This window comes from Corella eumyota, chromosome 5, assembly GCF_963082875.1.
Source record: "Corella eumyota chromosome 5, kaCorEumy4.1, whole genome shotgun sequence".
NCBI classification, from domain to species: domain Eukaryota; kingdom Metazoa; phylum Chordata; class Ascidiacea; order Phlebobranchia; family Corellidae; genus Corella; species Corella eumyota.
The window spans coordinates 5,946,267-6,225,241 of NC_137494.1; the positions used below are offsets into that span (position 1 = coordinate 5,946,267).

The following is a 278,975-nucleotide window of genomic DNA, read 5'->3' on the forward strand; positions in this document are numbered from 1 at the left end:
GGTAAATGGACCTGTGCGGTTCTAACACAACAATTATTTTTCGATTTAAAATTTTTTATTTTTTTTCAAAAAGTTTGTATGCAATATCATTGGCCAAAAATATCACGTGACCTAATGAAAACCAAAATAAAAATTACCTCAAACTTTTGTTTTACTAAAAATTTTCGTGAAATGTTTTATCTTGAATGTTAGTTAGGCCAATGCGCGCCTAATAAAATACAAAATTATAGGTTTTGAGATTTCATAAATTTTTAATAAAAGTTTCATAACTTTTAAGAATATTAATATTTTTGAAAAATATTTTGTAAACACGGTAATTGGACCTGTGCGGTTCTAACACAACAATTATTTTTCGACTTAAAATTTTTTATTTTTTTTTTTTAAATTTGTATGCAATAAATATCATTGGCCAAAAATATCACGTGACCTAATTAAACCCAAAATAAAAATTATCTCAAACTTTTGTTTTACTGAAAATTTTCGCAAAATGTTTTATCTTAAATGTTAGTTAGGCCAATGCGCGTCTAATAAAATACAAAATTTTAGGTTTTGAGATTTTATAAATTTTTAATAAAAGTTTCATAACTTTTATGAATATTAATATTTTCGAAAAATATTTAGTAAACACGGTAATTGGACCTGTGCAGTTCTAACACAACAATTATTTTTTGATTTAAAATTTTTTTTTTTTTTAAAAAATTTGTATGCAATTTCATTGGCCAAAAATATTACGTGACCTAATTAAACCCAAAATAAAAATTATCTCAAACTTTTGTTCTACTCAAAATTTTTGCAAAATGTTTTATCTTGAATGTTAGTTAGGTCAATGCGCGCCTAATTAAATACAAAATTTTAGATTTTGAGATTTCATAAATTTTTAATAAAAATTTCATAACTTTTATGAATATTAATATTTTTGAAAAATATTGTGTAAACACGGTAATTGGACCTGTGCGGTTCTAACACAACAATTATTTTTCGATTTAAAATTTTTTATTTTTTTTTAAAAAATTTGTATGCAATATCATCGGCCAAAAATATCACGTGACCTAACTAAACCCCAAATAAAAATTACCTCAAACTTTTGTTTTACTGAAAATTTTTGCGAAAAGTTTTACCTTGAATGTTAGTTAGGCCAATGTGCGTCTAATAAAATACAAAATTTTAGGTTTTGAGATTTCATAAATTTTTAATAAAAATTTATAACTTTTATAAATATTAATATTTTCAAAAAATATTCTGTAAACACGGTAATTGGACCTGTGCGATTCTAACACAACAATTATTTATTGATTTAAAATTTTTAATTTTTTTTCAAAAAATTTGTATGCAATATCATTGGCCAAAAATATCACGTGACCTAATTAAACCCACAATAAAAATTACCTCAAACTTTTGTTTTACTGAAAATTTTCGCGAAATGTTTTATCTTGAATGTTAGTTAGGCCAATGCGCGTGTAATAAAATACAAAATTTTAGGTTTTGAGATTTCATAAATTTTTAATAAAAGTTTCATAACTTTTATGAATATTAATATTTTCGAATATCACGTGACCTAATTAAACCCAAAATAAAAATTACCTCAAACTTTTGTTTTACTAAAAATTTTCGCGAAATGTTTTATCTTGAATGTTAGTTAGGCCAATGTGCATCTAATAAAATACAAAATTTTAGGTTTTGAGATTTCATAAATTTTTAATAAAAGTTTCATAACTTTTATGAATATTAATATTTTTGAAAAATATTTTGTAAACACGGTAAATAAACCTGTGCAGTTTTAACAGAACAATTATTTTTCGATTTAAAATTTTTTATTTTTTTTAAAAAAATTTGTATGCAATATCATCGGCCAAAAATATCACGTGACCTAATTAAACCCCAAATAAAAATTACCTCAAACTTTTGTTTTACTAAAAATTTTTGCAAAATGTTTTATCTTGAATGTTAGTTAGGCCAATGTGCGTCTAATAAAATACAAAATTTTAGGTTTTGAGATTTCATAAATTTTTAATAAAAGTTTCATAACTTTTATGAATATTAATATTTTCGAAAAATATTTAGTAAACACGGTAATTGGACCTGTGCCGTTTAAACACAACAATTATTTTTCGATTTAAAATTTTTAATATTTTTTCAAAAAATTTGTATGCAATATCATTGGCCAAAAATATCACGTGACCTAATGAAAACCAAAATAAAAATTACCTCAAACTTTTGTTTTACTGAAAATTTTTGCGAAATGTTTTATCTTGAATGTTAGTTAGGCCAATGCGCGTGTAATAAAATACAAAATTTTAGGTTTTGAGATTTCATAAATTTTTAATAAAAGTTTCATAACTTTTATGAATATTAATATTTTTGAAAAATATTTTGTAAACACGGTAATTGGACCTGTGCAGTTCTAACACAACAATAATTTTTCGATTTAAAATTTTTTATTTTTTTAAAAAAAATTGTATGCAATATCATTGGCCAAAAATATCACGTGACCTAATAAAAACCAAAATAAAAATTATCTCAAACTTTTGTTTTACTGAAAATTTTCGCGAAATGATTTATCTTGAATGTTAGTAAGGCCAATGCGCGTCTAATAAAATACAAAATTTTAGGTTTTGAGATTTCATAAATTTTTAATAAAAGTTTCATAACTTTTATGAATATTAATATTTTTGAAAAATATTTTGTAAACACGGTAATTGGACCTGTGCAGTTCTAACACAACAATTATTTTTCGATTTAAAATTTTTGATTTTTTTTCAAAAAATCTGTATGCAATATCATTGGCCAAAAATATCACGTGACCTAATTAAACCCAAAATAAAAATTATCTCAAACTTTTGTTTTACTCAAAATTTTTGTAAAATGTTTTATCTTGAATGTTAGTTAGGCCAATGCGCGCCTAATTAAAAATAAAATTTCAGATTTTGAGATTTCAAAAATTTTTAATAAAAGTTTCATAACTTTTATGAATATTAATATTTTCGAAAAATATTTTGTAAACACAGTAAATGGACCTGTGCGGTTCTAACACAACAATTATTTTTCGATTTAAAATTTTTTATTTTTTTTCAAAAAATTTGTATGCAATATTATTGGACAAAAAAAAATATCACGTGACCAAATTGAACCCAAAATAAAAATTATCTCAAACTTTTTTTTTACTAAAAATTTTTGCAAAATGTTTTATCTTGAATGTTAGTTAGGCCAATGCGCGCCTAATTAAATATAAAATTTTAGGTTTTGAGATTTCATAAATTTTTAATAAAAGTTTCATAACTTTTATGAATATTAATATTTTTGAAAAATATTTTGTAAACACGGTAATTGGACCTGTGCGGTTCTAACACAACAATTATTTTTCGATTTAAAATTTTTTATTTTTTTTTAAAAAATTTGTATGCAATATCATTGGCCAAAAATATCACGTGACCTAATGAAAACCAAAATAAAAATTACCTCAAACTTTTGTTTTACTGAAAATTTTCGCGAAATGTTTTATCTTGAATGTTAGTTAGGCCAATGCGCGTCTAATATAATACAAAATTTTAGGTTTTGAGATTTCATAAATTTTTAATAAAAGTTTAATAACTTTTATGAATATTAATATTTTTGAAAAATATTTTGTAAACACGGTAATTGGACCTGTGCGGTTCTAACACAACAATTATATTTTTATGTAAAATTTTTTATTTTTTTTAAAAAAATCTGTATGCAATATTATTGGCCAAAAATATCACGTGACCTAATTAAACCCAAAATAAAAATTACCTCAAACTTTTGTTTTACTGAAAATTTTCGCGAAATGTTTTATCTCGAATGTTAGATAGGCCAATGCGCGTCTAATAAAATACAAAATTTTAGGTTTTGAGATTTCATAAATTTTTAATAAAAGTTTCATAACTTTTATGAATATTAATATTTTTGAAAAATATTAGGTAAACACGGTAATTGGACCTGTGCAGTTCTAACACAACAATTGTTTTTCGATTTAAAATTATTATTTTTTTTTTTAAATTTGTATGCAATATCATTGGCCAAAAATATCACGTGACCTAATTAAACCCAAAATAAAAATTATCTCAAACTTTTGTTCTACTGAAAATTTTTGCAAAATGTTTTATCTTAAATGTTAGTTAGGCCAATGCGCGCCTAATTAAATATAAAATTTTAGATTTTGAGATTTCATAAATTTTTAATAAAAGTTTCATAACTTTTATGAATATTAATATTTTCGAATAATATTTTGTAAACACGGTAATTGGACCTGTGCGGTTCCAACACAACAATTATTTTTAGATTTAAAATTTTTAATTTTTTTTTAAAAAATTTGTATGCAATATTATTGGCCAAAAATATCACGTGACCTAATTAAACCAAAAATAAAAATTATCTCAAATTTTTGTTCTACTCAAAATTTTTGCAAAATGTTTTATCTTGAATGTTAGTTAGGCCAATGCGCGCCTAATTAAATACAAAATTTCATATTTTGAGATTTCATAAATTTTTAATAAAAGTTTCATAACTTTTATGAATATTAATATTTTCGGAAAATATTTTGTAAACACTGTAATTGGACATGTTGGGTTTAAACACAACAATTATTTTTCGATTTAAAATTTTTTATTTTTTTTTTAAAAAATTTGTATGCAATATCATTGGCCAAAAATATCACGTGACCTAATGAAAACCAAAATAAAAATTACCTTAAACTTTTGTTTTACTGAAAATTTTCGCGAAATGTTTTATCTTGAATGTTAGTTAGGCCAATGCGCGTCTAATAAAATACAAAATTTTAGGTTTTGAGATTTCATAAATTTTTAATAAAAGTTTCATAACTTTTATGAAAATTAATATTTTCGAAAAATATTTTGTAAACACGGTAATTGGACATGTGCAGTTCTAACACAGCAATTACTTTTTGATGTAAAATTTTTTATTTTTTTTCAAAAAATTTGTATGCAATATTATTGGACAAAAAAAAATATCACGTGACCAAATTGAACCCAAAATAAAAATTATCTCAAACTTTTTTTTTACTGAAAATTTTTGCAAAATGTTTTATCTTGAATGTTAGTTAGGCCAATGCGCGTCTAATAAAATACAAAATTTTAGGTTTTGAGATTTTATAAATTTTTAATAAAAGTTTCATAACTTTTATGAATATTAATATTTTTGAAAAATATTATGTAAACACGGTAATTAAACCTGTGCGGTTCTAACACAACAATTATTTTTCGATTTAAAATTTTTAATTTTTTTTCAAAAAATTTGTATGCAATGTCATTGGCAAAAAATATCACGCGACCTAATTAAACCCAAAATAAAAATTACCTCAAACTTTTGTTTTACTAAAAATTTTTGCGAAATGTTTTATCTTGAATGTTAGTTAGGCCAATGCGCGTCTAATAAAATACAAAATTTTAGGTTTTGAGATTTCATAAATTTTTAATAAAAGTTTCATAACTTTTATAAATATTAATATTTTTAAAAAGTATTTTGTAAACACGGTAATTGGACCTGTGCGGTTCTAACACAACATTTATTTTTCGATTTAAAATTTTTTATTTTTTTTCAAAAAATCTGTATGCAATATTATTGGCCAAAAATATCACGTGACCTAATTAAACTCAAAATAAAAATTACCTCAAACTTTTGTTTTACTAAAAATTTTTCCGAAATGTTTTATCTTGAATGTTAGTTAGGCCAATGCGCGCCTAATTAAATATAAAATTTTAGGTTTTGAGATTTCATAAATTTTTAATAAAAGTTTCATAACTTTTATGAATATTAATATTTTTGAAAAATATTTTGTAAACACGGTAATTGGACCTGTGCGGTTCTAACACAACAATTATTTTTCGATTTAAAATTTTTTATTTTTTTTTAAAAAATTTGTATGCAATATCATTGGCCAAAAATATCACGTGACCTAATGAAAACCAAAATAAAAATTACCTCAGACTTTTGTTTTACTGAAAATTTTCGCGAAATGTTTTATCTTGAATGTTAGTTAGGCCAATGCGCGTCTAATAAAATACAAAATTTTAGGTTTTGAGATTTCATAAATTTTTAATAAAAGTTTCATAACTTTTATGAATATTAATATTTTTGAAAAATATTATGTAAACACGGTAATTAAACCTGTGCGGTTCTAACACAACAATTATTTTTCGATTTAAAATTTTTAATTTTTTTTCAAAATATTTGTATGCAATGTCATTGGCAAAAAATATCACGCGACCTAATTAAACCCAAAATAAAAATTACCTCAAACTTTTGTTTTACTAAAAATTTTTGCGAAATGTTTTATCTTGAATGTTAGTTAGGCCAATGCGCGTCTAATAAAATACAAAATTTTAGGTTTTGAGATTTCATAAATTTTTAATAAAAGTTTTATAACTTTTGTGAATATTAATATTTTTGAAAAATATTATGTAAACACGGTAATTGGACCTGTGCGGTTCTAACACAACAATTATTTTTCGATTTAAATTTTTTTATTTTTTTTCAAAAAATTTGTATGCAATATCATCGGCCAAAAATATCACGTGACCTAATTAAACCCAAAATAAAAATTACCTCAAACTTTTGTTTTACTAAAAATTTTTGCGAAATGTTTTATCTTGAATGTTAGTTAGGCCAATGCGCGTCTAATAAAATACAAAATTTTAGGTTTTGAGATTTCATAAATTTTTAATAAAAGTTTCATAACTTTTATAAATATTAATATTTTTAAAAAGTATTTTGTAAACACGGTAATTGGACCTGTGCGGTTCTAACACAACATTTATTTTTCGATTTAAAATTTTTTATTTTTTTTCAAAAAATCTGTATGCAATATTATTGGCCAAAAATATCACGTGACCTAATTAAACTCAAAATAAAAATTACCTCAAACTTTTGTTTTACTAAAAATTTTTCCGAAATGTTTTATCTTGAATGTTAGTTAGGCCAATGCGCGTCTAATAAAATACAAAATTTTAGGTTTTGAGATTTCATAAATTTTTAATAAAAGTTTCATAACTTTTATGAATATTAATATTTTTGAAAAATATTATGTAAACACGGTAATTGGACCTGTGCGGTTCTAACACAACAATTATTTTTCGATTTAAAATTTTTAATTTTTTTTCAAAAAATTTGTATGCAATATCATTGGCCAAAAATATCACGTGACCTAATTAAACTCAAAATAAAAATTACCTCAAACTTTTGTTTTACTAAAAATTTTTCCGAAATGTTTTATCTTAAATGTTAGTTAGGCCAATGCGCGTGTAATAAAATACAAAATTTTAGGTTTTGAGATTTCATAAATTTTTAATAAAAGTTTCATAACTTTTATGAATATTAATATTTTTGAAAAATATTATGTAAACACGGTAATTGGACCTGTGCGGTTCTAACACAACATTTATTTTTCGATTTAAAATTTTTTATTTTTTTTCAAAAAATCTGTATGCAATATTATTGGCCAAAAATATCACGTGACCTAATTAAACTCAAAATAAAAATTACCTCAAACTTTTGTTTTACTAAAAATTTTTCCGAAATGTTTTATCTTGAATGTTAGTTAGGCCAATGCGCGTCTAATAAAATACAAAATTTTAGGTTTTGAGATTTCATAAATTTTTAATAAAAGTTTCATAACTTTTATGAATATTAATATTTTTGAAAAATATTATGTAAACACGGTAATTGGACCTGTGCGGTTCTAACACAACAATTATTTTTCGATTTAAAATTTTTAATTTTTTTTCAAAAAATTTGTATGCAATATCATTGGCCAAAAATATCACGTGACCTAATTAAACTCAAAATAAAAATTACCTCAAACTTTTGTTTTACTAAAAATTTTCGCGAAATGTTTTATCTTGAATGTTAGTTAGGCCAATGCGCGTCTAATAAAATACAACATTTTAGGTTTTGAGATTTCTTATATTCATTGGCCAAAAATATCACGTGACCTAATTAAGTCATAAGACATCAGCTTACGTTGATCAGTGGGGAGGTGACCTCACAGATAATTGCACATTTGCTTTTATATCTTATAAATAAATATATTACTATTTGTGGTGCGTAATAATTTTAAAGAAAATAATTTTAAAAATTTAAATTTTACGGAAATTAAAAATTATTATCGAACATGTTAACTTTTGTTAAATTATTCTTCCGTTGATATAAGTTTGTTATCTAAATTTTTTTAAATCCAAGTTTGAAAATGTTAGACATTACTGAATTTTTACCATTTCACAATACCAAATGTAATGTAACACGTCCCTTATAAGCTAAAGTCATAAGACATCAGCTTAAATTGTTGAGTGATGGGTACCCCACATACAATTGCACATTTGCCCTTACATCTTATTAATAAATATATTACTATTTGTGGTGCTTAATAATTTTAAAGAAAATAATTTTAAAAATTTAAATTTTATGGAATTTAAAAATTATTATCAAACATGTTAACTTTTGTTAATTTATTTTTCCGTTGATATAAGTTCGTTATCTAAATTTTTTCAAATCTAAGTTTGAAAATGTTAGGAATTACCGCATTTTTACCATTTCTCAATAGCAAATGTAATATTAAACATGTATTTTAAGTACTAATATCATAAAATACATTATATTAAATTTTAAATGCTTAATATCAAACTTTAATTTTTAATAAACAAACAAGAATTTAAATATAATAAACAAACAAAAATTAAACTTTTAATCCATTTTCGAGTTATTAATATTATGATATATAACTGGCCAAAATTTGAAAACTTAATAACGATCTCTAAATTTTAATAAACAAACACCTATTAATTACTAATTAATAATATTTAAATTATCAAAATAGGAGGATTAAAACACAATATGATAATAAACAACATACTAAAATTTAAAAAATTTATGTACACAAAATCAAAAGTTATTCGATTTCAAAATTCGGATTAATAAGAATAAAAATAAAAATAAAAATAAAAATAAATATACGGACAATAACAATATGTTTCGAAATCTAATATTTCGAACCATAACTAGATTTATTTGATAAATAAAAAATAGTTCGAAATTATTTGAATATTTTTAAAATTCTTTAAATTTTATCTTTAAATTTTAATAAATAAACAAGCAATTAGTATTTAGTAATAATTAAATTTTGAGAATAGAAGGATTGGAACACAATATTAATATAAACAACATACTAAAATTTCAGAACTTTATATAAACAAGATCAAAAGTTATTTTGAACCAAAGTTTGGATGAGTAAGAAAAATAAAGATATTAATAAAACTGACAATAACAATATGTTTCGAAATCTAAAATTTCGAACCATAATTAATCATTCAAATTGATGCGCACTAGTCTTACTTATTTATTAGATGAAAAAATTAGCAAAATATAACTGAAAACGAAAAAGTGAGGAAGTATTTTTGTTTTAACTTATTCGACACACTATTGTTATTGCGTTACAGGTTTGCCAGAATTTGCTATTTCAATAAAAATCAAACTTACAGCAAAAACTCAAAGAATAAACCTTACAAGACTTTGACAATTTTTTTTATAGTTTTATATTTATTTTGAACTAATATTTTTTTGGTCTTGTCGTATTTGCCTATTATTATGTAAATATAAATAAACGTTGTTTTTTGAACTTCTTAGTTGGCGCAACGTTAAGGTGCTTGCTATACTATCGAACCGTTGGCACCAGTTCGAATCCGGTAAAGAACAAAAGCAAAAAAATAATCTAATATATTATTGGCGTTTCATGTTATTAGTATGTACACGCAAAGCAGCAATCCATAGGCATTATCGGTAGTTCGCGGGTTTTTATGTCAAATTGTGTCAAAACTTTTGTATAACGCAAATTGACACATTTTATGTGACATTTTCCGTGACACAGCTTTGAGTATTAATATATTTAAAATAGGTTTATAACGTTAGTGCAGTGGTTATGGTAAATCGAATTTAAGATAAAAAAAAAAAAAATTTTAAAAATTTTGTACAAACTTATAATTGTAAATGCATATAATGTCACAGGGTCACTTAAAGCCCAACTGGCCGAAAAAAAATATGCTGTAACTTTTTTATTTTAAATTTTTTATCTTGGATTTCAGTTAGACAAATGCGCAACTAATAAAGCAATGAATTTTGGATTTTAAGATTTGGCAATTTTTAGGTAATAGGCTTATAACTTTTATGAGTATTAATATATTTAAAATAGGTGCATACCGTAACTGCGGTTGTTATAATAAATGGAATTTAAGGTCTAAAAAAAAAAAAATTTTCAAAAATTTTGTACAAACTTATAATTACATATGCCTATGACGACATAGGGTCACTTAAAGGCCAACTAGCCCAAAAAAATGCCCTAGCTTTGTCATTTTATATTTTTTTGCAGTTTAAAATATCTTGGAATCAAGTTGCACATCTAATTAAGCAATTAATTTTGCATTTCAAAATTTGGCAATTTTTATGTAATATGCCTATAACTTTTGTAAGTATTAATATTTTTGAATAATATTAATAAAATAGGTTCATACCGTTACTGCGGTTGTTATGGTAAATGGAATTTTAAATTTAAATTTTTTTTTTTTTAAATTTTTGTACAAACTTATAATTATATATGCATATGACGTTACAGGGTCACTTAATGGCTCACTGGCTAAACAAAAAATTGCCCTAACATTTTTATTTAAAATTTTTTTTGCGAATTTTTTTATCTTGGAATAAAGTTAGACAAATGCACATATCTGCCAGTTACTTTATGTCGCAACTCTTAGTAACTTTTACCTATTTAACGTCATATAAAATGTTTTATTTCTTAATTAGACTGTACAAACCTGACCCATTTCACGCTAGAACCACGCGTTACATTTGATGACGTATTCGCTGTTTTCAGATTTAGTGTTTGCATGAAGCGAAGTACAACCAGGTAAAAAATGCACATCAAGGCGAACTGATTATTTTTAAAGAAAAATTTAACAAGTGGTTTTAAAAAACTAAACGTTATAGTTAAATGGTTTTTAAATGCGTGTTAATATTGACACGTTATTAAAATAATATTTTATCATTTAAAATGTGATTTAAAAAAAAATTATTTAAATATAATTCTTTGTTTATGTTTTAAAGTATGTTGATGATACGATTTTATTTAACCAATATGCAAAAACTCACAATTGCTTTGTTTATTAATTTTCAGGCCTTTATTTTTCTTTTAGGTTACAAATTTTTAATTCGTAAAAGCACAACTTTAATACTGTAAATGCATACATACAAAATATTATTTTTTATTTTTTCTATTTTTTAAGCAAATATTAGTTGGAATTAACAACTATAGTTTAATAAGAAGTGATAACAATAAAAATGTTTTTAAAGGAACTTTTTCTAAATAAAACAAAACTAAAGAAGCGTAAAAAAACAAAAACAACTGTTAAGTTTGCAGAAAAAAAGTGCTTCACATGTTTGCATTAACCGTAACCCTCAACTCGATTAACTTTAAAAATATTTTTTAAGCACGAAATACCGAAAAGTTGTTTTGCGGAAAACCTTAGCTACGGGTCAAACACAAAGTTTGCCACAAACTATTTTAACGAAAAATTTTACTTTTTTAGTGTTAGAAATAGACTTTTTTCGAGTAACGAGATACTATATACATACATCGCAAACGTTCACGGGACCATTTGCAAAAAATGCATTTGTCTGGCAGTTGACTGTTAAATTAAATGTTATATAAGAAAGGTGGTAGAAGTAAAACTTATATATTCTTTGTAGTGTGTAAGCTACTTGTTTTTATTTAATTATTGTTTATAGTTATAAAAGGTTTTCTTTAGGTTCTATTACACTGAAAAAAACGATGTTTTTATTGTATTTGATGATATTAGCTTGCTTGTTTGCTTATGATCAAGGCAAACGGGAAATGGTTATGACTTGTGGGGTTGATAATATGAAAATACGGCGCGGAGGAATGGGATATCCAGGAAAACGTGGCCCAATTGGTCCCATTGGTGCCAAAGGAGTTCGTGGTGCAAAAGGTGAACGTGGAAGTAGCGATTCCTGGCAAATTTCTTTTCTTTTAATGCAGAAAAGAATAAATGAACTCGAAAGTAGTGTTAATACAACTAAAGTCGCAAAGCAAGCTCTCTTTTTTCAGATGCAGAATAGAATTAATGAACTTGAGAGGAGTGTTAATAAAACTGAAGTCGCCTGCCAAGCTTCTTTTCTTCGTATGCAAAATAGGATTAATGATCTTGAAAATCGAGGTAACAAAAATTTTGATTTACATTGTAAGTTTACTTCAGTAATTTTTTCTTAATAATTTTAGCGTTGCCGTTTCTAAACTGTATAAATCTTTATGAAGCCGGTTTTACAGAAAGTGGTGTATCCGACATGTTTTTACGAACAGCTAAAGCAGTATATTGTGATCAAGAAACAGACGGTGGAGGATGGTTGGTTCGTCACTAGACTTATAAGATATAAAAAGCAAGTAAAACCACACTAGCACTTTTGTATTTTTGTTTAAGGTGTTTCAAAAACGTATTAACGGATCGCAAGACTTTTACTTGAATTGGAACAACTACGTAGACGGTTTTGGAAATGCCGAAGGCGAATATTGGTTGGGTTAGAGTTTAATTTATAGTAACCTGTATATGTATATGTTATTATGTATATAAAGCAAGCGTGCCAGTTACAAATATAAAATACGGCCTTCAAGAGAATAAAATACGGTCCTTTAATCACAGACTGACCTTACTTATTATATATGTAATGACGATAATGAATGATATTACAATTACAACTATCCAACTTGAATAATACAGAAACAAAATATTAGGTACACTGAAAAAATACTTAAAGACCGAAAAAAAATTCAAGGTACGATATAAACATAATTCCAAAAAAAGCTAAACATAAACCAGAAATAAAAAACACACATTAACGATTCATGGTGTCCTGCCAAAAAAAAACATACTAATTAAATTAACAATATATAAAATATCGGTGTATATGACAAACTAAAAGAAGTACAAAAAACTTAGCAAAAAAATATTGTTTTATTTTAAGCTTAAACTAAAGAACATTTACAGGTAATGTAACATAATCTTTTAACAGGTCTCAAATTTCTTCATTATTTAACAAAGTTTAGAACATTTGAACTCCGTATTGAAATCACCGATTGGGAAAATGAAACACGATATGCCAAGTACAGCTATACTAAAGTAAATTATCGGAATAATTTAATTTAATAATATTTTTTTTGGTCACGTAAACGAATCTACAATCTGGCTTCTTTTACATCTGGGAATATGCCTAAGATTATATCAAAACCTTCTTAGATTGCGTATATTGCTTTTAAAAAACCCCATTTACATTTTAATTTAATGAGAAAAATTTGTTAACAAAATTATGTTTACAGGACGTTTACAAGTTTTTTAAAATAAGCTTCGAATACTATTTAAACCTTTTTTAGCAACTTTAAAATCGGAGATGCCGCATCGTTTTATCGATTAACTGTAGAAGGATACAATGAAAATGCCGGTAAATTAAACTTAGCTTGTAAGAACTAAAACCAACATTAAGCTATAGAAAAATTTAACATATAGCCGTTGCCTAATGTCGGAATTACAACTATTTTGTTATATTTTAATATAAGATGATAGGTTTGTAAATTTTTGAGGTATTTAAAATAAATAATTTTTGCCATGTTTGTGTGAACTTATAATGTACAATTTTAATGGTTTATAATTTGAAGGTGATTCGATGGCGTACAGTAATGGGCAGAATTTTTCAACATTTGATCAGGATCATGATAATAGTAGTGGCGATTGTGCTAAATCACTACATGGCGCTTGGTGGTATCAATCTTGTTACCGCGCAAATTTAAATGGAAAATATCTTAAAGGCCAAACAGAAACAGGAAAAGCGACAGCGTGGATAGATTGGAAAAGAAAAAATTACTTTTTAAAGAAAACAAAAATGATGATAAGGCCAGTACAAAATTCCGACTAATTTACAACAACCCCCAAAAAAATATTTTTTAAAACTTAGCATCGTTGAAAATATCTTGTAAATAATAATAGCATTGCTTTTAAATTGTAACCGACTTTTATGTATACTAAGTTCAAATCTGTACAGTTTTTCAAGGTTTGTTTAAAGAAAACAAATAAATTTTGCGTCGCATACTGAAAAAACAATAAATCAAAAATTTAGTTTAGTTCATAAAAAACACCACCAGGCCTCTTTTAACATTATAAAAAATTCAAACAAATATTCAACATTTTTAAATTCATTTTATTTGGTTTAATATTATCTGAAACAATAGTCACCAAGAGGAGATACATTTGCTAGAAAATGGCACGCAAAAAATCAGAACTTAAAATTTTTGGAACGTCAAAAAAACAAAATAAACAAACTTTTATATTGGTAGAAAATTTAAGATAGTAACCATGTTTTGCTAAACGTTGAACTTTTTAAAAGAGTTGAAAAAAATACAGATTTCGGACAAAAATATTGTAAAATTAAATAGAATTTGGATCTTTGCTATTTTGAAGCTCATTCGCCCTTGAAAGTTTTGACAAAAGCGCCGACAACTTCACGGAGTTTACTTTCAGTCGTTTCAGACAACTTTCCTTCGGTTCTTAAAAAAAATTGCAAAAAAAAATTAAAACAACTGTACAAAATTGAATGTTATACAAAATAAATATTCAACCAAATCATAAAGTTATTATTAAAAAAAACATAAAAACTAAATCTGCTAAAATTTAAGTTAAATTCATACCTAATTGTATCTACAAGCTGTGCATGATTTGCTTTCATGTGAGCCAAGAAGTCAGTTTCAAAAGTTGTGACTTTGGTCGGCTCAATTTTGTCCAAAAATCCTCTCACGCCGCAGAAGATTACAACAATTTGTTCGGCAATGTCCATTGGAGCTAACAAACATTACCGAGTAAAAGGTGATTTAAGGTAACTTATTTATTAAAAAGGGGGCATAAAACCGAAAACAACTAAAATGTAAGATTTTATACAATTAAAAACAGATTTCAAAAAATGCCATAAAAATAATTTTTTTAACTTTTTGTCGGAAAAACTTAACTGAAAAAAAACTAAAGCTTTATATGGTAAAAAAATTTATGTTTAAAAAGCAGTATATTTTGGTATTGTTCACTTACAATATTGGACTTGTTTAAGAAGTTCAGTCAGCCTGACACCACGATTAAGGAGTTGTTGAGTTGCAGCGTCCATGTCGCTTCCGAATTGAGCAAAAGCGGCGACTTCACGATATTGTGCCAAGTCCAACTTCATCGTTCCAGAAACCTGGGATGCAGAAAAAGTTTAAAAAAATCTTCAAAATTATTTTTTAAATCAGTCACTGTAATTCTATATTTTTATGTTTAAAAAAAATAATTTGGTGCCTTTTTATTTAAAATGGCACTCATAGAAAGTTTTAGATTTTTAGAATTCATTATTTTTAACTTAAAAACAATTGCTAAATTTAAATCAAAGTTTAATGTAGAGACAGCGAACAAAAAAGCTCCGGAAATTAATTTTCTGGACTTTAGGTAACTGCTCTGTAGTTTAATCTAGCACCAATGCAAGATCTTAATAACACAATAACAGTTGTAAGAATCCAAGGAGGTGCAAAATCACAAACAAAAGTAAAATGTCCACTCTCTATATTACTAAAAATACTGCCATTTGTGGTGCTCAACGAAACTACACTTCACAAAAACAAAATTCTACTTCAGTATATCTAATAAACCCTATATTTAAGTACAGTCTAACAAATAACAAATTTTTAGCTTACCTGCTTCATTCCTTTAATTTGAGCAGCTGATCCGACACGACTTACAGACAAACCGACGTTAATGGCAGGTCTGATACCTTTGTGGAACAATTCAGTTTCCAAGAAAATCTGGTAATCAAAATTTATATGACAATAAAAAAATACAAATTTGTAATGCACACATAAATGGCTTAATGTCTATTTTAAGAACAGAATATATGACAATAAAAAAAATACAAATTTGTAATGCACACATAAATGGCTTTATGTCTATTTTAAAAACAGAAAAAAAACTGACTGTTTACAAAATGCAATAAAAATATAAATTAAAATAAAAAAAATGAAAAAAACAAATGGCATAACCCCGAAACGAAAAAGGAAAACAATTATTTAATTACCTGTCCATCAGTAATGGAAATCACATTAGTTGGAATGTAAGCAGACACATCACCAGCTTGGGTCTCGATAACTGGAAGAGCAGTCAAAGATCCTCCTCCAAAAGCATCGCTCATTTTGGCAGCTCTTTCCAGAAGACGAGAGTGAAGGTAGAAGACATCTCCGGGGAAAGCCTCACGACCGGGAGGTCGACGAAGAAGCAAGGACATCTGACGGTACGCCACAGCCTAGAAAAAATTAATTTTTAAAACAGCTTTCATTTTAATGTTATGACTACAACTAGAAGCTAACTACCACACAGATAACACCTTAAAAAAAACATAATTTGGTGTAATTTTTGAAATATAATACAAACAACAAAAAAATTTTTAAAGTTTTTATTGAAGTACCTGCTTGGATAAATCGTCATAGATGATTAAAGCGTGTTTTCCATTATCTCTGAAGTATTCTCCCATCGAAGTAGCAGAATAGGGAGCCAAGTACTGGAGAGGGGCTGCATAGGCAGCAGAAGCGACAACCACGATAGAGTACTTCATTGAATCTAGCCCAAACAAATAAAATTTTTAAAATCCCACCACAATTAACTAATAATTCTTTTTTATTTAAAAAGCTACATAGTAGGCTTGAAAAATCGTATCTCACCAGTGCTTTCGAGTCTGGAAATAAGCTGAGTGATAGTGGATTGTTTTTGGCCCACAGCAACGTAGATGCAATACAACTTCTTTTTCTCGTCATTGGCTTCATTGAATCGGCGTTGGTTGATGATAGTATCAATGGCTACAGCAGTTTTACTGTTTAAATTAAATTAAAAAGTGAGGATTTTAAAATCAATATATAACCTTACATTTAAAAATGTTTAGAAACAAAAAATCTTTGAAATTGTTATATATATATACATGGATATTTTTAAATCTTTTATATATATACAAACTAAAAAAAAAACCTTTTAAACCAAATACCGAAGAAACAAACTTTAAGTAATCTTACACTTTAAAACAGTTTTCTCAAATCTAATTTAAAATCAACAAAAAGATTAATATTCTGCTTACCCAGTTTGTCTGTCACCAATGATCAATTCTCTTTGACCACGACCGATTGGCACAAGTGAATCAATAGCTTTCAATCCAGTCTGCATAGGCTCACTTACACTGACTCGAGCAATAATACCCGGGGCTTTAATGTCCACCCTTCTTCTGGTAGTGGTTGGGATTGGACCCTAAAAAAGGGTTCATGACATGGTTTTAAAAACAGAAGGATAAAAATAATAATAATAAAGAATAGACAGAAAAGTGTCATAAAGCATATTTATCTAACTGACACCTTATAGCATAAACCCCACACACATACAAATTTTATTAAAAATAATTTAATTTACTATTAAAAAAATATTACCTTTCCATCCAGAGGATTACCGAGAGCATCTACAACTCTTCCGAGCAACTCTATTCCAACTGGAACATCCACGATTGCTCCTGTTCTCTTTACGATGTCTCCTTCCTGGATGTTACGATCGTTTCCGAAAACCACAATACCAACGTTGTCTTTTTCCAAGTTCAGTGCCATACCCTAGTTGAAAGTTTGTTTAAATTATAAAAAGATATTATTAAAAATACAAAAAAATTTTGATTACAAATATAAGCATTAAAATAAACTAAGTAAATTAAAAAAAACGTTCTAAATATTTGTAAAAATTTATTAACAATGTAAAAAAATTGCTATCAAACTAAACAACATTAAATAATGAACCAAATGTATTAAAAAAAAGTTACATATAAATAGTAAAATAAAAATCTTTAATTACTTTTACACCGCTGCTGAATTCCACCATCTCCTCTGCTTGGATGTTACGAAGACCATGTACACGAGCAATTCCATCTCCGATGGTTAACACTCGACCAGTTTCGGTTAAATCTTCAGCTGGGGAAGTTGCTAGGATCCGTTTTTCAAGAATATGAGCAAGTTCGGCAGCCCCTAAAAGTTGTAAATGGACAGTTATTTTTTAAGTTGATAACATTTTAAATAAGTTACAGAATACATAAACTGTTGTGAACAAAATATATATATCAACATATATATATAAAACAAAATATATATAATTTATCTTATGTAAGAACGCGCAGGCTAAATTTATGTAAAATTTATACATTATTTAACAGCAAAATACATAAACTAAATCAGTAATAAACGCGTTAATAATTTTTTTAAATGACCTTGCTTTTCTGCATAAACCTGTTGTGAAGTTGACAAATTTCGGGCAGCAATTGCACTTGCAGCTTTTAAGGTGTTTGAAGCCTTTATTAAAAATATATTTACACTAAATCCACAGGTAGTAACGGGTTTTTATTATAAATTCATGTAATGATAATATCTTTTTAAATTAACGGTCAAAACGCAAAGTTAAACTTACATTTTTGCTAGCCCGTGGTAAACTTCTGGCAAGAGATGCCAAAATCTTAGAGGAAATCATTATGTTACCGTTTATTTCAAATAAAAAATTACTTTTAAAACTATTTACACTGCTCAGGCCACCTGTTTACCAGTTTATTCAGGGTCTCAATGATTTGAGAATCTGAATTTTGTTTAGCAAAGCTCGGGATCGATTTCATTCAATCACGTTACCGGTAGGACGTTCGCCCCCGATGTTAGCATGGTAAATCCCACGTTGCAAATTTATTCATCCGTAGCAATACAAAATTTCGATTAATGACGGTGACGCGCTTAAAGGTTTGATAATAAACTTAGAAAGTAACTATTTCATAAAAAAGGGTAATTTAAAAATTAAACAATATTGATTTTAGGAGATTTAGCAGTATTATTTTTATTAGCGTGCATTTTGTGTACGTTACACTATAAACTAATATTAAGTGTAGGTCGAAACCTTTAAAAATATTACAACTAAACTAAAACATGTTATAATAGCTATAATCTACACAACGCCCTTCAATATAAAAATTATATGAGCCCTTTTTTAAGGACAAATTAAAGTAAAACAGTAGGTTTTTAAAAAATATTAAATCAGTTCAAATTGTAACTTAAAGAAAAAATTCATAGAGTAAGATTTAATAAAAGGTTAGAATTTCAGGTTGCATTATTTTTTTGTTAATTGGCAGTTGACAACAGCGTAAAAACACTACAATATCTGTTATAAAGCATATATATGGTCGAAATGACATAATCAAAAACTGGGTTTAGTAGCTTAGTTAGAATTTTTAATGTTAAACAAACTATACACCTAGTTGAAGCTCACTACTTAGTGCGCGACAAGTTACATAATAAATAAAGCATCCTGTTGCATAATACAGAAGACGAATAAGAAGATCATATTTGTTAGTAGGAGCAGCCGGATTTATTCTTTCCCCGTGGTCTTCTGCATGCCTTTTAAAGACACGACCCTGTCGCATGCGCCCTGAAATAAAAACAGCGTGTACTCAACATAACCACTAATAAAAATATAAAATACATACAAGTAGCTTACCTTGACTAAATCGTATGTGCATTCTATTAACCATGTTGTACAAAAACCACAATAGTAACAAAAAAAGGGCCGCGACTACAGCCAAAATTAACATCGTATTTACTTTGGCTTTTAAAGTTGGTGTTTTTTTTAAAGTATGAGCTAAAAAAACATGAATGTTTTTAATTAATAGCAACAATTATAAAATGGTTGTATTCTTTATATGAAACAGGTTTTGTTATTACTCATCGTTTTAGTGCAGAAGATATAAGGAAGTAAGCAACGTTCTTCAACTACTTGCGTCTTTTCATATGTATAGTCATATTCGTTTTCATTGAACTCACTAACAGCATCATGTGCATACCTCATCAAAGAACCCATATTAACGATTATTTAATTTTTTTAAATAAAAATTAGAAATTACTCTGTAATATAAAATTATTTTAAGGTCAATTTAATTTGTTCATTGCTAAAAAAGCTACCTAAAACTGCGTTAGTAAGTAAAACTATAACTTTAATTTTTCTGCCAGGAGTTTAAATTGAATATTTTTTTCCTTAAGGCCCTAAACTGTTTTGTCAACATGAAGAGTTGGTTAGCTAACTTTTTTTTTTTGAACCTAGTAGACCGAATCAGTTAACATAGGCTACCTTAAATTTTCAATCGTAAGCGTAACCATTAAAATAAATACTAAAGTTACAAAAACTTACACGTTATATGCTTAAAAAAAACATTATATGCTTTGTAAATGTCTTTTAAGTATGCTTTTAAAAAATTGCACTTTTTTACGCTTTTCTCTGTTGGGTAATGTAATATATATTATAACGGTTAATTAATTTAAAACAAGTTGTAATAATGTAGCGTATTATATATTTAATAAACACACTTTTTTCAGTTTATACAATTTAATAAACGACTCAATAACCTTTTGAATCTAAGTAAATGAAATATTTTTGCTCAGGTTCAAATTATAAGTGTTTTTTTTATTTGCTACGTAGCAACTAAAAACGTGGCCAACAACACTGTAATGCATGTTTTTAAGTACTTTTATAGTAGAAATATAATCAAAAATAATAGTCCAGTAGCTTATAGAAAACGTTAACGGTAAAATAAACTTGGTAATTACTTATACCTAATTAAAGCCCATTAACAGTGCGCACAAACGTTTGTATAATAAAGCAAGCCGTTGTACAATAAATAAGGCGAATGAGAAAATCATATATATTTGTGGGAGCCGCAGGATTCACTATTTCACCTTGGACTACCTCACGCCTTTCCAAGTGATTAAAATGTCGCATAGGGTCTGAAAAAAAATAATGGTAATTTCAACTACATACTTATATATATAGATAGACTTACCTTGAAAAAGATGTCTGTAAATGTTATTAACTATGCTGCACAAAGCCCAGAGCATTACTAAGAAAAGCAGAAAAAAAACGCCAGCCATCGTCAAAATTAACATTGCATCATATTTAGTTTTGAATGTGGGCGTTTTTTTAAAACTATTTGCTGAAACAAACAAAATGCTTTGGTTTCTTATGGCTTCAATAAATAGGTAAAGCAACTTTTTTAAAGATGTTTTATGCAGAAAAGCAGACCACATCATTAGCCATAAATTTATTTTTTTGGCTATATTAATAATTATAAACAAGCTTTGTTTATACTTATCGTTTTAGTGCAACCAATTAAAGGAAAAATACAATGCTTTTCTTCTACTTGTGTTGCTTCATATGTATAATCATTTTGATTTTTATTAAACTCTTCGGAAGCATCATTCACAAGTTTCATTAAATCACCCATTTTAACAGTTCAGCAATATTTTAAATAAAATAGTTACCTTGTAATTTAAGATAAATGTAAATTAAACATTGTCGAAATTAAACTGCGTTACTACACAAATAATTACTCTCATGTTTCTGCATGCAGTTTTATTTATCATTTTTTTCAGGTCAAAAACCACCTTTCTACAAGAATAGTGTGTACAGAACCTGAGCTTGCTTAAATGCATAGCGAACATTTTTTTTCTCTTCATGATAAACTTGTTTTGTTATTTCAAGCTACTTGGCATTATACCTTGCAAACCATAATAAAATAATAACAGGTATAAGTTAACACTTGTCATACGTAGTTTTGTGTGGACAAATTAATCATCAATTAATATAGTTTTATATACGTCGCTTATGTTAAAATAATACAAGTGACGTACGCAAGACTATTTTTTGTATAGGTACGTTGAATGCCAAAAAATATAACAAAACTGCACGTTTAAACCACTCAATAAACTGTTTTTGTACGACTTTTATTAGGTTCTAATTTTTACAATATTACGAAATGCTAATAAGATTTTAATCAAGTTTACCTTTAGTTGTATAGGTATTGAGGTTAGAAAAAATAACTACGTCAAAGATAAATAACTTTTCAAAATACGTTAAAACTAAATTGCTTAAATTAAAAATAATTGCATAATTGTAGTTATAGGTAGCTTGCTAACAATAGTTTACCACTCGCATTTGGTTGTTTTAAAAAAAAATTAAAAATTACAATTTTAAATTTGAAAAAAAAAAAAATTTACAAAAACAATACAAAGTTTATAATTAACACTAAATTGTCTCAAGCCAAAAAGATATAAAAAAAACAATTTTAAGCAAAACAGATATGTTTAAGTTTGTAGTAGATTTGTTGTAGCAGACAACATAAATTTAAAAAAAATTTTAGAATAATTATTTTGAATTGCATTAAAGGCTTTTTTAATATCACGTATAAAAACTTTTTTTTGGTTTAGGATCCCCCCTAAAATTTATTTTTGAAGACGCTCCTGCGGAGCCGAAATGTTGACTATTTTAACTCGATCTCTAGTCCTTGTAGTGTTACTTTCTGTAATGTTAAATATACCCAAAATTATATTAAATTTATAAAAAAAAAACAATAAAATTTAGCAGCTTGGTGTAGTGGTAAGAACACTTGCTACACCACCATGAGGTCCTGGGTTCAATCCCCAATGCTCTCATGCTGTAGCGCCCTTGAGTAAGGCGCTATAAACGGTAAGAACTCCTAATGAGCCAGCACTTAATTAGCCGCATAAATATCGGGCAATTATATTTTATATAATATTCTAAAATGCTAAAAGCAACTCGAGAATGGGTCGGAGTAACTGATGTTACTCTTTGTTTGGTCGCACGTTCGACACCCCTACATCGAGGATAAAAATATATACAAAAAAAATAAAATATGCTGATTTACCTTGGCTATTTGGCCGACATACAAAGTATACGAACAAACCAAACACAACCACAGCAATTAGCATAATAAGCATACCCAAAATTACATAAGACCAGGTATTTACAACTGGAATTTTGTTGTTTTTCATAGCTAAACACATAAGAAACTGTCTTAAAAACTACGTTACTTAAAGTCAAATTAGGTAGGCCTTTTTGGAGTATTGTTTATATAAATTAGTATGCTAAATGCTAAAAAATAAAACTAAACAAATAAAGTTATATACTTAAAATAAATAGTACATCTATTATTTTATGTAAAAATTAAAAAGTAAAAACACAAATCGGTTATACTGGCCTAATAGGTTGATTATTTTAATTTTAAAAGCTAGCATTTTTTTGCAATACTTGTCGTTGTTGTGCAACTAATAAAAGGAAGATAGCAATGTTGTTCCACAGTATGTGATTGTTCGTGAGTATAATCATATATGTAGTTGTATTGATATTCAGCTGCATATTTATTTTCATCTTCGTAAACCTTTAAATCACTCATAGCCTACTAATGATAATTATTCCGTATAAATAAAGACCTAAACGAAAGCATATGACTATATCAAACAGGTAATTAGTAGGCCTGTACCATAACATAACTAAAATAGTAATTCAGGCAAATCCTAACATATTTTATTCAGTTTTTTCTATTTGACAATAATTGATGTTGATGTTTAAAGCAAACAAATGTAGATTAAACGTATAGCAGCACGTAGGCTACGCCTTATATTTAACTAAAAGGTAAATACTCACAACTAGACAAAGCAAATATTTTTTTATCGATAGAATATATAAAGGATAAAAATGTGCACATAAAAAGAAATTACCATTTGTTATTTTTAATATATTTATTATTCCATTAAAGTCCAGTAGTATTAATACAATTAACTTAATTAACTGTTAAGATAACAATTTATCGCCCTTCCCAAATTCGACGCCACTGCGGCGAAACTATTTTTCCGATCTAGGGAAAGATGTGAACAATTTGCAAAACTGTATAATTTGACAAGTGAGAACTTTAAAAATGTAGGCACGTACAAGTATTTTTAGTTGTAAAACCAACTTCATAAAGTCCTTGGTTAAATTCCCACCGTTTCCAAGTCGTAGTGTAGCTTATTTTGGATAAATCCACATAAGCTAACTTTTAATTTTATAAACAAACAGTTTTTGATGTTGATTTAAAATGGAATTGTTATTTATTTGCTGACAAGCTTTAACGTATTTTTTCTCCCTATTTAAATAATAAGTTTCAATGCTTTTAACTATAACTTGTTTATCGAATTTGCGGGTTATTTAACAACTCTTATCACATGGGAACTCTAACCTCGTTTTTCTGGTATTGAATCATTTTTTCAACGATTCATTTCTTTTTTTTATTAAGTGCAAATGTTCGTTTTAAAAACAGTTAGGCAATTTCGTTCTGCTGAACGGACGCCACTTAATAAACATGGATTTAGACATTACTTAAATTCAGAGTTTATTTCCGTAAGATTTAGCCAGAATTTTATATTCTTGTATCAACCAACAATTAGGACAGTTCCTAAAAATTAAAATTAATAATTCGCTACAGTAGCACCATTTACCAAGATGTTATTTTATAAACGACCGTCAAGTTATCCGGCATTATAATCATTAATATTAAAAATTGCCAGAATAAGCTCAAGGCTTGGACCAAATGCAACGCTATGTTTAGACATAATGTCGGAGTCCGTTCAAGAAAAGAACATGTGAAAACAAAGATAGCTTAAAGTAAACCCAGTTTTACATTTTCTTATTGTAGCCACATATGCACACAATTAAAGCGTAAAAACAACAGTCTGGCCTGTATCACTTTTAATAAAAGAACAGCCCGTAATATACATTTTTTTACTTTTTTTATTTTGATCAAAATTGTGAATTCGGATTAATTACAGTTCTGTTGATATGATTCCAGCAAAGTTTTGTTTAATTCCAAGCCAACGTTATTTAAACCAGACTCAACATTTTCCAATCCATTATAGCTAAAAATATGTTGCCTTACTACTTCATCATTAATTTGTTTCACAAGTTTAAAAACATTTTTTCTGGAAGTTTCGTTGGCAACAAAAGGCTAAAAAAAACAAAAAATGAATAAAAAAATGCATTGTTTTAGGTTTAATATTAAACAAAAACAAAATATTTTTTTGTTAATCAATTTCTGTTAAAATTTACTTTAAATAAATACAAAGCGATGTGATGTATTGCCAATTTGTACAAAAATGGGGAATTGTTTAATGTACAATAACCTCGTGCCAATGCCCGTATATAAGCCATTATGACGTCATTGTCACATTCTTGAGGATCATGATAAAATTTTGAGGGCAGTAAAATCTAGAATAAAATTTTTTTGAAAAAAAAACAACTTGATAATAAGCCAATAACTAATCAAACCATATGCTAATATTTTTTTTAATTTAAAAAAAGTCTTGTTCAAAAAACTGATTTGTAATAGCAAATAAAAGTAATTTATACCCGATTTGATTTTAAGCGAATTATTTTCAAAGTTTCAGCTCTTTGCAACCACAACAATAACTTGAGCTTAGAAGACCCTCTCTGTGTTAAAGGAATTAAAATAACTGCAGCAAACAAGTCATTGCCATAAGAATCCCCTTCAAAATGTTCAAGCAATGACGAATAACTAAATAAGGTTGCAATAGTTAAGGTTAAACTGTATACCCTATTGTACGTTACTTAAGGCCAAAAGGTCTATAGTTTAATTCTCACTAACAGTGGTTACAATATTTTTTTCCTTTATTTAAATGACCAAAAGTTAAGGTTACCAAATTTAAAATAATATGTTTTAAGTAATATTATAAATAAAATGTTTTAAGCATTACTTTCAATAAAAATTTTGTATTTGCTGCCTTTTTCTAATTATTTAAAACTAAAAAGTAATTTAAAAAAAATAAGTGAATTATATTTACAAATCAGTGAAAGACAGTATTCCAGGAATAGGTGAATTAAAATCCAGATCATCCATGTTTAAATTTGAACAAATATATCCAAATATTTCAGTTAATAAACTATGTATGGAAGATTCTAGAAACACATCGCTTCCTAAAATAAAAAAAATTATCTAAATTTAAAAATGTCACATATATATACTTAAATTATTGCCATTAAAATTAAATAATAATAACTACTAAAAAAATGCATATATAAAAGACAAATTTTTATTATTTTTTTTCACAATAAAAAATATTAAGAATCTAAAAAATAAAATATATTTTTAAGTTGACCTGTCATGAACACACACAACAGTCTGACTAATATCGCGGTAATATTTATTTTTTTTAAACTTTCAGATCGATATTCCAGAAGAAATTTTAAGAATGATAAGCATGACGTGACGGTTTGTATGGAAATGGAAATTGAGTCAGCTTTTTCTATTCCACCCCTTGAACAAAAAAATAAAAATTTAATTTTTTTTTTAATTAGAATTATTTGTTATATAATATTTAAAAAAATTTTACTTACTGGTTAACGGCAATGTCATACACTTGCATTATGGGTATAAAGAACCAATCAAGTGGAACTAAATTTCCTTCAAAAGATGGTGGAATAAAAAATGTTGTAATTTCTGAAGAATTTTGTATGCTCCTAAAAATAAAGCAATTTTAAAGAACACAACAATAAATAAACCAATAATAAATTTTAACAAACCATTGTTTAGATTGCAAAATAAGTTTTTGTGGAATAGTCAGGGAAGTCATGTATGTTGCACGAATTTTTTGAAGATCAAGACATGAACTACTTTCACCTTGTTGATTTGATTCAGAATCGCTACAATTAAAGCAAAAATCACATTTTTAGTTTGTAATATAAATAAGCATTGTTACATTTTTAAGTCCTTCTAATATCGAAAGCACAAAAAACACTAATTAAGACACCTGGTATTATTGCATTAGGTTCGATTCCCACTGCTTCCATGTTATAGTATCTGTAAGTAATCCTAATGGCAATATCTTATAGCCAAACAACCGTTGATTAAGTAAAACACTAAATAATACATACCAAAAACTGCCACACTCAGTTAAAGACTAAGTAAAAAATGAACTTGGCTTTTTTAAACTTATCAAGATTTCTGAAATCAATTTTTGACAATAATTTTTTTATAAAAAATTGGTAAAATATCTTTAAAATATGAATATTACCTTGTTAAGTTAGGATGAAATAAAACTGCAGATAATAAATCATGAGCATAATGTTCATCACCAGATCGTAAATTAGAAAAGGCAGACAGGGAAATATTGTGAAAATGACTTGACACTATTCTCAATTTTGTCGAATCATTAAGATTAAGACTAGTGGATGCCATTTGGACAGCCTGCAAAAAAATAACTTTTGTAAAAAAGACAACGGAATTTTTGTAAGCATTGAATTTTGACATAAAAACCAATATTTAAAAAAGGAAACAATATCAACCTGACATTGGTTAGAAACTTTGAAAGCCAAGTATTTAAAGCAATACACCATGTCACTAGGTTTAATCATATAAAGATAGAATATTACAAAAAAAGACATTAGAAATAGCTTAAACATCAACTATTTAAAAAAATAAAATTTTACTAAAATCTTATGATGTACTTACAACTAAAATAAATAGTTTGGATGCCCAGTAGTCAGTGTGCACAAATGTATGAGTGGTAAAATTGTTTAAAATTGGAAAAAAATCATGATGGGAACTCTCACCCCATGAGATTAAAAACTGCACAAAATTGGAACACAATGTTTTGTCAGCTCTGAAACAATTAAAGAGCAGTTTTTAATGTTTCAAAAATACGTTTTAAAGCTGTTAATGCTTTACCTGCAGAGTAAATAAGCACATCGCAAATAAGAATTTATAAATTGACCATTTTTCATTGAAGCAAAAAATTGTGATTTGTCCTCAATTTTGTGAAAGCACAGTTCCAAAGATGGCAAATTTAAAATTTCAGAAGTTTTACTGATATTCAAAGACTTTTGTCTGTTTAAAAGTATATGTTAATTTATTTAAACAATTTAATAAGCATACCAATATTGACTTGTTTAGGGTTGTAGTATTTGAAAAATTTACTCATTTTTATGAAGTTTCAATACTATAGTTGTTAATGGCTTTAACAATGAAAAAGTAGAATCTTTGACAAGAGCGCAAGTTAGTTCGTTAGCATTTAGATTTATCAATTTTTGTGAACATATAAACAAAATATCCAACCCAGCAGATAAAATCCCAACATATTTATTGCCCTAAATTAAAAAAAAGATTTAAATTCAAAATAGAAAAAAAAAGTTAAAAAAAATAGAAAAACACCTATGTAAAATTAAATAAAATATATTTATTTTTATATTTGTAATTTAAAATAGCAAATATATTAAATATTATATTACACTTACCTTAAAATTATTATGTTTAGTAGTTAAAATAGTTACAACATCTTGTAGTAGTACACTAATCATTCCAACATAACCCTCTATCTCGAAGTAAGGAAATTTTATGTCAGCTTCGTCATTTAAAGAAGAAATATTGGTAAACGCTGTTGAAAAGCACTTTAATACATGCTGTACCCATAAAAATTTGGCATGATTAAATGGTTGATGAATTATCATAGTACATTTTTGTAATTGTTGGACAAGATTTGATGAACAATTCCTAAAACAAGTTTTAATAAACATTTTCAGTTTACTATATTTTAAATATTAATAAAAAAAAATAGTATATATGAATTTTAAACACATAAATTAGCCAATCCTGATTAAGGAATTTATTAATTTAAAATTAACCATAAAAAAATAGCTAGTTAAATATACAACTTATTTAGAAAGGACGATTAATATTGTATAGTGTTTAATTAAAATTGCATAAATTTTTAAAATTACTCATTTAACTTACCTAAATATGTCAGCTGTAATTCCATAAGACAAACAAACAATCCATAACTTCCAAGCCTCCAATTCAGCTTTAATTACCAATGGATTTGCATTGCCATTAAGATCTAATTTTAAATTAAACATTAGGTCAACAAAGATAGACATTAATTAACTAAACAAGTAAGTTAGGTATTCTGACTATGACACCACACTGCCGGTTATTAGTATGATATATATTATATATATGCCAAAAATAAAGAAAAAAATAGCCATTCTAATAAGCAATTCTATAGTGTAAAATTGTAAAAAAAAAAAAAAGATTTTTTTGTAAATGATGCCTCATTTAATATCAAAATTTTAAATAATTAAAAATGTCTAAACTAACAAAAATTTATAAAAAAAATACCTTCATCAAATCCATGTTCTTGTTGAAAAGAAATACCACCAACAACATGAACAAACCTCATTATATTTGTCAAAATATTTTTATGTTTTTCAAGTAATTTTTTTGCGATATTTTTTCCAGATTGGCAAATAATACGAATCATCCTTAAAACTTGAGGAAAGGGTAACTTATTTGAATCTAAAAATATAAGACAAAACTTTATTACAAAATAATGCACATAATATAAAAAAACGGGTTTGTTATAGATTTGATTTTGAGTTAGAAATGGTATTCTAAAAACTTAGGAAATCCTTAATGTACAAGTGTCTACTGTTTAATCTTCAGTTTATACATAACATTTTTGAAGCATACTTTGACCCAAGCTCAAAAGACAATTAGAAGCTTTAAAAATTAAAATTCAAATTAAGAAAAATACCAAATTGGCAAACACTAAGTAAAAAAAATTTCCAAAAAGATGTGAAGTTAGCCTTTTTACATTAAAGTTAATTATAAACGTAACCACAAAAAAATTGCTAACCTTGTTCTGCGAGAGTCCAAGTTATTGGTAAATATTGTTCAACAATAAATTCCATCAACCTCGGGCATTCAACAATTTTCATACAAGCATGCAGAGAATGAGAACAAATCCGTTCCAGAATTTCTAAACATTTTAGTTTGAGGTTCAATTCTGGTTTACAGACTTCCAAAATGTACCTGAAAAGAAAACATTGTTAAAAAAGGGTAGATCATTTGTACTTTACAGTTTCCAGAAAAAGGGACAAAAATAAGAGAGAAAATTATCGAGGACTATAAAATAAAGTTCAAGATTAGCAAATATCACAAAGTGTGAGAGAGAATTAGCCAAGACTGTTAAGTTACAAAGTATTTTTAAAAACCAAAAAGTATAGATGAACTAAAACTTTTCAAAAAGTTTTAAATTAATTTAGTTAATTTTTTTTATTATTTTATAATTGTTTACCTTATTCTTGGTAGCAGGTCCATTTTAAGAAACCCAAGAATAAGATCTTGTGAAGTTAATTCAAAATCAGTTTCAATCTTGCCAGCTTGTCCTGATTTTGAACACAAAGTTTGTAAACTTGGAAATTCACAACCACGATAACACAAAAAGTTTACATCAAGAAATTCTTTCTGGAAAATTTATAAAAACATAAAATAAAAGATTTATGTAGTAGCATAGTATTACTGTTAGTTTCTATATAAGTTATTTTTATACATATATTTATCTCTAACAAAAAAGGTCAACTTTGCACTTAAGGTTACTTTTGCTACCGTGCCATAGTTTTTAGTACAAGTATAAGGTAAGTCACATAAAAAATACAAAATCAAACTAATGTTTAAATATTTACCTTTTAACCAATATTAAATTACAAAAATTTTAAGATACATAGTTTAACATATTGGTTTTTTGATATACATAAACATAAGTTAAGTATTATATTCTATAATAAACGCAAGGATAACAAAAACAAATACCAAAACTAAATTTGATGAGTATATATTAAGCATAAGCATACAAAATTTTCTATTTATTTAAAATCTAAATTTTTTACCTCCTGATTTCTTAAACTCACAACTGCCCATAAAAGTTGAACAGAAGCTTGCAAACAAGCTTGGGATTTTTCATCTAACGACCATCTAATAATAAAGGGCAACCCTGCGTCTAGTAAAACACTCAACAAACAATTTGATAACCTGGACTTATATTGACCTTGTTTGTCCTAAATTAAAAAAATTTAAAAGATAGATTCGAATACAAATATTTTTTTAAGGAAAAATTTTATTGATTAAGATGATTAATCAACTTAATTAGCTAGAAAAATTACAATAAGACTAAAATGTAATAAAACAGAATTATTTTAAGATATTAAAAAATAATATTCATACAAAATTATTAAGAATTTTCAAAACCTCACTTTTAGAACAATTTTAGTCAAAATTTTTAACGACAGAACTCGTTGTTGCATAAATTCACTTCTCGACAAATCAACAAGTTCCTGCAACGTATAACCAGGTAAATCTGGTTCAGTTCCATGGTGATGTAAACCAACATGCGATGGAATTTTGTGACTTTTTTCAGAAGATATTAAGTTACCCTCAAAATCAAACCTAAAAATTGTAAGTTTTCAATTTTAATATTTTATGTGAAGCTATGTTAGTTAAATATTAAGAAACGTACAACTACCATTCAAAATAGAATAGAGTTTAATAAATGATTTACAATTTACACTCTAAGTTTATAAATTGCTATGTAAAGGCTTATATTTTTTAATTTTTAAATTAAAATCTATTTGTTAAAAGAGTTTCATAATTTTGTAATTATTATCTATATAATAAACGAATTTAAATAAAAGCAATTTTAACCTTTGAGCTATTTCAATCTTTTTATTTTTTGTTTCCTTAATTGTTTGTTTTTTATCTGAAGTAGACGATTCTTGCATCCATTTTAATTTATCTTCCTCTACAACATCCATGTGCATCCACTTGTTCTTTAGCTCTTCCACCTCTTTCGGAGGAGCCTTGCTTATCTCTGAAAATATTTTTAAAAAAATTTTATTTTAAAACCACTAAGGTTGGGTAATTATTTTTACAAAAATATTTTTAACCTTGTTCTTTAATTAAATCAAGTTCTATGGCTTTTTCTTCTTCCAAGTTAGTTTTTAAATCGGATAAAAATCTTTCCTCTGAAGATTTCTTTTTATCTAAATAAAAAAGTCAAAAACTTTTAAAATAATTTTTTCTATAAGATTATCCACAACCAAATTATTATAAAAAAAATAATGTTTATAAATACAATACTTACTTGAATTCTTTTTCATTAAAAATTGCAATAATTTAGGATCGAGGGAAGATTTGAGTTTATCTTGCTGCTGTAAAATTTCTTGCTCAGTCATTTGACTTAACTTAGCAATATTGTCCTCATTTATTTGAGAAACATCTTTAGAATAAGAAGATGCCGCAGTAGTAGATAAACCAGTGCCAGTTACAATACTAAATAAAAAAAATTACATTTTATTTACATATCAAATAATACAATTTCGTTAAAGGATAAATTTTAAAGGGTCGTGATTTTAATCCCCACTGCTCTCATGATATAGCGCCCCTTAATTAAAGAGCTATAAGCGGTATAAAGACCTGCTGAGCCAGCACTTAATCAGCAGCTGATTAATTGGACAATTATAATCTATATAATATCCCAAACTGCTACAGGCAACTCGAGACTGAGTCAGAGTAACTGATGTTACTTTATGTTTAGGTCGAGCAATTAACCTTTTCCCATCGAGGATAAAGATATAAACAAAAAAAATATATTTAGGTACCTAAAACGCTTTATACAAAATATTATAAAATGTAATCCAATAATAAAAATTAGAAAAAATCTTTTAAAGTTAGTTACCGGGATTCAGGATATAAATCTTTCAATCTTAGTTTTGAAATTCCTTCCTCCAGTGTTTTTAAACTACAGGTTTTTACTTCTTTAGTGTCATCTGAATTCTCTTTTGAGGTTGTTGGTATAAACTGTTGTGCAAACAAGCTTTCTTTTTTTCTAGAATGGAAGAAAATCATAAAATAAAACTCTTTTCTTATTAGGTTTTTTAAATGTAGTATTTAATAACCAGGCCTTGAAAATATTTAACCATGGGGTATCTACATACAGCTTTTTTAATTAAAAAAAGTTTTAATTTAAATAAAATACATAACATTCAAATATTAAAACATTTATACCAAAAATCAAACAAAAGTAAACAAACTTTTTATCAAACTTCTTTAAATCTTTGCTTTTTGGTGCTAATGGAAAAGAGGTAGAGCGTGAAGCAGGAAAACTTATTGTTTTGTTGCTAACATCCCTCTCTTTAATGATATTTGACAACACTGTTGTAATATGAGTGTCAAGATGATCCATTTCTTCCATCACATCACCTAAAATATTATGTCAATAGATTACAATAACTGTTTTAATTATAACTTAAGTTTTTAGTTTTGTATGAGTGACTATTTAATTATAAAATGTGGTTTATTCACAATTAAACAATTTGTCCATTATTTTGGTTTTTAAGTAGATTTAACAGGTGTAGAAGTTTTTTTATGAAGCGATTTAACATACAAGCAGTAAGAATTTACCCAAATACCGTGAGTTAAGCGGATAGAAATACCACAAACGTCTGAATGTTGTAATTGTATAATATATAACTGTATAATATTAATATTTACCAGATTGAGAATGTGGTCCAATCTTATCTCTTTCTCTCCGAAACTTGGATTTTTTACTTTTTGGAGGAGAAATATCTTGCGTTTGATCAGTTTCAATTTTTACAACATCTTTTTCCGTCAAATCGTTTCCTTTTTTTGCGCATTTAACCAACGTTGCCGACGGTTTTTGGCCGCTTGATAAAAACTGAGATTGAAAATCTAGCAAGTCCTCTTCATCTTGCCCAGGAGCAGGGCGTTTAATAAACCTCTCCATTTAAAACAAAGACTTATTTGCAAGTTTTTATTCCTAAAAACGCACGTGCGATAAGTTTCTTAAACTTTCACAAAAAAACGTACAGAAGGTAGTTTCCCTAAACTAAAAACATAACTAATTTATCCTCAGTATATTTCATTTTTTACACTATATAAAAAATCTATTTAACACACTGAATATAATAAGCATTTTTATTAGTTGGAATAACGACACTGCAATAATTTTGACATAGCGTTGTACAGAAAAACAAAAAATAATGGTTAAGTTCACTAACAGGTTGCTATATACTTAGTATGATAAATTTTCCACTATAGAGGGATAATAGGGAATTCGATAAACTTGAATAAGCTAAATATATTTACAAACGTACAAAACAAAAAAGTTCATTGTGTACATTACGTGGTTTAAAACAATATTTCAATCACTTGTAGTTAACAGTCCTTCAAAAACCTTGAAACTGTAAAAAAGAATGCCACTGAAAGACACTTATTAATCACATTGGCCTATACAATTTTTACAAACAAATAATCCATATTAAAAATTATGGAACATTGATACCTATCATTGGATATATAAATATTAGGTTAAAAGGGTATAGATAGGGTTAGGTTTAACTATTTATGTTTCAAAAAAAGTCCAAATAATGAGGAGTTTGATTAAGACAATAAACTACAAGTGATGCCAATATTTTGATACAATTTCTTTGAACTTATGGCAGTTGAATTTAATACAATGAAGTTAAACTGTTTGCATATTTAGCAAAGAAACTATCTAGTTGTCTACAGAACTGTACATAAAATGTCTAAAAATGAAATGATTCAAAAATATAAGCATACTTGTTACCCCTTACAAAGACAAAAAAAAAAACAGTTTAGATTTTTTTTCTACTCAACAACATCTCGGTTTATATTTTTCATGGTGTCCAACTTTGGCATGAAATATTCAAGCTGATTTTTGAAAAACTTCTCGTCAAATTTTTCTTTATCCGACCACTTTATCTCTTTATTGATCTAAATAAATACAAAATTCCACATAAAATCTTAATCTATACTTCTACAAACTTTGACTGTTAAATAAACAAATACATGTTAAGATAAGTTATTTAAATAAAAAAAGGCTTTGTTATAGTTTAAAAACAGGTTTAATTGAAAGTGAAATTTTGCCCACTTTAATAGCCTTGTGCAGAAGTTTACAGGTTTCGTCCTCTTCCTTGTGTTGTTTGATGTATTCCTTTATACCCGGCATCATAATAAAAGCTATCTTAAGTTTGGCCTCTATCATTTGAAACAATGCCTGTTAACAAAAAAGATTTAACCAAGGCTAAATTAGGTTAACCAAATAATTAAAGTTAAATTAAAATCAAATTCAAAAAAAATGTAGGACAATAAGTTAAAGACAAATTACCTAAAGTATGTTCCTAAGCTAATAATAAGAGTAATGGAAGGCTCTAACCTTAAGTCAGTTGAACATTTTTATAAAAAATAGGTGCACTGATTAAAAATGAGTCAATGAAAATTAGTACTAATACTACTAAAACTATAAAATGCAAAATTCTGCAAAATTAAATGGGTTACATTATTACCCACGCCCCTAATATTTGTGTTTAAAGAAAAAAAACGTCCTTAAAAATATCAAACCTTGCGTAGGGTAAACATGCTCCAGTGATCCTTAATATAGTTGCTGGTCATAACAATAATTACTCGGTGGCTTCTGTGCATGAGGCCAATAATTCCTTCTGCCTTGTCTGAAATTTAAAGGTAGTTAGATAAGCACTTGATGAGGTTTTGATAATTAAAAAATATAAATTTTTGCAGTTTAGCGGGATAAGTAAACAAACAATAAAAACAATTGTGAAAAGATTTTTTTTGCAATTTCGTTTTTTTAATAACATTAACTCATTATCTCATAGCCTAATCAGTAAATTTTTAGATACAATTTGGTGTACAAAAATGATGTTGTGACCAACAATATACCAAAATATTTTTTTATAATTGCAACAATACATAGAAATATAACTATTATTTGAATAATGAATTTTAATAACCACCACTTTACTTACAAGCCAATGCTCTATCGTCTCTATTTTCATCAAAAGTTTTGTAACCCAGATCTTCCAACGTCTTATTTATACCAAGCACCGCTTTCTTAGTTTGATCCTGAGCAAACTTGTCAACTTCTCCTTTCGAGAAATGGTACGAAAGCACAGCTCCGAATTCTTTGTCATCTTAATTAAAAATAAGATAGTTGTTTTAATTTGTTTTAATTTTTTTTTTCAATTCTGTCGATTGCCTCTGAACTGGCTAGGGTTTGCAATATTTAGAGCATGTCACACAAGGATACAACAACATGTAAACAGTGAAGATCAACCCAAGGCCTAATGTAGTAAAGCCAGGTGCTCTAACCCTGACCAGTGATGCAATTATTGTAGAACCGTGAATCATGGTCTGATTTTAAAAATCAAAAAAACAATTAGAAATATTAACATGAAAACTACATTTTTAAATCTAACACTTACCTGGTTTAAAGGCAGCAAAATGGCGTTTGAAATACAGTTTTATATAAAATATTTTCCACCAAATTAAGGCAACTAGAATTAAAAACACAACAACGGCTGCAACGCATAGCCCAACAATGAGAGCTAAATTCTCCAGTTCCGGAATAATATTTTCTTCAAGAGTTATTTCTTCCCTTACTGGATCTAAAAATGTGAACCTTCGTTCCATGGTGAGTTGGTATCGCCCAAAATCATCTTCATTAACATTGCTGTAAATAAGAAATATTGTTTATTTTCAAATTTCCCTTAACAATATGCAACCATTTAAATTGTACAAAAAAGCACAAACTGATAATTTAAAACATTAAATATACTTTTTGGCAGATAAATATAAACTAGATTAGTACAAGAAATTTTAATAATTTAATTTTCAGAACATGTTTCATTGTATACCATGTAGCATAGCACTGACATAATGTGTGGTTTACCTTATTTCGAATTTAAGGCTTGCTGAAGTTGAAAAGTTTGCCACTAAATCTTCTGTAATTGGAAAATCGTAACAGTCCAATGATTGTCCTGTAACTATTTCCCTGAAAAACAAAACAAGTTTCTATCCAAATCATATACAAAAAAAATATTATTGTACAGAATAATATTGTCTAGTTTTAGAAAAATTCAACAAAGCTTTTATACCATTTACATGATCAAAAAAATTAATAAAAAAGGAAATAAATCTTCTTACACATTACAAGAAGTCCTGTTGTTGTTTGAATTCTCTTCAAATCCAGTGGTGCAGTTCAAAAAATTACTTTCTTCTCGGCTTCCAGTTGAGCTTATCTAATAAATACGTTTTCCAAATTTAAAAAATTAAGTGAACATAATGTTTAAATCAGTTTACATAGGAATATGTTACTCCAAAAAATAAAAAATGACAAACGTTTTCCTAAAAAAACAAAGATAGGTCTACTTATTGGGTAAACAATATCAGTAAAAATAAAGTTAAACAAAAAAAAATATATTTTAAAAATCAATCCTTAAATTTTCCATGCCTGTTCCCAAGTTATTTTAAAGTTGCTTATTTGAAAGTTTGCTATTCCAATGTTAGCAAAACATTCCAAAATAACTGATTTTCCCAAGTTAGCCTGTTTAATTGGAGTACAGCGCACAACTGGTAAGGACAATATTGTAGTTGCTTAAACAAAAAATAATATTATAAAAGCAATATTTAATGATATAAAAAACATCATTTATATAATAATATGAAAACAAAAACAATGATTATTAAAAATTTGATGTCAAAAAAAGGGCATGGCACATTGGTAAGTGGCACCAGTTAGGTTTGTTTGTTACCATGGCTGTCAGTTTAATTCCATTATCAGAAAATTAAATGAAATCAATAAAAACCAAAACTGCAACCCGTGACCAAAATAAGGCAAAAACTGTTACATAATTGGTATTAAAATATTTTTTACTAAATTCTAAATAAAAGACCAAAAGGAAAATAAGATACAACAAACTGTTACTTACGATAAGCACATAAGTTTGTACTAAAATATCGAGTCATTCCATTATAAGTGAAAGCGCATGTGTAATTGCCAGGGTCTTGAAAGGTAAATGGTGTAAACCGGATCTGCATTTAATTTAAAATTACATTAAAAATAAACTTTGATATTTACCTCTTTAAAAATTATTATTTTTAAAACCTAGTTTAAAAATTAAAAAGCCAAAAATATTGAGTCTAGTTTATCTAACTCACAGAGGGCCCCTGAAGTTCTGGATTTGATATTTTATTGCAATTTTGAAACCAACTAACTGAATAATCAGTTCTGTCGTCTTGAAAATATAAGCGAGGACGAGGATCAGCATCATAAACTAAAAAATATATTTTTAAAGAACTGTAGTTTTAAAAATTTAAAAATATTAAAAATAATCTAAAAAAAATTCAGTTGAAAAAATGTGGGGTTAATATTTTTTATATAATAATATAGAAATTGTTTTTTTCTTATTTTTAAAAAATATAAAAAAATAAAAAATTTTTAGAATAAATTAATTTTTAATGTTAAATTATAAAAAAACCTTACTTTGACAATCAATAATAAAATTTCTTTCAGCGGTAGGATTACGAACATCATATTCCTCGACGAAAAAGTTTTCAACTGATTGTTCACAAGAACTTTCAGGTAATTGTATAGGATTGATCGTTAACGTTGCATTTCTACATTCATCAACACCAGCCTTGAATGAAAAAAAACAATAAAATAGCTACAATAAAGTACTATTGTATTACCAAATAACAGTAGCCTATTAAACGAAATTAATTTAAACAAAAAAAATTAGTTAAAAAAGTTTACCAAATACAAGTTATAATATTTTTTTTACCAAAAAAAGTATTTTCTTATTGATTGTTTTTTTTAATGATTAAATTATTCTATTTTGCAAATTTTAATGCAGACTCTGTTAGTATATTTGGGGGTGACTTGAAAGATCAATAGATTTTTGGCACAGTTAAATAAGTAAGTACAAAGTATTTTCTAAATTTTAAAATATCATTATTGAAAATTTAATATCATAATTTTACTTACCAGAAAATTAAATTCATAAACCAAAGTCCCATTTAAAGAAATGTCAGGAGTATAATAAACTCTATTAAACCCAATTTCATAATCTTCAGTATAAGCTTCAACAAAAACATCCACGACTATTTCCCCAGTCCTCATATCTCTAATAGTACACTAACAAAAAGTTCATATTTAAAATTTTTTTAAAACAATTTTTTTCCTATTAAAAATAACTACATATAGTTTGTACTAAATATTTACATATAGTTTGTACTAAATATTTGAATGAAAAAAATCACAAACTATTATTTAGTAAACGAATTAAAAAAACGACGTAATTTAAAAAAGGTTTTAAATTAAATAATAAATGCTTACAGAAATATCGTAATCCTCATAATAGGTGTAAAATTCTTCTACAAAAGCATTTCCGCAACTTAAACGAAATGGCCATCCAATATACGCGTCCACCACTCTATTTCCACCATCGGAAGGAAGGCAGTCTTGGCCTTTTAAGTTTAGAATCAAAGTTGAATACAAAACAGTCGTAAAATTAGTTAAAAATGTAATTAGACGAAACGCTTTCGGGGGACTTTCCCTTACGTTTAAATCGTGATAAAACGCATTTGGATAACTTTAAGAAACGTTTTTGACGTAAAAAATAAATTAGGACAAACCTTCCGTGTTTTCGAAAGAAAGTACTAGAATACAGACGACCAAGATATTCCTTGCTGCCAATTTCATTGTGCTTTAGTAGATTTAGACCTAGAAAACTAACTATAAAGACCACGTAAAATTAAACGCAAGACAATGTCTGTAATCTAAAAAAAACAAAATAATTTTGACTTCAACTCTTAAAAACTCCTATGTGAGTTAATGTAGAATCTATCTCTTTACATCGACTAGTAGTCTAAGCATATAAGACAGCATTTACGACATGGCCTCGCTAATGTAGACCACGCTAACCTGTGTTGCCTTTTTCCCTTTGCAAATAGATATAACTCATTTCAGGCATATCCTACTCCAAATCCAAAATAGGCCACTTGTTATTTAAAATGGGGTATGACTCTTGATGATAACATCATATTCGTGATACAGTCAAGACAAGTGAACAATACGTAATATACAAGTTGGCTATTGTAGCATAAATTATTTTAAGCCTGTTAAAAGCAATTCTAAATAGTCCAAACTTATTGACCGTACTTCGCGTACAAAAATTTCTCTTGTTAGATTAGGCTTCACTTAATAAACAACGCATTTTTAACAAACAGCCTTGTAACTAAACAAAACGTTTTTACAGCCTTAATTCTGTTATAGGAAGTCGTTAATTAGAGTCACATTAGCAAATAAACCACAACCAACACACAAACAAAATGAAAAAAATCGACGCTAAAGTCATAAACTGTAACAAAAAAAATCGCAAAAAACTTACGGTCTTTATAGTCATAATTTATAATACATTTTACTCGAATAATATTATCTATTCTACTATAAAAATGTTATCGAAAAATGGCTAAATTTCCAGTGTTGTTTTTCAACAGCTTACAAAAATTGCCTCAATAAGCAAAAAGTGTGGAAATTTATAAAAACCTTTGTACCAGCAAAAACAATAAAACAAAACTTATTCAAATCATTTAATTTAATAAATAAGCTAATCTTAGCTGGGGTCTGGTGTTTATTAAAATACGGAAAAGGCGCGTAATCAGTTTGTTTGAAATAAAACAAAATTGTTAAACTAAAAAAGAAAATAAGCAAAATTATTAATGAATTTTACTTGTAAAAAGGCATTGTAATACAAAAACACCTTCTGCTAAATATAACTTAATGACATTGCTATGCCTTTGTAGTGGGTTTGTTTTTAAAACAATGGCGTAATGGCTGACCTGAGTACCCCGGTAGGAATTTATATTCGCAGATCGCTATATTACTTGGTTTATAAAAACATTTCAAAATAAAGTGTATATTAGCCATTCAATTTCTTATTGGCGATGTATATAAAACTTTTTAAGTCTTTTAAATTACTTAGACTACGTTAAAGACTAGTGTTCACTAAAAAAAAATACGTATGTAGCCTAAATCAAAGGCTATACATATAAAAAAAACTATGTGTTCCACTCTACTAACTCGACGAAAAACTTAGACAGACTTTAAGATTTGAAAAGCATACCCAACAATAACTCTTGTAATATAAATGAATAACATTTTAATGTTATATTTTCAATTGCATTACATTTCCCAAATGAAGACCCCCAAAAAACTGTATGCAAATTTTTCGACCTGCATTTTCTTCCATTTTAATTTTGTCATTTATATCTGTGTGACTATAGTGTAACAACTGGCCAGAGTTTATGTGCAAGTATGCAATTACAGCAGACAGCCATTGTTAACCTATTTTCTTTGCTTGCAAGTAAGGTAGAGGAATTTTTAGCCTAAAAACTGACGCATTTAAATGTGAAATTTAACACTACAGTATACTAAGGAAAATTTCACTAAAAATAATTTAAACCTGTTTCGCCTTCTTATACTGACTAGGGGGATTTTGCTATGTATGTTTTACACATATAGTTTAACTTTCTTAGGGATGTTAAATTAATAAAGCCTAAATACAAGCCATTCTTTTTAAATTATTTTTATTACGTGATTAACTTTCTTACACTATATCTAACAACTACAAATAAAAATTTAATAATATTTAAATTTGATATATATTACGCAATTTGTATAAATCGATACCAGTAAGCATAAACAAAATTTTTACAACATCGCCAAAAAATTTCGAAAATTTATGTGAGTAATTTTCGGTTGAATAATGTAGCGTAATTGCAACGTTTCTGACACATCTTGGGGCAGGCTTCTTTTTGACTCTGTCAGCTAAAAAACACAATTAAAAGTTAAAGCAAAGGAACGACAAGGAAATTACTCAAACCATATCAATGTATACTTTATGGAATTACAAAAATTGCAACTATCGAAAAGTTTTGTTGATGAAAATGTAGTAGACCTGTAAACTTCATTACCGAGTTAAAATATTGCTTATTTAGGAAAACCACTTAAGGTACTTCAATTCACATAGCATTTAAATGAATAAGATGTTACCCATTCGAAACAATGTACAGTGAACCATAAACATATTTAAAATTTGGTTCTTTAGTAGAGGCCTAAAGTTGTTTTACTACTATAAACAAATACCCTAACCTAACCGTTACGAGAATTAGGTAAAACAAATGTTTATCAACACATTTTTATAAATAGAATTACGTTTTACAAATGAAAAGTGTATATACCTGTTGATATTTTGGAAAGTTCATATGCGTGTATATAAAAAATTAGTGCCTTTTTCTTTTTTGTATTTTAAACATTTGTTTATTACAAAGTATACAGTAAAATTCTCCACTATTACGTACAGGTAGGTCTCATGTAAATTGTGGGCTTTACCTTGAGTCTGAGCTTAACCAATGGAAAACCCCCAAAAAATTATAAATGAGGCATAAAAGCGAAAAATATTATTTTTAGTTGGTTCAAACAATTTTGTGGCGGAAAGCATAACAAAAGTTTGTTTTAGCAGTCAAGTGTTAAAACAGCGTATTTACACAAAGCAAAAGTAAAATTAGCAAAACTGAATAGATAAAATTTGCAGAGTTGATATTTTTGTTTGTATATAACTATAGATATCATTACATTACAGTAATGAAGTGTTTACGGTATAACAGATATTTTGTTTACTCAACCATAGATCTCACATAACAGTTATGTAGCATCTCATGTTATTACCTTATTTATTACTTTATAGTTAATGTAGTATCATGTTATAACACGTAAAATACATTTTCAAATTTAAAAAAATTATATTTAATCAAACTTAGTCATGAAAACTTCCTTTCCTAAATTTAAAATAATTTAGTTACTTAAATACGGAATAATAAAAGTACAACCTTATTTTTTATTTAAACCCACATGACTTTTCTTTTTTAAATGACAAGGTTCTTACCACGACAATTTTAATTAAAGCAAAAGAACAAAAAAATATTTGGGGCTTCTTTTGTTTTATAATTTTTTATTCTAGTACGTAGCATTTAGTTCTAGACTTATAGCTTAACTCCAAAAGCTAAAAACTGTTAATTAATTAAATAGCATTTTTTTCATTTTTGTAATTAACAAATCACCTCAAATGCTGTCACGTGATCTTTGTTATGCCGAAAATGTGAAGTTTATTTGCATATTAGAAAATGGCGTGACGGTAAGTTGCTGAAATCTTTGGCAGGCATTTTTGTGGGTTTTTCCAAGCTTTATTGGTTTGTATGCAAATTAAAGAAATTCTTCATAAAAGTGGTTGGTTGTTTGAAATGTGTGCAGTACATTTTATGTGATTAATCATCATAAAAACACGTGAATCAAATATTACAAAAATGTGAGTGTTTTTTGGGCCTGTTATCCTAATAAACCCCTTAACAAATGGATTTAAATGCATAATAATGATACTAAAAAATGGGGGACGCGGAATTTGAGGGAATGGAAAATGAAGGAACGGAAATTGAAGGAACGGAAAATGAAGGAACCGGAAAATGAAGGAACGGAAAATGAAGGAACCGGAAAATGAAGGAACGGAAAATGAGGGAACCGGAAAATGAAGGAACGGAAAATGAAGGAACCGGAAAATGAAGGAACGGAAATTGAAAAAAGGAGAGGCGGAATCTTAAAAAAATAAAACGCGGAAATTCTGTTGACTGTTTATTTGTATTTAAGTCAATATTATTTTAGAAATAAACGGGCATTTTATAGAAGAAAGTTAGGGTATGCTGGGGTAATAAAAATTAACTCATTATTGCTTATCAGTTCTCGGATAAATGACAGTAATCCTAAATAAACAGTCAACGGTATTTCCGCGTTTTAGTATTTAAGATTCCGCTCTCTCCTTTTTTGCTTTCCTTCATTTTCCGGTTCCTTCATTTTCCGTTCTTTCATTTTCCGGTTCCTTCATTTTCCGTTCCTTCATTTTCCGGTTCCTTCATTTTCCGTTCCTTCATTTTCCGGTTCCTTCATTTTCCGTTCCTTCATTTTCCGTTCCTTCAATTTCCATTCCCTCATTTTCAGTCGACCCAAAAAATGCATAATAAAAAAAAACAATAGTTCATATTTATTCAAAAAAAAAAATATTAATATTATTAAGTAAAAAGAAATCCTTGTTTAACTACAAAAAATAACACCAAAACAGTAAACTAATAATTAAAAAAGAGAAAAAAATGATTCAGCCCCACAAAAAATTATTCAATATTTATTATTATTGTTTAGCATTAAATTATTTGCACATGAAAAAAAGACATTTTGTGTAAAAAACGAAGATAACTATACAAAACATTGTGAATTTGTGTTTTTCAAGCCCGGCCATACAATTTGGCTAATTCTAGTTCTTCCTTGTGGGCTTTACTTTTCATGTGCATGTTGTAAGGAACTGGTCCATTTAATGTCTTTTCACATATCTCACAATTCCAATTTTCTGGCTCGTTTTGTGATTTAAAGTTTTGAACATTACCTTTTTTGTTGTAAGCTGATTTATATTTTATTAAACCAGAAGCTTGTAATGAAGGCTGTGGTTCATTTTTTTTCTTCTCATTGCTGTCCAGCCAGGGCAAACTTGTAACTTTTGCTTCCAACTTCATCAAATAACTGCTCGGAGCATAACCCTTCTGGTTTTTTGAGTTTTCGACAAACCACCAATGAGGCTGTTGAATATTTTCACTTAAAAAAACAAGCTCTTCCCTTTGAGTTATTGAGAGTTCTGTAAAACCACCTGGAGAATTGGAATTTGCTTTATAATTGTACTTTGCTAAAACCTTGATTTGATTTACAGGGAGAGCACTTTTTAAAGATTGTATATCGATCTTCGTACTAAGTTTATTATCATTGCTATGAGAATCTTTCAGCGAAATTTGTGGTTTTGTATTATTCAGATTATTTGATGCTGTTAAGATATCACCAACTTTGTCCTCAAATTGTTCTGAACAAATTTTGTCCTTTTTTTGGTCGATTTTTGCAACTTTATTTAAAAACGTATCAGAAACGTTGTTAAGCTTTAATCCTCTTCCTATTCCCCTACCTCTTGCTCTACCTCGACCAATGCAATTATCCATATTCAGATATTATTAACGTACTATAGTAAACCTACTATAAACTTAACAGTTTAAAAAGAAAATTGGAAAATGTTAAATTTTAAATTACTAACGCTTAGGGTAATTTTTTGTTAATACTAAGCTTTGAAATTGTATTTTCTTACAATTTTTTAATGCAGCAAGCAAAAAATAAAATGTAAACAAAAAATGTCAGTCAAAAGCGGCGCGAAACAAACACACCACGTGGTCTCTTTTATTTTAAAATAAATGTTGGTCAAATTTAAATAGGAAACAACTCAATATTTTTTGTTAAAATCAGGATTTGTTTTTAGCTTTCTTTGAATAAAATTTATTTTTGCATCCCTATAAAAGCAAAACACTGAAATCATTAAATATATTTTTAACAACAGCTTGATTTAAAGAGAAACATCACTATCTTAGCGGGTTTACAAACATTCAATTTTCAACTTTGTTTACATGTTTTAGCACTTAAAATGGATAAAATTAATAAACTTGGGGTTAATATATCGAATCCAAACGATGCAACCAAACTTATTCAACTAATATCGCACCAGACTGAATATATTGACCAACTAGAACGAGAAAATTCTGTTATTGTGGTAATTTAAAAAAAAAAATTTTTGTTATAACAATTTTACCATTTTCATACTTATTATTTATATGAAAATCACTGACACTTTTTTGGATCTCTTATGGAAGCATTTGGCACAAAACCAAATGGGGGTTTTAACTAATAATGACAAATGTATAAAGAGATTCATTTTACAAAATTTGTGTTGTTAAACTTTACTAAAAGACTTTCAGAAAGACTATAAACTACAGCCATGATTTTTTTGTTCTAGCTCACAACAGCCCAGTCTGGAAAGTAGGGCAGCATGCACGCATGAGATTTTTTTCGGTAAAAAAATGCACACCTGAAATTAACATTTTGCACCCCTTGTTTTTGAAAAAATTTGCGCACGTGCAATACTGATGCCTTGTGGTAGCATATTTAAAAAATTTTGGCACCCATGCACCTGCGTTCAAAACTGCCCTTCTTCCAGACTGGACAACAGCCAGGATTTTTCTGTTCAAAATCCTATTTGTAACATTTGGTTACAACTTATTTCTTGTGTCGTGTTGTATTTTTCCACATGAGATCTCTTGTATTTTGTGATTAAACTTTAAATAATAAACCATTTTCTGCACTTCAGGCGGAACTTCAAACTTTTAAATCAAGACTTCACAATGTTGTTGATGAAAATCAAGCAATTCATGATGATTTACAAGGAGGAATTATATCCGAAACATTAAAAGAATCAAATGCAGTATTAGATCAAACAAACCTTAATTCTGAGTTAACACAATCAAATAATGTCACCCAACCTCAAATCAGTATTCCAAGGTATTGTTCCGTATTTAAATATATTATTAAATCTTTTATAGTTTGTTAGTTATGAATATAAACTTTTTTTAATTTTTTTTTTGGCCAATGATTTTATTATTAATTAATAAACTTGAACTTTAAAGCATGCCTCAAGCCAAATCAAATAAAGAAAATATGGAAAAGTGGAAAAATGAATTGGTAGGTAATTAAAAACTTATATCTGTGTATACCACATATTGCAGAGTAACTCTTATTACTGCCTTGTAATAAGTATAGTCCTTAAATACTGCAATGTTACTAGCCTAGTCAGCTTTGTTAATTTTTCAAGCGTTTTAAATATTTAAAGGATGCGGTATTTATTTTATTTTTTGTATATATCTTTATTCACGAAAGGCTGAATGCGCGACCTGAATATAGAATAGCATCAGGTACTCCGACCCAGTCTGGAATTGCCTTTAGCAGTTTGTAATATTATATAGATTATAATTGCCCGATAATTATGCTGCTGATTAAGTGCTGGCTCAGCAGGAGTTCATACCGTTTATAGTGCCTTACTTAAGAGCGATACAGCATGGCAGCAGTGAGGATTGAACCCATGACCTTATGTGGTGTAGCAAGTGTTCTAATCACTACATCACACTGCTGGTATTAGCTGACTTAGTTTACTTGTTATATACCTTTTAATAAAAAAATGTTATATTAACAGGCTCATGTGGAGGCAATGTATGCTGCTAAAATATCTGGGTTAGAAGTTCAAATTAAAACAATCGAACAAAATTTAAAACTTTCCTTGCAAGAAAATCAAGAACTAAAAGAAAAATTAAAAACCCAAGTAAGTAATTTTAAATAACATTTCATATTTTTTATACCAATTTATGGTAAACTATTGTTTTAAATATCATTAATTTAATATTCAATGTATATATAAATACTTTATTATTTTAGAATGACATTTTAAGTGGTGGCATCAACAATAAAAGTGAAAAAGAAAATTTAAAAGAAGTTCAAAATCAAGTTAAATATGGAGTAAATGCTCCTATTATAGAAAGACTAACTCGGTAAAAGAAAAACAATTGTTTTTTTGTTTCTTATTTATAAAATACACTAAAATATATCAAAGGCATTTTTTATTATTACTGATTTTTTACCAGAGAAAAAGATGACTTATTCAAATCAACCGTCTCCTTGAGATCCACCATCAAAGATCAGCAACTCCAGGAAGTAAGTTTAAGAAGAGAGGTCCAAAAATCTTTGGAAGTTTTGGAGGATGTACAATTCCAGAAAACCCAAGTTATGGTAATATAGTAAATGTCTTGCATTTTATTTAACTTTTATCGCAAAACTTCTTGCAAACAAAATATTTATTTATACAAAGCGGTTAATCAGTTAAAATATAATATTTGAATACCATGAATACAGTTCAACTTTTTTGTTATAAACGCTTTTGATCACAAGTATTTAAAAGTTAATTTGTGAAGCCTTTTTTTGGTAGTTAGAGAATGACCACTTAAGAAATGATTTGGAGTCTACACAGAAAAAACTTGAAATTGAAATTAGCGAGGGACAAAAGCGTACACTCGATGGGGTTTCTCAGCAAAGATCGTTTAATGCAAAAGAAATCGAAGATTTAAACAAAAAGGTTTTGGAAATAAAAAAAAATTATTTTACTTTATATTGCCAATCCTTCTCATTTAACTGTATTTACATGACACCAATTTGTTAACAACTTTTTATTCTTACTACCTTAACCTATTTTCCCTTTATTGATTAAACAAACTTGTTGATTTTATTAAAGGTTGGTGAGCTGATGGGAGCATGTGCACAATATGAATCCGCACTTGAGAGTGTCGGTAAAGAAAAGCAACTTCTACTTCAGAGATTAGATGAATCCAGAGCGCAACTTCTTCAAACCGAAAAAGATGTTGCAACTATGAGGGCTGAAGTAAAACAAGAAGTCCAATCAGCTTTAAAGGGTATTAAAAACCCAACTAAAAACATATTAAACTCACAGAAAATACTGTATTTACATTAAACTTTAACAAAGTTTTATATTTTTAAAACTGGCCAAATTGGAAAATAGTTGGGTACTAACATGATTTAAAACTAAGGCTTTCTGGGGTTTTACTAATTTTCCAAAAGAAGATCAGGCTTAAGTTATTTGGGAGGTTTTATGTGTTAATTTTCGTTCCTGATATGTTCTAGGTTATTCTGGCGCTGAACAAGAGTTAAGAGAGACCAGAAACAAATTGGAACAAGAACTTATTAAAACCAAACAAGTCAGTATTAACTTCATCCTTACAATTTGTTAACAATTATAAATTTTCATTGTTTTTTACATTTTTTTTCGTAGGAGCAAAGTCGATATGAACACGAAGTCATTGAACTGAGACAAAGGTTAACATCGGCAGAAACCCATTCCTTAACCATCCAGGAGTTAAATGTTACATTAACACAACAATTAAATGATTCCAATGTAAAGGTATATATATCTATTATGTTTGGTTCAAGACAAAATTCAATCAACTACAACATGGTGTTTAGGTGGAAAGTTTTAAAATGAGATTTTCCTTTATTTGTGATTTTAAATATAGGCTTCAGAAGAGAAAAGGTATTTTTAGGTTCTAGAGATTGATTTGTATTTACAGGTCAATGACCAAAGAATTACATTGGAAAAAATTGCTAAGACCAACAAAAGTGAGATGGAAAATTTAAAGCAAAGTGCTGATGAGAAAATTTCACAACTGGAATTCACTTTAGAATCCTCACAACAGGAATATGGTATTGTGAATAAAATATAGTTAAGATTACAAATATAATAATTACCATGAAATGGTTTATAGCTATTAACGTAACTCATAAAAATTTATTTATTTGCCTATATACTAAGTATAATATGTTACCACTTAATAAATATGATCAGAGAAAATGGTTGATTTAAATACAGAAAAAAGGTTGTCGGTGTTGGAGGGAATATGTTCAAGGCAATCGGAACTTACTCAAAAACTCCGCAAAGAATGTAAATCCCTTGAAGATGCAACCGATAAGCTGGCTACAAAATACAGAAGTGATGTTGGTAATCTGCAGCAGGAAAATGAACAAATGACTGTTCGACTACAAAGGTCAAATTTATTATCTTATAATTAAATACTCGATCTTGGTAACTGAAAACTACAATTAACTTTGAAGCTTCTTATTTATTAAGTCAGAAATTTGCAAAAAAAGGAAATAAAGAAAGCTCACATAATGTACATATTTTTAATGAAACCGTTAAGGGTCAAATAAAGAAAAATTCAACAATAACATTGATTAAAAAAAATTTCTTAGGCTTTCAACACACAACAAGGAGTTGTCACAGCAGTGTGTCAAGCATGGTGTTACCCATAAGGCCATGAAGGAATTAATAGCAAGACTGGATGCCAGAGCACAGCTTAGCGGAAGTCAGGTCATTGACTTGTTAGACCGACAAACACAACTTGCAAAGGACAAGGAGGTATTGAACGATGAGGTTCGATTTTTACAATCCCAGGTAAGATATGAATAAGTTTTTTTGATTATTTTTGTATTAAATCAAATCCCTTTTATTTTGCAACTTTTATGAAAATGTATTTGATACATTTTTTACTGCCGTATTTTTAATGTTCGTGCCACTTGATTTATTCTTTTTTATGGTATTGTTTAGGTTATCCCTAATGAAGATTTGTCAAGTTGATTTCATTGCAGTACTTTGGTTGTTATTTTTTAAAATTTAGATTTTTTAATGAGGGAGATTGTAAAGTTTTTGTTGTTGAATATATATGCAAAGAAAATAAAATTACACATACATATTGTTAACAGCAAAATGTTTTTGAAAAGAAAAAGAAATAAATAAACAAAAGATTTCAAGATCTCGAAAACGTTTTTGAAGCAGACCCAAAAAGCAATTTTTTTTGCCGAAAACTTGTATTTGTTTAGAAATATTTCAACTTGTAGAAAAAAAAAAATTACAAGCACATTGCCTACTAACAACAGTCAATAAAAAAGCTGTTGCTATCCTCAAAAAAAGACTTCTTCGACTCATAAAGGCTCTTTCTGCATTAAAATCCTCAAAAATAAGATTTTTAGCACCGTCACAATAATACTCAACAGAAAAGTATTATGTCATCAATTTTTTTAAATATTTTTTTTGTAATTTTTGGCCAAACTTAGTCGTCAATAATGATAGGTTCAGAGATGATATTTTTAATGGCAGGTTTTGGTATTGCAGCAAGCTTTACAAGACTTGTTGGCATTGAAATAACTGTCTTTGTTGGTCTGCGAGCTGCACTGCGTTGTGTGGAAGCCTTTAATTGCTTTCGTAATTCCCTAAAACAAGATTTTTAAATTAAAAACTTTTTTTAACAGTAAAATTTTGACACATTTAAAATTTGAAAAAGAAACTTTCAAAAAAATTAATAGTGCCAGTTTTTGCTGAAAATTTAAAAAAATAAAAAAATTTTTACCTGATTTTGTCTGTGCAAACAAATAAAATATCGTCCGAATTATCCATTGCATTTCCACATCTCTTTTTCTTTTGTGGCCCATTTACTATTCTCTGTTTTGGAACAAGAAAAATTTTATTAAAATAATAAAACTTTGTTTATAAAATATAAAATAAAATGTTTTACTTACAAATGATGATGTCTTGTTGCTATCTCCAGAACCAGCTAAAACAAAAGAAAAAATTAAAAATATTTATCAAAATTAAAAAAATATTTAAAGAAAATTTTTCTTACTGTCAAGTCCATTTTGATGTGGCCTTTTGAGTGAATTTGAAGTAAGCATATGATGGTGGTTGTTGTTTGTTGATATTTTTCCCCGCTGTTGGTTTTCTGATGGTTTTGCGTAGTTATTAACATGGGGTTCTGCATCGAAAATTTGGTATTGTAAATTTAAAACAAAAAATTTAATCATTAAAATTGGTATACCAACTAAAATTCAGTACACTTAAATTTTAACTACTTTAAAACATTTTTTTCTACAGAAAAAAATCAATCAGCAATAACAAAAATTGCATTACTTTGTTTAATTTAAAAAAATATTTTAAAATGAGATGCAGCTAAGACACAAATTAGAACCAAATTAAATAAAAAAATTCTAAATACAAAAACATAGCATTAGTCATTCACCTATATTTCTATATAAATAAAGGTAAACATAAACACACATAATCTAACTAACTTGTTATAGCAGTTTGTTGATTAACACTCTGTGGAGTCAATGACGAAATCCGGGTGACGACTTTTGACAAGGGAGGCCACTTTTTAGGGGTGAATTTCATTGCTACTTGGGGTGCGTTACCTAATCTCACTTGACCTTAAATTTAAAAAAATCAAATTAAAATTTAAAAACTAAATTTGGTTTTGCAAAAATAAATTTAAAAAATAAAAAAATTAATTCTTACATTCTGCCTTAATTGCGGCAATATTAATAACTTCAAAAGGTTTTCGACTGTAGTGCCGCACCAACAAAATATCGTGACACAAGCGCCGCGCCAACCGCGTTAGTTTGGTGGCATTAAGGAAGAAGGCTTGCTTGGTTTTGTGGGAAATTCTTTGAGTTCGCTGAATTCCTGAATTTGACTCTCCACTTAATGTAGGCCTATATCTTAGTTCCTTTAAAATTTAATTAAAATTTGTTATCATGGTAAATGGTGAAGTGTTTCAGTTTAAATATGATTAAATTATTTTTTTTAAATTATACAATAAATTCCATTAAATTTACTAGTCGATAGCTCACCTTTTGGTTTTAACTGCCATATGGTCATAAGTCAAAACAAATATTTGCCCCTGATTATTTACCCGCACACCACAAATGGCAGTTTTTTATTTTGTAGACTTATAAATTGGACATACATAATCATCACCTAAGTTTCATTATATATATATGTTTTATTGTCAGGTACATGAATGCAACGTTTTAGATTAAAAAAAGGGGAAATAAATAGAGCCATAAAAATGTTAATTAAATAAAACAATTTTAAAACTTACTTTATCGGTTCCCTTAATTTTATGATTCTGCATCCTCTCCAATCTGCTGGAAGGCGGCATTTTTAATCCTCCGTATTTTTTCCAGTAATTCCAACAAGATGAACAGAGTCTGCACCCCATGTTTGGAGGACCCCACGTGTACCAGTGAACAGAAGTTGAACCTGACAAAGTTAAAAAAAATAGTTGAACCTGACAAAGTTAAAAAAAATATAGATTTAGGGCAAATAAAGTGCAAAATTTTTTATTTGTTATAACATTTAAGACACACTGAACTTTTACATCTAAATGTGTTTGTAAAAAACAACACTTTTTAACTCTTGTTAGCATTCTCTAGTATGATCTTGTATTGGTTTGGTAATGTAACTTACAGAAGCACCCTTCACAAGCCTTTCCAACAACATCTCCATTTACTGCTTTTATTTGGTTTGGATTTGGTTTATTGCTAAAAAATAAAAATAAAAAATTAGTTTTTCACAAACAAAAAAAATTAAGATTTTTTTTAAACAATCCCCAAAAACTTATATTCAACTTACTAATTAGGAATGTAAACTTGTTTTAATTTGCTCTCTGCATCAGTGGCTTTCACTCTTTTTTGTTGGACATACCGGTCTGATGTTTTCCACATGTAATAATACTCCACTATGCTTGCCAGCGACTTCCATGGCAACTGTAATAAGAAAAAATTCAAATTAATACTTTTACCTTACAAAAAATAAATTAAAACATTTAGTTTTTGTAACAGATTATAATTATAAAATATGAGTGTTTAAGACAGTATTTAAACATAGTAAAATTTAAAATGTAGGCAGATTAAAAATATACAAAAATTGTAAAAACACTTAAAAAAAATAAAATTTGTATATTTTAATAACAAAAATTGTCTTAAAAAATTTTTTTTTAAATGTCATTTTCTATTTTTTTAAATATTTTATTCTTTATAATAAATTAAATTAAAACTTACAAAATCTTGTTTAATGTCGATAAAATCTTTTCCGTATTTTTCCAAAGCCTCCTCGAACAAATTTGCTTCCGATGCCGACCAGTCCTCCATCTCATCTTTGCACAGCATCGGACCTCCTTTAGGAACAAGGGATGCCACCGCATCCGAGATGTTGTAATTACTGAGATGGAGAGCATTCATCGCATGAAACTAAAAAAATTGAAAAAGAAAATTTTTTACTAAATTTATCAATTTAATCCAAAATTTAGGACTTTTTCGGGCAAAAAAAATTTATTTTATTAAAATTACTTTAATTTAAATATTTAAAAAATTAAATATTTGTAATTTTATTAAAAAATTTTTTTTTTTTGAAAGTTACTAAAGTAATATCTCTTGAAGCAGCAGCTGCACTCATATGTAAAGCAGGTTTTTGAACGGCAACATTACTGTCAAGTGCTCTTGCAAAAGTACCAACCGATCTGTAATTAAAAACAATTTTATTTTAAAGTTAAATGAATGAAATAACATCAGAACAAAAATGTTACCTTAAAAACAATAATATTTTGATTTTTGGAGGTTAAATTTGTTAAAACCAGATTTTTTAAATTTATTAAACAAAAAAATTGAGAAAAAATTACATTTTTTAAATTAAAATCCAAAAAATTTCATCTACTAAAACAGATTGATTCAAAAAAATTAAAAACAAAAAGCACCCCGGATGGGACTCGAACCCACAATCCCTGGCTTAGGAGGCCAATGCCTTATCCATTAGGCCACCGGGGCAGACGAAAAATCAGAGCGAAAAAGCGATGTTATTGGGCGCGACTCGAGTTCTACGGTTTATAAACAAAAGCGTTTGTTAAACAAACGCATAAAAGAAAATAGTTCCTTAAAATAAAAAAAAATTTAATTAAAAAAGCTAAGAACAATAGAATGCGCCCAGTCAAAATTTATTTTTTTTATTCTAGATGGTATAAAAGTTAAAGTAACGTCAAATAAATAGAATTATGTGTTTGTTTAAAAAATTCCTTGATTTTAGTTAATAATGATTTAAACATATGGACTTATTTTTTCGATGAACTGTAATAATAATAATAATTAATGATGCATCTTTGTGACGGATTCCATACCGTATTGTACACTCTATAATATTGTTTTTTTCGTTTGTTTTAAAATATGACGTCATCGACAGACCAGTCGCTTAACAAAAGAAAAAGGGCCATTAATATAATCAATTCATAGTAAATATTACAGTAAGTTAGTTAATGCAAAAAGTTAACGAACCAAACAAGTCATTTCCTCGTGGTTTATTCACCAGTACTTACGTCGCTTAATTAAAAATCGTATTTGCAAGCGCAAGAACAAAACATGCGGTTTCAATACGACTGAAAATTTTCGGCGTTCATGATTTTGCTCGCATCTTATCCCAACGAAATTCGACGACTTGTATTACACAACGAGTCACGTGATTTTGGCCACGTGACCATGACAACGACGTGTGTCGAAAAAAAATAACGAAGCCGGACCGCCGCACACAAAAGGTGTTCTTTGCGACTTTCGATTGAGAGCCTGGTCACGTGACCCAGCACGCACTGCGAGATTGCCAACAAATGGTTCACAGTGCGGGTGTGACGTCATCAGCGCGCGCGCACACCCGCAATCGACGCGTGCGCGTTCTCGCGCAGCACACGCACCCACATGAGTTGTTTCGAATCAAATTAGACTTGCTCACGGCGGAAGAACACCAAATTGGTGAGAATTACCACCACAAAGAAACCGACATCAGGCTAATTGGCCCAGAGTCGCGCGTTCAAAATTATTAAAATCAAAAAAAATAAATCAAAAATTTTATATAAAACTAACAAAAATTGGTCCCAAGATATTTTTCTTTAAAAAATTTAATTTGTTTACCAAAACAAGATACCGTTAACACTAACTAAACAAAGAATGTCACAAACAAAAGATGGAATACCATTAATAAATTTGACTAAACCTTTGTCTGTAGCCAAAGTTAACAAAAAAAAAAAAAAAAAATATGTGTGATTTTACACAAACATGTTGCAAGATATGGTGTAATTCAAACACAGGTAATTTAAGAAGGCAAACTTATATTTGTTATTTTAATGACTGAAAAAAACTTTTATATTTCATGGTGATTTTCGAGGGAACTAATAACAAAAAAGTTATGGCAACTTTTTTTTAAAAAACAGTAACCGAAATTAAGAACCGAAGGTATTTAAATTAAAAACTAACTTTTGGGTAAACAACATTTCTAATTCAAAATAATTTACTTTTAAGCTTATGTGTATGACTTTTCAGTAGGATATATGGTTTGTTCCTTAGTGAAATATCTTTAAAATTAACAACATTTTCATTTTTCTATACGAATAAACTTACGAGTATTAATATTTAATAACAATATAATTTGCATACAACACACAGTTACTAAATTTAATTTTACCTTACTTGAATGAAACAATAACCAATCGTTTAAAATGAAAAATTAGAAAATAAAAAAACTAGAAAACGAAAAATTCCACCGAAACAAAAAAATTCCAAATTAAAGATTCTAACTAATGAACAAGGAATATTTATTTTTAATGGCTTTATAACCATTTATCCATTTAATATTAATATATCAAATAAAAATTGGTATAAATAATATTTAAAATAAGTTACCTTGAAATAACTACAAATTGGTCGATTTGTTGACTTGACAGAGGATTGTCGGGAATCCATAATTGTTTTTCAAGTTTTTGGGAAAATTTCGTATCCACCTCACCTAAAGTTTTTATGAAGTGTTAAAAAGATCAAAGAAATAAAGTTATCACCATGTAGGGTTCTAAGTTTAATCCCTACTGATTCCATTCTATAACTGCCTTAACAAAACTCACAAAACAGCAAAACAAAAAAGTTAAAACAAAATGATGTCCAAGGTTTAATTCCATCTGCTCCTATGCCATAGCTGCTTAATAAAGTTAAAAAGGGTTGGAACAAAAATTTAACACCAAATAAGGTCCCCGATTCAATCCCCACTGATTTAATGTTTTACCCATCTTTTTAAGGTGCATAAAGCTAAAGGTGTCAAAAAACGTATTTGTCTTTAATTTACCTTCTTTTAATAGTGGTTGGATTTCTGCTTGGTACCTCGACCCTACTCTTATTTCACCCTTATCTGCTAGTAAGGTTTTCTGTGCAGGATCATACACCAAGGAATAAAAAAATGTGTCCTAAAAAATAAAAAATATTTAGAATTTGGTTTGATTATTTGTTAATCAAGAAGTAATTTTTCAATCAGTTATCTATGAAATATTTAGTTAATTTGCAGTCATTTATTTTGGCCCAAATTATAAAAATAACAACTATTTTGAAATTTAATTACAATTTATAACAAAGTTTCAATTTTCTACTTACTGATTTACTTAAATATGATTTTAAATCTTCTGTTTCGTTAAGAAGGGTTACACTGCACTTTCCTCTGTAAAATTATTGTACTTATTATTAACAACTTAATTGCAACTTTTATTAAATTAATCTGTAAAAAGTAACAAAGTTATACAAAAAAGTATATAAAACATTGCTAAAATAAGAAAATGAATTTAATTTTCTAGTAGCAACGACATTGCAAAAATATATTTTAAGGGCATATCTTTAACAAAATTGTATATATTTTTATAAAAAAGAAAAAAGTTTAGCTTGCCTAATGTGAGTGGCAGGTAGGGTGTCAAGTTGTCGAGATAAATAAAGTTCTTTGTGGTTGAGTTGATGTCTCTCCTCACCACTAAGATCTGTGGAGGACTCATCCATATCTTCTTCCATGTCCTCTGCAGAAGAAGCAAGGATAAATAGTTATTTTATTTACTAACTGCTATGAAAGCCTAATTAACATTGTTGTTTATAGTTAAAATTAAAAATGCTTATAATAATTAACCCGTGCACCGTGAACAGCATTTTTTTTTCTAAGGCCTTTAAAAATTTGACATATATATATATACAAGTTATGTCCAAATATCTTAATTATATTTATTGGATATATCATAATTATAACCATACCATTGACTAAATGTTTAAACGATTATCAAAACGCAGGTAAAAATTAATAGCAGAAGAATAACATTTAAAAATAAATAGCAGATAATGAATCAAAATGCTTTAAAGTTATTTTATGACTGTTAGATTTTTTATAGTTAAAATTAGAGAGATAACTTACTTGCATGTTTGTCAGCAAGTAAAAGCAAACTATTTGAAATATCTCTTCTTCTGTAGAAGCAGATTACCTTAGCTTCCACATTGCCGCTCGAAGTCTATAACATAAAGTTGTGGTATAACTTTTAAAACTTTTAAGAACTTTCACCGCAAAAATATGATAATAAGACAGCGCATAATGTATATGGGCAATTCTTCGGTAACGGAATTACAATTACTGTGGTTTATAAACTTATAATTTTTTTTTTTAAATAATTGAAATCATTTTTTAAGTTAAAACAACCCATATATTGCCATTCTAAATTTTTATAAGCATAAAAGTCCAGTTCGAACTTCTATGCTTCTTAAAAATTGCAAAATGTTTGGTAACGGAATTACGCCAATAAATTAGATATAAAAAGTTGGGTAATACTTAATCCCAATTTGTCTGAATTTTAAAAGAATTAACTTAAATTAAACATGTGTAAATAATTGTCCTTATTGAAAGCAACAAAAAGATACCAAATTTTTTTAGTTGGGGTTTAAAAAATATTTATTTATTGACAAATTAACTTAAAAAAACCTGGTAACGGAATTACACTTTAAGTAACAGAAAGGCACTGTCTAATTTTGGCATGTAACTTTAGTCTTAAATTTACTCAATTTCAGATAAAATTTAAAAAAATTGTTTTAGGTACTGTTAAAATAAGAAACAAACCTAACTAAAAATTTTTTAAAAAAATCTTGGTAACGGAATTACAAAACTAAAAACTACTAGATTTTTTTTTAAATAAACTCTTAAACAGAACAAAACAAACCAAATTTTGAAATTCCTAACTACCATTTTAACAAAAACTACAAACATAACTGCAAAAATAAAATTAACAAACAAACATAACATGTTTAAAATTCTAAATCGCTAAACTCTAAATTAGTAATAAAATTGATGTCGCAGAAACAATTTGTTACACCTAAATAAAATGGATAATTATGCAAAAACAATAAGTCTAGTGGGTAAAATAGCTTATTGTTTGAATATGCCAAATATCAGTTAAAAATCAACTTGTTAACTAAGAATATTTTTATTTAATTTTATTTAGTAATATATGTACCCATAAAACTAATTTATAAATTTGAAAACTACCTTCTCACAAAATTAAAAAAAATGGATATTATATTACAATGCCATTTCATTTTTTTACTTATAAAAATAATTATATTATTTTAAATCACTTAAACCAGGCAGAATAAGCATTTCTACAAAATCTCTGATGTTGTAATTCCGTTACCCGTAATTCCGTTACCATTATTGTAGATAAAATTGATAAGGAACGTTAAAGTTTAGTTTTTATTTATAGTACTTAACAACTAAAATCAGAGAATTAAAAATATTATAAGTTGTATTTGATTAAATTTCAAGTTATAAAACTTTTTATGTAAATTCGGTAACGGAATTACCTATATTCTTACAAGTTAAAAACTTAAAAATTGCTGATTTTTAAATTGTAATATAGAATTTGTTGTTTAACTTATGTTAAGCATATGCTTAAACCTCTTATACTAACACATTACAAATCTGTTGTAATCTGTTTTGTAACTTTTATATTAACTTAAAATTATTGCTTAAAATAGCCATAAAAGTGCAAAAAAATTTGTACATTTTAAATTAAAAAAAAAAATCACTTATAAAAAATTATTTGCCTAAATTTTTTTAAATTTAAACTTTAAATATCAAAACCAAAGAAACAGGTAAGTTAATTAAACAAATAATTTAAGTTAATTTTTTTTTAAAAAACACTTTCCCAATGAGAATTGCCCATATACATATTTTAAACAAGTGTTAAAACAATATATTAATTCGTAGTTATAGATGATGATTATAATAAGAAATATATAAATGGTATGAAGAAATAAAACCAAGTGTACAAAATTTGCATAAAACTAATGCCCAAGCTAAAGTAATAACTCTTTAACTAAAAAAAAACTCATTAAATAAAAAAAAAATATAAAAAAACTATTTGTTTTTTGATAAATATTTACCTTATTTAATTCTTCAATTCTTCGAATAAGGTATGGATTACTGGAGGAATTTTCGAAATAAACATAATCTGTTAAAACAACGGAAAAAAATGTTAAATAAATCTAACCATTACAAGTGTAAACACATATTATTAAGATGGCTAGTAGAACATTCTTTAAAATAAATAATATATTTTTTCAAGTTAAATAAAGCAGAAACTAAAAACCAACTTCGGAAAACAGTTATAAAAATTGGTTTAATTAGGTAATCGGAAAATAATATTAATTTGGCAATATAATATAAACCTTAAAGTTTATCAGAATTTCGACAAATTAGTTGCTTAAAAATTAATTAAATTTAATATATATATATAAGTTAAAAAATGTGTTAAAAGTTTTGCCTTAAGAAATTATAACTAAATTGCTATTAAAATATATAAAAGCTTTTGCATTTTTTGTTAAAGTACTGTCAATCATTATTTATGCGGGTAAAAAAAATTAACTAATTATATAACCTTGTTGTCAGATTGTATTAAAATTGTGACACTGGCAGACTGCTTGGTAAAAAGTGTTGACTTACAAGTAATTGCATTATGACATATGGGTTAAAGACAGTTTAACAATGAACTAAATAACTAACAAAAAAGGTTATTTGGCATATATAATATATGTGTAAAAATTCTTAAAAAATGAAGTTAAATTATGCAAATAACAAAAAAGTCATTAAAAAGTGGATACGTCAAAAATCTTTACAGCGCTTTACAATTGAACCGTTACGTCCCCTTTTGCAGGAAGTAGTTCCTTAAACACGTTTTAATATCAAGCGAATTTAGTTAAAAAAATTAAAAATAATGTCTTCGATTTTTATTAAAACAATTATATAGATGATTTTGCCGTATATTCTATAATGATACATATGTTATACATTTTAAAATATTACAAATGTTTATTAATTTTTTTACTATCGTTGTAGATATTCATCCGCGCCGCTTTTACATCAACATGAACTAGCGGCAAAATTATCCATTTATAATTTGTAATGTTTACTTTTTATCTTAACGTAATACAATTTTCCACCATTAATTTATCAAAATAAACTTTAAATTCTAACAATATTATGAATTAGGTATTGAGCAACACTTACCTTCTTTTTGCAAACTAAATAAGTTACTGTACTTTCAATACACGATAGAAAAACAGGTAAACAGCGCAATCAATCGATTAATAAATTACACAACAATGGTTGACATACAGCCAAATCAAGGCTCATTTATATCCACTAGTAATAAGTTTCTTACCTCCTATTCGATACATATTACTGGACGTCATCTCTTATAATTTTCTTATCTGATCAACGGTTAATGACGTATAAATAGTACTTCTCTATTTCATTTGCCAACATCTACAACTGAGAGAGGGAGCCAGCTTCGAACCCCGACCAAATAACCTGTCTGTCTCACGGCGTCAGCTTCCTTTTAGAAAAAGGTTGATGACGTCACACAATCGTGCATAGGTTTTATTATTGTAGTGCTTGAGTATTGACCTCAACAATAAGAAAAGCTACAGCAAAAACTATCTTTTACTCTAGTACATTTGGAATTTGACATCAAAATTAAAACTGCTTGAATATAAACAAAAATACTACACGACTTCACCTACTATTTAACCTTAGGTTTTTTTTTTTTTAAAGCTGTAGTTTGATTTTAAATTGATAAGTGACTAGCAATCGGCCAACAAAAACTTTAGCATCTTTATAATATGATTGCGACTTTGGCAAAAAAATAAAGTTTATTGATTTAACGACAGTGCGTTGTTTGGTTTAAAGCTGTTTGTGATGTGGCTTTATTCAACTATTTCCCTGAAAATAATTATCGGGTTCAAAAAGCCACTGGTTTTTTCAACACTAATTTAAGTTATATTTTTATATCACATCCTATTTTGTGATCAAAAACTTAATTTAAGAACGTTTTATAAATAGTTACAACCGCAATCGAAATTTTACGCAAAAAAGGAAAATGGCTTTAGTGAACCGGCCCTGAAAGTGAACGCTCCCTGATCGGAAACACGTGACAACCACTCATTCACGACGTGAAACAAAGGTCATTCGGCTCTCATAAACTTAAATATCAGTTTTTTGTATACAAATTAATTTTTTACCCAAAATACATTACGTAACGCTATAATGTATAAAACTACTACAAATAAACAATATAGGCTACAGTTTTCTTGGTCTTGACTGGTTTTCTTCCAGCAAAAAGTTTTAGATTTCATTTACATACGTGACAATATTGGACGCTTCGTTAAACAAATACAAACGTAATTTTAGAACTTATAAACCCACAATATTCTAACGATAAGCGGGCTTAAAAGTAAAGTGAAATATATATAGCTAAGCAGTAGATATGAGTCGAAAACAAACCCTGAGTTCCTAAGAGCAACTTAGAATCATCTTTTTCCAAACAAAACTAATTAATATTAGCCACAACATAACATTTATAATTAAGGCCTTATGCAGCACTAGGTAGTCTACTATTTTTTGACAAGCATGCTTCTTCCTAATATTTCAATATGCAAATGACATTGGTAATTTTAGCTTGTGTTGGAGACCCTGTTTTCGCCTAAGATTTACTTAAATCCGACTGACTTTTGAAAATTCCATTTGAAGTGTTTTAACCGACTAAATATTAATGAGAAAAAATGCATTACGCAACATGAAAATGAGAATTGCAAGTTGTATTTTTAAAATCTATTTCCTTAAACCTTTGTTTACAAATGCATATCAACCATGCTATAAAAGTATTAGTAGAGTCATACATTTGGAGTGTTTTTGTATATGTAAAGAATAAACCCAAATCATTTTCTAAAGTTAACCTTTGCTTGAGTTTAAATTTGCATAACACACAAACTTTACAACACCAACTATGTGGCAACATTTGATAATTAATTACAATTTCCTTAATTATTGTTTGTTAATATTTAAAAAAATTATCTTAATTTTGCAACTGGATATTTAAGTTAGGTATCGGCGAACGAATAACTGTTTTGTGAAGTCGTTGGCAAGTAGCGGAGTGATACATCGAATAATCCAATCAAAATAACCAAATAGTCATTCACGAGATATATTTTTTGTTGTATTATTCCGCCCCATACACACGAACATTTGAGATGTTAAAGAGAATGCCGCATGGCTTGCCTTTCTCGGATGCCTCTCTCTCTTTTTAGCCCCTCCCCGAATGACGTGTGTTTTCAGATCAAACTAGCCAAAGCTATTGTTTATTGATTACAACAAAACATTTTTCATTTAATAAAAAAACTAAAACTGCAGTCCCGAAATCTTGATTCAAAACTAGAATTTTTTTTTAACTCGACTAAGTAACTATTTAAGATCAATTAAACAAATAATTATAATTGCCTTAGGCCTGACTTAAACTTTCTATTAATTTTCGTGTTATTTGATAAAGTTCTAAAAGTAATTCCTGCCAAATTATTTTAAAATAAATTTAATGTTTCTAAGATGATCTTTTTTCCCAACCCTAAAAGTAAAAAAATACAATAGCAACTAAAGTAGTTTTATTTAAGGACGGGATCTCTAAAATGCGTTTTATAGTGTAGCAATAAAAACCACTCTGTAATTTTCTTGTGTATTAATATTCGGCAATTATTAACCCTATTTGTTTATTATAAAAATAGTTCACGTATGTAATTAAATATCATTTCTATGTTACTTATTTTGCTTTTTTTAATGATTATATAATAAATTGTACAACATACATCTAAGTAAATTTAGATCTTACTAAAACTAAAATATTTAAATTTATGAACTATTGTTTTCAAAAAAGAAATTTCTAATGATTTTAACTTATAGTAATTTTAGGCATCGGAGTTTTTATTAAAAAGAAATGTCAAATTTTCTCAATAAACTTTAAAGTTATTTTCAAATAAGGTTTCATTTAAGAACAGTCTTGTTTTGTTCTTTTACTGTAAAATATATAATTTACACAAATAATTTAACAATTTGTCAAAAGTATAAAAAAAAAAATTTTATCCCTAGAAACCCTTAAATTTTATATAAAACATAATTTTAGATAAACATTTTAATTAGTACCTGAACGAATGTCATTATTAACTTTATATTTTACTTTTATTTTTTATTAAAAATGTGTAAATGTATTATTTTGGGATTACCGATAAAACAATTTAAAAAAATTGATTTCGCGATTTAAATTAAACCGCTAGTTGTCCATAGAGATCCAACATAAGTACACCAATCAAAAAATATACTACGACAAATATTTTTTTAGGGCTAATCTGCCAAAGGGTTAAAATTGCATTTTAAAATATAAATAATATTTTGCTTTTAAAATTTTATTTAACGATAAATAATAAAACAAAATAGCAATATAACTTATATTTAAAAACAACATAAAAGCCACTGGTTGTGATGCGCAGTATTTTTTGTGTTACGACCAAAATTTAAAAAACGAGAATAAATTTGCGGTATTATAAAAAAAAACATAGAAATAGATTAATGTATTAAGGCTTAAATTATAATTTAAAAATGGTAGAAACCATTTAATTTACTTACGCAAAATTAAAAATAGTCATAAAATATAATTTATTTTTGTTACACCGCAAGGTGGCACAAGAGAACGTGTCCAATCATAGCCGCAAGGCATACGACAAACAAACGCAAATCAAAACAGAGCCAACAGCGAGAAAATCGTATTAGAATCAACTTAAAAATACTTTTAAAACGTGCCGAGTAGTTTTAGTTATTTCTAGAAAACCTGCCAAGCCCGTTAACTTTAAAAAAAAAAACAAGTTAAAATGAGTTCACAATGACTTGATAATGATGTTGTTTATAAATTAAGAAAAAATAAATAAAGAAAAATACAAAAACATTTTTTTATTATTTTTTTTAAATTTAAAGTTATAAAATTAATTTATAAACACTACTTTTTATTCATTTTCTCCTTTTTAGGTAATCAATGACTTTTCAATATCACATGAAGAAAATTTCTAACATTTTTAACATTACACGAAAAAATCTTAAATAAAAAACCTTTTATAGTAAGTCTAAATAGCAGCACAATATTAATCCAGATATTTGTACGATAACTCATATTTGTTTGGACAAAATATAAACCTCTAAAAACGCTCGTAATGCAATAACTAGTTTAGTGCCATATAAGGAAACTGAGCGAAGATTTTATCCGTACGCGGTGTTTAGCCTTGAAATAACTATGCGCTCACTAACACAGGTCAAAATTGCCTTATTCGACTTCCTATTCGGTCGTACTGTCAAAACATGTTTTCAAAACTGTTTATATCCTGAATTCTGTGACGACATAAATAATGGGATTTAAGGTAATGACGTAATGAAAATGAAAACAAGTTGTTTTGTCCAAGTTTCGGGCAACTACCGGCTCCTATCGAAAATTACTACGACCTATTATCGTCCAGAACTATAACAATTTGAATGTCAATACGTGACATTATTCTTCCCAGGCTTGTTACTGCACGTACTGCGTAGTACAGCAGCGAAAGTGCAATAGCTAATGTCACGTTTTTAGGGCAGGCGATGGTTTAAGGTGGTATCGCGTCGTCGATGAAATTTAACGGCGCCGAATCAGTTCTAACTTCGACCTTTCGATTTTTCACTGACACTGTGATAACGTGACCATGGTATATTTTGATTTTGGTGGCTGTGGCGACTTGACATTAAACACTACAGCGTAACCTTATAGTAAAGAGTATCAGCAGCACGTTTCATCCAAGTCTTAAGGTTTTTAGATGCGCTGTAATTCGGCTTATCATAACCTTAAATACCTGCCGTTTTGTGCATAATGCTTAATAATAGAAATGCTTAATTAATGTATAAAAATATACATTCCTCATAAAGGTTAGGCTACTATGATAAAGGTTATTTTACAACATTACGAAAATATTTGCTAAAACGTGTTCAAAACAACAGTGTTTAAATTATTTAAAAACAAAAATATCTATTAACAAAAAAACAGGTTTTACTTAGAAAAATAAAAATAAGAATTTGTAATTGGCCAATCCTTTAAAACGTGCGTAGGGACTTAACAAAATTCCGATTTAAAATTGATTACAAAATTCCCATCTTAAATTTGCATAAATTTTAGACCTTTAAAATTTTGGTGACATCAACATCTAAATAACATTCCCACCTACACGTGGAATTATTGTTTTCGTTCCTCTCCAATTTTTTCTTGTTTGGCAACTTTGACAAAAAATTTTTTGTCGTTTAATAATTATTTTTAGTTCGTCGAAAAATTCTTTAAAAATACTAATGCCCTAAACGCTAATAATAATCCTGTCGCTATATTAAATTGATGCTTTTTTGCACGCAGGCACCTGAGGTTTATATATAAACCATGCGCAAAAATAGAAATTAGAAATGAGAGATTCTTAAAGCGCTTAGTCGGCTTTCTCCTAAAAAAAGAGAAAGCGATACTCTATAGGTAAAGCATTGGGAGCTCGTATTTTTTCGCCACCTTATTGCCGATATGCTGCTACGGTTTTAGTCTATTTTTGCTCGCTTAGCAGACCGAGTTAGACATTACGTTTCTCACAACCATTTTCGAGATTTTTTAGCGATAGATTTGCCTTGGGCTGGTTAAACTACGTCAATTTACGTCAATATTACGTATTTCTGTTGCTAGTTTAGGTTTGAAACCATTCGGATGAAGCTATATCAGACCAATGCTAAACAAACATAATACTTATTATATGCATGTGTTAAAATAGTTTTTTTTTAGTTGACTTATAAGTACAGAATTTTACGGAACGGTACAAAACAACAACTACGTCACAGAATTGCAAATATGGTCACGTGCATGCAAAATTAAAGCTTTCCTATTACACATGGCAAATATGCATATAGGTTTAACGCTTGGTCTAATTTGGCTAATAAGTAATCATCAATTCCGTAATAAAAAAACTAGCAAAAATTGTTACTATATTTGATACCTAAAAAAAAAAAATTTACAATTTTTTCGAGGAATTTCTAACGAAACAGAAAATAAGTTTACGTATTTAAAAATTCGCGGGAAAAAGTAAGTTAACGTCATTTTTTCTTAATTTGGCAAGTTTTCTTATAATAGCGAATCGCCTAATAATAGAAACGAGTTAAACTATAATAACAGCTTTGACGTACATTCACCTATTTTGGTGCATCGGAGAATTAATTGCTGGGTTAATACACTTTTCACAGTCTAACTAAAATAAACATAAAAACATTTTTGCCCATTGGCAATAGCAAAAAATGCAATATTAATATATTCATTTACGTATTTTAAAATATCAAACCACATAATAAATCTTTTTTGCGACTAAGTATAGTGGATAAACTTCTTTAAATGACAAACACGTGTTTCATGTGTACCTATATGTACGTAAAATTTTGTAATGTTTAATTATGGAAATATGTATCTATTTCTATCAAAATCTATTGTTCGTAAGACAAATGACTTTATACAATAATGATTTTTTACACGAAAATAATAATTTGATATTTTGTGTAAAAATATTAGAATATCTATTTTGGAAAAAAATATGTTTTTAGAACTAATAACTGACCTTTATCGACCTTAGGGTTTTTTCATGTGACGTCATATCGTTGGTCGCTTTCATCTACTAATATGTCGTGCCTCAACGAAATAAAATGCATAACAATTACAATGTTTCGTTAATATGCAGTGTGAAAAATGTTAGTAATTTTTTTGAATTTAATTTATGCGTCACAGACTTTATAAGTGAGATTACAATAAATTACTGACATTGTTTCACAATTGTATTTTTAATGTAACGGGAAATGTTGATAATGACACTTGGCATCACCACATGATGTCATGGGTTCTTTTCTGTAGCTTCTATAGTAATACGAAATGGTACGAAATTCTGCCAAGTCCAAAAAACCATTGTCATTTAATAATTAAAAAAATGACAAAGTGGGCTTGGATATGGGTAATACAGGTTACCTAGTGTTAAAACCATAAAGTCGCTATATATTAATATATAAAAAAGCGTCTTATGACTAATTAGTAAGGACCAGAGAAGTGATCAACATTTAAGCTATGATAATTAAAAAACACATCGGTCAGCATAATTATATTACATCATTCCAAAACCAAGAGTGACGTCACATTGCTTAGACATTGCGTCATTCCCACTACAATGACTTGGCAAATTTTTGTCTGCATAGCAACGTAGTAATATGTTACATAACATTGTTATAACAACGAGCGTTGGTCTTTGATTTAAAGAGAAAATGTATCACATGAATTGAATATATATAGCATCCTATAACATTGAAGGGGGCGTTCTATTTAAAGATATACTCACGTATTTGACCTATTGTATTACTGTGTACGCCGTTGAATGAACGAACAAATTTGTACAGTGACGGCCGCAGAAAACAAATTACGTATCACGTGATGCGCGTGATCTGCGTTACGCATGACCAATTTTTTTCAATATGTAATCGAAGAACACGTGACCCCACGTGATGACGGGTTCATGACGTCATTGTGGTAAATTTTAAATAAAAATTTTTAAAAATTTACAAAATGTTTCGAAAAAAACAAATTCTCGAAAACATTTTAGTAAAGTTTTCAATTACTCGAGCAACGCCCCTTGTATTTTTGTACTTTAATACTCGCTTGGCGTTAGTTTTATCTGTAGTATTTCACTTATTTTTGGCGAGTAAAGTAAAAATATTCTAATTTTAAATTTTGTCAATTTAAAAAAATGCGCTCAAAATTATTAATTTTTATTAAATAAACAAATAAATGAAAACATAATGTCTGACTTACCAAATTACGTAACCAATATATTTTGTTATGATGTTCGGCTTTACTAGGCTATTACGTAATTGGACGCGTTTATACAGTTTAGTCATGACATCACATTCAAAATAAGAAGCGAGAGAGCCTTACGCTGTGGGAGAGTGAAAAAGGCAATGAAATCAAATCCTAAAATTAGCTCTCTCGTTTTTTAGGTCGACAAATATTATAAAAGCAAAGTTTGTGACGAAATTTTACTTAAACGCATGCAAAACGTAAGGTGACAAGACCCCTATAGTAGGGGCGGGGATGTTTAAAAAAATTAAATTTAAAAATTAAGGCTTTATAATTAGATATACTATTTTAAATATTTTAAGTTTTGTGAACTATAAAGTGTATATATAAAAGGCAGGCGTAATTAAAAATAATAACTTTTCTTAGTTGATTTTTTATGTAATACTTAAATAAAAATAATCCTGTTAAAAACATTATCAGTTAGTTTATTTTAATTAGGGTTTCAAAATTTAAAAAATAAACCTTAATAATGTAAAAAAAATTTATAATAATATTATTTTCTTCGACCCTCTACAAAAATTGAATAAATAAATATATCTAAAAATAAAGTTAAAAACATGTGTTTTTGACTTAAACTATAAAAAAGTCTTCAGTTGTTTTGTCTTGATTTTGTTTTTGTCTATACTTCCGCAGGGTTTCAGCTAATTCGGTCAGAATTTGTCCAAATTAAATTAACTAACCTGACGTCAGACAAAAAACTACTTCCTTGTTTATTACAGGTTATTTTTTGTTCAAATTTTAAACCTGCGTTTTTATTTTAGCTAACCTAAGCTTTAAATTACATTTAAAGATTGTGGGGCACTCTGGTAAAAACGCTGAATGTAGTTTTTCAAGTGTATTCTTTTAAAGTCAGTAAAAAATGATGCAATGTGTCTCAAAAAAGAGATAATGTTTCAAGGACAAATAACTTAAAACTAACTAAAAAAATAAACTTTAAAAATAAGAATTGTTCTCTTTAAAATTGATATATAACGAACTTTTGACTTCGTTATTGAAAAAAAACAGTATTGTAATTTTAAACAGTTGTAAATTAAATAAATTATTTATTTATATTTATTGCACACTTGCTTTTATTGGGCAGCTGAATGTTTATATGCCATCTTGCCGAAAGTGCTCTTGAAACGAATTTATTCAGTGGGGAATTTGCAAAATTTCAAAATTACCGAGCGAAATGTGTATACAGGCAAATTCCGCTGCCAACCCACCCTATTTTACATACCACACAGAAATTTTCTTGTGACAAAGACATTTAAATTGAATAAAAAATTACCGCTAAAGAAAAAAAAGATAAGCTGATAGTCATACGTTTATGAGTCATAATACAAAATGGCGGACGGTATAAATCGCGCTTCTTAAATTTAGTTTTTTATTAACAAAATTGCAATCGACTAAACTAGTTTATTTTTTCAACAGGATTTTGTATAGCTTGTAGATATTATTTATTTATTACAAATTGATTCGATATAAACTCCATGAAGCTGCAAATGATGACACATGGCCAGTCTAACGTCGGTAGTTCTCGATTTAGTCCCTACTTCGTACCTCAGCAGCAGCGACAGTCCGCCATTTGTGCCAACAGTAATTACAAGCAAATGCCGGTAGGCTATAACGGTGCAGTCGACCTTAGGCAACAAAACAAAGATTTTTACAACTCGCAAATGAGCTCGGGGGAGAGTGGATGTTACTCTAACAGCCAATCAGAAGAGGTTAGTAGTGTGTCGTCAGAAGACATCCTACTAGCGGAAGAAAGGTTGAGGCCTCTTATTAAAGAAGAGCTAAGATACACTATCAAGAGTAAAAGGCTAGCAAGAGGTCTACCGGAAGACGTTCAAATCGAATTCAAGAAACCTATACCAGATGTAAGTTGAGCTCAATATTATATGTATAAAAAATATTAAAAAAAGAAATTCAATATACTTTTTTTTTAAATTGGAAAATCATAAATTATTTTTTAAACAAAATTAACTTTGGCATTGGAAATTTTTTAAACATTATTATATAAGTAATGTTGTATTGTAAATTTATTCTTGTTTGTTGTATTTAGGACGTTACACCCGCTACATTAATAAAACGTGAAAGAAGGCGAGAAAGAAACAAAGTCGCTGCTGCCAAATGTCGATTTAAGAAGAAAATGATTTCAGAACAACTACAGGAGGTAAGAAAAAAATTCATTATTACCTCATTATTAAATACAGTAAGGAAATTTTTATTTTGCTGTAAATTTTCCAAAAAGTTTTGTCACGCTAGTGCAAGAATTAATTCTTGTTTTCGAATCAAATAAAAAAACAAGTTTCGATAGCTATTTAAAACCGGACAACGTGATAAAAGTGTTGTATTGGCAATTATACGCTTGCCATTGGTTGCGCAACAAATATGTCACGCTTACTAATTAAATTAAAATGCTTAGGCACGTTAAAGTTACAGGTGATGAAGTACATTGGCATGCCTAGCGCTTAATATATATGTAAATAGCCTATTGTCCAAGTTAAAAAAGGGGCATGCCTCACTATAAAAGAAAATATTAAGGCCTGCCTGATAAATAGTGAAATCCGTCCATGGGTTGTTTTATGTAATATTGAAACCCTGTGATGTCATCAAAAAATTCTGTAAATCTTAGCATGTGGTCATAGTGTCGCAATCTAATACATCTTATTTTTACACCATTGCTTTATACTAGGTAATTTAAAACGCTGTCTGCCAACATTTCGAACGAAATCACAAAATATTTTTAATTAACACGAAATGATGCAATGCTATATTTTTACTATCAGCCCATAAAATTGCGTCATATGGTCAACAGAACTTGTATGCTCTTTTAGTTTGTTTTTGTCGCTACGCTTTTCTCCCTAGTGCTTACAATAACGGGAAAGGCGCTCAACAATAATTACGTAACCATTTAGCATGACGCATCCTACGTAATGGAAACTGAAATATAATATGGCGCGCCAGCACTTTGCGGTAGTATTCCCTATTTAGAACATGGATTAACATCAACAACGCCTAGCCATTGTTGTTCTTAGGTTTGCGGTAGTATTTTAAGAGAAACTTCTTATCGTTTCCATGTTGGTTATATTCGTTTCGAAGGCTGGGTGGAACAATAAAACGCTTAATAAGAAGGCGTGTTAAATTACGCCACTTAAATTATATAAAACGCCCAATGATGACATGGCGAAAACATATGTAAAATGACACATGTATGATGTAATTTAGACCATTTTCGTTTTTAATGCGTTGACAGGTTTATGTCATGCTAATGGCGAAATGTACTATAAATAGGCAGGCAATTACCACCGATTTTGGCCGGATCTGTCAATTACTACAATCAAGATGATATATTTTTAACCAATTACATAGTAAGAAGCATATAACTTACAGTTTCTTTTTCTCGCAGGAGTCAGAACATCTTGAAAGCATAAACGCCAACCTAAAAAGGGAAATCCAAAAGTTGCAAGAGGAAAGACAGAAGCTAATATATATTTTAAACCTTCACCGACCAACCTGTATTGTAAGAAGCCCAGCAGTTGATACGACTTCATCATGTAGCCTCGGTGAAAGTTCGTCAACAAGTAGCGATGCTCAGCAATGCGTGTCGGCGAACGACATAATAAACTCTCCTTCGCAGCCCTCGAGCGACACCTCACGACCACAATTCGAGTGGCAAATGTCAACAGAAAGCGCAAACGTATTTTTGAATAATTTTTTAACAGATAATGCTGAAAATTCTACATCCTAAAAAAATTATTCGTGTTATTTATATATTTGTATGTATGCCTATAATTGCCATGTACTAAGTTTTCGATTAAAAAAATTAACGATCCCTGTAATATGGGTCAAAGATGGGATACAAATTTTTATAACCTTTTTATATTTATATTTTTATTTACCCTTCTTGTTGACGTTTATAATGTCTTAATAAAGGCTATGTTTCATCTTGCCCAAATCTGCTTTGCACTGCAATATTGTTTTTTTTTTACATTTGGTGTGTATTAACAGGGATGCTATACGCTTTTCAGCATGTGTTTTTAACCAATTCTGCTAATATGTTGGTTGGTGTTTTTATTATTTAATATTTTTAATACAACCTTTTACTATAACAAACAAAATTTATGTTGTCAAAGTCAAGTGACTGATGTTGGTTAAAAACAAAAACAAAAAGCTTAGAGAGTCGTGCTAGTATTAAATACACTCGTGGTATTAGCCACGCTTAGGTTTATTTTTCGAAGCAAAGTTATTTCAATATGCCGTGGGCTCTAATCAAAACGTGTCTTTCAGCAAGAGCAAAATAGGGCAGCCTAACATTTTATTGGCGTTTTAAAGGCTACGGTTTAACAAAATAGCAAAACCTAAGTTTGCAATATTCCTCAGGCGGAAGCAGTTAGGCGCCTATTTAGAAGTCGTACAGAGCACAGGAATTTTTGTACATCCTATGTTACAGCTGATTTTTAACCACGTCCTGTTTTTCATTTTAGTTCTAGAAGTTTGGTTGTGTTCTATGTTGGTTGAGTTTTTGTTAGTTTTATTCCTTATTACTTACATAATGTTTAGAAGCAAACCTAAAGCAACAGCAAAGCCTACAAAAGATGAAAGTATGTTTTTGTTTTTTCAGTTTTGTTGTTTAAGACTATTTTAATATAAATTTATTTTAATAAATTTTAAAACGCGACAACATAGCATGTTTGGGAAGAAAAATTTTTATATACACCCTTTTTGTATATTAATATAAGATTACCCTTTTAATTTGTTTCTAAGATACATTTTGTAATATATGCAGTTGAGTAATAATAGTTTTACTCTTTGTCGCCCACGAGCGATTACTTAAAATTAGCAAATAAAATGCAATTGTTACGTAACACACAACAAAAGTCTATTAACAATAAAACATATAAAAGGTTAGCTGGTATCTGCTTGTTTAAAACGTCAGCTTATATTTAAAATCATACATAATAAATTCAAGGTCATAAAAAACAAGTTATTTAAAAGCATCATGCGTTCGGCGCATGCTAAGGCTACTTAATAATATCCCCTGTAGAGAGAACAACCTTGTCAAATTGTCAATACGAAGTTCGCTTGATAAAAAAAAAGGCTAGACGCGTGACATTTTGCACGGCCTGTTTGCTAATAAAATACGATGAATCGTATGGTTGTTATTCAGCTTTAGCGTGGTTTCTGTTGTTTGCGTGTTATAAACTACATAATAGTAGAGTAGCTATAACCGTATGGTGAATTAGCTTTGTCGTAAAGAAAAGTTAACGATAATTAAGACAGTTGACCTGGACTGTGTATTATGTAAGCTGGGATAGAAACTTGGCCATGAAAAGATAAACGTTACAGACATGAAATAAAATTGATTAATTATTTGTTTAATTTATGAGTTTAGTTCGAACAATAATGCTGAGTTCTTATTGTAAAACTAAATGGCAAGGGAATACGTACGCATATCCCGTAACGTTGTGAACGTTTTCCTATTCTATCACGTTTTTTATTAGAAAATCATGGGAGGAAATCACGTTTGATAAGCTTAAAATAAAGAGCCACTTAGCCGCTATTTTGCGAATTTAGGAATAGAAGTTGCTTGACAATAGAGCATTGTAAGTGTTAATTATATACAAATTTAAATAGTGTTTTGTCTATTTTAGGTGTTGCTAAGGTAAACGGCCAGAGTAGTAAACCTGTAGCATCCAAGCCTACACCCTCGCAACCCATTCCTAAAGTTAAAGCCAACGACTCCACAGGAAAGCATTCAACTAACGGAAGTGCTTCCAAAGTAAAAGAAGATCCAAAGGTGAATTGTAACTAAAAAAACTAAATTTTTTGTTTGTTTTTTTTCGGGGGTAATATAACAGTTATAATTGAATAGGTATATAAATAAATGATTATTCAACTGTGTTTATTAAAATAGGAAACATGTTAATTTGTTAGTCTGATTTTATCATGAGTAATAGATTTTTTAATAAATAGTTTATTATAATAAGCAAACTAAATCTATAAGCTATTAATAAATTAATTTCCTTTATTTACAGGTAACTGATAAACAACTAGGTATGTCTAGCAAGCCAGTCACCGATCATGAAAAGAGAAAGCAAATCTCTGTCCGTGGAATTGCTTCTTTGGAGGGTGTAGCTGATATTAAAAAGGTAACAACTTTATAGATGTGCATGGCTAACCATTCATGTCATTCTTTGAAATAGTCCATTTTCTGCTTAACAAAAATTCCATGTTGCTATAAAAAGATTTCATTGTCAAAGGGTTTGTAAATGTTTAAAAATGGCAGTGATATGTAAAATTGGTAAACTGATCTATTTGTTATTGCAATTCTGTTATTTGAACAAATAAGTCCCCTCACATTCCCATTTTTTTTCGAAAAATTATATATATAAAACAAGTTATTTAATTTTTTTTTTCGTTAAATTTAATTTGAAAATATTTTTAGTCTTTCAATCGTCACTTGCATTTCACTTTGGTGAAAGATCGAAATGTGGCAACAGCACGAGATTATTATTTTGCCCTTGCCAACACTGTAAGAGATCAGATGGTGGGCAGATGGATTCGAACTCAGCAATATTACTACGAAAAAGATCCCAAGGTAAGAGGCAATCTTTTATTGCTTTGGATATTTTTTGTAATGCACACAGCTATAAAAACAGTTTGTTAAAATCATAGCAATGCTATAATTGTATTACTAAGGCATTTTTACCTAAATTCATTATTTTTTTTTACAGTATGCTGTTATATTAAATAAATAGTAAAATTGTTTTAATGTTTGAATGGTTTTTATGGTATGGTTTATAGGAATCCTGATACCTGACAACAAAGTAAAAAAATTAATATAAATAGAGTTCTTGTTTTAATTTTAACTATTTTATGTTATTTAGAGAGTGTACTACTTGTCACTTGAGTTTTACATGGGCCGGGCTCTTCAGAACACGATGTTAAATCTTGGTATCCAGAGTAGCTGTGATGAGGCTATGTACCAACTTGGATTAGACATTGAAGAAATGGAGGAACTGGAAGAAGATGCAGGTATTTTAAACACCAGAGGGTATTGATTTAAACCAAATGTTTGTTAAACAGGCTTTTTGTTATTTAAAAAAAAATTAAGAAAAACACAAAATTAAAATAACTTTAGTAGTATCCTTTTGATTTCTAAATATCATCGTTGATTCAGGTTTGGGTAATGGTGGATTAGGACGATTGGCAGCTTGTTTTTTGGACTCGATGGCCACCATAGGTCTTGCTAGTTATGGGTATGGTATAAGATATGAATACGGCATCTTTAACCAGAAGATAACTAAAGAAGGTGCACAGGTAATACATGCCTTATATATATACCCACCTATTATTTTAAAATATATATTTGAAATTTAAAATATGTTTTATTTTTTTGCTTTAAATTTATTTTTTTAGACGTATGGGAATTAAGTGTTAGAACACTGTTTACATTAAACTTATCTCCTAAAACAGGATAATATTGCTAACAAATTTTAGTTAACAACATATGCATGAGTAATATCATGATAAATAATTTTAGAGCAGAAAGTAATCAGTTTGCCTATTTGTGCATTTATTAGTCTGCAGTATGTAAAAATTGATCAGCAATTAGAATTTTTTGACTATTTCATGATACAAAATTTATCCTAGCAAAACAGATATTACTAATTTTTTACATTAAAGTACTTTTTTGTAAAGTTTTACTTTTAAAGCTTAAGTATTGGGCTTTGAAATACAAATTAAAGAAGTAAAAGTCTGGTAGGGTGGTACACAAATTATGTCATTGAAAAAAAAGTTTTGGGTATAAACTGCACCGATACCAAACTATTCATGCTTAACCTTAGCATTTAAGAATAACTTAAACGCATACCAACAACATATCCTTTTACTGAATAATAAAAAAAAACTATAACTTAGAGTTGACCAAAAAAAATTAACATTAATCTTCATACTAAGGTAGAGGAAGCTGATGATTGGTTGAGGTATGGAAATGCATGGGAGAAAGCAAGACCCGAATACATGGTCCCTGTTCACTTTTTTGGACATGTTGAACATGGACCTGATGGGGACTGGGCCAAGCCATGCAAATGGGTTAACACACAGGTACATTAAACTAAACCATTATTTTTAAATTTAAATAAATTTTAATATTAAATATTGTTTAAAATCTGTTTTTGTCTCTATTGATATTTAATAATAGACATACTTTTCTTAAAATTATACTTCTATATAGCACTTTATTTTTTTTACTAAAAATTTGTACCCTCTTACTAGTAAAAGTTTAAAAATTTTAGGCTTTTAATAGTTGTTATTAATTTATCAACTGGTGTTATATAACCGGCTCAAAAGCATATTTGTTTATTGCTGATAAGTTTTAAAAATATTGACTTCAGACCACAAGTTTTAAAATATCACTGATAACACACTAGACAGGATATAAAGGATTGACTTTCCATTTGGGCAACAAAAAATTGACTTTAAATTCGTTTTAATAGGTTGTGTGTGCAATGCCTTATGACACGCCTACCCCAGGATATGGTAACAATACTGTCAATACTCTCAGGTTGTATACTGCCAAGTCACCTGACTCCTTTAACTTGGGCATTTGTAAGTCAATTTAGTTATTGTGTTACTTTAAATTACGCCGATACAAAAAAACTTTTGTTTTTTACATGTTTTAATTTTTTTGAAAAACTTTTTAAAATATTTTTATTTCAGTTATATTAGTATCTGTATAACAAATCTTGGTGAAACAAATATAAGCATATGTCCAAGCTATAGGCAAATAAAATAAAAAAATTTCTTTCTGCCGCTTTTATTAATCTTATTTTATTTTTATTATTTAGTCAACACTGGAGACTACATCCAAGCTGTTTGTGATCGAAATTCGGCTGAGAACATTTCCAGAGTTTTGTATCCCAACGACAACGTAAGCGTCTATATTTGGTTAAAGTTAAAAGTCAAAAAAATGCAACAGTTTTTAGAAAAATGTGGAATTTTTCTCACATGTGTGTCAATGCTCTATTACACATAAACATATTTTTGAATGTTTTGCATTCCTTAAAAAAGTAAATTATTGAACTTTTTTTAATTTTTTTTTTTAATTTTTTGTTTTAGTTTTTTGAGGGTAAAGAGTTGAGATTGAAACAAGAATATTTTGTGGTTTGTGCAACGCTTCAGGATATTGTTCGAAGATTTAAGTCCTCAATCTTCGGATGCAGGGATCCAGTTAGAACTTCTTTTGATTCCTTTCCATCCAAGGTTTGTGAAGCAAAATGTTTTTAGAGCCGAAACTTTCAAAATAAAAAACTTTTTTTAAATCTAAATTTTTTGAAAATTCTTTTTTTGAAAAAGGTTGCAATTCAACTGAATGACACTCATCCCTCGCTTGCGATCCCTGAGCTCCTTCGAGTTTTCATCGACATTGAGGGAATGGATTGGGATCGAGCATGGAAAATCACCAAGGCAACATGTGCGTACACCAATCACACAGTGCTCCCTGAGGCCCTCGAGCGGTGGCCAGTGCATCTTTTGGAGCGAATGTTGCCAAGACATTTGGAGCTGATTTATTTGATCAATCAGAAACATTTGGAGGTAAGAAATTTTTTGGGGGTTTTTAACTAAAGTTGGAACTAAAACTTCATTTTTTTTTTGTTAATTTTATTTTGCCCTAAAAAAACTTTCATGTAAAACAAAATTTTTTGATTGCAAATTTTTTAGAATGTGGCCAAACACTTCCCTGATGATCCGGATAGAGTGTCGAGGATGTCGTTGGTGGAGGAGCACGGTGAGAAGAGGATTAACATGGCTCACCTCTGCATCGTTGGATCACATGCTGTTAACGGAGTGGCTGCGATTCACTCCCAAATCATCAGAGATTCTGTGTAAGTTCATTGTTTTAAATTTTTTTTGTTTAATTTTTATGTTTTTGATAGAAGTTAGTTCTTGGTCATTTATCTGTGCGCTTAATGGTAGTTTTTTTATTTTACATGCTCATAAATTGGATATATATATATAAATAATGCCCTTTGGGCTTCATAATACAAAGGATTAGTTATTTCTGTATTTTTGTTAAAATTGAATAAGGTAATTTTACACCTAAAACTTTTTTCTTGACAGATTTAAGGACTTTGTTGAGTTGGCTGATAAGATGGGAGAACCAGGAAAGTTTCAGAACAAAACAAATGGAATTACTCCAAGAAGATGGCTTCTTCTTTGCAATCCTGGTCTAGCTGACCTTATTGCTGATGTAACACTATTTTTAAATTAATTCTTTTAGTAGACTTTTTCCAATAGTATACTTATATTGATTACTTTTATTTTTACTTATGATAAATAACAGATTTTTCATGTTTTTAGCAAATTGGTGAAGAATGGCCAAAAAATTTGGATCAATTAAGAAAGTTGGAACCTTTGGTTAACAACCCTGCCTTTGTAAGAAGCGTCATTCAAGTTAAACAGGTATTTATTTTAATTATTTTTAAGCAAGCATTTGATCATGTGTTTTATGTAGAAAATTTTGTAAGAAATGTTAAGGGTTTGGTGCCTAACTTTCTTTATTAATTTTTTTATTATATTTTTTTAAATTTAGGAAAATAAAATGAAGTTGACAGCATTTATCAAGAAGGAATGGGGAATTGATGTTAACTCAGCTTCCATGTTTGATGTGCAGGTAAAATTAATAAAAGCTCATTGTAAATAATATAAATTTAGGTAATAAACATTTGTTTTTAAAAGAAGTATAACTTAACATTTTTTTACTTTTAATTTAATTTGACAGTATGGTTAGTTGGTTAGTACAGAAATTTAATATTTTTTCAAATAATAAAGTTAAAATTAAATATGCTATTCTACGGATTTTATTAACTTTTTAGATATATTTTTTCGTTATTAAATACATACAGAATTTCTAAAGTTGTATATTAATAAACAAAAGTGTTACAATTTTAATCTATATTCAGGTAAAAAGAATTCACGAGTACAAGCGTCAACTGATGAACGCTCTCCATATTGTGGTTATGTATAACAGAATCAAAGCTAATCCTAACATGGAATTCGTGCCTCGAACTGTCATGATAGGTGGCAAGGTAAACAGTTTTGAGTTTTATCGAATTTAATTAAAAAAAAGTTACAGCCTAACTCAGAAATGTGCATTAGATTAAAAATGTGTTGAAAAAAAATATTTTTTTTTTGAAGGCATTTTTAATTAAAGTATTTAAATTTTTCGTCGTGTTTGTAAAATACCTAAATACATTTGTTTATTATATATGTCATTGTTTCTAGGCTGCACCAGGTTACTTGACTGCCAAGCAAATCATCAAATTGATCAACAACATTGGATCAACTGTTAACAACGATCCAATTGTGGGGGATAAACTGAAAGTTGTTTTCCTTGAAAACTACAGGTAAATATCATGTCTAACAATTAAGTGTGTTTTAAAGCCCTCTTTATAAGCATTTAAAAAAAATTAATAAATTTTATTTAAGGGTTTCTCTGGCAGAAAAGGTTATTCCGGCAGCAGATTTGTCTGAGCAAATATCCACAGCTGGAACAGAAGCTTCGGGCACAGGAAACATGAAATTCATGGTAGGATTCCAATCATTTAATTTTTCATTTTTAAATTCTTTTTTTTAACTTTTTGTTTTTTTAATATTTTACAACAATTTTCTATTTTGTCTGCAGTTAAATGGAGCACTGACCATCGGAACACTAGATGGGGCTAACGTGGAGATGGCAGAGGAAATGGATGGAAAGAACATCTTCATCTTTGGGATGAAAGTCAATGAAGTGGAGGAACTTGACAAGTTAGTAACATTAAAAAAAAAAAAATTTTAAATTTTTACTAATTTCAATTTTTAAAAAATTCCCAAATTAGGGAAGGTTACAATGCTCGCGATTTCTACAACTCTGTCCCAGATCTTAAAACCGCTCTCGATCAAATCTCGTCGGGGTACTTTAACCCCCAATCACCGCATGAATTCAGTGGGTTTATAGACAACTTGTTGAACCACGATCGATTCAAGTTGTGCGCCGATTTTGAGGCTTACATTAAATGCCAGGATTTGGTCAGCGAAGCCTTCAAGGTAAGAATAAATTTTTTTACAATTTTTTTTCAAATAATAAAATTTTTTAATTTTTCTCCAGGATCCTGAGAAGTGGGCGAAGATGTGCATTAACAACATTGCAGCATCCGGAAAGTTCTCCAGCGACAGAACCATCGCTCAATATGCTCGTGAAATCTGGGGCATCGAACCCCAACCCGATCTCAAAATCCCTGCACCCCATGAAGCTTTTGAGAGAGCAGAAACCTCGGAAAATGGCGGATACAAAGATTTCTAGATTAAAAGTTATTTGGAAACCCTTTTTTTGCATTTTAGCGGCCGTACTGTAATGCATTTAGATCTACATAGATTTCTTTATTAAAAAATTTAATTATTTTCTCTTGAGTTAAGGTTTTGCAGTATGTTCTATATACTAGCTGGTGAAATGCACAATTTGTACAACTTGTTTCCAAAAGTTCCATCTCTATTTGCCTATAAACCCCTATATTACTATATTATCCAAAAGTGTTATATCAGATATTACTACACCACTGCGCCAAATTTGAACAACAGCGTCTATTGCATTATAGCAATCCATGTTATTATATTCTCACTATATTATATCCAATGTATACAGAGTTGAACTAGCACAAAAGAAAGTACACCTGACTTGTGTGATGTTGGTACATTTATTTTGTTTGTTATGTATGCCTTTTGTTTTCACACAAAATATAAAAGTTCAAAATTAATCTTTTCTCAGTAAATTTTGCAGGCTGTTAGATTGATTATAGGTAATGTAATTGCATTTTGGTTCGATATAATAATTCATAAATTTAACTAAGTCCTATATTTTTAAACAAAATATACCCAAGTATAAACTTTAAATTTTTGCTGTAAGGTTAAATTTTTTGCTAGGCAAAAAAAAATTGTGCTAGATTTGAATGATGATTATCTGTAAGAGTAGGCTTATTATGCTACTCAAATTTTAGTCAAATAACTTATGTTTTAGGCTACAGCTAATAAAATAATAACATGATGACTGTACATGGAGATAGTACTTTATCAAACCTACATTTCACCTATTATTTACATTTATCTGCCTTGCCGACTACAAATAACAAATTAACACAACCATACAGGTTTTAATTTGCTTTAGATGTTTTAGGCATTTTTTTTGTTTAAACAAAATAAACGCCAGGACATAATTTTATTAAAATAGGGGGCAAGAAACTTTCCTTCAAATGATTTTTAATTTTTACAAATGAACTTAGGTGAAAAATTAGAAGTATTGGAACCTAAATTTGTTGAAAAAAATAATAAACCTGTAAAAAATTTACTCCCAATCCTCTGGAACCTCGAAACCTTTTGAATTTTCAACCGACGACATTTTTGATTTCACAGTATCAAGAATTTTCTGGGGAATTACTGGAGGTAGGTCTTCTGTCGACTTGATTCGTGTTGCTGGCAATCCTAAATCAATAGCAGAAGGATCTTTGCCATCCAAATTTAATTTCTCATCATTTTTTTCTGGCATTTTCTCTTCGTTCATATTCACATCCATTTGTCCATTGCTGCCATGTTTAATTTCATCATCGTTTTTGTTTTTGCTGCCATTTTCATCTTGTAGCTTCATGTTAACATCCATTTTTACGGCCGTGCCATTTTTTCCATCATTTTTACTCTCACCACCATTTTCCTCTTGCGACTTTTGCTTTTTTTCTTTTGGTTCATAGGAACTCCTTTTTTGCAAGGCACCTGATTTTACCAAGTCTACACCTGTAGGCCTTTTTCTATGAGAACTAGTTGGGGTGTTACTACTGCTACTAATTGAAGTAGCTTGCATAGAACTAGTAAAGGAAATAGAAGGTGATGCCTCTTGCAGTGGTTTTGGGATCGCCAAACTTTCTGAGTTAGGGGTCAAATTATTTGGGTGGTTATTGACCCACTTTTTGTTGTGGATAGGTTTGTGAAAAATGTTCTGGTTTTCCAATTCTTCGTGGTATTCACTGTAAGTGTGGATTTTGATAAAACATGATTCTAAGAGACTTGGACTGATCAGTTTTCGAATTTGCTTGGCCTAAAGTTAAAAAATAATTTCAAAATTTATTCATCAACCAAATAAAAATTGAAATATTATTTTACATTAAATAAACAAAATTTTTTTTAATTGAACCTGTGACTTATTGTAGAGTCCAATAAAACATTGTGTTTCGTTAATCCATGAAATGTTGATTTGACCGAGGGGTAGAAATAATTGTCTTAAGTCGTTAGCCCGCCATGACGCAGGAAATTCAACGTGAAAGACATGATCACGACTCGGAGTTAAATCTGGACCAACCAGATTTAAATATGGAATATCATGCATTCGCATTAAAAATATCTTTAAAAAAAGAAATTTTTACAAATCTATTTTTTTTTAAAGTATATTAGATTGCCAAAGAAATGTTTTAAATTTTTAAACATGTTCTACTTACTTTATTTAAATAAGGTGAAGTTAGTTTAAACAATGAAGAAGTAGTCGTAACATCAATTGACTTTTGAAATGATGATAAATATCTGACCAAAGAAAGGAAACAACTTCCTAACAACAAAATTTTGTTTTTCAAGGTCAGTTTACAAAGATAGACCACATTGAAAGTAATTTAATATGGCATATTAACTTGGCCCCAAAAATAAGCTAACCTGTAACAAATGCATCATATGCTGCCTCATGTAAATTATCGTCCATTTTTTCTTTATCGTGATCACTATACTTGCCAGGTATTTCGATGTTAACTTTGAAAAATGGAGCCTCTTTTAAACGCGAGTGCATTTCTCCAAGAGCAGTGGTTTGCAGCATTTCCTTAAGGTTAAATATTGGAATAGGGAAATCCTTCTACTGTCATAATTGTATTACACATACAAGCTTATTTAAATTTAAAATTTTATTTGACATTTAATTAAAAAAAAAAAATTCATAATTTTATAAAAATATCTTACCCTAAATGGAAGCATGCTCCCCACCAACTTTGTGTCAACGAGCTTAGGAAAAACGCAAGTGACAAGTGACTTAAAATCATCAAGTGAAAGAGGAAGGGGGCAAACAAATTGTCGGATTGTATACATAACATCCAACAGCATATTATGTCCGATAATCAGCTTCTGACTCTGGCTCAATTTCTTAATGATTCTAAGAAGGTAGAAAAGAGCTTTAATGCAACTTTAAACTAATTCTGAAAAAAAATTAAAACTTAATTAAAAATATATACTTTGCAAATCCAATCGCATCATCCAAGCTCAATTCTTCTTCTTGCTCTGCCTTTTTCTGGCGCTCTTTTTTAACTGCTTCTCCAGCTCCTCTGACAACCACCATCCTTCTCATGTGTGTCTTCTCGTCTGTTCGTGATTCAACCAAGATTTTATCTGGAAACGCAGCCGGCAAGGCTTCAAAGAGAATTTTTCTGCAAAAATTTTTTTGTTTTATTTTTATACTTTTGTACTTTAACAGCATACTTTAGGTTTTAAAACTTAATTTAAAAGTATTTTACCTCAGATAGCTGTTGCACAAACTTAAAACTAGTTCATCTCCTTGATCTTCATCATCCAAAAACTTCTGGACCTGTTTAATGGTATTGTCCATGAACTCCTTCGTCTTGTTGTCAGTTATAGGAGTTGGACTGTTACGAACAAATGAACTAGGACTCTGAGCATTCAGACTTGCATTTAAACCTAATAGGTAAAAAATAATAGTAAAAATTAAGCTATTTACGAAAATAAAATTTATGTTACTTCATAAACATAAATTAAATAGGCTATTAAATCCTTCTATAAAACTTTATATCAATTTTTGTCATTTTATTAGGCTAGTTTATAGGAAATATTTATATTACTTTTGCCAGGTGATTTATAAGTTGAATCTCTGTAAGCTTTCTTTTCCTCAAGTGAGGTTCTTACACTTGTTTCTTCATTTGGTCTCAGGAACGGAATTCCTTGTTTTAAAGCTTTGTTGAAATCAAAACCTTGCTGGGTTAAAAAATCAAGACTGGAGCTCTGACATGAAAAAATTCTAAAAACAACAAGATTTAAATTTTATTAACTTCCTTACAAATTAAATCATTTTTTTTACCTGTCTGGTACTCCAGGAAAAGATGAGCGAAAAGGGAAAATGTAGAAATTAAATGCCTTGGTTTTGTATTCCTTTTCTTCTGCATTCCACACAAATGCACACATTCCTTTAAAAAGTAACATTTATATTATACAAACATAGAATTAAAACTGCAAAATTAAACTTTCTATGCCAAAGATTTGTGTATAGTATAATAAAGTATATCATTTAATGTAAATATTTCTTACCAAATTGCAACATTATAAAATGCTCTGTGTTGTACTGTTGTTTAAAGTATCTTTCCTCTGGTGAGTCGTACACTGTCAAGTTGTAACTTCCGTTCGAAAGTCCAGTAAATTCCCCATCAATTGAGATGAAATTGGCCTCCTCGATTGCCTGATAAACCAGAGGGACAGTTTCTCTGAAATTCTCCCGTGTGACATCCATCTTTAAGAACTGATGCTACTTAAATACCTTCAAAACTTAGTTTCAGTTTAGAATTTTTTGTTCTGTTGTTTTTTGGCCTAACCTGTTAATGTTTAATAAGATCAGCCTCAAATTTTAACATTTTATGAGGCGCACTTACTACAAAACAATCACGATTCCAACTTAATCTAAGAGCAAAAATTGAATAACTTTTTAAGAAACATATTCTATATGTTATCAAAATTATAAACATTTGAGTTATTTAAATTTTATGACATATATATTAATAATGCCCAACTTAGCCATAATTCTGATAAAACTAAAAAACACGTTTTTGTACTCGAAATAAATGACAACACTGCGTTATATTGTAAACATGCTTTCGCGGGAAACACAAACATTTGCCGCGACAAAATAAAGTTTGGCAAGCGAGCTAATGACTTTTTCGTTGCACAAGTTGAAATAAAAATAACTTAACGTAACAGAAACTCTTGGTTATTGAATTTTATGATATTGATTTGATTAGTGAATAATATAGTGTAGATTTAGACTGCAAGGACGGAACTTTTGTTTGGTTTGTGTCTTATCTGTCGATTTGCTGCATTAACAGACTAACTAACCAGCCATTTGCAATGATTTCAACAATTAAAAGAAGGGACATTTTCGGGAAACGAATCGGTTTGTGTACTTAATTTGTATTTAAAAGTAATACACTGTATAAGTGTCAAAAAATTAATAAATCTTTTGATGCAATTTAGATGCAAGACAGCAAATATTAGCAAAGGAAAATATGGTTCAGTATTTTAGTAGTCCAATTCAACAGAAAATGCTGCTAAAAGACCAAGCTGGTGTAAGTTAACTTCTAATTATTTAAAACTTTATAGTCTGCTGGTATTCTGTTGCGAACAATAAAATTTAGTACTTGTATTCTGCCTAATTTATTTGTAATCTAAACTCATTATTTGTTTAGAATGATGTTATTCCACCATATGCTTGTGAATTTTGCACCGGTGAGTATTAAAACCTAAAAACGTTTTTGTATAAAATATGAAAAACATTATTTATGTTTTTAATTTTGTTTGAATACAGTTCCAGAAAATGAGAACCTTTGTGCGATAACAGATGAAGAAGGATATGTTTCAATAATTGACACAAATTGTAACTTCCAAAAATCCAACGCCGGCATTGGCTCTTCAATAAAAGTTAAACAAAGATGGTTAAGTCATAATAACGCTGTTTTTGATATCGCTTGGGTTCACAACAGTAATCTAATTGCCACGGCCTCAGGAGATACAACTGCTGCTCTGTGGGATGCCACAGCTCCTGAAAAGCGTATCGGTTTGTTTTGTGGTCATAGTTGCAGCTTGAAATCGATCAATGTTTCTAAACAAAACCCATGTAAGTAATCATTGTATATTACGTTAATTCCTTATGACTTTCTTAGTATGCTATTGTTAAACGCTTTTTATAATTCTTTGGTATTAAAAATAAAAAAAACTAAAGTGTAATCTTCTTAATCTAACTTCTTGATTTTTCAAAATTTTGTATATATATATATGTATTTTATCTTTTGCTTTTAATATAATTAAATTTGTTAGTTAATCTGGTGGTACTCTCTTTAAATGAAAAGAATTGTCATCAGACAAAAAAACTTTTATTGTTTAATAAAAAAATAAATAAAAAAAAGGCTAGTTTAATTAAATTTTTCCATTTTTGATAAACTTTTCAGTTTTACTTGCTACTGGTTCAAGAGATGGAAATGTTTTGGTGTGGGATCGAAGATGTAACAGCTCGGATGGAATACATAATCCAGTCATCCGAATCCAGGATGCTCATGCCATCAGGGATGCCCTCACTCCTCAAAGGAAGAAAAGAAGAAGAGCAACAGAATTTAACAACCAACTGTTAGTGGTATGTCAAATGATTAACAAAATTTTAATTAAGAAAATATTGTTGCTGTTTTATGTTACTAATATCTGGTTTTATACTAAATATAAAGTTTTATTTTTCAGGATTCGAGACAAACGGTTACTTCAGTGATATTCCAAGACTCCTCTACTTTATTAAGTGCAGGTGCTATGGATGGTACTTTAAAGTTATGGGACCTAAGAAAAACTGTCCAAATGAAACCAGGTAAAGACCCCTTATTTTACAATTAAATAATTAACAAGATCTAACCATTTAACATGAACTTTGTTATGTTTTTTACTAGGTTCAAAAGTAAAAAATGGTAGTAGTCTGTGTTCCACAGCAAAAGAAAATATTTTATATCCTGGTTCAAGTAACAGAAGAAGAGGTTATACCTGTTTGACTCTTGATTCAACGCAAACTAGATTGTTTGCATCATGTACAGATAACAGGATATATGAATACGATCTTTCTTATGCAAGTAATGAAAATAGGCAGCCAACTTGCAGGTAAAAAAAGGACTAAGTTTCTAGTTTTCGTATTGGCAATGTTTAGCTTTATTTTAGATACTCTTTTTTATTATATTATATAAAATTTAAAATTATTAATAAATTTCCGACAACTTGCCTAGGCTATTTATTTCCGTTAGTAAGTTGTAGATACATATCTTGACATAGGCAAAACTTGGTTTTTGTCCTTACATAATAAAATTTTACTTTTGTTTAGATATTCTGGTCACTACAGTTCTTCATTTTATGTACGTGTAAAGTTGAGCCCAGATAATTTGTTTTTATTGAGTGGATGTGATGATGAAGTTGCTTATATATGGAAGGTAACTAAAAGTTTTAAAATAACATTTTCAAGAAAGTAATAAGGTGTGGATAATTAATAAACGTTGCTAATTTTAGGAAAAGTTGTTATTTGCTTTACTTAATCCTATGCGACCCTAATCTTTAAATTCTGCTGTTAAGTTTAATTAAGTCACTCTTTTAATTAACATAATTGTGATTTTACTTTTATCAATTTCCCCTAAACATGACTATAGCTTGTATATGTGTTTTTATTATAGACAAACCAATCCAAAACAAATGAGGACATACCACCTTCATATTGCCTTAAAAGTGCTGGAATGGAGCAAGTAACTTCAGTGGCATGGTGTCCCAGTGATTGGACAACCATTGTAACTTGCTCTGATGACTGTGCAGTAAGAGTTTGGAATATTCCAAAGTCTTATGCAAATTCAAAAATTCAAGATGGTTTTTGTGAAAAAGTGAAGCGTCCTGAAAACGAAAAATTGCCAGTTATTGAAGGTATAACATCATGTTTATCAGTTATTAAATGAAAATATTTTGTATATTAAAAATTAATTAAATATATCAAAAAAAATAAATTTAAAAATTCGATCCTTGATTTACAGATACTGGAAATCAAATTTCTCCCACTTCTTTAAAACCGAAAACAATTCCCATTTCTTCAACAAGTAGTCCATTGCCATTGGTTAAACCATTTTCACCAGCGACCAATGACACGATGGTGCTTAAATGCTCACCCTTATCCGCTAAACCACTATCCACTACCAAAAAAAATCAAAATTCTTCACTTAAAAAATGGCTTGTTGCCACGAACAAACCTTCACAACGATCAAATAAAGCTAAAGCTGCTAAATCCTTAATCATGACAAAAACTATGGACTCTGAAAAAGAAAATGTACCTAAAAAAGTTGCAAATGAATATTGTCAAGATCAAAAACAATCTACAGAAAACTTGAAGAATGTATCTCCAGAGAAGTCGACCCCAAAGGCTGGTTTACAAAGCAACTGGTTGGAAAATTTGTCAGCCAGGCAAAAAGTTCTAAAAAACTCTACAAACTCACCTACAAGTAAAAATAATCCTGCCAAGAAACAGAAACTGAGTCCTCCTTCCAGTCCTTTGGGTATTTGCAAGACACCGAACTCGATAAAAAAATATTTTGCAAAGAAAATAGATTTGGAATAACCGCCTGAATAATTCCTAATATTTTTTCACACTGCCTTTTGAAACTGCCTTGCTGATAATGTAAAATAAATTTGTTATAATTTCTTCAAATAATATTTAAGCAGCTTAATAAGGTCATTTTTTTTGTTGAAAGTTTTTATAAAAAATATTTTTCAACATATTGTTAATTTTCTATATTGTTAATTTTAAAACAGCACTGCATTTGAAAGTATTTCACCTTCAATATGCTATCTACAACTGCTTTCTCAACATAGCGCCCTTGATCAAGGTGCTACAAACAGTTTTAACCTATGCCCTACAAAATAACATTTTAACACCAAACAATCTAATGAAAAATTTATTGGTATACAAAAACTAAACAATCATCTACAAAAAGTGATTAAGAAATCAAATAACTATAAAAATATTCAATTTGCTATAAGCTACATAATAAACTACGAAATTACTTTTTTTTACAAAGACAGACAATCAATTTGGCAGTGAGTATATCATGAACTTAGGAATTAATTTTTTGCAATAAATAGTTAAGTTTTTTGTTTAAGACACTGCCTCGCCATTTCAAGTACTCCTTCGTAAGTTTGATTTCCACCAATGAAACCATTTGCATGGACAAATATACAGCCAGGTATTCCACTTATCTTTGTCAGCTCCTCATTTCTTATTCCCTTCCATTTTGATATCATGGTCAACCTGTTTAAGAAAATTGTCATATTTAAAAGTACAATATTGTATCTTTTATTTAATAAGGTCGACTTCACAGACGAAATAGAAAGTAATATTAGTTAACCAGACCAAGTTCTAAGTTATCTTTGGCAGTTTGAAATATTACTGAATAAAACTGCCAATTTATTATTTTGCTGGTTGGTTCAGCAGGAGCCTACATCGTTTATAGTGACATACTAAAGGACTACAGTAAAAAAGCAGTGGAAATTAATCCTAGGACCTCGTGTGGTTAAACCAAGTAACCCTTAAACTATTCTGTCTTTACATATCTTACCTGTTGTCAAATGTGTGCTTTCCTGCTGGAACACATTGAATTCTCCACTTTCCAGACGAGTCAGCATAAAGAACATATTTTATTTGACCACTTTGGGCTATTCCTTCCTCCTCTAACTGGAAGAGGTGTTCTTTCCAAGGACAATAATGCTTGAGCAGGATTATTTCTCCACTTTTATCGACCTAAATAGATTTATAAAACAATTTGTACAGAAACATAGACACAAAGTTAGTAAATTTTGTTCTATAGCTTAACAAAGGAATTTAGATTTAAATTATACCTATTACACAATTACCACAAAAGGCATTACAAATATGAATAAAAGTTTATTTTACGACGAGATTTAAATAGATTTGTTTCTTACCGAAGATCTGTCTTTTAAAGAACTTTCCACGATAGATCGAGCAGGAAGCCAACTATTTACATATCCATTAACTATATCCAAGAACTCTGCTCCTACCACTTCCATTGCTTTTTTAAAGCATTTCTATAAAATAAAATGAAGCAGTTATATCTAATCTGATTCTTAACCATAAAATATCCTTTAAATCAAGTATCTACTTAATTATTATTTTTTTCTTAAAAATAGTCATCTATTCCTATATATATCCTAATCTAATGTTTATTATTATTTAAAAAAAAACATGCCTTGGTATATATTTATATATGGGCAGCGTGGTGTAGTGGTAAGAACACTTGCTACACCACCATGAGGTCGTGGGTTCAATCCCCACTGCTCTCATGCTGTAGCACCCTTGAGTAAAGCGCTACAAACGGTATAACCTCCTGCTAAGCCAGCACTTAATCAGCAGCATAATTACTGGCAATTATAATCTATAATATCCCAAACTGCAAAAGGCAACAAGGGACTGGGTCGGAGTAACTGATATTACTCTATGTTTAGGTTGCACATTCTACCTTCCCACATCGAGGACAAAGATATATACAAAAAAAAATATTTATAAAATATATCTATAGGCCTATATACATAAGTTGTAAAATTTAATACAGTTCATGTTTATATACATTTTTAGAACTTATTTTAATTAAATATTATTTGATATTTACCATTGGGTCTGGATTCACAGCATTCCAGTCTGGGTTTAATCTTCCCACCCTAGAACTCAAGTTTGTGGAAATTTTATATCTTGGTTTTCCATCATGAGCATCAACTCCATTATCTATTCCATCCACTTCTTCAACAAAGTTTTCATAAACCTAAAAAAAAATTAAAAAATATATTTTTTTAATTTAAAAAAAATACAATTGTTTCTATTGCAATATTTATTGCAATTTAAAAATTAAAATTCCCCTAAATTTAGTTATTACCTTGTTGTATATAACATCCAAGGTCTTTACATCACAGTCTTGAGATTCTTTTTTAAAGATTTCTTTAATAACTTCTTCCCCAAAATGACAATAAATTAAACCAGCACTACTCAGTTTTGTTTGCCATGGTTTTGATGGTTTAATTGAGTTGAAAGTCTCATTAAAAGTACTTGAAATGAAATATCAGTTTATAAAACATTTGAAACGTATCAGTTTATATCAGTTTATAAAACATTTGAAACGTGTGTTAATATATATTTACCGACAGCGTGGTGTAGTGGTAAAAACCCATGCTACACCACACATAAGGTCGTGGGTTCAATCCCCAGTGATCTTATGCTGTAGCGCCCTTGGGTAGGCGCTATAAACGGTATGTCCTGCTGACTCCTGCTGAGCCAGTACTTAATCAGCAGCATAATTATTGGGCAATTATAATCTATAATATCCCAAACTGCCACAGGCAACTCGAGACTGGGTCAAAGTAACTGATGTTACTCTATGTTTAAGTCGTGCATTCGACTTTCCCACATCGAGGATAAAATTATATACAAAAAAAAATATATAGATGTGACCCAATGACAAATCAACTCTGAACAATAAAAACACTCTTTTTTGATTGTTTATTTTACCAAAATAAATTCTCATGAGTTAAATTGTAATAAGGCTATGTGGTCCATAGTTTAGTTGTCTTTACGGTGAATTGACTGGTAACAAAACAACTAGTATTTAAACTATTTATAAATATGTTGGATATATATTAATAACAAAAACATATCATGTACCGCTGATGGTGGTCAAATCGATTAGTTTTTGGGTCATAAACTGCACCAACATCCACTACAATGTCACAAGTTTTCAACAAATTCTCATCACGAGTTCTTATAATGGTTGCATCCTAAAAATAATTTTCATCAATAAAAAGCTAATGAAAAACTATTCCTAATAAAATAACTTAAATAATAATAAAGAAAAATATAAAATTTTGTTTAATAATTATTGTTTGCATTTCTACTATATACATCTACTTACAAAAACAAACACTTACTTTATACTTGGGTAGTTGTTGTAACATAAAACAAGCCAAAACTTCGTCGCAATGAAACGTTCCGTCGTGCGTTCCTATCTTCATATTTGCAACGACGTTCTCAACACGAGCTCGCTTAGTCACTGGTTCGTTATTATTGGCCATGTGTTTGATAACTTGTTTGCAAACCAATCTGAATTTATGATTAAATTTTAATAACCTAAAGTGCATAACGCGTGTTTACATTTGTTAATTTAGTTATAACTTAAACCGATTTATTTTTGTATATATCCGTTTTTGCAGAGCGAGGTATTCGTTACTTTTTACGCTTATGTTTGAATATATACCAGCTAAAACGCTCGAAAAAACACAATTTACAAAAACCACTCCTTCATTAGTTATTACAGTACAACAAAATTTAGCAGTAAAAGAAACATTCTTAGTTTATAACTAATAAAAGAAAAGAGGAACTGTAAACAAACACGTGACCATAGCGCGTGGGTGTATGCTCGTAAGGTGGCGCATGTAGCGTGACATTTTGATCACGTGACTGCTGACTAATAATCCGAAGGTACCGAGTATGAAAGTTAACTATCTTCCTTTTTAACATTTTATTTAAGTTGTTAAGTAAATGAAGTGTTTGGAGTAGTTGTTATAATACTGAAAAGCTGTGTAAGGTCAAAGAAGATTTAATATTACGGTAACAAAGCCTTTTTTTGTTTATTTTTTAAACTATTTTTTAAATCGTAAGTCTGTAAGCGTAAAGTCTGACTGTCTGAGCTGCTGAGAGTGCTCAGCAATGAATTATAAGTAATTTAGTTTCAAACTTAGAAATTAGCTTTTGTTGGTGTAGGAAACTTTTTTACTGGTGTCTTTCTATATGTTATATTTAAATATTTAAAATATACTTTTGAAAATGTACGTATCTTTTTCAGCTTAATTAGGTCGTGATATTAACTTTTGTTATCTAGTTATTCAAATATGGAAAAGGGAATTATAAAAGCAAAATCACAGCGCCACAAGCGACTGTTAAAAAACAGAGCTCCTAAAATTCATGAAAACGACAAAAAAACTCTTTTGATTCGAGGTGGCAACACTAGCGAAACTGTTACCAATGTATTGAAAGAAATGTATTCATTAAAAAAACCCAATGCTGTTATGTTTAAAAAACGAAACGTAACACGACCATTTGAAGACTCTACCTCGTTGGAATTTCTTTCAAAAATGAATGATTCTTCACTTTTCTTGTTTGGCTCACATTCAAAGAAACGACCAAACAATATTGTTATTGGTCGTATGTTCGAGCATCAGATGCTGGACATGGTGGAACTAGGAATAGATAAATTTGAATCCATGCTCTCAATAAAGTCAGATAAATGTGCGCTGGCTACAAAGCCTTGTCTAGTGTTTAATGGCACAGCATTTGAAAGTGACGAAGAACTACGAAGATTAAAATCAATTTTTATTGACTTCTTCAGGGGTCCGGTGGTAAGCAACGTGCGCTTATCAGGTTTAGAACATGTTCTAAGCTTCACTGCTGTCGAAGGAAAAGTTTTTTTGAGAAGTTACCGGGTTGTGCTTAAAAAATCTGGTACTCGTATTCCGAGAATAGAGCTTAAAGAAATGGGGCCAAATATGGACTTAACTGTGCGGAGAGTGCAGTTAAGTTCTAATGATTTATACAAGAAGGCTTGTAAGCAACCTAAAGCTGCCAAACCAAAGAAAGTAAAGAATATTTCTGGTGATGTTTTTGGTGCCAAGAAAGGAAGAATTCACATGACATCTCAAGATTTAGGAAGTCTGCAACTTCGTAAAGTAAAGGCTTTGAAAAGAACCAACGACAAAAAGCTTAACATAACGCCATCAAAGGAGCCAAAATTAAACTAAAATCAATAATTTTTGATCATTTTAATTTAAACAACAAATCATAAATTAACTTAAACTAGAAAATGACCACGATTGTCGTATATGTTTACCTTAGTTTAAAAAATGAATTTTTTCAGTGGTGCTATTGTGTAAACCACCTATTGTTGGTATTGTTTAATTGGGCGTGTGTACGCTGTGAGAATGTTTTAATGTAAACACAATGTTCTGAAAATAATATGGTACTTACAATATGCCATATATTTATATTTAATGCTACTATGGTGCCTAATATAACATAACATTGTAAACCTTTTTTATAATGTAAACAAAACAGCATTGCCAATTTATTTTAATGGTAAAAAATCAATATAAAGGGTTTGTGGTTTGGGTTTGAATTTAAAATGATCATGTTCCTTTATTTTCTAGATAAAAACCTTAAGTTTTAATTGGTAGCTTAAATTAAAATAAGCAAAATGTCGTTCGGGGGTTTTACAAAGCAATTCCACAAAGCCAGTCAGGTATAACAAAAATATGATTTTTTAACTACAAAAAATAAATAATTTTATATTCATTTAACTAATCTGTTGAAAAAGCAATAATAACTCTGCAATTGACAAATCAAAATCGGATAAAAATTAATTTTTATATTTTTTAGTTCATGTCGGAGAAAATGGGTGACTCTGATACAACAAAAATGGAAGAGGACTTTCTTGAAATGGAAAGGGTAAATTTTATTTAATATGTTATAAATATTTGGCATTTTACTTCAATTTTTGTTACTTTACTAATTAAATATATATATATACAAAAAATTTAAAAAAGCTGTTATTTCACAGTTTGTCTTTAATTAAGGATTAATAATCATGACATTTTTTTTATGAAAACGTTATTTTTTAGTTATTTGTGACAGCTACACAGATAGTTAATCAAATTTTGAATCAGTAATCTAATATCAATTATTTATTTCAAAATGTCACTCAAGCAAATAATTTGTGGTTAACATGTTTGTTGTTTACACAAACGCGGTTTCGTAATATTATGTAAACGAAAAATCTGTTCATTGGCAGTTGTTAATATTTTGATATAATTTTTTTAATGGATAGCCCATATACGCCTCATAATAGATGTAATGCTAAAAAAAAATTAGTTTTGTTTTGTTTGTTAAAAGTAAGTGCATAAAAAGACAATTGTCTGTTGTTTTGCACATGTTGTTCTACATGTCACAGCAATTTCCGGGTTTTCCAATGTATTTGTCACAGTAAATTGAATAGTGATTGATAGCTGTTGTGTTTGCATGTTTTTTTTCTTAAAATATTTTTAACATTTCACAATGGGACCCTTATAAAATATCAATGGCAAAAAACAAAAAAAAGGCCTTATTAAAACTTAAAAATAGGCTAAGTTTTAATAATTTAAAAAGACATATATGTATATTAGTCCAAAATATAACACTAAGATATATTTGCTCATGTTGTTCTTATTATTTACAAATTTGGTAGAACAATGGCCCAGGCAGCAAAAAATTAATTTTTCGCAAAACTTTTCTATTGTTTCCTGATACAGGATGCCTTGATTTCAAACTTAAGTAGTATGGATCATGTGATTCATTTACGTCAATGTCTTAAAAAAATTGCTTTGAAACGAAATGACAAAAGTTTAATCTACAATACGTAATGCCAGTAAATCATAATTTATTATTGAAAAAAAAATTTTAAATACATGCAAATTAATTTAACATTTTATTTTAATTCTAGAAAGTCGAGGAGACAGCACGAGCAGTTCAAGACTTAATTACTTACACCAAAGAATATCTTCAACCTAATCCCACCATTAGAGCCAAAATGGCCCTTTCTAAATTTCAAGTAAAAAAGTTGTTCGATCAAACATAACATGTGCTTTTAATTAACTAACTTAAATGTAGACATTTTATTATTTCAAAAATATCTAAAAGTTTTTATTTTTTCTCCCGAAAATAGAGCAAACAAAAAGATTCAAAATATGCCCAAGCAGAAGGAGTTCTAGGTGATTCAATGATTAAACATGCAGTTGGTTTAGGAGATTCATCAAATTTCGGCAAGTTATTTTTAAAAAAATAATAATAATGTTATTGCATATTTTTATTAAAGGCTGTGGTACCATAATTTTTGTTAAGATTTTACTTCTAAAATAGCTTTACTATGGAATTTGTAAATTAGGTTTTAAAAATTTTCTTTTTTTATATTAAAATTCAATCTATTTTTTGAATAGGAAAAGCATTACAATCAGTTGGAGATGGTATGAAGCAGTTAGCTGAGATTAAAGATTCACTCGATATCGGAGTAAAACAAGATTTTATCGATCCTCTTCAACAACTCTGTGATAAAGATATTAAAGAAGTTATGGTTAGAGAATATTATTTAAGAAAATTTGAGTTTTTTTGTTTTTTTTTCTATTATTTCTAGATACAATGTTAGTAACACTATTCTTTTATTAATTTTAGCCTGTTTAATGGTATAGCTTACTCTCACAGTAATATTATAGCTAGAAATAGTAAAAAATAATTAATAAAGTTTAAATAAACAACAATTTATACATTGGTGGCCCCCCCCCCCCCATTTTTTTAGATTATGTTTGGCACAAAAATATATTGGTATAAATTATACAAACCACTTGCATAGTAATTTATATTATAATATACAAACTGCAATGAACACAAACCATATTGGTCAAACGTTTTGATGAATAACAAACCACATATTTGATGAATAACAAACCACATACATTATGAATAATACTTGAATTACTGTATAAATATTCAGGTCAATACAAGCTGTTTAACATAAGCATTACATTAACAGATATTTATGTCTGCCCTAATAAAGTAATTCTTGTAACATATTTTATTAAATTTGTCATACCAGTATCTAAAAAAAGTTTTCAAATTGATTCATTTGCTCTACAATTTTTGGTCTCAATAACTTTTAAAAGGTTTTAATAGACTCGCCCCCCCCTTTAACTGCCTTTGTACCGATAATAATATATTTTACAATCGCCCCCTATTTTTAATTTAAACTTATAGAATATATGTATGTGTATAATTTACCTATAAAAATTATGATTTTTTTTATTTTTAGCATCATCGGAAAAAATTATCCGGTCGAAGGCTGGATTATGATTATAAACGAAATAGAGGTATGAAAATTCATTTTGTTGTTTTATTATTTTTCTCAGATGGTGTCATTATTTAAAAAATTACTAACTAGTTTTAGTTAAAAAAAAACAAGTTTTAAAGATGTATATACATAAAAGTTAAAAAATAACATTGTTTAAAAATAAATCCTATATATTACTACATTTAGTTATTATTCAAATTATTCTATTAAGTATTACACTTATAGGTAGCACAAAAGCCACTAAATTGTTTGGGTATTGATTAAGTTTTGTTTTTTATTATTGTCTAAATCTGCAAACATTATTCCCAACTGAATATAAAGATTGTCAAGTACTACTGGCCAATTACTATCAGGCATTAATGCAACTATTACAGACTTTGTTAAAAATAGAAACGAAAATAATTTTTAAATTCAAAATACTTAAGACATATATATAAAGTTATAAAATTTGGGCCCAATAATTTTTTTTTATATTGCGAAATTCTTGTATTCATATAGTAAATTTGTGGTTAACATTATTATAGTAGTAGACCATAAGGCCTTGGGCCATTCTTAGAACTTTTAAAAGGATCAATTTTTATTTTGTAAACTTAGATTAATTTATTTTTACAAAACTGGTTGTTTTGTAAAAAATTATTGGGTTTACTTTTATATCAAAAAATTTTTTTTTAAATTTTTTGTAAAGTTTTGTTGCTTAATCAAATTAGGCAATAAAACCTCACAAGAAGAATTAGTTTTGGCCGAGGGAAAATTACAAGAGGCATTAGAGTTGGCCGACAACTCAATGGCTAATATATTAGACTCTGACGTGAGTTGTTTGCATTTTAGAATCTCGTTTTGGTGATTCACTAGCAAAAATTTTGATTTTGAGATATTTTAAATTTTCTTGATTTTGAATTCAGTAGTGGAATTTCGTTGTCATTGTTGTTTGAAATTATTTTTTAAGTGTTTTTGGCTTCAGTTTACTTTTTATTTTTGGTTTGTAGTCGTCTGTTTGTCTGATTTTTTTTCGGGTTTAAATTTGTCACTAACCTAAAAAATTTCAAACAGGCCAAATAATGACCTTTCCTTTTAGTCTTAGGACTACAAAATTATCTTTAGTCTTAAAAATATAAAAGTGGCAGCACTTTGTAATTAAAAAATTAAATATTACAGAATAAATTAAAAATATGCATGACACAAATAATTTGAAGTTAGAATTTGAATACAAAAAACAATTAAGAATTTTTATATATTGATTTATCGAATGTTATTTTGATGACCACACACAATATTGACCAATTTAGGTGAAATTTTCTATTAAATGTTTAGTGATGTTTTTACTATGGTTGTTCCTTTTTTAACTCTTCGAATAATAATGCTAAAAAGTATTTTACATTTGTACATTACACAAACACAATATATTAATTAAACTACATGAGGAAAAAAGTCTGACCCTCAAACTTGTGTTAGTTTAAAGTTAGGTTCTTTCCACAGTTTATAAAGTACCTAAAAATTGTAATATAATATAGGTACAAAAAAAATTTATTCAAATACGTCATCTGGTTTTGTAGATATTAATAAGAAAATTTAGTTATCCTTATTATTTAATTTAACACTCCATAAATATTTTCCCTTCCTCCTTTGAAATATTTTTTGTTATTCACAAATTAAATATACAAACATGGCAACACAGGGTCAAAAGTCCCGCCAGAGGAAGTTGCTCAGGCTGAACAAAAGTTGGAGGAGTCGCTTGAGTTAGCAGATAGCAGTATGCATAATCTGCTGTCGGGTGATGTAAGTTACCTCCCTATTTCTACCCAGTTGATTAAAAAATCTTGTACCTAAAAATGGGAAAGAGTTGCTTGTTTTTGCAACTTCACCTATATATATTTATAAATATATATATGAAAGTATTTTTTTTTTGAAAAATTATTTAAAATTTTTTTGTGAAGAATATTTAAATATTCAAAAAAGTTCTATTTTATGGTACACTATTTTTCAAATATTTCCTTTTAAGGTTTATATAACTGACTTACAGACCATAATTAAGAGAACACCACATAAACTTTTTTATTTTGTGAAAATTTTGTGTATTTTTTTGTTAACAAACCCCTTGTGATTTTTGTTAACAAACTCCTTGTGAAGTTAATAATGTGAAAAATAAGTAGTTTTTAGTCAAAATTTTTTTGCATGAATTTTAATTTGTTTTTAGTAGATTTCGAATGGTGATTTTTTTTCCCATAATGCCTGAATTTTGATTTTTAAAATTAAAAAAAAATTTATTACCATATATTAATTATAATTTTTATGTATAAAAAAAAACAACATTCATTTTTATCACTCTAACCTTAAACATTTATGAATATTAAATCAGGTTGAGCAGGTTAGTCAATTAGCAACATTGGTTGAAGCTCAACTAGAATACCATCGTCAATCAGCCGACATTTTGGAAAGTTTGCAGGAAAGTTTACGAGGCTTAATCTCTGAAGCTCAAGTTCAACCAGAAAGGGTGATTTAATATTTTTTTAATCTTAAAAATTTTTTTTTTTTAGAATTAAATTTTTTTTGAACTTTTTTTTAGGAACGATCGAAGAGACAACTTCGAACAAATAGTAACACCCCGGCTGATCGAACATCTGCTACCCCACCAATGGCCAGTCCCATGCATGCCCCCTCACCCTCTAGAGCCCCATGTAAGTATTACCTCTAAAAACCCCAAAATTTTAAAAAAACATTTTTTTTTCTTAAAAATCTTATATACTACATTTTTTTTCTTAAAATCTTATATACTACATTTTTTTTGTGCACCTTAAAATAACAATTTTAACTGATCAAATAGCGATACTTCTTGTATTTATAACATTTTTTTTCATGCCCCCAAAATAACCACCTCAACTACTTAAATAGCGAAAGTACCACAACAGCCAAGTTGTGAAGGTATGTATGATTTTGAGCCCGAAAACGAAGGCGAACTGGGATTTAAAGAAGGTGAAATTATCACCCTAACTTCAAAGATTGATGCTAATTGGTTTGAAGGAATGAATACCCTGGGAGAGGTAGGAAATTTTATCCATTTTTGGGTTGTTAAAAATTAAAATAAAATTTATTTTATAAGTTGCCAATCAACTTTCTGTTTTGTTTTACAGAGTGGTTATTTTCCTGTAGATTACGTCAAGGTCCTGATACCTTTGCCATAACTTTGTCAACAACCTTGTGTTAGGAGTGAGTAGCAAAAGGGGGACTTTCCCAAGTTGTAGTTGTCGATTTATATTTATTGGATTAAATAAAAAAAATTATTTCGAAAAAAAAAAAAAAATTTTAAATAAAAATTTACTGCCAAGGCAGATTTCAAATTACAGAATTTAAGTTTTTAAATTAAATTTGAATACTAAAATAATATTAAGGTTAGTCATTTTGAAAATATTATTATATCCACCCATTGGTTATGCTATCATACATTCATGCATACATACTTAAAAAACAGTTGCATGTTAAAAAAAGTTAGTTAAATTTTATAATAAAGTATATATCACACATTGTACTTATATTAGTAAACAATGGACTTCCATTTTCATAAGTATGTTGAATATTTAATCCCATTGGTTAAAAGCCAAATAGATCTTCATTTACTGTATATGTTAACATTTAAAACACATTGAAAGAAAATTTGTTCTGAGACAATATTTTAGTTTTAAAAAATATATTGAAAAGTTTTGTTATTATCTATGCTGTTTTTTTGCAATTGTTTTAGTAGGAATTATATATATATATTATTTTTTTGTTTTTTGGGTAAGAGTTTTAGTTCGCTTACGTTCAACTGCCAGAATATTTTGGAATAGTTTTAATTTTGTCTTGCTTTTCTTAGTTATTGGATAGGCAACTGTTTGCTTATTAATATTTCTAGTTAGTATCCTAATTTTTTCTCATATATATTATTATTATTATTACGAAATATTATTATTATCACCTATTTTTTTGTAATTTAAATTTGTATGAAATCATCAATAAAAATATACAGAAATACAATATTTCTTTTTCTCTTTGAATATGGTTTTGATTTTCTCTATAGGTAAAAAAAACTTTGTCCCAGAAGATTTAAAGGTAAAAAATTTGGGACCAAAATAATCATAGTTTTACTTAGATTCTTTTATTAAATCTAAGACGCTACCAAACAAATTTTCATCAGAGGCTAAATAACCACTTTTTTCTGTAAAGCAATCTATTATTGGCAACTCAAGAAGATCTTTCTTAAAGTTAATCAAAATATATGCTCCACATGTAATAGTGTCATTGCTAGATGTTACTTCAATTTCAGTTCTTGTCAATAAACTGAAAAAAAAAAAGGAATTATAAAAATAGTGGAAGAATTATTTATTAATTTTATGCTTACTGTGGATGGTTTTCAAATTCGTCCAAAACCTGTAGCATTTTGTCGTCGACATTGTATATTTCTCCGGAAATATTCTACAAAACAAAAGGATAACATGTAATGTCAATTTGTCTTTTTAGTTCTGCAAGATTATTTAAATATATTTTTATTGAATTTAACTGGAGTAACCTGCATTAGTTTTTTCTAAAAAAAGCTATCAACTGTATTTTACTACCTAAATGTTTAAGAAAGTACTTTTAAGAATTACACATTAATTTTTTCCTAAATAGTCTTTTAAATGTTATTTTTCTTTACAACTTAAGATAATTAACAAAACTAACATTGCCAAATCCTTCTTTCTTCAATAAAAATGGTATTCTTAATTGAGTTGCAACAACTAAAGGGTATTTCAATTTAGTTTTTCCAAAACTCTGAAAAATGGCTTCTCCATTATTTTTGTCTAACATCACATAATGGTTTGAAAAACCCTTTTTCAAAGTTTCAAATACAAATATTCTATGCATTTTCTGGTATTACCACAATACTTTACTTGCGTAAACCTTAGTTGATGTAGTTGTGGTGATCATACTGTTTATTTTGCATGTACCTTCATAATTAAATATTGACAGACAATATCGATATCAAGGGCACCACATATTTATTGTACAAAGAAATTAGACAAGGTTATCAAAAATGGTGGGTTGACATTTTTTTATTGTTTTTCCCAAAAAATTGTGGCACTACAATAATAAAAAAGAACAATCAATAAACAACAAAAAATAAAAATGTGGCAATTTTATTGCAGAAAATTCAAGACATTATCCGAGGAAAGGGTAAAACGAACGAACAACATAATTTAAAAATCTTTTAGTTATGCATTTGCTGCTGTGGAACTGCAGAGATAGGGAACGTGATTAAAGTTTGTTCGCTTAATTGGCCCCCGCCGTTAACAACCGAACAGGAAACATTGTTAACCCTCGGGGGCTGAACTAAGTTGTTCTGTTGCACCCCAGGGTGAACCGCCCCTCGAGAAACAGCAGGTGGCATTGAAGTTATTGCAGCCCCAATTCCGGAAGTCATTGGTGCAGCAACTTGGACAAGATCTAAAAAATTAACAAATTTTAAAAATATTTGCACTAGCAAGTTCGAACAAAAATTTTATCATTTCAATCAATATTTTTCAGAAAATATGCATTGTAGTGCCCGGTTTTATCATGCAATCTCACCTGAAGGCTGGCGAGAAGCTTGCACAATTGCTTGCGTTGCTGATGACACATTATGGAAACCTTGTCCAGACACTCCATGCAATGGGGCTGTGTTTCGCTGTTGTGCATCTGCAACCAATGCTAGTTCATGACCAGTAGCAGGCACTATTGTACTAGCAAGCTGCATATTGTCTGTTGATCTGGTCACTGTGTAAACCAGTGCAGGCTGGTGTATGGCAACTGGTTGCCCCATCGAACCAATGGATGGTTGCCTGACGTCTCCAGCTATGGTTACGGCAATGTTTGCACCATTTTGTATTACATTGCGACCACCAGCCAGTGCTGCAGCCATAATGGTACTTGCAAAACTAACTGGCTGTTGTCCCATTTGGTTATGAGTCGGCATAGCACCAGAAAATGGTGCCATGGACTGGTGTACTAACTGGTTATGGGATGGCAATGATGCTGAGTAACTGGCAATGGGTTGCTGGTTCATTTGGTTTAAAGCTGGTTGTTGTATCATGGCAGTGGTTTGTTGTATTGGACCAGCTAATGCTGAGACAATTTGGTTTTGAACAGGAATAGTTTCAACTGTGCCACCTGAGTTGGCAGCTATGTTTGCAGCTAAAACTTGAGCAGCTAAATAAAAATTTAAAAAAAATAATTAGGGTACAATTATTAAAGTCTTAGAAATAAAATTGAAAATTTAAAATCTTTACTAGACTATTAAAAATTTTAAGTGTAGCAATTTTTTAGAAATATTTGTCACTTTTTACAACCCACTTACCTATTTCTGTGGTTCTTGACACAGAGGCTGGAACTTGTTGAAGAATTCGTTGTTCGGGCGCAACCATTGTTCTCTGCGGGGGTTGAACTAATGAGTTTCTAACATCTGCAACCTGGGGTTGACCAGTGACTATAATTGCAAAAAAAGTTTAAGTTAAAATTTGAATCTAGTCTTTTAAAATATATTTAGGAGGCAATTTCTTACTAAATCTGTGATTTGCCTCTCTCACAATGTTAAAAAAAATGTTTAGAATAAAAAAAATTTAAAACCAATACCTTGTACACTAAGTTGAACTGGTACAGGTTGTGGGTTGTTATTAACGACAGGGTTTCCTTGTAAATTTGCATGACTTGTCATCCCGACAGCTGGGGAATAGGAAGATGTCATTGCCTTGGACGGACCATAATTTGTTATCCCTCTAAAAATATGTACAAAGCAAAATAACAAAGGTTATATATACGATATATATAGGTTAAATAAAGGCAATCAATATTTTTTCTATTGTATGTAGTAATATGTTGTAATATATTGTAAAATCACATAGTATTTGTTATTGATTTTATTTGAATTGTTAACCCTTGTTAAAAAAAAACATAATGTAATAGGTATTTATACTGTAAATATGGTAGCCTATGCAATATTATATTTAAAATAATTTACCTTTTATGTAGTCTAAACTGAGCATTCTGTTCCAATAAAACTTCATTTGTAGCAGCTAAGTCTGAAACTTGTTTTTCGAGCTCTTGTATTCGTTTTCTTAAAGATATATTCTCCTCTTCTAAATGCCTGCAAAAATATAGCAAGTAAAACGATGCCTATTTGTAGGCTTATTAACTTTTAGTTGTTGTAAAAAAAAGCACTATAACCCACTCAGGCTGTGACTGTCTGTGTTGTTGTATTCCAATATTAATGTTATACCCCGACTGGTCATTATTATTTCGATAAACATTGTTTTCCTCCATAACCATCCTCGGTCGCTTTATCCCCGCGCCGATATCCATTTCCGCTGCAAGCTCGGCAGCTTTTTTAATATCCAGATGAATATATTTACAGTTTTTGCCTCGGTTGCATTCGAAATTTAAATAATTTCGGCAAACTGGTTTTCCTGCTTCTTCTAGGATTCTAATACTGTGCTCGAGGTTCATTTTTTTATCTTGTCCCAGAAAGTAGTCGCTAATGCCGTAGTCGTACTGGTATTTTAAGCGAAGGGGGAGTTTTTTGGTGGCATTGTATTCTTCCTCTTCCTTTGGAGAACAGTGTATAAACCTTAATATAATGGGTTTGTTTATAAGTGTATAATTATGCCTAAATTAATATAAATTTATGTTTACAATAGGGCTTTGTTTTTTTACTGTTAAGTTACCTGCAGTTTTGTCGTTGGCACTGGTCATTCTGAAAGTCATGGCAAAACTCGTAAACTGTGTCTTCGTCAGATATTTTCACAGTTTGTTCCAATTCCTCTAATGATGGATGCTTGTATTTACATCTAAATTAAAAATGCATTAATAAATAAAAGAAAAATGTTGATAAAATAGGTTGTTACGATTAGAAAAAATTCAGTTTTTTTTTTTTATTTAAAATTATAATTTATGAAAGATAAAATTAATGCAGTGCGAAAAATTTACAATTCTGTTAACAAACCTGTCTCTATGACAAACATTTCTTAAATAATCTCTACATACTTGTTTTTCCATTTCAATTCTAAGATATTGAATTTTTTTAAATACAAAGTCTGAAAAAAAGAAATAAATAATAAAGAAATGTTTTAAATGTCAATCTTTTAATTAGGAATAATCCTTAGCAGCTAGCAGCTATTCAAGGTTAAAAAAAAATCAAAAGAAAAAAAATAAAGAAATTTTACTATTATCAGTTGGTAACATGGGTTCAACAATTAATATTTTATTTATTATTCAGAATAACAATTAATTTTTTATCGTGAATAAACTTCTGCCCGAAAGAATTTAATTTCACTTTGTATTATCTATTAAAAATACCCAAAATTTATATTGCCCTTTATATGGTAGAAAATTTTCTACTTAAACGTAATCAACACAATTTTTAAAATAGAAAGAAAATATGATTTATACAAACTTGTACAGTTTTAATTTTTTTTTAATTTAAACTTTTTGTGCTAATAAAGATCATCGCCTTGTTCAATATTTGGCATTAATCCTCGTTCTTTTAAAGCGTTTAATTTTAACTTTTCCTTCTCGACCTTCTCCTGTTGTGCTTTGTGTTGGGCAGCCAAAATAATATCCTGCGAAACTCGTTTTAAGTCTTTTCGTTCTTCGTATTCCGAGTCAACTTCTCCGAGCAGAACGACATTTTCGCCCCTTACGACAAAAATCCCTCTTGGAATATCACCGTACATAGAATCAACATGAATTCTTTCAACAGCTTTTTGTAAAACGAGATTTGCAAATTGGTCTACTGATCTTAGGTAACCGATTAAAACTCGGCCATCTCTTAACATGACTAATTGTTTTTTATCAATTTCTTCTATGAGGGATGCAGTGCCTGGCATATAATTCATGTTAGATTTTAGGAGTGTTATTTACTGACGATTAACAGATTTAGGTCAGTCAGTCAGTTTAGGTGACGTTCCTAACGCTAAAACATACATAAAAACTACGCATTGATTACAAAAATTATAAATAGTAAAATTAAACGTAATGCCTAAAACTTCAAACAAACAAACGTCAGGGGTTTGCCTTTGTTATTTCAATATCTAAAATACAAACACAAAAACGAGGTTTCAAGTTTATATTTTCACTGCTAAAACGCAAACACACTCTAACGGGCAGTAAAGTTAAAAATGCCTCTACAGAAGTTTAGAAAACTTGGAAATACAATAAAAAAATAAACATTATTTAATAGTCTCCCCAGGACCCCGAAATTATTTTCAAACCCCCTAAAAAATGTAGTGCCCGTAAGGTCAGAGATACTAAATTGCTTTACATCAATACTACAGAAAATATTGAACTTTGTTCTTTAATTTTGAGAAATTATTTGACAACACTAAAAAATAACACGTGTGTTTTTCGTTTTTTTTTTCGTAAAAAATTGTTGTTTACGTTTAGCAAATTGTTTACGTAAGACAAGTATTATAATGATGGGTGAGAGTGATTGTGTTGTAACTAACTTGTTGCGCAAGTGCTATATATGCATGAGTGCTGACCCAAAATACACTTGTCCACGTTGTAATATAGTTTATTGCAGTTTGCCATGCTATAAACACGAAAAACATGAGCAATGTTCAGAATCCTTTTACAAAGAATGTTTCGTAAAGGATCTTAAACAAAGACATGTTCCTGAAAGTGAAAAGATAAAAGTTCTTGAAATGTTGGAAAGAGTTGAAGATGAGAATCCCATCGATGAGTTTTTAAATGAGGAACAGATTAAAATTCCTTTGGAAGAGAGACTTCAGGGTTTGGATGTTAATAATCTTAAAGATGATGAAGTTGATGATCTTTGGGAGCGGTTAAGTCCGGAAGAAAAAGAGGAGTTTAGGCGATCTGCATCTTCTGGTAACTTTCTCGGAGAAGATGTGGAAGTTGCAAAACCATGGCAACCATGGTGGTTGTACCATAGTTCAAGCTTAGTAGTCGAAATAAACAATGTTGAAAATAAACCATGTTCAAATATTAACATTGTTAAAGTTCCATTAATTGAAACATTTTTACCTGATGGCAAATTGCCATCACCCTTTGTGGCATTTAATTTAATAAATACTCTTTACCCATATTTGTTTTTTCAAAGACTTTACAATGGATGCGGGGTTGCTGATTTTTGCGAAGAGTTCTGTGAGAGCTGTGTACAGTCTTCTGATTTTTTGGAAATTGGGAGAACGTTTTCGAGTGCAGAAGAGGCTTTGCTAAATGCCCAAGACAACTGTGTAAAAAATTCCAACACACTAGACATACAAGTCAACGAAGAATTTATTAACGAGCGCGTCCAAGATGTTTCCCACATTTTTGTTGGTCCAAATGTAGAAAAATGCAATGAATATGCATTAATGGTGTTATCAGAATTACATTCTGCCTGCACACATTGTCGAAAAATTTTAAAAACTAAGACAAATAAAAACACTGATTCAGACACTAGTTCTTCTTTGAGAAAACATTTATTTGCTGTTGGTAAAAAATTAGAGTTTTTGTTAGCTTGGTGTGTTGAGTATAAATCGCAATTCTCTGTTTTATCATTAGAAGTAACTGAAATTTATAAAATTCGTAAACAAGAAGAAAAATGTACAACCGAACTAAAAGCCTCTGTTGACGAGTTAAGATCAAAAGTAAATAGTAAACCTTCTAAACCATTAATTGTTGAAGTTGACTAAAGTGATTTGTTTATTATATTTATACTAATATTTTTAATTAAATTGTGTGATCTGTTTTTGTTATTGCGGTTATTATTAAATAAGTTCAAAAATTCTTATAATGTTTTGTAAAAGTATTTTAATGATCTTGTATTTTATGATTTATTTTATGTATCGAATTTTTTGCAAAAATATTTCTAAAATTTTTATTTTTTAAAGGTACTTATTAAATGTAAAAGAATTAAGTCATGGATAAAGATATCAAGACACTTTCCACCAAACAGAATTGGAAAAGTATTCCAGTAAGAATTGGAAAAGCCGGTCCAAAGTTTAATGATCTTATTCAATTTGAAGAACTCGATGAATATACATTGGTAAATAAAATTTTTTTTTTTTTAATTTATGGCAAGCTAAAAATAATATTACATAAAATAACATTTGTAACTATTTTACTATTTGTTTGTACTTTTAGGAGGCTGACATACCACCGCAACAACCAAATGTTGAAAAATCTTTTATTGTTTCAAATAAAAAAAAGCTAAAAGAAAAAAGATTAAAAAAGAGAGAAGAATTAAAAAAGGCATTAACAAGGAAAGAAACTGAAATAAAGAATGTTATATCTAATGACAATAATAACAATTTAGAAGAAAATATTGAAAATAATAATCAAATTGAGACTGAAATTGTTACTGAAAATGAAAACAGTTCTAAAACCAAACCCGGTCAAAAACGTAAAGGAAAAAACTCGAAACTTAATAATAAAAAGAAACAAAAACCTAACCCTGTAGAAACGAAATCAGAAAGTTCTGACACCAAGAAAATTGAACCTGTAGATATGACAGAATGGAATAATTTGTTTGTACCTGATTTAGTTTTGAAGGCTTTATCGGAGGAAGGATTTTCAAATCCAATGCCAATACAAAAGCAGGTAGTTAATAAAAACTTGCTTAAACTATTGTAATTGTAATAGTTACAATTTTTTGGTATGTAATTTTTCTTACACCTAGCTTTATTGCATGAGGTTCTGGATTTAATTCCCACTGCTCCCATGCTGTAGCCTCCCTGAGTAAGGCGGGGTATTAAGCAATAAGAGTTATAATATTCATAAGTAGAAAAAGTCAATTTGAGACAGGGTAATGATTTTTCCTTGTGCTAGAAAAAAACGATGTTCATTTTTATTTTCTGCTGTTGTAGAATTTAACACTTTCGTACCAATGCAATGTTAAGTGGTTAATACATGCACCTTACTTATAGGTTTTGCCACCTGCAATTCGCGATAAACGTGATGTATTGGGTGCAGCTGAAACCGGCAGTGGAAAAACTTTGGCTTTTGGAATTCCACTGCTCTATCATCTGCTAGAAGATAAACAAAGAAGTTTAGCAAAAGCAAAAGAAAATGTCATAGAACCTATGTCTCAAGATCAGAAAGTAAATTTTTAAAATAAATTAAAAATTTTTTAAGAAGTCACAAAAAATTTCAAAACAGTTTTATAAAATCGTAAACTTTTTTTTTATTTAGGAGGATGTTGAAAACATAAATGAAGATGATCCGGAGGATTTACCGAGTGATTTTGAAGATGAGGATGACACTTATAATGTGGAAGAGGAGCTGGAGAGGAACTCCTCCAAGATTCTTCCTGCTCTTGTTCTTACTCCAACCAGGGAGCTTGCAATTCAAGTAAGTTAATAATAATTAAAAAACTTTAAAACAAAAATGTGTTTAAATAATTATTTGCCTAATTTTAAGGTTAAAAATCATTTGAGCAAGGCAGCAAAGTACACAGGTTTATGGATGGCAGTGGTGGTTGGTGGTATGGCTCCACAGAAGCAAATCAGACAACTCAATAAAAAACCTGATATCGTGATAGCAACACCGGGACGATTACATGCATTAATGGAAGAAGGTTTCAATTATTTATTTTTTAGTTGATTAAATGTCAAATTATGTTGATATTAAAAGAATCTAAATATTTTGTTCTCATATAATTTCTTAATGTAAAATGTCATCAAAACAGCCTAAACTTGATTTGTTCCGTAGTTGCCTTTTGCAGTTTTGCATATTGTTGATTGTATTGCCAGATAATTAATCTGTCAATTAGTTTTTATCATAACAGGAACTATTGTTGGCTTATGCTTTTAAGGGTACCACAGCGTAAAAAACATAGGAGCTCAAAGCCAGAAACCCCATGTAACACATGCCTTTGGTTATGCATATTATTTTTCAAGTGTTTTTCTTAAATTCAACTTACTTTTTTAGGACATCCTTATTTAACGAATATGCACTTACTTCGTTATCTTGTAATTGATGAGGCGGACAGAATGTTGGAAAAAGGACATTTTGAAGATCTTAACAAGTTGCTAGCGATCATGAAAATAAAGGACGCTAACAAAGTAAAATAAATTTAATTTTGTGCAATGTTTTGTGATTTTACCCAAATATAGAGTAACATTTGTTATCTTGACCCACTCTCAAATTGCCTTTGGAAGTTTAAGGTATTATAAATTATAATTTCCCGATAATTGAGCTGTTTATGAAGTATTTGTATAGCAGAAGTTGATACCAGTTATACCGCCTTACTTAAAGGCACTACAGCAAAAGAACAGTGGGGATAAAGCCCAGTACCTCATGTAGTGAAATCAAAATGTTCTGACCACTACACCACGCTGCTGATAATTTTATATTGTCATCGTGCTATATTTTAACTTGAAAATGTATTCAGTAAAATTTAAATTTAAATTTTTTTAGAAAAGGCAGACTTTTGTTTTTTCTGCTACACTGACGACAGTCCATCTTGGTTCCAACCGAGCAAAATATCGGGGAAATGAAAATACTGAAAGCAAAACTGTAAAACTTGAAAAATTAATGAAAAAAATCGGAATTCAGAAAAAACCTTTTGTAGCTGATCTAACCACTGTAAAAAAGATTTTCTTTTTTGTTTACCAGTTGCTGAATTTGGCATTTGTCTTAAGTTTAACAAAACTAAATATTTTATAATTTTTTTATTTTTAGAAAAAGTTGACAGCAGAGAAGTTATCGGAATCAAAAATAATCTGTGAAGCTTCTGAAAAAGATTTTTATCTTTATTATTTTATTAAATCTAATCCTGGAAGAACTTTGGTAAACATTTAATTATCAATTGTATAGCAACAATTATAATCTTGTAGTGGTAACATCTGTAACTATGAATTTTTTTTGTATTTGTTTATCCTCAATGTGGGAAGGTCAGTTTCATGACCTAAACATAGATTGACAGCAGTTACCCATCCCCAGTCCCAAGTTGACTGTGGCAGTTTGGGATATTATAGATAATAAATGCCTGTTAATTAAACTGCTGATTAAGTATTGGCTCAGCAGGAGTTTATACCGTTTATAGCGCCATACTTGTGCTACAGCATGGGAGCAGTGGGGATTGAACCCATTTCAAGTGTAAAAATTGTTTTAATCTTTGTAAATTTGTTTTATTTTGTTAGGTTTTCACAAATAGTATTGATTGTATATTTCATTTATCTGGTGTACTTGAGGCTTTAGATTGCAATCCTCTTCATATTCATGCTAAAATGCAGCAACGACAACGATTAAAACATTTGGATCGATTTCAAGCTAATTCTAATGCGGTTATGATTGCCAGTGATGTAGCAGCCAGAGGTAGATTTTTTTAGTAATATGTTATTTATGCCTTAATTTGTTTCTGATTTCATATACACTGTAAAAAAGGTCGACTTTAGCTCTTCTAAATATAAGCTGACATTTGTTGTCCTTACCTAGTAATCAAGTTACTTTAATAGTTTGGGATTTTATTAATAATTTATCTGGTAATTGGATTTCGTCTCAGCAATTATTTGTACTGTTTGTAACTTTTTCTTTAGGAGCGCTGCAAGCATAAGGTAGTGGAAATTGAATTAAAGACCTTATTCATTAGAAAATGTTTTTTATGCTACACAAAACTTTCGTTATATCTTTGTTGATGTAAAAAGCCTTACTTTAGGATGGTTTTAAAAATCGAAGTTCGGGTCAATCATTAGCGTCTTAAACATTCTAAACACTATATTGCCGGTGTTATTTAACTAATTTTTATTTTATATTAGGGTTAGATATACCTGATGTAAATCATGTTGTTCACTACCAAGTTCCAAGAACAATGGAAACTTACATTCACAGAAGCGGTCGATCAGCTAGATCAGGTACGTGTGTTAGTTTGTTACTTTATCAATTTAGTGATTCCTGGTATTTAGATTTTCAGAGTAATTATAATTTCAAGGTATAGTAACTATAAAGACATAATTCCGGTTTATTTTTATATACACTGTTAAATCTTGTTCAAAATTCGTTTTATTTTGTTTTAACCCCCACCATAATAATACTGCTTTTTCCGATACGTTAAGATAAGGTGTTGAAAACAAAAAATAAAAAATAAGCTTGTCGTTAGATGGTGATGGAGAGCTATTTTAGGAAGTTGCAATAGGTAGCCTAATACCTTCAATAAACTGGTTTCGTAATACCTACTGTCGATTTAACTACTTTTTGCTTGGTAAACAACTTAAACCGGTTGTATTGGTTAAAAAAAAAAATCTGATTTTTTGTTATTGCATCATTTAATCAGCAAACGATAAATTCTTTTGTTATTTTGTTTTGGCAACTTATCGGAATGTGTACCAATTGTTAATACCTTTGATTGGGAAATAAATTCGTGACACTAACATGTTTTTAATCGGAAATAACGATTAGGTTGTACCAACAATACGACTTACGATATTTATTACAGAATTATCTCATTTAGTAAGCTCATTTTTTTGCTAGTTAAGCGAATTACCGTTTCTATGAAAACAAATATGTGACTCATTTTTCGTGGTTAAATTTAAAGAGAAAATGGTTTAATATTGTTAAATGTAAGACTAATGTAATAACTTTAAATTCTTTACCAATGAAACTATTTGCAAGCTTGAGTAGTCTCATAGTAAAATTGACTGACTTTTTTCAATTAAAAACTAATTGTTTTCTGTTCGTTCTGAATATCTTTCTCTTATTTTTCAGGCAAGGAAGGAGTTAGCGTTTTGTTGGTTAGCTCTGGCGAGTTAAGTTTTTACAAAAGGATTTGTAAATCTCTAAAAAAAGAAGATGGTCTTCCCATATTTTATGTGAACAACAATTATCTTGCGGCCGTAAAAAAACGAGTCAGTATTGCTAAGGAGGTAGACAAGTTGTCGCATAAGCAGAAAAAGGTGAGTAAAGCTCGGTTTTAGTTTTTTTTTATGTAAAAAGGCCAGTTATACAGTCGTAACTTAAAATAAAAATTGCTGGCTTTATCAGGCTTTGTTGCTTATATAGTTAGGGCCAAGGCCTACTACACAGCCTTGATCACTGTATTTTCGCACAGTTTCAAAGTGATTTTATTTGGTTTTGACGCCTTAATTATGTTGGTTTGTTAGCCTTTTTTTTAGCTCAATTACTTACCGCATTATCTAGAAGCCAGGGTGGTAGCCCAAAAATAAAGGGTAGTGTTTTTTTTCAACCCACAGTAAAAAAACTAAAAAGTAAGTAATTGAAAAAGAGCAAAAAAAATTTTTGAAAAAAAATTTCCGCTGCTAAAGTTACAAGCTAACGTCGTATAGTGTTTCAAGTATAGGTAAACCTTGCTCTTTGCCAATGTGTAATTTAATAATGAACTAATACCACGAAACTTTTTTATTTACTGATTGACATTTTAAAACACAAAATTTCTATTTTCATTTTTCCACTTTGTTGGAGAACAATGGTTTGACTTATTTGTAAAAAATTTGATTGACAAATTGTAGGCATTTTTTGAGTATATATATTTTTAATTACACGTGGCCTAAAATAAGAAAAAAAATCAGCAAAAAAAAAAAACCGCGAAAATTTATTTTTAGTTTAAATATTTTTGTAAAAAAATTTCCGGTCTGAGATTTTCTCGTACGATGGAATTTTTTTCTAAAGTTTTGATTGACAGGTTCGTTTACACAACGATTGGTTCAGTAAGAACGCAGAGGCAATGGATATATGCCTGGATGACGACATGCTCATCAGTACGAGTGATTCGGCCGACGTTTCTAACGAAATTAAAATGAAAAAACAGCAGTTGACAGCATTGTTGAAAAAGCCGATTTTTCCGAAAGGTTTTTCAGGTTTGGGAAATTTTTTCACAAGTTAATAAAAAAAAATGTATATATATATATATATATATAAATGTGTAATTTGCGTTACATTATGGATACTGCTACTTTAACAGTTTCAAAGTTTCCAAATAACTTTTTACCAGTCCAACCAAATTTTCTATTTCGGTTTACGGTTTTTTAAACACTGTATATACCCGTATCGGAACTTGATAATACCTGTATATTAATTGAAAGATTGTTGTTACTTTTACGGTCCTCGCATCTTAATTACTTTTACGATTTTTGACAAGTTTTTCTTATTTGAAAAACCGCAAAATTATGAATTCAAAGGCATTCAAAAAATGACATTTTAATATTATTTTATTTTTTATTTGGAAAGTCGTGATAAAATTTAACATTACCGTGTAAAAAATAATAAAATTCCAATTTTTTTTAGTAATTATTATTCGAATATCAAAGTCAAAAAAAATTAATTTATAAAATATTTATCCTGACCCAGTTATATTTAAATATCCTGTACTTGAAAACTATCAATTTATAACATCAATTACACAGTTCGCACCGGCAATTATACACTCCAAATTTTCCAAGTCGTTTTTTTGTATTCGCTAAGTTGTGGTTTTGTTGTTTCTTCTTGCACAGGTAAATATTTAACGCGAGGCGGGGAATTTTCTGTTCCGGATATTTCTGAAGCGGGAAGGAAACCGCCACCGCCGTCGCTTGCAAATTCAAAGAAAAAAACGAAAAACTAATCGGTAATATTTTTTTTTATCAAATTCTTTAATAAAATTTTTCCAAATATCGTTTTAAAATATTATAATTAAAATGATTTCAACCTTTCAGATGACAGTATTTGGAACGTTCGGCGGCTAGAAATAAATAAAACAACAAGATTGTAAAAAATTTGTTAAATTTTTACAATGTTTAAATAAAAAAAATTTGTCAGATTTCAATATTTTGTACACGTTTAGCAGTGTCTTTTTTTCTCATATCATCTTAAGGTCTTAAAGACAAATAATGTGGTATCGATGCGGCTCGAACACGAAATCTTTCGGCTCGTAGTCTGCTGCCATGAGCAGTGTTATCAACTATATACTATATATATATAAGCTTTTGATGCTGCATGTCCAATTTAAAGCTCTTTAAAATACCATTTGTTGTGCAGGGGTAAATTATTACGGAAGTGTATAAGTTGCAAAATGCAACCATATTACAACTATTAAAATGTAGGCTGTAGGTGGGCAATCGGAAATGATAGTATTATATATAAATACATATATTTGTTTATACAAAATTATTCTCTTTTAAAAGCAAATTTTTTGTTAAAATACGCTTAAGCTAATAATCTGTTATTATGGTTAATTACTTTCTTGGTAAAATTGAGTTATCTTGTCGTAATTGATAATTATTTACGGGCCAACGCTGTCTCTATTTAGGTTACGCTATTCTATGTAAGATTGAATACGGTTTTTCTCTAAATTGATATTGGAAAATACCTCTCTCAACATATGAATTAGTAGTTAATCGAAATTATTTGATTAATTGATAAATAATAATTACGAAAGATGGAAATTTTTTTTTATTTTAAAGGAAAAGTCTTTTCGGGAATTTTTGTTCTAAATCAGCAAAAAAACGAATTTTTAGATATTTGGTTAAGATTAATCTGTTTTTAGTGATACCGCCAAAACTTAATAGGTTCTTATCTAATGTGTTCTGTTGGTTAAACTATAGAAAACATGTTGTGTTTTTTTAAACCTATAGGCATGTGATATAATACAACATTTAAATACAAAATAGTAAAGGCCAATTTTTTTGCCAAGTTCGTTTGGAATAAAATTACGTTCCTTAGGCTACTATAAAATTTAAATTTGCAAAGAGGTGTCGTATAACCTTTACTTTATGTAATATAACATGCTATCATAATAGCCAAATTTCTAAGAAATCAAGATTAGCTTGTCTATTAAATAAATTTGAGGTTACTTTTTTATTCTACATTCCATCTAGATCAGGAAACATAAATGCACAGTAATTTAACTACTAAATGGTGTAGAGTATATTACCATGCAAAGTAAGAACTAAACAACTGCTTTTAATATTAAAACAGTTTAATATTTTTTAATTAAAAAACGTAAACAAAATATTTAATAATAAATAAACGCAGTATAAAATATTTGCAGGCAATTAGCTTTGCATACAAGAAGTTGTTAAAAAAAGTCTTATTTAGTTTACAAGGGAAATTGAATTGAATAAAACCAAGTACGTTAAATATTACATGTTCACTATTTTTACGTTTCCACATCACGTATTGCTCCGTCTAATATCTGGGACAATACCGCGCGTGTTGAATATGAGTTCATTTAAACCCATGACGTCATCACAATTCCATGACGTCACTGTGTGATTACACTGGTTTTGTTTCCTCTTCACTGTTGGGCGTCATCTCGAATTCGTCAGTAATCGTGTCGCTTTTGCATTGCTGTAACTTGCGCTTGCCGTCCATTCGGCGGCACATGTTGCCTTTTCTTCGGCACAGTAACCCAACGATAAGTGCTACTACTAGCAATGCTGCCACGCCAAGGCAAATTCCGGCTATGATAAAGTTCCTTACTTCAGAAGCCTCGCTGGCGATTTTGATTTCGACAGTTGCGTTTACATAACTCGGCGTTTGGTACTCGACTGCGGCAAAACTAATAACGTATTTGCCGATGCTGGATTCGTGAACTTTTCTGAATAAAAAACAAAATATTTTAAATTTAAGCCTTTCAATATTTGGTTAACTAAAAGGCCCTTCTGATTTTAAATTTAATTAAAAATAATAATGTTTATTTACGGTATAGTTAGCTTTATGAAAACTTCCGCAGGAATGGCTTTTCTATCTTCTAAAGGAGGAGGTACGGCAAAGCAGGGTTGGTCTTGGTAATTGCTAAATAATATATTTGTATTTAGTTTATTTTGTATTTATATTTATAGTAGTCCTATCATTGTTTTTTGGCAGAATAAAGTTAGATCAAGAAGTAGTGAATCTATATTATAAAAATATATTCAAAATCTTTATTATTATTGTCTATATTATTATTATTAGGTTAAAGATATAAATAAGTACGTTGTGCATTGTGGAGATCCTTCCTTTCTCATGATTCTTTCTTGTTTTAGCTGATTAATACAACTATTTGAAGACTCCCCCTCCTAAAGGTTCACGAATTGTTAATATTTTTAATTAAACCACAAGGAGAACAACTGATCTTAATAACATGCTAGTAATAATGTTAGCAATTTGCTAAAAGACTAGGGGAAAAGAAATCAGCAGGGATTGAACCCACCACCTCGCGCGGTGGTATGCCCGGTGCTTTAACCATTGTTTAATTTTTGAATAGTAGACCAACTATGGTACCCACCTTATTCCATATTACGTAGTAGTGGTGCCGGCGTATATTTCCTACACCGAGGGTTCCAACGCAGTTGATCGTTGCTGGTGCATCTTCTTTTGCTCGCACTACAACACTGTCACATTTAAGGGTTGGCTCGGGCGCTCTAATCGTAGGACCTGTAGTGTAAGAAAATGCTATTTTGTATATTTGTTTAGCTCTTTATATGGGTATTAACAACTATGCAGTTGTTAAGGAGTATTACTGAAAAGTTGAGCAACAGTTCTAATTTAATTCCAATCGTTGACTGGTTGTATTTTTTACACACTTTGAGCTTTCAACCAAACTGCCAGTCTAATATTGCTATATATTTCCCAAGGTAAACATGGAATTAAATAAAATTTAAAGAAGTTGTGGTGTTTAAACCATGAAAGTTTATTGAATTCATGAAACCATTAAGTTGTTTTACTTTGTCGATAAGATCTTTCTTACCTCTTACGCAAAAATTGGTCGCAGCTAAATATATCGTCTGTCCATTACGATGTACTGCACAAGTATAGTTTCCAGCATGGTCGTATTTGATTTGATTTAAGTGTAACTATAAGCAAAATATTATCAAATTTATTAACCTGCGTGTCATCCAAAGTCATTTAAATACAAGCAATTCTCTGTGCCAATTTGCTGACCAAAATTTAATCTAAACATAGTCAAGAAAAAGTACTTGAGAATGTTGGTGGCTTAGATGATATAGTTTGGTCAAAATGTATTGTAAGTAAGATATACACATACCGAAGTGCCATCCATAGAACCTGTTCCTTCTGGCAAGGGTTTGCAATTTTTCAACCATTGGACTGTGATGTTATCCCGTTTTAAGTTGTCACTAAGAGGAACTTGTGGTGTGTCTGCAATTAAAATTGTGATACTAAATGAAAAAATATACCTCTTTTTCACTTTGGCATAGTTGAATATTATTCTTAATGCATGCTTAACCTATAAGCTTGTATAAAACCACGATTTTAAATCTATAGATGTATGGTAGGCTTATCCTGACAGGGTGTCAGGGTAATAAAAATAGAAAAGGCTTACTCGTTTTTTAATTGTTGTTCTTTTTAAACCTAAACTTACCGTCAGAACTTGCGCAAGTCCATTTTTTCCTTAACCCCAAATCGCCATCTCGATTTTCCAGAGAATTCAAAGCCTCTTCACAAGTTTGCTCCGGCAGTTTCGTTATGTTTAGTCTGACATATTGAGACGCGCAACTTACTACTCCGTCGAAATTATGCTGAAAATAAGAAGTTAAATTGGTGAATTGCGATTATCCAAATTCATTTTTTATTTACACTTAATAAATCAAAAAAAAAATTACAATATCAATCACCCTCAAAAGTAAATTTTATCAATACGCAATAGAAAAATGTGACACAAAGTACTTCAAAAAATGATATACGTAAGCCAAATGGATTTATTTTTTACTTTCAAGCTTAGTGTTAGTCACGGTACTTAGCCACCAGTTAGTCTTGGTTTTGTATGTGGTAATATACGTTATAATCAGCTAGTTTTGCTTTAAAGCTCAGGAAAAAAGAGAGTATGTTTGTATATTTTAGTCAAATCCTTTTTAATGTTATAGCAATACGTACCAGCATTACAACTTCGTAGTGGTTAGATGTGATTTCCGTTGCGATGTGATCATAAGTGGCGTAATTAGAATGATGATAGTCGTCTGCAGTGACGCTCTGGTTAACTAGCAATACGTTGTTATCGCTGTCCCAAATTTGGCACTGTCAATAAAACAGGTGTTAAAATTCTGCTTTGAAGTTGGTGTATTTGCAAGTAAACCTAACATGTTATTATCGATTATTTTTTATCTAACGTGTATTCATATAAGATTAATAAATGTTCTATCAAGATTTAAACGAAAATAATATATAAGTTATATGATTTCTATATACCTCCACGTTTTCGAGTTCTATGCTGTCGTAAAAGTTATCATAAAACTGATCATTTAGCATCCCGCACGAAATAGTAAAAGGCCAGTTCATATAGGCTGATTGTGTAATTACGGGGCCAACTGATTGACTGCAAACCGGCTCATTTAAATCTGTAACAAATTAGTAAGATTCAAGGGAAATGCAATCCAAAGGTTAACTTTACCGTCACTTTGCCCAAACAGCCTAATTTAATTATTTTTTAATTGCATTTTAATTGGGCACGTTAAAATTAATTTTAGTTAGTAGGGCTTACCGTTATCGCACTGAACTTTTCTCACAAACACAGCATACAAAGCGACGTTAACAAAGGTTAAAAAAATCATGTCTTATGTGGTAAACCGGTTATTGACCTAGCGTGTTGAAAATCCTACACAAATAATCAGTGTTTAAGTAATATAGTTCCTGCTGCTACCTTAGCTCGTACAGTTTGATAAATAAATAGCAAGTTTAATAGCGTGGGTGCTGACTAGCTACAAAGCCCATCTCCTAAAAATAAAATAAAACGTTCTCGATTGAAATAATTTGCCTGTTTTTTAATCCCTTTGAACTATTTGGCAGGCTATCGCTAAAGACATCGTCCATACACAGTCGTTAACCTTGCCTTGGGCTCTGTTTTTATGCAAAATGGCCTCGTTTTTTATAAAAAATATTTACTTGTTTCTGGACGACGATTTGTCAAGGTCGACGGAAAAAATTAAAAGTCAATGACTTTGCGCGAAGTTTGAAATTTAACCCTAACCGGACAAATCGGGTGACGCAAATTATTTAATAATTATTCAAAGCATGTTTACTACGCTGAAAATAACATATGTTGGGTCTCTTTTAGGCAACATCTACTTGCATTTTAAAAAAAAACACCGTTACAACTTACATAAAAAAAACATTTTTTTTTATAATTTACAAAACATTATGTTTAAAAAGTTACAAATCTTAGGTCACCATATCAACACCTAAGTTGACTCGTAGTTTTTGGCAAAACATCGATCTAAAATTAGCGCTCGGGTCAACTTAATAATAGCCTCAGTTTGAGTTGTACTCTACGTTAAAAACATATCAAACTTTGTTGATATATTTTTTGCACTTAAAAGGCTCTGAAACAATTTGTAACTAGAAAGTTTAGCCTCCCAATTTTCGTTGCATTATTGCTTTTAAACTAAACACATTTCGACTGATTCACGATTCGTAATCACGCTTTGAAGGTGGTATGTTTATTGCACTGTCTGCAGCCTTTAATGAATTTGTTTAATTTAACTTCGGTTTCTTATCGGCCGTTTAATTTGCATACACGGGATTTAAGAAAAACAAAAACGTTACCACGTTGATTTCGACTGTCTTTTTCAACCCTTGGTCGTGTTTATTTGATTAGAACGTTGCTATAAACGTAGAATTAAATCATTTTCCGTTGAAAATTGCAGTGGGGAACTCGAACTGATTCGCCGTATGGTAATTCAGCGCGAAATCGTGTTTACTGTTGTTGATAATCTGGCGAGACTGTAACACGATGTGATTTAACGTTTAGTCTATAGATCACCTGGTTTAATATAACTTTATAGCAAATAGACATGCACGTTTCTTGTTATTCTACTACGGACCATAAAATAGTCTAGTCATCAAAAAAAATTCGCTCTTTTTAGAAAACTTTTTGACTATATTGGATTCTATTTTAAAGAGTCGCCGGTTTTTATGTAGTATTTAAGTGGGTTGAATTTCGTAAGTTCGAAACTTGGGTTATATGACTAAAAACCTAAATATATATATTTTATATTACTTGTTTAGCGGTAGGTTCACGATTTTAAATATAGTCTGATTACTACGAAAAAACGTTTCATTTCTACATTACGAATATCCCTTAATAAAAATAGTGCATTCATCATCATAATTAGACTGTCTAATTTTATTACCATTGTTTACCTATTACATAACTAGAAAATATACTTGTGCAATATTTACATCGTGATTTTATTGTCAATTGGAAATTTCCTCAAGCCAAAACAAAAATTCCGTGGCGAAAAATCGAACCTAGAATAACTTTAAAAAATTTAAAGCGTGTCATCAAAATTTTTGTAATACTTTTAAGTTTGTCCGCAAATTACGAATTAGCGGTTTCAATGCTATGTAATATTGACACCTCGCACCGAGAATTACTCATACTTCTAACCGTAACATCTCAAGTAAGATTTCGATCTTAACTCCCTGAATTAATACATTTTAATCTATAACACTTTATATCATTTGCATTACAGATTTGAACCAATATTTCGAATGCCTTATGCAAAAAATACAAAAGGTACAGTATCGCATTTTAAACTTGGCATTTATTAAATACAACTGGTCTTTAGGACCATTATGCCTACGAACTTCAAGCCTGTCGAACTCGAAATTGACTTAAAAAAACATTCGCAACATTTTCAGGTTGTCCGCTAATGACTGCTGATTGCTGCTTTGCCGTAATGTTTTAAATTAACTTCTGTAGTTTTGCGAATGGCACCCGCGGGCAAGGGATCTTTTTAGTTTCTTTCCGTAAGATGACAGTCACGCTACGTTGGGAAATTCCGCCAGATTAGGCAGACAGATCAAGTCGTATTTGTAAACAGTTAGCTACCAAACCGCTGCTTCCCACAACGCGAAGCGTTTTTGCTTTCGTCTTTAAATCGAAAGGCTAATTAAAGCCGCAGTTGAGCTGTAGTTTTTTTTAATTCAGTCGATTTTTCGTGACTGTTATTTTGCTAACAACCGTACAGCTATGTCCTTACAGTCTGCGAAGTACGGGTAATTCCAAATCATTTAAATCGCTTCATCTTTATATTAGTTTAAAGAAAAATGCAAGTCGTTAAGCAGCCTAGCTAATGCGATAACAGTCGATTTCAAATTATCGTAAATCTGTTTCCGCGATAACGATAATTTTTCGTTCCGCTTTAATAAACTTGCAACCGGTAAAATGTTGTTTCTATTTTTTCCATAAAACAATTGTGGGCGTGCATTTAAAAATGCGGGCGGCAATTCGTGTACTACATCTTCGTGTACTACAATCATGCGTAAGCCTTGTTATTATTAAACTATCATGCAATGATGTTTGTTAATGAGTGTTGCTTATTGATACGTAGTTATACTATACGACGGATGATTTATTTCATGTCGGAATGTGCGTTTTTTTAGGCATCACGAAATCGTATTTAACACCACATGAATTTTGATGTAAATTATTGTTTTTTTATAACCACGTGACGTGTGACGTAAACATAGTACGTAAATTTAAACGAAACTGTTTTGTAGCTGGCGTAGTTGTCGGCTGCTATTTTGTAAGATTTTGAATAATGCAAAATTTGTGTAATTGTACAATTTTACTGTTTTTTTAAAATACAGCTGACTTTAACATTATTATCTTCTATATTTTTCTTTCTAATACTTTATTTGTGTAAATTTTGAAGGCGGTTTCAACTACTTTTTACGATATCTAGGTATTTTGCTAAAACGACTGAACTTTGGTATCTTTGCCTTTATCTTTTTTGCTAACTTGAACCGCTCAGTTATAACCTTGTCGGCTTAACTAATAAATTTTCGTAAACTTTCCATCGTTCTACGGGTGGCATTTCACGGGAATTAAAAAACTCGGTTTTGTTACTAATTGTGAAAATTTACAAGCCACATTTGGAAAGTTACGTTACATTTTTGTTTTGCTTTATATTTAACCTTTTAAAAAATTCGTAAATACCAATAAGATTTATTCAGCTAGGGTTAAAAGTTATTATATTTTAAATAAGGAATTGTGTAGGGTAAATATTTGGATTGTTTTTTATAAATTTAATAACGTTTTTAAAATTTTGCAACTAAAAATAATATTATGCTTAGTTGAATAACTTTAAAATATGTAAGTTAATGGAGTAGATAACGTGATTTCAATGTTTTTAAAATACTTAATTAATAGAGTTCATGTTTAATCTCCGTGAATTTTAACTTATTTACACAAGTTACGTTTTTTTTTATAGCACGATTTTAACCTAAGTGCACAACATTCTAACTAAAACATTAATTTTAAAATAATAAAATAGAATTTCTTGTATTAATTTGAAGTTGTGGCAAGGTTATAATAATTGTGGCGTTATTTTAGCTTCTAACTCACGATAAACACGTTTTTAGACAAAAAATCGGGGATTGAAAACCAATCGCATGTGTATCTATCGCCATCTACCGTATATTTTTTAATTTTTTTAGAGTTTAAAGAAGTTTGGGTAGAGTTAAAAAAAATGGATCACTTATTTTTTAGATTTCTTAGTAGACCGTAAGGTACAAGTGATCCAATGTATTTAATATCAGTTAATGCTTGTAAAATTAAAATTTTATTTTAAAATACACGAATTTGTTTAACGTGGCTTTTTTGCAATAAAATTTATTAAAATAATAAAGTATTTTTTTAAATTTGGTTATCTCAATCATAATGACTTGTATAAATAATTTATTACACCAGTTGTCATGCCTAGCTTTGATAAATTCAAGTTGCTTTATAGATATAACAACTGTTGCTACACACACATCTACTAAAGTTTTATTCAAACATTGATTTTTACAATTTTTAGACTAAAACGTATCGAATTTTTGACATATATTTACAGGAATTTCATTTCAATTTTGTGGTTTTATTGCACTAACTACCAATATTTAAACTAAGTATGTAAAGTTAGAATAAATTTTAAAAAATTAAAAAAGTTTTTACGCCTACCGCTAGTTGTTAAGGCAGAGCCAAAAATTTAACAATTTTAAGAAGCGTAAAAATGTTTAGGAAAAAGTAACGCCTTACATTTTTAAGGGCAGTTTTATCATCTTTAGAAATGAACTTTGGAATCCAAATTTCTATTTACGAATTAAACATTGTTGGTTAAAAAGTTCCACAACATACGCAAACCAAAACAGTAAGAAAAACTTTATGAAATATTTATTAAAATCTTTTTCTCACATTAATAACTCATTATTGTTAGTCACTGTTAAAAAATCTTTTTTTGGCTTTCCAATGAATAATTGATTTTTTATCATTAACGTTATCAACTTGCTTAAAACCAGTTTCATTTTGTAAATTTTTTTAAATTATATCATCCCACCCTTGAGACGACGATGACAACTTAAAAATTTACAGACGTTTTAAATATAAAGGCCTATTAAATCATTTTAAATATCCTTAGGAGAAAATTTTGTTTATTTTGTATTACAAATTGTCTCTATCAAAAGTTGTTAAACAAATATGTCTGCCTGTATTATAAAAAGTCTAATATTAAGTTATTTATTGCTGCAATCTTCAAATTTTGATTAGTCAATTTTTTATGTGTTGTAAAATTTTAAAAATAGAATTTTACGTGATATATTTCGGAATAGAATTGGAAATGACTTAACTTCACGAGTTACAAGGATAACTATCATTTTAACTTGTGAGAATGTAAAAAAATATGCACGACTGAACTTGTTTTTAAAGTAGGCCCTCATGTGAATTCGGGTTCCTAAAATTTGTGAGGGATTCCTATAAAATAGAACTACAAGTCACATGAGTAGTCATCACCCCAAAATATAATGTCAAAAAGTGCCCAGTCATAAGTCATAACCTTTGTTGACTGGGCGATTCTTTGGTGAAGTAATTTTGTTATTTTCAACGATTGCGTTTGACCTTTTTTAAGGTGATTATGAAAAAAATTTACTTTATTTTTAGTTTAAATAAATAAAATCTTTTTTAGTTCGATTGTATTAAAATTGATTTTTCTGAAATATGACTGCGTCAATTTCGAAATCGTGATGTAAAAGAAACCAAAATGACATCAATACTGCACTGCTTTTAGAATTTTCCTTATTTAAACTGTGTTTTGAAAACAGTAAAATTATTGAACACAACCTAAAAAATTAACATTATTTTTAAAATAGCAAATTGTTATAGAAAAGAGTTTGCCGTTTTTACGTCATTTGCTATAGGTTAGGCCAAGTAAAATACGCATGAGGCAGATCTAATTACTTGCTCGATATAGATGTAATGTTATTTAAATGTTTTAACCTTTTTGAGGTTAGAAACTAACTAACGGCACGCTTTTAATTTGACCTGGGTTCTTCTGCCTTTAATACCAAACACCAACCTTAGTATGCATATTTCTTACCAAAAGCGGTAGACCTTTTTACGCATCCCTGGTCCTAAAGAAACGTTTTAAGCAAACGTTTTGTAATTTTTGTTTTTAACGTTAAAGTATTGTTTATATTTTTTATGCTTTATTTTTTTTTGTAATTTATTTAACCTGTGAAATATTTTTTGAATATGTAAAGTATAAGAATGTTTATTTTTATAAATATTTTGAATTTAGGTCATTTTTAATTATATTTAGGTTACCGCGTTACACCCATTTCGAAAGCAATTTTTTGTACATTAAAAAGATATTAAGATATCTTTTTTATCATTTTTATAAGGTGTACATATTTTTAAACCCTAATCGGGCACGTTGCAATGTAATTTCTGTAGCTTCTACATAAACATAACATGATTTTTGATAAATATGACCTGGATAAAGGCATCATGGGCAAGTTTCTTACTGAGCATTCGAGCATACATCGTGACTAATGATACAACTCTACTTATTATACAGCATTTGTGCTTTGAATAGAAATTCTATTTTAGGTTGTGAAATTGTCTATTTTTAATATTTATTTTTAATAGGTCTTGTCATGTCGCGAATATCAATTCTAATCACCTTACGCGGTTAAGTCACGTTTTACAAATAAAATTATTTCATCGGGGTGAAATATTATATGGTTTCGATTAGCGGAATTGATACTAAATCACTACGACTTCTGTGAAATAAAAAAACCTCGTATTTTTGGTATTATAAAATTTCTTTTTTTTAATTTAAACTAGACATTTTGGGTGTGCAGGAGAAAAGATAACCAGCATTTTAACAGAAGTCAATAATTTTTTTATTAGGGCTTAGCCAACGTCAGCCAACGTCACTCTATATGTATATATAAATAGACTGCTAAATCAGGTTTACTCTTTGTAAATTTTTCCATTAAATATCTTAAGTTTATTAGTCATTAAGCACTTTGTTAAGAAGCGCAAGTTTAACTGCCAATATCCACTTTCTTGTTTTTTCTTAACTTTTTGTAACGACGCCGTGTCGCGGTTGACTGCGCAAAACAGGAGAAAATCGGACGACATTTATCGAGTTCAATGTTACAGCGCTGTTAAGGTTTTGTTCCTTAGTAAAGCGTAGCTAAAACATTTAAAGTAAGATATAATTAGTTTGTTAGCAATTGTAATTGAAAGTTAGCCTATCTTAATTAATGATTATAAATTTACTATTAATAGGACCTTAAATTGGTTATTTGATTAGGAAAATTTGGAATATTTCAGTTATTAAATAGCTGTAGGGTATTAAGTTATTTTATAACAGTATAGAAATATGTAAATATTTAATTATTTAAATGTGAAAAATAAGTTAAGTATATAAAAATTAGTTTTTAAAAAGTTTGTATCAAAACCAGTAAAATAATAAAATAAAAATTATTTTTTCTAGAAAAACCTTCGTACTAAGTTTTTGTTATATTCTTTCTACACAAAAATGAACTTTAATAAATACAGCAGTGTTTTGTCACTTTACTCAATATTGCTGTTATTATTGTGTTTTAATATTTTTGGAGACAGTCTGCGTTCAAGAAAACGAACCTGCCATTTAGCATGTAAGAAAAACTTGTGTAACCTATTGTAATATGTAATCTAGTTATTGTGCTTGTGCATTATAAGCTCTATAGTAATAGGTATTGTACGATATTTACAGTGTTCCCAATTCCCGTTACCAGTTCTGGTTGCAATTCGAAAATCGTCAAAGTGCAGGGATGTAGTGGGTTCTGTTATTCCCAGAGTAAGCAGTCCTCGTACCGGACCCAATTTATCCACGGCCGAAATATAACTTCTCATGGACGGTGCTGTCGAATCCGTGACACTATTCCGGTATGTTGGTATACTTTTTATTTAAAATTCAATAAATACAATGCAATGATTAGAAGTAACAAAGGCCTATGTTTTTGCCTATGTTTTTGTCCTAATTTTTATTTACAGGACATTTATAAGGAACTTAAATTTACGTTTAATAGCTTTTAAAAATACGTTTACCTATTTATTTGCCAACCTACCCCACGTTTACCTATTTATTTGCCAACCTACCTTACACTTACACTACTATGCACTATTAGTACGGTGTAAAAAGGGTTATTCAAAAAAAGAAAAAAAGGGTTTCTTTATTTTCAAAGGTGGGCACTAAACCGTTAATGCGTTAATCGTTAATTAGCGAAGTTAAATTTTTCAATAAAATTTATCTTTTAAGTTAACTTAAAAAATCGTTAACGGACCTTTTAACTTTCGTTAAATTGTGCTTTCGTTAAATTAAATCCGTTAATTTAATATTTTTACAAGTTTACCATGGTAATATAAAAGTATATATGTTTTATTTTGCCGTTTATTGGGTTTAATCGTTTTAATTTCAAAGGATGTATTGACGATGTATTGACTGGCGTATAAACGATGTATTGACGACGATGACGATGTATTGAAATTTTAAACGATGTAGTTTTGAAAACGTCATTTAAACTTACGTTCGTGTAGTTAAAATATCAACTAAGATAAAAACTGCTGTTTTTTTTTAAATAGGGTCGTTTCTTTGTTTGTTTTATTTAAATTTTAACGTTAACGTTTATCGATAACTACCGTTACATTTTGTTTAAATTAACTTATTAACGTTAACGAAGTTAATATACTATGTAACGAATTACCACTTAACGAAGTTACTTTCTCGGTTAACTGTGCCCACCATTGTTTATTTTTCGTATTTAATTTTATTTTTGAGCTAAAAATTTTGGGAGCTGTTAACTAAAATGTGGTTAAACATTGGGGGTTATTGTGTAATAATCTGCCTGGCACAATGTTTTTTCTGACATCTCAAAAATTTGCACCGTAATATTTGAGTGTTTATCGGTGATGTGTATACCGGCAACACAACGTTGTGACGTCATACCTGTCACTTGTTGTTGCCACATCACGTTAAGATTTTGATGACTTTGAAAGAACATTAGGGTGTAGGCCACAGGAAATTTCAAATTTTTGATTTTATCGTCGTGTTGAGGGTACAATCGCATGTCAAATGTTGTTATGGGACATTCACCGATAAAATGTCAGTCATTTTAAATGACAAGTCGTTAGGTTAAATTTAGGGTCAAACTAAACTGCCATATAAGTAAAAACCTTGACAATCTGCCCTAAAAACATAGCCTAACACGTCACAAACACGTTTTTTCTTTATCATATTACACTTATCGTGATGTTAACGTCATGTTTTAAATGTTACATTTTCAAGTTATCTTTTTTTATACAAGCACGGACGTCACCGTAAATTTATTAAATCTTTCAATTTCTGTTGTGTAATGTGGTTTGTATTTTCTCCTTTATGTGGCCAGCTTGGTGATTCGTACATGTCTTGTATCGACCCTATAGGAAACAAATTAAAAAAAATTACAATATTGACCCTAGCCTTGGTGCTTTAATGGATTTTCATTAAAACCATGTTTTGTTACAACCCATACTCTCTACTTAACGCGTTTGTCAGAATGCCTTAATAGTACGGACAACGACACCAGGCTGTCAAATTTTGTCGTTTATGTCATAACTGTCGCTAGTAAGAAACTAATAACTACTATAAGCTTTAACTAATGAGGTTTTTGTGTTACCGGTTGTTGATACTAGCGACAATTAGTTTCAACAAGTAGATTACTGCAAGGCACTGTTTCTTAGTATAGCCGGTCGAAAACCATCGAGTATTTCTCCCGCTTAAAACATAGGCTTGGCACTTAACACAATACATTCTTTTCTACAATACATTCTTTTTTTAATACTTTTATAAGAATATACTTTGAATTTAAAAGGTGAAGTACTTTTTACAACATCTACAACCTTGTAAAATGTAACTTGTAGGCTTAAAAAAAGTAGTTTTCCTTGGTATATAAATACTTGCAGCTGCTGCATATTATTCAATTAGCATTTAATATCTTTTTGCCTGCCTCATTTTAAAAAAAATAATTTAAAACTGTCACTCGAAAAATTGTTTTCACATTTATTTTTAGAAATGTCCGCGCTAGTCATTTGAGAATTCCTCAATTATGAAATACTTACTTTAAAATGTTTGCTACCATTTTTAATTAAAACCTAGTAAGCTTAAAAAATGTCGGATAAACTTACAAAAATATTACCAATGAGTCATTTACTGCATGCTTTTCACAGCCTTGTAAATGATATACCGAAGTGGCAGAATTGACTGTTTAACCTCACTAACAAAATGGCAGATTACTTTCCGCAATTTGCTTAATTGTAATATTTAACCGTGATTCATTGGCAAAAAAAACGAAGTGCTTGCCACAAAATTACTGTTAATTGTTCTCTGTGAATAAAAATGGCTATTTCCGTTTAAAATTAAAGTGCTCAAAGGTAAAATTAAATTGTCACTCCAAAAAATCAAAATTGTCACATCAAAAATTGACTTCTGCATTTTTTTTTAGTAAAATCGTTTTTTTCTTAGGAAATAGAAAATTAGCATCCATTAAATTTCACAGAACTGTTATATATATTAGGAAACCTATTTTTGAAGCATAATAACATGCTTAATCTAAGGTATTTTGGGGTATAAGAGTTGTAGCTGGAACCCATTATATTTTTTTCATTTATTCAATAACTAATTGCTATAGGTCATAAACTACAATCTCCCTTTAAATCTTGCATATAGATTGATTTTTCTTGTATTTCTAAAAGCCATTTTCCATTTTTATCCAATTTTTACTAAATATAATATTTGTTAAAGGTAATTAAAAAATCAATCAGCTTCCCCTTGTTTTGCCCATCTTAAATCTATATTTATGTGATATCTTTGCAACCCGATTTCACCTTGAATTTGTTTATTGTTTTGTATATAATTTGGTTCCTAAAAGTTTATAGTATTTCTGCTATCTCGAGCTGGATAACTGCAAAATAGATCCTTCCAGGAACCAATTAGAAGGCTGTAGTCGCATAATTCCGTGAATAAAACAGCCAGAAATTCTTTCAATGCTAATGGATTAACCTAAAAATAGAGGAGTACCTGTTCACCCTTTTACAAAGTTATTCTGGTTTTTGATTCCTGTGTTAGGCGGCACCAAGTCTAAATTAATCATGACGGTCGTTGGCTTGGATTGCATAAACAGGGACAACATAATATACAGGTGGCCTAGAAAGGTCACTTCATAAAGCACCTAAATCTAAAATAACATGGCGTAACATTTCGAATTTTACGGCGCCTTATTTGAGTCACACTCTGGGTTGTGTAGAAAAGTTCATTCAATCTATATAAGGAAAGGTTCTAAAGCGATAACACATTTTGATAAATAAATCTTTGGTGAAAAATCGCCGAAAAATGTGATGTTTTAAAATACCACAAATTATGTTCGATTTACAATCTTTGTATTTACACATTTTACGTAACTGAAAATTCTATTTACACATTTTTCTTAACTAAATGCTTCATCACCATTTTTGGTGAAAAAAACAATATTTAGGGAAATCTAAAAGCAGAAAAATAATCTTTAGTTATGTAATTGAGGGATTTTCATTAACATCGTTTGAAAAACCATAAGTTAAACCGATATATACAGACACGTAGCTAATTAACCTGCGGTTATTAGTTTCACGCAACAGTCGACAATATTTTTCGCGTGGGCTTGATTTAATTACCATTTCCGTGAATTTCGAAGCAGATCTTGTGCTGTTGTTGTCTGCCGAACCGCGGGCCGAATTTATTTTGCCAACAAATTTGTCGCAGGGCCCGTAAACAAACCGAACGCGGATAAATCCGATCATTCGAGGCCGCTAATCGCGAAATATTTCCCGATCGCTTATCAAGAGCCTTCGACTTTCCCTAGAAGTTCAGCGCAAGGAGATTTGCAAAGGTCAAGCGATTAGGCCGCGATTCGCGACATCAAGCTTGTTTGTATCAGTTTTGTGACGTCACAAACGACCCCTGAACTCGTTCCGAAGATACCGCGAGATTTTCTCGATAAGTCGCGCAACATTGTGTCACGAACAATAAGTGTTGTTGCGCGCGGTCGCATTAACTATGTTATGCAGCGGCTTTTCTGACGTAAGTCGTCAGCGATTAGTACTAGAAACAATAAATAACAAATCTTCTTTTGCCTTTTTGGGACAACTTTGGGAGCGGCATCGCCCAGGGTGAATGCCGGTCGTATTCTCGTCGCGTGAGAGGATCCGCATAACACAAACCAAGAACTCGGCGACTACGACCGCCAATTTAATCATTTTCCTGATAAAACACTCTTAATCGGCAAATTTCTATTTTAGGCTCTCCTATACAAGTTCCATGAGTTTTAATAAGTGAATTCATTGTTTTCTTTCTTGTGATTGGATTGTTTAGATTTTAAGTTGGGTAAATCCGTTTTAAAAATACCTTGGCAAGCTAAAAATAAACTAAACAGTCCGACATCTGTTAATAAAATAAAATAGACAGTGTTGTTTACTATAGTTGTGGATTGAACTTGTTTATTAATTTTGAAAAGTTTGTAAACCGTGCCTTACTTATGTTTTTAATCAAAGTGTATGCAAACACAGCAATTTTTAATACCCTTAATTTTTGCAAAACGCCTAAGCTAATACCCCGATTATCATATTACCAGTAATTTGACCCATTTGCATCATCTTGAAAAAAAAGGGAATAAACATTACTTTAAGTTCTATTTGAAGGTGTAACACCTTTATTATTTGGATTAATTTTGCAAGTTGGATTACTTTGCAAAACCCAAATTGTGATTGATTTGTGGATATGGTGCAAGAGCAATTTACAGCCGACCAGCCTTACTATAAAAATAGAGGGGAGCTAAAATGCATGATCCGAAGATCATAATCTTTTGAATATACTCTTAGTCATTAAAAGTCCATTAGGTTTTAAATTAAGATATCATCGGGTTTGGAAAACACGCACCCCACATAATTTAATGCCCGCTTTACGTTGCTTATCACTATTTTACAGCGACGTACCGTGCGTGAAAAGAAACCAAAAAATAAAATTTTTATTCCATATTTGTTATATGGCAACGTTAGATCCGAGGGTCGATGGCCTTTATAGTTAACGTCAGCAACTTCTAAGCAAGGGTAGATTGTGGGTGAGATTGTTATTCTGTTTTAATAATTGATGCACTTATATTATTATGCTTTGTAGATTGACATTACGAAATGCCGGTCGAAAATTGCAATCACTATGAATCATAAGTGTGAATCAAGGGACATGCCTTTGTGTTTAAGTGTGTGTTCAAGTCGGACGCGAAACGTACGTTTTTCCCATTTCCGCGGAATATACCAATTGTTTAGACTTGGACGCCAAAAATCTGTTGTTGTTGGGTTTTCCCATGAGAAAAAACATTCCTCCAAAAGTTCATATGTGTCTTTTTTCAGTAAACAAAAACACTCTTCTGGTGGCAAAACATATAAATAGAAGAGGTTATGATACATGTCCAACGCAATTTCATTTCAAGTTTGTATTTGTTTTGGCACGCGACAAGCGGATTATGGCCATAGCTGTGGATCTTTTTTAAGGTCAGGCTACCATTACACAAGGCCCAAATATCTGAAATGCCGTGAATAAGCCAGCGCAGCTTATGCTAACGTATATACAATTGGGTTTTTCGTGGAAACCTGTTATAAATCCTAGATCAACGCAAGGTATTCTCAGAGGAATGTGAATCAAACAATCAAACTCTTATTTCTTTCAAATGCCCTTGAATGATCCGAGACGAATGTTAATTTTTTGGAAAAAATTAGTGATGCCTATCCCTATGCAAAAAATTACTGCAAACTTACACTTTAAAAGATTTGTAAAAACAGCTTTACGTAGTAAGAGTCAGCCTACGCATAACTTTTTGCTATGTTTAACAACCCTAAAGCCTGCTTGTTTATTTAAAATGTTGCAAGCAATTGGGTTTCGATATCAATCATTTTAAATTTGCACCCACGTATAATGTTCATTCCAAGAACTTTCCAAAAACCTCAAACAGTTTTCATAATTTTTTTCTTTTTGTAAAATGTGCACTACTTGCTTATTATGTGCATAGTGTTTGTTAACTGTGCGTTGTTGATATGTACTTGCAGGTTCAGTAAAAATAGTAATTAAGCGTAAAAGCCGCTAGTCGGATTTCACAACTAGTTCTATTGTCGAAAAAAGTGTGTTACTCTCACGCACATTATTACAAATTTGCGTATTTTGTGGTCGGTCTTAATCTGGCTTGCAATGTCATGTTTACACATTTCGTAAATAAAGTCCTTTCGACGGCCCGAAAAATCCGCCTGACGCAGATTCCTTCGTCAGATTAGAAATTCAACAAATGTTGAATTATTGATGTTTAATTCGAAAATGATTAATACTGCGGCTCCACGCTGAAACTGTCGACCTTTTGGGTGTGATGATTAGTAACTGGTAACTCTTGATACCAATGGTGTGGACGGTTTTGGATCAAAGTCTGTATGTTTGTAGACATTCTTAAGTCGGCGCGTCCAGAAATAGATATTGTTTGTGGAGCGTAAACCAGCCAATATAAATTAAACAAAGCGCGCCATTGATAAGCTGACAGGCTGCTTAATTCTTGACAAGTTTGTCACAAATATATCCTTGTTAGACACTTTTTATTGCAAGTTACTACTGGACTCGCCATTTTAAAACACAATTCATAAAACTGCAGTACTTATGCACATGCTTGTTTTAATGCAAGTAACATTGCCTGCGGTTTGTGTCATAATTAAACACTGGACGGCTAATTAGGGTGACATTTCCCCGGCAGGTTGCGGTTTTAATGTTAAAAGAGTGCAACCACACAATCCTTCGTCTTGTCACGCGAGTTTTAACTTTTATTTGGCGTCTTGCAGCGAACTTTTAAAATTCCAGGAAACTAGGCAACAGGTTCGACTACTTGTCGCTCTGGCTGTAAATTAATAAGCTTTAAGAAGGCAACCAATTTTGCTTACAATACTTAAGCTTGTAAAATTGCGCAAGATAAAAAGTATAAGCCACGCATATCTTTTTAATTTTCACCTGATAGCACATCATATGTGGTTGCCGATGACGTACTTCAGCTATCTTGGTTTGTATATCGTTAGATTTCACTAACATAAACAAAGATCAAAGTAGATCTATCAGCCTTACCCCTAAATGTCTACTACTGATAAAAAGACTACCCTAGACCGCTAGTGGGGGCATTTTAATTTTCAAGGCACGTCAAAACGTGTTGTGGGAAACAAGATGCTTAGATCGCAGTTACTTAATAAAAACTTATTAGGAAAAATCTCATATTAAAGGCTTAATGATAAAATCGCAATATAGTAATCTCTGACATGTTGTCATACACAAGCACACAACCAATCGGAAGAGATAAAATATTTGGTCTTAATTGCTTACGCACGAAACAAAGGTGTCTTGTTGGGTTGACGACTGGCTTGTGTTTCGTATCAGACATTGCGGTCGCGAATAAAGAAAATCAAACATTCCTGGACTTGATATTAAAAAAGATGAACATAAACAATGATCTTCGCACCTGTACAACGTTCCTACGTGACCAAAACTTTTGTCGATAAGAGAATTTGGTTTTCCCGGTGCTTGCCTGATAGCATATTAATCAATGGTTATGTTCTTATACGACCTGGTATGCTATAAGCCGGTTTGTCACTCCACTCCTTGTAGAGATAAACATTTATCTTAGGTAGGTGTATTTAAATTACAATAAACTCTGCGTGATCTAGAAGAAAATAAACTTGAAAACAACGCCTGCTTGGATTAAGAATACCCATCTTTACTCGAAAACCTTTAACAACAAAAATTGATGTGGGTGTCCAAGAGATTTAAATTTAGTGCGGTGTTTTGTATGGATTGAATCACTTAGAATCCTTTTACGGTAGTAGCCTACCTACATTTAAGGTAGCGAACCAAAAATAGACGGTGTTATCGAAAGCAGTTCTAAGTTATGGTCTCTTTAGCCTGTAACTTACAGTACTAAATTGTACACGAGTTTAAAGGGGTTTGAAATCCTGCAAAGACTTGCACCTGACTTGTTTAATTGCTATCGAAGTTTTAAATCTATAAACAGACACTATAAACACTCGCCTGTAGCATGCATTCGTTCCCAGAAAAGCACCTTTTTAGGTTGACCTCGCGCACAGATAGGATAAACAACGATATACAATAACTATATTGATGCCTTGGCGGTCGGTGTAAAAGAGCCGAAGTGCTGAATTTGCTGTGTAATGTCGGGTTTTAACCTTTTAGCTAAAGACTTTGGCCCTGAGATTCACATAGTTTTATACGGTTGTTGTGCTATACCGCTAATTGACAAACTTAATGCCCGATTTTGTTGTCAATAAATAGCTGGCAAACCCGACGGTTGCACGCCATTTGCGCCCGCGCTAAGCCTCTTGATTGTTTGTTTTTCGTTAGTGACGTCACTATCGCATAATAATCAAAATCCGCGTTTTGCAGATAAAAAATGCTAAACACTTAACGCTTTTTACCGTTTATTGTTATCATCTGCCCATACCTTTTCTCCGTTTTTAAAAAGGGAATCTTCGATTTGTTGACGCGATAAAGTGACTTTGATAAGTTAAAAATTTGGAAAATTTATAATTGAGTCTGTATTCGCACAACTATTAAACTGGGTGTTTTTATATGGAAATTATCTTAAGATTTGTTGATGCGATAAACGGGCTTTGATATTTTAATAATTTTTGGAAGTCGATATTCACAGAATCCAAAAGTTTAGGTGGTTTTAATATAAAAATAAAATAACAATTAGAATAAAAAAATTACAGCACTTTAGCAATTGAAAATACTTTATTTTAATTAAAAAAAAATACTTTCCTTTATTTTCTTAATTGTTTTGGATTGTAGTTCAAAAAGATACTTAATGTAATTGGCCTAAGTGTCTATAATAAAGATCTTAACCTAAACGCAACGATGACGATATTCGTTCTAAATTAAACTGTTCAGACGTAAGTAAATTCGATTTGTCTTTTATTTTTGTGGAGAATTGTACATTTTAATTTCTTTATAGAACAGTAACTGTCTCTAACCGTATTGGGAAACCACTATTACGAAAATAAAGGTGTGCAAACTTATGCCAAACTCGATTTGAGTATTCGTAATGTCAGTATATTCGTATTTCGTTCCGATGATTTAACACTTTGACAGATAACATATTGATAATACGGTCGATAGAGAAATTGGTCACTTTACCGGTTTCGACACTGCGTTAATATCGGGTATTATGAAATATGTATTATCTCGTTATTTTTGTATTTTTTTATGCCGGTCCTGCCTGGCAAGGTTGACTCATTAATATTTAAATAAATAAAAGGTATACTCGCTGTCAAATTATTTTTTTTTTTGGCAAATCTAACCAAACGGATTTAACACATTATTTTTTCTTTTTTTACAAATAAAACCGAACACCCAAAATGGTAGAAGCATATTGTCCGTACATCATCGAATCGTTGACATTTCGCGGAATGGGCTTATATAACCTTAAACCCAATAAATATACATAAAACCAAAAGAGCGTATTAAACTCCAATTAAGAGTTCAAATTCCTTTGAAATTTTATTTAAAATTTATTCGCGGCTTTTCCAGTTAGAGCTAGGAACTAATGTTTATGTCATTAATTAAATAAAGGCGACCTGGGGGTTTAGTGTGGTCTATTATTCAAGCAAGTGACGCCCAAAAGTTGACATTTTTAAACTGGTAGTCAACTTGCAAGACTGATTCCATGCAACATACCGATTTGGAGACATTACCGAGTGTCATTCGACATTTTCAGGAATAAATAAAGTGCGCGCGTTATTGTTTTTACTTTGTTAGCCTTTGTAGTCGAATTTCGACCCCGTGCGGCCATTTGTCTTTACCCAGAAATGGGTATCGCGGTATTTTGTAAATTCATGTGAAAGCTACTTTAATCCTGCTTTTATAAACAACCTGAGTTTGACGTCAACGCCCCAAAACAAAGATTTTGCTTATTTTTTTAAAGATTTTTTTCGATGATTTTATTCTGTGAAAATGAGTCGCGTGCGAAAGATGGCGGGTTCCACACATGGGTACCGGGTTCCGTAAATCAACGAATACCAAGCGATGAATAAACTGTTTGTTGTCGCAAATAATTGCTTTTATCAGCTTTTGGCTTAGCCTGTTTCATAAGCAAATTTTCTGTCGCTTTTTATCGGATAATTAGTTATAGTTGGAATCGAAATAAGTTGAACTATTTGAAAATACGCGGAACCAAATGACACCTCCGTATAAATATTTTTGGCATCTTTTTAACAATCGAATTAATCTTACGTTTTCTCGAAATCGATTAGCATGCGTTCTGACGTAGTTTGGCATCCATCTAACAATTTTTGTCGTGTAATTCTGTTTTTCGTAAAGTCAATCCCCTGTAGTGACGTTGCTTTTTGTTAAAAATAAATTTAAAAATTTTTTGGGGCTAAGAAAAAAATTTTTTTCTTGTAAAAACAATTTAGTCTGCCATTATTCGTACAAACTAATAAAAATAACCTTTTTTTTCATCAAGGAAGTGACCAAATACGTTTATCGTCTTTCAAAATCACCAAATTTTTGTATGAAAAATTGGATAAAATTAATCAAAGACAAAATTTCTAATAAAATTTTTAGAAAATTTTGAGTGTCAGGCCGAGCCAGCACGTCTACAATGTCGAACAAAAACATTGCTTTTTCGCAAGCTTTTTCTATCAACAAACAAAAAACCTGTTTACCTATAATTTTGCGGACCTTGTTGATGGTGTCCATAGCAGATAACAATCTCTTTACAACGTTACGTAAACTAAGAATCAAGCGATGGTGCTCTTAGCCTACAGCCCTGTAGTCGAGTATGTTGAAATTATTTAACCTTTACAAAATAAAAGCTATAGCATAGCTTAGGTGTTGTCAGTAAAGGACTTATGGCTTAAGCCCTAAAATATACGCGCAGTGTGTTTTAATACAATACATATTACAGATACTTTGCTGTAATTTCCGCCTTAAGAATGCAAAATGGATTTGCGAGACCGCCAATGTGTAATCGCATATGTGATGTCACCTTTAACCAGTCGCAAGTGGTTAAATCTATTTACGTAAATGCCTTTGTGGTATATGTGGTAATTGGTCCATATACAGATAAGGCTTGCATTATATATACGTATCCAACCACTCATTATAAGCAATATAATTACTGCTTAGCATTTTTTTGACAGTCGCATCCGTGTCCCGATCAATGGCTGTATGTTTTAAAGTACGACATTGTGTCCTAGTTTTTATATACCGCTTAACATTTTTGGGCGCCCATAATATTTGTGTGATGTCACTAACAGCTTTGCGACGAAATTTCCGCGAAAATCAAATCAAGAATTTCGGTGCCGAGTTTATTTCGAAACAAACAGAGCCCGAAGATTATGTCAAAATGCGGCCGCCCAATGTCTCTGTACCCACACACGCACACATACAACTGTCTATAGCGATTTGCCCGCCGCATATATCATTAAGAGTGAAGACGCTTGAGTGCTCAATTTCTGATTTTTTATAAGTCCTGACAATATTTTTGAAACCAGCAATTTTGTCACGCGTTTAGACTACAAATTGACTTCACGATTTTGCTTTGATTATACACATCGCGCTGCTATACGGTGGTCTTTGAAACACAAATTTCGCCCGGTTCATTGTAAATGGTTTTTAAGAATGTGGGAATAGTTGCAAATTTGCAATTAAGGACCCATTACGACGATTAAGCACTTGAAGTCTAAGTCACGATGCGGTTTATCTGAAAACCGGCAAAAAATTACAGCGGTCATTTCCGAATTCGAGCTATTTCACAGTTTAAGGTTTAATAACACCCTTGGGAGTTTCTATTTTAATGTGGATTAACGGCTAATCAAAATTCCGATACAATATTTATTTTTGGCATGGTTTTCTTTTTTTTAAAAACACGTCGTTCAACAACTATTTTGTTTACTATACCTTTCTGAGGTGCTTTTTTTTAAATTTTTATATATTTTTTTTTAGAAAATTGTCGATTTTGGCGGGAGCTGTGGAGAAAATGTTATTCTTTACCAAGCAGCAAGTTGTGAGTGTAGCCACTGTGCCAACGACTAAAAATTTACAAAAGAAATTTTTCGAAAATCAAAATATTTAAAAAACGAATACTTAAAATATATTTTTCCATATTTTTGCCATTTCTGGGTGCTTGTTGCTAGTATTTTTCGGTGCCATATTAATATTATATCTTAAAAAAATATTCGTGAAACTTTGCAATTTTTATCATTTTTGTTTTATGTTCTTTGTTGTAGTAATATTGTAAATTTTTTTTTTTTAATCGTAAAATAAGTTTAACCTTTAGCTTAATTATGTCTACGTTCTTTGTTTAAATAAAAACATAATTGAACCTTAAGTAATTATCCAAATCGTTTCTTTTTGTATAAAAGCAAGGTCCATAATACCATTGAAATTAGAAAACATTGCCCATTATTTAACCGCAAAGTTCGATATAATGGAGAAAGCAAAGTAATCGTTATAGCTTAATAACCGAAAATTGAAGTTTAATTACGTTGTTAAAATTAATTCATAAAGTTTTAAATGGCCAACAGTACTGTATCACACTTTCTATTTATAATAATTCTACGGTTAACTTTTTAAAATTTAATTATAGGCTAGTTTTTTTTTATGCGGCCAATGAGTAATATATCGTGAATAGAGATATTGCATCATTCTTCACACAACTGGTACTACACCTGTACCTATAATTCAATCAAGTTTAATTTAACTACTTTGCCAAATCCCAGTCTAATCCTATTAATACATTATACTATCGTGTACCATTGTCACAGTTTCTAGTGATTAATATTTTATGTTTGATTGCGTCCTTAACTAGCAAGTTTGTAACCGCTATTTCGGTGATGCATAATTCTCCATTGTAAGTTTGTAAGTGTAAAAACAACTGGATTAGTTAGCCAGATTAAAAGCCTGTGAATTGCACCGCTTGTTGTGAAACGACAATGAAGTATTTCATTGTAAAGTGATGACTAATTTTTATTCTGTTGTGTTTTGTTTTTGTAGCACAAATTTACCGTTTTAATATTTTGCTATGCTTAATAAATTAGTATTTAAAGTAACAAATCTGTTTTTATTTCTTAAAACAAAATACAAATTTTTTAATTTTCGTTTTTTTTTAATGTAACAAAAATCACAGGAAAGGTATTAATTTGAAGAGGGCGCTAGTAAAAACAATTAGTACACGAACATTTAAATAATAGAAAATCTTAACAAAATGTAATATAATAATAGTATTGTAACAAAACTACAAAAAATAAATTTTTTAAAATTAAATTATATTCAAAAAAAAAACAACAAAAATAATTTAATACGAATAAGGTAAAAATACGTGGTTCGGTTGAGTGAACATTTATTGTCACGACCACGTGAACACTGATCATGTGACATGGCGTAATAAATAAACAAAAATAGTTGACATAAGGAAAGACCTTAAAAAATAAAACTGAAAACCGAGAAAGCTCGGACACGAAATTATTTCTTAATCACCGAAAATCGTCATCGCTTTTCACGGTAAATTCGTTTAAGTATGCCGGAGAACTTGACGTGAACTCTCGGGCGTTGTTCGCATTTGGAGGTGCGTTGCATATATTTGTATGTCAGTGTCCACTAGTTTCTGTTCGGTAACATCACAATTCGCAAGCAACAAAAAGTAGATAGGCGGCACATGTGCAAATCAAAGGTTGAACAGTGTAAAATCACGAAGTAGTACGCTAAGGGGGTTGGGACCGGGCTAAGTATAGCCCTAGATGTGAACTTCACACGCGTTTTCCATGCGGTTACATGCCGTGCATTCGCAACCGGTCGGTTCGGTAACATAGAATACGTTGTCAACTCCCGAGCAACCTTCGAGGGTGACCGCTTTAGTAATTGTGCCGGTCGGCATGCAAACGTTACTTCGTCGATCAAAACCAAATTGCGTGATCACCTACGCAAAAAAGAAAATTTTGTTTAATTTCAAGTTCATAAAAGAATTACAAGATTTGTTAAACAACTTTTAATAATTTTTATAATAGAGGTAGTAGAAATTGGAAGTTAAATTTTTGTTCGTATTTACCTCTTTTGATCTGCACAGTCCTTGACAAATATTGAGCTCTATTTTGTTTTCACGACAGCCTGTTTTTTTAATCACGACTGTCCCTCGATTTAACTTGCATAGCCCCGTTACACGGCCGTTTATACCGCTGAACATAACATCGTTTACGGCAGTCGAACGAGTTTGTCTTGCTAATTGCTCGCTGTCGGCTGGCGCGGGGTCCATTTCTGGAAATTCTTCGCTAAATTCGTAGTTTTCGATTTGTTGGGCAATTGAATTTTGAGGCGTTGAGTTTTTCGCTGCTAGGGCAAGCAAGTTTCGGATAAATGAAAACGGTTCGGTCGAAGTCCCTGTTGCCGGGGACTGAGCTCGTACGCTTCGTGTTAAGATTAGAATCGCAAAAATTACAACGTGAACTAAAGTGGTCGACGAAAAACTTGATTTAAAACTTTGATTCCGTGATTTACAACAACATAATGTTTTCGCAGAAATCTTCTTTTGATAAGTTTCCATGTTTTTTTCTTTCGTAGTAAAATGAGTAGTACAGTCTGCTAGCATTATTGCTGAGTAGGTATATATTCTAGATGTCGCTTGGACGTCTTTTTAAGGCTAGTTGGTCTAACTGCGCTGTAAGTAAGTATGTGTGATCAAATAGCTAACGGGCTTTTTATACCAAAATGTCGAATTTCATAAGCTAAGGCGCGCACTTTTATTCACGTGACCTTTAATACGATAAACAAACATATTTTTTACTAAAAAAGAGAAAGGAGCATTCTTTTTATTAGTTTTTCTCTCGGCTTACGCATTTTTGAGAAAGGGGGCAAACCCTAGCTTACGCACACCCTTCTCGTTGATTACGCCTAAAACCGGATTGTTATTTTGCAATTCAAAACCGAAGTACGGAGAAGCTGCGTAACCTAACCACAAAAATGTGGTTTTTCTAAAAATAAATTACAATTGAGTAAAAGTTTGTACAAATTTTAATCATGCGTACAGCAAAAAAAATTTTTATTAAAATTCTGACTACTACTACTACTTGTGTATAGAGAAACTCCGATTTTTGGAATGCGTAATGATATCAAAAATTACCGCATTAAATGATTTACAAAAATTTTCTTTGGGTATTAAAACTACACGTCAGCGAACATCACATGTCAGTGAAATTGGAAATTACTAAGATTTTCCAATTGCGTAGGGGTAAAATTGCTCAAGTAATATGTTAACAATATGTTAATTTACAAAAAATGTTTAGTTGCGAAATAATGAAAGGAAACCTTTTGTATAAGATGTTCGTGAATTTGGTAATTTTTAAACAACACCTTTTAGTAACTTTTTAACATTTGCAATTGTAGTCTTAACAATTTTATTGGCCGTTTTGAAAAATATTTTACAAAGTTTTTTGCAATTATAAAAAATTTTTAATGTTTCACAATTTAAGCTAGTCGATGGCTGATTTAAGAAGCGACTTTTAAACAAAAATTGTATGGTTTTTTTTAATTCAAGAACCTATTAACCATCAATTTTTAAGTTGAAATAAATAACGTTTTTTAACTTAGTAAATTTTATTTTTTCTTCAAACTGACTCTATAGCTCACCACACGGTTATACTTTTTGTTAAATTTTTTTTGTCGAGGTAACATAAAAAAAAAACAAAGCAGTAACGTAATTTTGTTAAGAACTAAGTAGTGTAAGATTTATTAACATTTAGGTAAGATATCTAAAACATCAATAAACAATTTTTCTTACCTTGTAAAAAAAAATTGTTTAAAAAACTGAGGATAAACTTTTTTTTAAAAATTAAAAAAAGGGTCACGCACCATTAAGAACATGTGGCAAATTATTTTTCTGAATTTTGCGAAAGTTGTTTTATTTTATTGTTTTAAGTTAAAAATGCCGTTAAACGCAGTATTTTTAGAGGTCGTCCTAATAACAAGACATAATTAGATATTGTGCATTATTCAGCTTATCTTAAAGTTGTATATACACGTTGTTTTTAGCTTCGTTTTATACAAAAGATACGAGCAGTGTGATTGGAATAAAAAATTTGATTTTCTGAATAAAAATGGCAAAATTCATTCCGCCAACAATTCAGGATAACTCGGGCGGATGGGGACCTATGGATCTTCCAGAAAAGTTCAAGGATATGCCATATCAACCTTTTAGCAAAGGAGATCGTCTTGGAAAGGTATTTTTATGTCAAAATTCTTAAATTGTTTTATTATCTTCTATTTAGCGTAATGCTATTTTTTTAAAGGTTACTAAAATCGATATTTCGCTTTGTTTAAAATCGTATTCTTACTTTTTTATAGAAAAAGACCACATTCTAATTAGACTTTTATTTTTACTGATAGTCTATCTTTTGCCTCGAAAAATAAATCTGGGTTTATTAAAATTTTTCAGGTATCAGATTGGAGTGGAAATACTTATCAGGATCGTCGATATATGAACAAGTACAACTCCCAATTTGGTGGTGGAAATCAATATTCTTATTTCCATGATGAAGATGAAAGTAGCTTCCGATTGGTGGATAATACTAAGGTATAATTAAATACAGCTATTGTATTAAATTAACCATATTGGTGTCTAAACTTTTTTTTAAACTATTTACAGATTAACAATAATTTATTCAAATGCAAGTGTCAAATGTGTAAGCTTAAAATGTATATATATAATTACAGTTTTAAAGAAAATCGATTTAAAAATAGTGATAAAACCTAAAACTTTTGACTATTATTTTTAAATCCTTGCCTTCTTTTTTTGCAGGTGCAAAAGCCGGTTTACCAAAGGAATCGATTCCGATTCAATCAGCTTAAACAAAGACAGTTGCAACAGCGCTTGCAGCGTGAGGCTGGTGGGGGTTCGAACCAGAAACCTCTGACGAAATTGGAGAAGCGAAAAGAAAGAGAAAGACAGAGGTTGCAAAGGAACATGCAGAAGCAGTATGGGCAAAGCAGATTTAGGTGGAAGGAAAGACAAATTCAGAGTCAGCAGAAACGAAGGGATGCTTCAGTCACTGTTGCAGAAACTTGGGAGGTATTCCAACGAATTTGTTAATTTGAATAAATATATTTAAACCAAATTCAATAGTGCAATAAAGTGTAAAAAACATTTCAGAATATACTCTAAAAAAATTAGTAAAAATAGAGTTGTGTTTTAAAAAAAGGTTAATTGTGTTTTTTTTACCTCCATAGTGTATTTTATCTTTAAATTTAAAGCCTAATTAAAATTACATGTTCAAGTTTATGTTCTTAACATTATTTCTAAATATACAAATACTTTTGTACAGGTTCTTGAAGAGATGGATTTCAGTCGACTTGGAAAACTTAAACTTCCTGATTTAGGTGAGCCCGAAGATTTGTATAAGTGTGGTGAGATGTTGTACTATGATAAAACTTACGACCGGGTGTCTGTGAAGGCTGAAAAACCATTGAAGCGAATTAACAAGGAGTTTCATAAGGTGTGTATTATTCAATTTTAATGCAACCAAAATTGAGTTATTAAGACTTATTGTAGTAATTTTTTTTTAAATTTAAGGAACATTTTATTTCTGTTTAAAATAAACTAAACCCTTTAAATTAAGTTAGTACCAATTAAATATGTTTATCTGATAATGTATCAATGAATCATTCTTTAAATTAAACAAATTAACTATTTAAAGATATTGTGATATAATATTAGGTCACTACAACTGATGACCCAGTCATTCGTCAGCTGTCAATCAAATCGCATGGCAACGTGTATGCGACTGATGCAATTCTAGCAACCTTGATGTGTTGCACACGCTCTCAATATTCTTGGGACATTATTGCTCAGAGGGTCGGTCGAAACAAGTTGTTTTTTGACAAGCGAGATGACTCAGCATTTGATTTACTGACTGTTAGTGAGACAGCAAATGAGCCTCCACAGGTTAAAAAAACTAATTTTTTTATTGATCTAAAAAAAAAATATTTTTAGTTACCTAATTACGCTATGTTATATATCCAATGTTATATATCCAGTTTTACATATTTGTATCATATTTTAACTTCACTAAGAAACATAATTTTAAAGATTGCTCAATTTAAATTTTTTCGGGGCATTTATGTTCATTTCTAAATAAATGATATTATTTATTTTGGTTTAAATACTAAGATGATATTATATTTATAAAGGATGAAGGGTTAAATGCTCCCCACAATTTATCAATGGAAGCAACTTACATTAATCATAATTTCTCTCAACAAGTTCTTAAACCTGGGGAGAAATGTAAGCTGGATAAACCAAATCCATTTGTGCAACGTAAGTTAAAAATACCTATTTTTTATTAATTTTCATATTTATTTGTTAATGAAAAAATGCTGACTTTGCCGTCTAAGAGTAACATTTGTTAACCCCATCAAGTCTCCAGTTGACTTTGGCCTTCTGAAATTTTGTTGATTTTATTTGCCCAATAATTAATATACAAATTGTTTTTTTCATGGAAAGTCAGTTATGTTTATAGCACTTTACTTGATTGGGCTATATCATAAAAGCAGTAGTAAAAAAAACCCTGAACCTTATTAACATTGAGATTGTTGTAATTTAATTTTTAATAAACTAGATTTTTAAATTTTTTAGCAAATGCTGACAGTAGCAATATAGCCTCAGTTGGATATCGCTACAGAAAGTGGAACCTGGGTAACAATATTGAACTAGTGGCTAGAACTGAACATGATGCTGTAATGAAAACTTCAAGTGGTGACACAAGTTACATTAATGTTAAGGTATTAAGACTACCTGTCCTTAAGTTTAATTTTAAAAATACTGGAAAAATTTGATTAAAATTACAATTTTTTTTTAAATTGCAAAATATTTAGGCATTAAATGAGTGGGATTATCGATGTTGTAATGGAGTAGAATGGAGACGTAAACTTGATTCCCAGCGTGGTTCTGTGCTCGCTACAGAGCTTAAGAACAATAGTTGCAAGTTGGCTAAATGGACAATGTGTGCTTTACTGTCTGGGTATGTAATAAAAAGATTTTATTACTTCTGCTAATAATAAAAATTTAAACCTTTATTTCTTTTTGTTTCAGATCAGAGTATCTAAAAATGGGTTATGTTTCTCGCTACAACATTCAAGATTCAAGTCGGCATATTATTATCGGAACACAACAGTTTATTCCCAAGGAGTTTGCCTCTCAGATCAATCTGTCTGTGTCTAATGCATGGGGTATCTTGCGTTGTATCATTGACCTTTGCATGAAACAACCAGAAGGAAAATATCTTATCTTAAAGGTAAGTTTTTCTTAAAGGTTAAAGTCCTCAAGGGACCACTGTTGGGGTATACCAGTGATTGCATGTCATTAGGTAATTTACTGATAGGTTTTGGGCTCGAGGTTACCAATGAAACACTATTTGCTTTAAGCCCAGGTATTACAAATTGCTCAACAACCCTGTGTTTGTAGATAGCCTAACTACGTTTTACCCCTAGTACCACACTTTTTGTGATTAAAATATAAAATACTCACATTGTGGTAAATTTAAAAAAAGTGTTTTTACAAAGTTTTTTTTATTTAAATTTTGGTTTAATTATTTTTTTTAATAGGATCCAAATCAACCCATGATTCGTTTGTACAAACTTCCGGAGGGTACATTCAGTTCTGATGAGGAGGGAAGCTCGGATGAAGATGAGGAAGAAGAAACTGACTCTGATGATGAAGAGGAGGATGATGGGGAGGAGAAATAGCTTACTGGCTTTGTCACTTTACTTCCTAGGGTTGTCAGATAAATAGGAAATTTCAGTTTGTCTGTTTGAAAACTTGTCTTATTAATTTTTGAAAAAGTATTTGCATAGAAATAAAAGTTTTATCACTTTTAACACACAACAAATCATTGTTATTATAAAAAAAATATATTACAAAGAGTTTTGAAAATTATGTTTTAGGTATTTGGTGTGTTGTGATATATGTTGCTAATAAAACTAATAAAGAAATGGTATAGGTTATTGTTTTTTCTGGTAGCCTTTTAAGGGAAGTTGTGCAATATTCCGTCTAAGAATGAGGATAAATGTTTAAATTATGATTTGGTTGAATGGTTTTGTTTTACGATTTTTATCCCCATATATATACTTCAGATTTAAACACATTTTTGTGATTTTGCTACCTTTAGGAATTTATTAGGATGTTTTTTTAATTTACAAATAATTTAAGAATTCTTTTTGTTTCGATACAGACGATTTTTCGGGTTTAAGTATATTTAGAAAATGCTGCTATCGTTGACAATAAAAACCTATTTCGATCATTTGATTGTACAGTGCGTAAAAGCAAATATAAAGCTACAAATTTGTGGATGTTTTCGCGTCAACAGTCTGTTCAAAAATAGTTTAAATCACTTGGTATGCCTATTTTTCTCCGACCACTGTGACGTAATTTTAATGTCACGTGGTTATTCGGAAACGCTTGTGTGACGTTTTACGAGCAAAGGCCTCCCATTGGTTTATAATGTTTTACGCCCCTTGCGCATAGCACTGTAGATCCCAACAAGCAACCACGTCCTCGTCATGAAGGTAAGTTTCTTTTTTATTTATTATATTCACTCGTTTTTGGTTGGTGCTGAGTAACGGCTGTGTGTTGTGTAGAGAATTTATGTGCGAGAGCATTTTTATTCATGTTGCACTACTACAAAACCGTACAATTCCATTTTTTCGCGTTTTCTGATCGAAAATTTTTCATGATTTTTTTCACGCAATTTTCACGTTTACGTCCACAGGCCAAAATATAAATACCGCAAAATACAAACTTTTTAATTAAGTTGTTGCACTGTTGTCATTTGCGGGTTTGACATTTACTGACAGACTAATCAGTCTGACTTGTAACTGTGTGTTAAAATTCCCTGTCTGACAGGCCGATCGACGATCGTTAATTATTTTTAAATTCCGCGTTAATTCTGGTACCCCACAACACTTTAACGTTTAAATGGCCTTCTTTCGTTGGAATTTTGTTGGTAATTTCCATTTTTATCTGGTTGGTGCTATAAAAAGTGCCCTTTTGTTATTTCATGTTAATAATTTACCAAGTAGCCTTTATTAAAAAGAGGGTAAAAACTCTTTACTAACTTTATTTAATTTTGTAAGCCTTTTCTTTTGTTTTATTACACTTGAGAATGATTCAAAAACTATTAGTTAAAATTATAAATCAAAACTACTTTAAAGACAAAAATTATTTAAAATAAAAATATTTATTTTTTACATCTTGCTTACATACAAACAGGAATATTATCAATATGCAAATAACTTGTCTTACATTTCATGTATTAAAAAAAATCAAACAATTTTTAATTTGCTCCTTTTTGCAGATTATATCATGGGACAATGGACAACACGGAAAGCTTATTCGATGATTATGGGTAAGAAACTGCTTCTATAACTTTTCTCCATTTGGATTTTAAAAATACTAATTTCCTTAGGGATGTTGTTGTGCCATAAAAACTACTTCAAATAACAAGTAGCACATTTAAAATTAAATGTAACCACAAAAAATTACCTTTACAATCCTAAATTTCTCAATTAAAATGTATGTTGATATACTTACTTTATTATTGAACCTTATTATATATACCCCAAATCTATAACCATATAATATGTTATGATAGGTGTTTATTATTTTATATGTAATTTTAATTCTGGTACTTTTGTGATTCTGGCATTTCTGATCTAAGCTTTTTTAAAAGACTATGTGTATAATTTATTTGCTTCAGATTTCTATGTCAGAATTTCCATATAGAAAATGGAATTAACATTTATATTAAATTTTGTGTGCATAATGTTTTTGTTTAAATTGCAGAGACAATAACATGTTGGAAGATTTTATGAGCCTACCTACTGATGTTCCTGAAACAAACTTACTTAACCAGGTAAATTATGGTTTAAGATTAAATGCAATATTCGAATTACATTTCTTTATAGCTAAATAATTTTTGTTTTCAGAATGATGCAAAATCCGACCCATTTGGCTCGGGCATGGATATACTTCAGCAATCTTTGCTCTCTGCTGACATCCTTGGTGAAACTGACCCCGATGATTTTTCATTTGATAACATGGGTTTTACTATCAACTCAACGAACTACCAAGATTCTAATAGTTCCATACCCAACACAGAGAATTCTACCTACACATCTGCCCAGAGTAATGAAGACCCATTTTATAATGTATTAAACTCGCAAGATACCTTAAATACTCCGCAACAAGGATATGAACAACAAGTACAACCTCAAACCCAAAACTTGGTGCAGAATAATACTCAACCCCAGCAAAACACAGTTGGTAATAATAACATTTCAAATCAAAATAATCACTTTACTATTAAAATGAGCAATGCTCGCCAAGGAAGTCCGTACCTAAATTCCTCTGCATCAGTTCAGAGTGCTCCTCTGATATCTGTGCCTTTTTCCAACCTTAACCAGCCACAACAAAATTCCTTTGTTGCCAGTTCGTCTTATGTTAACACATCTAATTTTCAAAGCAATCAAATCATGTCCACGAACTCACAGCAGCAAACAGCTTCAACACCAATTGTAATACAACTAAATAGAAACCAACAGAAAAACTTTACCCAGAACAATGTGATTCAGGTGCAAAACTTCCCTTCCCAATACCAATCAAATGTGCAAGTCGTTAATCAACAACCAGTTCAAATTGTTAGTCAACCAATACAAATTGCTAATCAACAATCAATTGAAATTGCCAATCAACAACAAGCACAAAATATTAGCCAACCTATTAAAATTGTTAATCAACCAATTCAAATTGCCAATAGTTCTTCTGTGAGAATTGTAAAACAACCGGTAAGAATAATTAACCAGCCCATCCAAATTCAGAGCCAACCAATTTCTAACCAAACTGTTCAAATAGTGAGCCGGCCTGTTCATATACTAAACCAGCAGTCTATACAGAGTTCTGTGTCTCAGCAACAAGTATATAATTCCAATCAATACATACGTGCCACCAGCTCACCGGTTGTCAACCAACCTGTGCATCAAAACGTGGTGCATCAGAACCAAACTGGTCACAACAATTTAAATATTCAAGCTAACAACCAGACTGGTATTGTAAATAACCTAACTGTACAACAAACAAACGTAAATCAAATGTCATTGGCATCACCTCAAAGTTCTACACCCGCAGATGTCCTCCTTGAGCAACAAACCAACAAACTCGCTAATTTATTACAAAGCAAGGCATCGCAGAGTGGTGTTAGTGGTATTATACGAATAGGAAATCACAATTTTGATGTTTCAACTCTTCAAAGTGCAAGAACGCTTGCTGCAAGTATTCTTCAACAGCAAAAGCAATCTAAACTTCAGCAACAGAATAAAACACAGTTGGCCCAACCCCAAAACACCAATGTAACTCGTCAAGTTATTTCCACCAGCCAATCACAAGAAATGATCAGTTTAAGTGGATTACTTGCGCGATCTGTCAACAATTCACAGTCCACAGATGTGAACAAACCCAGATATGTAGTAACCTCAGTAGCGCCAGCAACAACAGGGCGTCTTACCCCTCAGAATTTACTTGGCGCAAGCCCTGGACCCAGAGCAAGTCCGGTATCCCATTTAACGAAATCGAATAGTCCCACTCCGGGCATAAACCGAATTCAAATTGCGAGTGTGAATATTCCGATTTCCACCCCATCAACTACTGTTTCGAACCCCGCTCATGTGTTTTTAAAGGCACAGAATGTGCAATCTTCCTTTGTTAATCGAACTGGTACAACAACAACAACAATTTCACAAACTTTACCGACTGCAACTGTTAAGGTTAACTTGGCATCGCAGCAAACCCGAAATATGACAAAGGAGCAAATTCAAAAGTTAATTCAGGTAAAAGTTGCAATGCTATATAAATTAAAATTTACGTTTTTGACATTGTGCTAAAATTTTATTTTTTTGGCAGAATCAAGCTGCATCACAAGTGCGATCCTCACCCAATATTGTAAACATTCAACAACAACAGGCGAACAATACAGGCTCTCAGGAAACTTTAGTAAAAGTTGAAAATGTAAATTAATTAAATATTATGTTTAAAATTTGATAATAGTCTGTCCTTTTTGTAATAAAATAAAATAGTTTTTATCTTATTTGTTTTACCTTTTTAGGGCAAGGTTGCTAACACCGTTGCAACAAATGTACTTACATTTCGAGTCGATCCTAACTTAACCCTTCAACAAGTTGAACAAATACAACATATTATCGCTAACAAAGTTCCCTTGCACAAGGTTGTATAAGTATTTTTTGGTTAAAAATATAAATTAAGACTAATAAATGTGTTTAACAGATTTTTTTGGAAAATATTGTTTGCTAACCTTTTTCTAGGGGTATACATGTTTAATTTAATTTATTAAAAAGTTTATGTAAAATTATTAATTTGCATTAAATTAGATATCTCCACTGACAAGAGAACAGAAACAATTGCTTTCAGCATTTCGTGCACAACTCAGAAGTATGGATCAACCAATTCAACAATATTACTTAAGAAACCCACAGTTATTTTTACAAAAGGTTCAGTAATATTAAGCAAAAAATCAAATAGTTTTTACAAAAAAAGAAATGTTCTTGTAAAGATAACTTAATACAGCTACAATTTCTTTTGCTTCAATATTTAGGTTTACCAGCATTTACAGACAGGCAAACCATTTATTATGCATATGCAAGCTAAAGTAGAAGCACAAGCTAATAACACCAATTCTAATCCCAACCCTGTAAGTTTTTAATAGTTTGCGTGGTTGTAATATTATATTAAAATATAAAAATTAAAATAAAATAATGTTCTTTTGGTATCTTTGAAATTTAATTTTTAATAAAAATTTCATTTGTTATTAGGTTAAATCTATCCACCCTACAATATCTCTTAGCTCAGTAGACAATAGTTCAAAATCAAAAATGTCCTCAATTAAGATAACTCGGGTAATACCCAGCAAACCCGACTCACCACTGCAACAATTCAGGGGGGTAAAGAGATTGTCTGGTACACCCCCCATCGGAAGTGTTTTAAATAGCCAGCCCCAAAAAAGACCTACCTTGTAAGTATTGTGTTAAAACCGAATTTAAAGCAATTTCTATATTTTTAGTTAAAACTATTTAAGATTTAGAAAATTTAGTAGATTGTTGATTTTGCTGAATGAAAAGTTTTAGTACTTTTTCAATTTTTCCTTGGATCTATAATATTGTTTAGTACTTATTTTAACCTTATATTGTCATCAGGGTAATAGAACAGTTACAAAGACACCAGGACCTGGTTGTTACCCCTGACTACAAAACTCCTTTTCTTAATGTAAGGGATGCATGTAGAAGATTGTTGCCTTACCATGCCCTAAATGCACCAGAGGTAAAAAAGTGGTTTACTAAAATACAAAATCATTGTGTAAATTTAAATTATATGTGATGGTTCTTTTAGATAAAACAGGAGAATTTTAAAAATAGTGAACCAATGTTTGACAAAATATCGAGAAAATTAACAGAACAAAAAGATAAAATGCTAGCTCGTTACCAAGTGCTTTGTTTAAAAGATTCTTCGGTAAGATGTAGTAATTTTCATAAATTTGTATTCTTAACAATACGAAAATTTATTAAAACAATATATTTGGCAGATTAACTATTTTATACATTTTTAAGAGAAACACTTGTTCTTCTGATGCAGTTATGCTTCAAAGAGCATTTCTGCAACACGAAAAGGCTGCCCTAGCTGAAGATAAACAAAAAATAAAAGGTAACAAATAAAGCATAAATTACACAAACTTCATGTTACTCAACTAAAACTATTTTTAGACGATCCACTTTCAATTAAAGAGTTTTTGCCCCCTGACGAAAGCAACCAAGAATTGGTGGAGTTTCTAGAGCGTAAGTTTCGACAATAACAATCATATTTTAGTAGAAAATCAAACTGACCCAAAGTTATAAATTTTTAGGTGAAAAAGCAGGCACCTTGCATACACCCTCTCCTGTGCCCTTACAAACTCACACTAGGAACTATTCTAGTGAGTCATATACCTACAAAACACCAAGTTATTTTATGGATGGCAATAGATCTAATACTAACAGTTTTGATATGTCGTCAACGCACACTAACGAGTATGAACCTATAGAATGTGAGGTCGTAACGACTGGCTCAGACCAGGATTATCAGCTACAAGAAGCAGTTGACAGCATTATGTAATAATAAAGGGATTCTAAACTTTTACTTATATTAAGTAAAAAAAAATTTTATGAATAAAAGTGACTTTTAATTTATTCTTTTTGTTTAAGAGTTTTATAATTACCATGTCATGAATTTCTTAAATGCTCGCAGTCTCGTTTTCAGATGTTTCCTTTTTATAATTGCTGTTATTATTAATTTGGTGCTTTTGTAGAGTGACACTAATCAATCATGGGTTATTATATTATTACATTTTGTTTTTTTTTACCAATGTTTCTTTGCACTGCGCTGTTAAGGAATTTAGCCCATGCTGTACAATATTGTTTGAGTGGTCAAGTATGGGCTAATTTTTATGCATTTAACAATTAATAATACCGACTTAACAACTGTGACTGTGTTAGCATTTAAAGAAGTTTTTAATGCAGCAACAAATATATTTTGTGGCATCAAGTTAAAACAGAAAAAGTGATATAGAAAACTTTAGCAATTACGAGTAATTTTAACTGATTTATATTTATTATTAATAATTACCTAATAAATTAACACCATTCACTTTTTTGTTACTAAAACGACATCTTCATGACAGAGTTTATGTGCAAGACCAACATGTTGGCCGTCGTATTTCGCACTTCGTCCCCAAACTTGCGCATATTTAAAATCCGAAACTAAAGTGCGATGAATTGAATGACAAGCGTGTTCTACTGTACAGTTCGATCGCAGGATAAGTCCATCAGAAAAGTCAGGCTTTTTGCCTGGTTTCTTTGTGTAGACAGTGATCAAAGCCAAGTACTCCCATATCATGTCTTTTAGGTGTTCCAAATTTAAAAGCATGTTACAACTTATTACAACACAATGTGGCTGGTGAGCAATTCTATCCACCTCTTCAATTGATATTTGGTCGATTTTGTTATACACATACAAACATGGCATATATTTTCGATTTCCAACAACTACATCAATAAATTCTTCAGCTCCATAGTCCTCCCTTAAAACAACATCAGCGTTAAATATTTTGTACTCATGCAAAATCAGGTTGATCATTTTCTCGTTGATTTTGGTAAGTGCGCAAGTGGCTGTAATATGAATACCCCCACCCTTTTTCTCCTTGTAGTAAATATTTGGACGCTTTTTGTTAAGTCGGATACCGACTGCTTCCAACTCCTTAGTCAGTAATTCCTTTTGCACATCACCTTTTAAAGCATCCAACATCATTACAACTATATCTGCTGTCCTCCCTACGGCAATAACTTGTCTTCCACGACCTTTGCCGGCAGCAGCACCCTCGATAATACCAGGCAAATCGAGAAGTTGAATACTAGCTCCATTGTGTTCAATAACACCAGGTATGCAAGTTAAAGTGGTGAACTCATATGATGCAGTTTCACTCGCAGTGTTAGTTAGAGTTGATAAAAGCGTACTTTTTCCGACAGAGGGAAACCCGATGAGTGCGACTCTTGCGTCACCCGATTTCATGACATCGAATCCCTCCCCCTTTGCTGTTGACCCCTTGGGTCCCTCAATTAGCTGGGCTCGATATCTGGCAAGTTTTGCTTTTAACAAACCAAGATGGTACTCAGTTGCTTTGTTTTTTTGTGTTCTAGCAATCTCCTTTTCAACTTCTGATATTTTCTCAAGAATTCCCATTTTAATTGTTATGTAATCAAAATAAAAAAATTATATAAATAAATTATTAATCTGAAAAACAAAAAAAATTTCATTATTCGAAATAAACATTGCACAAATAGATAAATTTTTTACTAATAAATGTAAAATAAAAGTGTACAAGCACAAAAAATTGTTATAATGTCATTATTTTTGTGAACTTGATTGTTTCTTTTCAAAGAGAGCTGGAAACCAATACCATCTTTGTTTATCAGTGGTTTGGTCATCAATCCAACACATTCCTTCTCTTGTTAAGTGCTCAAGAAGATGTAAAATCCTCTCTTCTTCCCACGACAAAGACTGTTTGACATATGGAATGGACAACTTTCCATTATTTTGTTGAGCTAGCTCCAATAAGGTAGTGTGATCCATGTTTAATTCTCCAGGTACAGATTGGACAATCTGCCTGTTACCGCTTCCTAACAATGCAAAACCAGTGCCCAAAACTTTTAACTTTTTGATTGCAGTCTGGACATCATTTACAGTTATATCTTGACCATATTTGCCTTTTGTTTTGAGTAGTTTTTTATGAAGAGCATCCAGCTTCATAATCCCACCATTGTTTGACCTCGTTGCTATACAAATTTCTACAGCCTGTACCCCAAGCTCATAATAAAAGTCCCCTACCCCCAACATTTCTGACCAAAACCCTTTACTTGATGCCAAAGGATCAACTCCAATAGCAGCACACATTTGTTGAAATTGGTGCCGAAATTGTGGATTTTTTTTAATTTCTTGTTTATGTTTCATGGCAAATTCCTCCAAATTAGAGTGGAATGTGCCGAGTTGGTTGCTGAGCTGTTCCAGTTGCTGAGCAGCAAGTTCATTTCCACGTTCTTTATATTTTGCAGCTTCCAACTTTTTTTTCGCCACAGCACTCGCACCTACACCTCTTCTCCTCATTTTGTGGTGCACAAGACGGATAATTTAAAAAGAATTTTATTTTGTTAAAAAAATAAAAATAATAGGCTAAAAAATAAAATAAGCTAAAAAAACCGTTAATAAAATTCGTTATAAGTCAACTCGTCAGCGTTTAGTTTTCCATATATGTTTGGGCTAGCAATACGGCTTTATTATTCAATATAGGGTTATACCAGTATAAAATATATTATATGTTATTTTACGTTTCTGCAATGCCGCAAAAACCATCCATTTTTTGATAAATATACTTGTGCTTTACGAAACGCAATGTTATAAAAGTTCTAACTAAGTAATGACGGAGTGGAAACGACGCTTTAAGTCATGGCATAAACTCTCACTGTATCAATTAAAGTTTTAACAAAAAAAACAATTTGCATATACAATATACGTAATTTAATTGTTAATTAAGGAAGCGCACGACGATTAATAATTTTAGTTTTATTGTTGATGTTAACACTGCAAATTAACTTTAATAAATACTAAAATCAGTTATGAAAATATATAACAGTGGTTTTTTAATGTAATCATGTTTCACAAAAGCTTAAAATAAGAAGAAATTGTTGACATACTGCACTGCGGGATTATAGAGTATTAAAAGCATAAATATTATACAAAATTAAAATTTAAAATTAAAGAAACTACATGGAATACACAAGCTGGGTAAGTGTCTTTCATAAGTTTTAACACAATTATAATTTTGGTGCTAGTCATAAACCGGCCTTTCTTAATTTTTTTTGCAACTCATATCTATCCTTTCCTTCTTCGAATCTCTCTTTTTCGTCTTGTGTTGATACCTTTAAAACAAAATGATTTATTTATGAGTGAGTAACATAGACCTTATCGTATTTTTTAAAGTTTTATGTTTATTTTTTGGTAAACCTACTTTAAGTGGTGGAATTGGTAAGGCCCTTCCACTACTATCCATTGAAACAAAAGTGAAGTAAGCACTACATGCACAAAACACATTTATTTCTGCAGATTGTGTCTAAAAACAGAACATAATTTTATTAGATGGCTCTTTTTAAAAAATATTCATACAGTAGAATGAAGATATAATAAAGAATTACCTTATAAAAAAGACCAACAATTTTTTTTATTTACATAGGCTATAATAAACTATTTAAACATAAGTCACAGTCAAACACAAGGGTGATAGTCAAACAATAGAAAAGGAGAAAATCTTTTTCTAATATATGCAAAGTCACCATTACCATGGGTTAACTTAATTTTTAACTCTTTCTAAAAACTGGTTTAAAAAAATACCTTCACAGAGTTTTTTTACATGTAGAAACACAATCAAGATATTATGAAATAAAATTTAAGACTTTTCTTACATTACTTCTATTCCTCTCCTCAACCAAAACAATAACTTGAATTATAATTGATTTATTACTGGTGAAAATGGGCCGGCTTCGTAAATGCAAAAGACTTCCTAAAAATTAACGAAGAGTTAGATAACAATAAACCTGTTCCCTTAGTGCTTTAACGCTATTTTATAAATAAATCTATTTGTCAAACCTTTATTAACGTTGTGATGGAAATTAACGGCATCCATCGAGGCGGTGACGACATTCGTGTGGCAATGTCTGGCGGCACATATCCCAGCAACCTTAAAAGAAATAGTCATACTTGTAAAAAAATGATATGGCTCCATATATGTTGTAGTTTTATTAATGTTTACCTCATCCATCAACTTCATGATGCACCCTCCAGTTACTTTTCCATGTATTCCACAATCTGTAACCTGGACACCATGAATTAGTGTGGACTGTGCCCTCTCCACAGAATAAATTTCCTTGTCTAAAAAAATAGAAAATCCATTTTAGTTCTAAATTTATAAAAAAAATGTTAAATTTTTTTTTAGGGTTTATAAGAATATGTCAGTAATCCAAAACAGTTATATCAAATTTCCTTACTTTGATCTGCAATATCTAAACACATCGCCCAACTATCACTTAATGTTGGAATGTGAAGATTAATTTTTTTGCGGTCTTCTTTCTGGCGCATATACCTTTCTTTGCCATCAGCCTCATCGCTTTCTGACTTGTATTTCATTTGTGGTACAGTTGCAACTTTATCATCAGAAAGCATTGGAACATACCATAACATGGCTTCATTGGTTTTTCTCATTATACCTACAATATATTTGGTATTAAAGCAGACCATCATCATCATTAAATGTAGCTTTAACAATTTTTTAGACAACTTATATACCTTTAAATAGGTTCTCAGCAAAAACCAGAACTTTAACTTCTAATGAATGTTCGGAGCAAAAAATGACCTCGGCAGATAAATGAGAAATTTCTCCAACAAACATAGGTTGTAAGAAGTCAGTTTTCTCAACTCGAACAAGAGCACATAATCCCGATTCCTGTACATTAGCATACAAAAATTATTAATACAAGTTATCCATTGGTTTAGATTATACAAAAAAAACATAAGCATAAAGATTTTTGTTTAAATACCTGTTCAGATCTGTTCTGGTTACAATATCTTGAACTAACAATCATCCCAGCTTCTTCGATCAATTTGAGTATTGTTCCACCATGAACATTTCCAGCTGTATTAGCATCACCAGGTTGCATTAACCTACAGGTAAAAAATCAAATTATAATCTAAAATAATTATTTCAGATAGCCTATGTATATTATATAATTTTTTAAACATAGTTACTGCTTTTTAAAATATTTCCAACACCAATAAGAACGATACTTAAATATATAGCAAACATTATCGTTTAAAGTTAGTTATTGATATAACATATTATTTACAGGCTTATTTAATAAAATAAACAAATAAACACAATAACTTACCGACACAATGTTAATTCCGAAGGAACAAGATTGGGCATTTTTGATGAATATAATCGCCTTGAACTATAAAGAAAGCGATTTACTTTGCCAAAACCCCGATGGTTTATTATAGTTGTAAGTGTTTTTAATAAAAGACGAGACATGTGTCGAAATTACGTTGAGAAATAATGACTTGACAAAAGTAACGAATAGGGAATTCCCCGATTTTGATGCAATGTCAAGTCAAGCGAATCTTTTAAAATTTTTATCTTTTGAATTTTTTTTTTTATCCTTAGATTTTAAAATGTTTTTTTTCATAAATGATAAATAATTGAATATTTTAATATTGTTACAATTTCTTGAATTTACAATACATAATGCTTTATAATAAACAAAGCATTACGCCTTAGCAATTAAGGATAAACTTAATTATATTTAGGGATCCCACGTTGGAAAATGCAATGTAGAGGTTTCTGTAAACAAAACACATTTTATTGTTTGCAGAGTGTGGAGTGTTTTAATTTTTTTTAATTATTATTTTTTAAATTTTTTATTGATGTAACTTATAATGACATCAGAATGTTGTGTTGGTACGATGATAGGATAAGGTTAACATACAACCACCTGTGGTACATAAAATGTAGAGAACTGTGCGCAGCAGATGATAAATGACAATAATTTTTATGGGGAAATGACGTCATAACCCTTGCAGAAGTCTATTTAAACTGTTTGACTTATAACTTTTATTATTTCATACAACTGAAACGTAAAAAAATACGTATTTTTATTATTTTAATAATTTGTATATTTTTTTTTAACAGAATCGTTGCACCATTACTTTAAAATCAAACATGCTTAGGATAAAACGCGTTTCTAGTTCTCTTGGAGAAAAAACAATGGGTATAGTAAGACGCACTAAAGATGACTACAAAGCAACTGGTAAAGATTTATGGGAGGAAATGAAGGAAAAGCCCTTTAAGAGTGTTATGTACACAGGACTTGTGACATTAGCAATTGTTTCGTACAATAAAAATCCAAGTGTAAAAGGTCATGAGAACTCAATAATTCAATCGACTAATAAACTCCTTCTTTTAAGTGATTCAGAACGGAATAAAACTACTGATTCATATATTCAAAAAATTGCTGAACTAAACTCAAAAAACATGCTGCGTTTTTGGAACTTTGGCTTTTTCTCACTTGCTTATACCTCAAAGTTCGATAAAAACACAAAGTCCTGTATTTCACAGTCAAAGTACGTGAACCCTAGATGGAATGAATTTTATGAAAGAGTAACCGATTTTGGATTTATGGGAACCTGGTGGCATATTCGTTATAAAATGACAGACTATGATGTCGACTTTGAAAATTATCCGAAAGATTTAAAACACACTTACGATAAAATTAAAGACTTTATTAGAACTCTATCTGGTTTGGGGTATTACACTAACATTAAGGCCCAACCAATAAAAACACAGTTTTATATTCCTACTAATGCTAATGATGAAAATAATATGGCTTCTTAATTGCTATTTAAATTTTTGTTGTTATATTAATAAATATCTATATACTGATAATTAAAAATATTACATTAAATTTCATTTTATTTTACTAAAGTTGAAAAATTTATAGGCTTGTATAACATGACCAATATTAGCATAGTTCAAATTGTTTTTTTGCTGGTAATATTTTTTGTCAATCATATAATTCATTTTTTTTTGTTTTTTTCAAGGTTTTGTAGATGCTAAAATATGATGATTTAAATCTCCGAGATAATGATTAAAGCGTTAGTTTTTGTTTTGTTTCTGAAATGTGTCAGTAGTCTTTATTTGGAAGGAAGACTACACACCAAAAAGGTAATTTGTTTTTGTTAGTATAACTTTTTGTATATATACATGCGTTGTTTAAAATGTTTAATTTTAGGATTGGGTCTTTTTGAGTCGATTTTGTTTCTTGTCTGACATTGGAAGAATGCAATTTAAGTTTTCCTATCCATTGGTGAGTAAAAAAAATTTTAAGATATTTATATTTTTATAATTGTGATTTTTTAAAAAGATGGTACAAATGTAGGGGTTTTAAAAGAAAAAGGGTTAGATAAAGTGAATTTCACGTGAAAGGGGAAAAGTGGGTTTTGCAAAATGGCTTTAAATGTTTGCTACTTTGTAAAATATACTTGGATTGAATAGATTAAATTGATTAAATCCTAACTATTCAAAAACTTACTTAATCCATGCATTTATATGGTCTAGTGTATAGGTTTCTCTTTAAAACTGTTTGTTTCGAAAAATTAAACTGATAAAAAGTAGCCTATTGTCTTTTCGGTATATAGATCACTTACATTTATATTAATATTTTTTTTGTTAAAATTCATTACAGTTATTGTATTACTTTTTAGGAGGATTGTTGCAATAATGTTTTGCTATATTTTGATGATGGTTTACAGTGGCCTCAAGTTTACAAAAATGATTCAAAGGTAAAATTTATATTTGCTGTTTATGTTAAATTAATATATTTTAACTAATGTAACAGTACAAAAAGTATAGAAAACCGTGTAAAATATTACTAAACATGTACAGAAGGCCCATTTATATTTATAAATTTCTATAGGTTTATTTGTAAAAAGAAAATTTTTTGGTATATATAAAAAAAAAGTTTGATTAGGATTTTTTTTGAATTTCAATAAGTTGTTTTTTCTAAAGTCAGCTCTTGAAATTGTAAGGACTCAGTAAGAAGGTATGTAAGTGCTCTTAACTGAAAGGGTGAAGTTTGTCTTACATTATTAAACTTTTGTTTACAACTCTGCATGTATTTAAATTGCTTTCTTACTTGGCCTATCTATTTTTTTATTAATTTTCTAATTTTTTTCACAATTTTTGTGTTTTTATGCTTGTGAAGTAATTTTATTTTTCTGCATGGTTATAATTTTTTGTTACCCAATAATCTAGTTGTGTTAATTTATTTGTAAATCCCCTTGATGTAATTTGAAAATACTAAGAATTTTAAATTGTTGTTAAATTATTTTACTAGCATGTTATGCTTCATGTTAATTAATTATTGCAACTGGACATTTAAATATTATGATCTGTTTAATCCCTTTAATTATCATTTGTTTTAAATAATTTTTGGTCTAACAATATATATACATACATTTTTTATCCTTAGATATTGGAATATAGTTTAATTATTTTTTAATTTTAGAATTGTTATGAAAAAGAAGGTATCCTTGAATCAGAAAATAATCAAGTTATAAATCTAACAACAAAATACACATGGAGTGGTTGTCAGGTATTTTTAAATTTTTTAAAATTCTTGAGCTTGTTTTCTATGCAATATTTTTTAGTATATACATTTTTTTATTATTTTAGTTAAAAAACATCAGTAACAAAGGAATGTTAGAATGTGAAGGGGGAAGAAGTTTTAGATCAATGCAAGAAAGATGGTGGTACATTGCTATCAGCAATTGTAAAGGTCTGTGTTTAAATATTATTGATGTTGCACAATTGTAACTCAAATTTTTATTTCTATAAAATTATTTAAGTAAAGTTGTGGTGAATCGAAATTAGTGCTAACTCAGTAGTTCAACACAATAGTAACACAGTTGGAAACTGTGTTGTAAAGGATTTAATACACTTTAATCCACTTTTTAACAGTGTAAACATTCATGAAAGATATCCTTTTTTAATATTGTTGTAGATGAAATTCTACTTTTATATTACTTTGAAACTTTAAAATAATAATAACTTTTCTTTTTAAATATTTATAGTATATTTATATATGCTTTTTTGGTATATAAGTTGTATGTATTGACGCCTATAACTTTATTTTTTAAGCTGGTGAAAAAGGTATTGACATGACTTATGAAATGAAACTGACTAACGGACATTCATTTTGGACCGAACACTTTTCAGCAGATGAATTTGGTATAAAATAATTTAAAATTTCTTATGTTTAGACACTTTCAAATATAATAGTTAAATTAAAATTGGTAAATATGGCCTATTTGTACAATACTGACCTCTATAACTGTAATTTAAATTTACAGTTTGGTACTTTGATAAATCAGCCATGGCATCAGATTCTTAGCTAAAAGAAGTTAAGTTTAAGCTGCATCTATGCTACACTTTTTGCCTTTGGGCAAAACATTTACAGATAGCTTAACATGTCACAGTGCCGTAAAATTTCCAATCAAATACAAAACCTATCACTTTAAGGATAAATGTAAAAAGATTAAAATTTTTGTATTTTTTAGGCATGCTCGAAACCAACATATTCTTTTTGATTTTGTTTTTTATTATGCTTGCCATTTCATTTTGGAGTGCAGGTTAATGATTTTATTTTATTTCAATCGTTATTCATTTAAAGTGCTAAAACTAAACACATTGTTGAATTTTGACAAGTAAACTGTTTTTTTTCTCGACAGCTTCACTGAGTGAACGACAATTATTTCACACAACTTACAAAATTTTCATCCTCTGTCTTATACTGGAAGGTATGTAAAGTACTATTGTGAAAATATATAATCATTATTTACAGTTAAATTAACATATTAATAAATGTAAATTATTAACATTTCTTAATGCATTAGTAGACTACTTTTATGTGTTAATAATTAAGAAATATATTATTTTTATAGTGTTTGGACTCCTTATGTTATGTGTTTCATTGGGAACTTTTGCTTCGGATGGGATTGGAAATCCAACTTTAACAGTTTTTGGTAAATTCTCATAAATAGTTTAAGTAAATAATTAAAATTTTCTTTTCAAATTACTTGGTTTTACACTTAGCCAACATATACTTAAATTTAAAATTTTTCTCTTGTAAAAATAAAGTGTATTTTCTTGTAAAAATAAAGTGTATTTTCTTGTAAAAATAAAATGTATTTTTACAACTTTTGCTTTAGTTAAACTATTAAAACTATCGGAACAAACTATTTATTAAAAATGTATTTATTATTTGGAACTACATTTATTAAAATTTTGTTGTCTATAACAGGTGAAGTTCTTGGAGCAATTGCAGAACTTTTCTTCCTTCTTTTACTTTTGTTGCTGGGCAAGGGATTTACTGTAACAAGGGGTCAGTTATCTTATGCTGGGACAATTAAAATGTCGGTTTTTATCACAGTGTTTGCAGTAGTTGATATTGTTCTGTTTTTACACCAGTATGTGGTAAGTAAAAAATTGTTTTGTTTTTTGACAAGATTTTAGTTTAAGCTAAAATGTTTGTATACGTAAAGTTTTTAATTTTCTTTCAAGCAACGTTAATTTACAAGACTTTTTTATGCGAAATTCTTTTAAATGTGCCTGACTTAATATCTATTACTGATATAAGCATTTTTATAAGATAAACTAAAACTAACCAAAACAGGTAAAGGCAATGTAGGAATAGTTCACAAGAATAAAAGTAAACCCATGTTCAGGTTGTAAAGTTTGTCCTCTCACAACTGAGAAAATTAATTAACAAATATATTGTTTTTAGTGGTTTGATCCTGGATTGGTATTATATGTGTATGAGTCACCTGCAGGTTATGGTTTGATTGGGTTAAGGTTATGTGCTTGGGTTTGGTTTACTTATGGAGTTATATTTTCTCTGAAACATTATCCAGAAAAGAACTCGTTTTATTACCCCTTCTATATTATGTACAGCGTGTGGTAAGAAACTGATGTATTTTTTGTTAACAAATCACAAATTTCTCTTGGCAATTACAAAATATGTGTATTTGCTTTATGACGTTATTATTTTGTATGACGTATTGTGATTTTTTAAAATAAATTCATAATTTTTTTTAAATTAATTTTTTTTTGGTCTAGGTTTTATGCTGTTCCCATCATGGTATTGGTAGCTACAAACGCAATTCCAAGATACATGAGAGCAAGGGTTGTAAATGGTCTACAAAGGACCATTGATTGTCTGGCTTATCTTGTATTTCTAGTAAGAAATAGTGATAATATCTTTAGTAGCAAATTTTTAATTAGTTTAATTTCTATTTGTTAGTGAAATGACATAAAATTTGCTTTTTGGGTATTTCAGATTTTTGCTTTTTTTATCTCTATATGTAAATATATTAGTTGTATTAAAATTAATACCCAACATTTAGACCCTGACAAGACCTAGCGCAGCCAATGAGAACTTCCCTTACCATGTGCGTACTTCTCAAGTTGGGGTGGTAGTTATAAATGATGGCAAACCGTACACATCCTCTAATTTCCCCCACAGCATCTATGCTGAATCGAGTATAAATAGTAATAATAACGGAAATCGAAACACATTTGATTTGTTCACTGTATCATCAGCCGTCAGTGCATCCAACTCAATTGTTATTCCAAGCAGTAGTTCCACATCAATTAGGAATAGGTCAGCATATATAAGCACACAACAAGTAAGTAATGAATATACAAAAGTTGGTTTTGCCTTTTTTTAGTGTTTATAGTCCTAAAAAGTGGTATACCAGTGATGGCTTCGGGTTTTGAGCAGAAAGGTTTCTGGTTTGAGCCTCACTAATGACACATATTTTGCCCCCTAAGCCCCATGTTCACAATAAGCTAAAATACATCCTTGTTGCACAGTGTTTTCCTGGTAAAAAATGAAATTTTTTTTTTAAACATTAACAATCCTAATAGTCTAGTCATATTTTTTGCTGTAAATTTGTCTTTATTTTTGTAGAACATTCAGCCTCCACCCTACTCAGGTCCTTTGGAAAATATCAGGGAAGAAGTTTCCGAAGAATTAAGCGTCGATGTTAACGATGTTTTCCATATTGGAGATAACTCTGCATCAAAAGACTGAGTCAACGTTTTTTTTGTCGTTTTAGAATGTAGATTGTCTTTTTTACCTCACTGCATTTTCATTTAGTTGGAGATTATTATATGTTTATCGTTATGTCATTTGCTGCCTCTCGCTGTCATCTTCTTATTTTCATTGTGTTTCATATAGTGTTATATCATATGCATTTCTTCGTGTAGGTTTATATAAGAATTTATGTCAATAAAATGGTGTTTTCTGGCTTTATTAATTTGTCGGGTTTAAGTATTTTTTGCTAACTAGGTTAAAAATAGGGGAGTCTTTAAAACATTAAACGATCTTTTAAAAGCTTTTTTCTACATTAAAATGTTTTTATTTTTTAATTAAATCACCTTTTTGCTAAAATTTTAGTATTAAGTACAAATTTATTTAGTTATTTTTTAAAAATGCAATTTTTGAGGATAAACTCTTTTAAAATTTACGCGTGGCTTGATATTTATATCGAATCATTGTGTGGATAACATTCTGTTACGATCAGTCAAAAGTAGTAGAGAAAGCGTTCAGCGTCTCCCTGGATACGATGTGTGGGGTTTTTGTTTACTTATCTCAAGTTTGTCGTAAGTGTTTTTTACCGCAAGTTATTTAAGGAACTTAAGAATGAAATGAGTTTTTAATCCTAAAACACTTTATAATAGTATAAATAAACGGTAAACTTAGCAACAATACGACTTCAGACTTTTTTTAACAATTTTACGTAATGCTTTTTAAATTAAAATTAGCTATTCTAAATATCTAACGTCTAAATTTAAATAAAAATAGGGCGCTGGAATAGAAAAGAAATAAATAAGGTTTAGGGGTTAAAAAAACGTTGCCAGTAATTTTGTAATTAATAATTTAAAATATGGAAATACGATGACACGAAAAAATTTATTATGGATTTTAATTTTTCTAAATGTGGGATTTGTAATCAAGGCTCAAACTTCAGGTACTAATTACTTGTATTAACTTTTTAGATAAAAAAAAAATAGTAAATAATTTGTGTTTCAGCTAGAATGAAACATTTTCTATAACGACAAAATTTGTTTTTAATTTTTGTAAAATTTTTTTTAACTAAATTAATTCAAATAATATTACTCTACTATCAAACTAAAATATTATTTTAATATAAATATTATTTTTTTAGGCAGTGGAGAAGAGTCGGATACCACATTGGAACCGTCAATGACAACAATCGATGCATTTCCAACAACACAGACATCATTTTTTGATGAGAGAACGATGCCCTCCTCATTATCATTTGACGAAACTACAATGATGGCAACTTTACTTCCTACAACAATTCCTATAATGGCAACACCAACTGTGCCTATAATGCCCACAAGTAAAGCTTTTTCTATTAAAATTTAAGTTTTTGTGCATTGTTTTATAATTGTTAATAATTTTAACAACTTGAATTTGTTTTGGTTTATTTTTCTTATTTTTAAATATAAGACAAGGCCACTTATCATGTCGGTGTTTATTGATTAACATTGAGCTACAACTTAAACATGAATTATTTAAACCAGTATTTAAAAATAAAGGGTCAGTTCAGTTTATACCTTATTTTATAATTCACTTAACAGTTAACTAAAACTTTTTAAGGTTCTCCTGTTACTGATGTAAAGACTTCAACTGGTGGTACTGAAACTGGTAAGTTTTTGTTAACATAAGTTACATTAACTCTCACCTTCTTAATTTAAAATATTGTATCATATTTAAATAAATGACAATATTTTTTGGTATTTAGCCACCACCTTGCCAACTGAAACACCACAAACCACAACTGTAATTGATGAAACCACTTTTGGTGAGTTTAGTGGATCGACTGATGAGCCTCAAACCACTTCCCAAACCAATACAAGCTCATTTACAACAACGGACAGTAGTGAACCGACTACATTTCAACCAACCACCAATAGTCAAGATGAAACTACAAATGATTTTGAAGGCAGTGGAACTGATTCTCCTGCAACAACAACTATGTTTTCTTCTGGTGTCAATACCACTGAAACTACGTCAATACAAACCACTGATGCAGACGTGGTAACATCTGAAGCAACCACCTCTGGTAATATAGGTACTGAAACCACACAAACACCAACTACTAATATAGTAACTAGTCAAGAATCGACAACAACCAGTGAAAACCAAACCACAAGCGGAATTAACGAAATAACGACTAATTCAATGTTTGAAGCTTCTGGCACAACTATGGACATGACAACAAGTGATTTTGTTACCAGCGCAACAGATGGTGTAATTTCTACCACAATATCCAGCGTCACACCAGAATTTCTTGTTTTTACAGGTATTGCCATGTATATATTATTACCATTGCATATGTCTGGCCACATGATACAAAACTATTGTGATTTGCTGTAATTAACATCAAATTTTTTTTATAGAGTTTGTACTGACAAGGTTTAGAAATGCAACTGATCCTGATTTCATTCAGAACTTAGAGCAAGCCTTTGCTTATATGTATGAAGAGGGTACAGCTCTCACAGCTCCAACTTCAAGAAAAAAAAGACAGGTTGAACCAGGTTTTGATGTCCAGGTACATATATCATTTTAGTTTAGGCTTTTTTATATTGAGCTGTTGTTAATATAGGACAGTTTAATTAAAATTTTATTTTTTTTGTATATCTTTGTTAACTCTACTAGTTTTACCCTAAATATATTAAGCCTCACATATTTTTTTATTTTTTTGTAAAGATCACTTCTATAAGCAATGGAGGGGAAAATAATTTGACAGTTTTTTCTGACCATATAGTAAGGGAAGATGGTACTCTACTAAATGGTGAAGTAGCTGCAGAAATTCTTAATGTTAATGCAACTGAAAATATTGTTGGAGAAGCTTTTAGAAATTTTAATATAAGTACTCCAACTAAAAGGCTGCAAGCAACAAGCAGGGTTGTTTCAACAACAAATTCTCCTACGACAACAACGAGTCAAGATAATGGAAATTCCACACAACCTGAAAATTCAACAGTAATGCAAACAGCAACCACTGGTCTTGTTACAACATTAGAAATTACTGCTACAACGGCAACAACAATACCAGATGTTTTTACTACAATAGGAATATCTACAACAATAGGTACACCCAACATGACTCAATCTGTTACTGAAACTACAGAAGAAATAAATACAGCCATAAATAATATTACAAGCACAACTCCTGAAACAACAGTCACACCGACTTCAGCAGAACAATTTCAAAATACAACAACTAGTAATTTGACTGTTGCTACAACTGTAGTTTCTACAGTAACAGATAGTAATACCACAAGTTTAGTTACTAGCCCATCCAATAACTTAACAACAAGTGACACTGTTACAAATAACACAAATGGCATATTCACCACAGCACAAGCTACCACAGATCAAGAACCCACAGCAACAACAACAATGGTTATTACTGCAGGTACTACTGTTGCAACAGCTGCTTTAACCCCAACGATGGCAGCTACAACTCAAATGGACAATACTACAGCAACAATGTTTGATAATCTAACATCTATAGCAACAATTGTGAATGTAACAACAGAATCCATGTTAACAACACCAACAGTGCAGGGTAATGTAACTACAGTTACAGTGCCCCCAACAATACCAACAACAACACAATTAGACAACTTAACAGCTACAACAACTAATGTAACTACATTTACAACCCCTTTAACAATTGAAACTACAACACAATTAGACAACTCAACAGCAACAACAACTAATGGAACTACATTTACAACTCCTTTAACAATAGGAACTACAACACAATTAGACAACTCAAACGCTACAACTACTAATGTAACTACATTTACAACTCCTTTAACAATGGAAACTACAACACAATTAGACAACTCAACAGCTACAACAAGTAATCTAACTACAGTTGCAATGCCTTCAACAATAGGAACTACAACACAATTAGACAATTCAACAGCCACAACAAGTAATGTAACTACAGTTACATCACCCTCAACAATAGAAACTACAACACAATTTGACAATTCAACAGCTACAACAACTAATGTTACTACAGTTGCAATGCAATCAACAATAACATCTACAACACAATTTGACAACTTAACAGCAACATCAACAGTCGCATTGCCTTCAACAATAGGAACTACAACACAATTTGACAATTCAACAGCCACAACAAGTAATGTAACTACAGTTACATCACCTTCAACAATAGAAACCACAACACAATTTGACAACTCAACAGCTTCTACAGCCACAATGTCAGCAACAATATTACCTACAACACAATTTGACAACTCAACAATAACATCAAACATCACAGAATCACCTTTAACAATAGTACAAACCACTACACCGATTACACAAACAACTCAAGAAACAACTGTTACTTCTACTACTACCACCATTGCACCAACTACTGAAGAAGATACATTACTTTCAACAGGTATGCTATCTGTAACAACGTAGAATTTATGGTTAATTTAATTTTTTCTGTTCGAAACTTATTTTTTATTTCACAGAGTTTCTGTTAGAAGTATTTCAAAATGCGTCGCTTTTAATTGCCAACATAACTGAAGGGTTAACAAACTTGTACAATTCCACCAGCGAAACTACTACTTCTAGGAGGAAAAGAGCAGTTGGTGAAGGGTGTGTTGTAACTGTAAGTGTTTTTTATTGTGTATCTATCATATCTTAAAGTGTGAAGGAGGTATTGTTGAATTTATGTTTGATTTTTGGGGATTTTATTTTATTATATTATTTCTTAATTATTATTTACTAAAATTGTTTATTAATGTTAAAGGTTGTAAGGGCTTTTAACAACCCAGAACAAATTCTAAATGTGATTGTTGACTACACTGTATGTTGTGATCGCAACAATCTAACTGTCACACAAGCTATTGAAAGGTTAGCCACTGTTTCTGCATCTGAATACATCATGCAATTAAATAATTCTGGAATTGGAGTGACAGAAATCGTAAGAATGACTTTCAGTGAAAATGGGTGCTCAGGATATAATGGAGTTTATGACGTTCAATTAGGTAAGGTGTTTTGTTACCCTAGCTGCCTATTTTTTTGGATTTGGTTTGTATAGGAATTTAGTTTTAATATAGTAAACATTTTCAAAAGTTAGGGTTATATAATAAAACTTTTAAAAAAAGATCAAGAGGTTTAAGAACAATTTTTTTTGTTAACATTCCAATTTTCTAATTTTATTGTTTACATGTTGAAGTTAAACATATAACATTATTATGGAATACTGATTTAAAAAAAAAATCTAAAATAGATCTTATATTCTGACAGATTTTACATTATTGGATAGCCCTGTCAATGTAACAACATCAATGTTTAGGGATTTATTTTCAGCATCATTAAGCAACACATATAATAGGGAATTGAATTTTAACAGCTACTTGCACCCTAGAAATTTAACATCAAACATAATAGTAAGTTTCAAACTTGTTTTTAAATTGAAAAAAAGTACTGGAATTGTTCGACTTTTACACGTTTATTTCAGCTTACAAATGCTTAGTGTAAATCATAGCTAATATTTTATGTTATTTTGTAGAAAAAATTAGTTAGCAATTTTTAAATAACTTTTGAAAATCTCCAATATTTCAATACAATATTTTTTTTTAGTGCATTACATCTAATGGAACTGAAGTAACTCTGTATTTCAATAATGTTAACCCTTTATTTATTACTGCGGCTTGGTCAATTGGAATTTTATCACATACACCATCTCTTAACTATTTAAACACAAATTTGAATATGAGTGGAATAGAAACAGAAAATCTTTCTCTTTTTAACCCCTCTGCTGACTGTGGAAATGTTACCGAATATATCAATTTTGGTTTGTTTTGGATTATTTGAAAATACTTTTGTCATTTAAAATTTGTGTAAACAAAGACAAATTTAATTTTGTATGTAAGCATCAAGCAGAAAATAAATGTCTATTGCTTTTCTTAGAAAGTTTTTAAAATGAATTAGAAATTTTTTTTTATAAAAGCATTTAAAAAGTTTGCAATCATAAAAGCATTGAAAAAAAAATTTGTTTGTTTTTGTTTTAACAAGCGTCAAACCAAATTTCTACATTTATTCATGATTTAAAGTTAATTTTATTATATTTCAGAATCTAGGGGTATATCAATACCAGTTGGCTCAGGGGTGACAAATCTTACATATTTGACCCGTTTGCAAATGAATCTATCTAATTCTTATATTGGCAATCGCGAAGATGATTTCTTAGTTCAAGACAATATTGATATTTGTTTTGACAACGGTTTTCGTGATATGAATGATCCGTTATCAACACTATTTACAGTATGTTGGATATTTTTTATTTATTTTAATTTTATTTTTTTAGCAGTGGCTATTGTGCATTTCGTAATTTACAAAATAATAGCAAAAATAGAAAAAATACAGAAAAAAGGACAGTAGAAATGTAACTTTGTTAAACATACACACATTACATGCTTTTTTTTAATCATTTTGTAAATTATTTAGGTTTGTGGCCTAAGAATTCAGACTGGTTGTCATTATACAATGAATGTATCAGCCACCAACAATATGGGAGCTGTGATTGCAGCTGAGGACATTGTGAATAGATTGTATGCAAATGATACCCTCCCATTACAAATTTTTGCAGTAAATTTTAACCAAATATTTCGAGTAACAGGTAATTTAAATTCTCATTTTTATTTATAGTTTTTTTCTTAGAAAGATAAATTTACCAATCATTTTACAAACTTTGTTTTCTCTGAAGCTCTGTTAAATTATAAGTTACCTAGAATTTATTTTAATTGATTATTTTTACTTTAGCTGCTGTTCCACCTTTGATAGTTGAAACTACAACAATGCAAACTGCAATGGTGATGCCAACAACAGCAACGACAATGATTATGCCACCAACAACAGCAACGACAATGATTATGCCACCAACAACAGCAACGACAATGATTATGCCACCAACAACAGCAACGACAATGACTATGCCACCAACAACAGCAACGACAATGACTATGCCACCAACAACAGCAACGACAACAGTTATGCCACCAACAACAACAATGATTACGCCAACAACAACAGCAACGACAACAACTATGCCACAAACAACAGCAACGACAACAGTTATGCCACCAACAACAACAATGATTATCCCAACAACAACAGCCACGACAACAATGGAGTCAACAACACCAACAACATTTACAATGATGACACCAGAAGCATTTGCAAACTGTACAAACTCAACAGCCGTTGTACAAATACCAGTACCAGTACTTTTTTCCTGGGTTATACCGGTTGTTGTTGTTTTGGCTGTCCTGTTGTTTATAGCGATATTGATTATCATATTATTACTCTGCTGTTGTGAAAAAAGGAAGCCTAAATCTATTAATGAAACCAAGGGCACAGAAACGGTACTGTTTAATTTTTTAAAAAAATTTATCATTTTTTTTATTTTCTTTCATCCAAATATGAGTTCTAGTTATTACACAGAAGTGTTGTTAGTTTATTTTGTATAAGGCATTGTTTTTTTCTTTTTAGATATTCGCACCAGCACCAATACTTCAAACACAAGTTCCTACAAATGATATTAAACAACCACCCAGACCGAATTCACTGGAACATTTCAGGTTTTTACAAGTTTTGTTACGTTAAGTATTATCAATATTCTATTTTGTGATAACACTTTAATCATTTTTGTTTTAATAATATGGAAACACTTTTGTCTGTTTCAAAGTCGATATTATATTTTGGGAGTACTTGTCATGTGATAAGAGGCATTTATTTAAACATATTGCCATGGGAATCGGTTTTAGATTATAACTTTTTGAAACACTTAAACAGTCTGGGAAATTTCAAGTGTCATTAACTTTTGTAAACTGAGACAAGGCCAATGACAAAACTTTTAAGCAGAAATGTGACTGATAAGCCTATAGATAATGTTTATTACAACACTGGTTTTAAATTAAATTTACCTGCAAAAAAATTACTATTATTTTTTTAAGTGACTATCATAGTGGAGATACACATACAACTATTGATGAACCAGTTAAAAAAGAAACATTGGAAATACAAAAACCACTACAAAGTAAATATTTCCTTTATATATCATTTTTTTATCTGTTACCCAAGTGCCTTAAAATTGACATCATGTCATGCATCATGTCACTGGTTAGGGTATTTTTTCAATATGTTATTACAGTAGCACCCTTGAATAAGGCGCTATAAATGGTAAGAACTCCTGCTTAGATAGCACTTAATTAGCAGCATAATTATCGGGCAATTATAATCTATATAATATCCTGAAATGCTAAAGGCAACTCGACACTGAGTCAGAGGAACTCATGTTACTCTATCTTTAGGTCACGCTTTCGAACTTCCCACACCGAGGATATATTCGAAAAAAACGTTTTAATTTTATTTTTTAACATTTTTTAGCTTTGACACCTTCACCTATTCTCAATGCAACAAATCCTAATGATTTATTTCCACAAGCAACATGGCTATCGACTACTTCACCAAATGATAACGAAAATCGGTTTAGGTCGTCGATTCACCCTATTTCTTTGCCTCCAATGAATCCCACTTCTGTTTCTGATCAAATAAGAGGAAATATGGTAAAATAAATTTTTTTTTAGTCTGTAATTAAAAAAATTGTGTTCCTAATTACTTTGGGTTAATTGTGTTTTAAGAAAATTTTAAAGTTACCTTCAAACATATTAAAAATTTTAATCATCTTTATTGACTTTTTGCAAGAAAATCACTTTTAATTAACATTTTGGGTAGAAAATTGTGTTTAATTACTTTATAATATAAACCCAAATGTTTTGTCATTTAAGACACCACAAGCCTTACGACAAAAAGGTGATATGGAAAGATTTAAAAACAAACAGAGATTAAAGAAACGAAATTCAATGAAACAACGTCACAAGTTAGGCCCAGGTAAAAAACTTATTTACTTAATTTACCTGAGGATTTAAAAAAAAAAATTCTTATAATTTGTATTGACATATTTTGTTTAAAAAAATAAAAAAATTTAAGAATGATTTTTTTTTACAGCTAAAAATTATTGTATTTTAAATTAGCATTATTCATGTCCCTGTTTTTCTTTAAATTCAAAGACACTTCTTTTCAATACTTTAATGTCCTATTTATTGTAAGGGTTTAAGCCTTTATATGTTTTACACACTACACTAAAATGACATATGTATTGTTAAACAGAAATGTTAAGTACACAATGTGTAAGTATGATTAAAAAGTTATCTTTGGAAAAATTTTCGAAAAATAAGTCGATTTTGAATGGTACTACGTAAATGTTTTTTTTAACATTTGATAAATTACTACAAAAAATGGCCCCAGTTTCTTATAAAACATAACATTGTATTGTCTCCTTATAAAACGTTCTTATGTTTATTTAGGCGTTTATGCCAACATTAATTTTTACCATACAACAAAACCATTAAAGGTCCTTTGTAATTATACTAAGCAACACAATGGTAAATTGACCTTAATGGTATTGTGTCTTTTAACAGATACTGACTTGCCCACTTCTATGGCTTATGATAAAGCACAGAGGAATGTTGATTCAGTGTTAAATCCACCCCAGCCCACTCTGTTTAATTTGCCCAAAAGGTCAGTATATATTTTTCTTTTTATAATTAAAATTTTTGAAATGTTGTTTTTTTAATGATTAAAAAATTTAATTTTTTCAATGGCAATTTTTTACTTTTTAATAGTATTATTTGTAGTGGTATTTTTGTTTAAATTTTATTGATTTTTTGCCAATAATTTATTTGTTAATTTTTTAAAATCAAGTTAATACCGTATCGTCCTTAATATTTTACAAAGACCTTACTTAAAAATAAATCCTGTTCAATGTCTTTAAAGGCTTTGATATTACGTAACAAATTAAAAGTGAACTGGACATATGAAGTGCATTATAATCCTATAATAATGCACTATATCGCCTATCCACGCCCTAATTTCTACCATTTACACGTAATATAGGGCATGCATAATTGAAAGATAATTGGTTTTTAAACGTGTACTCGAAACGATATTATCTACTTTCTATAAACATGGTTAACTCAGGTTATAAGTTTAAATGCATTTTACTGGTATTACGATTTTATCGTGTTTAATTATTCGGACTACTTTAAGGATTTAATTATTTAAACGTTTATTTATAATATGTTTAAGCGAATGTTTTTTATACACATCTTAACTGACTTTTTTCAAATTCATTCTAATTTAATCCTTTTAGTCTTTTACGCAACTTGTCTTTTATACAGCGACATTTTTTAAACTCAAATCACAATAACTATTATTATTTTTATTAATATACTAATGTTATAATAAAATGTTTATATTTAGTCGAAAAAGGCCACACAAGCGACAAGGTGAATTGGATTTAACTCGTCCCATAACCGATCCAAACCTCGACATTTTGTACAACGATTACACCCAGCCCCCGGGTAAATATCATCGCATTAACCCCAACCAACCTGACTATACTGACCCATCTGATAGTGACGTCATGACCCCAAAAGCCCCAGGTAAATATTTTTTTTTAAATTTAAAAATTGATTTTTTTTTGATTTTTTATGTTTTTAGTTTCTGGGGTACCCGATGAGGCGCGCGATACGATAAGGGGGTTATTGGACGATGCCTTTAGTCTTGTATCACCCAACAACACGAGAAATAATACAGTGGGTCCCTCCTTTCCAGCCCTAACCCCTGTTTTAGCAGTAAGCTTTTTTTTTTATAATTAGCGATATAACCCACAAAAAAATCGAAATTTAGTTTTTTTTTTAATCTGTTATTGATTTATTAGCATTTCTATATTTAATTGCGTTTTTTATTATTTTTTAGAACTTGAGTGGTATACATATGCCCCAATCACATGGTAGGGATAGTAAAACACCAAAGAAACGAAATATTGAAGATCCAAATAATGAAAATAATGTTTTATTTACTCGTCGGCAACCTCCCATCGTTCCTACAGGTAAAAACTAACCAAGTTTTTTTAATTTTTTTATAACTAATTTTTAAGGGATTTTTTTTTTAATAGCAAATTTTGGGTAACATATATTTTTGTTATTAAAATATTAGTAAAGTATTTTAATATCAAATTTTTTAGTTATGTTGTAATAAAAAACATTCTTTTATATATTTTACTTTACAGAATAATAACAGTTTTATAATAGGCATTTTTTTATTTGGAAGTCCTTCTAACATTGGCAACAAATATATTTTCAATTTAATAAATTTTCTAATGACCTTGCGGTTAAAAATGACTTTGCCTAAATCTCCGTAAAAAGTAATAAACCATTGTTACTATAAAGCCCAAATCCAACAAACTCAAGAGATACTAAAGCGTAATCTACTTGAGCCTACCAAGCGACAAATGTATTTTTATTGTCAAAAACTCTACGTAGAAAAAACAGCAAATCTCGTCATTAGGCTTATCGATAAATTTTTGTGCCTTTGTCCGGCTCGCTAATATGTTGACTCAGTGCCTTTGTGGTTGCGCGTCTTTAAAAATAGCTTGTTTTGATTTAGCAGATAACAATACAGCTTCCACTTACTCTTTGCCAGGCTCTCAAACGCCCAGCGGTAACCCGGTCTACATTACTCCCATTAAGAAAGTCAACGAGAACGGCTCAGGTAGGTCATCTAGTGGTTTAAATAAAATGGGTGTATAGTTAGTACTTTTTATTTTATACTGAGATAATTAACGTAGACTGTTTTTGTTGCTAAATATCGATATTTTTTTGGTGAAAATTGTTAGATCTTTTATGTATATAATTTTATATCTATTTTTAGTCATAATTTTTTTATAAAAAATTAAGTTAAAATTATTTTCTTTTATTAATCTGTTAGGTGATAGTGCAGTGTGGACTCCTTATCGTGCATTCGACAACGTTTCGAACTTAGAAAAAAATCAAACAAGTCCAAAACCCGCGTCACCGCGAGATGACGCGCGAGAGCAATTACCGCGCGAGGCTCACCCCTTTTCCATGGACTCGCCAGGCACAAACCGCGCCGAAATACCCTACCAAAGTACTCCGTCACTTGTGGACGAAAACGGTGGGGTTCGGCTGCCTTCGACCCCGCTTAACGGCAACCAAAATTTCCGATCTCCGCCTTTATCAGCTCGTAGTGATACAAGCTTAACGTCGGGAAGGTCCCGTGGGTCGAGCGCTCCTTTAGTGCAAGCTATTAGAGACGAGTTAGCGCGTTTGACTGGACAATCTACGCCCGTAGAGACGTTGTCTGATAACTCGCCGCCTAATTCACATAGGTAACGTATTGGAACGCGTCGTCTTATGTAAAAATATCTACTGCTGTGTTATCCTATTACAAATGAATTTGATAATAACCTTAACTAAATGAAGTTGTTATTAAATACTTAAAACTATTTATATTTTTGTATCGATATTTTTTGTGCTCTTTTTTTAGGTGCTATGTTACATTTTTATTACGATATCAGTACATTTTTATGTTATGGAATTAATTTTTTATCATGTCGTACAATACGTTTTAATTTATTTATTTTAAAAATGAAATGTTCCAAAGAATCAGATTAAATGTTTTTATATTTTAAGTATTAGTGATGTACTAGTTAGTGTTATGTTTTTTAACGTTTATGTATGTTGCAATGGTAAAAACTGTGGGTTATTTCTTAACTGTTTATAGTTTATGTTAATGCTGAATTTATCTTAAATATTGTGTACTTTTTTACCTGTAATTTTAACAATCAAGTATTTTTTTTATTTTTACACAAATTAGTCACTAATATATTGCTTTTATATGGTATTACACTGTAGTTAGTCGTACTTTTACTTTACACAAATAAAACTTACTTTACACAAATAATTTAACAACATTGGGTACTTTTAATATTGCTTTTGCACCTTTTATACACAATTTATATTACACAAGTATTTTTTTGTTGTTGGACCTAATTCAAAATGTACTACAATCTTACAAAAAAATTTTGTTGATAGCACATTTTTATTGCAAACTTATTTAATTTTTATAAATATTTTAAGTACTGTTGCTTTTTTTTGTTCGTACTGCTTATTGTCCAGTATTTATTGTTTTATTACCAAGCTTTTACTATTTTTATACACTTTTTTATATATTTAAAAAAATTCTACTAGTTTACACATTTCATATATACCCTCTTTTTCAGATGTTACACATTAAATTATTTTAGATTTGTAATAGATATCTTTTTGGTGAATGATAATGTTGCAAATCAATTTACTCTTTGTCAAAAAAATTGCATTTTAACTTATTGAGCACAATCGTTTTTTATTGACATTATTTATACACCTTTGGTTTGTAGTCACAAATGTAGCAACCAAATTTAGTTTTACTTGCGATAAAAAACACAATTTATCCAGTAGTTAATTTCTAGTAAACCAAATAAAACTATTTACTTTACTGTAAGTTCTTATTTTTTGTTTCTAATTTTTAACTTTGTGTCAAAAAGTTAGAAATTGTTCTCGTTTTTAAATCAAAAATTTTTAAATTGTACTAAATTTTACTACATTTTGATTTTAGGGTGAATTCATAGAGAGACAACCAACCCATCGATACTGGACCAGTAATTGTGGGCATGTTTTAACTATAAGATTGATAAACTAGACATAAAAATGCTATAACACAAACTGTTCACTTTTATAAAGCAAAGATTTTTTAAATGTATTGAATTTTACTACATTTGTTTTTAGGTTCGATCCATTGAGACGCAACCCATTGATAATAAATTGGTAATTGTGAGCATGCTTTAACTACTTAATGATTGACTATTAATCCATCATTGCATTTTTAACATGAAAATGTGAACAATATTTGTTTGCAATTCGCACCATTTTTCAAATATTGATCAGCAGCCTAAACTCTTGCTTGCCCCAACCATATAAAATCAAACTAATTTAATGTGACAAGGCTTATAGTAACCTGGTAAGACTTTATGTGTAACTTTAATCTATCAATCATTAACTAGTTTATTTAGCTGGTTTATCATGGGCCGCATGCATGCCTATTAATTATAAAAACTTATATTTTATAGGTTAGTCTATCATATTTAAAGAATGGATTTAGAGTTTTTAACAAAAAATCAGCCCGAATTGGACCAAAAAACTAGTGTAGGTCGTTTTACTGGAAAATTAGCAGTTGTGACCGGCGGGGCATCTGGTATTGGATTTGCTACAGTTGAACGATTTGTTAACGACGGCGCTTCTGTTGCAATTATTGATATCAACGAAAGCGCCGGGCAGGCAGCATTAAACCATATTACAACTACGAAGAACCAAAAAGTGTTGTTTTATAACAATGACGTTTCTAAGAGAGACAAGTGTAAAGATACGGCCCTAAAAATATCGCAGGATTTCGACATGCCTATTCACTTTTTAATCAACAGCGCTGCCGATTTTAATTGCAAAGGTAAGTACAGCTGGTAACTAAATCAAACTGAAAACATGTTGGTAACATAGACTTTTTACAGGTTTAAATGGCACAGAAAAACATTGGAATAAATGTTGCATGGTCAATGTCGCTGGCTCTGTGTTCATGGTACAAGCGGTGCTTCCATATATGGCAAAAGGTATTATAGCTTTTTATATATTTTTTTAGGTGGAAAGGTTAAATGCGCTGCCTAAACATAGAGTAACATAAGTTACCTCGACCCAGTCTTGATTTGTCTTAGGTAGTTCGGTGTATTATAGATAATGCGTGTCCGATAGTTCAGCAGAAGTTCGTACCTTTTATACCGCCTTTACTCAAGGACGCTACAGCATGAGATCACTGGGGATTGAACCTCGGGCCTCAAGTAGTGTAGAAAGTTGCCTATTTCAACTAAATAAATCTTAAAGAGATTTTAAACCTACGCAGTTTGGTATGCTTTTAAATTCTATTTAGATGGGTCTGGTTCTGTTGTCAACTTTTCTAGCATAGCTGGTATTCGATCACAGCCAGGAAGGTGGACATATGCAGCTACCAAGGGCGCTTTAAAGACTTTGACTCGAAACATGGCTTTAGATTTGTCAGATGACAAAATTCGTGTTAATTCCGTTAGCCCTGGCTGGATTTGGTCGCCTGAGGTAAAACAACACTTATTATTTTTAAGTTAACAAACCTCATACCCGTGGATTATCTTCAAATAACAATTATGTCATAGTTTAGAATAACTTTTGTAATCATTTTATACCATTTTACAAACCAGATGAAAAAGGCGTCATCAGACGGTACCAAAGAAGCTGTGCATGCGGAAAATCTACAGCTTGTGCGAAGAAGTGGTTACACCTCTGAGGTTGCCGCGGCTGTAACTTTTTTATGTAGCAAGTATGTACCAAACACTATTTTCATTGATTTAGTTGTTACACTGATGTTAAAATATAACATAAATCAGAATACAAGCACATACTGTTTCTGATTTTTTAACTAAGTTTTTTAATTGGTTATAACGCACCTTTAAAGGGGTTTGGGTTAAATTTTTCTGGTTTAGATTATTAAATATTAAACCTGAAAAGTTGGTCTATTAACATCAGAAATAAATCATAAAAATATATATAATGTTTCCAGAGATGCATCCTTTATTAATGGCACCGATCTACTTACTGATGGTGGATTCAGTGTCATGGGAGCAGACGGATTCGGAAATAGCGCAGCTTTTGCTGGGACTAAAGAGTAGTGTTCAATATTAAATTCCTTGGCATGAATAAAAATCTTTTGCCATCCCTAGTAAAGTTAACTAAATAAAATAATTTATCATACTAAAAGTTTTTTATGTTTGTTACGTCCAACACTAGCAATTTTTTATCTGCCTAAAGTTTTTTTTGTCTGCCTATTTTGTGGTCCTTAAGCTGTTACATAGTATTTGTTTTCAAACTGTAAAAATTTTACAACAAACATTAAAAAAGCGTAGATAAACAGTATACATTTTCATTTTGCGCAGTTAAATCCCGCTGGTCAAAAGTCCAACCTGTTAGATAAAAGTTAATATTGAAACTAGTTAAGAAAATTAACCTGGTGTTTGTGCAGGACCTGTTATCCAGAATACACTATTTGCAAAAGATTATAATGACTGACCCTGCTTTGATTCAACTATAAAAGTAAAATTTTATTTTTCCTGACAGTAAAACTATCAAACTTTCAATATATATAAAATTGGATCAAATTTTTAGCAAAAAAATCAGCCAGGTTTAGAACAAAAAACTAGTGTAGGTCGTTTTAAAGGAAAATTAGCAGTTGTGACCGTTGGTGCCTTTTGGTATTGGTTTAGCCACCGTCAAAAGATTTGTAAACGACGGTGCTTCTGTTGCAATTGTTGATATACAAAAAGGGCCGGACAAGCTGCAATTAACCACCTTGCCACTGCAAATACAAAGAAAGTGCTGTTCTATCGAAATGATGTGTCAAATAGAAATACTTGCAAAAAAACAGCCATTAAAATTTCTCAAGATTTTAGCATCCCCATTTAAATTTTAGTAAATTGTGCGTTGTATTTTGGGTCACGAGGTAAGTAATTCATCATCAAAAAATTTGCATGCAAAAATAACTGCAATTTTTATGTTAACAGCGTTGGATAGCACCGAGGAAGTATGGAACAAAATTTGCCAAGTAAATATTGCAAGCACAGGATTTATGGTCCAAGCGGTATATCCGCACATGCCTAGAGGTATGACATTACGTGAAAAAGGATTAAATTTATTAATTCTCCTTTTTCCAAAATAAATTTTTTTATTTTTTTATTTAGATGAATCTGCTGCTATAGTAAACATCTCTAGTATAGCAGGTGTACGTACACAGCCGGTAAGGTGGACATACTCAGCTACAAAGAGTGCTGTCGCGACTGTCACTCGAAACATGGCTTTAGATTCGTCTGCGGATAAAATTCGAGTTAATTTCATTAGCTCTGGCTGGATTTGGTCGCCTGAGGTAACACTTATCCTAAGAATAACAATATTTTTTAGATATATATTATTAAACATATTTTTAATGTGTTTATCTACGTTCAGATGAAAAAAGCTTCAACCAGATGGAACTGTGAAAGGAATGAAAGCAGAAAATTTTCAACTTTTACGAAGATGTGGTTACACATCAAAAGTTATTGCATTTTTAACTATAAAATGTGAACACTGTATGTTTGCAATTCTCACCACTTTTCAAATATTGATCAGCAGCCTAAACTCTTGATTGCCCTAACCATATAAAATAATGCTAATTTAATGTGACAAGGCTTATAGTAACCTGTTAAACTTGATGTGTAACTTTAATCTATCAATCATTAACTAGTTTATTTAGCTGTTTTAACATTGGCCGCATGCATGCTTATTAATTACTTAAACTTATATTCTATAGGTTGGCAAAGTAGTCCATCATATTTTAAAAATGGATTTAGAGTTTTTAACAAAAAATCAGCCCGAATTGGACCAAAAAACTAGTGTAGGTCGTTTTAATGGAAAATTAGCAGTTGTGACCGGCGGGGCTTCTGGTATTGGATTTGCTACAGTTGAACGATTTGTTAACGACGGCGCTTCTGTTGCAATTATTGATATCAACGAAAGCGCCGGGCAGGCTGCATTAAACCACATCACAACTACGAAGAACCAAAAAGTGTTGTTTTATAACAACGACGTTTCTAAGAGAGACAAGTGTAAAGATACGGCCCTAAAAATATCGCAGGATTTCGACATGTCTATTCACTTTTTAATCAACAGCGCTGTCGATTTTAATTGCAAAGGTAAGTAAGTACAGCTGGTAACTAAATCAAACTGAAAACATGTTGGTAACTTAGACTTTTTACAGCTTTAAATGGCACAGAAAAACATTGGAATAAATGTTGCATGGTCAATGTCGCTGGCTCTGCGTTCATGGTACAAGCAGTGCTTCCATATATGGCAAAAGGTATTACAGCTATTTTCATATTTTTTTAGGTGGAAAGGTTGAATGCGCTGCCTAAACATGAAGTAACATAAGTTATCTCGACCTAGTCTTGATTTGTCTTTGGTAGTTTGGTGTATTATAGAAAATAATTGTTCGATAATTAAACTGCTGAATAAGTATTGGCTCAGCAGAAGTTTATACCGTTTATACCGCCTTACTCAAGGGCGCTACAGCATGAGATCACTGGAAATTGAACCTAGGACTTCATGTAGTGCAGAAAGTTTTCTGACCACTATACCACGCTGCCCATTTTAACTAAATAAAGCATGAAGAGATTTTAAACTTACGCAGTTATGTGTATGCTTTTGAATTCTATTTAGATGGGTCTGGTTCTATTGTCAACATTTCTAGCATGGCTAGCATTCGATCACAGCCAGGAAGGTGGACATATGCAGCTACCAAGGGCGCTTTAAAGACTTTGACTCGAAACATGGCTTTAGATTTGTCAGATGACAAAATTCGTGTTAATTCCGTTAGCCCTGGCTGGATTTGGTCGCCTGAGGTAAAACAACACTTTTTATTTTTAAGTTAATAAACCTCATACCCGTGGATTATCTTCAAATAACAATTATGTCATAGTTTAGAATAATTTCTGTAATCTGTTTATACCATTTTACAAACCAGATGAAAAAGGCGTCACCAGACGGTACCAAAGAAGCTGTGCATGCGGAAAATCTACAACTTGTGAGAAGAAGTGGTTATACCTCTGAGGTTGCCGCGACTATAACTTTTTTATGTAGCAAGTATGTACCAAACGCTATTTTAATTGATTTAGTTGTTACACTGATGTTAAAATATAACATAAATCAGAATACAAGCACATACTGGTTCTGATTTTTTGACTAAGTTTTTTAATTGATTATAACGCACCTTTAAAGGGGTATGGGTTAAATTTTTCTGGTTTAGATTATTAAATATTAAACCTGAAAAGTTGGTCTTTTAACATCAAAAATAAATCATAAAAATGTATATAATGTTTCCAGAGATGCATCCTTTATTAATGGCACCGATCTACTTACTGATGGTGGATTCAGCGTCATGGGAGCAGACGGATTCGGAAATAGCGCAGCTTTTGCTGGGACTAAAGAGTAGTGTTCAATATTAAATTCCTTGGCATGAATAAAAATCTTTTGCCATCCCTAGTAAAGTTAACTAAATAAAATAATTGATCATACTAAAAGTTTTTTATGTTTGTTACGTCCAACACTAGCAATTTTTTTATCTGCCTAAAGCATTTTGTGGTCCTCAAACTGTTACATAATATTTTTTTTTTCAAACTGTACAAAATTTACAACAAACATTAAAAAAGTGTAGATAAACAGTATACATTTTCATTTTGCGCAGTTAAATCCCGCTGGTCAAAAGTCCAACCTGTTAGATAAAAGTTAATATTGAAACTAGTTAAGAAAAAAAACTAGTGTAGGTCGTTTTAAAGGAAAATTAGCAGTTTGACCGGTGGTGCTTTTTGGTATTGGTTTAGCCACCGTCAAAAGTTTTGTAAACGACGGTGCTTCTGTTGCAATTGTTGATATAAACAAAAGGGCCGGACAAGCTGCAATTAACTACCTTGCCAGTACAAATACCCAAAAAGTGTTGTTCTATCAAAATGATGTTTCAAATAGAAATACTTGCAAAGAAACAGTCATTAAAATTTCTCAAGATTTTAACATCCCTATTTACATTTTAGTAAATTGTGCGTTGTATTTTGGGTCACGAGGTAAGTAATTCATCATCAAAATATTTGCATGCAAAAATAACTGCAATTTTTATGTTAACAGCGTTGGATAGTACTGAGGAAGATTGGAACAAAAGTTGCCAAGTAAATATTGCAGGCACAGCGTTTGCGGTTCAAGCGGTATATTCGCACATGCCTAAAGGTATGACATTACGTGAAAAAAGATTAAATTCGTCAATTTTCCTCCTTTAAAATTGAAATTTTTGTTTACTTTTTTGTTTAGATGAATCTGCTGCTATAGTAAACATCTCTAGTATAGCAGGTATACGTACACAGCCGGTAAGGTGGGCATACTCAGCTACAAAAAGTGCTGTCGCGACTGTCACTCGAAACATGGCTTTAGATTCGTCTGCGGATAAAATTCGAGTTAATTCCATAAGCCCTGGTTGGATTTGGTCGCCTGAGGTAACACTTCTCCTAAGAATAACAATAATTTTTAGATATATATTATTAAACATAATTTTAATGTGTTATCAACGTTAAGATGAAAAAGGCGTCACCGGATGGAACGGTGAAAGGAATGAAAGCTAAAAATTTTCAACTTTTACGAAGATGTGGCTATACGTCAGAAGTTGCTGGGGCGATAACGTTTTTGTGCGGCAAGTACGTGAATAAAATATAAAAGTCATTGACATGTCAGTTATATAATTTCTAGTTAATTAAGCCAGAAGACAACAATAAATTTAGTGACATATTCGTCCCAGACAGGCAAATCTTATAACAGATTTTTTTTCTGTCTCAATTACTTTTGTGTAATTTTTAGTTTTCTAAAAAAAATTTCAACGTTTTTTTAGGGATGCTTCGTTTATAACTGGCATTGATATGTTGGTCGATGGTGGTTACAGTGCAATGAGTGCAGAGGTATTTGGAGATCCAGATATGATTGCTGCGAACAAATCTTGATAAATAATTTTGTTGTGCTTGTAATAAGCAAAAACAAGCTTTGATAAATCACTTCGGTGTGCTTTAACAAGAAATTGGAAAATTCAAATAAAAATTTACATTTATTGATATAGCATATTTATTTAAAATATTGTTTTACTAATTTGTTTTAAATTTAATAAAAAATTGGGCTTTTTTATTCAATAAAACTTTAAACAACTCTAATAATTAAGGTAAGGAAATCCAAATAAAATGCAAACTATTCAACGGAAATTGCACCTTCTTAGTTTTAAATTATCACACCTTATTCTTAAAAAGAGCAAAATTGGTTGGCAAACTTATATTAGTAAGTTTTATCATTAGGATAAAGTAGTTATTGTTAAATATGCGTTTTATATTTGTTACATTTGGCAACCCTGAGGTTTTATAATCAGCCGTGCGTTTCACTTGATTGAAAGGTTTTTTAATACTTACCGTAATTTCATGGCTATTATTTTTATCGTTATGAATCTAGACTGATAGGCTATTTAAAAGTGATTTAAAGTGTTATATGTAATTACTACCTTTCCTACTGTGAGACTATTTGGAGTAGTGAACTGATACGTACGTTTTTTGATCCATAATTCGGGCTTGTGAATTTTCGGGTAATTACATTTTGCATTATTATTAAGTTATTCTGTGTTTATGTTTTGTACTAAATGTCTCTTTTACCTTTATCAGGAACTTATTGGGTAGTTTTATCGTCTGTGACGTATATTTTCATGAGCCAATATCTGCCATTTATTAGGTATTTATGCCTTTTATTGTTAATGTGCCTAATAGGGCTTTGCTATTACAGCCTTTTTCTTTACCTTACCTTTTCAATTGCTAATTACAGATTGCTTGAATTAACCACGATTACACAAGTTGACCTTTGTATCCATTGTATAAGTGGCTTGCTAAACGTGTCGGTAAGATGTGTTTTGACTTCGATATTCTCTGTATTATGTTTTTATTATGTGGTAACAATTAGTTATATTGTGATCGCTTATTTTTCTATAGCATTATTGACTATAGCTGATTTATTTTTTGTAGAAACTGTCAATGAACGAATGTGTTTGTGTGTGAACGAAATAAAATTGTTCATTCATGTGTGCGACTAAAAGCGGGGTCAACTTTAATAAAGCAAGAATAGTTCAATCAGTACAAATAGTCTTATGCTAAATACCCTCAGTGCATGGCCACTTAGCACTAGAAGAGAGGGCATTTAACATCGTTTCGACATGAGCATTTAAAATTTTTTGTTTATCTGCTCGTTCTGAGTAATCAATTAAAATCATGACTGAACAAGAACAATTTGATAGTGCTGCCGCCATGGGCAGGCTTAAGGGACTATATACTCGGGCTGAGAGTATTATGCTAAAACCTGATGGAAAAAGAGATCTAGAGTTGCTGTTACCTGAAATTGACAAAGCATACCGTGATATTCGTAAGCTGTGTGTTGATTTGGAGGAATCTGCTTTAGTGCCGGGCAGTCAGTTACGAGTTGTTGATTGGGCAACTGCCAAAACTGAGTTTGATACACGAGTAAGTGAGTGGCTCGAGCAATGTCAAACTCAAGCAAAGGAGCTTGTTGGTGTTGGGCCTGGTCCATCTGGGATAAAACCCCACTCGCAAAGTGGGGGGAGTCAAGTGTCATCTACTTCATCGAGAAGGGCAAGAGCTGCTGAGCTTCGATTGAACAAAGTAAAGATGGAGGCGGAAAACGAACGGAGGGAGGAGCAAGCTCGAAAGGAAAGCTATGAGAGAGAACTGAAACTCAAGAAGAAGCTAGAAGAGGCTCAAATGGATGCTCGAAAGGCACAAGAAGAGGCTAAAAGAGAAGCTTATGAGGCTGAGCAAAGAAATATTGAAATGCGCAATGAGCAAAAGAGACAGCTAGCGGTACAGGAAGCTACAAATGAATATCTAGATGAGTTGTCAAATGCATCAGGTAGCATAAGATGTGATGTTGTTTCGAAGAAGAATGTGGTAAATGTGCCTGCTTCTGTGAAAGAAATGACCTACCAAATGAAGGTTGAGCCAAGTTTATCTTTTTTGCAGTCCAAGAAAGATGTTGTAAGGGACAATTTAAATGAGAATTTCTATGAGCCTGTTTCACCTTATGGATTAGATGAGAAGAAAAGGTTGCGAGAAGAAGTTCAAGTAAATTGGTCTCCACCACAAGTCTTGAAAGGGCGTTGCAAAGAACAGTTTGGTGAGAGGTTTTTGCCAAAACCGAAGTTAGAAATGTTTAATGGAGATCCTCTGGAATACCGTACCTTTATAATGAAGTTTGATGTTCATATTGCTGTCAATGTAAATAGTGATGCTCTTAGGCTTGTGTACCTAATGCAGCACTGCAGTGAAGAAGTAAGGAGTGGGATTAAGCACTTTGTTGATGAGCCTAATGATGGGTATGTTAAAGCAAGGAGATACATGGAAAATGAATATGGGGCACCACATCGTATTGCATGTGCATGTGAATCAAGTCTGCTTACAAACCCAAATGTGCCAAGAAATAATCCAAAGGCACTTAGAGACTTTGCAATAAAAGTTAAAAAATGTGTAACTGCCCTACAGAATTACAAGTATGCTACTGTGCTGGACTCAGTGAAATTTATTACTTCCATTGCAAAGAAACTGCCAGAACCACTACAAGCTCAGTGGGTTGCATATTCTGCCAGGATTGAAAAACGAGATGGCAGGTATGCCATGTTCGAATGTTTTAATGAATTTGTTGGAGAGGCTGCCGATGTTGCCAATTCAACATTTGGGCGATCAATGTTGTTATCCACAACATCCAGGAAGTCGAATGATGCTGTTGTAAGATCGACAGTGCGAGTTCACAATGTAATGGTTTCAGATTCCGGAAAGAAAATTGGTTCAAATGTTGCTAGTTCATTGAAAGCTAACAGCAGGACATGTCATTATTGTTCAAAAGAACATTATTTGAGCCAGTGCAATAGTTTCATTGACTTGAGTCCGGAAGATCGGAGGGACTTTGTTCGTAAAAAACGTTTGTGCTTCAGTTGCTTTAGTTCCTTACATTTTCAAGGGGATTGTACGAAGAAGAAGGCATGTGCTGAACCAGGCTGTGGCAGTGACAGGCATCATAGGTTGCTGCATCTGTTTAGCCAAAGGCCCTCTCGAAGTGATGCTAAAGAGGTTACAGCAAACACCATGATTGTCCGAGGGGTAGCATGTTATTTAAATGTGGTTCCTGTGACTTTATCTTATGGTGAGAAACGCTTTAGCACTTATGCTCTAATTGATTCAGGGTCCACTGGGACCTTTTGTTTGCGTGAGGTTGCGGACAACCTTGGTTTAACAGGAAAGGCAGTGGAGATCATGCTGTCCTCATTTTTTGGGAGAGAAAGAAGGAAAACCTATTCCTATTCATTTACTGTGCAACCTTTCAAGGAGCAATTGCCAGTTTATCATGTTAAGGAGGTAATGTTGACCGATGTTATACCTGCAAAACCTAACAACCTTTCAGAGGCAAAGAGTAATTATGCATATTTGCGTGACTTTGAATTTTAAGCATATTGAAGGGGGAAGAGTAACAATGTTAATTGGTACAAATGTTCCTGCTATACACATATGCGAAGTTTTGGCTCAAGGTGTAAGCCAAGAGGATCCTATGGTGGTTAAAACTCCGCTAGGGATATCGTTGCTGGGTGGTAGATCGAACACGCTTTCAATGCAGGCGAATAATGCTGTGCTGGAAGAACTGGAGTCTAAAGTCATGTGCCCAGATGAAAGTTTTAATGTTGTGGCGGAAATAGGAAGAAACCAATCACGGGAAGATCGAAAGGTTTTTAAGGGTTTAGTAAATTCAGTGAAACTGAAAGATGGTCATTACTGTTTACCATTGCCTTGGCGTAATGATGAAGTTGTTTTGCCGGACAACCAGGTTTCTGCTCTCAGTCGTCTAAAATCTCTGGCCCGACGATTTTATAAGGATGACAAGTTAAAGAGAAAGTATGTGGAGAAGATGCAGCTTTACATTGATAGCAGGCATGCAGAAGTCGTTCCTGATGATGAGCTTCAGAATGCTAATCGGATATGGTATCTTCCACATCATCCAGTAGTGAACCCGCACAAACCAGAGAAGCTTAGAATAGTTTTTGACTGTGCGGCAGTGTGCCACGGTGTATCGTTAAATGATGAACTTATGCAAGGACCGGACTTGATAAGTTCTTTAGTTGGCGTGCTGTTGAGGTTTCGTCGTGATAGAATTGCTATTGCTGGTGACATTCGCCAAATGTTTCACCAGGTCTGTGTAAACAAGGAAGATTGTGATGTGTTTCGCTTTCTTTGGTGGCCGAATGGGGACATTAGCAAGGAGCCAGTCCCTCATCGTATGTTGGTGCATATATTTGGAAGCAGAAGCTCACCCTGTATAGCAGCTTTCAGTTTGTTGCAGAGCGCAAAGGATTTCGGCTCACTTTATAAACATGATGTAGCTGATGCTGTGAGGCATAGCTTTTATGTCGATGATTGTCTGATTTCGATGAAGGACGAGAACGAGGCAATACAACTTGTTAAAGGGTTAAGAGAAATGCTTCAACGTGCTGGGTTTGAGTTAACCAAGTTCATATCGAATAGTTCTTCAGTGTTGAATTCCATTCCAGTGGATGATAGAGTAACTAGTCCTAGTGAACGGGAGCTAGAGCATGATATGAATGAAAGAATCCTTGGAGTGAACTGGAATGTTCAGGATGATGCCTTTAAGTTCAAGGTTCAGTTAAAGGAGAACAGCTACACACGTCGTGGAATTTTATCAACATTAAACTCACTGTTTGATCCATTAGGCTTTGTGGCGCCTGTGACGTTGGAAGCAAAAATTATTTTGCGGGATCTTGTGGATCAGAACCTTGGATGGGACGACCCGATTGGTGAGCAAGAAGCTACAAGATGGGAAAAATGGCTTCTTCAATTACCCAATTTAGATAAAGTTAGTCTGGAACGGTGTGTTAAACCAAATAATGACATAGAAGTTACCAGGCGGGAGCTACATGTTTTCTCTGATGCCTCTAGTGATGGTTATGGCGCTGTGTCTTATTTCAGGTTGATTGATGTTGAGGGAAATGTGTTCTGTTCATTTCTAATGGGAAAGTCTTACTTAGCACAGCGCAATGTGCTAACAATTCCACGCTTGGAGTTAATGGCTGCTGTGGTTGCTGCTCGAATGCACAGTTTTCTAAAACGTGAGATGAAATTAGACGACTGTGATACAACCTTTTGGTGTGACTCACAAGCGGTGTTACATTGCATTCGTAACAGCAAGAAGAGATTCAAGATATTTTTCGCTCACCGGTTAAGCGAAATTGAAGAAACAACTGACATAAATGCATGGAGATTTGTGCCAGGAAAGTTGAACCCGGCAGATCAAGCATCACGTGGCATGACAGCTGTGTCATTTCTTAAGTCAGGAATCTGGTTGTCTGGTCCATCATTCTTAAAGCTTAGTTCAGATGCTTGGCCTGAACGAATGGCAAGTACAGTTGATGCATTTACTGATGGTGGTGTCATTAGATCTGAAGTTTTATGTCAAGTGGGGGTTGAGCTGTTGGCTCCTATGGATTGTTTGATCAACCGTTACTCTTCTTTGCATGCTCTGTTGAAGTCTACAGTGTGGTTGACTAGAGCCTGCCAATTTCTGTTGGATCGTTGTCATGAAAGAAGAGCCGGTTCAATAAATTTGAGTTCAATTTCTAAGCTGGAGCTGGATAAAGCTGAGCTTTCACTGGTGAAGTATGTTCAACGTCGATGTTACTCTGCCATGATGAACAGAGATATCAAGATTCGAGATGCAAAGACTATGCCTTTGTCTTTGAGAAAGTGTTCTCCAATAATACAAGATGGGGTTATTCGAGTAGGGGGTAGACTGGATTCAGCTCCAATCCCTTATGAACAAAGGCACCCTGCTATTCTTCCTAGAGACTCAAATTTGACAAGGCTTATTGTCATGAAATACCATTGTGAGACTGGCCACGCTGGATTGAATCACACTGGCTGTGCTTTACGTCAAAGATACTGGATTGAAAATGGCAGTTCTGCCATCCGCTACGTCTTAGATAACTGCCTTCATTGTCGTAGGAGGTTTGGGAGGCCTGGGCAGCAGTACATGGCGGATTTGCCGCCTGCGAGAGTCCAAGTGGGTGAACCACCTTTCACTCATACGGGTGTTGATTGTTTTGGTCCCATTGCGGTTCAAAGGGGACGCAGTTCAATTAAACGATGGGGAGTCATATTTACGTGTATGACGTCACGTGCAATACATTTGGAAGTCGCCTATGATCTGACAACGGATTCCTTTATTATGTGTTTTCGTCGTTTTATGCTAAGAAGGGGTTCTGTATCGCATATGTATTCCGACAATGGTACGAATTTTGTTGGAGCTGAAAGAGTGTTACGAGAAGCTGTTGCATCTTGGAACAAGATGTCTGGTGGCAAAGAGTATGAACAAAGTCATTTGATTTGGCACTTTAACCCACCTGGAGCCAGCCACTTTGGTGGAGCTTGGGAGAGGCTTATTCGGTCTGTACGACGTGTTTTGACATCCACACAAATAGGAAAATCACATACTGATGAGACGTTGTCATCTTTGTTTGTGGAAGTGGAAGCAATTATCAATTCAAGGCCACTTACTCCAGTTTCGTTTGTGCCGGGAAGTCAAAAACCGATAACTCCCAATGATCTGCTGATGGTAAATCCAGACAGAAATTTGCCAATAGTTTGTTCCTCCGAGAAGGATTCCTATGCTGTGCAACGGTGGAAGCAAATACAATTTTTAGCTGATAATTTCTGGAAAAGGTTTGTTAGTGAATACTTATCTACAATAAATCATCGAAGCAAGTGGCTTTTTGGACGAAGAAATTTTCAATACAATGATATTGTTCTGGTAATCGACAACACGATGCCGCGTTCACAGTGGCCACTAGGTAGAGTGGTAGAAGTCTATCCTGACAAACATGGTGTTGTACGAGCAGTTCAGTTACGAACGCAAAATTCCTACATAAAAAGGCCTATTGCAAAGCTGTGCCTTCTGGCCGAGTCCAAGAAGAGTGTTTCCTGTGATCGAGGAGCAGCGGAAGATGATGATAGCAGTGAGGGTGACTGCCCTGATGATGATCCTAGAGTTCGAGTCGAGATTCTGGTAAACGAGGATCCGGAGGAGGTCCAGGAAGAGAACAGTCCCAGTAAAGGGGCTGCTGAGTCGCTTTAAAGCGGCGCTGAATGACTTTTGTGTTTAAACGCATATGTGTTTTTGTAAATATGCACTCCTTTTTTTCGTTCATATTTGGGGGGAGTGTTAAATATGCGTTTTATATTTGTTACATTTGGCAACCCTGAGGTTTTATAATCAGCCGTGCGTTTCACTTGATTGAAAGGTTTTTTAATACTTACCGTAATTTCATGGCTATTATTTTTATCGTTATGAATCTAGACTGATAGGCTATTTAAAAGTGATTTAAAGTGTTATATGTAATTACTACCTTTCCTACTGTGAGACTATTTGGAGTAGTGAACTGATACGTACGTTTTTTGATCCATAATTCGGGCTTGTGAATTTTCGGGTAATTACATTTTGCATTATTATTAAGTTATTCTGTGTTTATGTTTTGTACTAAATGTCTCTTTTACCTTTATCAGGAACTTATTGGGTAGTTTTATCGTCTGTGACGTATATTTTCATGAGCCAATATCTGCCATTTATTAGGTATTTATGCCTTTTATTGTTAATGTGCCTAATAGGGCTTTGCTATTACAGCCTTTTTCTTTACCTTACCTTTTCAATTGCTAATTACAGATTGCTTGAATTAACCACGATTACACAAGTTGACCTTTGTATCCATTGTATAAGTGGCTTGCTAAACGTGTCGGTAAGATGTGTTTTGACTTCGATATTCTCTGTATTATGTTTTTATTATGTGGTAACAATTAGTTATATTGTGATCGCTTATTTTTCTATAGCATTATTGACTATAGCTGATTTATTTTTTGTAGAAACTGTCAATGAACGAATGTGTTTGTGTGTGAACGAAATAAAATTGTTCATTCATGTGTGCGACTAAAAGCGGGGTCAACTTTAATAAAGCAAGAATAGTTCAATCAGTACAAATAGTCTTATGCTAAATACCCTCAGTGCATGGCCACTTAGCACTAGAAGAGAGGGCATTTAACAGTTATCATTAAAAAACTTAAAAAAATTTAAACATTTGATTTACCTAAAATAGACATAACGTTACAGCGCTGCCACTTTTGTTGATATTTTGAGTGTGTGTGTATGCGCGTGCGCATGTTTGTCGTTCAAATATCAATGCGCGCGAAATAATAAATAGCTATGTTATGTGTTCAATATTTTGTATATTCTACTTCAGTTATTAAGATTTAGGTAAAAAAATAGGTTTAAAGGTTAAACTAAATATCATGCAAAGTGTTTAATTTTTTTAACAGTGACAGACAATTCAGACCTGACAAAAATGACAAGTTTGACAGTCTGATAACTGGATAACAACAAATTGACAGACTGACAGTAAAAAATTGACAAACGAGCGTTTTTATTGTGCCTAGTTTTGGCTTAATGGCTGCCTATAAATTAATAACGGTTCTGTAAAATGTTTATTTGTATTAATATAATTTATTTTTATGTAGGTTTGAAATAAAAAAATGTCACAAAATTTATCAAGAAGAAATGAAGCTAAAGTGAATAATAAAATAACTTTGCTCAAAAGTAAACCAAGATCTGCATCAGATACAACCAATGACTCAACTGCAAAAACACCAAAAAAACAGAAAATGGAAGACTCCAAATCAAGTGCAAAGAAAACTCCAGGCAAGCGGACATCATTCGCAGCATCATATTTAGGTCGAAGGGCAGACGGACTAGCCTGTTCACCAAAGAAAAAAACTCAAGATTTAACAAAATTAAATTTTGACAAACGGTCGCTAATCAACAATGAGGATAATTTAAAACCTAAAAAAATTAGTTCGGTATCGAAAAATGTCAGAAATTCTCCTGTTAAGTCTTCAGTGTATCACGATAAATACAAATCAAGTGTGGATGTGAATAAAAATATTTTAACGGCCACAAGAAAGCCAAGTGGAACTGACAGTCCGACCATTGCGAAAATTCCAACTGGGTTGGTGCAAAATATTGGGCACAATTTTCAGGTTTTTATAGATTTTAATTCTGTTTTACTCACATACAAATCTTTTTATTTTTAGTGTTAAATTTCTTTTTTTATGTTGTTGGTTTAAAAACTTGAAAAATTGTATATAAAAGAGCTACCTCTACCCAGGTTTGAATTGCTTTATGCAGTTTGGTATATTATAAAGAAAGTTCACTGATATCAAGATTTATATTGCCTTACTCAGGGGTGCTACATGACACTGATACAATGGGGATTAAATCCATGATATTATGTAATAAGCCAAATGTTTTAACCACTAAGCTAGACACCAGCAGTTATGCATCATTTTTAAGATTTGAGAATTTCACCAAAAAATATATAGGGCCTATATGCTAGTGTGAAAAAATTTATATTATTGTGAAAATAACCAACATTACTTTAAAATTTATAGAAAAGTTCATCACCAATTAAAACATCATCTACTCAACAAAGATTAAATGTGAATTCAGGAGTAAGAAGAAATCTTGCACAAAACATGGATATATCTAACGTTGGAAAAAAAGAACTATCAAAAGGTAAAGGCTTTTTTATTTATTTTTTTAATGTCTTATATTATGTAACAAAATCATTGTTGCCGGTTTCAAAGGTAAAGCTTATAATTTATAGTTTTAAACTTTTTTCGCCGGACTATTTTACATTTTGTTAAACTTACTTACAATTTTTTTTTAAAGTTGAAGGAAACTGTGAGGATTTTGGTGTTATGGTTGCAGTTCGAGTTAGACCTTTTAACCAGAGGTTAGTTATTTATAAATACTAAAAAGTATAATTCGACTTAAGAAATTTTACAATTTTTTATTCAAATGTAGTCGGCTGTTAAGGTCTATTCTATTATCATAAGTCCAATACTAATAAAACCATGTTAACATTTTATTATAGAGAAATGGATTTAAAGGCAGAATCATTAGTGTCAATGAATGGAAATGAAACCACAGTCAAATATGGATCAAATGTTCACAATTTTGTGTACGATCATTCATTCTGGTCTGCTGACAAACAAAATGGTTTGTGTAACTTTGTAACATAAAACTGACAAAAATAAAAACAGTCTCAATTGTTTACATTATTTAGCCCTTGAAAACAAATTTTGATTATATATTTAATAAATGTAGTTTTTTGATTATTTTAACTTGATTAACAGGCTAGTTATAAATTTAAGTGTTTAAAAGCAAAATTAAATTTTTTTTAGGGGATTATGCCTCTCAACAAAAAGTGTATGAGATGCTGGCAAGACCCCTGCTCCACTCATCATTACAGGGTTACAACACCTGTTTGTTCGCTTATGGTCAAACCGGCAGCGGGAAATCTTACACGTAAGAACAACAAGGATAAAATTCTCTGTTTTGTAAAACTTTACAAAAAAAAAATCTTATTTGTTTTTTTAACTTTTTTTGTTTATTTTATATTTTAACAGAATAACTGGATTGGGAGATGATGTTGGAATTGTTCCAAGATTTTGTGATGAGTTATTTTCCTGCATCGAGGATAAAAAGAAAAGTAACAAAAATGTAAGAATTATAAATAGTTTTATTTTTCTTTCAATTTCGAAGCTATACTCTTTTTGAAATTTCCTTTTGTCATTCCTTAAAGAAAATTATAATTTAAATCTAGTCTTTGCAAACAATAAATCAATTGTCTGATGGTTTATTAAATTTAAAATTAAATAGAACTCTAAACATGGGTGTGGCAAGGTTGTAAAAAAGCTTTGTTACAAAAGCGAATCTTTCACCTGCAAAATTTTAAATTTTTATATATATATATATATAATATTTTGTCCATTTTTTTAAATCTGACCATATTTTATAAAAGTAAAAATGTATTCATCTGTAAATATTAACCGTTAAACAAATGAACCTGTCTACAGGTAAGCCACCACATAGAAGTTAGCTATTTTGAAATTTACAAGGAGAAGATTTATGATTTGTTGACATCCACCAACACACTAAACACTACAGAGGAAAGTGGAGCTAACAAAAAAGTGGTACTTGTGTTTTTAAAATACTGTAACTACTTTCTTTTTAATATAATTTTATAAAGGTTCATTTTAAATACGTACATACCAGTTAATTAGCTCTTTTCTTATTTTAATTTTATACCCCTTTTTTAAATTTAATGTCTTTTCGTTTTGTTTCAAGTAGGTGATATATATATACTTTGTGTTGATATTTAAATAATTTTAATTTTACATAGAAATTTTGAAACAAATATTTCGAAATCTTAATTTTACTTTTTCTTAAAAGCTTTGTTTTTGTTTAGTTAAAAGTTCGAGAGCATGCTCAAACAGGTCCTTATGTTGAAGGGCTGGCAAAGTAAGTGAAATTAAACATTGTTAAAAATAGTAAAATTAATCACTAAATGCCGATGGCAATATTACTTGATTTTAATAAACTGATGCCATGAAATAAACTAATTCAATCTTTATCAAAAAAAATGGTGTCATCGGGAATCGAACCATACACCTTATACTTACCCACCTAAATCTTTACTTAATCTACCAATTACTTTAAAATCTCAGGTTTTCTGTGTTATCATTTGATGATATAAAATCATGGTTGGAGGTTGGTAACAGACAACGAGCAACTGCAGCTACTGGAATGAATGAAAAAAGTTCGAGATCCCATTCTGTGTTTACTATAACATTAGTTCAAACCACTGTAAGTATTGGTTTTTATTTTGTAGTAGTTCTAAATGTGGCTTGATAAGTTTTTGTAATTTAATAAATTTTGTTTTGATGGAATATGTTGTTTGTTAATTAATTTTTTGGGGTTGTTTTTTTTTTAATTTTTTTTCAGGAATTTTTATTACTAATGCTATTTTAAAAAAGAAAAGTATTATGTAAAGTGTTTTCTTAAATAATTTTTAAAAATAATTTATTAAAATAAATATTGTTTATATATATATTAATTTAGAGAGAAGATTTAGATGGAGAAATACATGAGTCGGCGAAAAAGAGTAAAATTAATTTGGTCGACCTTGCTGGCTCAGAAAGGTCATCTACAGCTATTACTACAGGAGAACGTTTTAAGGTATAAAACATTTTTGCAAATTATTTTTTTCAAATAAATTATCAAAAAAATTTTTGTAATTTAATTACTTTTTTTTTGATTACATTAGGTCTATTATAAAACTTGCAAATTTTAGTTTAAAAATTATATATTTTTGTATTATGTTTGTTAGGAAGGTGCTAAGATCAATCAGTCATTGTTAACACTGGGTAAAGTTATTTCATCCCTATCCGGAAGATCTAACTCTTTGAGAAAACGAAAACAAGTTTTTGTTCCATATAGAGATTCCACATTAACTTGGTTAGTTTGAAAAGCAACTTAATATTTAATTTAAAAAAAAATTTCATTAAAATTTTAAAACTTTATTTCTATTTTTGAGGGATATAATTTAAAGAAAAAATTAAACAATGTTAATTAATTTTATTAAAAAAAATAATGAAGAGGAAAATTACATAGCATACAATACCTGTAAAATATAATTTCTTGTAACAAAATGTTTTTTTTTAATTTTGAATAATATACACAGGGTTAATCGTTGCATTAACTAAGTATATTTTATGTTTTCAGGATTTTAAAGGAGAGTTTAGGTGGCAACTCTCGAACAGCGATGATAGCCACAATCAGTCCTGCAAGTTGTAGTTATGAGGAGACTATGAGTACTTTAAGATACGCCAAACAAGCAAGATCTATTGTTAATATGGTCAAAGTTAACGAAGATCCCAATGCTAAGCTCATTAGAGGTAAGTTTATTGTTATTTTTTTGTTTTTTTATCATTAATGTGGAAAAGGCGGCTTCAGGGCCTAAATACAGGGTAACATTGTTACTCAAACACACTTAAATTGCCTTTGTCAGTTTTAAAAAATTATTGGGCATATTGTCACCAATGTATTGTTGTTTTTTTTAATTCATTGGTATTCTAATAGCAGTTGTTAATTGGTTGGTTATTGTAGGTGTAATGTCTTCAAGGAACTGCTAAAATTTTAATTTGTTTCCATCACTATATTATGTTAGTAAAAATAGTATATATATATATACTCTTAGTTAAATATGTGTTCTGACAGACTCAAGTCTTAAATACAATTTAAATTGATTTGTAAATAACTCCAATGACTAGGTTATTGACCACACTGCATTAATTTGTATAAATTTTTAAAAAATGTTGTTTAAAAAAAATACTCGAAAAATTCACGAACAAAATCCAATTTTTTACATAAAAATATTTTTTACTGAAACATCAAACGTCTTTTGTCATCTTACCTTTTAAAATAAAGTGTGTCGATTTATTTACCCAATAGAGCTCTATGAATAACATGACATACCGCAAACACTTTCATTGTGATGTAGCACAGAAAATATGTGTTATCACAACTCAAATGTTATCAAAACAAATTCTACCGCCCTTCAATTCACAAAAAAATCCGCCCTTATCAAAACGTCTAATAAATTCACAGATCGTATTATGAAGATTGATTTTAAGTCTGTTGTTAAAACTAAAAAAATTGATGTAAATTTAGGTCAAGAAAAATTGTTAAAGTTACAGTGTTGATAATGTTGATAGTGGTTTAAAATATGGAATTTAATAATAATTTAAATTTTTCTGGTATGAAGTGTTTGGAAATGGTTATTTATTGTTCTGGTTAGTATTACAAAATATGTAAAAATTTATTTCTTTGTATATAGCATATAAGGTTATGCTTAATTGGTATTCTACATTTTTAAGAGCTTTTAGTATACTTTGTTATTGAAAAATAAAAATAAAATTTTTAAAATAAAAAAAAATTTAAATGATAAATTCAATCGAATTTTTTTTTACAGAATTAAAAGCTGAGATCACGAAATTAAAAGAGGCTTCGAAACATTCTGACATAGACCCGGACAAATATAAAACAACATTGAAAGAGGTATCGATATTAAGACAACAGTTAAGTGCATCAGAGAATGAAAAGAAGGAGGTACAAAATGTTTGGAAGGAAAAGTTAGAGGAAAGCGAAAAACGAAAAGCTGAAGAAATAAACGAACTAAAGGTAAAAAAATATTAATTTTTAAAATAAATATATATCATTATGTCTTTTTTATTTTATTATTTAAAAAATATGTATGGTAGTTTCTAATGTAAAATGTATAATTGTTTTTTAATATTTTAAAATATTTTGGATTTTCATTTTTTTAATTTTAATTTACAGAGGGCAGGAGTCTCATTTAAAGTTGACAACCGACTTCCAAACCTCGTTAATTTAAACGAAGACCCTCAATTATCAGAACTACTTCTTTATATAATTAAACGGGGTCTCACAAGGTTAAACAAATTAAAATTATTTAATTAAATTTAAATTTTTTATTGTTTCATATACGTGTTTTCTTAAATAAAATAATTTTTTTTAATTTAAATGTTTTAAAATTTTTTTTTTTAAATTAGTAAAAAATTTAAATTGTTTTGTACAGGGTTGGGAATAAGAGTAGTGACTGCGAAATTCAACTAAACGGAGCATTAGTTATGGATCTTCACTGCAAAATACTTAATCGTGATGAAGTTGTTCAAATGGAACCGATCGGCGAAGCAAAAACTTTCGTCAATGGTGAACTTGTGACCTCTACTTTGACCTTGCACCATGTAAGTGACCTTTTTTTAAAGTAAATTTTAAAAATTAAAAAGAAAAATTTTGTAAAAAAATTTATTTTAATTTTTTTTGTTTTTTTTTAGGGTGACAGGGTGATAATTGGGGGTGATCATTTTTTCCGATTAAATAATCCGATTGAGGTAAAAGTTAAAGGTAGAAGACACTCGAATAACAAGGATTTTGAGTTTGCTAAAAAAGAACTAATCGAAAGGCAAAATGCAAGGTAAATATTAAGTTTAAGTTAATTTAAAAAACTCGACTCAAAGGGTTGTGTTGGCTTAAAAAGCGAATTTTTATGTTGTTTTGGCTTAAAAAGCGAATTGTTGTTTTAGTATAAAAAAAAATAAACCAGTTAAATTTTTTTATATTAATTTATTTTTGTTACAAAATTTTTTTTTTCCAGAATCCAGAAAGAAATCCAGGAAGCACAGATCCGGGTGAAGAAAGAGATGTTGGGGGAAATCGAAGCAGCCAAGCGGGATGCTGAGTTACAAATTGCATCGCAAAAGAATGAATACGAGGCTGTTGTTGGAAACCTACAAGCCCAACTAGTTAGTAAAAATATTTTTTTCAATAATCAAAACGTAAAAGTATTCATAAAACTTACCAAAGTGGGGTTTACATTGGGGGTACTTACCCAAAATAAAGGGGGTACTCACCCAAGAAAAAGGGGAAGGATAAATACCTAAACAAAAAATGAGGGTTTTGTTAAAAAATAATTTTTAGAAACAAGAAGCAAACACAAAGCAGGAATTAGAGGTGATCCGCGAAGAGAAGCTGCTATTGGAAGAGGAGATGAGAGTCAACAGGAGGTGTGAGGAGAAGGAAGCTCAAATCTTCGTCAATCAAAAGGTTTGGATATTTTTAATTTTTTTTGTAAATTTTTATTTAATTTTTTATATATAAAAATTCTAGGTTTTAAATTCTTTGTGCTTGTTTAATTATAAAATTATATTACTTGTTAAAATCGAACATAAAACTTAGAAAATATGTTATAAACCTTTTTGTTTTTTTAGTTTAACTCGGAGGTAATAAAAGGATTAGAAGCTGAAAGTAAAAAATTGGAAGAACAGTTGGAGAGAATGCAAAAAAGAGCAACCTCTAAAAGTAAATATTAAGTGCCTTAATTTTTGTTGAATGTTACCGTTTCAAAATTTTGTTTTTTGGGGTATGTCTATTTTCGATAATATCTTAATTTGCCTACTTAAAAAACTTGTTTTTTAAAAATTTTTACTCAAACTCAGAAACAAACTTAAGTGAAGAAGCAATGAAGTTGTCTTTAAACTTGGAGGAAGCAAACAACATCAGTAAAACATTAAACAAACAGTTTACTTTCACAAGATACGAAGACGACAGTGATGTGCAAATCAAGTAAGTTATTTGTTTTTTCTCGATAAAATTTATCATTTTTAAAATTTTTTTTTTTTGAACAGGGTTAGTAACCACAAACTTAAAATCTGGACGTTGTGGACAGTTTCCAAATTTGAGGAGAAATTAGAAAAATTGAGGGAAGCCCTGCAGGGAGGAAGAGACGAGGATCTTTATGATCCCTCGGATCAGTGGAGGGAGATTTATAAGGAGGGGGAGAAGAGCAATAACACAGGATCTGGGTAAATACTTTTTCAAGATCAGGGTAAACACTTTCTTATCCAACTTAATAAAAAAAATTTTTTTAAATTTTTAGTCGACGTCGTTTGACTCGTCGTTTATCTTCGATTGTTTTAGCTCGTGCTTCACCGATTCTCCAAAGATCTTTAAACGAGTTAAACAAAGAAAATTATTCACCCCAAGGAAAAAGTAGAAATAACATCTCAGTGTCAGGGCTTTGTAAAAAGTAAGTTTTTTAATTTTTTAAAAAATTTGTTCTTAAAATCTTTGAGTTTAATGGTTAAGTAAATTATTTTTACCATCTTTATTAAAATTTTTAAAATATTTATTATTTTTTTAGCCACTTAACCAGTCTCTTAGATGAAACAGAATTGGAAACTAACATGGACAAATTTCTGCTTTCTCTTCAAAATATTCTCAACAAAACACAAGAGATATCAACAAAACATCAGAACAGTACAGGTAAATACAACGTACTATCTTTTTACAAAAATTTTTATCTACAAATGGTATTTAAATTAATTATATATAATAAGCCAACTTTTGAGCTTAGGTATTTTTATTACCCAAAAGTCTTAAAGTGCTCCTGCATACTTTATAGAAAGATGATTTTAATGTTAATTTAACTCTTAAAAAACTTAGTCCAATGACAGCTCAGCCATGGCCAAAAAAACCTTGTTGTCATAAGGTTGAGTTGTCTGGAATTGCTTTGTCTTTGGTTTTAATTAGCACAGAATTTTAAGTATTTTATTTATGATAGTTTGTTAGTATATATTTTTGGTTTTAGATTATCTTGATTCTACATTACACCAACAGCACTGCCTAGAAATCACTTTTCAAGTTCAACAACTGGTTACTTTATTTTCTGTAATTAAATCAACCTGTCAATCAAATTCGGCCAATAAATTGACCAATCAGGTTGAAAGATCTGTAAGAAAACTGACAGGCAATGTGGCCAGGTTGTTACAGGTATGTAGAAATTACTAAAGGTTTTTTTTTTATTAAATTTATTTTTAATGTAAGAAGGTCAACATTACCGGCAAATCTTAAAAAAAAAATTGTGTTACTGGTATCTTGACTTGCACCGGCATCGTGTAGTAGTCAGAACATTTGAGTTTATGACAAAAGGTCTTGGGTTCAAATTCCAATGCTTTCATGCTGTTATTCACTATTATCTCTTACTGCTAAAGTTATCCTTATATTTCGTTGCTCTGTATTAAGGCCAGAAGGTTTGCCTTTTTACATTAAGGAAGAATAAATGTCAAACAAAAAATAAAATTAAATGTTTTTTAAAATGACAAAGTTTCAGTTTTTGAATATTCGAAATTTTTAGGGCTGTAGTGAGGGCATAGAAGCTATGATAAACGAACCAGAAATAAATCCATTAATCCCAAATATATCGAAATATTGTGGAGCTCTTGCAGTAGCTGGCCAGCTCGAAGTTAAACTGTTTAGTGAAGATCAACATCACAAGGTAAAAAATAGTAAAATAAAGGAGACCATTGGACAAATTAAATACAATTTATTTTTTTAGTTAAGTAACAGAATGAAGCATGCTTTCCTACAAGGAGGGGATACTTACTTAAAGAAAATTTTATCTGGAAATATCGAAAAAATTTCTACTCTACAAAAACATCAGGTAGTCAAATGACAATTTTTACATTTTTTGCACTTCGTTGCCTGTATTTTAAATCATCTTTTTATATTTTTATTTGTAGGGTTATAATGATGGAGACAACTTTAACTCAAAACTTCTAACTTCTGTGAACAAATTATTCCAAAGTTGTCTTAATTTACAGGTAAGCTAAAATCATTGAAATTCCTAAATACAAAATTTTAAAAAGTCAGCGTTTCCAACTATTTGTTTGCTTTGAAGGAAAGTTATAGAAAAGAAATGGTCAGGGAAACACTTAACAGAAATATTGACCCTGAAATGGTAACAATTTAAAGCAAGGCAGATTTTTTAAAAAAATCAGAATTTTTAGTTCAAGTTTTTGCATGAAGATTTTCGTTGTTGTTTTGTTATGAAATTAATTTAAAAAAAAATCATTTTTTTTATTTATTTTTTTTGCTTGAGTTTAGATATATATTATTTTTACAGCAAACAAGGGCATGGGTTAGACATTAATTTTAGCATGACAAAAAAGCATATTATATTCAGTTAATTTTATAACTATTTAAAAAAAGTTATCATAAATTTAAGCTAGTAAGCCCTTTTATTTAAAGGGTAAAAAAAGGTTTAAACTTTTACTTTAATTAACTTAAATTTGTTTATTAATTAATAAATATATTTTAGCATGAATTATTTGAGGGTTCTTTGTTGTTACGTGAGTGCGATATTTCGACTTACTACTCTGAGTATTTACTTCGCTCTCAAAACTTACTCAGGGAAGTAGAGTGTTTGGGCGAGGGAATTACTCAACTCAAATCTCACGTCGGAGTCTTAAAGGAAAAAAATATGAGTAAGTTTTAAATTTTTTTTACATGTTTATTTTTTTTATTTAAAATTTATTTACAATTTTTTTTTTTAATTTTTTAGATTTACCTTTTACCCCTGACCTTCAAATATCGGCCGAGAGATTGCTTCGACCCACTTCGCGCATCGCTGGTCTTTGTTCCAAAAATGAGGGGTTAAGTGCAATCATGCATGATATTAGTGGGGGCAACAACTCGGCCAATGAGAGTGCTTTAAATTCTACCACAGACAGGTAAGATAAATATTTACTTCAAATTTTTATTTTGTTCATTTTTTATTATTTCATAAAAATTGTAACAAAATTTTGAATTATTATTAAGGTTGTGCCTAAATGTGACGTCAGAAGCTTCAAAAGTTTTAGTTTTAATTCGAAATTTTCTGGAGAAAACTAAATATTCAAGGTGAGTAGTCTCAAAATCATGGCTATTCAGTTCTTGAAGTTCTTGAATTCAATTTTCTTGAAATCCCGATTTTTTTTAACAGCTTCGACGGTAACCAGTCAGGGGAATCACCACGCACTAACGGTCGACGAATTTTACCGACCAGTCCTCCCTTATTGCACAACAACTCACAAAACGAATACGCGTTATTACGTCACAATACCCCTTCTCCTGACGTCATAAAACAAACAGTGGGCAGGTGGATACAGTTGGATAAAACCAACGTGTAAATTGTGAGGCAAGTTTTTGCACATTTTCTGTAAAGTTTCTTTTGTAAATTTTTAGCTTTATTTTTGTTGGTGATTTAACTTTTTAAAAAAAGATGAATTTAAGAGCAATTAAAAATAAAAATATTTATTCTTCCGCGCCATTTTTTCCTGTACTACAATATGCTTCTACTGAATATACCCAATATTATCTTAATTTCACAAACCTATTCATTTTTGATAACGTTGATTACAAAACACAAAGTTTTTTTAATTAATTTAATATCAGCTAACTCAGTTGTCTGCAGTATTTTTTTAAAGCTTGCTTAACAGCGCATTATTTACTTTCTAAAATTATTTACGTCTTGTTACATTTCAATCATAATTTTGACACAATATTCAAAACTGCCTTATACCCATATTCAAAAGTTACGTTATACTGATTTTCGAAAATGTTTAAATACTGTTGGTGTAGTTTACAAAATATAATTTAATATTTAAAAAAGCTTTTTTATAGAGTAGACAGGAAAGTATTTTAATTTTAGAAGGGCCGTGGGCTTCTTTATTTTTAGTTGGAAAGTTGCTTCGCAAACCATTGCTGTAGCATGTTGTTTCTTCAGGCATTATAAGCAGATGAAGGCCGGTTGTGCAGTGTGCTTTGTGAAGTCAGTAAGTGTCTTACTACTAATTCAGTATCAGTATAAAAATTATAATTCATCAACGTTAAAAAAACCTTACAACCGACTGATTAGCAATTTTGTTATTCCAAATAGTTGTTTGTGACATTTATGTATTAAGCTATTTGTGTCTTAGTTAATCTGGTCTAAACAATGGATTTCAAGTTAAGGTAAACAGCTAGAAATCAAGTTTATAATACGTTAAACCTCAAGGTGTCAGCCTATGGAGAATCTAGCTAAAAGAAATAACCATACTCAAGTCTTGAGGATAAAATTCTTGGTAAGTAACTTATACTACAGTTTGTAAGACTTAAATTTAATTACATGTTCCTCATGTATAATTAGCGTAGGCCCATGTTAATTATAAGTTTAAGATGTCAAGTTTTTACATAAATATTATAAATAAACACACAATTTTTTGGTAGGATTTTATTAAAAAATCCAATTTTTATATATGGGCGATAAAATACACAATAATGTCTTTTTGGCCAGCTTCGCTAAATCGCGCAATGTTTTTCGTATTTCATAAGAGTCTTTCTGAAGGAGAAACGTTTTCGGGAGTCGTTGTTGGTAGGACGTACAAAATTCTAATTGGTGTTTGTTTGATGTTAACCATTTCTTCTTCATTGGTGTGCAGTCTTGTTTTTTTTAATATACTGAAAGTTCTGTGTTCTGAATCTCGCCCTTTTTTCTGTAGTCTGAATCTAGCCTTCGAACTTTCAATAATATTCTTGCAATGTTTTAGAAATTTTTGGAGGTTGTTGGTGTGATGTTAGTTGTTGTTCTTCTTAAAATGTAGTGGAAAGTCTTCAAACTAAATCTCGCGCTTTACTTTGAGAACTCTCTATAGCATTTTCAAAATGTTTCAAAGTTATAGTTGTTGTTGGTCTGTTGTTAGTGATGATTTTTTTTTGAATGTACTGGAGAGTCTTTAAACTAAATCTCGCGCTTTACTTTAAGAACTTCTAGTGACACTCTTGTAAGGTTTTGGATTATATATATGGTGTTGCTCTGTTGTCAATTGGGGTTTTTCTTTAGAGGTACCGGAATTTTTAAGATCTGAATCTCGCGCTTCAGCCTTAGAACTCCCAGCACCGTTTTCAAAATGTTTTAAAAAATTTTGGTTGGTGTTTGTATAATGTAAGTTGCCTTTCTTCTTTAAATGTACTGAAGAGTCCTCAAACTAAATCTCGCGCTTTACTTTAAGAACTCTCTGTGACATCCTTAAAAGTTTGAAAAGTTATGAATGTTGTTGGGTTGATTTCAATTTTGATTTTTTGTTTTGATTTTTTTAAGTTCTAAGATCTGAATCTCGCGCTTCAGCCTTAGAACTCACAGCACCGTTTTCAAAATGTTTTAGAAAATGTTGGTTGGTGTTTGTATGCTATTGGTTGCCGTTCTTCTTTAAATGTACTGAAGAGTCTTCAAACTAAAAAGTTCCAGAGACATTCTTGTAATGTTTTGAAAGATACAATTGTTGTTGGTTTGATTTAAATTTTCTTTTTTCTATAAGTGTACCGGAAGTTCTGAGGACTAAATCTTGCGCTTTAGCCCCATAGAACTTCCAGTAACACTTTTGTCTCGATTTTGCAGACTGAAGATGTTTCAAGTTGAATTTTGTTGTCCTTTTGTTTTTCCGAACGTTTACGTTCTCCTTGCTAACGAAAGCGCGATTTTAACCCTTTTCTTCAGGAACTGCATTTGCTGGCTCTTGTTTTTCTTCTCTTTACTCGAGGTGTTAAGTTGGATCGTTTTTCTTTGCCTGAAAACAAAACATTTTGGTGTTATCTTCACGTGGTAAATTTTACAAATCTTGTATTTTTTTTAGTGTTTTATAGGCTACTCATAACGTACCATTAGAACGTTTGTCCAATGGGTTATTCAGGTTTACTTCATCGTGTTGTTGTGAGATTTCTTGTTTGTTGAAACCACAACTCTACAAAATAGGTTTAATTTATATGTTTTGGCTCAAATTGTTAAAATTTCGTCATTACTTAAGAACTTTATGTGACAATATAACATACTTTTCAAGACAACGTAATTTTCTAAGTTATTTTTAAAGACGGTTAAATACTTGTTATTTGCCTTAAATTGACACGTCGCACTGACCTTTGCATCAGATCTCTTTTGTTTCTCATATTTCGCTTGAACCTCTTTTCTTTTTAGGTCAATCTCATGCATTTTGTTTTGGCTTTGAACCATCTCGATCTTGCATTGAAATTCTCTGATCTTGAGCTCGTTCATTTCCATTTCGTACCTATGATTACTCTCGGTCATTTCATTACGTGGCACAGAATTGTTGGACGTTTGGGGGTGGTTTAAAGGTGGTTGACCCTTCTTTTTGCATTCATTTGACTTGGTTACTTGTCTGCTTAAATTACAGATGAAACTTTTGGCTGGTGTTGTTTTGGCTTGTTGGGCACTCTCGGTTGCAAAATCTTGTCTAGATCCGGAAAGTTCGCTGCTCACACTTTCCTTCGACGAATTTTCTTCCTTCAATCTCGAGTCGTTAGTTTTTTTTTGCGATGAAGCTAATCGGTGGCCTTGATCAAGCTTAAAATCTTGGCTTGATGAATGAAAATTTTTGACATCTTGTGGTAGATCAGGTGTTATTCTTGGACTTGAACTCTTTTTAGCGCTGCTTTCACTCCCTATGTTATTTGAACGGGAAGAAAAGGTTGTGTTGTTTAGTTTTGTTGGCGTTAATATTTCTTGCATTGTTTCTTCTGGTCTGCCAATTGCGAGGGCATTGTAAATAGCGGCAGCAGCAATTGCCATCCATTCATTTCTTTTATCAATCGCTGAGTCGAACGCTGTTGGTAACAAATCAGTGAATTGTATTGGATTAGTGGTTTGTCTTGGTGGGTTTCTTGGCAATGGCAAAAGCAGCTCTTCTTCAATTGCAATCGGGTCGCCAATTTCGTTAGAGATTGTTTGGCTAAAATTATTAAACATGCTGTCATCTTTACAAAGATCATCTTGGCACGATTCAGCACCGGTCGGCTTATCGCCATTAACCTTCTCAGAAGAGGGGGGTGTACCATCTGGCCCGTTGTTCTCCAACTCATTATTTAGGTCCTCGTGCATGTTTTTATCGTCATTTGCTGGTATCACAATTTTGCTGATTTTTGCTTTATCGGGTGGTTGTAGAAATATCGTTTCCAAAGCTGAATCTAAAATGCTGTGAGCAATTGGTTCAACCACTTCTTTTGGGGCAGTAATTTTTTTAATTGGTGCTGGTTTTGAGCTTTTATGTTCGCTGCCAGTACTTAACTTTGGTGTTAGTAGTTGAGGCTTGGTCGCAATATTGTTAACTTGCTCTTTCTTTATTATTTCGTTATTGTTGCTCGACTTTTCCTGGTCACGTGGTTCATTGAATGACGGAGTTTCGACGGAACTTGGCGTTTCGCTGTCGAATAGTTGGTTACTGTTTGGCCAACCAACTTCTGCCAAAATATCGAGAGACTTGAGGGCATATAACCGGGACTCGATTGCCAACTTTGCCTTATATTCAGCTTTTCGTTTTTGTTCTCTTTCTTCCTTTTTTTGTAAAATTTTCATGTTTTTGTAATCAAGGTATCGGCTACCCTCGTCATCTGGCAGTTGAGATACCTCTTCGCTTGTCAGATTTTCGAATCGTTTGTAATCTTTCGTTGATTTCAATTTCATTGGAAATAACAGACATGTTATTTCGCTGTCGTCGTCACTGTCTGAATCGACCGGGTCTTTCGTCAATTCAGGGATGTCGTTTAGGATTGTCGATGCTCGAAGTCTGGTTGCTTGTGCCTGGTTTGCTGTTGTTTTAATTTGAGATTTATTTTCCTCTGTTTCCAAACTTAGATTAGGTTCATTATTATCTTTTGAGATTGGTTCGGACGATACGACTAAAGGGGTCAAGTCGCTCAAAGAAGTATTTGTTTTTAATGTTGTTTCCGTTATTGCTTTGGAAACTAAAGAATCAGCTGTTGACGCAAGTTTAGCCTCATCAAGTTGCATTTGATCATGTATTCCGTCTCTTTTTTCCACTTTGTTGTTAGTAGCTTCCATTTCGAGGCTATGTTCTAATGTTGCTGGTTTAGAATCATCGCCTTGCTCTTTCTGTTCGAGGGACAACAAATCTTTTGGATATTTGTCCAATTCAAGGGCCCTTTTATTTGCTTCGTCCTTCATTTTTTGCGAAATTGGATTGCTTTCAATGTAACGAATTTGGTCAACAAGCGTAAATGACACCTTTATCACAGAACGCTCTTTATTTAGCGGTATGAAGGGAAAGGGTTTGTGCCTTTTTAAATTACTATTTGTAATTGGTTGGCTATTGTTTTCATCTAAACTCTTTAGGCCATCCTTTGGTTGTGTTTTTTGCTCCGAATTGTTATGAATTTCACAGTCAAACGATAGGTTATCTGAGCTGCTGGTGCTTAAGTTTTGGAAAACTGCATCAGTTTGAACATTAACAGTTTGGGTTTTATCTTCAATCTGCATATCATCGTGAATCGGTGCTGCAATTAATGGGGCGACTGCAGCATAATTTATTTCCCTTTCTGCATCGCTTTCGTTGTATATTGACGTTGTTTTACTATCGACATCTGAATAGGAATTTTCGTCTTCACTACTGGACGCAAATTCATAAACAAATGGCGTCTCCTCCGTTGACCTCTTCTCTTTACTTGGAATAGGGAACTGAAAGCTCTCGTTACGGGTAACGCTGGGTTTAATTGACGGGCCACTGATTGCCACTTGTTTAATGTGAGGTTCGGCAGTGTCAACATTATTTTTTTCTTCAGTTTCCAAGTTTAGTTTGGCATGTTTTTCCATTGACCCATCACTGGCGCTTTCGATAATTTCTTCAATAATAGATTCGGAACTCGTTGAACTCGTGCACAAACATAAAGGTGAAGTGTCATTTGCATTTGTCTCGTTAATTAAAGGAAATTTCTCGGTTTGATCTTGAATGGACACATTTCTGCCCTGATCAATGCTAGGCTCAACAATATCACTGATATCACTAATTGGTGTTGTATCTTCAATTGACTCTTCCGTCGTGATATAGTCCGGTTCGTTGGAAGAAGAGACAAGTAATTCGCAAGTGATGTTATTTTGATGTTTAACATTAGTCCTTTGGACGCCAGCAGAGACATACATGTTTCGTACACGGTTAGCTTGTCTAAAATCGTTGTATTCTTTCAATTCCTTTTCATCAAATTGTTTTATTGTAGATTCTGTAAACTTTTTATTAACGAATCGCGATGTATTTTCTTTTGACTCAACTTTGTCACTTGGGCTGGTTTGTTTATTTTTCTTCGTTGGTACTTCTTTGGATTTATCGGGACTAAAGGCGGCAGTCGCTGTCAAATTGGGTTTGTCATCGTTCATTAGGCTGTCGTGTTTTATTTGTAAGACATTTTGGCTAGATGGATTGATTGATTTGATATTTTCCTTCAAAAATGGCGATGGCGACTCGTCCAGGGTGTTTTTTAAATCTAATATTTGTTCATCTGTGCACTGGGTTAGTTGGGCTACCAGAAAATCGATATCATTTTGGAATTTCGTTTTGCATTTTGCATCTTCTGTTATTGTATGAGGTTTCCCGCTTTCCATGTTGTTCAGGTAACCTGAAGAAGAGACGCTGTTTCTACCATTAAAACCCCAGTGGGTGTTCATATTGTAAGAAATCTCGTTTTTAACTCTTTCAAGTCCACGTTTTTTGCTGCATAAACGAAGATAGAATGGGTTGGGTGAAGTTGGCTTGGTGCAATCTTCAACTTCTTTTAACTGTTCTGTGCTATTTGATGCTAAAACAGAGGCAACCGCAGCATTGGAGACTTCGGCAACGACTTTATCGTTTGGTTTGTTGTTTTGCTGGCCAGACTTCTTACGCCTTTTTCTTGATTTTTTTGACTTTTTGGCAGCCACTGGTTGTTGAGATTGGTTTGCTGTTTTGGTTTTAGCAGTAAGCTCATCACTTTGTTGTGAATCTGTTGAGGTAACAGATAAGTTCACAGTCAATTCTTTATTGGCTTTACTTTCTTTTGGTAAAAACTTTGCGGGAGGATAATTTTTGGTGTTATTTTTGCTCGAGTTGCAACCCTTCTTGCTTAGTGGTCGTTTCTTAAATGTCGGCACACCGTCATTATTGGAAGGTTTTTCCGATTGTTTAGCAAGTTTTGGAACCGATTTCTTAACAATTGATGCTACTTCTTCAGTTGTTTGCTTTTCAGATTTTGGCAGTTTTTGTGTCGTAGCTGATGACAACACGTCATCGGGTTCAGCCTTTTTCGGCTGTGTTTTTTGGAGCAAACACTTGTTGACATTGTCAAGGCTAGGTTTGCCATCTATCTTGATTACTGATTGATCCCTGAAAACTGGCACATCAGAGCTATCGCTTTGTTTTAGCGAATTGTTGTCTTCGGAGACGTTTTTGGGTGCTTGAGCAACTTCTGGGGTCGATGTCTTTAAAATTTCGGGTTCTTTACCCGCGTTTTGCTTTGTAGATCCAAAGTGTGCTTTTTCTTTCTCCTCCAAAGCTAAAGAAAGGTCGTTTATCCAGGCCTGTGGTGGGCAAGGAAGTAATGGAGGGAAATCCATGTTGTAATTGCCACCTAGTTCTTTAACTGGTTGCTCTTTAGAAACTGGTACCTTAGAGCTAACGCTTTCTTTTAGCAAATCGCTGTTATCGGAGACGTTTTTAGGTGTTGGGGCCTTCTCTTGGGCCGGGGTGTTTAAATTTGAGGGTTTTTTGTCCACGTGTTTTTCTTTTTTTTCCATAGCTGAAGAAAGGTCGTCTATCCATGCCTGAGGAGGGCGTGGAAGTAATGGGGGAAAGTTTAACAAGTCGTTTGAAGGTGGGGATTTACTACCCAATACAACTTGTGGTTCCTTTTCTTCTTTCATTGGTGGTGACATGAATAGAATGGCAGGGTCGGGGATGTTATTTTGAACTGCCTCGGGTGATAATCTTTCGATTTTTGGAGTTGCGGTTTTTCTTTTTTCTTCCCAAATCGAAATGTTTTCCTTCTGACTTGAGTTGGTATTCTGTGTTTTAGGCTTCAAAGGAAAGGTAAAAATCACAGGGCAGCTTACAGAGTCCTTAAGACTATAATAGATTTCCGATACTTGAAAACCAAATTCTAAGTTGTCTTTTTTACAAACTGGATCAGATTCTGCCATATCTTCTTTGGTTGTCATATTAACCTCGGCGATGAGATCGATTTTGGCTTTTTCTGACAAATTTTTATTGCCAATGATGGCGGTATTGATCTGCTTTATCATGTTAATAGAGATTGGTTTTTTACTTCTTGGTAAAAAGGTGGGACGGTCGAATGATCCTTTTATCATTCGGGTTTCGGAACGAGCCTCTAACAATTGCTTGCTTGGGACGTCCTTTGGTCTAATGCTTTTGATGACAGGTGGAGCTAATTCTGCCATTTTAACCAACTCGTTGTTAGGTTTCTTTATTTGAAGAATATTCTTCAGCTCGTCTTCCATTTTGGAAATGGGTTTACCCTCTACTGGGTCATCATATTTGGGTTGGACTTGGCCCAAAATTGGAGAGTTAATATTGATTGGCTCATCATTATCACCAGAGGGTTTGGTTTTTGATTCTTCGGGTAAAGAAACATTCTCGTGGTTAGCAACTTTTTTAGTTGCTGCTGCAGGACCAGGGTTTGGCAACTTCTTTTTTTCCACTTTAACAGGGGCCCTGTAGCCAAACGCAAGCTTGGGTTTTGGGGTACGTTTCTTTGCAAGATGTCGGACTGGGATAGTTGGCGGTGTGGCTAGTTTTGAACTGCTGTACGGGCGTTTTGGCGCTTTTATGGCCATTTTAGGGGGCACAGCTTTATCATTCTCACTTTCCTTGTCACTCTCTTGCTTTGATTCTGCGGGATTTAAAAGACTATGCTATACATGTGCTTAAACTCTTTGTTTCGTTAAACAGGCATAATTCATATAACTTAAAAGATAAGCAACAATTGCTTATGATATTTGTTTAAATTGTGTAAGTTAAACAGAAAGCTTTTATTTTATTTATGCTTTCTTTTATTCTTTGAATGTTTTACCTATTTTGTATTTAACTAATATTGCTGTGGTCACAATCTTAATAACTTCCTACATTTTTATTTAAAACTCTTGCCTTACTAAAGAATCCCTTATTTGAAACCTAAATTAGCTTTTACTGTTTGCGAATTTATTTAACCACATTTTAAGTTTGGTTTGTAATATTGTTAAATTTTCTTTGAAGCTGAATAACTTATTTCACAGCCTAATAAGTAGGTAAATTTTATAGTTCCCGCTTAAATTAGGCCTTTTCACATTCTTTCTTCTGACCCAATCTCTGAGTTATTTAATTTGTGCAATGGCCTGATATTTTCGTTAACTTGGCAATTGGTTTGTCAAAACCTTATTTAAGAACTAAGTCTCGGTTGCAATGTGTTCTAAACCTTGGGTCTTTAGAAACTTTTACTGCAAATTGGAAACGTTTATATATTTAAATTGACAGTACAAACCTTTGGGGGTGTAAAAAGCACATTTCGGTAAGGTTCGTCTCCTTTCCGACTCTTTTTCCTCAGCAGTAGCAAACTTTTTCATCTGCTTGAGTTCAGGAGAGGGCTTCTTTTTCTCCTCTTTAACAACTAAAAACATTGATGTTAAGGTTACAAAATATATAATACTTAAAACAAATTTGTGTTAAGTATATTATATGTACAAGTGTTCGAGAACTTATAATACCTCCTCGCGGGGTGTAGCGGGCACAGCGAGGCAATGTTCGACGTTGTTCTTCCAACTTCTCCTCTTTAGTCATTTGCCAAAACTTCTTCTTTTTTGGAGGCTTTTCCGCTTTTTCGACTGTAAAAAGGGAAAAAATTGTTTAAAGTTTAGTTTATAAAATGTTATAAGTTACATACCACATTTTTATAGGAGGATTTGTTTAACAAAAAATATTTTTTACCTCCAAGTTGTTTCTCATTGGCGGAGGTGGTTGTTGGCTCCTTCGAAATCTTACTTTCGATTGCCTCTTGACCATCTTTTTTCTGGTCAATTTCAGGGCAAAGTGAAGGTTTCACCATCGGACTTGGGGTGCAATAAGCAACTTCCAATGGATCCGGCTCTGTAATTTTGCCACCAGAGCCAGACATCAAGGACCTTATATTAGACTGCAGGTACACCGTGTTGCACACCAGGACCCACTCCTCGGCAACCGTCTTAGGCTGCACCACACCATGCCTGATCTTCGCCCATTCGTCCAGCAAATGGATCTTGTAGATCACTCTATTAATGCTACCAACATGCAGGGTCGCCATGCAATCTCTACCGTTGACAAACTCACAGCTCAAGTCCATTCCGTAGTTTGGGTCAACGTATTTTGGGTAGTTTGCGGCGGCCAAAGCGGAGTAGTCAAACTCTTTCTTTGGGGCGCCAGCAAGCCTCCAGACCTCAACACAGAGATCTCCTTTGTCAATCTTATCAACAGCAATGGCCATACCAAACTCGCTTAAGAATGGCTTTGGCACCTGATGGCTGTACTGAACCTCGAGCAGCATTTTGTTTAGTATGCCAGCACGCTGTACAATGTACGATTCAACGTACGCCTTTCTCGCCTTAAGAGCTAAAACAAAATCATTAAAAGTTTATTGGATATAGCAAAACTTGCAGTTGCAGCAAAGGTAAATACTAATAATTTGCTTACCCGGATACTGCTTAGCTTTTTCCAGCGCTTTCTGGCTTATTGTAGGCTATAATATGATAAAAAAAATTAGTAAATCTTAAATTAATAACATACTAAACAGAATATATTTTTAAGCGTGAATGTTACCGACAGTTATCAAGGAGCAAAACTCAATAAAAAGTTTAAAACCTTGAAATAACCTTATCCAACAATTAACAAAACATACAAATAATTACCGATGGTTTTTTCACACTTTGAGCCATCCATGGATGGTCCAAAATGGATTGGGTGTCCAATCTTTTCGTTGGACTAAAGTTCAACAACTTGCTAAGCAAGTCCTTGCATTCTAAACAGAAAATATAACTTACCTTAAAGTGTGGTTTAGCAAACAGGTTTGTATCCTTAACAATAAACTTAACTAACACTTTTAATAGTGTGTTTAAAATTCTATTGAACTAAAAAGTTAACAAACCGTCACTCAGGCCTTCACGAAACTTAAGTTCGGCTCCTGAAAGAAAATGCTTCACCAATTCATCGTAAGTCTTGCAGGGAAATGGGTACACACCGTGTACCATTACATACAAGATTACTCCACTGAATAAAACCAATTAACAACCGTAAACAACACATTTTAACTAATTTGAAGGATTTTGCGTTTGTTTTTATTGATCGCACAATGTTTTTATTAACCTTATGTATTTGGATTTAGGCTCATGAAAGCTGCATTTTTAACAGAACAATCAAATAGGTAATGCAAAGTCAATAAAAACGTTTAAAATTTTGAAAAGGCAATAATAAGGTAAGACTTCACAAAAAAAGACGATCATGCTCATGCTTGCGAAATACAAACAGTTAAATTAAAAGCCTACTTAAATATTTTTAACTTACAGGCTCCAGCGATCAGCACAGAGTGCGTCATACTTCTTTCTCAAAGCTATTTCCGGGGCCATGCAGGATGGGGTCCCGCAGAATGTTTCGCGCATAACCTCGTCTAAAGTCACCGGGTCGGTCACCTCGGTGGCAAGACCAAAGTCGGCGATCTTGACATTGAAGTCACCGGAAATCAGAATGTTTTCGGGTTTCAAATCTCTGTTTAATTACGATTAGAGTCAGGTAAACCGAGTTTTGGGTTTTTTTGCACATGTTTTGTGTTATAATACTTTAATTAACGTCTAATTTGTAATTTTATTAACGGTTAGCAGGTAAAAAAGGGTAAAATAGCGGAGTGCATGCCCGCAATTTACCTAAAACGACGAAACTAAAGGCATTTTTATTGTTTCTTTGAAATACCACATATATTTGCACCCTTCTTTTAAAAAAAAACTGTTATTTAAGAACACTTGATAAGCAAAAACATCGTCAATTAAACTAATACAAATATATCACATTTCGACAGAACCAAAAAGAGGCCTAAAAATCTTACCGATGAGCGATGCCAAGTCCATGCAGGTAGTGAACACCTTCGACAATGTTCCGGAACATGGCACAGGATTTCTCCTCATCGAGGTACTTCTCCTTTCTCTCCTTCAGCTTGTAGAGGAGTTGCTTCAGATTACCGAGTTTCATGTATTCCATGACTAGGAACACTCGCTTGTGCATGACAAACACGTCAATCAACCAGGTCTTAATCAAAATATTTGATTCATTTTTACAGAAACACTCGAAACTAGCATACTTTTTGCTTATTTATACACAAAATAAAAACTTTTTATGCTTTTTGAATTAGTTGTAATGCGTTACATTAAGCATTCTGTTGCGCAAACTAGTAAAATATACAAAAATTCATGCTTATAAAGGGTAAGTAATACAAATATTAAGAGTAATTTGTTGGTAGTAAATACTCACAACATTCGGAGATCCGAAGAAGCAATCTAGCAGACTAATCTCCTTGGGCACCAACTTGGCACTTCTACCAAGCAATTGTGCACCCAGGTCAAGGTAGATGATCTTAATAGCCACCTGTAAACAAGTAAAATAGAAGGTAAAAAGGTGTTTATTATACAATCTGTCAGTAGTAAGTGAATGAAAATATTTTTGTATACATGGCAATGAGTTAACAAGCCCTTATTATGACGTCACTATAAAAAAAGTTTAGCATAAAATTTACGGAATTTTTGGATAAAGGGCCACTTAAAAATACATTAGTAACATACAAACCTACGTCATTTTATCACATTACGTAGGCTGTCATGATAAAATATACACCCTACCTTGGATTCACGGGAGATAAGACCAATTCTGGGGTTCCTGGCGACCTGATCTTTCGTTGGTGTCGCCAAAAACACCCTTCCTGCGGCTCCTCCGCCCAGAAAATCGTCGCTCAAGTTATAGCCACGAGCTTGGCATGTAGTCTTTTCAGACTCGGTTGGTTTTTTCAAGTATTCGTTTCCTTGGATCTTCATACTTGAATAAAATAGTTTCCGTAGAAAATAAATAGTAAATAGATAACTCGTAGAATGATTATACAGAACGTAACTTCCGATAATCAAAAATAGGGGTAAATTTTTCCAAATTTTTTTCCTGACATTGCCTATTATACTTTTTGTGACGTAACAAAGGGCAAATTGTCTGACGTTTTGGCATTAGCCAATTGCTATATTTATGTTGGATAGTATTTAAAATATATTTTTAGTATAAAATGAACTATTTAATATATAGTTATTTAATTTTTTTTTAAATAAAAAGCCATATAAATTATTTTACACCTAGCGTTTAACTTAGATATATATAAGGCAAATTGTTTTTGAAGTTTTTAAAATGCATTGATTTGGATAAAATGATAAAATCATGGTAAGTTTATTTTTTTTTAACTCTTTTTGTTATATGTAGTATTTATTTTTAAAAACATAATAAAATTAGGCGTTAATTGCTCTAACACAGGCTAAATAGCACGGTGGCTAGATAAAATTGACAAATAAAACATTGTTTAAATTCGTTTGATTATTTTAAATTTATGTATAAACAAATAGATAAATATAAGCATAACTATAGTAAAAAAGGCTTTTAAGTTAAAGTGTAGATGCCTAAAGAAATTCGTTGATTCTATTCTAGAGAAACATTCTATCACTTCCTTTCCAAAATTCCTTTAAAATCTTATCGTTTGCTTTCCTATTGGATAAAATAACCTGTTGCTTTCTGGTTGACCTTGGCGTGGTGCAATGGCTTATTACTAACGAACCAGAGTTAAAAGGCATAAATAGATGATAAAGAATGTCGTTACTGTATTTTAATTTAAGATAAAAATGTTTTTTAAATATAGGATAAAAACTATTATAAAAAAAACTGGAACTAATGCCACGTTATTATAAACCTTTTTGTCTGTGTAAATACTAAGTGAACTCGTTTCAAAAAATATAATTTAAAAACAAAAAAATATTCCTAAATTTTTCCAAAAATAATTTCAAAAATGTTGTGTGTAATACAAATAGTGGCAAATGTTAATTTAATGGTATATTTTTAAAAAAGTTTGGCAGTTATTTTACATGGGTAAGCCACCCTTCTAGGGTGTGCAGTTTATAGCCTTGGCGTTTTTGCTAAATTTGGCCAAAAATGAAAAAAAATATTTTGGCATTTTTTGCAAAAAAGGCACTTACTTAGTCTACTATAAGCCAATTTAACGTTTTAAACCTGTTTTTAACAATTTAAAATTCACGTTTTTATTGAAAAATAAAATTTGGAAAAAAGCGACTCTCGTGCACCATCTTGCATTAAAAAAAAAATTATAAAATTAAAAAAAGGAACTAGATTTATTTGATAAATAAAACATGGTTCGAAATCGTATACTTAATTTAAACTAGATTTATTTGATAAATAAAATATGGTTCGAAATCGTTTGATTTTTTTTTATAAATATAATTTATTTAGTAGGTTTATTAAATAAATTATAAATTTAAATATTAACTTTTTTTAATTTAAACCTAATTTTAACAAACGAACACGTATTCATTGATATTGTAATATGAAAGTAAACTAAATTTAAAAGCAAAATACCGATCTTAATTTTTGGTAATCAAACGAGTATTAAAATATAATAATAACAAAACAATTAAAAAAAAAATTACACATTTTTTACTTATACTTTAACATTTTACTTAAATTTTCAACCAATATATTTTACTTTAATGGACAGCGAAAAGGACGATTTTTGACGGCGACCAGAACGCTATTAAATTATTCAAGCGTTAAACTCACACTGATTCGTTATTTTATAAAAAAAAAATAATTACACCTTAACTAAGAATATTACATATCTTTGATTTTTAATAAACAAACAAGCATTTATATATATTATACAAATAAAATTAATTTTTTAACCCAGTTTTATGTTGTTAATATCAAGATATACATTTTACTAAATTTTTTTTTTTTTAAACATGTATTTAAATACTAATATCATAAAATACATTATATTAAATTTAAAATGCTTAATATCAAACTTTAATTTTTAATAAACAAACAAGAATTTAAATATAATAAACAAACAAAAATTTAATTTTTAATCCATTTTCGAGTTATTAATATTATGATATATAACTGACCAAAATTTGAAAACTTAATAACGATCTCTAAATTTTAATAAACAAACACCTATTAATTACTAATTAATAAGATTAAAATTATCAAAATAGGAGGATTGAAACACAATATAATAAAAAACAACATAATAAAATTTTAAAAATTTATATACACAAAATCAAAAGTTATTCGATTTCAAAATTCGGATTAGTAAGAATAAATAATAAATACACTGACAATAACAATATGTTTCGAAATCTAAGATTTCGAACCATAATAAGGGTTCAATAGTAAATTGAAATAAAAAAATAATTAAATTAAAAAATTGTTTTACAGTTAAATTAAAAAAAATTTAAACAATCATAGTAAAATTTTATTTTTAAAGTATTTCAAAATAGTTGGATGTCGTTACTTTAACTTGAGATTATATTAATGTTAAAACACTCAAAAGAACACCTAAGATAAAAAAATTCAAAAAATATTGAACAGAACAAAAATTACATTATTTTTATATTACGTATACAGTTTATATTCATATATCGCGTGTAATTTAAGTTTTCAAATTACGTTATGTAATATTTTATTAAATATATTTTTTGTTTTACAGGCAGTATTGATCATTACAACACATAACTTTCATTAAAAATTTATGAAATCTCAAAACCTAAAATGTTGTATTTTATTAGACGCGCATTGGCCTAACTAACATTCAAGATAAAACATTTCGCGAAAATTTTCAGTAAAACAAAAGTTTGAGGTAATTTTTATTTTGGGTTTAATTAGGTCACGTGATATTTTTGGCCAATGATTATTTGCATACAAATTTTTTTTTAAAAAATTAAAAAATTTTAAATCGGAAAATAATTTTTTGAAAAAAAATAAAAAATTTTAAATCGAAAAATAATTGTTGTGTTAGAACCGCACAGGTCCAATTACCGTGTTTACATAATATTTTTCGAAAATATTAATATTCATAAAAGTTATGATACTTTTATTAAAAATTTATGAAATCTCAAAACCTAAAATTTTGTATTTTATTAGATGCGCATTGGCCTAACTAACATTCAAGATAAAACATTTCGCGAAAATTTTGAGTAAAACAAAAGTTTGAGGTAATTTTTATTTTGGGTTTAATTAGGTCACGTGATATTTTTGGCCAATGAGATTGCATACAAATTTTTTAAAAAAAAATAAAAAATTTTAAATCGAAAAATAATTGTTGTGTTAGAACCGCACAGGTCTAATTACCGTGTTTACAAAATATTTTTTTTAAATAGTAATATTCATAAAAGTTATGAAACTTTTATTAAAAATTTATGAAATCTCAAAACCTAAAATTTTGTATTTAATTAGACCTGCATTGGCCTAACTAACATTCAAGATAAAACATTTCGCAAAAATTTTCAGTAAAACAAAAGTTTGGGGTAATTTTTATTTTGGGACTCATTAGGTCACGTAATATTTTTGGCCAATGATATTTGCATACAAATTTTTTGAAAAAAAATAAAAAAATTTAAATCGAAAAGTAATTGTTGTGTTAGAACCGCACAGGTCCAATTACTGTGTTAACAAAATATTTTTCGAAAATATTAATATTCATAAAAGTTATAAAACTTTTATTAAAAATTTATGAAATCTCAAAACCTAAAATTTTGTATTTTATTAGACCTGCATTGGCCTAACTAACATTCAAGATAGAACATTTCGCAAAAATTTTCAGTAAAACAAAAGTTTGAGGTAATTTTTATTTTGGGTTTAATTAGGTCACGTGATATTTTTGGCCAATGATATTGCATACAAATTTAAAAAATAAAATAAAAAAATTTAAATCGAAAAATAATTGTTGTGTTAGAACCGCACAGGTCCAATTACAGTGTTTACAAAATATTTTTCGAAATATTTAATATTCATAAAAGTTATGAAATTTTTATTAAAAATTTATGAAATCTCAAAACCTAAAATTTTGTATTTTATTACACGCGCATTGGCCTAACTAACATTCAAAATAAAACATTTCGCGAAAATTTTCAGTAAAACAAAAGTTTGAGGTAATTTTTATTTTGAGTTTAATTAGGTCACGTGATATTTTTGGCCAATGATATTGCATACAAATTTTTTTAAAAAAAATTAAAAAATTTTAAATCGAAAAATAATTGTTGTGTTAGAACCACACAGGTCCAATTACAGTGTTTACAAAATATTTTTCGAAAATATTAATATTCATAAAAGTTATGAAACTTTTATTAAAAATTTATGAAATCTCAAAACCTAAAATTTTGTATTTTATTACACGCGCATTTGGCCTAACTAACATTCAAGATAAAACATTTCGCGAAAATTTTCAGTAAAACAAAAGTTTGAGGTAATTTTTATTTTGGTTTTCATTAGGTCACGTGATATTTTTGGCCAATGATATTGCATACAAATTTTTTGAAAAAAAATTAAAAATTTTAAATCGAAAAATAATTGTTGTGTTAGAACCGCACAGGTCCAATTACAGTGTTTACAAAATTTTTCAAAAATAATAATATTCATTAAAGTTATAAAACTTTTATTAAAAATTTATGAAATCTATCTCAAAACCTAAAATTTTGTATTTTATTAGACGCACATTGGTCTAACTAACATTCAAGATAAAACATTTCGCGAAAATTTTCAGTAAAACAAAAGTTTGAGGTAATTTTTATTTTGGGTTTAATTAGGTCACGTGATATTTTTGGCCAATGATATTGCATACAAATTTTTTGAAAAAAAATTAAAAATTTTAAATCAAAAAATAATTGTTGTGTTAGAACCGCACAGGTCCAATTACCGTGTTTACAAAATATTTTTCGAAAATATTAATATTCATAAAAGTTATGAAACTTTTATTAAAAATTTATGAAATCTCAAAACCTGAAATTTTGTATTTTATTACACGCGCATTGGCCTAACTAACATTCAAGATAAAACATTTCGCGAAAATTTTCAGTAAAACAAAAGTTTGAGGTAATTTTTATTTTGGGTTTAATTAGGTCACGTGATATTTTTGGCCAATGATATTGCATACAAATTTTTTAAAAACAAATAAAAAATTTTAAATCGAAAATCAATTGTTGTGTTAAAACCGCACAGGTCCAATTACTGTGTTTACAAAATATTTTTCGAAAATATTAATATTCATAAAAGTTATGAAACTTTTATTAAAAATTTATGAAATCTCAAAACCTAAAATTTTGTATTTTATTAGACGCGCATTGGCCTAACTAACATTCACGATAAAACATTTCGCGAAAATTTTCAGTAAAACAAAAGTTTGAGGTAATTTTTATTTTTGGTTTAATTAGGTCACGTGATATTTTTGGCCAATGATATTGCATACAAATTTAAAAAAAAAAATAAAAAATTTTAAATCGAAAAATAATTGTTGTGTTAGAACCGCACAGGTCCAATTACCGTGTTTACAAAATATTTTTCGAAAATATTAATATTCATAAAAGTTATAAAACTTTTATTAAAAATTTATGAAATCTCAAAACCTAAAATTTTGTATTTTATTACACGCGCATTGGCCTAACTAACATTCAAGATAAAACATTTCGCGAAAATTTTCAGTAAAACAAAAGTTTGAGGTAATTTTTATTTTGGGTTTAATTAGGTCACGTGATATTTTTGGCCAATGATATTGCATACAAATTTTTAAAAAAAATTTTAAATTTTAAATCGAAAAATAATTGTTGTATTAGAACCGCACAGGTCCAATTACCGTGTTTACAAAATATTTTTTAAAAATATTAATATTCATAAAAGTTATGAAACTTTTATTAAAAATTTATGAAATTTCAAAATCTGAAATTTTATATTTAATTAGGCGCGCATTGGCCTAACTAACATTCAAGATAAAACATTTTACAAAAATTTTGAGTAGAACAAAAGTTTGAGGTAATTTTTATTTTGGGTTTAATTAGGTCACGTGATATTTTGGGCAATGATATTGCATACAAATTTTTTGAAAAAAAATTAAAAATTTTAAATCGAAAAATAATTGTTGTGTTAGAACCGCACAGGTCCAATTACCGTGTTTACATAATATTTTTCAAAAATATTAATATTCATAAAAGTTATGAAACTTTTATTAAAAATTTATGAAATCTCAATACCTAAAATTTTGTTTTTTATTAGACGCGCATTGGCCTAACTAACATTCAAGATAAAACATTTCGCAAAAATTTTGAGTAAAACAAAAGTTTGAGGTAATTTTTATTTTGGGTTTAATTAGGTCACGTGATATTTTTGGCCAAGGATATTGCATACAAATTTAAAAAAAAAAATTAAAAATTTTAAATCGAAAAATAATTGTTGTATTAGAACCGCACAGGTCCATTTACAGTGTTTACAAAATATTTTTTGAAAATATTAATATTCATAAAAGTTATGAAACTTTTATTAAAAATTTATAAAATCTCAAAATCTGAAATTTTATATTTAATTAGGCGCGCATTGGCCTAACTAACAATCAAGATAAAACATTTTGCAAAAATTTTGAGTAGAACAAAAGTTTGAGATAATTTTTATTTTGGGTTTAATTAGGTCACGTGATATTTTTGGCCAATGATATTGCATACAAATTTTTTTAAAAAAAATTTAAAATTTAAATCGAAAAATAATTGTTGTGTTAGAACCGCACAGGTCCAGTTACCGTGTTTACAAAATATTTTTCGAAAATATTAATATTCATAAAAGTTACGATACTTTTATTAAAAATTTATGAAATCTCAAAACCTAAAATTTTGTATTTTATTACACGCGCATTTGGCCTAACTAACATTCAAGATAAAACATTTTGCGAAAATTTTTAGTAAAACAAAAGTTTGAGGTAATTTTTATTTTGGTTTTCATTAGGTCACGTGATATTTTTGGCCAATGATATTGCATACAAATTTTTTGAAAAAAAATTAAAAATTTTAAATTGAAAAATAATTGTTGTGTTAGAACCGCACAGGTCCAATTACAGTGTTTACAAAATTTTTCAAAAATAATAATATTTATTAAAGTTATGAAACTTTTATTAAAAATTTATGAAATCTATCTCAAAACCTAAAATTTTGTATTTTATTAGACGCACATTGGTCTAACTAACATTCAAGATAAAACATTTCGCGAAAATTTTCAGTAAAACAAAAGTTTGAGGTAATTTTTATTTTGGGTTTAATTAGGTCACGTGATATTTTTGGCCAATGATATTGCATACAAATTTTTTGAAAAAAAATTAAAAATTTTAAATCGAAAAATAATTGTTGTGTTAGAACCGCACAGGTCCAATTACCGTGTTTACATAATATTTTTCGAAAATATTAATATTTATAAAAGTTATGAAACTTTTATTAAAATTTTATGAAATCTCAAAACCTGAAATTTTGTATTTTATTAGACGCGCATTAGCCTAACTAACATTCAAGATAAAACATTTCGCGAAAATTTTCAGTAAAACAAAAGTTTGAGGTAATTTTTATTTTGGGTTTAATTATGTCACGTGATATCTTTGGCCAATGATATTGCATACAAATTTTTTAAAAACAAATAAAAAATTTTAAATCGAAAAATAATTGTTGTGTTAGAACCGCACAGGTCCAATTACCGTGTTTACAAAATATTTTTCAAAAATATTAATATTCATAAAAGTTATGAAACTTTTATTAAAAATTTATGAAATCTCAAAACCTAAAATTTTGTATTTTATTAGACGCGCATTGGCCTAACTAACAATCAAGATAAAACATTTTGCAAAAATTTTGAGTAGAACAAAAGTTTGAGATAATTTTTATTTTGGGTTTAATTAGGTCACGTGATATTTTTGGCCAATGATATTGCATACAAATTTTTTTAAAAAAAATTAAAAATTTAAATCGAAAAATAATTGTTGTGTTAGAACCGCACAGGTCCAGTTACCGTGTTTACAAAATATTTTTCGAAAATATTAATATTCATAAAAGTTATGATACTTTTATTAAAAATTTATGAAATCTCAAAACCTAAAATTTTGTATTTTATTACACGCGCATTTGGCCTAACTAACATTCAAGATAAAACATTTTGCGAAAATTTTTAGTAAAACAAAAGTTTGAGGTAATTTTTATTTTGGTTTTCATTAGGTCACGTGATATTTTTGGCCAATGATATTGCATACAAATTTTTTGAAAAAAAATTAAAAATTTTAAATTGAAAAATAATTGTTGTGTTAGAACCGCACAGGTCCAATTACAGTGTTTACAAAATTTTTCAAAAATAATAATATTTATTAAAGTTATGAAACTTTTATTAAAAATTTATGAAATCTATCTCAAAACCTAAAATTTTGTATTTTATTAGACGCACATTGGTCTAACTAACATTCAAGATAAAACATTTCGCGAAAATTTTCAGTAAAACAAAAGTTTGAGGTAATTTTTATTTTGGGTTTAATTAGGTCACGTGATATTTTTGGCCAATGATATTGCATACAAATTTTTTGAAAAAAAATTAAAAATTTTAAATCGAAAAATAATTGTTGTGTTAGAACCGCACAGGTCCAATTACCGTGTTTACATAATATTTTTCGAAAATATTAATATTTATAAAAGTTATGAAACTTTTATTAAAATTTTATGAAATCTCAAAACCTGAAATTTTGTATTTTATTAGACGCGCATTAGCCTAACTAACATTCAAGATAAAACATTTCGCGAAAATTTTCAGTAAAACAAAAGTTTGAGGTAATTTTTATTTTGGGTTTAATTATGTCACGTGATATCTTTGGCCAATGATATTGCATACAAATTTTTTAAAAACAAATAAAAAATTTTAAATCGAAAAATAATTGTTGTGTTAGAACCGCACAGGTCCAATTACTGTGTTTACAGAATATTTTTCGAAAATATTAATATTCATAAAAGTTATGAAACTTTTATTAAAAATTTATGAAATCTCAAAACCTAAAATTTTGTATTTTATTAGACGCGCATTGGCCTAACTAACATTCACGATAAAACATTTCGCGAAAATTTTCAGTAAAACAAAAGTTTGAGGTAATTTTTATTTTTGGTTTAATTAGGTCACGTGATATTTTTGGCCAATGATATTGCATACAAATTTTTAAAAAAAAAATAAAAAATTTTAAATCGAAAAATAATTGTTGTGTTAGAACCGCACAGGTCCAATTACTGTGTTTACAAAATATTTTTCGAAAATATTAATATTCATAAAAGTTATGAAACTTTTATTAAAAATTTATGAAATCTCAAAACCTAAAATTTTGTATTTTATTAGACGCGCATTGGCCTAACTAATATTCACGATAAAACATTTCGCGAAAATTTTCAGTAAAACAAAAGTTTGAGGTAATTTTTATTTTGGGTTTAATTAGGTCACGTGATATTTTGGGCAATGATATTGCATACAAATTTTTTGAAAAAAAATTAAAAATTTTAAATCGAAAAATAATTGTTGTGTTAGAACCGCACAGGTCCAATTACCGTGTTTACATAATATTTTTCAAAAATATTAATATTCATAAAAGTTATGAAACTTTTATTAAAAATTTATGAAATCTCAAAACCTAAAATTTTGTTTTTTATTAGACGCGCATTGGCCTAACTAACATTCAAGATAAAACATTTCGCAAAAATTTTGAGTAAAACAAAAGTTTGAGGTAATTTTTATTTTGGGTTTAATTAGGTCACGTGATATTTTTGGCCAAGGATATTGCATACAAATTTAAAAAAAAAAAATTAAAAATTTTAAATCGAAAAATAATTGTTGTATTAGAACCGCACAGGTCCATTTACAGTGTTTACAAAATATTTTTTGAAAATATTAATATTCATAAAAGTTATGAAACTTTTATTAAAAATTTATGAAATCTCAAAATCTGAAATTTTATATTTAATTAGGCGCGCATTGGCCTAACTAACAATCAAGATAAAACATTTTGCAAAAATTTTGAGTAGAACAAAAGTTTGAGATAATTTTTATTTTGGGTTTAATTAGGTCACGTGATATTTTTGGCCAATGATATTGCATACAAATTTTTTTAAAAAAAATTAAAAATTTAAATCGAAAAATAATTGTTGTGTTAGAACCGCACAGGTCCAGTTACCGTGTTTACAAAATATTTTTCGAAAATATTAATATTCATAAAAGTTATGAAACTTTTATTAAAAATTTATGAAATCTCAAAACCTAAAATTTTGTATTTTATTACACGCGCATTTGGCCTAACTAACATTCAAGATAAAACATTTTGCGAAAATTTTCAGTAAAACAAAAGTTTGAGGTAATTTTTATTTTGGTTTTCATTAGGTCACGTGATATTTTTGGCCAATGATATTGCATACAAATTTTTTGAAAAAAAATTAAAAATTTTAAATTGAAAAATAATTGTTGTGTTAGAACCGCACAGGTCCAATTACAGTGTTTACAAAATTTTTCAAAAATAATAATATTTATTAAAGTTATGAAACTTTTATTAAAAATTTATGAAATCTATCTCAAAACCTAAAATTTTGTATTTTATTAGACGCACATTGGTCTAACTAACATTCAAGATAAAACATTTCGCGAAAATTTTCAGTAAAACAAAAGTTTGAGGTAATTTTTATTTTGGGTTTAATTAGGTCACGTGATATTTTTGGCCAATGATATTGCATACAAATTTTTTGAAAAAAAATTAAAAATTTTAAATCGAAAAATAATTGTTGTGTTAGAACCGCACAGGTCCAATTACCGTGTTTACATAATATTTTTCGAAAATATTAATATTTATAAAAGTTATGAAACTTTTATTAAAATTTTATGAAATCTCAAAACCTGAAATTTTGTATTTTATTAGACGCGCATTAGCCTAACTAACATTCAAGATAAAACATTTCGCGAAAATTTTCAGTAAAACAAAAGTTTGAGGTAATTTTTATTTTGGGTTTAATTATGTCACGTGATATCTTTGGCCAATGATATTGCATACAAATTTTTTAAAAACAAATAAAAAATTTTAAATCGAAAATCAATTGTTGTGTTAGAACCGCACAGGTCCAATTACCGTGTTTACAAAATATTTTTCGAAAATATTAATATTCATAAAAGTTATGAAACTTTTATTAAAAATTTATGAAATCTCAAAACCTAAAATTTTGTATTTTATTAGACGCGCATTGGCCTAACTAACATTCACGATAAAACATTTCGCGAAAATTTTCAGTAAAACAAAAGTTTGAGGTAATTTTTATTTTTGGTTTAATTAGGTCACGTAATATTTTGGCCAATGATATTGCATACAAATTTTTTAAAAAAAAATTAAAAATTTTAAATCGGAAAATAATTGTTGTGTTAGAACCGCACAGGTCCAATTACTGTGTTTACAAAATGTTTTTCGAAAATATTAATATTCATAAAAGTTATGAAACTTTTATTAAAAATATAAGAAATCTTAAAACCTAAAATTTTGTATTTTATTAGACGCGCATTGGCCTAACTAACATTCAAGATAAAACATTTCGCAAAAATTTTCAGTAAAACAAAAGTTTGAGGTAATTTTTATTTTGGGTTTAATTAGGTCAAAAGGTCGCGCGAACAATTCAATGTACGCGAAATAAAAAAACGTTTTTTGTTCTTCTGATTATTTTCGAAAATTTCTTTATCTTGAGCATTAGTCATACCAAAACAGTTCTAAAAAAATTTAAAAATCAATGTCATAAATTTGTCATAACTCTTGGAAATATTAATGTTTGCTAAAAAATTTTTTCAAGCACGGCTTTTAGAACAGTGCGGTTTTATTGGTATAGTTATCTTTTGATTTAAAAAAAAAAAATTTGTTTTAACTTTTTTACTAGTGTACTAGGTCACGTGATCATATGACCGGCTCTATGTACGCAAAATACAAAAAATTGGTAAGTTGATTAATTTGAGGAGTTGGGAACCAAACCTCGGAACTCAGTACTGAGAGTTGTGAGCCTTTCGCACTGAGCTAACTGCCACGACCTTTCAATGATGCAAAATTGTATACATAGCTTAAGTAAGCACTTGTAATAATAAAAAAACTAGATTTATTTGATAAATAAAATATGGTTCGAAAATATTTGATTATTTTTAACATAATTTTTTATAAATAAAAAAAGATATGCACAAACATTAACTAAGAATATTACAAACCTTTGATTTTTAATAAACAAACAAGCATTTATATATATTATACAAACAAAAACTAATATTTAACCCAGTTTTAAGTTGGTGATATAAGGATATAAATTATAGTAAATTTTAAATTCTTAAAATTAAATTTTATTAAATAAACAAGCATTTAAATATGATAAATAAACGAAAATTATTTTTCTAATATGTTTTTTAATTACTTATATTATAAAATACATCATACCAAATTTTTAATGCTTAATGTCGAACTTTAATTTTTAATGAACAAACCAGCATTTAAATATAAAAAACAAACAAAAATTATTTTTTAATTTATTTTCGAATTATAAATATTATAAGATAAAACCGACCAAAATTTAAAAACCTAATAACAATCTTTAAATTTAAATAAACAAACACCTATTAATTAGTAATTAGTGACAAAAATTAAATTCGTTTTTGAGTTACTAATATCATGATATACAATTGACAAAAATTTAAGAAATTAATAACAACCTTTAAATTTTAATAAACAAACACCTATTATTAAGTAATTAGTGATAAAAATTAAAATTTATTTTTAAGTTAGTAATATCATAATATACAATTGACCAAGATTTAAAAAATTAAAAACAACCTTTAAATTTTAATAAACAAACACCTATTAATTAGTAATTAGTAATAATTAAATGTCGTAAATAGGAGGTTTGCGATTCGTTGGGATAATAACAAACATACTAAAAATTTAGAACTTTTAGTTTTAAAGAAGAAAAGTTATCGTCTTTCAAAATTCTGACTAGAAAGAATAAAAACAATAATAATAATAAATACACTGACAATAACAATATGTAAAAGAATATTTAGGTAAATATAATAATTAATTATTACTTTTTAAGTAAAAAAAAATCATGTTTTCAACTATATGTTTAAAAAGTATTTGCAAAAAAAAATATTAACTTGTTCAAAACGTTGTATATTTTTGATAACCTGAAGATGTGAGTTTTTATTATAAGTTTATTTACTTTTAACACATAAAGAATGTGGGCTTTAAATTGGCAAAATCTTTATATTGAAAGTGATAAAGATTTTAAGTTAAAACGTAGATGCCTACAAACGAATTCGTTTTCTTTTGAGAAACATTCCTTCTCTTTAACCTCATCAAGAGAGGCGCGCGCGCATTGATTAAATTCACGCCGAGATTGTAATTTTCAGCCCCGGGTTCGCAAGAAGCGCAAGGAATTCTAGAAACTAAGACACGTGGCTCTTTCTAGTCAAGACCGCGTGGTAGAAGGTCACTGAAATTTAACTCAGCTTATATCAAGTTAAATCGTCAATTTTCGATGTTTTTCGCAACAATTTTACAACAAAATCAGAAGATATAGTCTAATAATTAAAATCGTTATACTTAATTCATGTAATATTCGTAATTAATTAATTTTTATCCGTTTCTTAATTTATTTATAAAGAAATATTTAAAAAATGATTAAATGATTTTAAACCATATTTTATTTATAAAAACAATCTAGTTTAGCTTTACTATACATTTTAAGTTTTTAAATTTTGTAACTTAATATTATTATTATAATACTTATAATACTTCACCAATTGGTGTTTACCTTTAGTTTGCTTTATCCATAAAATGTAAAACAAATCCTGCTTGTTTGCATCTCTTTTATTGTAACAATAACAACAAACCTTGTTTACATCAGTTCGGCGTCCAGTCGATAAATTTTTCGTGTGCCTGCCAAGTATTTTAAAAACTAAGTAATAAACAAGTTTTTTGTTGCCATTTAGACAATAAATATGTTCACACTTAAATATTGCTGGGTTTTTTAATTTTACAAAATTAATTTTGTTTCGAAACCAAATAAATGGCATCTACACATTGCATAAATTAGGATAGCCTATACAGCTATCTGTTTAACTGGTTTAAATGGTTATTCGTTAAAAAACTATTCCGTTTAATCCATTTTTATCTTGTTACATTTTAGCTATTATTATATACAGTGCAAAATAAAATTTATATAATTCGACTGCAATTACTTCAAACTAAAATTCATTTTAATTAAACCGCATTTACGAAAAAAAAACTTTAAAAATTATTTAATTTCTTAATAATAATTATTTATTTTTTCATGAAACTTAGTATGCAAATTTGCCAAATTAAACTTTTTTGTTTTTGAGATCTAATTAACATTTTGCACACTAATAGACGTATGCTTTTTAGACGTATAGGTACAGATAAACTTAAAAACGTGAATTTCTAGAAAAATTTTAAAAAGTCCAAGGTGTTCGATTACTAATATGTTTTAAAAAAAGTTACTGTATATAGGTTTAGTATATAAAAAGAAATTCAACTTCAAATTCTTCTTGTATTTTTTAAAATATTCACAATGCAAATAAACATAAAAAACGAGAGGTTTAAAAATTGTATAACACGGGCATATTAATACAGTTGATATATCTTATCTCTTATGTTCATAATTGTTTTATATACAAATCGTTTTATATACAAATTGTAACACTTGGTATATATTTTGAGTTATTGCAGTAGTACGAAATTCTTACAGTATTCGGTACTCTACAGTACATATTAAAATAAGTAACTTAAAGCTTTATGTTTTAGCTGAGTAATACTTATATAATAAATACACAAACGCCAATATCACGGTGCAAACGAAAAAACATAAACGATATCTAAACTAAAAAAAAAATTTTAAGAGTAATAGCTTCTTAATAATCTAACCTAACTTTAAAATAAACTTATTGGAAAATAACCATAAATCAAAAAAATATTGTGAAAAACTAATAAATAATTCCTAAAAATTAACTGATCATTAATTAAATAACTTATTAGGCACAACGGCAAAAATTATGAAATATATTTTAAAAAAGATGTTTCAAAAATGTTTTTGTGATTTGTTATTTAAAAATATATTTCCCAATTGGATGCATAGAAAAAAAATTATTTTAATTATTTTATGAGCATTGTGTATGGTTAGATATCAAATATGTGTTAAGTGATAATATTAAATGCAATATTCAGGCCCCTATAATATAACAATTGTAACTTGTACAAAAAGTTTTTAAAAAATGTGTAGTCAACAGTATGTTCAAAAAATTAAAACTAGTTCACAGTAATCACCAAATGCTAAAAGGCTGATTAGCTATTGCAATATAAAAAAAACTAGCTATTAAAGCAAGCAGATCAGGTAAAACTTAATTTTGAACTTTTTACAACGCAATTGTTTAATTTAAAAATGAAAAACTAAAAAGCAAAAAAATACAAAAATATGAACAAAAAATAATATTTTCGATTTAAATAAACTAATCTTAATTTGCTCTTTAATAAAATAAAAAATATATATACGTGTTTTCCCATTATTACAAATTATATCAAACCAATACCACAAAAATACATTTTTACCAAAAAAAACTTTGTTTTACAAAGAATTATCGCTGATTGGTCAATGGCAAATATTGTACACCAAGTGACTCCTTGCATTCTTCAAATGAAGGATTGTAAGGTATATCATCCCAAGATGGTATAGGCCAATGGTATTTAGATTTGGGAACACAGTCTCTTGTTGTAAAATCTTTATTGAGGCATAACTCTATTTGAACCACAGCTTGTGTGCTCTTATCCTGCATACAGTAACTTTGTTTATATTTAATAATTTGGGTCAAATCTTTCACAATATAAAGATAAACATACTGCAAAAATGTTTGTCTTAACCTATTTGGGAAAATTGTTTTTTTACAACAATTTTTTTAAAATTTGACCTAACTTTGCTTTAAAATTTGCAATGGGTAGTAATTTAGCAATTACTTTATAAAATGCCCTCTACTATGTACACTACTCCCTTTCAGTAAAAAAGAGACAACAATAACAGCTTTTTCAATTCAGCAAAAACAATATGGAGGAAGTGTTACACCATTATACCACACAGCATTGTCTTAAATATAAAAGATTTCCGGATATTTAAAAACTAGTCCAACATTTTAATACATAATAAATATTAAAATATAAAGTTAACTGGGTATATAATAAAATATAAAACTGGTGATAAAAGTTAACAATCTTTAACCAAATATACCTTTGCAAATATACATTGTATGTTAATATGGGTTTTAGTGAAGCCTTCAATTGCTGCTCGTATATCTTGTAACTGAAATTAATAAAAAATTAGTTATTTATTCTTAAAAAAGAAGTATAATTTTTTACATTGTTTCACACCTACCTTGTATGTTTTAGAAGATGGTAGTATTCCACTATTTTCAAGTATTCTAAAAAAAATAAACATTGTGTTTTTTTTTATTTATTTTTTTTAAATAGCTTATATGCTAAACTTTTTTACCGCAATAAAGTAAAATTCTTTATGCAATATTAATTTAATATATAAATAAATATATGCAAGTTCAAAAATGAATTTACATACGATTTATAATCAAATTTTAGATTAAGTTCCAAAGCTTTCTGGAAATAAAGATGTTCAGATGATAAAGCAGGAAGAGAAGTAGCACAAGTTCCATGTTTTATCCATTCGTGTTTCCTATAATTAAAATATTTACAATTGAGCTTTTTAGGAACGTTTTTTTTGTTCTCTTACTATTATGATAATTTTAAAAAATGTAAAAAAGGGCCTAATTTAACTTACCAAAAGTCACATTTAGGAGTATTATCAATTAAATTAGGCCATCTTGCCAACATTTCATTTTCTAAATCCTTAAAAAAACAAATGTGCTAATAAACATAAATTCTATATGTATATATATAAATACATATACAAAATTTAAAAAAGTTGTTTTTTTTAGTAAAAATAATTTATATTACGTTCAAAACACAAGGCTATGAAAATTTAGGAAAGTTTATAATAAATAGATATAAACTTAGGTTATATATATTTTATGTAATACAAAATATAAAACCAAACTTATGTAACACCATGTGTTACAGATGTAACTTACATAAATTTTTGACTCCAAAAATGGGCTTGAATTATTGCAATAAAATGGTCCAGAACCATCTTCACGACTTGGCCTAAAAATAAATTTATTTCTTTTTTAAAATTAATGATATATATATGTATGTTTTTACTTTTATAGGCTAGAATGTATAATGCAAAAATAATATAAATAACAACATATGCTATCCAAACATATTTGTTATTGTTAAAAATACTAAATACCAGAATAATATAAGTCTAGTCATTATTAATAGGCTACTATATAAAAAAGTTTAAACATATTGCTTACCAAATGCCATGAACTGTCCAAGTTTGAACAACTTTGTTCATTAAACAAGTTTCTCTTTGTGTGTTCTAAATAAAAAAATTCATTTGTGGATACCATGTCGTAAAAATCTAACTTTTATGTTAAATATAAAATAGGTCTAAATATTAAAAAATAAAACTTATCGAATATAAGTATTAAATTATTATATACAGTTTTATTTTACCAAAATACAACTTTTTAAAATAAAATATTTATTCCATACAAAATAAAATAAATAGCCCTTACAATTATTTAAAATATAAAAACAAATTGAAATGTTATATATTTTTTTTGTATATATACATTTTTATCCTCGATGTGGGAAAGTCGAATATGCGACTTAAACATAGAGTAACAACTGTTACTCCGACCTAGTCTCGAGATGCCTTTAGCAGTTTTGGATATTATAGATTATAATTGCCTGGTAATTATGCTGCTGATTAAGTGCTGGCTCAGCAGGAGTTCATACCGTTTATAGCGACTTACTCAAGGGCGCTACAGTATGAGAGCAATTGGGATTAAACCCACGACCTCATGGTGGTGTAGCAAGTGTTCTTACCACTATACCACGCTGCCGGTCAATATATATTTATAATTTTAAATACACGGTCAGTGTGATTCTTATACACATATTTAGATAAAAAAACAAAATCATCTTTAAATTGTATAATACTTACATTAATATCAACACATGCTGCTTGTGGCCACTGTTGTGCATACACGATAAAATCCCAGGTATTTCCAGAGTGTTGCATTAACGAGAAAGTTATAACGATTCCGACACAGAAAAAGGCTTGTAATAATGTTTGATAGCAAGACCTCATTTTTTTTTCAAATGTTAGATTCTATTAACACAATTATTGCGTAAAAATAAATGTAATTTTACTATACAAAAGTAAAGACCTTTTTAAAATTTAAACCAACAATTTAAAAACTTTACACCTAAGAAAGCTTTTAAATTAGTCTAAACTGCCCGAATAACCCAAAAAGCTATCGTCAGATAGCTAAAATGAATTACAAATATATCACAGCTACAATTAACTTACAATTGTCCCTTTACACTATTACTAAAGCGAAAGGTTACTACGATATTTGTATTGAAAGAAAGCCGACAATCCTAAATACAATGACGTCATGCAACACTCGACCGTAGAGTTTCCAAATCGCTTTAAAATAATTGCCAAATATAAATTTTTCCTTTACTTTAACGACATTTTAAACACAAGTTTAACGTTTTTAAAAATTGAAATTTTACACAATAAGTTTAAAACTTGTACAAATAATATGTTTTGATAGCCCAAACGTTTTATTATGTGTGGTCGGGTACTTGGTTTTATTACAACTGCGGGTTCAATTTTAAATCCAAGTGAATTAGTCAAAGTCTTGCAGTGATTTTAAAGAGTTTATAAACTACATATGATTAACAGCTAGTCTACTATTATTGATTTACGTTTTGTAATAAAAAACAAGACACCCAATTTTACAGCCTATTTTTTCCCACGTTTCTAGTGGACAATTTCAAGCCTATGATGAACAGCTATAGTTGTAGTAAAATTAACCAAAATCCTTTTCAAAACATAAAAATACCCAAGAAAATTGTTCAGTGTATCACAATTATAAATATTTTTTATTTGGAAAAAACATTACATTTAAAGAGTAACAATACGCTTCAACCAAATTTTCACAGACAGGTACTGAGTGTAATAAGAATTTTGCTTCATATAAAACGCAAGATTAGAAGTGTAAGATTTTGGTTAGTCTGTATTAAACATAATTTTGCCTATACAGGCTGTAATATAAGTAAAATAAAATTGCACCCAATTGATTAGTATAATGACTTTGACATAGGTTGCTTGTATAGGTTTCGTTTTACAATTCATCTTTTGTTGATTTTAACTTTTCGTTGATGTATTTGACCAAATCGTCCAACTCTCTGCCGCCATCATATTTAAGTGGTTGGTTTTTGCTGCCTGCTGGTGCCCAGTACAAAGTAGGAAAACCTTCTGCTTCGTAGTTGCTGTTTGGAATGTCGTTGGCTGTTGCATCCATTTTGGCAATAACTACATCAGCGTTGTCCTAAAACAAGATAACACAAATTTAGTAAAGTCTAAAGGAATGAAATACTAATTAATGTGGAACTATTATAACCAACTAAACACTTACTTTAAATTTCTTCCCCAATTTTTTGTAAATAGGTTCAAGTTTCTTACAATGGCCACACCAAGGTGCATAAAACTCAATCAAAACATTTTCTTTGCTGTTTGTGACAAGTTCATCAAAAGTGTCACCAACAATAACTTTAACCGGTCCCTTGTTCTTCTTCGGTTTGGGTGCTGATTTAATTTTGGGAGCAATTTTGCCTAAAAAAATAAAATTAAAATTGGTAATAAATTTCTCAATGCTTGAAGGCTGGGAAAAATTTTAATAGTTCAAACCTGCAAGAAAGTCGTCCACAAATTCTTTAAGAACTTCAGAGTCAAATTCGTCATTCGGCTCCATGGGATATCTTCTATCTTTGTCATCATAAGCGATCACATTAATCTCTTCTGGAGAGTCATCCAGACCTACTCTCTTTAACTCCTCTGTCAAGAAAATTAAATGCTTTTTTAAAATTACACGTTGTTTAACTTTAAACAAAGCATGTTATTTTTATAGCATAAAAACGACTAAGATAAATAATTTAAACAAAAAATAATTTTTACATTAGACAATCAGATAATAATTATTTAATAAAAAACTCAAAAACAATTAAATTTTTTACCTCCGAAATCTTCCTCATTAGCGATGGCAAAATTTACGTCTTTCATCTCATTTGCAACTTCCAGGACCTTGGTCCTCCACAGCTGAGTAGCAACTCTATTAAAAATAAAAAATTAAGTATTTTTTTAAATATTTTTAGTACAGTAAAACCCAGCGTAACAAAATTAACCTACCTATAATCAAAGCTAAAATCAACTCCATAATAAACAACAATAAGAGGATATTTCGAGTAACGTTTCTTCATGTTATCTCTTGTTCGTTGACCAACTAATGGTACTGCGTGAGAATTGTAAAATTCTGTCAAAGCTGCTTTGTCAACATCATCCTTCATTTAAACATGTTAGTTTATTTTTCGTAGAGTTATTACAGTCATGATTTAAATTATGCAATAAATAATTCAGTAATGCAAAAAAAAATAAATCTCACTGCTTAAAACATAAAACAGTAAACTAATTTTTACATATGAATTTATAGTTAAATTTAATTGCTTAAGCAATTAACAAAATTAATCACATGGTATTTCTTAAAAAATTTCAGTTACCGTTAACATCATGTTGTAACGTTTGTCCTCATATTTCGATTGAAATCTTTCAGGGTGAAAGACAATAACTTCACCTTGTTTTGCTCCAAGATCTTTTATTACAGCTTCATCAAAAGTGTGGTGGAACTCAAAGTCTGCTCGCAGACTATTTCCTGGATAATCAAGAAAATGTTATACTTAATCAAGAAAAATGTAAAATCTAAATTAAAAATTTTAAAATCTAACTTAAATATATTTTTTTAAATTAAACTGTGAATAAAAAAACAATTACCTGCTTCTTGATAAAGCAAAAGAGCTGAATCCTCCTCATCCTTAAAACATCCAATAATAGTGACATCAGAGGCATGATGAAGCAGATCCCGCATCTTCTTCACCTTATCGACAGCAGTAGAAGGAGGTTTGCTCTGTTCTATCATGTAACTAACAATTCCTGGAAGAATTTTAAAATATTTTAATTTTTTTATTAAATTATCCTGAATATAATTTTTAACTCAAATCTTAATTCAACAAAACTTAAATAACTTTTATAAAAACACAGAAATATACAATAAAATACTGACCTCTAGTGTCCCTTCCACCATCGTAATCATAAGCTCGACCTCGTCTGAACAGTTTTAGAGTGGGATAGCCTGAAATATCATACTTGCCAGCTACCTCCTTTTCTACAGTTGCATCCACCTGTAACCAATAAATTAAAAATTAATCATGACCAAAAAATAAGTCATATAAAATTCAAATTTATTAACCCAGTCTCCATTTCTAATCTATTAGAAAAAACTAAAAAAAAGGTTTAAATCCGGTATAAAAATATTGCAAATATAGCAGTCCCATTATATTTACAAAATTAATATTGTATTGTATAGTTTGGTAATATTAAAAGGACCATGTCCCTTACTTTTGCTAATGGAACTGGTGGAGTTAATTTGCTTAATTCCTGAGCAGCACTCTCGTATTCAGGCTCCAATTTCTTGCAATGACCACACCAGGGAGCGTAAAACTCAACCAAAATGATGTCAGCGTTTTCAACCGTTTCGTCAAAGTTTGAGTCGGTGAGAACTAATACTGCAGCTGGGGGTGGTTTCCAATTTGGATCACTAAGTTCCATAACCTTGGCAACGACAGCTAAAAATGTAAAAAAAAAATTTTTTACATAATTTTAATATTTTAAAAATTAATAATATTTATAACAACAGTAAACTATTGTGCTTAAAAGCATGTAAAAAAAGTAAAATTACCTTCTTGGGATCTAGCTCCTTCATATTTGATTGCTGTTCCATCCTTTAGAATTTTAATTGTGGGATAACCTTGAACTTCAAATCTTTGTCCCAATTCTTTTTGTTCAGTTGCATCAATCTTGGCGACTGCTACTTTGCCTTCTAATTCCTACATAAAATATTTTTTTAGTTTAAGTAAATTAAAATAATGCTAACAAATGTCTTACAAAATTTACAAATTTTTGATTAATATTTATAACATAGCACAAAATGTACAGTAAAATGAAAGAACTAAAAGGCCACACCATAAAAAATATATCTTAGCTTATATATTTTACAGCAAAATAATAAAATAATACAGCGATTTTTTTACATAAAAATATAAAAATTTTACAGTTAAATTACCTCTGCAATTTTTTCGTAAGTTGGTGCAAAAGATTTACAATGTCCACACCAGGGGGCGTAAAACTCAAGTAAAACAACATCTTTATCCTCGACAAAGTCATCAAAATTTTGATCAGTTAAAACATAAACTCCATTTTCCCGTTCAGGTTCTGTTGATGCTGCACCCTCTACTTCTACAAAAAAAAATTTAAACTTTTTGCAAAAAAAAATGTTTAATTTAGAAATTTAATACAAATATTTAATTTTGTTATTATTACCTCCTTCATCAGAACTATCATCATCATTATCATTTTCAGCTTTAATACTTGTTACGAGTAAACCAACGACTAGAAAAAACAAGAATTTTTTCCAATCCAACATTTTTAAATTTGTTAAAACTATTAAATTGTGAAATTTAAATTGTATTGGCCCTACTCCAGATTTAAATTTGATCCTTTAAAAAAAGATAACAAGTTAACTTTGTTATTAAATGTTCGGTAAATTAACAAGAAAAAATAAATCAATTTTTTTTACATTAGGAATTTTTAATACTCTTTATTTTTATCTTGCAAAACCAGCTAAATGAACAATGTCACCTCAACGACACTGACAAACTTTCCCTTAAACAAACAACCATATAACAATACTTTTTAAGTGCTTTCAACTGCTAGGCCGTTTATATTTAAACGTGTCAACTCAATCAGCTGGTCCACATGTTTACGTTAAGAACCGGTAATCGTTACAAACCGAAATTTAATTCAATCAACCAATCAGAAAATGTAACGTTAAACACACGTGTACTTGTATCATCTGTAACTACTCACCTATGACAAACCATAGAAATCAGGATTTCGCTATTTAAATAAAAACCAGTTGTATCAAGCCTAAGTTAGACGATAAAAAATTAAATTCACCTAAAATTTAATTAAAGTGTTAAAACCACGACCCCTCTTTTTTAATGTTAAATAAACGACAATGATTATTAAACGCATTTTAAAGCTAACGTGGCCTAAAGTTTATTGATATTCCCTTATACGATTCTGTGTAAAACAAATAAATCAACATGTATATACTTTTACTGTATATTAAAAACAAAAATATAATTCTCATAGGTAACGAAATAATATAATGCACTAACAATATCACACATACAATAGAAACTATAGCAAATTAACACTTTAAACAGCTAAAATAATTAAGATAATACGAATAAGTTGGTTTGAAATTGTAAGAGATATTCTCAAAATTGATTAAATTCACATAAATAAACAAAACGTGCATACAATAAAATTAATAAAAAATACATAAAATATATTTTAGGCTAAATATCAACACAATAAATAATTTTTAAACACAAGGCATAATACAGGCACTTACACAATTTTTTAAAACCTATTGTTCTTGATATGACTTAATTCAAAATCATTTAATTTCTGATGTCACGGTTTTTGTTACACCAAATGAAGTTTCTCCAGTTGGTTGTTGGCTTGGATCGAACACGTTGTAGCTTCCAGTTCTTCCTGGAAGATTGATGTCATCTCTTGAAATGCTGACCCGACGCACCACTCCACCAAACATGGACTTCAAGTCACCGAAACGAACTGATGTCATGATAAAAATCATAAAACCCTAAAAAAATTTGTAAATCATACCATTTTAATCAAAATCAGATACATATATAGAAGTTGGTAAAAATAACTATACATAATGGTAAAATAATTATACAGGAGTAATTTTATAATTGTTTAAGTTAAATACAAAAAGTCATGTCATACAAACAATAAAATGCAATATGTGCTGTTAATTAAAAGCATACTTTTTAGCATATTTCATGTGTTTAGCGAACAAAATATTTAAATATTAAAACTTTTTTTAAAACTACCTGGGTGCCTGAGAATACAGCAAACAGCCAACTCATTATCCGTAAAAAGGTAGGATCAGTAGATAAAAGCATGAAGTAGGCAATAATCCAAGTTATTCCCATTGTTGAGATAAGGGTTGCTGAAATTGAAGCTCCCTGGCGAGCTGTAAATTTGGCAGCACTAGAACTTATCTAAAAAATGAATTTATTATTTAATTCCATTTTTATTTTTACTATGTAACAAAAATTTTAAGGTAAATTAAAATTAAACTTGGCTTCACAACATGATTCTGAGTTGCTGCTTTTGTGCTGTAATGTGTAAAACATTTGTAAAAAGTTACCTTCATATCACTAAATATCACTGTTCTTAGGACCACAACAAAACAAAATATATTGCCTATGAGCAATATTCCAATAGGAAGAAGAAAAGCGTAATAAAGAGAACCACCCGTCAACCAACAAAAATTGTCTGCTCTGTATGTAGATGTAGCAAGAGGATTTTCTAAAAACAAAACAAAAATAACATGATTTCAACAACAAACTGCATGTTAAGACTAACACATAGTATTAAAAAGTTAAGAGTATAACTTTTGTGTCTTTATATTTAAAAATAGATTAAAATACAATAAGTCATAAATCTAAGCTCAAAAATATGTTACATACCGCCACTGCAAGTCATTGAAGTTTGTTGTTCATCTAAATAACCAACTGTGACAGCAATGTTAATTATTACAATCAGCAAGGGGACTCCATAAGAAAACACATAAAATTTAAACAAGTAGTTTCTAACTGAATCTCTGAAAACCTAAAATTAAATATTTTTTCAGTTTTATCAACATAGTTTTCAAAACAACAAAAAATTATATAAAATTTTTACTGTGCTTAGTAAATTGATGAAAAAAATTGCATAACTTGTTTTCATATTTTTATATATAACAGTATGTATATAATAATATTTTATTAAGATGTTACCTTTACTAGGCTCATATATAGATCATAACTGTAAACAGCCATCCAGCACCAGGTTGATAGAAAGAAAAACTGGAGTAAACCGGTTATGGTCAGACAAATTCGTTGACTACCAGTTTGCTCAATACCAGCGATGAACAAAACATAAGCAATCAGTAAATTGCATACAACGTTAAGGAAGATATTGGTAGATTTTAGTTTTCTTCTTTCCCTTAAAAAACAAATAATGCGATTTTTATGACAGCTGATCCAGTATTGCAATAAAAAAATTAAAATTAATTTATTTTATGTTTACTTGTTGGCCAAGTGAAGTAGAATAGTGACAACCAAGCCTATAATAGATAAGATAACACCAATATCACTAATTAATGACAGAGCAACATCAGCTGGCACTTCACTTCTTGCCTAAAAAATGTCAAATTTTCTACTAAAAATACCCATAATTTAAATGAAAACTCAACATTGCAAAAAAAAATAAGAAAGAGAAACTTCAAATTTAACAAATAAAACAATGTGTAATTTTAAAAAAATAATTAAAGTACGAAATAATGATGAAATAAGTTTCTACCTGATAAATTGAAAACAAATTTAAAAAAGTACTTACCACAATAAGAGCAAAGTTGGTGAGATGAGAACACTGACAAACCGGTGGAAAAGTTGTGTGATCCAAACAACAACCTTCAGATGACCAATCATTTAAATTAAAGTCCCAAAACTGGCATGATAGTTCTGTTCTTTGCACCTTAAAAATAATTTAAAAACTTATTAAAAAAAATAAAACTTTGCTTAATTAAAAATTTGTCACTTTTTAGCTAATTATGTTTCTACCATTAAATTATTAGTTTATGTACAAAAATACAATCTTACCATAAATTGATTGTTAGCTATTTCCTCTTTTCCAAGTTGGTATGGAACACCTTGATGAGTTATACGAACTGGATTTTGTAAGTTATTTATTTCCACTCCACCAATTGTTAAGGACACAAGCTTAAAAATACAGCATACAAAATATTTGACAAAACATAAAAAGTTAGGCAAAAAATGAAATTTTTAGTACAATTATTTATTTTATTAACCTCAACCTGTATAATTCAAATCATTAATTTGGGTTAATAGTTATATTTAAAATCATTTAAAATCAAAATATTTAGCCATTTATACCTGAGTAGAATTCAGCTTCGAAGCAAAGAGTTCACTATTTGTGTAATAAAACAAAGCGATCAGATTATTGTAGTTAGGGTCATTCTCAGCTGTGTTAAACACTTCAGAAGGTATGCTTAATGTGAGTTCAACTGTTGTCATGTTACCGCTTTGATCGGTAGTTGTGACATTATAGGTAAAATCAACTGTGCCTGTTTGTCTCTTTGTTCTTGTATTGCGCCGAATAACCTTGGCAAAAAGAAACGCGTCAATGGAAAATATATATTATTAAAAAGAATTAACTACTTAATACAATATAAATATACAAAATCTTTATTGTGGTACTATTAAATTACACATGCCAAAAATCTTTTAATTTAAAAAAATTTATTTAATTTAAAAATTCATTAACAGAAACTAAAAAGTCATTTTCCATAAAAAAAAACTAACCCAAGTAAACCTTTATAAACTAGAAAATAAAGAACCCAATCCAAAAACTAAGAAACAAATAAACCAAATATTTATTACTCTTCCTATTATGTTGTTTGATTCAAATCCAAATTCATTTGTGTCTTCAGGTAATGTGATTCTATTTGCTAGCTGATCAATATTTTTAACGATTTGTGATCTGATTGTGCCACCATCTGTGTCTTGGTCATTATCAAGATTAGTTAAACCTTCTGTTACACGATCTGCTACACCCAAAAGGTTGGAGCAAGTGGTTGGAGTAATCTAATCAAAGCAAAATAATTAAAGACTAGTTAATTTGCATACCTTTATTGTAAGTTTTTAGACAATTAAAATTTTTTCTTTAAGACATAACAAAATCTAAAATTATTTACAAAGCCTGCAGCATGGTGTAGTGGTAAAAACACTTGCTACACCACAATAAGGTAGTTGGATTAATCTCAACTGGTCTCATGCTGTAGCGCCCTAAGTAAGGCGCTATAAACGATATGAACTCCTGCTGAGCCAGCACTTAATCAGCAGCATAATTACTGGGCAATTATAATATATAACATCCCAAACTGCTAAAAGCCAACTCAAGACTGAGTCGGAGTGGCTGATGTTGATTTATGTTTAAATCATTCGACCTTTCCAGAATGTGAAAAAGATATATACAAAAAAAATATATAGATATATTTTCTCACTGGTACTGAATCAGAAATCTCCACAATTTGATTGAGTTGTTCTGCTAAAGTGTTGATTTCGTTCCTGGATATATTTTCCACAGTTGAAACAACTTGTAATATTGAAGTAAAACTTTCCAATGTTTCGCTTGTCGTGTTTGCCTAAACAAGAAGTTAAATTTAAATATGGAAAATATAATGTGGCATGGTGCAATGGTAAAGGCACTAAAAAATTTAAAAAAAGCTAAAAAAAATAGTGTAAACAGCTTTTTTAATTTTTAATGCAAATAACTTTATCAATAAGGTTTAAAACAAAAAATTTTAAAAAATATCAATATATCAGTCATAAAATTTTTTACCCCTATATTTGATCCAAGTTCTTCGATAAGGCTTTCTATTGTTGTATCACAACTAACTACTTGTAAGCTGGTAAGATTAAAACCTTTTGGAGTGCATAATATATTTGATATTGATCGGCCTATATAAAAATAAAGAGTTATAAAAAGGAGTTCTAAGATTTTTAATACACAATTTAAAGTTAAAACTAACTTTTACACTTAAACTAATACTTGTTCTGCCAAGCCTATGGTTGCCTTTTTTTAAGTTTTTGAGCTAAGCAACTTTTTTACAGATATCAGAAAAGCATATTACCATTTTCACATATTTCAGTTGAGAAAGAAAATCTATTTCCTACAACCTCCGGGAAAGTAAAAGTTTGATTTTCACGAGTTACCATTTTTTCCGCACATACTCCTTTAAAATATTTTCAACAAAATTAAAATATAAAAATAAGATTTATTAATAAAAAATAAATAAAATGGCTTTTAAGATCATAAGTATAGTTAACATTTAGCAAAATTTCAATTATTTTTTGAATATAGTACTACATCAAATTTGTAATTTTTTTTAAATAACAAATTTTTCAACTTACTTTCACAACGTGTGTTTGGATTTCCTCTATGGAAATCATTACATTTACAAATAGCAGTATTTTGTTTCTCTGTGCAATAAGCATTAACACCACAAGTTGTTACACTACACTGATCAGCTAAAAGTAATAACAAATTCTTGTTTTTACTATTTTACCAAAAAAAATCATTTTTATATTTTTAACAAAAATAAAATTTTTTTCTATGTAAAAATGAAATTTTATGTTATAAATATTATTTCAAATGACTTACATATTTCGCAGTTATCTCCAATATATCCCCCTACGCAAGAACAATCATATCCCCCACTTATTTGCATGCAGGTCCCTCCATTTTCACATGGGTTTGGTGAACATGGAGTTTCAACAACTGAAAGAACAAAAATATAATAATAGTTTAAGTAAGCGGTTATGTGCATTATTATTTATCGAAAGTACTTTAAATATTTGCATTACATTCCATTAAAAATTTAAAAATATTGGTTGCATAAATAATTACACCATTATAACTCACCTGTACAAATCCTTCCATTTCCAGTATATCCTTTATTACACTCACAAGTATAAGAACCTTCGTTATTAGAACAACTTGCATTGTCAGAGCAGTCATTTTCTATTTCACATTCATTAACATCTAAAGTAAAAACCATGTTTTCTAATTAAAATGTAGCTTAAAAAATTATGGATGTTCAATTAAAGGCCTTCAACATAATAAAAGAAATTTGTTTGTGACGCAGGTGAATTATCTATCAAAAGCACATACTTGTTGTGAGTTGCAAACACATAATGACAATTCAAATGCAGCCGGTAAAGCATACAAATAGTAAAAACATTATAACTTACCAGTACAACTATTGCCATTTCCAGTATATCCTTCATTACACTCACAAGTATAAGAACCTTCATTATTAGAACAACTTGCATTGTCAGAGCAATCATTTTCTATTTCACATTCATTAACATCTAAAACAAAAACAACAATTTCTACTTAGAATTAAGCTTAGTAAATGTACGTTCAATTAAAAGCCTTTTAACATAATAAAACTTTTGTTTTTGACACAGGTAAATTATTATAAACGTTTATTAATTGCGAGTTGCAAATTTGTTACAACAATTAAAATTCAGTCTCTGAGGCATGCAAATTAACCAGTTTATTTCGAATGAACAAACAGATATAAAATCCAGGTTGCAAAAACTAAAATGTTCATTACTTACCAGTACAATTATTGCCACTGCCAGTATACCCTTCATTACACTCACAAGTATAAGAACCTTTATTATTAGAACAACTTGCATTGTCAGGGCAATCATTTTCTATTTCACATTCATTAACATCTAAAACAAAAACATTATTTCCTACTTAGGATGGAGCTTAGTAAATGATAAATGTAGGTTAAATTTGAAAACCTTTTAATATATTTAGACTTTTGTTTGTGACACAGGTGAATTATTATGGGCATTTATTAGTAAGTTGTGAAGTTATCATGACAATTAAAATTCAGCCTGTGAAGCATGCAAATAACCAGTTAATGTCGAACATCAAACAAGAAATTTAAAATCCATGTTGCATAAATTAAACTGTTATAACTAACCTGTACAATTATTGCCATTGCCAGTATATCCTTCATTACACTCGCAAGTATAAGAACCTTCATTATTAGAACAACTTGAATTGTCAGAGCAATCATTTTCTGTTTCACATTCATTTACATCTAAAGTAAAACAATATTTTCTAATTAGAATAAGGCTTGGTAAATAATATATATCTAAATTAAGGACCTTAACAATAAAAAACGGCCATTTGTTGTGTGTGGGTAAATTATCAGAGGCATATATTAACAGTGAGATGTAGCCATATTATGACAAATAAAATGCCACCATAAGGAAACAATAAATCAGTTAATACTAAAACAGCAAATAAGAAATATCAAATCTGAAAGACAAAAATTAAACTGTAAATACTTACCAGTACAATTCCTTCCATTGCCAGTATATCCTTCATTACAAGCACAAGTATAAAAACCATCATTATTAGAACAACTGGCGTTGTCAGAGCAATCATTTTCAATTTCACATTCATTTACATCTGAAAAAAATCATTGTTATCTATTTTGAAAAAGCTTAGTGAACAATATATGTATGTCTAATTTAAAGGCCTAAAACATGAAAATACTGTCGTATGTGCTGTAGGTAAAATTATTATAAGCATATATTAGTGTGAATTCCGAACAATTTATGGCAATTGAAATGCAGCCTGTAAAGCATGCAGATAACCAGTTAATGTCAAGTGAGCAAACAGAATGTATAAAAACTAAATTGCAAAAGTTATATTGTTATAACTAACCTGTACAATTATTGCCATTGCCAGTATATCCTTCATTACACTCACAAGTATAAAAACCTTCGTTATTAGAACAACTGGCATTGTTAGAGCAATCATTTTCTCTTTTACATTCATTTACATCTGGAAAAAAAACAATAGTATCTATATATAATAAGTAAACTATGTATGACCAATTTAAAAGATATAAAAAAAAAAAATTCTGTTTTTTGTTGACAGATCAATTATCTTAAGCATTAACTGAAAGATGTAGCAATATTCTATGAATTAAATACCGCCAATATACAAGGCAATTAACTAGTGAAAGCTAAAAAAGCAAACAGTTAATAATATCGTAGTGGCAAAAATTAAAATGTATTAAATTTACCAGTACAATTCCTTCCATTGCCAGTATATCCTTCAATACACTCACAAGTATAAGAACCTTTATTATTAGAACAACTTGCATCGTCAGAGCACTTATTTTCTATTTCACATTCATTTACATCTAAAATGAAAACAATATTTTTCTTCAACATAAAAAAAAATTGTTTGTAAGGCAGGTAAATTATCATAAACACATACTTGTTGTGAGTTGCAACATATTATGACAATTAAAATGCAGCCTGTAAGGCATGCATTTAACCAGTTAATGCCAAAGGAACAAACAGATATAAAATCTGAATTGAATAAATTAAACTGTCATAACTCACCAGTACAATTATTGCCAATGCCAGTATATCCTTCATTACACTCACAAGTATAAGAACCTTCATTATTAAAACAACTTGCATTGTCAGAGCACTCATTTTCTATTTCGCATTCATTTACATCTAAAGCAAAAACATTATTATAACAATAATGTTCTTAATAAAATTATGCTAAGGCTATTTATAACTAATTTCATATACATTATAAGTTTAAAAATAATACCAAATCAGCTTAATAGAATTAAAATTAAAAGTGGGCATTGGTAACAGCCTTTTAGATTACTTAGCATTAATTTTGGTATCTAAAACCTTTAAAGACAAAGTTTTGCAGACAATTTAAGAAAAAGAATCTACTTTTTAGTCCCTTACAAAGATTTTAAAACACAATTAGGTACCAAAACATGTTCTATCCCCAGTATAACCATCATTACATTGGCAAGTATAAGATCCAAGATTATTTACACAAGTTGCATTTTGGCAATTATCTTTTTCTTCCTCACACTCATTAATGTCTGCAAAGTAAAAAAAAATTAAGCTAAAATAATAGTTCAGTTTATAATTAATATTTAGGCATATATATGTAAGAAAAACCTATCTTATATTGATTTATTAGAGTTTGTATTTTTCTCTTTATCAAGTTTTTAAATAAAAACAAAGTTTTTACACAACTATTTTAGTTGCATTAAATAAATCATACCCTACTTTATTACACTAAATAAATTAAAATTTAAAAAAAATTTATTATACACACCTTCACAAATCTTTCCATTGCCAGAAAAACCATCATAACAAACACAAAGATAACTTCCTTCTGATTCAATGCAAGTAGCTTGTTCGTGGCACAGACCAGGATTCGTATTACAATTCTTAATTGCTGATAACACATAAAAACAAAGCACTTATTTAGTTAGCACATGCTCTGTTTATTTAAGATAATGTTAATTTATAAATTAACTTTTAAATCAATACAACTAAAATAAATAATGTGTTAGGCTTACCAGTGCAATTTACTCCATTTCCAGTAAAACCTTCAGAACACTGACAATCAAAATAACCAGGTACATTAAAACAAGTAGCATTTTCCATACAATTATGGGCATTTGACAAGCACTCATCTATGTCTATATACAAAAAGCTCTTTATGGATAATATTTTATTTAAATAATGCACAATTTATATAATTAAAAGTTTCATAATCTGTTTAATTAGATGGAATAATATCCTTAAAATAAATTACATTTTGTTCTAACATTTAGTTTTAAAAAAAATGATAATATAGCACCTTAAAATAAAAACATATTCATAAAAAACTAATTTACCATTGCAACTTGTTCTATTGCCAGTATATCCTTCATTACACTCACAAGTGTAAGATCCATTTGTATTGATGCAATTCGCATTTTGATTACAACTATTACTATTTTTACATTCATTAATATCTAAACACAAAAACATTTTTTAAACTTTTATTAATCAATTCGAGTTACCTAGACAAGAAAATGGACTGGCACATTCATAAATATCTAAAAATACAACAAAAAAACTTACCTAAGCAGTTAACAAAAAGTTTAAAAAATCATATTTATTGTAAATATTTTATAATATTTTTGAAGCTAACGTTGCAATTAAATTCTAGCAACAAAAAAAAACAGTAATTTTATAAAACTGACATTACCTTCACAATAAATACCATTTCCAGAATAACCTAATGAACATGAACAGTTGTAACTGCCAGGTGTGTTTGTACAAATAGCATTAGCTGAACAAACTGGAGGCACATCATTACAGTCTTTCAATTCTAGATATAAAAATATTATATTAATCCCATTACCATGTTTAATATATTTCGAATCAAAATAACTTGCAAATTTAGCATTCCCTTAAAGATTCTTCTTACCTTCACAATAGGTTCCATTTCCAGTATATCCATCATTACAAACACACAAAGTTGAACTTTCAATTGTTTTACAACTTCCATTAAAATGACACGTCTCAAAACATTCACCCGGAGTGTCTAAATTTTTTTTTTAGTAACAACATTTTCCCACATACTATAAACTTTTACATATTTTAAATGATTACATAACTTGTTTACAAAAAAAGATTTTACCAAAATGCTATTATAAGTTTCAAACCAATGAAACAGTAAAATAAATAACAAAATCTTTTAGTTAATACATTTTAATATAAAAAATTTCAACGTAAATCAAATGTTGCTAACACTTTTATTAGAATCTCATTAAAATTTTCAAATTTACTTGTGTCTAAGTACTTTTTGGTAGTGTAAATTAGTTATGCAACAAGCACTTACATGGTTGTAATATACCGTAATGAAAATGTTTTTGAGCCTCATCATATACCGCTTCTGCGATAGTATAATTAAAGCCAGGGTCCTCAGAAAATATATCGAAGCTATATTAAAAAAAAAAATAAAAAATTTTTGTTTAGGTCTAAAAATGATTCAAAAAAATGCTGATTGTATAATTATAAGCTAAAAGGAGTAAATATCATTAACCAAACTAAAAACTAAACCTAAAACCTTTAGGTTGAGAGAGAATTAATGTCTAATACTTTAAATACTCTATGCCTCAAGTAAGAGGAGGGCTCTTTAAATAAAAAAAATCATAATTTTTAACCCACCTTACAACTAAGCTACCTCTGTGAAATCCAGTAATTCTAACACTTCCAAATATGTTTTCTAAAATACTTAAAATTAAAACAGAAATAGAGGTTGCCTGCACAGAAGTTAGATCTGCTAATTCTGGGGTGTACTCAAAGCCACTTAGAGTTAAAGCTACTTCGACTCCATCTAAAAAAAATTATTATTACTAACAGTTTTAATATGCAAAATTACAACCCTAAATTATCAAAAACAAAATTTTACCCGCTAATATACAATAAATAAAAGTTTGAATTTAATACCTATGTGCTTTTTAAGCTAAAGCAATTGTAGTTCAAAATTAAGACTAAATTATAATGATGTTTAATAATATGGTACCTAAACAATTAATGGCATTTTCTGCTTCGCATGTACAAATAAAGCTTCCAATGTTGTTAAGACATTGTGTTCCATTTCCACAAACATTTATATCCATAACACACTCATTTATATCTAAACAAAGTTTTATTCATTAAGATAAGAGGAAAATATATTTACATTTTCAATCAAATAAAATTTGGTTTATATAAGATATTATTAAGCCTAAAAATTTTATGCAAAACTATATCAAAAATTGTTTAATTTAAAATAATAGAGAAAGTTATTCATTAATTAACTTCCAAGCAAAATTGTGCAGGAAACCTAGTCCAAAGAAATTAAAAACTTAAAAAAAAGAAAGAAAAAAAAATCGAAAAAAATTATTTGTTAAGACAAAAAGGATACCTGTACAAGTTCTTCCATCTCCACTATAACCTTCATTACACTGACAAACAGATACATCCTTTTCAATAAGAATGCAAGTGGACATTGGGTTACATTCATCAGAACCTACTTATTGAATTAGATGAACAAAAAAATTTCAAAAGCAAAAATTTCAGGTTGTTTCAAAAAAGTATTTTTTCCTTAAAAAAATATAACGAATAAATTTAAAACCTGTTGTGCCATTGAAATCATCATAAAGAGTGCAGGGGACTTGGTTGTTAGGAGGTAAGGTAAACTCAGGACATGTGTTCGAATTACATTTACTTAATGTACATATTGGTGTGACACCTAGCATGAGATCTGGACAAACTAAGTCGGAACTTGTGCTACACTTTCCAACCTCTGCCACTAATAATATTGAAAGCATAATTTAAACATTAAAATCAAAAAGGCAAACATAAACTAAGCAAATAGCTATGAATTGTTTTTTTTTAATTCGAAATTAAAAATTTTTCCAATTTAAAATATTACCAAACAAATGTTTTTACCTTGATTTTCGCCATTGGTTGAATTGTACCTGTAGAATTCACACGAACTATTTTGAGGACAAATTGCATACGTTGAGTTATCGAAAACTGATTGCCTGTTATCTTGTCGATTTATTCTGACACCTTGAGGACAAACCATATTACCTAGAACAAATTTACAATACAACATATTTATGTGAAATTAATTATACAAACAGTAATAATTTAATTCCGATAACTTAAAAAATTACTAAATCAAAAAAAAAATTACCAAAACATCCTGGTACAGGTAAATTTCTAAAAAAGTTTCCAATGCTGTTTAGTTGGTTCACAATGGGCCAAGAGTAATGTTTAAATTGAAGAGGTAATATTTCAAATAAGATAATGTGAAGTCCATTAGCATTACATCTGGTATTCCAAGCTTCTATAATCTGATATTTTATTTTTCCAAATGCCCTAAAATTAAATTAACAGCATATTAACAACAAAATTATTTATATATATATATATAAATACATTTAAGTCCAAAAATGCTATAAAAACGTAGTGTTATTCTATGTATAGCAAATAACATTAAAAATATACAAACTAAAAATAAAAAAGGTATCTGAAACATATGTTAAAAAGAGTAAAAACTTAAACACTACAAAGAAAAAGTTCACTTCTAAAACTACTTACTCGCAAATTTCTGCAGATTCTGTTGCTTGATAAAACTGAGTAACAAACTGAGTTCCCCATTTTATAAGATCGTTTACAATCTGGTTATCACATACCGGTTCGCCAATATAAATGTTGCTAATATTGTTTAAAAGATGGTTTAACAGAGCAGGGATTTGGTTGTCCAAAGGGCAAACAAATTGATAGATGGTTTCTTCGATCTGTAGTCGGGTATTGTTATCTAGGTTGATGACATCAAGAATTTGAGAAAGACTGTGAATATTACCACTTATCTGCCTAATTGCCTTTGAAAAATATGAAAACATTCGGTTAGTAATACTGTATATATAAATATGAAAAATATAAAACATTTCAAAACACTTAAAACATGTGAAAAAGTGGGTTTTTAAGCTTGCTAGTTTAGCAAAATGTTACACACTTTTTTTCTTATAACATAAAGTAGCAATATTAGAAGTTGAAACAATACTTAAGTGACAAAATAACCAAACTTATATAAAGAAAAAATTATGCTATCAAGCAAAAAAATCCTACCAACAAGTTATCTTGAAATCCAGGTATGATATCGAAAAAAGAAGGACAGTCACTCTGTAAACAATCGTTTAAAACAGTAGCCAAGCAACTTATTGTGTTATCCAGACTTGCACTAGAAATAAACAGCGATGATAGTTTATATCTTAAACTGAGCATATCTAAAAACTGACTATAAGTATGTTAACTAAAGTTGAATTGACTTAAAAGTCGGGTTCTTTACATAAAGAACAAACTAATACACAATAAAAAAAATTCGTTTATAAAATACAGACCTACAGCGTTGATAATCCTTGTATGGATAACCATTTAGTAGAGCGAAAGAACAAAAATAAGTGTTTTGTAATGCCCCATCCACTGGACATGATGGTAGAAGAAGCAATACTGAAGAATAAAGAAAGGCATAAATATAATTGCCTTCAACATTAAAAAAATTTAAAATAAAGGATTTTAAATTTTATTAAACTCGACATTGACTTAATTTTTTTAAATATTTTAACTAGTTATTGTAATTAATTTACAAACTTATTTACAACAACATAATTTTAATAAAATAATTTTACCATCATTAGGATCGGGGCAGTTTCCTTGCACGTTGTAAGTATAATTGGTTGGTGCAGGAGATATGGTAAATTCCTGGCATGTGTTTTCACTGCATTGCTTAGTATTACAAGTTAACTGTTTGCCTGGAAGTGTTACATCTGAACAGTTTGCAGAGCTGCCAGACAAACCACATCTGCCTTCTTGCAATGCAACTACATTTTAATTAAAGAAAAAGTTAAAATTAATTAATTAAAATAAATTTAAATGACAGTTAACATGATGCAGTGGTTAATGGTAATAAACATCACTACATGAGGTCCTAAGTTTAATAAAAAAAAATACTTAAAAAGTATGTTTGATTATTGCTGTAATTTAATTGTTGTAAAAAATGAATTGATATATCACAACACATCAGTAGATTACAAGTAACATAACTAAAATTTAAATATTAATAAAAACTATTAAACTTTTATAAAAACTTACTTGCAGTGTTGTTACCATCATTAAAAGTTGCATTGTAGAAAACACAAACTGTATTCCTAGGACACAGAGAATATGAAGAGTTGTCAAATATTGACACCTTTGTTTCAAGCAAGTTCAGCCTTATGCCTTGGGGACAAACAGTCTCACCTAAAAATTTAATAAAATCATTTTAAATAATTTATTAAAATTAAGTCAAAAATTCGTTAAACCATATTACAAAATGCATTTTCCACAATTGAATTTTTTTTTACTATTATGAATCTTAAAATTTATTAGTTTGATATGATAAGTTGCATTGAATACTTACAATAAACAAAACAAAAAACACAAGTTAAAACACAAAAAACAAAAAAATATTTACCGTTACAACCAGGCAATGGTATATTTAAAACAAAGTCTTCCCCGATAGCAATAGCATTTTTAATTGTATTTGTATTGAATTTTAATTCAACTGGAAGGGTTGTGTCTAAAAGTTTATATAGTGCAGTGACATTGCACCTTCTGTTCCAAGCCTCTATCAACTGATATTTAATTCTTCCCATTGCCCTAAAATAAAAAAATTAAAACTATTTTAACCTCTCTGTTTGATCTTGCCTAAGTAGTAGTTTTCTTAATAAGGGGCTAGTACAGCTAATTCTAACATGACAAAAAGGCAATTCAAGAATTGGGCTTGATAACAAAAGTTACTTTATAGTTACGCAGTTTAGTCAGCCTTACCATATATAAATGTTTATATAGAATTTTTTACAAAAATAACTTACTCGCATATGTCCCTGCTATCTTCAGCTTGATAAAAGCTTATTAAAAATTGCATAAGCCACTGAAACGCATCATCAACAATTTTATTATCACAAACAGGTTCGCCAACATTTACTGCCTGAATTTGCATAAATGATTGCATTAAAATGTCTGGAAGAGTTCTGTTAGTTGGGCATACAAATTCATCAACGTAAGGTTCAATTTGTGCAGAGTCATTGCCAATAAACCGAAATAAATCGTCGAGTGATTTCACTTGAGTAAATGCTTGGCGAATTATCTAGTAAAATTTTTTTTAATAATTAAAAACTTTTTTTATTGGTAATTAATAAGCCTGCACATTAACACAAAAGTTAGTTTAAAACCCCAAAAATTGAAAAACAAATTTTACTTAAACTAAATAAAACAAATCGGTTAAATTTATAGGCAAGAACAGTTACCGGTAAATATTCATCAATGCCTGGAATTAAATTAAGAATAGAAGAGCAATTTCCATCAAAACAAAAATTCAGTTTATTTGCTAAACAAGTTATTGCCAAATCTATATTAGCTCTGTAATATAAACAACAATTTAATAGTTAGTATAAGGAAAATGTTTTCCAACAAGTATTAACTAATATATTAAAAAATTTATTTAAAGTTGACGAACTACTAATGTTACCGAATACCTGCATGAAATAGTGTTGTTGTAAGGGTAGTTGTTTAAAAGTGGATAAATGCATTGGTAACTCTCATCAAGTACATCTCGTAATCCACAAGCAGGTAACACAATCACCTCTAAAAAGTCACAAAAAAAAACTTAAATATTTTATTTCAAATGCACTTTTAGTATTAAAAAAGTTCCATTGCAAATGTTAAAATTTTAACATTAAAAAAATAAGCGGCCTACCTCTTTTTAGTACTAAGCATTGGCCTTCTCTTCTTGGCGGGATAGTAAATTCCTGGCAAGTTATTTTGGTGCACAAAGTAGAAGTGCAATTTAAATTTTGATTTGATGTTTTTTTTAAATCACTGCATGAATTTTCATTTGAATTTTGAACACATTTTCCAATTTGTGTAGCAACTAAAAAGTTTGTAGTTTAAAGATTAATAAAATGTATAAAATTTAAATAAAATATACTTAATAACTTAAAAATAAAATTCCATCAATAAATATTTTTTAACTACTATATAAACATAAATCAATAATATTGGAAATTACAATTATAAATTGTATGATAATATAAATAATTACAATAAGTATTCACCTAAATTATTATCTTGTACAGATGTGATGTTTATAAAATTGCAGTTGCTTTTAGGTGGACAAAGTGAATAAGTTGAATTGTCAAATATTGGAATTTTATTGGCAACTGAATAAATTCTATATCCTTGTGGACAAACAACAAGATCTAAAACAAAAAATAAAATCTTTTACAACAATATAAAAGTTACAACACTTTCCAAGATACTAAATAAAAGTTTAAATCCGTCTTTCTTTAATCTAGGTAACAAAAAATTGTGTTCGCACACTTATAAAAAACACCACATTTTGAGATCATGGGTTTAATCCTTACTGTTTCCATTGTGTATAAAAATTTAAACTAGGTGAAGTATCATAACCTTAACTAGACACAATGTAATTAATATTGTTTTCTAGGTTTTTTGAGGAAAAAACATTATATTTAATCTTACCATTACATCCTGGTACTGGAAAGTTAATGAAAAAATCTTCTAGAATGTTTGGTATTTTGACAAGGTCGCTAAAATATTGTGAGAATTCATCAGGTAAAATGTTACCAATTAAATGAAATAAATCTTTTTCACTGCATCTTTGATTCCAGGCCTCTATTGCTTGGTATTTTAAAGTACCAATAGCTCTAAACAATTTTTTTTTATTAAAAAAGGTTTATACTTGGCAAGAGAATGTAATCATGCAGCAGAAATTAAATACTTTTTATACAAAATAGTTTAAACCTTATTAAGTTAAAAAAATCATTGTTTCTATTATTTGCCTAACCCAAAAATAGCAAAGTCAAAATTAATTTTAAATTTTATAAAATTCATTTAAAAAACCTACTCGCAAATATCTGCCTGATCCTCTGCTATATAAAACCTTTTTATAAACTGTACCGCCCAACTAAAAAGATCGTCAACAATTTTGTTGTCACAGATTGGCTCTCCCAAATTAAGAGGTTCGATTGAGCTGAAAAATTGTTGGATAACCAGAGGGATTGTTCTATTAGTTGGACAAACAAATTGATTTATCATTTCTTGTACTTCCGGACCAGTTTGGTTGTTCATATCGATACGATTTATTAGTTGGTTTAGGGTAGTAACATCAGCAAGAATGAATCTAACTGCCTGTATAAAAAAAAATTTTTTAATTTTGGTTAGCATACAACTCCATAAAATAACATATATGCAAAAAGATCAACATCTACATTTTAAAAGAGATGATATCAAAATCTTTAAATAAAAAACTAAAAAAAAAATTTTATTTAAATTTTACGGGTAAAAAAAATTATAAAAATTTTAATCTACTTGAAATATAGTTGCATTATAACCAGGTATAGCATCTAGAATAGAGGGACAATTTCCATCAAAACATTCTGAAACAACTGGTACTAAGCAAGCTATAGCTCCATCAATATTAGATCTTTAAACAAAAGTTACATTAGCGTTTACAAAAATTTATTACACATAAAATTATTGGTTTTCAAACTAAGATTATATCCAGAAAACACGTATTATTAAAACTGAAAAACTTTTTTTAGAATCTTGAAAAGTGTTAATTTTATTTTATATATATATAGCTAAAAGTTAAGCATAACAAAATGTTAATTAAATATATAGAACTAACTACCTGCAAGTTTGTGTGGTGTTGTAAGGGTAGCCATTTAAAACAGGTCCAAGACATTTAAAACCTTCTTTTAATATTTCTTTAAGTGAACAAGCAGGTAAGACTTGGAGGTCTGTTGAACTGTTTGTACAACTTTTAATTTCTAAAGTTAAAAACAATTTAAGTTATAAAGAACACAACAACATACATATGAAATAAATGAATTATTTTTTTTTATATTTATAGATTTAAACTTTTCAACATACCTTTGCAATAAGTACCATTGCCAGTAAATCCAGCATTACAAACACACAAAGGTGAACTTCCAAACAGTTTACAGCTTGCATTAACATGACATGTCTCAAAACATAAACCAGTAGTGTCTAAACATAATTATAAAAAGTTTTAATCAACTTGATATTTAAATTTTACGAATAGTTGAATATTTAATGCAAATGGTTTAATATGCAAGTTTCCTATGCCATGATAATAAGAAATAAGAAAAAAAATCTATTTTGCTTGTAAAAATATCAAAATTTAAAATTTTAATTTTAATCAAGTAAACAAAGTTTAAAAAGTTTGCATACAAATAGCAGGACTTCCATTAAAAAAATTTGATTCAGGATTATTAGTTTGCCAATCATCAAATTGTTGAATTAAAGATTCTGCGGTAAAATTTGAGTTTGCTGAATAAACTTTAAAACTGTAAAAAAATTCAAAAACAATTCAAGAAATTTTAAGGTCATTTGATTTACTTTTTATAGTGAACATAAATTTAAATAAATCTTTTTTAAATTAATAATTGTTTAAAACCAATTAACTCTTACTAAATATATTATTTAAACTTTATTTTATTAATTAATAGGTAAAAGTTATTCAATAGACGAATTAACCATGTGATCCATATTTGAAATCATTTTAAAGCCTTAAAAATTGTTAAGGATAAATCCAACTTTTCTTAGTATTCTTACATCATAACTACACTTCCGAGACCAGACATTCCCAAAAAATTAGATGATAGAGAAATGTAAGCGCCTACAAGACTTTCCACACCAGGTGTCATACTTATAACTTGACCTAGAACACTGCGTGGAGCCAATTGAAACTGCGGTAAACCAACTGCTGGAGGATTATTGTTTTGTGCAAAACTGCCCCTGCCAAATCCAGTTATTTCAACCAAATTGAATATTGAAGATAAGGGAGTTTTTAAAAGACTTATAAGCTGTCTGGATTCGGTTGAATTTAAATTAGAATATTGATAAACGTACACTAAGTTTTCTAATGTAACACTTAAAGAAATTCCATCTAAAAAAATAACAGAAGAAAAATTATTTTTTTAAAACCAAGTAAAATTTAATACACATTATACCTAAGTTAAAATAATGTATTTAATAAACAAAATATTTATATTACTTTTAAAAAAAATATATGCTTTCTTAAAACAGCTTGAACAAAATTTTTTGTATATTTACCTTGGCATTTAGTTGATGGAGGTATATCTTCACAAACACAAAAGTAAGTTCCATTTTTGTTTAAACACTGGGTTTCTTTAGGACAGTTAGCAGTTTCTGCCTCACATTCGTTTATATCTAAAAATATACATTTACAATTTATATTTAGATATAGATAATTATTTAAATGTTAAGAAGCTTTAAGTTAATTTTTTATTTTATTTATGTTACAGTTTTGTAAGACAAGAATAATCTTTTTTGATTATTTTTTTATTTAAATTTATAAAAAATAATTTCTTTAAGTTTTTTAAATTGTCATACCAACGCAAGTTTTCCCATCTCCATAGTAACCCTCATTGCATTGACATTCAGTTAAGTTATTTGTGGAAGTACAAGTTGCCAAAAAACCGCAATCATCATTTCCATATCCATCTTCATAAATAATTTATATAATATAAATGATACCAATTTTTTGCATTTTTCAAATTTCATGTTTAAAAATTTTCGAAATTACTAGTAGCCTAATTTTTATAAGAATAATTATTTCATTTGTTTTCTTTTTTTCTACAAAAAAGTTAATAATAAAACAACTTTAAAATATATTAACCATTTTCAAATTTACTAACCCAGAACTGAAATATTGCAAGGTATTGGCTTAGATGGGTCGATGGTAAATTCTTGGCAAGTCTCTGCATTACACTGTTTAGATTTACAAATATGATCAGTGAACAAATTAAAAAAATCAACATCCGGACATTCTGGATTTTGTGATTGTGGTAGGCAATTCCCCACTTGAGCAACTGAATAGAAATTGAGTTTAATTTTTTAGCTTAAATTAATTTTTTCAGTCATGGGTTCAAAATTTTTAAGTATTTATCACATTAACTTAAAAACAACAGTTTAAAGTTGCTCTTTCTATATAACATATTATTTAAGATACTAAAAATAAATTTAAAGCTTCTTATGACATAAATGCAGTAGGAATCTAATTTAGCACCTAATTTGGGTTTATTTTAAACCCAATTTTAAATTCCTAAATAATGAAATGCCATTATATACAAAGAATTTATAAAGTTAACAATACTATTAAAATATGTTACCCAGACTAGAGCCAACCGACTTATTGAAATCATAGAAAGCACAAGTTGAGTTGTTGGGACAAATCGAATACGATGAGCTATCAAAAACAGAAACTTTATCTTTTTGTTCAATATTTATTCTGGTTCCTTGTGGACATACTACACGATCTAAACAAGGTATTGCCAGATTATTAAAAAATTAAAAAATAACAAAATTTCAATATTTTTTTAATGTAAAACCTATGCATAAATCAAAATATAATATATACATTAAATTTTACTATTTTTTTATGTGATAATCTACAAGCAATTAAAATTTTAAGAGTTAAACCTCAATAAATAACGAATTTAAGCATAAACAGTAAACAAAATCAAGATAATGTAAACATTTCACCTTTACAGCCAGGTGTCGGTCTATTCAGATAAAATCTTCCCAAAGTTTGCAAAGTCCTATTAATTTGGTGTGTGTAAGAACTCCAACCTTTTGGAAGTAGATTGGAGAATATGTCAAGAAATGCCACAGTAGAACCACATCTCCTCGTCCATATCTCAACTAACTGGTATTTTATGCGCCCAAAAGCTCTAAAAAGAAATTAATAGCTATGTAATGATAACCTTAAATTTTATTCATTTTTTTGAATTTATTTATTCTATTTAGTACACTTTATAGGTACATTCTATCTAGTATACCTTAGGTACAAACCAATACTGTTTTAATATAATAAGGAAAATAAGTTTACTAACTCGCAAATTTGTGCTTGATCTTTAGCCCTATAGAAACTTCTTATAAACTCAACACCAAACTCAATAGTGCTGTCCAGAATCTGATGATCACACCAATAATTTTCAGCATCAATCTTCGGAATTTGACTAAACACTTCATTCAATATTTCTGGAACTTTCCGATCAATAGGACATGCAAATTGGTTTACAAGATTTTCCACATTTTCAAGGTCAGAACCAGTTATGTTCAGAGCTTCCCATATATCAGAAAGGCTGTTTATTTGGCTGAGATATTGTCCCACCAACTGCAAAAATATAACCATTAAATACCAAGGTTGACAATGATCAAAACATTGTTGGCAATAATAAAAAAAAGATCTCGGAAAAATATTTTTAAGAATTAATACTCTGGTTCACAACATGAAGTTGTGATTTCGATCTACACTTTTTTATTTAAAGTATTTGGTTAAAACATTAAAAAAATTAAACATTTTTAATAATACTCCATATAAGTAGATTACGCATAGTATAGTAACCAAAAATATAGAATGTTTATAAGGTTTTTTACCTGCAGTGTTTGATTATAATCAGGTATAAGATCTTCAAACTTCGTGGAACAACTTCCAGTTAAACAAGTTGAAGCAGGCAAAGTCACACATGCTATAGCATCATCTAAATTTGATCTAAACAAAACATATTTGTATTTTTATCATTGTCACTGAATTTTAAATCACGTGTTGTGCAATAAGTTAGGGTAATCCCCAAAATAACACGTGCATATAAACACCATATTCATTGCTAAAGCTATTAAGAGATTTTGGTACGTAATGTAAATATGATACTATTTTTTATTAAAGTAATAGCTGTGGCGTCACGATATAACTTTATAACGTTTCTGGTTACTGTAAAAAACTTGCGCGATAAAGTAGGACTTCTGAGAAACTTCAACCAAAACACTTTAGCCATTTAAGATGATTAATATATTACAGCAACAATTTAAAATCTCTAATATACGACCTGGCTACCTGCAAACTGATGTGTTTGAGTAGGGATAGCCATTCAGTAAAATATCGAGACAGGGGAAAGTAAATTCCAAAATATCTCCAAACGTACAATTGGGAAGAACTTGTACGTCGTCGTTTCCTGCACAAACCCCGTTTTCTGTAAAACAATATAAAAAAATTAATTAAATTTTAAATAGTAGGAAATATATACTATATTTAAAATAATTTATGGAAACATAAAATCTGCCACCTATTATTTGCGGAAAGTGTTAAATAAGATTAATCAACGAAATGTAAATGATCAAAATATTTTTAGCTAACAAAGTAAACTTATATATTCAAAATAAGCTACATTTTGGCATTGACAATTGTAATTTAACTATTTAAATGCGTATTGCGAGAATGTGTATTAAACTTTCATTAATTTATAGGATTTTAAAGTTAATAAAATACGATCGGTTTGATTAACTTACGCGCTTTTGAGGTTTCCGTGCAATATCCAAGAATTAGCACAAAGAGAATTAATCTCCAGGCCATGCTCTTTTCCAATAAAACTCTTCTGTTCAAAATTACGTTAAATAAAAAACGAAGCTAAATAATGCAGTTATACTAGAAAAATATAGAATGAAATCTGTAGCTTTCAAGATATCACTATTAAATGTAATTTTCCTTAGTGAAATATTGTGTAGGCTAAAAAAACTATGGCTAAATCAACATACTATTATTACGCTATTGCAACGGCCTTTACTACACCTTTCAAGCAATTTTAATTTGCGTTACAATATAAGAGAATAAAAGTTGTTCCAGATCATGCAGAGAGGTGGATTTTAAATTGTGTGAATCATTTATTATTTTTTCCGCCTTACTATTAATAATTGTTAGGTTAATATTTTGATAACCCATCCGTTGTTATTTTTGAAAAACTTTTGCTGTAGTCATATATACTTACAGATTGATAGTTTGCTAACAATAAATACTGTTTCATTTAAGTGATAGTACGTAAGCAATGACTTAGTAGGTTCACTAGAAATCTAAGACAATCGCGTGGTAATGGCTCATTGTGAATAATGTTTTTATTGTTTTAAGAACACACTCCTCGGTTCGACCTCACTGATTCTATGCCGTATCATCCTTAAGTAAGACCAGACCACGTATAAGGGCATTAACTTTTGCTAAGTCTATATCAACAAAATTTAAAACTGCAAATGTCTGCTTGAGACTTTGCCGGTATAGCAAAAGTTAACTCTATGTTTAGGCCGAAAAGCCAACATTTTTACATAAATACTTTATAAAACCCGCTTAAATTGTGATAACTTATTGTTAAAATACAATCAATTTAATTCTCTTACTATTGAAACGACATCTTCTTTAAAATCATTGATAAAACCTTGCCTCCTGCATACTAGAGTAAAGATTTGACTATCGTCATATCCTAAATAATCTCTAATAACAATTAAGACAATAATCGTACAATCATACACGGAAGCAATAGAAAGAAAAACAACAAGAATAGCATTATGTCAATCAAAGACTGAGCCAATCAAAACACTGAATGGGCGGGGCTTAGCGCAATATGTTTATTATGATGTACGTTTAAAAATATGCAATATGAATTGCATACAGTTTTGTTAAATTTATTAATTTTACCTTTTTTACTTAGAAAAATATAGTTCGGTTTAAAAAATTTAATTTCTGATTAATGTAAATGATTTACTAACATAATTTTTAGGCATATACCAGACAAAAACGTGAACACAAAACTGGGTAAGGGATAACAATGTTACCCTATGATTAGACTGTAAAGTTGCCCTTTTCATTTCGAGGATTATTTGTTTTGTTTTTTCGTTAACCATATGGTCAGATAGGCCTAATGTGCTCTTTTTATGTTAAATTTTTTTAACAAAACTGGTCAATATTAGGTGTAATAATATATTTTTCATGTTAAAATAATTGCACACTAGCAGCTAATACAGAAAATGGGCAAAAAATATATTTTCTTACTTAGCTACAAAAATTATTTTTATAACACAAAAAAGCATTTTACAAAATAGCAAACTGTTTTTTCTTTGCACAGGTATATATATATATGTGAAGACTTAAATACAGGCATTATTTTTTTTTAATTTACATTAACAGTTATAAAATAACATAAAAATAGATTTTACAAGTACAGTACCCAAATATTTTTTTTAAATACCTACAATGCAGTTAAACAAAACAAAAAATGCCCCAAAAAATGTTTGCTAACATAAATATTTTACTTATAATAATAAAATTTATTTACAAATGTTACAATATTTAAAAATTAAATGGAACTGTGTAAAAATTTGGGCTAAATATTAAATAATTTAAATAATTTTTGATAAAAAGGTCAATTTTAAAAAGTAACTTCTCAACATAAATTTGTGCACTGCATTAAATAGAATTTCTGCACGAAAAAATTTACATACTTTTAAAACAATTAAATTGTAAGCTTAACAACGACAAAAAAAAAATCCAGAAAAATAAAGTTCACAGAAAAGAAAGTAACCAAAAATAATTATTTTATAAATTCAGCAAAGTAAAATCAAATTTGAAAGAAATAAAATTAAAAATTAGAGTAATAGCCATTTAAAAGAATTAGAAAAAAATCCCAACTCTTTACAAACTGCCGACTTCGCTTGATGATTTTGTGCAGTTAGCATGAAGGGGGCTCAAAATTAAACCAAGTTCAGCTTGTAATGTTTCATGTCTATAACTAACTCTAATGTCAGGTACATTTGTCCTTCTGATGTCGTTCCCATCTTGGCCCTCTTCCATGTAATGTGGCCCTAACCAGTACTGCTTGAACTGGAAAGTTAAATAACATATTTTAGTAAATAATAAAACAAACATTGGATTATGTATTTAAACCATTGTATATTATTTTCAGTCTTTAGTTGTTCTGGTTCAAAATTTTAATTTTATTTTTAAGATTATTTCGTGGTGTATTAAACATGTAAAAATGCTATTTTAAAATCAATAATCAAAAAGCTTAGACTGGAAAATGCCAATAAAAACCAAGTTAAGAAAACACACATTTTTAAATACCCATCCATACAACATAGAACAACAGTACCAGTAGGACTGTCACAAAAAATTAACATAAATACCTGATGTGGAAAACCACTCATTATGATGCTGTTCCTTGCCAGTTCACACATATCACATGAACTTAACTTCCACACTTGTGCAGCTATACTGTATTCCTCCATTAAAGGTTCCTTCAACAAAATAAATATTTTTATTCTTGTGATACTTTGGAATGTGGTTTAAACAAAAAATTAAAATCCATGTAATCAAAACCAAAAAATTTTTCCTTAACTGACCTTGGTAAAATGAAATTGTAGGGGGTCGTCAGTAGATAGTGAGACGCACAAGCCTCTTGCAAGATAATCAGGCAGTGGATTTCTATGGTAACTAAGGAACAGACCGTTATTGCTAAGGGGTGACATGGCAATTCCGATTTGAGCTAGATAGTAGAGGTATTGAAGTACTGGCACCTAAATAAGTAAAATTTATAAAAGCACTTTCCACTAATAAACTATTACAATTATTTTTGTCGAAAATACCCTTTTTACATTAAAAACAACAACCAAAATAACAAAAACTCTACAAAAATGTTATTTTTACTGATGATATTTTTAATTTACCTTTCTTAGCAGAAGCCCATGACTAATATTATCTGCAAGAATGTAAGCTGTAACTAAATGGTGGGCAGGTCCTGCTTCACCACAATGCGGTCTCAAGTTAAATATTGTCATATCCCTCGACCTAACAAATTCATTTTAAATTGTTAAAAATTATAACGAAAAGGTAAATTTTTAAAATAATAAAAATTTTATAAACTTACTTTCGAAGTTGATTAAGGGTAACCATGTTGGCGTACATGTAATAAACATAATAAGAATAAGGGGGGTTGTCATTTTTCACCCAGTCTTGGGGTTTGGGTGATTGCATCGTAAAAACATGATGTTCTGGTTTTGATTCGTCGTCAACAGAGTCGAAACCAGTCACCTGAAATGTAAGGAAAATTGAATTAATAAATGATTTAATTTTACAAATTTGTACAGGCATTTGAAGTGTTTTCCTTGTTATAACTCGATAAAAAAAATAAAATTGCCTTAATGATTTTAAATGGCAGCAAATCAAATAAAAAAACAGTTAAAATTTAAAACAATTAGAATTTAATTGCCAAAAACACAGAAATTTTTAGTAAATTTAAGCAACAGCTATAGTTGTCTTGGTTTGAATTTAAGAAATAGCTTTAGGTAACTAATTTACATACAAATTTTTTTTTGACAATTTAACAATGGCTATAGTTACCTATTTTGCATACAAAAAGGTATTGAAGTAACAAAAAAAAATATTGTTAACAATTACTTACGTGTTTTAAGAAAAGATGTAATTCAGGATGTTTTTGTGGGTATAAAGTTGCTTCGAATAATGGTCTGAAAATGTTGTCCATCAACTCAGCAAAATTATTTAAGGAACCCTTTGCTTTGTAGACATCACTGAAAAATAAAAACTTTTTGATAGCTGATGAAGCATGAAGTTCAAATACAAAAAATAAGATAAAAGTTCTCAAAAATTTTCTGATTGTGAATTTTCTGATTTCTGATTCAAGTACCTTAAAAACTAATATATAAATTTTAAAAAAATCTTGTATATTTAAACTTACAATAATCTAGGTATTTGTATAAGCCATCTGATATTATCACTGTACACTTGGTGACCAACTGCCCACTGTGCAAGTTTGGTCCACTCATCAGGTGATCGTCCGTATATTGAAAGTCGAAGTTCTGCTTGTTGGTATTTACTGTCCTCTAAATCATCCATAACTTCCTAGAATTAAAGTAAAGTTATTGTTACAAGTTAGATTTAAAAAAATGTGAATACATTTTTATACTATATAGAATTGAAATATCTACATAAGAGTAAAAATTAGGTTGATAAATTTCGTAAAAATAAATATTAGGCGTTCGAGGTGCTTTATTTGAATATATGTGAAAAATACATTTAAAAGCAGCCGGTATAAGTAAGTGTATAATGCTCATGCAACGAGCATAAAAAATTAATTAGTTTAATTAATTTTTAAAATAATATTTATTAAATCACTACAACAAAATTTGAAAATTATGGACTAATAATAGCATTAACTTAAAATAGTAAAACATTTGGTTCACCTTGATGACATGACCAAAGAACTTTCCACCACATTGGTTGTCAGTTTTAATATAAATCTCCCTTAATATACTTTGACCAATTGGGTTGTACTTTGAGTTAAACTTATCAAACCTGTAAAAAACGCATGTTTATTAAAAAATATTAATTTATAACAGTTTTTATAATTTAGTTAAAAAGCTAGGCTAGTTATTAAATAAACATTATTATTCTAAATACAATTATAAAATGACTTTTTAAACATAAACCTAATATTTTTGTCACCTGTGAAAAAGATTTCTGTCTGCATGTACATCAAGACTGTCCACACTTAAATCATAAGCTGACAAGTTCAGAGAATCAAATACCTAAAATAAAATTTAATTTGATAAAGAAAAATGTTAAAACAAGTTTTAGTAAATTGCATTAAAATTCAAAATAGTTGCAAAATAACAGTAGAAATCAACAAAAAAATGCCGAAAAAAACTTTTACAAATTTAGAAATAAACGTTGTATTTAAATGATTTTAGATTTTTTTTACCTCTTGGAGCGTGAATTCTTTCTCAGCTGTCTTGTATACTATATCTGATGCATTTTTCTTCATGGTTTTCTTCATAAAACGTAACAAGTGCTTTTGATTCATGCATGATGAGGCATGAATGTGGGTGTCAACCTTGATTAAATTACAGTAAAATTACAAAAAGTTTTAATGTAAATGTACTGGATAAGTAAAAGTACTTTTTAGTAATTAGTGTTACATTTAATGCATTTTTTGTAAATCTTTATTATTTTCTTTGATTTTTGCCCTCCATCAACCTTTTTTTTCTTTTATTTTAAGTGGGATTAAAGGGTTTTTATTTTAAATTTTTAGTTTATTTACCTTTCTGCAGTTGTAAAAGTCTCGGTGAGGAACTTCTTTCTGAGCAGCTAACTCTTTTGTTTCATTTAATAAAGCATGAAGTTGAAATTTCGACGACAAGTAAGATAATCGGCGATAACAAAATGTTTTTCTGAAAAAGTAAAACAAAAAATTTTTACAAATTTGTATAAGGAGTGCCTTTCTACTACACTTTTTGAATAGCAACTTTTATTAAATTTTAAAATGGTAATTTTTCTATACAGTCTAAATAATGCATATAATATTTTGTCAACCCAGATAAAAAAGACAAAAATTTTAAAATATAAAACAGGCGAGGCAAAATCTAAAAAAAATTGTAAAAAACTTACAGTGGTCCATCTACAATCATGGCCATTATTTTATTTAAATCCTGAATGTAACTTTCAAGATCAGGATAAAGCAAATTCCACGGTTCATTTCTAAATCAAAAGAATTCATTAACGTTTAAAAAAAATAAAATATTGTTTAGATAATAATTCCCTATGTGGTTAAAATGTGCTTGTATTTCTATCTATAATATTATTTACCTAATAGATTAATCAATAAAATATAAATAATTTAATGCAAGAATAGGTATTTGTTAAACTTTAATATGTTAAAAAGAAATAAAAAAAAGTATTTTAATAAAAATTGCAAAAACAAAATTGGTGCCTTCTAAAAAAAAAATAAATCCAATGATGAAATTGAAAATTCTAAAATGTTTTCCCATAAAAAACAGAAAAATAAATATTTCTTTTTTAAATATAATTAAAAAAACAACAAACCTTAATAAGTGGGTCTCATCCTCATACATTCTAAACACCCCATCCACCATCTTTAACTTGTATGGAGCATCCACTGGCATTGTTGAACTCTGAACATTGCTGTAAGGACTCACATCCTCCACTGGAGGGTGGTAGGGAGCATCTAAAATATTTTCAAGAACAAAAATATAAAAAAATGTCAAAAAATATAAATGTTTAAATGTTATCAAATGTATTTTTTTAGAATTGATAATATCTTTTTTAAAAAGAAAACCACAGAAAAATTATGTAACTTCAGAAAAACCTTTTAGTTATTTGATTTAATTCAATTACAATTTAAATTAAACTGGTAAACAAGTCATGCTATAAATAGGGACATAATTTCTATTCTGAGAAATGAACAGTTGTCCTATATTAACCCCACAACAACCAAAGTTTAGTAATCCTCCTGGCTATGTAATGAGAATATCCTAGTAAACAGGGTTTGTATTAATCAAATACAAAATATGTCATAACAATATATTATGGTGTGATGTAGTTTTAAAAACAATAACATTGTAATTAATAATAAATGATGCAATAATATCATTGTTGTATGTAATTGTTTATCAAAAAAAAAACATGACACTCATACCATATTAAATAAAATTTGCGCACTAGAGGCAAACAACCCCATTTTAAATCCTAATAAAATAATATGAAACTTATTTCAAGTATGTATATACACAAAAGAGTTCAAAAAATTTACATCTAGTCAAATGCAAATTAAATTGTGAATATTTAAGCAAAAAATTGGAACTACCTTTGTGTATTTTTTCTTCAATATTAAAGATTGGTGACCTAACATCTTTTCCTTCCATCTAAACATTTACAAAAGTTTTTGTCATTTTGTTAACAAATTTAAAAAAATACTACTGATAAAATATATGAAGTACTTCTAATTTTTATGCCTGTTGTAGGTATATTGTCGTCAATTGATAAGAAAAATATAAAAATTTAAAAAAAACTTTATCCTTTTATCTATAACTAGTCATTAACTGTAAAATTAAAAAAAAGTTATTAAAAAATACAATTAACAAAATATAAAAAATCATATTACATAGCACACAATTCAACAGACTTATAAAATAAAAAAAGTTCACTCTAAAACCAACACTTAAAATGAAATGTAGACCTATATACATTTACAAAAAAAAATATAATAAGTCAAATTTGTTAAGCTGCAAAAATGTTTAAGATTATATACAAAAATGTATTTTTAATGTTACTGCTTGTAGTGTTAGTGCGATAATTTTAATCTAATTTTGCTGAAGAACTGTAAGAAAAAAAATTGACACACAATTTTTAAGGGGTCCCTTAAAATTGACATACACGAAAATAAAAGAAAACGCAATCATATTTTTCTTACTCGTAGAAAATAATATCCGGGAATTTTTGGACACTAAAAATAGAAACTCTTATTCTGTTAATTTGTGAGTGAATTTCTTAATTGTATTTGTTTATAAAATGGGTAGTATGATATTTAGATGTTGCAACAATTTGGTTTTGATAAAAAAATTGGAGTTATGAGAAAAAAAAGTGTCTTATTATGTGTATGCAGTTTTTTTATATACAAATAACACTTTGTTTTAGTTGTAAACAGTAAACAAATGAGTAAAAATGTAACTATGACCCTTCTGTTTAATGTCAATATAAGGCAACCTGCTCATATTAACATAATAAACAGCTATATTCAAATTACAGTTTCAAAATTTATTTTTAACATAAATATCTAAATTTTGTTTATACCGTTCTTAAGTGCCTGGCAGTTGTAGAAAAAATCTTGTTTTCAGCCATCTCCATATACTTCTCTCTGATCAGCAAAGCTTCAGAAAGGTGAACTGATGCCTCTTCTAAGTCACATAATGGAACCTATAAAAAATTGCATTTTACTTTATGTTTTTTGGTTGTTGGCTCTGAGATAAAGGACTTATCAGCTTAATTATAGCATAACTTTTATAATCATTGCCTTTTTTAGTATCCTTAGCCAAATATTGTATACTTAAAGAGGTAACCTGACTATAAGCTTACAAAAAAGTCAAGATGCAAAAAATAACTTAATTAGAATTACTAAACTTCAATAGAATTGAACTTTGTCAGAGAATTACTACTAAAATTTAATTTATGTTTACCCCAGCAATTTCATCGCCAGTGACTTCGATTCGATGAAAATCAACTTCAAGATTTTCCCCCAATGCGTCCAATTCATTTCCAACACTTTCAATTCTTTTTCTAAAAAAATTTAAATTGTTTAAAATTTGAAAATATTATCATGTTGTTACCTCAAAAAAATTAAAAACCATTTTGTTGTTATAAAAATTTGTTTAGCTGTAGTATTTATTTTTAATGAATAGTGAATGATAATGCCCATCCATTATTATGTCTGTGTATGTGACCAAATGCTTACACAGTTAAACTAATACTTTATTATAAAAATAAATGATTAAATTTTACTATTTTCAAGTTAACTTCTACTTTCATTTAAATTAACACACCTACATTTTTAATAGCTAAAAAAATCAATAAAGCAAAAAACAATCAAAAACGCCTTTTTAAAAAAACACAAATGCCAATTAGCATCGCTCAATAATTGTGGCCACTTGGGGTCGATCAATCAAGCGTAACACACTCAAAAAGCTTGTTGTTTGATTATTCTACCATATAGTATTTAGTATACTATAAGTGAAAGTCTATAGTCAAAACCACTACATGCAAAAAACTGGGTAAAAATGTCGGCAAAGTTGTGAAAAATCGATAATACAGTCTGGTATGTTGCTGAATGAACCAAATAACATAACAAATAAATATTATTTAAAATTAAATTTGTGAAAAATGTTGTAACTTTACCCTTTACAAAATGTTTGAATATAGTGAACCTGGTTTTAAATTTGTTTACAAAATATTTATCATCTGATTGTATTTCATTTATTTAAAATTAGCTATTTAAAATTCAATTTTTTTTAACTCCCTTATGACATAACACTATTCTAACTCCCGTATGACATAATATGGTTTGTTATTAGTGGTCCATTCAGCAAATTATGACACTACAACTACCTTATATAACTTGGAAACTTTGGATATCTGAAAAATAAGCTGTTAATAACCTGGACAAAACAACAAAAATAAAAAAAGAAAAGTTTAAAAAAAAATTAAAATATAATGTAATTGCCTTACTAAAAAAAAATTTTAATTTAAATTTAACGAAGAAAAATATTACAAAGAAATCTGTAATAACTTTACATCAAGATAAAAAAAATTAAAATAGTAATAAAAAACTAAGAAAACAATTATGCTTACTCTTTAAGTGCTGGTAACATCATCATATGCTGGCTAGTCAGTGAAGCTTTATGTGGAAAAAGTTGGCACGTCTCTCCTTCTACGGCATCTGCCTTATCTAAACTTACTGAAGGAATCGGTATACCATTGGTCCCGGCGTTATTATGATGTTCCGGAAGTTTCTTCATCGTGCTGGATGCCACTATAGTGTTTTGTAGTGATTTCCAATGCTTATGGCTGATGGTGTAAATGTATATGAGTGTGTGTGGAAATGGTTATAAAAGCAATGAGCAATTTTTATGTGTTTTTTTATTTTGATTCAAGTTCGAAAGCAAAAATTTAGCAAGAAAATGTTAGGAGATTTAGAAGGTTAGTAAGAAGAAAAAAGCACACGCAAATTTTTGTAAGTTTTGTATGGTTGTAAAGGTTAGTTATGTAAGTGTGGAAAGAGGGTATAAAAAAAAAACAAGCAATCAAAATCAGTTTTTAGATAACTATTTTAATATTTACATTAATTTTTTATTCTACAATAAATCCAAGTAAGGTTATTATTCAACAGTTACAGTTGGAATATATACGCATTATAAATAATCAAAAATTAATTTATAAAATAAGCAAAAATAAATGATTTTCAATATTTACATACAAACTAAAAAATAACTTCTAAAACAAAAAACAACAACTCATTGTACTAACAATATTTAAAAAATCTAATAAAAAAACAGTCTGTGAAATGAAGACATTAAGCTATATGTTTATCACAAATACATACTAACACAATTTTTTTTCATTTAAATCTTCCTAACATAAATAACCTAACATATGGTCTTGGCTAGTGCAAAAGCTTAAAATATACCTGCTTATTGCTTGTGTAATTGGCATATAATCAATAATCCTTGCCCAAATACCCTTATATCCCCATATACTTTATAATAGATCTAATTGCATTTTTCTCTGTCTAATGGTTTTCTTATTTGTTAAATTGGCTAGTTATAATCCTCCTATATATTATTGCAGAGATATTCTTACCCAATCTGTACATATGTAAGTAACTACTGACCTTTTTTGCAATTCTTTTTTATGCCCATTTACAATTTGCAAAGTGCTGCTTTAGTTGTCCAGTAAAAGGTTTAAAATGTAAAAACACACTTATTTAAAATTAAAGTGACTGTCCTTTTAGTTGCATATTGTTGTAGGCTTTTAAGTTTACATGCTAAGTAACTCTGCCTTTTGCCTTGCTAATAAATTCTTAATGAAGCTCAGTATAAAGTACACACACAGCCTAGGCAAAAATTAACCGACAATTACAACAGAATCAATACATTTTTCTAATTGCATTTCTTCTAAATGGCTCTGTTATGGTATAAGCCCAGAAAACCCAAAACAACAACAATTAACATGGTGCAAGTGTTGCTACTTTCACCTAAGATAATCCATTTTAATGTCATGCTCAGCAGTTTTTGTATAAATTGACGGTTTCACGATAAATTATTGAAAACCACTCTAACATGTAATTATGTCCATAAACAGACTGAGGCAGAGTGAGTAAGGCATTTTGGGTCACCATTTTAAAATTTAGTTGCAAGATAAAAAATATTCTATAAATAGATATGTCGTGTTTAAATTGAATTTTCCCGGCTATACCAACAATGACAAACAACACAAATGTTGTTGATAATTTCTACTCGTTACCGGTCAGATATTTCTCTTTGTCTTTCTTCACACATATCACAAATTAATTTTTGTGCTGGCCTACTAAAGTGTTGCATTTGGAAAAAATGCACAATTTTTAATTTTTATATTGAATTTAAAATAAATTAAAAACACATTAAAATATAGTTACAACCAACAATAAAATATGGACAACACAATATTGACCAATTAAAAAACAAAAAAAAAATTAAAATAATAAAGGGCATTTTATTGATATAATTATTATAGACCAGTATATATTGAATAAATATTAATAAACTATTACTATATGTTTACATGTTATTTAAATTAAAAATAGCCTATGACTATGCATGTTAGTCATTTAAAACCAAATTGATGCACTTTAGGCATTTGTTTAACAAAGCACGCTGCAATTATTAATGACATTTATTTTTTGTGCATGAACTACAGTTTCAAATAATTCCCATCAAAAAATTCAAAAGGCAAACTTTGTAAAATCAAACTAATGCCAGAACAACAAAAAAAAATAATTCCAATCCAGTTCAAATTACATACTGTTATCACACAAAACTAAATGTTAAAAAGCTTAAAACTTACGATACAAAATCCTGTGAAATTTGTCGGTCAACTAAGTGTCTTTTCTCCTCATGTTGTAGGATGGGAATTTCGTCGTTGAACTCACAAGTTGAACTTAAATCCCCACAACCTGCTATATCTTCAGAAAAGAGATGCTGCCAAAATATAATAAGAAAAAATAAAATAGAGATAAGAGAAAAAACAAACATTAAAATTGATATAGTTTTAATGGTTTGTTATTTGATTACCGTACTAAAAGTAAAAATTATTTATATCAATATAACCTCAGTTATATTATAACTTGTCCAAAATTTTATTCAAAAAAATTTTTTTTACCTCAGCCATCTTATTAAAATCTGTCATATTTTGAATGTTTTTGTATCTGAAACAGGAAATTAAATATTTATCAAAAAACTTTTTATTTTCAAATTCTAAAAACTTTTTTTTGACTAGTTTTAAAAATTTCGTACCTTGAAAACGAACTCTTTTGACCTGGTCTGTTGTGGCTTTTATTTGAACCAGACGACTCCTCCTTTAAGGAAACTAAAAAAACAAATAGAAAAGTTTTTAATTTGGTGAGCTACATAAAACAAATTTCCAAAAATATATCATTTTGAATATTTATTTAAAAAATCTTCTTTGCTTTAAATATATATAAAAATTTTGTTTTGAAAAATTAAAACAAACATACCTTTATTCTAGTTATTAATTTTTTTATTAAAAAAAGTTATTTTTAAATAAAGTTTAATTGATGATGTAAATCATAAATCAAACAATAAATTAATAATGATGTTTAATAAAGACAAACTTATAATTTATCTGCAATAATTTATCTGCAAACACAAAAATTCTGATATTAATTGCTTGTCAATGTTAGAACAAACAAAATGTTTACTTTTATAAGCTAAAAGTTCAACAATTTAATTAAAATTAATACTTATTTACTAAGTTTAAAATTTTCTTTTTGTAAAGTTGCAAAACACGATAAAGTTATAAACAGGAAATAATTGATGTTGCAACAATTTGTGCAAACTTGCTAACCTTACACTAAAAAAAAAATAAAGCTCTACAAAAAACTAAGATTTTGTGATAATGTTACCAATAAGTAAATTTATTATAATAAATCTCTGGTTAAATTTTCCAAAAAAATGACTCAGTAAATTTTACAAAAATTAACTTTTTTTTAAATCACTTTACATAAACTACTTAGCAGTGCTTTGCTGACAATAAACATATTTACTATTTGTTATTCTATTATTACAAACAGATACCTATCATGAGTTTTACGAGGTAATGTCTGACACATGGTTAACCACATTTGAACTACAAAGTGTTATTATTGCCAGCATACTATATGCAATTGGTTATGAGGCAATCACGGTTGTGCAACGTCTATTTCTCACTTTTGAAAAAATGCAAATTTCGCAATCAGTAACTGTTACGACACTTGACCAGTCCTTAAGCAAACACATTCACAAGCAATCTGATTTCGACTTTGTAAACTTTACTTAAGGTCCCGTAAACAGTTTATTAGCAAACAACCAACCAAATAAATTCCAAAAATTGTTTAATTTGAGTTTAACGAAAATTTAAGTTTACAATGATAAATTAGACAACGATGGTTTGATCCACACCTAAACAAATATATGCCTTAACTAAATTTAAGCTTTAGTTTTGTAACAATATTTAAATTAAACAAATTAAAATACTATTTAAAAACTTTTATCCCAACCAAATACTAAACGCAATTTATTAATTTAAAAACTCTTTATATTAGGTAAATGTTTTCCTATATTATTTTAAACCTAATCCTTTTTTTATGCCAATGTCAGGCATAAATAAATCATGCAGTGGAAAATATCATATTTCCATTGATTTTTTAATTAATTTTTATCGTCCAAGCATTAAACAAAACAATTGCGCAAAATAGTTAAAACTTTTATAACATAAAATTTCTATACAGGTACTAACTTTCGTATTCTTAAATACATAATATAAAAATACTTTGTTTGTTTTTATTTAAAATAAATTAAATATTTATTAAATAACTAGCTTACTCAAAACCAAGATTAAACAACTGCTTTAGTACTTATTAGACCATCAAGTATTTACGAGACCACGAAACCTCGTCAATTTTATTCGATTTCACTTGAATGGTGAAACACGATACTCCAAGCAGGCCAACTAGCTATCAAAACCCAACAACTATTATAATGATTACTCTCTCTTTACTAAAAACATGTACGTCAATAACCACTTAAAAAGAGAAATTGCCTTTTTTGTATGTCAGCTTAGATTGGCTAGAGGCAAGATATTGAAGCTGTTATAAAACTACATGTTGGTTTTAACTGGACAGAGTCATAATGGATTGAACTCTGTGTCAACCACTAATTGTGTATTTCTGTGTATTTAATGGCGAGTTGGTGACAGATTGTGAAATATATTGCCCTAGGGTGACAGCTTTGAGAAAAGTGCCTAACAAAGCAATTGTAAACATCTATCTCTAACTCATGTAAACTATAATTTACGATTATTTTAAAAGAACAAAATCTATACAAATGGTAGAATAGCAAATATTTTTTTAAATGACTAAACTGTAGCT

At 29.6% G+C, this 278,975-nt stretch overlaps 41 protein-coding genes and 1 non-coding gene across 47 annotated transcripts in view; 20 read left to right on the forward strand and 22 right to left on the reverse strand.

The window, feature by feature from the left end:
• The first annotated feature begins 11,813 nt into the window (after positions 1-11,813).
• On the forward strand, positions 11,814-14,163 carry LOC145751891 (microfibril-associated glycoprotein 4-like). Its single transcript, XM_082568022.1, has 6 exons — positions 11,814-12,251; positions 12,314-12,441; positions 12,513-12,609; positions 13,102-13,192; positions 13,460-13,527; positions 13,742-14,163. Exons 1-6 carry the CDS (start codon positions 11,846-11,848, stop codon positions 13,996-13,998), a joined length of 1,047 nt encoding a protein of 348 aa, XP_082424148.1. The 5' UTR covers positions 11,814-11,845; the 3' UTR covers positions 13,999-14,163.
• A 96-nt stretch (positions 14,164-14,259) lies between these two features.
• Positions 14,260-18,781, reverse strand: LOC145751890 (ATP synthase F(1) complex subunit alpha, mitochondrial-like). Its single transcript, XM_082568021.1, has 12 exons — positions 18,576-18,781; positions 18,379-18,460; positions 17,970-18,139; positions 17,561-17,734; positions 17,218-17,384; positions 16,811-16,959; positions 16,558-16,709; positions 16,171-16,395; positions 15,794-15,901; positions 15,159-15,303; positions 14,768-14,918; positions 14,260-14,626 (listed from the first exon to the last, which is right to left on the reverse strand). The coding sequence occupies exons 1-12, from the start codon at positions 18,633-18,635 to the stop codon at positions 14,542-14,544; spliced, it is 1,668 nt and encodes a 555-aa protein (XP_082424147.1). The 5' UTR covers positions 18,636-18,781; the 3' UTR covers positions 14,260-14,541.
• A 116-nt stretch (positions 18,782-18,897) lies between these two features.
• LOC145751892 (uncharacterized) lies at positions 18,898-20,043 on the reverse strand. Its single transcript, XM_082568023.1, has 3 exons — positions 19,868-20,043; positions 19,644-19,784; positions 18,898-19,574 (listed from the first exon to the last, which is right to left on the reverse strand). The coding sequence occupies exons 1-3, from the start codon at positions 20,001-20,003 to the stop codon at positions 19,393-19,395; spliced, it is 459 nt and encodes a 152-aa protein (XP_082424149.1). The 5' UTR covers positions 20,004-20,043; the 3' UTR covers positions 18,898-19,392.
• Positions 20,044-20,582: 539 nt separating this feature from the next.
• Positions 20,583-21,452, reverse strand: LOC145753221 (uncharacterized). The gene is made up of 3 exons (XM_082569618.1): positions 21,285-21,452; positions 20,980-21,129; positions 20,583-20,923 (listed from the first exon to the last, which is right to left on the reverse strand). The coding sequence occupies exons 1-3, from the start codon at positions 21,418-21,420 to the stop codon at positions 20,757-20,759; spliced, it is 453 nt and encodes a 150-aa protein (XP_082425744.1). The 5' UTR covers positions 21,421-21,452; the 3' UTR covers positions 20,583-20,756.
• Positions 21,453-24,778: 3,326 nt separating this feature from the next.
• On the reverse strand, positions 24,779-33,672 carry LOC145752632 (RNA polymerase II-associated protein 1-like). The gene is made up of 24 exons (XM_082568935.1): positions 33,367-33,672; positions 32,907-33,075; positions 32,552-32,701; positions 31,958-32,145; positions 31,761-31,856; positions 31,519-31,684; positions 31,071-31,263; positions 30,708-30,875; positions 30,116-30,285; positions 29,675-29,850; positions 29,158-29,334; positions 28,774-28,876; positions 28,278-28,533; positions 27,961-28,130; positions 27,712-27,870; positions 27,496-27,646; positions 27,059-27,231; positions 26,568-26,687; positions 26,382-26,504; positions 26,144-26,301; positions 25,829-25,961; positions 25,377-25,542; positions 25,077-25,235; positions 24,779-24,975 (listed from the first exon to the last, which is right to left on the reverse strand). Exons 1-24 carry the CDS (start codon positions 33,617-33,619, stop codon positions 24,790-24,792), a joined length of 3,963 nt encoding a protein of 1,320 aa, XP_082425061.1. The 5' UTR covers positions 33,620-33,672; the 3' UTR covers positions 24,779-24,789.
• A 124-nt stretch (positions 33,673-33,796) lies between these two features.
• LOC145752291 (interleukin-1 receptor accessory protein-like 1) lies at positions 33,797-39,506 on the reverse strand. The gene is made up of 14 exons (XM_082568549.1): positions 39,346-39,506; positions 39,047-39,177; positions 38,696-38,845; positions 38,195-38,348; positions 37,870-37,985; positions 37,641-37,743; positions 37,163-37,305; positions 36,856-36,950; positions 36,602-36,703; positions 36,135-36,382; positions 35,679-35,843; positions 35,257-35,363; positions 34,787-34,912; positions 33,797-34,629 (listed from the first exon to the last, which is right to left on the reverse strand). The coding sequence occupies exons 1-14, from the start codon at positions 39,410-39,412 to the stop codon at positions 34,504-34,506; spliced, it is 1,833 nt and encodes a 610-aa protein (XP_082424675.1). The 5' UTR covers positions 39,413-39,506; the 3' UTR covers positions 33,797-34,503.
• Positions 39,507-44,040: 4,534 nt separating this feature from the next.
• Positions 44,041-44,796, reverse strand: LOC145753361 (uncharacterized). Its single transcript, XM_082569773.1, has one exon. The coding sequence runs from the start codon at positions 44,794-44,796 to the stop codon at positions 44,041-44,043; it is 756 nt and encodes a 251-aa protein (XP_082425899.1).
• A 435-nt stretch (positions 44,797-45,231) lies between these two features.
• On the forward strand, positions 45,232-50,001 carry LOC145751980 (serologically defined colon cancer antigen 8-like). The gene is made up of 14 exons (XM_082568157.1): positions 45,232-45,395; positions 45,990-46,180; positions 46,306-46,360; positions 46,869-46,994; positions 47,108-47,220; positions 47,314-47,458; positions 47,655-47,801; positions 47,958-48,135; positions 48,365-48,438; positions 48,513-48,641; positions 48,808-48,940; positions 49,107-49,281; positions 49,487-49,688; positions 49,842-50,001. The coding sequence occupies exons 1-14, from the start codon at positions 45,270-45,272 to the stop codon at positions 49,869-49,871; spliced, it is 1,824 nt and encodes a 607-aa protein (XP_082424283.1). The 5' UTR covers positions 45,232-45,269; the 3' UTR covers positions 49,872-50,001.
• On the reverse strand, positions 49,343-60,971 carry LOC145751979 (metastasis-associated protein MTA3-like). The gene is made up of 18 exons (XM_082568156.1): positions 60,610-60,971; positions 59,333-59,400; positions 57,318-57,411; positions 56,808-56,931; positions 56,522-56,585; positions 56,220-56,337; positions 55,787-55,889; positions 53,487-53,586; positions 53,129-53,317; positions 52,701-52,834; positions 52,536-52,609; positions 52,168-52,328; positions 51,582-51,792; positions 51,359-51,493; positions 50,914-51,042; positions 50,810-50,844; positions 50,641-50,732; positions 49,343-50,503 (listed from the first exon to the last, which is right to left on the reverse strand). Exons 1-18 carry the CDS (start codon positions 60,638-60,640, stop codon positions 50,344-50,346), a joined length of 2,022 nt encoding a protein of 673 aa, XP_082424282.1. The 5' UTR covers positions 60,641-60,971; the 3' UTR covers positions 49,343-50,343.
• On the reverse strand, positions 53,818-53,890 carry Trnar-ccu (transfer RNA arginine (anticodon CCU)). Its single transcript has one exon. It is a non-coding gene; the product is annotated as a tRNA-Arg (tRNA).
• A 7,606-nt stretch (positions 60,972-68,577) lies between the features above and the next one.
• On the forward strand, positions 68,578-72,293 carry LOC145753275 (uncharacterized). The gene is made up of 3 exons (XM_082569683.1): positions 68,578-70,055; positions 70,241-70,351; positions 71,588-72,293. Exons 1-3 carry the CDS (start codon positions 69,669-69,671, stop codon positions 71,927-71,929), a joined length of 840 nt encoding a protein of 279 aa, XP_082425809.1. The 5' UTR covers positions 68,578-69,668; the 3' UTR covers positions 71,930-72,293.
• A 377-nt stretch (positions 72,294-72,670) lies between these two features.
• On the forward strand, positions 72,671-81,054 carry LOC145753273 (glycogen phosphorylase, brain form-like). The gene is made up of 21 exons (XM_082569681.1): positions 72,671-72,782; positions 73,833-73,978; positions 74,217-74,330; positions 74,627-74,779; positions 75,069-75,216; positions 75,362-75,501; positions 76,141-76,287; positions 76,680-76,791; positions 77,031-77,113; positions 77,302-77,445; positions 77,539-77,778; positions 77,905-78,068; positions 78,304-78,433; positions 78,544-78,645; positions 78,776-78,856; positions 79,146-79,271; positions 79,468-79,589; positions 79,672-79,771; positions 79,868-79,989; positions 80,061-80,268; positions 80,330-81,054. Exons 1-21 carry the CDS (start codon positions 72,689-72,691, stop codon positions 80,522-80,524), a joined length of 2,871 nt encoding a protein of 956 aa, XP_082425807.1. The 5' UTR covers positions 72,671-72,688; the 3' UTR covers positions 80,525-81,054.
• A 364-nt stretch (positions 81,055-81,418) lies between these two features.
• On the reverse strand, positions 81,419-84,868 carry LOC145753274 (poly(A)-specific ribonuclease PARN-like). The gene is made up of 10 exons (XM_082569682.1): positions 84,559-84,868; positions 84,332-84,437; positions 84,096-84,271; positions 83,754-83,934; positions 83,475-83,666; positions 83,206-83,395; positions 82,909-83,068; positions 82,701-82,807; positions 82,400-82,606; positions 81,419-82,303 (listed from the first exon to the last, which is right to left on the reverse strand). The coding sequence occupies exons 1-10, from the start codon at positions 84,755-84,757 to the stop codon at positions 81,560-81,562; spliced, it is 2,262 nt and encodes a 753-aa protein (XP_082425808.1). The 5' UTR covers positions 84,758-84,868; the 3' UTR covers positions 81,419-81,559.
• Positions 84,869-85,501: 633 nt separating this feature from the next.
• On the forward strand, positions 85,502-88,639 carry LOC145753362 (denticleless protein homolog). Its single transcript, XM_082569774.1, has 9 exons — positions 85,502-85,586; positions 85,707-85,746; positions 85,826-86,134; positions 86,466-86,647; positions 86,749-86,869; positions 86,949-87,153; positions 87,371-87,476; positions 87,714-87,954; positions 88,062-88,639. Exons 1-9 carry the CDS (start codon positions 85,527-85,529, stop codon positions 88,637-88,639), a joined length of 1,842 nt encoding a protein of 613 aa, XP_082425900.1. The 5' UTR covers positions 85,502-85,526.
• A 324-nt stretch (positions 88,640-88,963) lies between these two features.
• LOC145752474 (MYG1 exonuclease-like) lies at positions 88,964-92,425 on the reverse strand. 2 transcript variants are annotated; one of them, XM_082568770.1, is made up of 8 exons: positions 92,337-92,355; positions 92,011-92,182; positions 91,748-91,860; positions 90,966-91,134; positions 90,705-90,854; positions 90,001-90,123; positions 89,637-89,818; positions 88,964-89,329 (listed from the first exon to the last, which is right to left on the reverse strand). In XM_082568770.1, exons 2-8 carry the CDS (start codon positions 92,152-92,154, stop codon positions 89,164-89,166), a joined length of 1,047 nt encoding a protein of 348 aa, XP_082424896.1. In that variant the 5' UTR covers positions 92,155-92,182; positions 92,337-92,355; the 3' UTR covers positions 88,964-89,163. The 2 variants fall into 2 exon arrangements, with proteins under 2 accessions (XP_082424896.1, XP_082424895.1); XM_082568769.1 differs by having other exon boundaries at positions 92,011-92,425.
• A 202-nt stretch (positions 92,426-92,627) lies between these two features.
• On the forward strand, positions 92,628-100,992 carry LOC145753729 (endophilin-A2-like). Of its 2 annotated transcripts, none has more exons than XM_082570164.1 (12): positions 92,628-92,689; positions 94,282-94,373; positions 94,511-94,579; positions 95,610-95,717; positions 95,832-95,928; positions 96,103-96,236; positions 96,969-97,026; positions 97,715-97,815; positions 99,364-99,498; positions 99,571-99,682; positions 99,897-100,045; positions 100,136-100,992. In XM_082570164.1, the coding sequence occupies exons 2-12, from the start codon at positions 94,329-94,331 to the stop codon at positions 100,184-100,186; spliced, it is 1,059 nt and encodes a 352-aa protein (XP_082426290.1). In that variant the 5' UTR covers positions 92,628-92,689; positions 94,282-94,328; the 3' UTR covers positions 100,187-100,992. The 2 variants fall into 2 exon arrangements, with proteins under 2 accessions (XP_082426290.1, XP_082426289.1); XM_082570163.1 differs by lacking the exon at positions 97,715-97,815 and adding an exon at positions 98,683-98,783 and having other exon boundaries at positions 92,632-92,689; positions 100,136-100,989.
• On the forward strand, positions 92,784-94,274 carry LOC145753730 (ribosome production factor 2 homolog). Its single transcript, XM_082570165.1, has one exon. The coding sequence runs from the start codon at positions 92,971-92,973 to the stop codon at positions 93,874-93,876; it is 906 nt and encodes a 301-aa protein (XP_082426291.1). The 5' UTR covers positions 92,784-92,970; the 3' UTR covers positions 93,877-94,274.
• Positions 100,993-101,122: 130 nt separating the features above from the next.
• LOC145753363 (putative gamma-glutamylcyclotransferase CG2811) lies at positions 101,123-101,882 on the reverse strand. Its single transcript, XM_082569775.1, has 3 exons — positions 101,700-101,882; positions 101,380-101,453; positions 101,123-101,318 (listed from the first exon to the last, which is right to left on the reverse strand). Exons 1-3 carry the CDS (start codon positions 101,880-101,882, stop codon positions 101,123-101,125), a joined length of 453 nt encoding a protein of 150 aa, XP_082425901.1.
• Positions 101,883-101,999: 117 nt separating this feature from the next.
• On the reverse strand, positions 102,000-105,112 carry LOC145751919 (uncharacterized). The gene is made up of 8 exons (XM_082568075.1): positions 104,992-105,112; positions 104,714-104,836; positions 104,221-104,616; positions 104,011-104,136; positions 103,626-103,768; positions 103,351-103,479; positions 102,585-103,202; positions 102,000-102,461 (listed from the first exon to the last, which is right to left on the reverse strand). Exons 1-8 carry the CDS (start codon positions 105,042-105,044, stop codon positions 102,226-102,228), a joined length of 1,824 nt encoding a protein of 607 aa, XP_082424201.1. The 5' UTR covers positions 105,045-105,112; the 3' UTR covers positions 102,000-102,225.
• Positions 105,113-105,159: 47 nt separating this feature from the next.
• LOC145751921 (U6 snRNA-associated Sm-like protein LSm1) lies at positions 105,160-105,998 on the reverse strand. Its single transcript, XM_082568077.1, has one exon. The coding sequence runs from the start codon at positions 105,881-105,883 to the stop codon at positions 105,482-105,484; it is 402 nt and encodes a 133-aa protein (XP_082424203.1). The 5' UTR covers positions 105,884-105,998; the 3' UTR covers positions 105,160-105,481.
• A 476-nt stretch (positions 105,999-106,474) lies between these two features.
• On the forward strand, positions 106,475-107,749 carry LOC145751920 (zinc finger HIT domain-containing protein 2-like). The gene has a single exon (XM_082568076.1). The coding sequence runs from the start codon at positions 106,517-106,519 to the stop codon at positions 107,684-107,686; it is 1,170 nt and encodes a 389-aa protein (XP_082424202.1). The 5' UTR covers positions 106,475-106,516; the 3' UTR covers positions 107,687-107,749.
• Positions 107,750-107,893: 144 nt separating this feature from the next.
• Positions 107,894-115,039, forward strand: LOC145751918 (ATP-dependent RNA helicase DDX24-like). The gene is made up of 14 exons (XM_082568074.1): positions 107,894-108,039; positions 108,138-108,593; positions 108,920-109,093; positions 109,185-109,343; positions 109,413-109,569; positions 109,923-110,056; positions 110,412-110,579; positions 110,676-110,783; positions 111,137-111,311; positions 111,752-111,847; positions 112,698-112,885; positions 113,632-113,806; positions 114,440-114,552; positions 114,641-115,039. Exons 1-13 carry the CDS (start codon positions 107,914-107,916, stop codon positions 114,547-114,549), a joined length of 2,226 nt encoding a protein of 741 aa, XP_082424200.1. The 5' UTR covers positions 107,894-107,913; the 3' UTR covers positions 114,550-114,552; positions 114,641-115,039.
• Positions 115,040-115,845: 806 nt separating this feature from the next.
• On the reverse strand, positions 115,846-120,984 carry LOC145752858 (uncharacterized). Its single transcript, XM_082569216.1, has 10 exons — positions 119,404-120,984; positions 119,112-119,260; positions 118,800-118,940; positions 118,288-118,444; positions 117,952-118,064; positions 117,655-117,760; positions 117,193-117,341; positions 116,901-116,983; positions 116,628-116,720; positions 115,846-116,523 (listed from the first exon to the last, which is right to left on the reverse strand). The coding sequence occupies exons 1-10, from the start codon at positions 119,471-119,473 to the stop codon at positions 116,199-116,201; spliced, it is 1,386 nt and encodes a 461-aa protein (XP_082425342.1). The 5' UTR covers positions 119,474-120,984; the 3' UTR covers positions 115,846-116,198.
• A 5,705-nt stretch (positions 120,985-126,689) lies between these two features.
• Positions 126,690-140,383, forward strand: LOC145752933 (uncharacterized). Its single transcript, XM_082569307.1, has 3 exons — positions 126,690-126,848; positions 126,947-127,119; positions 139,280-140,383. Exons 1-3 carry the CDS (start codon positions 126,731-126,733, stop codon positions 139,367-139,369), a joined length of 381 nt encoding a protein of 126 aa, XP_082425433.1. The 5' UTR covers positions 126,690-126,730; the 3' UTR covers positions 139,370-140,383.
• A 280-nt stretch (positions 140,384-140,663) lies between these two features.
• Positions 140,664-141,967, reverse strand: LOC145753099 (uncharacterized). The gene is made up of 2 exons (XM_082569489.1): positions 141,381-141,967; positions 140,664-141,251 (listed from the first exon to the last, which is right to left on the reverse strand). The coding sequence occupies exons 1-2, from the start codon at positions 141,915-141,917 to the stop codon at positions 141,069-141,071; spliced, it is 720 nt and encodes a 239-aa protein (XP_082425615.1). The 5' UTR covers positions 141,918-141,967; the 3' UTR covers positions 140,664-141,068.
• Positions 141,968-143,261: 1,294 nt separating this feature from the next.
• On the forward strand, positions 143,262-147,293 carry LOC145753298 (eukaryotic translation initiation factor 3 subunit D-like). The gene is made up of 10 exons (XM_082569708.1): positions 143,262-143,544; positions 143,760-143,897; positions 144,123-144,392; positions 144,646-144,816; positions 145,038-145,265; positions 145,511-145,637; positions 145,956-146,101; positions 146,195-146,340; positions 146,412-146,613; positions 146,924-147,293. Exons 1-10 carry the CDS (start codon positions 143,422-143,424, stop codon positions 147,062-147,064), a joined length of 1,692 nt encoding a protein of 563 aa, XP_082425834.1. The 5' UTR covers positions 143,262-143,421; the 3' UTR covers positions 147,065-147,293.
• Positions 147,294-147,821: 528 nt separating this feature from the next.
• LOC145753297 (uncharacterized) lies at positions 147,822-153,756 on the forward strand. The gene is made up of 14 exons (XM_082569706.1): positions 147,822-147,883; positions 148,672-148,722; positions 149,160-149,229; positions 149,303-151,198; positions 151,272-151,376; positions 151,474-151,593; positions 151,757-151,876; positions 151,981-152,076; positions 152,198-152,397; positions 152,579-152,702; positions 152,772-152,891; positions 152,990-153,083; positions 153,143-153,214; positions 153,283-153,756. Exons 2-14 carry the CDS (start codon positions 148,688-148,690, stop codon positions 153,528-153,530), a joined length of 3,300 nt encoding a protein of 1,099 aa, XP_082425832.1. The 5' UTR covers positions 147,822-147,883; positions 148,672-148,687; the 3' UTR covers positions 153,531-153,756.
• Positions 153,757-153,860: 104 nt separating this feature from the next.
• Positions 153,861-155,274, reverse strand: LOC145753299 (developmentally-regulated GTP-binding protein 2-like). Its single transcript, XM_082569709.1, has one exon. It carries the CDS (start codon positions 155,151-155,153, stop codon positions 154,059-154,061), a length of 1,095 nt encoding a protein of 364 aa, XP_082425835.1. The 5' UTR covers positions 155,154-155,274; the 3' UTR covers positions 153,861-154,058.
• Positions 155,204-156,152, reverse strand: LOC145753300 (vacuolar-sorting protein SNF8-like). Its single transcript, XM_082569710.1, has one exon. The coding sequence runs from the start codon at positions 156,072-156,074 to the stop codon at positions 155,319-155,321; it is 756 nt and encodes a 251-aa protein (XP_082425836.1). The 5' UTR covers positions 156,075-156,152; the 3' UTR covers positions 155,204-155,318.
• A 356-nt stretch (positions 156,153-156,508) lies between these two features.
• LOC145753675 (cytosolic acyl coenzyme A thioester hydrolase-like) lies at positions 156,509-159,056 on the reverse strand. The gene is made up of 9 exons (XM_082570096.1): positions 158,906-159,056; positions 158,558-158,681; positions 158,307-158,463; positions 158,009-158,227; positions 157,774-157,892; positions 157,611-157,701; positions 157,427-157,524; positions 156,976-157,077; positions 156,509-156,886 (listed from the first exon to the last, which is right to left on the reverse strand). Exons 1-9 carry the CDS (start codon positions 159,046-159,048, stop codon positions 156,800-156,802), a joined length of 1,140 nt encoding a protein of 379 aa, XP_082426222.1. The 5' UTR covers positions 159,049-159,056; the 3' UTR covers positions 156,509-156,799.
• Positions 159,057-159,709: 653 nt separating this feature from the next.
• Positions 159,710-160,613, forward strand: LOC145753676 (mitochondrial import inner membrane translocase subunit Tim29-like). The gene has a single exon (XM_082570097.1). The coding sequence runs from the start codon at positions 159,736-159,738 to the stop codon at positions 160,405-160,407; it is 672 nt and encodes a 223-aa protein (XP_082426223.1). The 5' UTR covers positions 159,710-159,735; the 3' UTR covers positions 160,408-160,613.
• On the forward strand, positions 160,614-165,873 carry LOC145753674 (transmembrane protein 145-like). Its single transcript, XM_082570095.1, has 14 exons — positions 160,614-160,737; positions 160,805-160,879; positions 161,277-161,354; positions 162,080-162,166; positions 162,247-162,349; positions 162,712-162,801; positions 163,131-163,202; positions 163,302-163,370; positions 163,515-163,595; positions 163,874-164,046; positions 164,357-164,529; positions 164,689-164,809; positions 164,976-165,257; positions 165,542-165,873. Exons 1-14 carry the CDS (start codon positions 160,657-160,659, stop codon positions 165,662-165,664), a joined length of 1,608 nt encoding a protein of 535 aa, XP_082426221.1. The 5' UTR covers positions 160,614-160,656; the 3' UTR covers positions 165,665-165,873.
• A 574-nt stretch (positions 165,874-166,447) lies between these two features.
• LOC145752745 (uncharacterized) lies at positions 166,448-179,286 on the forward strand. 2 transcript variants are annotated; one of them, XM_082569076.1, is made up of 24 exons: positions 166,448-166,604; positions 166,803-167,000; positions 167,261-167,308; positions 167,406-167,966; positions 168,064-168,215; positions 168,374-170,093; positions 170,170-170,309; positions 170,451-170,688; positions 170,951-171,093; positions 171,287-171,500; positions 171,780-171,970; positions 172,154-172,325; positions 172,469-173,070; positions 173,198-173,286; positions 173,662-173,744; positions 174,095-174,273; positions 174,496-174,598; positions 175,189-175,288; positions 176,030-176,211; positions 176,270-176,403; positions 176,528-176,660; positions 177,218-177,322; positions 177,539-177,959; positions 179,228-179,286. In XM_082569076.1, exons 1-24 carry the CDS (start codon positions 166,532-166,534, stop codon positions 179,238-179,240), a joined length of 5,994 nt encoding a protein of 1,997 aa, XP_082425202.1. In that variant the 5' UTR covers positions 166,448-166,531; the 3' UTR covers positions 179,241-179,286. The 2 variants fall into 2 exon arrangements, with proteins under 2 accessions (XP_082425202.1, XP_082425203.1); XM_082569077.1 differs by having other exon boundaries at positions 177,221-177,322.
• Positions 179,287-179,520: 234 nt separating this feature from the next.
• On the forward strand, positions 179,521-181,531 carry LOC145752746 (dihydroanticapsin 7-dehydrogenase-like). The gene is made up of 6 exons (XM_082569078.1): positions 179,521-179,629; positions 179,739-180,112; positions 180,174-180,272; positions 180,587-180,768; positions 180,891-181,009; positions 181,250-181,531. Exons 2-6 carry the CDS (start codon positions 179,761-179,763, stop codon positions 181,356-181,358), a joined length of 861 nt encoding a protein of 286 aa, XP_082425204.1. The 5' UTR covers positions 179,521-179,629; positions 179,739-179,760; the 3' UTR covers positions 181,359-181,531.
• A 952-nt stretch (positions 181,532-182,483) lies between these two features.
• On the forward strand, positions 182,484-184,705 carry LOC145753364 (dihydroanticapsin 7-dehydrogenase-like). The gene is made up of 6 exons (XM_082569776.1): positions 182,484-182,605; positions 182,686-183,410; positions 183,476-183,574; positions 183,934-184,115; positions 184,238-184,356; positions 184,597-184,705. The coding sequence occupies exons 2-6, from the start codon at positions 183,059-183,061 to the stop codon at positions 184,703-184,705; spliced, it is 861 nt and encodes a 286-aa protein (XP_082425902.1). The 5' UTR covers positions 182,484-182,605; positions 182,686-183,058.
• A 23-nt stretch (positions 184,706-184,728) lies between these two features.
• On the forward strand, positions 184,729-186,401 carry LOC145753365 (3-oxoacyl-[acyl-carrier-protein] reductase FabG-like). Its single transcript, XM_082569777.1, has 7 exons — positions 184,729-184,755; positions 184,958-184,997; positions 185,094-185,330; positions 185,392-185,490; positions 185,572-185,753; positions 185,833-185,951; positions 186,143-186,401. Exons 1-7 carry the CDS (start codon positions 184,729-184,731, stop codon positions 186,249-186,251), a joined length of 813 nt encoding a protein of 270 aa, XP_082425903.1. The 3' UTR covers positions 186,252-186,401.
• A 3,415-nt stretch (positions 186,402-189,816) lies between these two features.
• Positions 189,817-193,482, forward strand: LOC145753366 (uncharacterized). Its single transcript, XM_082569778.1, has one exon. The coding sequence runs from the start codon at positions 189,817-189,819 to the stop codon at positions 193,480-193,482; it is 3,666 nt and encodes a 1,221-aa protein (XP_082425904.1).
• A 1,492-nt stretch (positions 193,483-194,974) lies between these two features.
• On the forward strand, positions 194,975-206,188 carry LOC145752102 (kinesin-like protein KIF14). Its single transcript, XM_082568315.1, has 31 exons — positions 194,975-195,431; positions 195,843-195,966; positions 196,123-196,186; positions 196,328-196,452; positions 196,638-196,761; positions 196,863-196,956; positions 197,313-197,429; positions 197,705-197,757; positions 197,964-198,102; positions 198,358-198,474; positions 198,626-198,753; positions 199,021-199,193; positions 200,270-200,478; positions 200,638-200,750; positions 200,897-201,065; positions 201,156-201,295; positions 201,476-201,623; positions 201,799-201,924; positions 202,089-202,179; positions 202,317-202,443; positions 202,506-202,682; positions 202,757-202,906; positions 203,021-203,142; positions 203,468-203,649; positions 204,014-204,154; positions 204,215-204,319; positions 204,399-204,479; positions 204,977-205,142; positions 205,220-205,388; positions 205,477-205,557; positions 205,640-206,188. Exons 1-31 carry the CDS (start codon positions 195,057-195,059, stop codon positions 205,824-205,826), a joined length of 4,317 nt encoding a protein of 1,438 aa, XP_082424441.1. The 5' UTR covers positions 194,975-195,056; the 3' UTR covers positions 205,827-206,188.
• A 26,974-nt stretch (positions 206,189-233,162) lies between these two features.
• LOC145752590 (ribonuclease Oy-like) lies at positions 233,163-236,962 on the reverse strand. Its single transcript, XM_082568897.1, has 8 exons — positions 236,750-236,962; positions 236,055-236,119; positions 235,767-235,839; positions 235,457-235,524; positions 235,238-235,351; positions 235,040-235,085; positions 234,896-234,967; positions 233,163-234,443 (listed from the first exon to the last, which is right to left on the reverse strand). Exons 1-8 carry the CDS (start codon positions 236,894-236,896, stop codon positions 234,252-234,254), a joined length of 777 nt encoding a protein of 258 aa, XP_082425023.1. The 5' UTR covers positions 236,897-236,962; the 3' UTR covers positions 233,163-234,251.
• Positions 236,963-237,678: 716 nt separating this feature from the next.
• Positions 237,679-241,440, reverse strand: LOC145753694 (protein disulfide-isomerase A4-like). The gene is made up of 12 exons (XM_082570118.1): positions 241,250-241,440; positions 240,993-241,165; positions 240,609-240,756; positions 240,269-240,495; positions 239,934-240,051; positions 239,645-239,803; positions 239,374-239,525; positions 239,006-239,157; positions 238,834-238,928; positions 238,508-238,654; positions 238,236-238,432; positions 237,679-238,148 (listed from the first exon to the last, which is right to left on the reverse strand). The coding sequence occupies exons 1-12, from the start codon at positions 241,350-241,352 to the stop codon at positions 237,942-237,944; spliced, it is 1,878 nt and encodes a 625-aa protein (XP_082426244.1). The 5' UTR covers positions 241,353-241,440; the 3' UTR covers positions 237,679-237,941.
• A 642-nt stretch (positions 241,441-242,082) lies between these two features.
• On the reverse strand, positions 242,083-264,587 carry LOC145753367 (uncharacterized). The gene is made up of 63 exons (XM_082569779.1): positions 264,457-264,587; positions 264,005-264,140; positions 263,548-263,662; positions 263,001-263,284; positions 262,651-262,838; positions 262,278-262,424; positions 261,804-261,977; positions 261,499-261,609; positions 261,199-261,315; positions 260,698-261,031; positions 260,314-260,429; positions 259,993-260,109; positions 259,751-259,889; positions 259,429-259,543; positions 258,965-259,248; positions 258,580-258,764; positions 258,153-258,296; positions 257,795-257,968; positions 257,574-257,682; positions 257,346-257,457; positions 256,911-257,185; positions 256,511-256,695; positions 256,150-256,296; positions 255,687-255,878; positions 255,399-255,507; positions 255,127-255,238; positions 254,596-254,879; positions 254,189-254,373; positions 253,939-254,082; positions 253,622-253,798; positions 253,412-253,516; positions 253,028-253,141; positions 252,670-252,838; positions 252,341-252,441; positions 251,927-252,043; positions 251,705-251,827; positions 251,349-251,468; positions 251,028-251,150; positions 250,781-250,903; positions 250,425-250,541; positions 250,033-250,152; positions 249,708-249,827; positions 249,344-249,463; positions 248,966-249,085; positions 248,592-248,711; positions 248,215-248,334; positions 247,843-247,962; positions 247,514-247,633; positions 247,253-247,369; positions 247,003-247,119; positions 246,723-246,824; positions 246,431-246,549; positions 246,093-246,233; positions 245,470-245,673; positions 244,963-245,190; positions 244,669-244,788; positions 244,406-244,543; positions 244,097-244,206; positions 243,805-244,012; positions 243,496-243,637; positions 243,174-243,334; positions 242,854-243,024; positions 242,083-242,600 (listed from the first exon to the last, which is right to left on the reverse strand). The coding sequence occupies exons 1-63, from the start codon at positions 264,518-264,520 to the stop codon at positions 242,394-242,396; spliced, it is 9,432 nt and encodes a 3,143-aa protein (XP_082425905.1). The 5' UTR covers positions 264,521-264,587; the 3' UTR covers positions 242,083-242,393.
• Positions 264,588-265,913: 1,326 nt separating this feature from the next.
• LOC145753728 (AMP deaminase 2-like) overlaps positions 265,914-278,975 on the reverse strand; it is a 15,498-nt gene continuing 2,436 nt past the window's right edge. The window contains exons 1-21 of one of the 3 annotated variants that reach the window (XM_082570160.1): positions 277,065-277,207; positions 276,844-276,916; positions 276,710-276,755; positions 276,395-276,528; positions 274,145-274,360; positions 272,977-273,076; positions 272,594-272,716; positions 271,608-271,665; positions 270,827-270,968; positions 270,392-270,481; positions 270,045-270,174; positions 269,706-269,837; positions 269,450-269,532; positions 269,188-269,299; positions 268,683-268,846; positions 268,389-268,515; positions 267,855-268,018; positions 267,655-267,775; positions 267,331-267,504; positions 267,115-267,225; positions 265,915-266,812 (exon numbers count right to left, since the gene is read on the reverse strand). In XM_082570160.1, coding sequence (XP_082426286.1) covers positions 266,624-266,812; positions 267,115-267,225; positions 267,331-267,504; positions 267,655-267,775; positions 267,855-268,018; positions 268,389-268,515; positions 268,683-268,846; positions 269,188-269,299; positions 269,450-269,532; positions 269,706-269,837; positions 270,045-270,174; positions 270,392-270,481; positions 270,827-270,968; positions 271,608-271,665; positions 272,594-272,716; positions 272,977-273,076; positions 274,145-274,360; positions 276,395-276,528; positions 276,710-276,736 — 2,397 coding nt within the window. In that variant the 5' untranslated portion in view covers positions 276,737-276,755; positions 276,844-276,916; positions 277,065-277,207 and the 3' untranslated portion in view covers positions 265,915-266,623. Of the gene's footprint in view, positions 266,813-267,114; positions 267,226-267,330; positions 267,505-267,654; positions 267,776-267,854; positions 268,019-268,388; positions 268,516-268,682; positions 268,847-269,187; positions 269,300-269,449; positions 269,533-269,705; positions 269,838-270,044; positions 270,175-270,391; positions 270,482-270,826; positions 270,969-271,607; positions 271,666-272,593; positions 272,717-272,976; positions 273,077-274,144; positions 274,361-276,394; positions 276,529-276,709; positions 276,756-276,843; positions 276,917-277,064; positions 277,208-278,975 lie in introns of those variants that run through there. The other 2 variants (XM_082570159.1, XM_082570162.1) reach the window with 2 other exon arrangements.

Coding starts and splice junctions, on each gene's coding strand:
- LOC145751891 (XM_082568022.1), top strand. CDS start 11,846: ATGTTTTTATTGTATTTGATGATATTAGCTTGCTTGTTTGCTTATGAT. Junction 12,610..13,101: donor CGAAGGCGAATATTGGTTGG/GTTAGAGTTTAA, acceptor ATCTTTTAACAG/GTCTCAAATTTCTTCATTAT. Junction 13,193..13,459: donor AATGAAACACGATATGCCAA/GTACAGCTATAC, acceptor AACCTTTTTTAG/CAACTTTAAAATCGGAGATG.
- LOC145751890 (XM_082568021.1), bottom strand. CDS start 18,635: ATGATTTCCTCTAAGATTTTGGCATCTCTTGCCAGAAGTTTACCACGG. Junction 15,902..16,170: donor TTTCCATTACTGATGGACAG/GTAATTAAATAA, acceptor TTTGATTACCAG/ATTTTCTTGGAAACTGAATT. Junction 14,919..15,158: donor TCTTAAACAAGTCCAATATT/GTAAGTGAACAA, acceptor AATGTTTGTTAG/CTCCAATGGACATTGCCGAA.
- LOC145751892 (XM_082568023.1), bottom strand. CDS start 20,003: ATGGGTTCTTTGATGAGGTATGCACATGATGCTGTTAGTGAGTTCAAT. Junction 19,785..19,867: donor CTTCTGCACTAAAACGATGA/GTAATAACAAAA, acceptor ATGTTTTTTTAG/CTCATACTTTAAAAAAAACA. Junction 19,575..19,643: donor GCACATACGATTTAGTCAAG/GTAAGCTACTTG, acceptor TTTTTATTTCAG/GGCGCATGCGACAGGGTCGT.
- LOC145753221 (XM_082569618.1), bottom strand. CDS start 21,420: ATGGGTGATTTAATGAAACTTGTGAATGATGCTTCCGAAGAGTTTAAT. Junction 21,130..21,284: donor TGGTTGCACTAAAACGATAA/GTATAAACAAAG, acceptor TGTTTGTTTCAG/CAAATAGTTTTAAAAAAACG. Junction 20,924..20,979: donor TTACAGACATCTTTTTCAAG/GTAAGTCTATCT, acceptor ATTTTTTTTCAG/ACCCTATGCGACATTTTAAT.
- LOC145752632 (XM_082568935.1), bottom strand. CDS start 33,619: ATGGAGAGGTTTATTAAACGCCCTGCTCCTGGGCAAGATGAAGAGGAC. Junction 31,264..31,518: donor AAGATTGAAATAGCTCAAAG/GTTAAAATTGCT, acceptor TACAATTTTTAG/GTTTGATTTTGAGGGTAACT. Junction 24,976..25,076: donor TCGCTTTGTATTTATTTAAA/GTAAATTTTAAC, acceptor TGTTTTTTTTAG/CCTTTTGTTGCCAACGAAAC.
- LOC145752291 (XM_082568549.1), bottom strand. CDS start 39,412: ATGAAATTGGCAGCAAGGAATATCTTGGTCGTCTGTATTCTAGTACTT. Junction 37,306..37,640: donor TACAAACTTATGTGCTTATC/GTAAGTAACAGT, acceptor TTTTTGTTTAAG/CAACTACAATATTGTCCTTA. Junction 35,364..35,678: donor AGACGATAGAGCATTGGCTT/GTAAGTAAAGTG, acceptor TTTAAATTTCAG/ACAAGGCAGAAGGAATTATT.
- LOC145753361 (XM_082569773.1), bottom strand. CDS start 44,796: ATGGATAATTGCATTGGTCGAGGTAGAGCAAGAGGTAGGGGAATAGGA.
- LOC145751980 (XM_082568157.1), top strand. CDS start 45,270: ATGGATAAAATTAATAAACTTGGGGTTAATATATCGAATCCAAACGAT. Junction 47,221..47,313: donor ATTATAGAAAGACTAACTCG/GTAAAAGAAAAA, acceptor ATTTTTTACCAG/AGAAAAAGATGACTTATTCA. Junction 48,642..48,807: donor TAAATGATTCCAATGTAAAG/GTATATATATCT, acceptor TTGTATTTACAG/GTCAATGACCAAAGAATTAC.
- LOC145751979 (XM_082568156.1), bottom strand. CDS start 60,640: ATGACGTCCAGTAATATGTATCGAATAGGAG. Junction 59,401..60,609: donor TAATATGTATCGAATAGGAG/GTAAGAAACTTA, acceptor TTGTTTTAACAG/ATTATGTTTATTTCGAAAAT. Junction 56,586..56,807: donor CTACCTGCCACTCACATTAG/GCAAGCTAAACT, acceptor ATAATTTTACAG/AGGAAAGTGCAGTGTAACCC.
- LOC145753275 (XM_082569683.1), top strand. CDS start 69,669: ATGAAGCTGCAAATGATGACACATGGCCAGTCTAACGTCGGTAGTTCT. Junction 70,056..70,240: donor TCAAGAAACCTATACCAGAT/GTAAGTTGAGCT, acceptor TGTTGTATTTAG/GACGTTACACCCGCTACATT. Junction 70,352..71,587: donor TTTCAGAACAACTACAGGAG/GTAAGAAAAAAA, acceptor TTTTTCTCGCAG/GAGTCAGAACATCTTGAAAG.
- LOC145753273 (XM_082569681.1), top strand. CDS start 72,689: ATGTTGGTTGAGTTTTTGTTAGTTTTATTCCTTATTACTTACATAATG. Junction 75,217..75,361: donor GGAACTGGAAGAAGATGCAG/GTATTTTAAACA, acceptor TCGTTGATTCAG/GTTTGGGTAATGGTGGATTA. Junction 79,272..79,467: donor CTGTCATGATAGGTGGCAAG/GTAAACAGTTTT, acceptor CATTGTTTCTAG/GCTGCACCAGGTTACTTGAC.
- LOC145753274 (XM_082569682.1), bottom strand. CDS start 84,757: ATGGATGTCACACGGGAGAATTTCAGAGAAACTGTCCCTCTGGTTTAT. Junction 84,438..84,558: donor TTTTATAATGTTGCAATTTG/GTAAGAAATATT, acceptor TACTTTTTAAAG/GAATGTGTGCATTTGTGTGG. Junction 83,935..84,095: donor TTATAAATCACCTGGCAAAA/GTAATATAAATA, acceptor TTTACCTATTAG/GTTTAAATGCAAGTCTGAAT.
- LOC145753362 (XM_082569774.1), top strand. CDS start 85,527: ATGGTTCAGTATTTTAGTAGTCCAATTCAACAGAAAATGCTGCTAAAA. Junction 85,587..85,706: donor TGCTAAAAGACCAAGCTGGT/GTAAGTTAACTT, acceptor TTATTTGTTTAG/AATGATGTTATTCCACCATA. Junction 87,154..87,370: donor AATAGGCAGCCAACTTGCAG/GTAAAAAAAGGA, acceptor ACTTTTGTTTAG/ATATTCTGGTCACTACAGTT.
- LOC145752474 (XM_082568769.1), bottom strand. CDS start 92,220: ATGCACTTTAGGTTATTAAAATTTAATCATAAATTCAGATTGGTTTGC. Junction 91,861..92,010: donor AACAACTACCCAAGTATAAA/GTAAGTGTTTGT, acceptor AATTATTTTTAG/GATGCAACCATTATAAGAAC. Junction 89,330..89,636: donor AAGCACACATTTGACAACAG/GTAAGATATGTA, acceptor TTTCTTAAACAG/GTTGACCATGATATCAAAAT.
- LOC145753730 (XM_082570165.1), top strand. CDS start 92,971: ATGGAAAAGGGAATTATAAAAGCAAAATCACAGCGCCACAAGCGACTG.
- LOC145753729 (XM_082570164.1), top strand. CDS start 94,329: ATGTCGTTCGGGGGTTTTACAAAGCAATTCCACAAAGCCAGTCAG. Junction 94,374..94,510: donor AATTCCACAAAGCCAGTCAG/GTATAACAAAAA, acceptor TATATTTTTTAG/TTCATGTCGGAGAAAATGGG. Junction 94,580..95,609: donor ACTTTCTTGAAATGGAAAGG/GTAAATTTTATT, acceptor TTTTAATTCTAG/AAAGTCGAGGAGACAGCACG.
- LOC145753363 (XM_082569775.1), bottom strand. CDS start 101,882: ATGCATAGAATATTTGTATTTGAAACTTTGAAAAAGGGTTTTTCAAAC. Junction 101,454..101,699: donor AGAAAGAAGGATTTGGCAAT/GTTAGTTTTGTT, acceptor TTTGTTTTGTAG/AATATTTCCGGAGAAATATA. Junction 101,319..101,379: donor GAATTTGAAAACCATCCACA/GTAAGCATAAAA, acceptor TTTTTTTTTCAG/TTTATTGACAAGAACTGAAA.
- LOC145751919 (XM_082568075.1), bottom strand. CDS start 105,044: ATGGAAAAACAAGTATGTAGAGATTATTTAAGAAATGTTTGTCATAGA. Junction 104,617..104,713: donor TGCCAACGACAAAACTGCAG/GTAACTTAACAG, acceptor CATTATATTAAG/GTTTATACACTGTTCTCCAA. Junction 103,203..103,350: donor GTCAAGAACCACAGAAATAG/GTAAGTGGGTTG, acceptor ATTTTTATTTAG/CTGCTCAAGTTTTAGCTGCA.
- LOC145751921 (XM_082568077.1), bottom strand. CDS start 105,883: ATGAATTATATGCCAGGCACTGCATCCCTCATAGAAGAAATTGATAAA.
- LOC145751920 (XM_082568076.1), top strand. CDS start 106,517: ATGAGTGCTGACCCAAAATACACTTGTCCACGTTGTAATATAGTTTAT.
- LOC145751918 (XM_082568074.1), top strand. CDS start 107,914: ATGGATAAAGATATCAAGACACTTTCCACCAAACAGAATTGGAAAAGT. Junction 110,580..110,675: donor TTGTAGCTGATCTAACCACT/GTAAAAAAGATT, acceptor TTTTATTTTTAG/AAAAAGTTGACAGCAGAGAA. Junction 112,886..113,631: donor TGTCGCATAAGCAGAAAAAG/GTGAGTAAAGCT, acceptor TTTGATTGACAG/GTTCGTTTACACAACGATTG.
- LOC145752858 (XM_082569216.1), bottom strand. CDS start 119,473: ATGATTTTTTTAACCTTTGTTAACGTCGCTTTGTATGCTGTGTTTGTG. Junction 119,261..119,403: donor AAAAGTTCAGTGCGATAACG/GTAAGCCCTACT, acceptor AATTTGTTACAG/ATTTAAATGAGCCGGTTTGC. Junction 116,524..116,627: donor TTCATAAAGCTAACTATACC/GTAAATAAACAT, acceptor TTTTTTATTCAG/AAAAGTTCACGAATCCAGCA.
- LOC145752933 (XM_082569307.1), top strand. CDS start 126,731: ATGAACTTTAATAAATACAGCAGTGTTTTGTCACTTTACTCAATATTG. Junction 126,849..126,946: donor ACGAACCTGCCATTTAGCAT/GTAAGAAAAACT, acceptor CGATATTTACAG/TGTTCCCAATTCCCGTTACC. Junction 127,120..139,279: donor GAATCCGTGACACTATTCCG/GTATGTTGGTAT, acceptor ATTTTTTTTTAG/AAAATTGTCGATTTTGGCGG.
- LOC145753099 (XM_082569489.1), bottom strand. CDS start 141,917: ATGCTAGCAGACTGTACTACTCATTTTACTACGAAAGAAAAAAACATG. Junction 141,252..141,380: donor GACTGTGCAGATCAAAAGAG/GTAAATACGAAC, acceptor TTTTTTGCGTAG/GTGATCACGCAATTTGGTTT.
- LOC145753298 (XM_082569708.1), top strand. CDS start 143,422: ATGGCAAAATTCATTCCGCCAACAATTCAGGATAACTCGGGCGGATGG. Junction 144,393..144,645: donor CTGTTGCAGAAACTTGGGAG/GTATTCCAACGA, acceptor ACTTTTGTACAG/GTTCTTGAAGAGATGGATTT. Junction 146,102..146,194: donor CAAGTTACATTAATGTTAAG/GTATTAAGACTA, acceptor CAAAATATTTAG/GCATTAAATGAGTGGGATTA.
- LOC145753297 (XM_082569706.1), top strand. CDS start 148,688: ATGGACAACACGGAAAGCTTATTCGATGATTATGG. Junction 151,594..151,756: donor ACAAAGTTCCCTTGCACAAG/GTTGTATAAGTA, acceptor GCATTAAATTAG/ATATCTCCACTGACAAGAGA. Junction 153,215..153,282: donor ATTGGTGGAGTTTCTAGAGC/GTAAGTTTCGAC, acceptor ATAAATTTTTAG/GTGAAAAAGCAGGCACCTTG.
- LOC145753299 (XM_082569709.1), bottom strand. CDS start 155,153: ATGGGAATTCTTGAGAAAATATCAGAAGTTGAAAAGGAGATTGCTAGA.
- LOC145753300 (XM_082569710.1), bottom strand. CDS start 156,074: ATGAGGAGAAGAGGTGTAGGTGCGAGTGCTGTGGCGAAAAAAAAGTTG.
- LOC145753675 (XM_082570096.1), bottom strand. CDS start 159,048: ATGTCTCGTCTTTTATTAAAAACACTTACAACTATAATAAACCATCGG. Junction 158,464..158,557: donor ACCAGAACAGATCTGAACAG/GTATTTAAACAA, acceptor GCTAATGTACAG/GAATCGGGATTATGTGCTCT. Junction 158,228..158,306: donor TGCTGAGAACCTATTTAAAG/GTATATAAGTTG, acceptor AATATATTGTAG/GTATAATGAGAAAAACCAAT.
- LOC145753676 (XM_082570097.1), top strand. CDS start 159,736: ATGCTTAGGATAAAACGCGTTTCTAGTTCTCTTGGAGAAAAAACAATG.
- LOC145753674 (XM_082570095.1), top strand. CDS start 160,657: ATGATTAAAGCGTTAGTTTTTGTTTTGTTTCTGAAATGTGTCAGTAGT. Junction 162,167..162,246: donor ACACATGGAGTGGTTGTCAG/GTATTTTTAAAT, acceptor TTATTATTTTAG/TTAAAAAACATCAGTAACAA. Junction 164,047..164,356: donor TGTTTTTACACCAGTATGTG/GTAAGTAAAAAA, acceptor TATTGTTTTTAG/TGGTTTGATCCTGGATTGGT.
- LOC145752745 (XM_082569076.1), top strand. CDS start 166,532: ATGACACGAAAAAATTTATTATGGATTTTAATTTTTCTAAATGTGGGA. Junction 168,216..168,373: donor AACCAGGTTTTGATGTCCAG/GTACATATATCA, acceptor TTTTTTGTAAAG/ATCACTTCTATAAGCAATGG. Junction 170,310..170,450: donor GTGAAGGGTGTGTTGTAACT/GTAAGTGTTTTT, acceptor TTAATGTTAAAG/GTTGTAAGGGCTTTTAACAA.
- LOC145752746 (XM_082569078.1), top strand. CDS start 179,761: ATGGATTTAGAGTTTTTAACAAAAAATCAGCCCGAATTGGACCAAAAA. Junction 180,273..180,586: donor GCTTCCATATATGGCAAAAG/GTATTATAGCTT, acceptor AATTCTATTTAG/ATGGGTCTGGTTCTGTTGTC. Junction 181,010..181,249: donor GTAACTTTTTTATGTAGCAA/GTATGTACCAAA, acceptor TAATGTTTCCAG/AGATGCATCCTTTATTAATG.
- LOC145753364 (XM_082569776.1), top strand. CDS start 183,059: ATGGATTTAGAGTTTTTAACAAAAAATCAGCCCGAATTGGACCAAAAA. Junction 183,411..183,475: donor TGTCGATTTTAATTGCAAAG/GTAAGTAAGTAC, acceptor GACTTTTTACAG/CTTTAAATGGCACAGAAAAA. Junction 183,575..183,933: donor GCTTCCATATATGGCAAAAG/GTATTACAGCTA, acceptor AATTCTATTTAG/ATGGGTCTGGTTCTATTGTC.
- LOC145753365 (XM_082569777.1), top strand. CDS start 184,729: ATGAATAAAAATCTTTTGCCATCCCTA. Junction 185,491..185,571: donor ATATTCGCACATGCCTAAAG/GTATGACATTAC, acceptor TTTTTTGTTTAG/ATGAATCTGCTGCTATAGTA. Junction 185,952..186,142: donor ATAACGTTTTTGTGCGGCAA/GTACGTGAATAA, acceptor ACGTTTTTTTAG/GGATGCTTCGTTTATAACTG.
- LOC145753366 (XM_082569778.1), top strand. CDS start 189,817: ATGTTAATTGGTACAAATGTTCCTGCTATACACATATGCGAAGTTTTG.
- LOC145752102 (XM_082568315.1), top strand. CDS start 195,057: ATGGAAGACTCCAAATCAAGTGCAAAGAAAACTCCAGGCAAGCGGACA. Junction 196,187..196,327: donor GTTAGACCTTTTAACCAGAG/GTTAGTTATTTA, acceptor ATTTTATTATAG/AGAAATGGATTTAAAGGCAG. Junction 200,751..200,896: donor ATTAAACGGGGTCTCACAAG/GTTAAACAAATT, acceptor TGTTTTGTACAG/GGTTGGGAATAAGAGTAGTG.
- LOC145752590 (XM_082568897.1), bottom strand. CDS start 236,896: ATGAGGTCTTGCTATCAAACATTATTACAAGCCTTTTTCTGTGTCGGA. Junction 236,120..236,749: donor CAGCATGTGTTGATATTAAT/GTAAGTATTATA, acceptor TTTTTTATTTAG/AACACACAAAGAGAAACTTG. Junction 234,444..234,895: donor TACAATGTATATTTGCAAAG/GTATATTTGGTT, acceptor TACTGTATGCAG/GATAAGAGCACACAAGCTGT.
- LOC145753694 (XM_082570118.1), bottom strand. CDS start 241,352: ATGTTGGATTGGAAAAAATTCTTGTTTTTTCTAGTCGTTGGTTTACTC. Junction 239,804..239,933: donor TGGTGGAAGGGACACTAGAG/GTCAGTATTTTA, acceptor AAATTCTTCCAG/GAATTGTTAGTTACATGATA. Junction 239,526..239,644: donor TTTGCTTTATCAAGAAGCAG/GTAATTGTTTTT, acceptor TTGATTATCCAG/GAAATAGTCTGCGAGCAGAC.
- LOC145753367 (XM_082569779.1), bottom strand. CDS start 264,520: ATGGCCTGGAGATTAATTCTCTTTGTGCTAATTCTTGGATATTGCACG. Junction 260,110..260,313: donor TAATGGAAGTCCTGCTATTT/GTATGCAAACTT, acceptor AATTATGTTTAG/ACACTACTGGTTTATGTTTT. Junction 246,825..247,002: donor TCCAAACACACGTTGTGAAA/GTAAGTTGAAAA, acceptor AATATTTTAAAG/GAGTATGTGCGGAAAAAATG.